Genomic DNA, 288358 nt, shown 5'->3' on the forward strand with positions numbered 1-288358 from the left:
AACATGTTGGATAAGCAGATCCCTGATGAATTCAAAGTCAGTAAGTTAGCTCCTGAATCTGTAACAGACCGTTGTTAATAAGGTTATATCTTTCAGGTTAGTCATTCTTCCCGTTTCTGCCCTCCACCCAGTCCACAATGAGTTTTCTAATTCTTTGTAATTCAGAATCATTCCGCCTTTGGCAACAGAGATCTAAAGAGAAATAAAAATTAAAAAATTAAAACTTGAGATAAGTATAACTTTTCAAAAAGTTACTACATCCAAAAATTCAAATAATATGAAATTACTACTCTACTGTTCTTACAGATGCTGTTTTCTATAAAAACTGAAGTGCTTCCCTGTATTATTTTTTTAAAGGTTTAAGCAATCATTCAGATAATCAACAATCATTACTGTGAAATTTTATCAAAGTAAGTATACTCTATCCTTGAACTTCTATGTGTGGGCCCATTTTGTCAATCAGATAAAATTTCCGAGGCTCTTTCCTGGAGGCATGAGTGGTTAACTTGATCTTACTGCACTGCAAAAGATTTTGTGCTACAAATCATTTTTCATAAAAGCTCTTTATTGTGTGTGCTGGGAGAACTCCAGACAGACTCTTTCTGAAAAAGAGCTTCAAGGTTGTTTTCTTTCCTTGGTCGCTTCAGATGAAATGAAAATTCCTTGTAATCCTGACAAACCAACAGAACATTAAAGGAAGAGGCAAAACCCGACACAGGGGAAATAAGCATCTTGACACATAAAGGTGTAATTCCTAATGAACAGCCAGGCAATCAAAAAAAATGGGGCCTGGGGTGGGAAACTGAAAACTCTGATCTGGAAACACTTGAGTTTATCTTGCCATAAATTTAAAAGGGCTTTTGAATCTGTCGGAAGTCCCTGATTTTCACCTAGAAAGCCAAGCTCAGGTATCCAAAGATTCTACCCCAAATGCAAAATGCTTGCCAAACCATCCCTTTCATTTCTTGTATCAGAGGTCAGCTTTCCAAAGAGCCCCACTAAGAGTCAAACTAACATGAAGAGACTTTGCTCTGAGAAAGCACTAGGTGGTGCCCCTTTTCTATCTCTGTGATAGAGCTAGATTTCCCAAGAGAGGTGCTCCTGGGAAGCTCTGCAAGCCCCAGGCATAGACAGTGGACTCTCCTGGTGTAGTAGGATAGCTGGGAGCAAACCTGGTATTCTACTGCTTCTTTAGAATTTTATGGAATCATCCCATTTGAGCTAGGAATTAGCTGTCGTTTGGGGGAGAAGAAGATATTAAGAACAAGGAGTCAGTCCCGAAGATTATATAGTTCACCAAAGGCAAAGTTCAATTCTGTGTTAAAAGAATAAAAAAGAGAAATAAAACAAAACCCCCGAATGGGACTCTGTAAATCTGTGCCACTAAGAAAATCTTACTGTAATGTGTTTTCCAACATGAACTGCAGCTAGCTCATGAAGATAATTCAGTTAACATGTTAATTTTATTATTTTGCTTCCACCATCCCTGTTCAAGATGCCTGAGAAAATGACGCTTAAGCTTAAATTTCAGCTTCTCTCTAGCCTTAAATAATTCTTTGTAGTGTGGAGTATGGCAAATGCTAAGATTCTGCATGCCTTGACTTGGCCTTCAGTACCCCCTGTTTGAAGGTGGATTTATACCACTGGGTTTATTTCTTTAAAAAAAAAAAAATCTTGTTAGGCACGCTTAACAGATTGTTGCTTTGTGTACTAGGAGCACAGATAACTGGTTAAAGGGATGTTTTCCAGGGTAGCTTTATCCCGGCACTATGCCCATCAGTTCTGATTTAGACAGTAGATCCATTTAGAAAGTTTTTGTTCTAGTAGAAGTCTAGTGACAGCAAGCGGAGATAATCATGACATTGAAACAAATGAAGAGAAAAAAAAGAACATATCTATCACTTTCTAATGAAAACATCTGAGCTGCCCACCCATTCATTATCTAGTCCCTGAAATTTGGCTGGATTGAGGCCCTTTCTTGAATATGTTAATTTTGGTTGGAGGCTGTCAAGAAAAGAGTTTCTCCTAGTCCCAAAGCAGGCTCTCCCAGGAAAACCCAAATCCTATTTCGCTGATTTAGAATCAAGATGCTTAATTTGGAGAATTAAATCTGTTACTTGCTTTAACAAAATTCAAATGGAGAGAGGAGCTTTAATATAAAAATGAAAGAATGATTCCCAGGCTCAAGGTGCCCCATCATATGTCACGACATGTGGCAGGTTGACTGCTCATTAATTCTATTTATATCAGTATGATAATCCACCCCACTGAGTACACATGTGTTAAAATATTCATAAATTATGTTTAGCATGAGCAGATATACATTAAATGCCAAAAGAAGATCATTATTTAAGGACAAAACTAGTCGACAATCAAACAAGCATACCTCATTTTACTGGAAGTCCAGAATGTTATATATTATTAAGCTCACATTAATTGCCTTTCATTTCAAGTTCATCATCACATGGGTTTATCTTTGGTTTGCTAACTATGCAAAAATACATAGCATTTGCTAAAAGAAATAGATTTGGAAAATGAAAGATGCTCTGTTATCTCAAACTAATAAGCACGTAGTAGAAATAAAATATCAGAATTGAAGGGAACCTTTGTCCTCCAAAGATTTTAAATGTATCATTAGGAAGAGGCTTGAACCCTACTATAGATGTAAATCAAATCACTTTTAGTTTTATGAAAATTATAGACCAAGGTAATAAATCAAATGAATTGTTGATAAACTATGCTGTAGCTTGGTGATTTTAAACATTACTTTATTATACATTTAAGAGACTTTTTAATTGTGAGAAATTCATGGTCCGAAGTTCCTTATAGACTCAAGCATGTAATGTCTGAGAGCAGAGATCAAATCCAAATGGAACTTGGTGAGCTACTATGTTTTAATGATTTCAGGATCAAGGTGAACATTTCTTAGATAAGCAGTTGGAACAACAGATGAGGTTGGAAAAACTGGAATTTCTCACCTTTCAAAATGTGTATGTTATTTTTATGGAAAATATATTTTATGACTTACATAACCATAATATGAAACTGTATGCAATTTTTAGGATTATTAATTGAACAATGGCTATGTTTCATGTGAAATGATGAGAATGGGTAAATATTAAGCTAGGACACAAACATTTATGCGATTTCTGACACATTTCAGGAAAACAAGTTTTGAACTTTCCTAATGTTCATCGTCACTGAAAATGCATATTTTGTTGTTATTCAGGAAAAAAAGACAAATGATGAAAAAACAACAGCAGGAAACTTTAACCTCAGTCACTCTTCATTTGTACTTGTTTTAAGGATAGCTGCCAGGGCCATGTAAAGAATAAATGATTGTTTTGGAGAGACAGCCTTTCACGTTACAGAATAAAGCCAAGGTTCACAACAGCAGTGAACTAGCAAGCATAGCCTCCTCTCACACATGCTTTTAAGAAAACTTTCTGATTTTATGAATCTCTGTCAAAAATTTTGGAGGTAAGAGTTACTTCTTCTTCTTACTCAAGTGTTAGACGTAAATTATCACAGATTTTTAATTGTAAAAAAAAAAATACATGATTTCCTCCCTGATAGTTTTTTCTTATAGACTTTTCTTGCTTATTTACATCTTAGCACTGCCAACCCATTTTTATCATTTATTCTCATATTCTTCTTGTATTTAACTAGTATGACATTTTCACTCACCATTTATTTAAAAATCCTGAGATATTGTTTTAAATACACATCTGTGTGTGTGTAAAATGTGTGTACACACACACATGCACACACACATACCCTCTCATTGAGTTCTCTGAAAAGTTTGATATGTACTTTCATGTAAATCTTGGCCTCAGTACAGAACTGCCGCACAATCATTTTCATCTGAGATTTGAACATATTGGAAGAACTAGAGCAGTGCTTTCTTTTATCCTGTCATTTTTTTTTTCCCTTGGAAATGATGAGCATATGGCAACCACCCTCACTGGATTCTCAAACAACAGGAGGGACCTGATTTCGATTCCTACATCCTGTCATCATTGACTCCCATGATATTTTGCTCTTGCAAGGCTAAAGATGTGATTCGCATTTGCCATAAGGACAGAGCTTAATGCGATGCCATTTTACCACAGGAGCCCTCCATCAGTTAATTAAACATGATATAAATCACCACATGTATTTGTAGAGTAAGATGAATATGGCCAAGTCAAAGGAATGAAGAATCTTTGCCAGCCTGTAAGAGTGTGAAGGCCCCATTGGAAGATTACCCCTTTGGAAACCCAATCTGCTGGGGTAGGCTTTGTTGGATTAATCCCTCAGACAGCTTTATGTAACTCGAAACCTGGAGCTGTCATCTTTAGCCAAAATTTCAGCCATAACTTCCTCAGCTTTCACCCAATCATTTAAATCAGCATTCACAATGCTTAACAAAGATCAAACCTTTCAGCAGACCACAGGGCTGCTTCTTACCACCTGGGACTCTAGTAACATGTTTAATAAATATTTCATTTTGTTTTAACATGAAGACTCCCCCTCCCCCACTTTCTATATCTTTTTCTTTCCTGGAGAACCAAGGGATACCCCCAAGCAGCACATTCCTCCACTGTGGTCAGTTAGGTTTATAGCCTTAATAAAAGAATTCTCTCCCACTCTATCCCCTCCCCCCACCTACTCACGTACAAGGGAGTCTTGTTAAACTAGAGGAGTGATAGAAACACAAGATAGGTGTTTTGGGAAGATCAAAGTCCCACCTCAGGACAGCTCTGTAGCAATCTGGAGTTCTCTTTGAAAAGTGCTCAATTTACAAAGAATAGAGGTATTAAACCCTGGAAAAAAAAAGAGGTCATGTTCCAATAATGTTCAAGGTCTGATGGTAGCTAATATGGGATCTACTTCAGCTACTCTGTGTATTATTCCTAATATCTATTCACAGCGTACCTATAATAGCTCCAAAGGAACCATTATGTCTGAAGACATACGCATATGACGGCTCCTTAATACCAAATGCATTACCTACTCAGTAGGTATGTTTTAACCTCAATATCTTGGCTCAGGGGGAGGGGTGGGAAAATGGCCTGTAACTTTCTTTGGGGAAAAAAATAACCCTGCTGCTTGCCTGAGCCTCAGATGCTATCCCTCACTCAGTGGGAACACTGGAAACTTTATGTTTCACACAGGAGAAAGAAGTAATGCCTCAAATTTTTGCCTGACCTCTCCTATCTCTCTTTCCTCTACTCAAGGGGCATCAGCATCTGCCATTTCAGCCCACTTCAAGCCAACTGGTGTTTGGGCTACATCTGCTCTATTCCATGGGAATAAAAGTAGCTCTTTTTTAAAAAGTTCATATGTCTCCCATTAAATTCATTGATGCAAAAAATCACTTTTTTATTACTTATACTATAGCCATGGTTTAAGATTTTTTTTAGGGGTGGGGCATGGTATTATATTCAATGATTTCATTGGGGTGGGGAATTTCTTGATCAACAGCTTGTCTATAATTTAGAGTTGAGTGTTGCTTGGGATAGTAAGAAGTTAAGTGACTTGCCTATCATCATACAACTAATACTTGTCATATATAGGATTTTTAACCTAAATCTTCCTGATGCCAAGGCTAGCTCGCTAACCGCTATACCATATATATCTCTCTATATCATGCTGACCCTTGGTTTTAGAATAGTGTTTATTAATGTCAGGGAGGCGTTAGTCTGTATATGGTTATGATGATGAATGATATTTTGGGGTATTTTATGGGAATAAAGAATAAAAACCTTATAGACTAGAGAAGCAGAAAAAACCATATCTTCAGTATATAATGCAAAAGAAATAGAAATTAGAAATATATTTTCTTCATTTTCTATTTATATTATAAATATAATTTCTTTTATGTGCAGTTTTTACTTATAAAAGTTTCCCACAACAGAGGTCAGTTTGTTCAATGATTTTGTGATTATTACCATAAAGGGAGGCATAACACAGGGAAACGTAGATAACTAAAGATGAGTGTCATTGTCATGGAGAATGTCCCATTACAGAGTCCAGATCAAAGAAGGGCTCCCCGTAGATGATGATAGCCTCCAGATGCTCATGTTTGTAGATGACATTATGCTGACTGCAGAGCTTCATGATGAAATCCACAATCACTCAAAAAAAGTTGGACCTAACAGGAAAAACCAAGTGGATGAAGAGTGACTGTTGTTCAGAGTAAAATATGCAAAATAGACAATCAAAGGAGTGGGTCATTTGTACACATATGTGTGCATAGACATATATTATACACATATACGTGTGTGTGTGTACACTGTGCATTTGCATCATACATATATATGAATGTAATATATATTTCAAAGATGTATGTATGTATGTATATATATATATATATACATATATATATATACACATATTCACAAACACACATAAATCCCTGTATTTTGAAACAGTGTAGATATATAGATGGTCAGTGAACTGAGTCTAGAACTGAATAGTATAAAGAGATCAGACTAGATTAGATTTGGTAAATTTGTATCGTTTTCAATGATAAAAAGCTTATTTCTTGGACACCAAGAATATTTGGTGATAATATGTGGTAATGAATCATAAAATACCATAGCAATCAAGGAAATTAAAATCATGGGTTATCCAAAGAGCAAAAGGGAGACAAATGGTAGGTATTTCTTATACAAAGGTGCCAGGAAAAGATGTGAAAATAAGTGTCATCAAAGAGGTGTATTGCCAGAAAAGGATATGGATACTAATACAGACAGAATGGGGAAAGGCACATAGGTGATCTTTATATTGCAGTGATGGAGGGTTGAGAGAAGATAGACAAAATAACAAGGATAGCTAGCATTTATATAGAATTTTAAGATTTGCAAAGCATTTTTCAAATGTTATCATATTTATTCTTCACAGGAAGGAAAGTATATGTACTATTATTATCATTCCCATTTTACAGCTGAGGTAACTGAGGCAGGTAGAGATTAAGTAACACACAGCCAGGAAATGAACAAGGTCAAATTTGAACTTAAATACTTCCAACTCCAGTTTTGGTGCTCTATTGAATATACCACCATTTCCTAGCTGTCCAGATTCCCATAGGATGAGTAAGCTTGTATGAAGTATGATCTCAACCACTAGAATCACTAAAATCATGTCAGTAAGAATAATGGTCCATCAGAGAATTAAAATTCTAATACGCATCACACATTAAATGTGTTCAGACTGAAACTCTTACCTGCATGCTTCAACTGGGGAAAAAAAAGCAGGAAGGTTATTGATAAGAAAGTTACTAAGTACATGAATTACGACACTGAGTTTTTGATATTTGAGGAATTTGTTGTATTAGCTTAACTTTGAAGAATATATTGATTGGATAACAAACACAATTTTATCCTTCGGGATGTATTTAAAGTGAAAAGTTTTCTAGTGGACAGGGTAGTCAAGAGACTTAGATTCCAATGCTCTGTCACTTCTTTTTAGCTATGGGATCCTGCATTTGTCACTTTCCCTCTGTAAGTCTGCATTTTCTCCTCTGTTAAGTAATGTTTCTGACCTAAATTATTTCCAAAGTCCATCCTTGTTCTAAATTCTATCATTCTACTATTCATAGTTATAATGTAATGCTACTTTAGACTCAGATGTGAAGATCATTTTGCAGTGATATCTCAGAGTTTGGCTTTTATTTCATTTAAACTATGATCATCTGCTCCTAAATGCATACATTAATATATGAAATAAAGCTGTTTGTAGAAGTTGGACTTAGGTAATAAATTCTCCTTTCTAACCCACTTTACTTTTTCTATTTGTGTGTCATTATATGAGTAAAGGTACCTCTCAAAAATACTGTATTTCTCAAAAGTTATTTGGAATACATAAATCCTTCAGTACTATTCGAAAGAATCTTATGGCTCAAAGGATCAAAAAGTGAATTCATTTATTTCTGAGTCACAGTTTCAAATCTTTTCCAGGTTAAAAATTTTCTCAATCATTTTCTTTATTGACAAGCATTACCAGTCAGTTATTATCTAAACTAGATCTACTTGTTTTTCCATTGAGCTACTAAATCTGATTTAATCCAAGATTCCAAGTTTTACTCATGGTGACCTCATCTCTAAAATGGGCATAATGATAATGTCTAACAAGCCTACTTTGTAATGTTGCTGTGCGACTCAAGCACAATAATGTATATTAAACACTTTATACATTTTAACTATATAGATGCCAGTTATAATTAAATATAAATCTGTATTTAATAATAAAAGAAATGAATAGAAGAGATGAAACTTACATTTTAAAAAGACACACATAGAAGATAGAGGCAAGGCAGGCAATCAGACTGAAGAGAAAATGTATTCGACAGTCCTGTAAGAGCAGTGCAAGAGTGCAGTAGTTCAGGTTGAGTTAACAACAAAATAATAATTATAATAATAGCTAATATTCACATAGTGCCTAATATGTGTCAAAAATGGTGCTATGTGCTGTAGAATCATGATGTCCTTTGATCTTCACAGCAACCTTGGGAGGTAGGCTTGCTATTGTTAGCCCCATTTTACAGATGAGGAAACTGAGGTAAACAGAGGTTAAGGGACTTGCCCAGAGTCACGCAAGCTAATAAGTGTTTGAGGCCAGATTTGAACTTGGGTCTTCTTTACATCAGACCTAGCATTACCTGCTGAGCCAGCTGCTTTAGTTGTATTGGAGGAAATAGGAGAGTCAAAGAAGGGACAAAATTTTTTTCTTGGAGGGGATAGGACAATAATAATAAATGACAAAGAAAGAGTAGAGTTCAACTCCAATTTTGCTTCTGTTTTCTCTGCAAAAGAGAACAAGGGACCATGCTATTGTAGTTTTGGAACTGGATTCAAAGGACTTAGCGTACAATTCCTTGCTCTGTAATTCAAAGCTGCTTTCCCTTTTTCCCTGGGGAAAAAATAAATAAGTGCTTTCTATTCCTTTTCTATGTTATCTTCCATACTAAGACTGTAGACTCTAAATGAGGACAAAATCAGAATTTAGATGGGTGGGAATCAATTTTTGTGAATTTGTATTTGTCTATCTGATATTGAGCATCTCATGTTAGCTCTTCTAGGCCTAAGCTTCCTCATTTATAAAATGACAGGTTTGGAATGGATGATCTCTAATGGCCTTTCCAGCTCTAAAACTATGATCCCATAAGATACTTCCATATTTGTTTGAATGTGTACATGGTGGATTCCTTGGTCTCTCAACTTGGTAATATAATCTACAAGTCTGAGATCAACTTTTCTCTAGTGGATCATCATCACTAGGACATATGCCATATTAGAAAAAGGTAGATTGTAGATTGGTCAATTTTGAGAGGTTCTTCCAAGACTGACTGGTTTAACTGGATTGCTATCACTCATCTGGAAAATTATCTCAACTTTCTCCTCAGGGACAGATCAGGCAACAAAATACGCTACTTTGCCCTTGAAGACCTTATAATCCACACATACTAGACATGACATTTCCTTTTTAGGCCATAGACCTGCCCTATATATTCTAAACAGCCCCTAGCTTATGGTGAACACTCAAAAATATTAATAATCATTCAATCAATCAATCTGCCATCTTTCATAAGCACTAAATTTCTTTCACAGTATAAAAACATAGTTGACATTTCATCAAAATGCAAGAATCTTTTTGAGTAGTCATTTTATCTTTGATCTATCTGAGTGTGTGTATATAAAAATGTGTGTGCATACCAATATCCTCTTTAAAGAGAGCCTGTTAATGTCAAAAAGTGTTTATTCTGCTTCTTGACATTTTTCCCGCCTTTGCTTTTTTCACTTTTCGTAATCTACTTTTCCCTTCATAAGTAATGCTCTCATTGTCTTTGGGAGAAGTCAGTAAGCAGTATGACTGCAGGATTCTGCAGGATTAAGACTCTATTAAAATGTTATTTCAGTGAAACTCCTAAAGCTTTACTGTCACTAAAAAATACCTACAGATAATTCCACCATCCCCTTTCACTCACAGGCTCACCTGTGTTTGCAGGTACATAAGCATTCTCTATTCAGTTGCTACATTGGCTTTTTTTCTTACTTCTTCTCTGAATTAAAAAATGAGTCTACTTTTTTCTTTCCTTTTTGTTCTGCAAGATTCAACCACACATTTATAGGAGGTGGGATAGGACCATAGAGCTAGAAGAGATGTCAGAGACCACTGAGTTCAATTTCTTCATTTTACAGATGAGGAAACAGGGACAGTGAGGTTAAATGACTTGTCCAGGGTGAAACAGAAAGGAAGTGTTGGCAAGAGAATTTGAGTTCAGATCACCCTGCATTAAAGTCCAATGTCTTATCTACTTTCCCTCTGCTTCTCCAATCCTAGTGGATATTCTTTTTTTTTTTCATTCCTCCACAATTTTATGCCAACCTGATTTTTGACCCATTGGTTTGAGGAATATATCTGATTATAAACCCTTAGCACCCTAGAGGGGTCATGATATCATTGGCTATAGAGTAAAGGATAAATCTTGACAAGATCACAATTCTTTCTTTTTTCCTCCAACTAATATCATTACTAACTATGGGAAATTCAAATGAAAATGGCTTTTTTTAAAAAGAGGTACACAGAAAAAAAATGCTCATTTTCCTCTTACTTTGCTCCATTAAAAATGCTATTTCTATCCATGTATTATCAGACCTAGTTATGAAAACTCTTACAGCTCACATCGTCAGTAGGATGTGTATTGTGGACCTGAATGTTATTGACAGCCAGTCACACTGAACCTCAACAAGAGGACACACACGTAAGTCATGCAGATTTTTATGTCTTAATGAAAATGAATCCAACAATGCCAAAAGTCATTCATACTACTTATAACCAAGCAAATGGACATTTCCCTGAAACTCCATTCAAATAGTATTCATCAAATATCTATAATAATAGCTAACAGGTTAAGGCTTGTGAGTCATTTTACATATAATATCACATTTGATCTTTATAATAATCCTATGTGTATTATTACTTTACCCATTTTATAGAGAAGAAAACTGACGCTGAGGTCTGTGAAGTTACCTATCCAGTATCACGTAGCTAGCAAGTATCTGAGGTAGAATTTTTTCAGATCTTTTCATCTCCAAGTTCAGAGTTCTAGTCATTGTATCATACTATTTCCTATGTGTAAAGTATATTATACCAAATTCTAGACTTATAAAACCAAAATCAAACAGTTCCTGCCTTGGAGTACTAGCAACTAGGGGATGGAGGAGTTGTTAGAAAAGGCTCAATGGAGGATGTGGCCCTTGAGCTTTATTGTGATAGGAGTTAGGGATTCCATGAGGTGGAGATAAGGAGGGAGAGCATATAAGGAATGGAAGAGAATCGCTTCAAAGACATGGAGTGAGCGATAACCTGTCTTATATGGTATAGTCCCCTGGGGAAGACTCCATTCAATTTCTCCCAGGACTGGAGTAGCTCAGTTATCCCAGCTTGTACTCATGCTGATAAGTTGGGGTAATTTTCCAAAGGGGCTACAACTCTAGGGCTACCCACAAGTGTAGGGGTAGAGATATACATTTATTACTTACAGCGATAGTTCCTTAGCCCATACTAGTATGCTTCCCATTTAAACAAGCCAGCTAAGATGCAACTGTGAATTCTCAAATATAAACATTTGCTAACAGAAGCTGATGCCATGATGTCTTAATGTAACAATCTACAACTAAATCTATGTCATAGAGTATCTATGGACAACAGGGCACACAAACATAAATAACTAATAGTGAGACATATGAGTGGGGTAATCTATGTGTCAGCAGCAACTCACAACTCTGGTTTTAGTCTTTGAGGTTTGTTTCTTCATAGGATAGTTTAGATCACATATTTTCCAATGGATGAAACTGCTCCTCTCTGGAGCTTCTCTATTCCCTTTTTAGACAAAGTCATTTCTTTGAAATTCTTGAGCCCTTTTAGCTCATAGCAGCCACTAGGTAGCACAGGGGATAGAGCAATGACTCTTGAGTGGATAGCATCTGAGTTCAACACCAGCCTCAGACACTTAGCAATGTGACTCTGGGCAAGTCACTTATATCAAACTCATTTTTCTGTAAAAATGGGGATAGTAAGTGCACCAACATCATCAGGTTATTGTGAAGATCAAATGAGACAACATGTATAAAGTGTTTTGCAAACATTAAAGGGCTATACTATTGCCAGGTATTATTAGAATGATTATTTTTCATTGATATAGGGACTTCTCAATGAGAAAAATCCTACCAGTAGCTCAGAAACTTTGGAGAATTACTTGTGACTTTTGTTAAAGTCCAGCTAGTCGAGGTCAGACGCAGGACTTGAATCCAGGTTTTTCTGACTCTTAAGTTTCTATCAAGCACTCCATGATTTTCTAGATACTTCACTTATACTGATATCTACACACATTTGCTAAATGTACACATTTGTACAACTATGTATTACATGTGCATATACATGTGCATGTATATATGCACACACATAGGTATTCACACTGAAATATGCCTTAGCTAAGATACATACATGCATATATTATGTACGTTTACACATGTATATAATATACAAAAACTACATACATGTATAAGTATGTACATACTTACACACCTACATAATTCATGTATATATTCATATATACCAAACGCAAATTTGATTTAGAGGGCCCTGTTTCCCTAATACATAAAAGTATCATGATTTCCTGTATATTTTTAAAATCATGGTCAAAATATCAAGTGAATTTATTACAAAGATTTACAGATATTTTTGTCAAGCATTAAAATGACTCCCATTTGTTACTTAATTTTCTATATTCATTTTACTTTATTGGAGGTTATGGTGAATCTTCTGGGGGTTGCTTGGTTTCTACCAGCTAAACTTTGTGGTTTGCACTGTACCTTGTAATTTTCTCAGCACAATAAAATGCCATTTTGAGCGCTACTACCTAGATTTATATTGAAAATACTTGCAATACTTTTATATACAGTGAGTTTAATACTTGTATGTGAAAGCAAATTGATTGCAGGCAATTCTGTGCTTGAGTACCCCGGAGTAAAAGGAATTACTGTAGCAACCCTTGGGACCTCCTGTTCTCAGAGAGGGTGTCTGCACATTCAGACATCTACCAGGACGGGGGAAGAACAAGGGATTGTTTAGTTCTGATCAGAAATTATATAAACACTTTTTAATTTGGGAAAATTATTTTTGAGGAAAAAAAGAAGCTCAAGAGACACTTGTGTTTAATGTTTTTAATTTGGTAAAATGAGCTGCAGGAAAGTGTGTCTACTTTGAAATGAGTATATGAATGTCTTTTGAGGACAGATTAAATTCCCAAATCAAGCAATTTGGGGTGTGTGGAGGTTTGGAAGTGCTTGCTTGAATTAGTGGATAAAACTCTAATTGACTTTTCACCTTTGACAGGTAAAAATAATGAAACACATCCAGTTCATCTTGAATGGCAGTGCAACCTGAAACGATTACCCTGGCACTAGATTGATTCTCATTTACAGAATGAAGATGAGTCTTTGTGGCCAAGGCTTGTGATCAAAATTGTGAGCTCTTATGTATGTATGTCATTATCAATACTTCATTCCTAGACTTTCAAGCTCAGTTCAACTTTACACAAATCCATTAAATATCTGTTAAGTATTTGCGAGACACACTTAGACATTTGAGGTGTGCAAAGACTATAATGGAAAAGAGCTCTTATCTTCAATAAGCTTATAATCTACAGAGGGATACAAAACACATGGATAAAGAAATATAGGCTAATTCAAGGAAGGAGACTTTCCTAATGCATCTTTAAAAAAAATAATTAATTAATTTGTTTTCAGTTTTCAACAATCACTTCCATAAGTTTTAAATTTTCTTCCCCTCCTTCTCTCCTCCCTCCCCAAGATAGCATCCAATCTTATATGGGTTCTACACATACATTCTTATTAAACATATTTTCACATTAGTCAAGTTTAATAGAAGGATTAAAGTGAATGGCAGAAACCATGAGAAAAACCAAACCAAAACAAAACATAATAAAAGAGAAAACAGTCTGCTTCATTCTGTGTTCTGACTCTACAGTATAGGTAGAGGTATTAACAATCAAGCCAAGCAGAGTCGTTTGGGTTCATCCATAAGGGTTATATTGCCCCCCTACCATTTATGCCTCAACCATTTCAAATATTGGCACTTTAAAAAATCAAAATTCCACTAATGCACAATATTACTATAAATATAAAATAATGCAAAATTATACTGCAAAATGCACATTTGCTACATTTGCTATGGAGTATCAATTCAAACCTATGAAGGAAATGATGCAAATGGAGATAAAGATAATTCAGTGGAAAGAAATTGGTTGAGTTGATGTTTCTTCACTTGAGTCTCACTTTGAAAAAGTTGCCTGTGCACTCCATGCCTGTCTTTCCTGTTTATAAAATGGAGGTGATATTTATAAAATGTTTATAATGTTTATAAAATGGAGGTGATATTTGCTTCCTGTCTTCTGTAGCAAGTGGTTGACAAGCTTTCAAAAGTCATCTGAAGTCATCAGATAAAAGTTACATTGAAAAAAATCAATGGCATCTCGCCATCCATTTAGGATAATTACTGAACGTGGCCCTCTGCTCTCAGACCAATATTGAATGTACTGGTACATGCATTCTGACCATTTGCCCTGTGATCTAATGCAACTTCTTGCTGCCTGTTCATCCCAAGAATGCATTATATAGATTGCAATTCATTTCCAATGCAGCTGTTGGGGTCATGACTCACACTGAGATTAATCATGATGCCTGGGTTAGCTTCAGAATCACTTTGACTACCCACTACATCTTGGGGAGATTATAAAATGTTGCTTTTAACTTTCAAGGATTAGGTTAGCACCCACTTACTTCTAAGACATGCATTTACTTTGTTTCTTTTGGTATTATCAGGTCACAGACGATGGCAGGTGTTCCTCACAAGCTTTGGCTTCAAGAATTAAGTCATGTTGAAGCTTTCTGACACTAGGTTGAATAATGTGTGTATAGTATACACTGTATGGAGTAGAAAGAGTACGTTGTATTATAAGGCAATTATAAATATTTATGTTACACATTTATGACTCTCATAATAAATGTAATAGATAAGCATATACTTTCAGTTTTCAACATCCCTTTAGAAGTGATTATTCTACCACAAAAAGTTAAAGATTATACCATGAATCCTGAAAGTGGCTAACAAAAGCCTTGTCATATTTGTGTATCCCATCTGAAATGTCCCTTAGCCCTACTCACATTGTCCTTGTTGTAATTCAGTGCATATCCAGCAGGAAGTGAAGGCTGCTAGAGAGAAGATTGTAGATTGTGAGCATGAACCTGGAACATTAACAAAGATGACATTTTCCAACGGAAGCCTGCAACACAAATTCGGCTAACAGAAACGAACAACCATAGGAAAAAAAAGACCAACTCTATTACTTTCCTCCGAATAAAGCTCCTGTAAGCTCCTTCTGAGCACAAAAAGAATAAAGTATAATGGAATAAGAGGCATCATAGTAAAGTGGAAGGTGCCAGCCTGGGACTAAGGGAGAATTAAGATCTTGACTTTGTCACTTACTAGCTGTGTGACCATGGGGAAGTCACTCAGCTATTCGGAATTTCAGTCTTCTGCATCTGTGTAAATGGGGATGATAATTTTTATACAATCTACCTCACAGGGTATATGAGGAAAGTGCTTTGTAAATCTGAGAGAGCTAAATACATGTGGATTATTATTAATAATATCAAGAAGAGGAGAGTGGGGTAGAAAAAAGAAGTCTAGATCTGTCAGTTGTCCACCTGCTCAGCCCATGAGCATTAAGAGCCTACTCTGCACCTGGCCCTGTGCTAAGTGCTGAGGGTGTGAAGAGAGGTTTGCAGTCAGAGAATCTAGATTCAAATCCTGACTTTGCCATTTATTCTTGGTGTGAAGTTGGATGAATTACTTTACCTACTGAGCCTTAGCGGTTGATGCTGTTAAAGGCAAAAAGTTAAAGTGACACGAACAGCCAAAGCCATATCAAAACCAAAATGAACAATTTAACATTAAATAATTACTATAGAACTTTGAGAAGCAAAAAAGAAAATAAAAGGAGGAAAAAAAGAAAAAATCAGAGATGAGAAAAAAATACTTGAAGGAGAATGTGGAAAATTTCTCACCATTTATATGGTCTCAAGGATTCCAACATAATGAAAAAAGCCACTTGGACCAAATTGGAAACAGAAGACTAGTAGTACACCATTAATAAAAATAGCACAATAGTTATGGTCAAGGAGATGAATAAAATAATAGTTTCTCTGCACAACTAGAAAGGAGTAGAGTCAGATAAGCTTGACAATTGTTGACTGAGGTGCATCACAGTGAAACATCAATGGCTAGGAAAGCACTTTATTAGCTTCTTCTCAGATACAAGCCTGATCCTGCTTTTCTTAGCAGAAGGAATCACACATGTACTGCCAAAGAACACCAGTGACTCTTCCAAATAGAAGCCAATTAAACACACACACACACACACACACACACACACACATACATACATACTGTAAATAAATTATTCCTTGCTTATATGCTTGTACCACTAAAAAAAGCTATAAACATTTGGAGGAAAATATATTGGTTGAGAAGCCAAAAGGGAATGATAAAGAGGTCCAAGGTGGTAAAGAGCAAAATATTATCAATTCAATGATTACTGAACAAGTTGCCATGAGTCATAATAATTACATTGTCTATTGATTATAGCAAAGCCTATGACTCAGTTCCACACTCATGGCTTACTCAGGTAATGGAAATATATTAAATAAAGGCAAATATATAGTTAGAACACTAGAGTTGTTGATATCTAAATGGAAAATTGTTTTCTATTTAAAACATGCCATCAACAGAATAATATTAAGAGAAATTCTTATAAAATGTGACATTTTTAAGACAAAGAGTTTAAGTTTATTATTGTTCTCTCTAACCTTTAATTCATTATTATCTCCCTTAAATAAAACTAATTGTGGCTTCTGAATTAAAGAGAGAGATCAAGCAAAACATCTTATTAGTCATTTGATAGATATGGAAACACATTAAAGAGCTTCTTCATCACATAGAATCTTTCTGCAGTGACATCAAAATCTCATTTGGATTCAGTAAGTATAAAATTCTTTATATACACCAAAGAAAGATGTAAACTGAAGGTTTTGAGCTTGAATGAGGAAGGCATATTAAAACAATGCATGAAGGTAATGCTTACAAAAACCCTGGTTTCCTCTGGTAAGACACATTGAATATGAAGCTGTCAAAGAGAAGGTTGTGGCTGAATATGCTGAGACCTACTGGTGTCCTGAAATTGAAGCTGAATGGGAGGAATTCAATGAAAACTATTAACACTTTTACAATACAATTTTAATCTTTACTTTGGGATCTATAAACCTGCCCCTCCAACTTTTAAAATAGTATCAAAATGAGTTTTTTCTTCTTCCCTTTTCTTTATCTCATGCCACTCAGTAAGCTTCCCTCATTTTATCTCCTTCACTCTGGTTGTAGAATAAAGAGATGGCCCTTCTCCTTGCCAAGGCCAACCTCTTTACATGCATCCATGCTTATTGGCTGGTTGACTGACTTCATATTACAATCATAATTCAGGATTAGCACATTGCCATCAGAAAATATAGAAATGCTATCCTGATTAATGTAAATAATGTAAGGAAATGTAAGGAAACTGTGCAAAACAGAATTGTAGCCTTTGAAAATTTAGAGCCTATTGAAAATCTAGCAAGACATAGCCTTATTATTAGAATTATGCATGAGAAGTGTATTATCCTTCCTTGACTCACAGATAATACATTCCTTCTAATATATATACATACATATATATGTATATATATATATATATATATATACAGGCCTGAAAATATCTTTGAGAACTCAACTAATAAACTATTAGAATCAAACTTTCATAAAGCAAACTCTTGCCCATAATCACCTGTACATAATATTGATCCAAAAATATTTATGAGTAATATTTTAATAGCTACTTCCCTGACAAATACTTACAATCTCCAAGTTACATTGAGGCAAAACATTTTAATGTTTAGAAACATACTTAGTAGAAGAAATTAAAATCATATGAGAAAAGGATGAGGTAAACATTACCTTATCTGCTACTTGTCCCAACTACTAGTTGAGAACTCTACTGAGAATCTATAGAAGATGAACTTACACCCTAATAGGATCATAAAATCACCTCCTTGGTATCCTCAGGAGTAACTGAATGCATCTGGTTGCTCTGGGATGGACCAAACTCAGGGTAGTCCCCAGGTAGTTTAGGTTGGAGACCCTCATAGGTTATTCAGAAGTTACCAAAAGAGATTAACTTCAGCATATGAGAAGTATTCAGTGGGGACAGAGGAGTTGTTTTACCTGACTGATTTGCCTGAGAAACTCAATGTAATCAACACACTTCCCCTGAGCTCTCATGACTGCATTACATTCAGATGACAAGAAAGTGGGGTCAGTAGTCTGATTCTTTACCCTTCTGAAACAAACAGTTTTCGAGGAAGCTCTCAGTATCTTTTAAGGAAAAACCAGCCTAACTTGCTTGAGGAGAGGAGTTAAGATATTGCTCCCACCACATTGGTGATGCCACATTCCAAAGATTGGAGCCAGAGGAGAGGGAGTGAGATTTCTCTTCCATCCTTCCATATGATTTTTTTACCCTACTTTATGAACCAGGATTTATAATGATAAAAAAATGACATATCTGCTTTGAAGGAGCTTACTATACTTGAGATATAATATACAGAAATAAGAACAGTGCAAAATATGACAGTAGGTAAAAAAATAGACAAATATTGCAAGGTATTTGAAGAGGGAAAAATCCAAATACTTTGAAAAAATTATGAATTTTATTGACCCAAAAGCAATTAAGAAATAAGTCATTAGATAGATAGGTCTACCTATATTCCTACTTTTTCATTGCTACAAAATATGAGAATATTTTACATTTGCTTCCAGGACATTCATAATAAAGGAAAGATGAAAAAGAATTAGACAAACTTTTTCAAATGATATTTTTCAAACTATGTCTATAGTTACAAAATTAACTGTAAGATGATAATTGTGGACAATTTTTTTCAAAAGTGATTCATTAGAGTAAAACTTTACCTTAAAGCTCTTCTCCATATAGAATCTCCCACTCATATATCAAAATCATACCCGATAACTCAAAAGCTGTAAGAAAAGAGATAAATTTGTCTACTCGTTGATAATTGATAGACATATAAAACAGGATGTCATCGGCTTGCCAAAGTTCTTGTCCTAGACACTGTCCAGTAGAAAGTCCAAATGAAAGTGTAGTCAACTATAAATGGTTAGGTCCTCCAAATGCTCCTATTTTCTGATGACATTGTGCTGATTAAATCAAGCTCCAGAAGGTTGAGGTCTTCTAAAGGAAATCCATAATCCCTGAAAAAATTTCAAACTAACTATCCACATGGAAAAAAACTAAGTGAATGAAAAATTCCTCTTGTCCAGACTATGACAGTTAGTCAGGAAATGTACTAAGTATTGAGGATGCAAAGACAGATAAAATAAACAGTCCCTGCTCTCAGGGAGCTCACAGTCTAATATTGGAAACAACATACAAATAACTATGTATGAACAATGTAATATAACTTGAGGGTAATCTCAGATGGAAGACTCTAAGATTAAGGAGGACTGGGAAAGACTTCTTGAGGAAGGTGAGGTTTCAATTGAGACTTGAAGGAAACCAGGGAAGTTAGAAGCCAGAGTTGAGGAGAGTATTCCATACAGGGGGATAGATAACCAGTGAAAATACACAATACACAGCAAGAAGGTCAATATCATTTAATTAAAAAAATTGTGATGGGAAGTAAAGTGCAAGAAGACTGGAAAAGTAGGAAGCAGCTAGGTTATGAAGGGTTTTAAAGTACAATCAGAGTAATTTGTATTTGATCATGGAGGTGAGAGGGAGAGACTTGAGGCAAGGAGACCAAGCACCAAGCTATTGTCATAGTATAGGCATGAAGTAACGGGGGAACCTTCAAGATTGATGACAATGTCAGCAGAGAGAAAGGAGTATCTATGAAAGATGTGATACAGGCAGAAATGACTGAACTTGACAATGATTGGATGTGAGTGGTGAAAGAGTTGAGAATGATGCTTAGGTTGTAAATCAGAGTGACTAGGAAAATGGTGGTATACTGAACAGTATTACAGAAGTTAGGAAGAGGGAAGAGTTGGGGGGAAAGATGATGAGTTCAATTTTAGACATGTTGAAGTAAGATGTCTCTGGGACAGAGGTAGCTAAGTGGCTCAGTGGATAGAGCTTTGGACCTGGAGTCAGGAACTCCTAAATTCAAATCTAGCCTCAGACACTGCCTAGCTCTGTGATCCTGAGCAGGTCATTTAATGTGTGTTTGACTTAATCCAGTGGAGGGGAAAATGGCAACCACTCTAGTATCTTTGCCAAGAAAACCTGATGGCCAGTATTGGCATACTATGGTCCACAGGGTCACAAGGAATTGGACATGACTGAATGACTCAACAACAGCAATAACAACAATGGAATATCTAGTTGTAGATATTTAATAGGCAGTTAAAGAAGCAAGACTGGAGTTCAGGAGAGAGGTTCGAGTTGGATATGTATATTGGAGAGTCATCTGAATAGAGATGATAATTGAAACCATGGGAACTGATAACATCACCAAGTGAAAGAATGTAGAGGGAGAAGAGAAGAGGGCACAGAACATGGTCCTTTGGGATACCCACTAAATCTTAGGTAGGGTTGGAGATATAATCCCCAAAAGGAGATAGGTGAAGAACCAGTGGATAGATAACATCACACAAAGCAAGGGAAAAGAACCTATTCATTAGGAGGGGGTCATCAACAGTGATCAAAGCTTCAGAGCAGTGAAGTAGATTGAAAGTTGAGAAAAGGCTGACTTAGCAGATAAAAGATCATTGAAGATACTGGAAAGATATGTCTCAATTATGTAACAAAATCAGAAAAAAAGAATTCAAGAAGTTGAGAAGGGAGCAGGTGGTAAAGAAATAGAGACCGGGAGCGTACTACATCCTGGTTCTCCTACTTTCTGATTTACTGCTCCTTCTCAATCTCCCTTGCTGAATTTTCATCCAGGTTATGTCCATGAACTGTGAGTGTTCCATGGGGTTCTCTGCTGAGTCCTCCTTTCTTCTTACTCTGCTGTTTCTCTTGGTGTTCTAGATTCTATGGATCCAACTAACATCTCTATGCTGATGATTCTGAGCTCTACTTTTCCAGCCCTAACTTATTTCTTGCCTTTTCAACTTCCTATTGAGCATCTCAGACTGATGTTCTGTATATATCTTAAGCTCAACATTTTCAACACAAAATGCATTCTCTTTTCCCCAAATCCTCCCTTCTTCTTCCCACTCCAGTCCATTCTCCACTCAGCTGTCAAATTAATCTTCTTAGTGTACAGCTCTGACCATGTCACCTTCCCCACCCCATTCAATCACTTTCAGGGCCTCCTAAGATAAAATACAAAATCTTGCATCTGGCATTCAAAACCCTTGACAATCTAGCCTATTCCTACCTTTCCAGGCTTCTTCCACCTTGCTCTCTCTCTATATTCTTTGATCCAGTGATAGTGGCCTCCTCATTGTTCCTCACATAAAATACTAATCTACTGACTGGAAATTTTCACTGAAATTTCAACATGCCTGGAATACTTTCACTCATCTCTGCCATCCCTGGCTTCTTTAAGTCCCAACTAAAATCTGACATTTTGCAAGAAGCTTTTCCTAATCCCCCTTAATGGAAGTGTTTTCTCCCTGTTAATTGTCCCCAATTCATTTTGCTTATTTGTAGCTGCTTGCATGTTGTAAGCACAAGCAAAGTGGGATTTTTGTTTTTTTTTCTTTTTCAGAGTCGTTTCTGAAGGCTCAGTCTCCTTTGAATCCTGGAAGTTCACAGCTGTGCTGAGTTATGCGAGTTGTGAGGCCTTCTGGCTCTGAGCCTATTAGTTGAAAACTTTATATACTGGGAGGATGGTATTTTGCTTTGGAGGTTTCACTTATGAGAAGGACCTTTTGATTCCCTGGAGGGGACTCTGAATAGCCATTTGTTAAGAGCATCCCCCCCTCCACTACTCAGATGTTGCTGGTGTTCCATTTTATAGTGTACGTAGGTAGTTGTATTTGTCAGACAGGTGGAGACCTGTCTGTTTATCTTTGTGCTAATTTCTCTGCTTGTATTTTCTCCTCATGTAGGGTGTTAAACTTTCCTATGAATTAGTGAATAATTTGTGTATGTTTAATTAAAGAAGGATTGTTAACCCCTTGAAGCTATCTTTCCTTTATAAAGCAGATCAAAGAACCTGTGGTAGCAGGCCGTTCTGGGTGTACTAGGGTGCTTGCTGCTGCAATTGTCTCTCCATTAGACTGTCAGCATCTTGAGAGCACGGACTATCTTTTGACTGTCTTTGAGTCTCCATTGCTTAGCACAGTGACTGGCACGTAGATGCTTCATAAATGCTCATTGATTGACTGTCTATTCTAGTATGTAGGGCAGCTCGGTGGTGCAGTGGATAGAGCACTAGTGCAGGAGTCAGGAGGACCTGAGTTCAAATCTCACCTCAGACACTTGACACTCACTAGCTGTGTGACCTTGGGCAACTCACTTAACCGCAATTGCCTCATCCTGGGTCATCTCCAGTCATCCTGATGAATATCTGGTCGCTGGATTCAGATGGTTCCGGAGGAGAAGTGAGGCTGGTGACCTGCACAGTCCTCCCTCACTCAAAACAAAGTCAAGTGCAAGTCATGTCATTATTTCTCTGATGGCATGGTCTTCTTCAGCAACAAAGGATGAACACCCACATTCTAGTATGTAGATAGAAGTGACTTATCTGGGATCTTGCACCTAGTAAATGTTTCAGGCTGGATTTGAATTCAGGAAGATGGGTCTACTTGACTCCAGGCCTGGCACTCCATTCACTGTAAGACCTAGCTGATTTATAGGGCTGTTTTCAAAATGAAACTTTGGAAACTTTTAAAAATGATATTTATTATTAGTGATATCTGATAGATTTAGAGGACAAGGGCAGATCTACTGGGACAGTGCATATGATCATCCTTTAAAATAAGTGAAAGCCATATTAAAAAATCAACTTTTAAACATTTGTTGAATATATATGAGGATTTCTATTGAGTATAGTTCTTACTTACCTTTTCCATTGGATTACAAACTTTTCAAGGCCAGGAAATGTTTTTCTCTCTCTGTCTCTCTCAACCTCTGTCTCTCTGTCTGTGTGTCTCTGTGTCTGTCTATATCTCTCTGCCTTGATTTCAGACTCTCTCTGTCTTTTTTTCTCTCTGTCTCTATCTCTATCTCTATTTCTCTCTCTCTCTCTCTCTCTCTCTCTCTCTCTCTCTCTCTCTCTCTCTGTCTCTTTCTTTCTCTCTCTCTCTCTGCCTAGAGCAACACTCTACCTTAAATATCTTCCCTATATGTTGGATTACTAGGTAGAGGAAATTGGGGTTAAAATTACATTGTCAACTAAACGTTTATGTCTCTGTAATGGGAATATGGTCCAATAACTGCTCAATTCTTAAAAACATGAATAGAAATTCTAGGTGATGATATCCCCATATAGACTTTAGAGCACACACAGACATGATTATCTCCAGTATGCTAACCATAACCAGACTTTTGTTGGTTACTGAGCCAGAACCAGAACTGGCTTCAAAAGGACAGTTGAGACTTTGTCTCTCTGTCTCATGCCTGATTGGTCTAGTGAGGAATAGATCTTATAAGCCTTTGTATAAAGACAGGTCTTGAGGCCAATATGTGGCCCATAAATATGGGTCTCAGTTTCTTCTTTGGTTTATTCTTTTTTTACTCTTAGGTGAAGGAGGACTAGACTTGAGCTTTTACAAATTAGGAGAGGCAGCTATAGTGATTATTCATTGGCTATGCTCTACTAAAAAGTGAATTTGTGGAGAATACTTTGCAGAAATTATTTTAAACTTGAGCCTGCTCTCCTCAGAGATAGAGGAGACATGGCAGGAATGTGTCCCTAGGTTATGGGGAAAGACTTTATTCTTGTGTTCTTTCTCTATTTCTCAGTAAATATCCCTCTGTTAAAGCTAATTGGTGTCAATGGGTTTAATGATACTAGATATCAATGGTATAAAGGATATCAATGATATAAAAGAGATATTAACTGTAGCTGGCTATTGATATTGGGGGAACACACCAGAATGGGGTCTTAAGACAATGATATAGGAGGAACTCTGTTTCCCTTTCCCTCTCCCCAGGTACCTTATAACCCTGAGGGGGAAAATAGGCGTGAGTGAGTCTTCTAGGGATCCTACTTACTGTTCTGAGTAGGAGTTGGGACAAGGATCCTCAGTACATATATAGGTTATTTCTCAAGGCCTTGACTGAGAACTCATCTCACATCTAATGAATTCTTATCTAAGCAACCTAAACCAAAGACCAGTTTCTTGTAAAGGGGGAGTAGCTACTATGTTTCTATTGCTGTCTTACTGTAAGCCTCTATTTCTGGTAAATACGGGTTAGGAAGTGACAATTGCATATTGACTTACTAAGGGAAAAAACTAAAAGCTAAAGAAATGGAACAGATTTAAAAGGATTTCTGGACATCTACCAGTTTCTGCAAAGTAACATTAATCAATTAAGTGAAAATGAACCAGTTGTATTGTTTCCTTTCAAACTGGGTTGACTGGGAGATACAGGGAGAGAAGTAAGCAAAAGCTTGTTAAGATTTTGCTGAACCCAAGCTTACCTGATAGGTCTTTTGAAACATTCCAGCAGACACTGCCAGGTTCTCCCATCCCTACTTAGCAAATTCTTGGTTTGTTACTTTTGAATGCCACTTAGAGTATTTACATTTGAGGTGGACTTGGCTTAAAAGCAGCTCTTAAAATTTAAAAAAAAAAGCAAATTTATTTCTTGACTTAAGAGCTGTCCTAGTAAATGACAGATTGGCTATGCAGAGTTGTTGCCAGGTAAAAGGAGTTAATTAGGTGGAATTGGTTATCAGCTTGATTCTCTTTCAGCACCTGGAAGAGCACTGTCAAATGGGGGAAGGAAAAGGAAGGAGAAAAAATGACAGGGAATGAGGGAATCTTCAACTCCAGGTGAGTTTACACTAATACTCTAACCTAAGGATGTTTCCCTGTCTCTCATGTCTTGAATGCCCTCTCCTCACTTCTGCCTCTTGGAATCTATAGCTCTCTTCAAGGCTGGGCTCAGGTGCCACTGTCCACATGAGTCCTTGCCTATTTCCTTCAGGTTATTAGTGTTTTCTTATTCCAAAATTATCTCCTATTTATTTTGCATATACTGTGTAGCTACTTATCTATGACATATGAAACAAATCTCACCAACAGTTGGGTTTTTTCAATACCATGGAGGAGAAATGTATGTTTATTAGCATCAAACTTTTATTAAGGGTACATTTTTCCCATGAAAGAGTTTCATGGACAATATTACTGTACAACTCATTTTTTGAGCTAAACTGAGAATCTATGGCTATTTTGGGGAATATAAGACAGATAACTGAGAGTATGTTGATCTGAGAGTTACAATTTTGCTCCTATCATATTGATTGTATAAGCGTATGTGGTAGAATGGATAGAAAGCAGACCTTGGAGCTAGGAAAATCCCCCCTGCCCCACATATCTTTAGTTTCCTTTTGTGTATTCTTTCTCCATTAGATTGTAATCTTCTTGAGGACAGGGCCTATCTTTCTTTTTGGCATTTATATGCCCAGTGCTTAGCACCATGCCTGGTACAAAGGAAGTTCCCTCCTTTCCTTCCTTCCTTCCTTCCTTCCTTCCTTCCTTCCTTCCTTCCTTCCTTCCTTCCTTCCTTCCTTCCTTCCATGGGTAAATCACTTAACCACTCAATATATCAGGCAACTCTATAAGATTCTGTCTCAGAGCAGATTCTAATCTTCACTGATAGAAGGAATTTCCTTGCAAGGAGTTCCCTATACTTGCCTGATGCAATCGAGTCCTATCCAAATAATAATCCCCATCCACTTAATGACTGCTTTACAAGTGTGCAATCTGTAGGTTAGTTTCCCATTCAGCATACTGGGAATAAACTAATCAGCTCCTGGCAAAGTTTTCAATCTATTTAAATCTCCAATGGTTGATTTTTATATAGTGGTGATAGTAGTCATGGTGAGCTTCAGAAGAAAAAAAATGGTAGCAAATGAAAGTGTATAGCATTTTTACTAGGTTAAATAATAATTCACACTTAAAAATATCAAATTAATATTTTTTACTAAAATGCCACCTATCAAAGATTTTGATTTTTTTTTAAATCTAGCATTAAAAGAGTCAATGGAGGGTCCACATGGAGATAACAGGCTTCCCTTAGAGTTCAAAAGACCTGAGTTCAAGTCCTGACTCAAGTCTCACTTTTGATATAAACTAATTGTGTGACTGTGCATTGTATGGACTTGGGCCTAGAGTCGGGAAGATTTGAGTTCAGATCTAACCTCTCACTTATTAGCTATGTGATCCTGGGCAAGTCATTTAATCTCTACCTATCTCAGTTGCCTCAACTGTGAACTGCAAAATTATTGCCTACCTCCTAGAGTTGTTGTGTAGAGCTCTTAGCATAGTGTCTGGTACATTTTGGGCACTATTTAAATACTCTTTCCCTTCCCTTCCTTCCGCCCAGGGACAAGTCATTTAACCTCTAAGTGCCCCAGGCCATGCAGTGCCCCAAGTTGCCAATACACAATGGGAGAAAATGTTTTGGTTTTGGTGTTTTCTTATAGGACTGAAGTCACAGGTGTGTACAAAAAATAGAAGAATCAACCAATCTAATAGTCCTCAGTCTTTTTCAAATGGGGAACCCTTCACTAAAACATTCTGAGTGGGTAAAATGCTTGTGATCAAATCTTTTAAAATAAAATTTTTACCCAAAATTATACAAAGCTGATTATATATGCACATATGTGTGTGTATATATGTATATACATATATATTTGAGTTCATTTTAAATTCAGAATCTGGCAATATTAGACACAACATAGTGAAAAATATTGTTTAAAAAACATTTTCTAACTAGGAAGAATATTGGATGCAAAGTCTCACTTTTTTAGATATGTCAGTGATTTTCCTTTTTCCTCATTATTTTTAGCAGCCAGTATTTGGGGGCATCATTTCAGTTCATCATGTTTTCATTTTTACAAATAGGTGATTTTATTTAACCACTTTAACATTATTTTTACTCTTCATTTAATATTAAATTTTAATACATTATTTGAAATAGTTTTCAAAAAGTTGGAGTCATAATTACATAATGTATATCAGAAACACTAGAAATAAACGCCATGCTCATCAATCAAGCTTCAAGCATTTATTAAGTACCTATTGTATGTCAGACACTGAGTAGGGCATTGGGGATAAAATGGGAGAAGACAACATTTACATATGTAAGACCATATAAAATATATGTGACAAATCACTATCAGCTGGAGAGGATAAGGAAAGGTCTCAGGAGCTGTGTTTTGTAGGAAAGTAGGGATTTATCCTTCTGCATTTGGGATTTGGCACTTGAAATGGGTATGTAGGTGTTGGTTTCATTGTGAGAGAATTGTAGTTATTATCACTTTTGTGATCTTATACAGTCAAATTTTCTAGTTCTACCCAATCATCCATAATGGAATAGTACAAAAATAATCACACGACAAAATCTCTAAAAGTAAAATGAACTCAGATTCTTGTACTATATTCTGTCAAAACTGACAGTCAGTTGATAATCCAAAATATCACTGGACAAACACAACAATAGAATGGAGACCAATAAGAAATCAGCATTTCAGTCACATGATCAATTTAAACAATGCTTTAATGACTCCCTGCAAAAAAAGTTAATTTTCTATGATGAGCTTAGATAACTAGGCACATATTTTCTATTATGGGCTTAGACAAGTAGATAGGTTTATTATGGGTGATTAGACACCAGGACAGCTTTTTTCTTAACAAAATCCTTTCACAGGAACCCAGAATTTTATGGCACAATCTTAGAAATGCCAAACTAATCAATCAACAAGTAATTATTAAGGGTCTGCTACCTAAAAATGGGTAAAAGATAACAGTTTTTGCCCTATAAGGAATTTATGATTTTGTTGGAAAAAAATATTAATACCAAGAAAACAATAAAACAACGTATTACTACACAGTGAGATGTTGACTATGAACATAGCATAAATCCAGACAAGGTAAGTATTTTTGTGAATGGTAATGATCAGACAAGATTTCTTGGAACTTAAATTGTGGTCAGGGTTTCCATAGGTACAAGTGAAAAAAACAGCTTGGGTATTGAGTTTATTGTTGTTCAGGTGTTTCAGTAATATCTAACTCTTTGTGACCCCATTAGGCAGTTTTTTGGCAAAGATACTAGAATGGTTTGCCATTTTCTTCTCCAGCCCATTACAGATGAGGAAACTGAGGCCAACAGGGTTAAGTGACTTGCCCATGGTCACACAGCTAGTATGTGTCTGAGGCCAGATTTTAATTCAGGTCTTCCTGATTTCAGCCCAGTATTCCATCCACTGCACAGTAAAGGAGACCAGCTTGACTCTAGAGGAGGGTGTGTGGTTAATATTAGTAGGGAATAAATTTGGATTAGGTAAACCCTGGACAGATTGCCAAAGCAGCCCTTGATCTCTGTGAAAAGGAATTTGAGGCAGGAAGATATGAAAGACAGAATTTGTAGAGGAAGAAGTATAAATCTAGTAGTAAATACAATAGAATCTGTCTGTAATACTATTGTTGGGATCAAGACTAATATTTCCTTTGTAGGCTAATTATGTCATATTAGCTCTTTATATAGCAACAATGTTTTGGAAGACATGTTTTGACCCATGATATTTCCAAATCCGTGAATAATCCTTTAATACGCTATTAAATGCTGGGCACTTCATTGTTAATGACTTCTTTGCAGGTGGATAAGGATTATGTTGAATGTTTGGGAATTGTAATAGGTATTAAAAGTAATTGTCCTATAGGGTAATATGGTTGCACAAAAGAATCCAAAGAATTAAAATGAGTATCACACAGAAGGTAAAGGAAAGGTACAAGTTGGGGAGAGAGCAGCATGTGATATATAAGAAAGTAAAATAAATAAGTTTCTTTGAAGAATATGAGTAAATGATTTCATCAAAAAAATGCATGAATAGGCATAACAACAAAAAAGGACATACTGGTCATGTGGTGAAGGTGAGGTATAACAGGTGGATATCCTGAATGTTCCACTGGCCTCCGTGTGATGTTAGGAGAAAGTTAGGAAAGATCTTGGAATATTGGGTTAAACCTCTGTTGTGAACTGCTGGGAGAAAGGAGAAAAAAAATCACATAGGATAGTGAAGGGTGGATTGTCATTTGCATTTTTGGAAGAAAAAGCCAAATCAACGAGATTGCAAATCCATTTGAGTATTTTAGATACCTTTAATGGGCTAGACCAGTAAGCACCCCAACATACAAAGCGGGGCCTGCTACCACAGATTCTTTGATCTGCTTCTCTAAAAGGAAAGATAACTTTTGAGAGTTTAACAATCACTTTAATCAAGCACAGGTATCAGAGAAAATCAAAATAAAAATTTCAGAGAAATCAAAAATCAACAGACAGCACTTCCAAACTACCTGACCATTAACATGCATACATTTTTACCAGAGAGGGAAGCACCAACATCTGGGTTGTCAAATCCTGGGGGTCTCCCTAGTGGCTTCCCAGAGTCTCATCTGGCTCATAAAACTTCTTCCAAAAACTAAGCCCCAAAGTAAAACCTCACCCTCAGAGTATTTATACACTTTTTAGAACCAGAGGGCATGATCCTCTGACTCAGTGCCTCAATAGAAAAAAAACAAAAGGTACTTGGGACCCTCCTACAAAACAACTCCCCTAGTCAAGCTTCCCTCAATTGGCAGACCTATTAATGGATGAGGAAGATCTTCTTTAATCACATTCAAATAGAGGCATCATACTTCTTGATTATACTAAAACAAAAACAGCACAAGATCTTACTTGCTTGGCCTCACAGATTTGGAGACAGAAAGACCTGAGTTCAGAATTTATCTCAGACACTTACTGTCAACCTCAGCTTCTTTATTTGTAAAATGGGGATAGTAACAGTTTCTATCTCATAGACTTGTTTTGAGGATCAAATGGGATAACATATATAAAGCACTTTGTAAGTCTTTAAACACTATACAAATACTAGTTGTTAGTTAAAATTAACCTCAGTGTAATGTTTTCCCAGAATAGCTTAATTTTTGGAAGAAACTATTTTGATTACCTTTAGAACTTAGTCCCTGGTTTGCCTGTAGTAATGGTATGCCCCAGCATGTTCTTAACTTTACAATCTGGTGTTCATGACAAAAAGATTTTTATCACATTTATTAACTATCCTTTTGAGAATTGTCACAATGGAATTATTTGATGTTAGGTAAGTCTGCTGATTGAAAGCTCTGATACTACAGTGCTTACACACACACACACACACACACACACACACACACACACATGCACACATACACACATATCAATTTTATGAGGTGACTAAAACCTGGAGACAAAGCCATCCTTATATACTTGATTCTCTGACCAAAAACAATATGCAAACACCTTCCAGCAGTTTATGTCTAACTGGGGCAAGAATGATTTGGGTTTGGGTCCAAGATACACAAACTAGGTTGGCCATTTTGACTGCCTTGACAGGAAATTGTAAAAAGTCAAGTGAGTCAAGTGGTGTGTAAAGCCAACAGTTAAGAGTATCTGTGAAACGTGAAGAGAGAGAGAAAGCTCATGAATGTGATTTACTTAAAGTAAGAAATAAGAAGTTAGATCAGTGGTGATGGTATTTACACTTGAAACTTAACTGGTCAACCCAAGTTTTGAATTACCCAGATACGTGGGTACTTGATCTGGGATACATGGGTACATTTCTGGGGGATGATTTATTTGGATTTTTTTTAAAGTCTTTACTTTCACATGTAATCCTGCGTATTTTATCTCATGCATTGAGAAACATTATTCTGAAAAGCTTCATAGGTTTGACCAGATTGCCAAAGGGGTCTGCAACACAAAAAATGGTTAAAAACCCTGGTAGAGGGTAGACTTTTCTCCCTCTTTTCAGTTATGTCTTTCTCCATTTTCACACTACAATTTATTTTTTAAATCTAATTCAATAATCATTTTGTAAGCCTTTACTATGTGTAGGTCATCGTGTTAAGTTCTAAGGATCTATAAAGACAAAAAAAGGGAAATAGAGCTTGCCCTCAGGGAACTTATATTCTACTTTAATATCATGTCTGTAAGAAAATGCAAGGAAGGCAACTGGTATCTTTTAATTCTTTGTGTTTATGAAGGTAGATTTCTATCTGCTGAGGGGTCAAGTAGTTACAAATGATGGTTATAGAGACATTTTCTGAACTGTGCTTTAACCTGGGCTTTAACTCCGTTGGTTTCAGGTCCCTAGCCCTCTTTTTGGGTAACCTGCATGCTAACTCTTTAAGACACTGAAAAGGTGAGGCTAAGAGGCCAGAGTCTGCCATCAAAAGACCTCCCTTAGACCTCTGCATTTTCCCTTAGAGGTACTATCTGGGTGTTCTCCAGATGAAGATCTGCTTTGGTCCAAATCCTGGCTCACTCTTCTGCTCCACTATTATTACTATTATTACTATTTTTTTATTCTAACCTAACATTGTCACTGGGTCCTTGGATCACCAGTCTGGGCTTTGATTCTCATGCCTTGTACTTTTGATTAGCTTTGCCATATGACCTTCTAGTTTCTTTGCTCTGTGGCTAAGCTCCCTCTCTCCAGGTCCACTGGGTTTCTGCTTTTGGCTCTTGCTCTTACCTCAGCAAAGCAGTTGCTGTCCTCTGAGCAGAAAGCTGTGGATTGCTAGCTCCCTTCTAGAGCTGTCTTTAGGCTATAGCCTATCTGTTCTGGATAGCATATGATGATGGCAGCATTTGGATACAATTAAGAAGGCTCATTTAGACTTCAGAGAAAGTGAGGGTAGAGGTAGATATTCTTAATTTTATCAAAGAAGAACTTATAGTAGAGTTATTTTCATACTATTTTTTCTCTAATTTGACCTTAAGCAGTAACTTGATGACTTCTAGTCATCAAAATTTAAGAAATGAACAGAATGAAAACTTATAAAGGAATATATTGCTTAGGAGAATTTATAATTATAGCAATCTATTTTCAAAGAACAAAGATAAAATAAACCTTTGAAAATAATTTCATTAAAACAATTTCAGAAATTTTGAAGGAAAAAGGAGAGTAGTAATGGTCTTACTCTTGGGACTTGGCCTGCTAGTCAGTGTGGTTGGGAGAAAGTACCCCAGAGAGTCTGCATGTGCTATACATATGAAGTTGTTGACACAAGGCTTAGGTTATGGGATCTTCAAAGACTTTTTTTGACTTTTGGTAAATAGGTACATATGCATTCATAAATGCCCTTATTAAGTGCCTACTATGTGTTAAGTAGGCTTTGTACTAAGTGCTTGGGATACAAAAGCAATATGAAATAGTCCCTGCCCTCAAGGAGACCAGACCACAGCCTATTGAGAGGAAATGATATGTGCCCAGAGAAATAAATGCAAAATACAGAGACAGAGATTAGATTTGTGATTTCATTGGTAAGAAGAATTCCACCTATCAATGCAGACTGACTCTTCTACAATTTAGAGATCTTTGAAAGTTGCCTAGGGGCACTGAACTAATAATAAGTGTCAGGTACCATACTTGAACTCTGGTCTTCCTGACTTCAAGGGCAGCTCACAATCCGCTACTCCAAACTGCAAATAAAGCAAGTAGTATGTATAGTAGACTTAGATAAGTAGGTGGAAGCCAATCTGTGAAGGACCATCATTGCCAAATAGAGGAGTTTGTATTTTATCCTCAAGGAAAGAGGTAGCCCCTGAATATTCTTGAAAAAAGAAGGGACATAGGTCTGTATTTTAGGAATTTCAATTTGGCAACTGAGTGGAGGATGGATTGGAGAAGAGAGATACTGGAGGCAAGGCAATCAGTTTAGAGGCTCTTGTAATAATCCAGGTGGGAGGTGTTGAGGGCCTGAATTAGGGTAATTTTCATGTGAGTAGAGAGGAGACACATTTAATGATATGTTTAGTAATGGCTGGGGATTAGCTATGTTAGCTATGTGTCTTTGAAATGCTGGCTAAACATAGTTGCAGAGCCATAGATTAGAAGTCTAATGACATGCAAAGGAAATAAGATCACTTGTCTTTCTGAAAAGAACAGACAACTTTTTTTTTGTCTAAATTTATGCTTTCATTGCCGTATGACGATCCCAGTAGGAAAACTCCCTTTACCAATGCAATTTGGCAAATATTTTGCAACTTATTGCCATAATAAATTGCCTGAGACACTGAGAGGTTAGATGACTTACTCAGGCTGTATGTTTCAAGAAGCCAGGTCTTCCTATCTCTGAGGTTAGCTCTCTCTTGTATCAGCAGTCCCCTATACATGAGAATTTTGACATAAAGCTAAATATTCCAATTCATTTGTTCATTCACTTTTTCTTACATTCATTTATTTGTTCAATAAACATTTACTAGGAGCACACTATGTGTAGTGTACTTTGCTAGGTACTGTGAGAGAGACAAAGAAAATTAGGTCCTTTCCCTTAAAGGAACTTGGTATTTTTTGGATTCATGTATAATCTAATGGTGATAGATTTTTTTTCAAATAGTCAAGTTATGATTCTGGTCACAATTAAAGCTGATAGGTCTGGAATATTTGAGTAGTCCTTTACTTGTCCCAAAGAGCGAGTCTTTATATGGTCCACAGATGGGGCTACAGCAGGGAGTCACAGTTATCTCCTTTCCATATGGCTGGACACATCGATTTCAGAATGCATATGGCCCTCTACTGGCTTCACTGGCTGGGATGCTTCAGTATGTGCTTCCATGGACTATCCTCAATCTGGTATCTCCAGGTACATTGGGGGAAACATCACTGGCAGTACCCCAAAACAACAAGATAGCTCCACTAATGCTTACTAAATTGCCAGAAATGATAGAACTGGGGTCTTGTTCATCAGAAAAAAAAGATATTGACTTTTTAAAATGCAAGCTTTGCATTGGAATTTAATTCAGACCCAATTTGTAAGAGGCTGCGAGGGATTCGCCTTATTGCATTATTGCGGATAGATGAGCAGTCACTAGTTTCCTTGGAAACTTGGATCTGGGCATATGCAGCTCAGAATGTGCACCCTCATGTTTTCTCTCAAACGAGTACAGTAGTGAGTCTGTCCCTAGGGATCCAATATGTTGCTGAAAACAGCGGGACCAAGAACAGAAGAAAATTACTGTATTAAAATCACATACCACATACATGGCTGGGTTTCATAATGCAAAGTAATTCCAGATTATAGAGAAAAAGCTCTCACACTCCAGCACTTGCCAGGGTATCCTATACCTATATTTGCATACTTATAGGGTGTGTACTTTAGGGAAGTATATTTTTAGGGATTGGATTCAAATTGTTATTTTTGAAAAGGTGAATCTACTTCCTGCAATACCACTTCTGTATGTATTTAAAATGGCTAATTATACTCAGCTTGTTCTTTCCCATACTTTATGATTAAGAAACATATGTTAAGCTCCTAATTTTGTGTGAAGTTTTACAAAGTGAAGAATATAGACTAATCCCTAACCCTCAAGATTCTATGAAAGACATGAAATAAGGTAGGAACTTAATCCCTTAGAAGAGATGTGTGCATACACACACATTACAAACATGTATATAAATATATGTACACACATAAAAACACGCACACATGTGTATCTGTATATTCACACACAAGTGTACATGTATGTGTATGCACACACAATATTTATAAATATATATGATATGATATGATATATGATATGAATCATTAGAATGGAAGAAAGAAACAGGCATTAGTCTCATAATTATTGCCTTCAGGAAATGCTCCCTTATGAGTTCTGAAGCCATCCTTGGAGACTTTGAAAAGATGAAAATTTAACCAATGTCAGCTGCATTTTCACAATGACAGTCAAGGCCCATCCCTTCCTGTAGTCAACTCTGTTATCTAACATGGTGAAGGAAAGGGGAGTTTTAATAAACACAATATTTTCGTTGATTTGTAGTTGATATACACATTATGCCTGCAATGTCATTGCCAAAAAAATTTGAATAGGACCTATGAATGACAATGAAACAAGATTCTAGCTTCTCATGATGAATAGCTTTCTAAGAACTAGAACAGTGGCAAAATAGCTCATTGGACAGTGAGCCACAACTTTCACTGGGAGTGCCTAATAAAAAGGTAGTCGTCACAGCTGTCATCAGTGCTATTGCCCACCAATGACACAGCTTGCACGTGCATATATGAAGATTGGCATGTTAAAGTGAAAAACTGTCAGGAGAGTTTTGATAAGTCTATCAAAACAAGAATATTAGTAGGGTCTCTCAGGGATACCATAGAAGGGTTTCCTGGATTGGATAGACCATTGGACTCAATTTTCCTTAAGATTTATTACATGACTTAATTTTGAACATAATTTATTCTCTTTTTTTGATGACTCAGAAGACTGAATATTGAATATAAAGATGACTTTATAACTTTACAGTGCCTCAGGGTCATCATTATGAACATCTATTATCATTGTACTGATAAGCAAGCAAATCCTAGTTAATGTATATTTCTATTTGATAGAAGGCAACATAAGCTTTTTTTTGAACAAAATTATATTGAAAGATGAGGACAAAGTGGATGGAGCTAGTTTTCATACCAGTGTAATCACAAATCTTTGATATTGCAAGGATTCAAAAATCTCTTTAGTTGTGTTGCTCTAAAACTCGAATATTGTGAGATTCATTTTTTTTCTTCCATCAAATTGTTACACGGAAAGCTAGGAAATGAAAGCATCATCCTTGATTTAGCATTATCTCTTGGTATTTCTGTATTGCTACTCACAGCGATCTAAGTTTCTTGAAAATAAGTCATCAGTTGATTGCTGAAGCATAAAGGAAACCAGTAGGATGGATATATTAGAAGGCATATTCTGTACAACTTGAGTTTTCATGCAACACCAAAGATTTCCAAGAGAGAAGAAAACATGCCCAGGAGACTTTGGAAAATTAATTAGAACCATGGATTACACTGAAACTACCCAGAGGGTTCAGCTGATCCTCAGCCAATATTCAATTTTCTGACCCTGGCCAAAAACTATTTGCAAGAGTTACTACAAATGAATTTAGAGGAAATTGTAATTTTTTCTCCCATCTTTGGCTACTTAAGTGGTAAGAATCTCATCAAAATAATGACAAATGACACAGAGCAACTTTTCTTCTTGGAGATGATGTTCAAATGATACAGTATTCTAGGCACCTCTGTCTAATTACCTAAGTACTATGGTGACAGAAATTTTAGAAATATGGAGATGGATATTAATAAAGTCCATATAAAATGTGAATTTTCCTCAAATATATGACAGCAGAGATCAGTAGAGATGGACAATTTCCTATCACTATGTGGCACTGATCTGGATTAGAATAAGCTTTCTTTTACCCAGTAACCTGGGAATAGTTCTCTTGACTTTTCTCATTTTATTTTTATTGTAAAGGTTTTAGATTAGATTTGATCACCTAGAGTTTTCTCATAAGTCTTCAGATCTTTTAAACATACTCTATTTTCACTTTTCTGTAGAAAAGAATCCAAAGTATAAACCCCAAATGCCAAACATAGTTGTGCTTTGAGCTGTTTTCCTTTGAAAATGCATTAACTCTGCTATTTAGATTTTGGTAACTGGATATCCTATTTATACCTTCATTTTTCTAGTGTGATATCTCCACACTTAAGCATGTCATTGAAAAGGGTTTACATAAGGCAGTGTCTACAGAATGCAAAGAGGAAAAAGAAAAACCTGGTTAGTTGGAGAAGAGATCACAAAACATAACTCCCCCTTCAGGGTTATAAGACAGGACTGTAGGTATGGAATGTTACATACTCTGTCAGAGGTGATTGTTTTGTTGGTTGGTTTTACTTATTTGTTTTTCATGTTTTACAAAGGAAGGCTCAATTGGGTAGTGGTGGTGGTGGTGGTGGAGATGCTGTCATATTGGGAAATAATCTTGCTCTGAAAGCATAAAATATTAATAATTTTTTTAAATAAGTGAAATTTCAAAAACTAAAATAGCACTCCAAATCTTTGGGGAAAACTGATAAAATTAGTCATCAAATCAAACAAAAATCCCTCATACCAAGTTGCTTGACAGACATGATATTTAATCATTATGCCTAATGGAACAGTCAGGCTCAGAATTGGAGAATTATAGAACTGGAAAGGACCTTAACACTGAAAAAGGATTCCCATCCTTGAGAAGACTGATCCTTTCCAAGGATCTGCCTGAGGTCACAGAGGGAGACACCAATTTCCATGTTTCACTCCCACTGTTAAAATTCAATTGGAGAGGTTTCCTATCTATTTTGAAATAGCTGCAGAGAGAAAGGTCTGGGAAAACTGTCTGATAAAGGAAGCTGGTGATTTTCTTACATCCTGACCAACCATGATCTTCTTCAAATATAATTATTGGCTTTGGCATTGGGCGGAAATCTCAGTGGACACTTTGGAAACATTTACCCCCAAACACTCCAGTTCATGACTCGGCTTGTGTAAAATTCCTTGGGTCTGATTCCTAATGAAAGAAAAGCTGAGCTGGCAGCCTCATGTGGGGTGGGGCAAGGCTCTGACTAATCCCTACCTTTATTTTTTCTGTTAATCTTTTAAGTGCAAGAAATCTGAAGTGATTCAAATCACATTGCTCTGCCTGAAAACTTAATCTAATTTGCTTCATGGAAAAGTATGAACTGGATAAGCTGGTAGGGCAACCCAAGGAAGCTCATGCACTAAGGAATGAAGTTTTTCTGTTTCTAAGACTGAACTCGTTTCCTTCTCTCCTCACATCCAGTTGTACTGATGTGTTGCTATTTGGTACTCTCCTAATGAGTTCAACCTTGGATCTATAGTCCTAGAGGATGAAATTTCCCAATTTCATTGGGAAATCATGGTTAGAGGTGAATGAGGAATGCAAGGCTAATATCACCACCACCTAAAATTTCCTTATTCAGTGAGAAAATTAATTTTCCTAACCCTGCTCATTCTTTTCTGATGGAAGTAGTGGACTATGTCTAACCAAGACAAATAGGGGAAGAAAGGGAGCTGCCAACTTCTAGGGCCAGATCACCTACTACAGTTGTCTTTGCAGCCAGTCCTAACTAGGAGATTATTGTATGCCATGTTCTGCATTGTTGTTGGCAATCTCTTCTCCACCCCACCCCTCCTTTATTGGCATGTTACACACCCCAAGGCAAAGTATATTATGTGACTATATCTGGAGAAACCATTTAATATCAGTGATTTCCAAGCTTTGGCTGTTTGTTTGATCTTGTGACACATTTAACCTCTCAGACCTAACTGCTGGCCCTGATGAGGGAAGCAGCTGGCAGAACCCATCATCCATCCATCTCCACCCTCTCCACCCCCAAAGCCCTGGCTTTTAGTTCTGCTACCTCCTGAAACTCATCTGTTTGCATTTTCAATTATCCTTTCTTAATCCTTTGAAAGAAATGCTAATCTAGATGTTGATGGAATCAGCAGATAGTGCTTGGAAACCAGCCAAAGAAAATTTGTGACACCCTTTGAGATACTTGGTGACACCCTAGGGTGTAGCAAACCTTAGCCTGGGAGTGGAGAAATTGCAGTTCAGTGTGAAGGAACAGTTCTGTAGTTGTAGGAGCACTGGATGAAAGCTCAGAAGACCTATGGCCCAAGGCCTGGCCCTCCCATTAACTAGCAGAGTAATCTTGGACCATTTGTTTATTTTCACTAGCCTTCATTTTCTTCATCTGAAAAATACAGGAATTTGCCTGATGAGCTCTTAAAGATCTAAAATTTTACAGTTTTCTGAATCATTGCTTTATATATTTAACCAGTTGATATATTAATTAACAAGCATTTAAAATAAATGCTGTTACTACATTCTAGGCACAATTCTAGACACTGGATACAAAGACAAAAACAAGATGGTCACTTTCTAGATCCACTGAGAACTGGAATAAAGTACTTCCAATCAGTAATGAATTTGAGGTAGCATCAGATCCACAAAATAGTAAAGACTCATCATTTTTTCATAATAATAACTTCTTAGTACTCTGAAATCATGCAGGCTCTATGCCATAACTGGAACGCGATCTCTCCCTACCTTTACCAATAGCGCCTATTTTATTCTTTTAAGGCTCAGCTCAGGTTCCTCTTTTCTGATCCCTTACAGGATAATGATCTCTTTTCTCTAATTTCCCTTGAATTTTTTTTTATCCCCTTTGCCTCATCCCACTGAACCTTATCTTATTCTTATCTGTATTTCTCTACCTCACATGAACTAGATTATAAACACTTTGGGGACAGGCTTGGTTTGGTTTTTCATTTTTGTTTCCATCCTTATATCCTTCCAGTGCCAACACAGTGATATGCATATAGTAGAAGCCTAATAAATGTTTTTTGAATTTGAATGGACAGAAAAGATATAAACAGATGATATCTATCTGCTTATACATGGGGAACTCACTATGACTGCAGAGAAATTGAATGAATGTCATAGAAGTTGGGCTAGTATTGCAATTCATCTAAGAGATTTTAGCTACTGAATATGCATAAATTATTAGGTTAAACCCACAATATGAATTCAAGGATCCAATTCATTTTAATAAAGATTTATTATAATCCAAATAAAAAATTTGTATTTAATGAACTAAAATGCCTTCAGGTATTTATGACAAAAACAACAGAATTTAAGGGAAAATTTGACATATAACATCCAGGAGAAATATAAAGTAAACATTAAAGACCAATTATAAGAGACTCAATAAGGTCACATAATTTATTTCTTATACATGAAAATATCAGTTCTATTATGACTGTCATCTTTATTCGGGTAGTTTGAAAGAAGGGCTTAGGCTGAGCTGAGTATGATAGAGTGATTCTAAAAAAATAAAACTGTGTAGGGAGAAATTAAAAAGGAGCAGTTATCTCATACAAATGAGGCAAAAAAAGGAAAAAAAATTAATACAAAAGAAACTAGTAGTAGGGAGGGCTAGTAACGCTGAAACCTTACTCTCTTTGGGAATGGTTTAAAAAGAGAACAACATTTATATCCAGAAGGATATAAAAGTCTTTTATATTCAGAAAGAAATAAGAGGGCAAGCAAGGGTATAGGGTGGGGGGAGAGTTTAAGGGAGGATTTTTGGAGGGGAAGAATAGGAAGGCAAGACAGTGGGTAGAAATAAAGCAGAAGAGTGAGGAGGGATAGGAATAGGGTAAGCACGATAGTTAGGAAAAATAGGAAGGAGAAAAATATGCAACAAGTAATTATAACTTAGAATGTGAATGGGATGAATTTACCCATAAAATGGAAACTGATAGCAGATTAAAAATTTGAATTCAACAATATATTGCTTTTAGGAAATGCTGTAAAAAAATGAGATATACATACAAATATAAAATAAAAGTCAGGAGTAGAATTTATTAGATAAAAAAAAGCACAGGTAGTAATTATGATTTCAGGCAAAGTTAAAGCTAAAACAGATTTAATCAAAAGAGAAAAATAGGGAAACTATACTATGTATCAGCTATATTATTCAATATTGTTTTAGACCATTTAAAATAGTTGGATAGTATAAAAATATCTGAGAGTATACCTGCCAAAACAGACACAGGAACTATGCAAATATAAACATAAAACATTTTTTATACAAAAGAAGGTAGATCTAAATACCTGAAGTAAAATTTATTATTCATGGGTAGGTAAAGACAATTTAATAAAAAAATGACAATTTTTCCTAACTGATCTATTTATTAGTGCCATACCAGTTAAATTACTAAAAAAAATTATCTTACTAAGTTAGAAAAAGAAAACAAAGTTCATTTAGAAGAACAAAAGGTAAGGAACTTCAAAGAGACTGGGGGAGAAAGATGTAAAGGAAATCGATTCAGTACTATCAGTAATCAATAGTATTAAACCATATTATAAAGTAAGAGCATTGTTAAGCTATAAAATGGATAATTTTGATTATTTTAAATTAAAAATTTCTTGTGTAAATAGAACCTATGCAGCCAAAAATTGAAGGAATGAAGAAAATCAGGGAAAAAAAACTTTCTTAGACAATCTCTCAAATAGAATGGGTTTGGATTGGAATATTGCTGTGGTGTAGGAAATGAGCTGGTTAATTTAGAAAAACATGGAAAGATTTGGACTTATGAAAGTAGATGCTATCTACCTTCAGAGAAACAGATAACAAGTGGAAATAAGCATGGCATGGTCTTACCCCCCCCCCCCCACACAGACACACACATATATATGAGCATATATGTACGTATATGTGTATGTTTATGGATATCTATGTATAATATATGTGTATATACATATATATCTCTGTATGTATACATACACACATAACCATGCTTAATTATATCCTTTGGTGGGGGGGAGATGAAAGGGGGAAAAACAAGGTAAAAAGGGCACAGCAGAGAACAAAAAAAAAACCTACAAGGATACAAAGAAAAATTGTACAGCTTTGAAAACACTGTGTAGTATATATTATATAGGTTTTCTTGAAATGGAAATGTATTACTTCTATTGAGTCCTCTCTTATATTCTGCTATATACATGGCAATGTTTTTTTTTTCCTTTTTTTATGTTGTACTTAAGTTTAAAATAAATTAAAAAACTTAAAAAAAGGATTTAATAAGGACCTGCTATATGCCAAGCACTATGCTAAGGGCTGGATATACAAACAGGAAAAAAACAGTCCCTACACTCAAGGAACTTGTAATCTAATGAGATTTCAATGTACTCTTACCTAAAAATAAATATTTTGTGCCATTTTTAAATAGGCAAAAATGATCTGAGTGCTAATTTATGCACATCACTAAAATTTGAACATATATTGCTTTTTTGTCATCTGTGGTCTCAGACAACTCAATGTTCTCAGAGCACGAAGGCCACTCATCAATAACCTTCAGTTCATCACTTTTTCCACATGCTGTTGAACTTGTGGACCCGGAAATTAGAAATAAGAATGATCTCTTGGGCCTTCTTCAATAGCAAGTCTCCAGCTCAAATGAATCTGTAGTGTAGTATTTAGTGTGTTCTAATGTTGGAAACCTGGTCACTTGCCCATTTTCTGCATTCTCATGGAATATTCTGCAATGAAAGCCATCAAAGAGCATGTGATTTGTAAACCCTTCATTAAATAATGATTCTCAGCTGGATCGCTGAGATGGGAATATTAATGCAACCATATGTAACTAGCAAGGCAAGAAATTAATTTTGTTTATTCATTCTCTCTGTCTTTATCTCTGTTAATCTATCTCCCTCTCTCTTAAAATGTAAGTTATGCATTAGTCTTTTTAGTCATTAGCATATATGTCTTACCCGGCTTAGCACAAGCCATATTCTGAATTGCATCTGATTTTGGAAAATGCCATCAGGGCTTCCAATGTCTGGGGCTTTATAGGTGATGATTAAGGCTAAAGCCAAACAGTACTATCCAAGGTCCAGTAGCAAATCCATCAACTCTAAGGTGAGTTTTCTCCATCCTGTCCTTAGGCCCTTAAGTCAGGTTTCAAGTACCAGGATTTCAGATGGGTGGGGGGAGGATGGGTGCAGAGTCAGGTAGGGCGTAGGTGCAGGCACAGTGTGTTCAACAATTCAAAGCCCTCTTTTGGTTGCCAAGGATTTAAATCAAGGAAAAGTTCTCTTGAAATTGTTTTTTAGCTGGCCTCTCAGCATTTATGAAATGATGGGAACATTGACAGTGCAGTGCTTGTCCACATTTCTTACTATTAGTCACAAGAAGCAGTTTTAATAACTCAGATTAAGTCATCATGCAATGACAGTCAGGCTTTTAACTAAAGGGGCTAGGGAAAGGGGAGGGAGATGAGAGGAATCCAGGAAGAACTAGATAAGACATGTTCTTTGGAGAGAAACATTCTCAGGAGGTTTCTATTGGTAAGAAAAACAGGTTTATAGCTGCTTAAATCTCTAGAATGTCCATCTGATGAAGTGCTGTGGGGAACCAATGCCATGGAATGAAAAAAAATGCAAAGGAAATTTTCAAAAGGAATTTCAAGATTTGTCAAAGGATCTGTCTACGTGTAGTATGTATATAAATGTATATACATTGCACATATATAAGATATGTATTATTTATCAATTGGTAAACATTTATTAAGTGCCTACTATGTGTCAGGAAATGTTCTAAGTGATGGGTATACAAAGAAATAAAAGATAGTTTCTACCCTCAAGGAATTTATAATCTAATCTATAGATATATGCACATACACACATACATGCACATGTGTATGCACACATATGTATATGTGACACACATATAAATATATGTTTATCACAAAATATATTTATTATACCAGACAGAAGAAATTCTTTTTTTGTGTGAAGAAGCTGTTTTCCATGAGCATATTTATCTAAGTCAAATTCTGGCTCCAGTTCCACTGCCTATTAGCAATGTGACAGTGAGAAAGTCACACAGTCTTTCTTATTCTCAGTTTGCTCATCTGAAAAATGGGCATGATAATGCACTAGCTGTCACACAACATTTTTATGAGGAAAGTGCATTATAAAGAAGAAAGTTCTTGAAAAAGTAAACTATTAAAAGTTCTCTCTTAAATCTTATCTTCCTTTTATCTACTCTGAGCTTTATATTTTATAGTACTTGGAAACTGTGGTTCAGATGTAGTGGAGTGCTCGGGAGAGAATTGATAGGAAGTTCATATTGTGTTATAGGAAATGCGACTCTTTTCTGTATGTAAGGAAAGACCACAGCCCCACCTTTGGGCTGCTGAGAATTCTGAGGATCTGTGTTCCAGCTGCTAGTACTTATACCAGTGAGATCAACCTCAGGCCTGAAGCCAGACAGCCCCTCCCTGCCCCCAGGCCTGGAGGAACACTCCCTAATTGGAGCACTCAAAGGCGACTCTGATGCCATTTTACTCAAACCTAAGACTGCACCCCCAAAATATCCTTCAAGAATCTGGCTTTAGATTTGTCAGTGTTATTTGTGGGTTGTCTTTCATTTCCTGGTATGGTCACTAACTCTGTCACAAATGACATTTCATTTAGAAAGTATTCAACAGTGTAGAGGGAAAGAACACAAGAGCTAGTTTACCTCTCCTAACCCCTGAATACTCTAACTCAAGTGGTCCATAGTATGACATGCTGAGAAAAATCAAGAAGGATGAAGTTTGAGGAGAAGTTATTTGATTTGGTTATTAGGACATCACTGGTGTCCTTGAAGAGAGTCTTTCAATGGAGTGGTGGGAATGGGACTCAAACTGCTAGGGTTTGAGGAAGAAAGCATGATGAGGACTTGGAGGAAGGAGGGGATCACCAAACTGTAGGAAAGGTGGCACAGCAACTAGATCATGGGGCTTGTGATCCGGATCACTCCCTCTTCTTCATGAGTTCAAATTCAGCTTCAATCACTTAGTAGCTATGTGACCCCTGTTTACTGTTTGCCTCAATTTCCTCATCTCTAAACTGAGCTGGAGAAGGAAATGGCAAACCACTGTGGTATCTCTGCCAAGAAAATCCCAACTGGGGTCACAAACAGTCAAACATGACTGAAACAACTGAACAACAACAAGGAAAGAACCTTAGATATCATCTAGTCCAACTTCCTCATTTGAACAATGAGGAAACTGAGGCCCAGAGAAGTGGTTCATGTCACATATTAGAGGTATTATTTGTCTCTAGGTTCTTTGACTCCAAATTTAACTTTGCAAAGACACTGCAATGATCATGAAGGACAGTCTACTTTTTTTAGAAGTTTAGCAGTGAGTCTGAGTGATAAAAATAGGCTTATTTATTTTCCTAGTCTTTGGAGAAACACTTGTCTTTTCAGTCTTTTTGGGTTTTCTAACTGTCTTTAAAAGCAGCACAATATCCAAGAATGGATTGGTGAAGTATTGATAAGTAAAATAGGGCAAACTTTTCAAACTTTTAATGAAGAATAAAGCCCTACCTGGTTAGTTATTACATTCTGGGAGAGGCAGATGTCTTTAGGACTTTTGAAATATCCAATAGACCATCATGCCCTGCTTGGCCAGGAGATCTGGACTTCCTGTGCTACCTAGAGAGTGGAAGTCCAAGACGAATGGCATATATCTATTCATTGGTTCCACAAAGTTATCTTTATTTTCTAGGGTATGTATAATGAATATCATTGACCATTGAAATAGTTTATAGTTTTTATTGAAGCATTGGTTATTGAAATATTTATGTTTTTGGAGATTTTTGTACCCTATAATGTTTTTTATGGTGAAGAGAATAAATAGCTCTACTATACCTGATATTCATTTTACAGTGAAGCATTTTTCTGGAAAGGGCTTTGTTACCCATAGTTTAAGGGGATCCTACACACGAAGCATACCTGAACTTTGTTTTAGATACAATTCTAGATGCAGCATTGGTGGGGGCAGAATCAGATATTGGACCATCCCCTCTCTTGTTCCCTTTAGGTTTAGTTCTCCCAGGATTGAACTTAATTATGTGTAAGTTCAGACCCTTGTGTAAGCCCCTTGGGCTTCAGGAGTATCCATCCATCCATCCATCCATCCATCCATCCATCCATCCATCCATCCACCCATCTGCTTATCCACCTATCCACCTATCCATCTATCCATCTATCCATCTGTCTATGTCTGTCTGTCTGTCTGTCATCTATATTTCATGTTCATTTTTTCAGTGTAAAAATATTAGAAACCAAAAATGTGCTAAAGATTGAACTGTTTTTTTTCCTTGGTATATTTCTTCAGGAATAAAATTCAGTGCCACAACTCAAGTTGTTTTTCTAATGTTCCTGAGAAAAATGCATTCAATAGGGAAAGTGTATCTCTTTTTTACTATGTTCAAACACTTAATTTTCAGTCTTGAAGCTTTTTTTGTCACAGGAGAAAAAGTGACATGAAACTTTCATGTTTGATGTTTAGAGGTTGCAAGTGAAGGTTGCTCATTGGTCCCAACATCCTTTTATTTGTCTTGATATTTACATCTTGAATCTCAGGGATAACCATATTTATGAGGCGATAGATGGCCAAGGTTTACAGTTTCATTTGGATGCTAAGAGAAAGTCAGTGAAAAATATAAAATAGGAAAGAGTTGCTGAAAACCCAAATAGTCCATTTCACATTTTTCTCCAGGCTTTGTCCTGGGTCCTCCACTAAACTGGGGAATATTTGTCTCATTCAGTAGGGAACATTCACTTCCTTGTACTTTTACTTAACTTTCAGTAGTCAGAATATGGGGTTTGAAGTCATAAGACCTAGGTTTGAATTCCTACAATGTCACTAAATTACTGTGTGACCTTGGGAATGTCACTTTCTTTTCAACCAAAATGATCCTCTCCAAAGTTACCAATGATCTCTTAATTACAGAATCTAATGACTTTCTCAATCCTCATCCTTCTTGACCTTTCTGCAACCTTTGACACTACTGATTACCTCTTCTCCTTGACACTCTCTTCTCTCTAGGTTTTGATGACCCTTTTTTCATTATTTTCCTCCTACCCATGTACCTACTCATCATTCTCAGTCTACTTTGCTGAATCTTCATCCAAATTACACCCATTACCTCTGGGTGTCCCTCTAAATACTTTTCTAAGCCTTCTTCTCTTTTCCCTCTATACTATTTCCCTTGGTGATGTCATCAGCTCCCATGAATTCAGTTACTATCTTGATGCTGATGATTTGCAGATCTACTTATTCAGCCCTAAACTCTCTCCTAATCTTCAGTCTTTTTTACCTTCACCTACTTATTGGTCATCTTGAACTGATTGTCCAATAGCCATCTTAACTCAGCATGTCCAAAATGGTACATATTATCTTTTCTCCAAAACCCTGTCTTCTTCCCCACCTCCTAACTTTCCTAATGCTGTTAAGAGTACCACCATCCTTAGTCCCCAACTCTCATAATTTAGGTGTTATTCTCAATTCCTCACTCTCCCTCCCTTCTCATATCCAATCTGATGCCAGTTGATATTGATTTTTACTTTCACAACATCTCCTGTTCTACTCCCTTCTTTCCTCTGAAAAAATATCTTGTTTGTATATAGCTAAGTGCATGTTGTCTCCTCCATGAGACTGTGGGCTCTTAAAGATCAGGACCGTTTTTTTCCTTTCTTTGTATCCTCAGCACTTAGCACAGTGGCTGACAAATACTAGGTGCTTAATAAGTGCTTGGTGACTAGCTGACTTTTCTGGATGTCAGTTTCCTCATTTTTAAAGTGAGGGTTGGGCTGTATCTTCTCTAAGGACTTTTGCATCTCTGAATCCAATAATCTATGTGACTTGTGTTGGCTCCCAGAGCACTTCATTGTAAAGTATGTCTGTCTTGGAAGGGAAGGACTGAAAAAAGGAGATGATGTTTGTGGTCATTTCCAAGCCATTCTCCCTACACTCTGGCCTTTTCCTCCTCCCATTGGAACTCAGACTACTACCCCTGGGGTACTGAGTTCCAGTTGGTGAACCTTCACCTTTTCTAGCCTTGACCTGGCTGTATAAGGTCATGGCCATGCCCAAACCAGGCCTCCACACTTAGACCTTCCCATTATCTTCTTTAAGTATTCTCTTCCCAGGAAGGGATTATTCTGCTTCCTTGTTTTAATGTCGTCATCGATTAGCATAGGGCCTGGCACAGAGCAAACATTTAATAAAAGCTTTTTCATTCATTCATATCTTAACTTTGCTCCTTTTAGGTTGAATTCTCTGGTGTGTGTATGTGTGCGTGTGTGTGTGAAGGTTCCAAAATAAATGGGCAAGACTGAAAAGAAGGAAAAGACAGAGGTATAATAATACTGGAAGAAAAAGCTCATGAAAAAAACAATCACCATCAACGACTTGAAACTCTTGTTTTAAAACTGCTCCACTGCCAACACTGTCACAAATACAGATCAAAAATGGAGCAATACGGGTGAGGCCATTCCTCAGAACATAGTTAGAATATATATATAGTTTCCTCCAGGGAATATTAAATTTTAAATTCAGTGAAACTGCCACTGAAGTTTGTCTGGACAAGTCCAAGCACCAGGCTCACTGAGATAAAAACAACCAGGAAAATCCATGTTTGCCTCCAGATATGGTTAAAATAATACTCAAGGTATTTCAGAGTTAGAAGGGACCTCCAAGGCCATCTAGCCCAACCTGTACCTCAGCAAGCATCTTCTCTATGCATACTTGACAAGTGTCTATTTAGCTTTGGTTTGGAGACTTTCTGTATGGGGGGAGGGGGAAATCTTGCCTCACAGGACAAGCCCATCACACTTTAGGATGCCTCTCATTTTTGGTAAGATTTTCCTGATTTAGGGTCTATATTTGCTTCCCTATAACTCTCAGTCACTGGTGCTGCTTCTGCTCTCTGTGGACAAGTAGTAAGTCTGTCTCATCCCTTTGTGCTGATACACTCTCCTATATCTCAAGATAGCTATCCTGTTTCCTCAGTCTTCTCTTCTCTGACCTAACCATTCTCTGTTCCTTCTACTTATTCTCCCATGGCATGAACTCAAAGCCTTTCACTCCTATGAATAATTTGTTATTTTAGTAATTTTTCAGTCTTGTCTGATTCTTTATGACTCTTTTTTGGAGATCTTCTTGGCAAAGATACTGGGGTGGTTTGCCATTTCCCTCTCCAGCTCATTTTGCAGATGAGGAAATTGAAGCAAACAGGGTTAAATGACTTGCTAAGGATCACACAGCTGGTAAGTGTGCGAGGATGGATTTGAACTCAGAAAGAGGAGTCTTCCTGACACCAAACCTGCCACTTTATCCACTACACAGTCTAATGGTTCTCATATGAATACTTTCGTATTTATCAAATCCTTTTCTATAATGTGGTGCCTGGAACCACATGAATATTAGGAACCATTTAGTATTCTAGATAAGATCTGACTGAGGTAGAATTATCAAATGAGATAATATTTGCAAAGCACTTAGTACCATGTCATGCATATAGTAGGCACTTCATAATGCTTGTTCCCTTCCACTTCCCCCTCACAGCACATACTATTAGACTGCTGCCTCCTTGATCCTGGATAGGAAGACTCTCTTAATGCAATCAAAGATCACATGAGCTCATTTTGGCAACCACATCACACTCTTGGGCATATACATGTCTGACATCCAGTAAATCATAGAGATCAGTTTCATTTGCAACAAATCTCACAAGTCAATTAAAATAAGTTAGAAAAGAAAGACATCAAATATTCTCCAAGATTTATACGTTTCAAGTCAAGGAAATTTGTAGACCAGCTTTGCTTGGTACTTCAATTTGTAGTAAATAAATATGTCATAGTACCTTGGTTGCAGCAAATACACCCATAAAACTATTGACCCAAACTCTTTCATTCCATGTACCCCAACAAGTATGAATCAGCAACTGTGAAAATATTTGTATTTGATTGAAATTATGTCTTTTTGCAAAAATACTGCCATTGACATTGTTTTCAATTGCTTGTCACAGCAAAATATCCAGGAAAATCTTTGTTACTTGCTTGGATGAAGTCAGATTATTTTCACTTTCCTCAGCCAGTTGATATAGTTTATTGTTTTTCCTAGTACAACATGGATATCTGTCTGAAATGACTGGATCCATAAATAATAAGACACAGAGGTATGAGTTTTAAGTTTTTTAATATTCCCAGATTTTGTTTCATATGCACATACTCCAACTTCAGCATTTTCTGCAGCATGTGTGTGTACATGTGTCCTCATGAATTTAAAGCTGGCGATTGATATATTATGATGTCAGGGCTGCTAGAAAGACAACCTTCTTTCACCAGGGGTTTTCCCATTGATCCCAATGCTTGAAAATTTCATTATTGAAGATTCATTCCTTTGGTTTAAACTTTGTATTGTATTATTATTATTATTATTATTATTATTATTATTATTATTATTATTATTGTTTAGCTTAAATAGGCCAAGGTCTCCCACTGCATCTGGGGGCATTGTCAGTGGTCTTGATCAACGTCTTACCACTGGACTCCATTGATTCTAGAGGAGAGAGTGAGACTGCGTAATTCTGCCTCACTTAAATCCAATTCACTCACAAGTCAAGACATCACCTTCCTAATGTTCTTGGTCTTCTTCAAGAATGAAGGATGAACAACAAACAACATATTCAGCTGAAAATATTTCAAGAGGAAATATTAACAGATTGGGGTAAATCAGGCATTTATTCTTACTAGCTGTACTTCCCTAGTTAAGTCACTTAATAAACTGAGTCTCAGTTTCATTATCTTCAAAATGGGGTTGACAATAGCACCTACCTTATAGACTTGTTGTGAGACTCATATGAGCTTCTGCATGTAAGATAATTTACAAACTCCAAATCCCCATATAAATGTGAGATACTCTTATAATTGTTCATTAATTAGTGAAGAAAAAATTAATTAAATCTTTTTTGAGAGTAAGGTTTGACTGGGGATGAGGTAGAATATTCAGTATGTGGGTCCTGGGCACCAAGTAAGAGGAAGTACTGTACCATGGAGAACATAAAGGGTAGACTGTGAACCCTACAGACTAACTTTGTTTGTGTTACAATTTTGCCATAGATTGGTCCTGGTTAGACTTATGAGCTCAACTATAGGAAGAGTTTGTAAAGTCCTTATGTTCAGGAAAAAAAATGTGCTTTTAAATCTGGTTGATTGAACAATTTAGGTATTTTATGATATTATTTAGGAATATCCCAGTGAAATCCAGTTTCTTTCCCTGTGGATAGGAAGACTGAACCAAGAAATTTGTATATTTTTTTTCTCCCCAAGGTATAGTTTACAGGAATATTGTCAAATTAGCCAAGGCTCTGAGACTCCTCAAGGATCATAAGACAGATGTTGGAGTTTCTGGAGCTATTCTGAGGATGGGGGTTTGGAAGGGTCTTGAAATTAATGGTTAAAATCCTCATTTCCAAATGTTCTATTTCTTCTATTAAACTAAGGAAATGCCAGTTATCTGTTATGCTTTATGCCCTCCTGTCTTGACATGGAAATGGGGCTTCCCAACCTCCCCTGATATTTTAGTATTCTTGAACTGATACAAGGTGTCACCCAAACAAATTACTGATTGAACAGTTATTGATTTGTGACAGCTAGGCAGAGTGGATAGAGTGATAAATCTGGAGTCACAAAGACATGGGTTCAGATCCCTATTCTTATATTTATTAGTTCTGGGAACATGTGACAAATAATTTTACCTTTATGGGCCTTAGCTTCCTTATTTTCAAAAATGGACATTACTGTCTGTTTTAATTATCCTCATGTTTTAAGGCTCTTGCCCAGGGATATATTAGCAAGCAATTCTATGATATGCAATTCTAGATACCTAAAAAAATTTACCCCCTCCCCCCAAAGAGGAAAATTAAAATGAAAAAGCGGTACCTATGAAGTTTGGAGACAAATTCTGTTAATATAAATAATCCAAGCATCATTTGGTTTCATTTTGGGTCCCAATTCTAAACAACTTACACATTTCAAGTCAGAATTACATGAAAAACATTGATAGCTAAATAAACAGAGTGAGTGCATGATTAATGTTTTTAAAATAGTAAACACTTCACATTTGTAGCATTCCTTTAGCAGATTGGTCTGGTAAACCTTGTTTTCATTCCTGCTTGGCAATCTGTGTTTTATTTATTTATTCACTCTCTTTATAGTAGAATGCCTCTATTTTAATTTACCTTTGGTCTTAATTTGCTCTTGGGGACAAAGTGAAAATATCTACAATGAATTTAAGATTTAAAACAATCAGAAAATATAAGACTTTGCAATAATCAACTTTTGAAAACTTAATTGCCCCTTTTAAAGCAGGCTGTTTTGTACATTTAATAAAAAAGATATTGTTAGTATTTCCTTTGTACTTTTAAAGACTCATAGCATTGAGTTCTATGTTTATAACTTGAAAATAACAGAATATATAACTAATAAGTAACTTAAATATAACAGAAAAAATAGGTAAAATAAGGATAGCTAGTTTCTCTTGGGTTATAATCTTCAATGTTAAGGGAAAAATAGTTAAAGAACTCAAATACCCCATAAAATTCCAAGTGGTAGATACAATTCAGCTTTGGCTTCCAGGCTGTTGGGTGGCTTAATGGACGGGGTGATAGACTTGAAATCAGAAAGATTCGAGGTCAATTTTTGCTTCAGACACTAACTAGCTGTTCCGCCCTTAATCTGATTGTGCCTCAGTTTCCTTATTTGTAAAATCAAGTAGAGAGGGAAATAAGGAAGTTCTCTTCCAACTCTAAATAGATCATCTTATGATGCATTTAAAACCCAAAAAGGTGAATGGAAGATCCCAGCTGGCAATAACTTTTCTTATTTTGTTGCTGTTTTTAATTTGCATTCTTCCAGTCAGTCAACAAGTTGTAGTGGATAGAAAGCTGGTTTGAGAGTTAAGGAGACCTGAGTTTGAGTTCTGTCTCGGATGCAAAGTAATTCTGTGATTTCATAGAGAAGTCACTTAACCTCTCTCTACCCAAGGCAATGCTCTAAGGCTGAAGGTTGCTGAATAGCTACTTACTAGCCCCTTCCATAGAAGGAATGTTCCTGGAGTTTCCTACACAAATAAAGTCACTGGTCTTGAGGAAAATTCTCAGGGTCCTGCACATAATGTATTCAACTGAGCAGAATTTAAATTGGTTTGGAAAGGGGCCTGTTATTCCTTTTAAACCTTCTAACCTGTTATTTTTGAGGTTACAAATGAAGAATCTTCTATTTGCCTGGAATGAGGTAAAGCACTTGGAAATGTAGCCTGAGTAGGTGGGCCAACAAGGCCTGAGGTATCATTAAGGCCTGGTTTTGTTTGGTTTAATTTTAAACTATGCCAGCACTGAAAAGAATAGAAAGAGATATTTGACATTAGTGTCTTGTATAAACTACTGAAATGGTTTATCGATTTGTCTCCCTTCCTCAAGTCTCTCCCCACTCCAATCCTTTTGTTACTCATCTGCCATCTTGATTTTTCTGAAGCACAGGTCTATTACCCCATTCAATAAACTCTAATGGCTCCTTAATACCTCTAGAGTCAAATATACGTATGTGGTAATGCCCCTCGTGTAAGTTGCTGTCCCTCTATATGTTACATGGAGGTGTCGTTGTGTGGTTTGAAGGTAGACAGAATATATATCTCTAGCTTTTCTCTTCCCACTTTTTCCTCAGCAAGATTTTAATTTCTTCAGTAGGAGCAACAGGAAGTTGGAGCTGGAAGCCACTCAGCTCTCCTCAAAGAGAAAGGGTACTTGACTAGAATGATACCTAGATAGTCTCATAAATATTGTTAGTTTGGGGGATATGATTTTGGAGTTTAATCTAACTTTTGATCACTTTGATTATTGTTTTTTTTGGGGGGGAGCAGGACTCCAAGCTCTATATCCAAGCCTTAATCCTTAAGCACAAATGCCAGTTCCACAATGAATACATATAACATTTAGCCAAGAAAAATCAATTTTTCCAAATTGGTTGCAAAACAGAAATCAAAGAAAACATACATAAGACAATACAGAATGAAGGAGCTCTCCCAATGGGACTGAGAAAACTCAGCTAAACCAAGAGAGAGAATCTCAGATCTCACTCGTGGAAAAGTTTCCTTGAGTCTCTAGCATGACAAGCTGGGGATGGGGACATGATGGAGACTGAAAGCTTCTTTCATGTTTTTCTAATCTTTTCCTTCATCCATCTAATGTGGAGTTGGCCATTTTCATCTTCTCTCTTGAAGCTGGAAGCCAGAGTTACTCAAAGTTTAAAGAGAACTTGAAGCTGAAAGGATTCCCCTCTCTCCAACTCTGCTCTGTCCCCCTTGGAGAAGGCATGGACGTTAATTTCCATCAATGAGGAGAGAATCCTATACCAAGGGGCTTTGGGACTGAGGTTACAATATAAAAGCATCTGTTTGTCATTTAAAAGCTTTGTAACCTGGCCTCTTCCTAGTTTTCCATTTTTTATTTTTTACACATTACTCTCTGTTAAGTACTTTGTGATCCAGTGAAACTGTACTCCTTGCTGTTTCTCACACAAAAATACTCCATCTCCTGACTCTAGGCATTTTTACTGGCTATCCCCCATGCCCTGAATTTTTTCTTTTCATCTGTCTCTTGCCTTCTATAACTTCTTTCAAGTTCTAACTAAAACCCTTTTGCACTAATTGTCTTTTTGGATCCTTCCCCCCTCCTCTTAATATTAATCCCTTAAACTCTGTTGATTATCTCCTAATTATACCATACATGTCTTGTTTGTACACAGTTTGTGCCTTGTCTCCTCCAATGGGCTGTGAGCTTCTTGGTAATAGGAGCTGTTTTTTTTTTTCTTCCTATCCTCAGTGCTTAGTATAGTGCTTGACATATAGTAGGTGGTTAAGAAATGCTTTTTGACTTGACCATTCGACATTCTGATGTAGCTTTCACCAATGACATCCTATCTAGTATTTTATGTAACTTTTAGCAAATCATTTATCTCAGCAAAACCCACAGAATTAAGATAAGATACTCTCTTTTATCCAGCGGAGGAATCACTAGTGGAAAGGTCTTCCACATCTTCCACGTGTGTGTGTGTGAGACACACACACACACACACACACACACACACACACACACACAGAATTTATTTATTTATTTATTTTTTTAATTAAATTTATTTATTTAACTTTTAACATTCATTTTCACAAAATTTTGGGTTACAAATTTTCTCCCCTTTTTTCCCCTTCCCCCCCAAACCCCAAGCATTCTAATTGACCCTATGACCAATCTGCTCTCTCTTCTATCATCTCTCTCTGCCCTTGTCTCCCTCTTCTCTTTTGTCCTGTAGGGCCAGATAGCTTTCTTTACCCCTTAACCTGTATTTCTTATTTCCTAGTGGCAATAACATTACTCAACAGTTGATCCTAACACTTTGAGTTCCAACTTCTTTACCTCCCTCCCTCTCCACCCCTTCCCTTTGGAAGGCAAGCAATTCAATATAGGCCAAATCTGTGTAGTTTTGCAAATGACTTCCATAATAGTTGTGTTGTATAAGACTAACTATATTTCCCTCCATCCTATCCTGTCCCCCATTACTTCTATTCTCTTTTGATCCTATCCCTCCCCGTGAGTGTCGACCTCAAATTGCACCCTCCTCCCCATGCCCTCCCTTCTATCATCCCCCCCACCCTGCTTATCCCCTTATCCCCCACTTTCCTGTATTGTAAGATAGGTTTTCATACCAAAATGAGTGTGCATTTTATTCTTTCCTTTAGTGGAATGTGATGAGAGTAGACTTCATGTTTTTCTCTCACCTCCTCTCTTTATCCCTCCACTAATGAGTCTTTTGCTTGCCTCTTTTATGAGAGATAATTTACCCCATTCCATTTCTCCCTTTTTCCTCCCAATATATTTCTCTCTCACTGCTTGATTTCATTTTTTTTAAGATATGATCCCATCCTCTTCAATTCACTCTGTGCACTCTGTCTCTATGTGTGTGTGCATGTGCATGTGTGTGTGTGTAATCCCACCCAGTACCCAGATACTGAAAAGGTTCAAGAGTTACAAATATTGTCTTTCCATGTAGGAATGTAAACAGTTCAACTTTAGTAAGTCCCTTATGACTTCTCTTTGCTGTTTACCTTTTCATGGTTCTCTTCATTCTTGTGTTTGAAAGTCAAATTTTCTTTTCAGCTCTGGTCTTTTCATCAAGAATGCTTGAAAATCCTTTATTTCATTGAAAGACCAATTTTTCCCGTGAAGTATTATACTCAGTTTTGCTGGGTAGGTGATTCTTGGTTTTAGTCCTAGTTCCTTTGACTTCTGGAATATCCTATTCCATGCCCTTCGATCCCTTAATGTAGAGGCTGCTAGATCTTGTGTTATCCTGATTGTATTTCCATGATACTTGAATTGTTTCTTTCTAGCTGCTTGCAATATTTTCTCCTTGACCTGGGAACTCTGGAATTTGCACAATGTTCCTAGGAGTTTCTCTTTTCGGATCTCTTTCAGGTGGTGTTCTGTGGATTCCTTGAATATTTATTTTGCCCTCTGGTTCTAGAATCTCAGGGCAGTTTTTCTTGATAATTTCATGAAAGATGACGTCTAGGCTCTTTTTTTAATCATGGCTTTCAGGTAGTCCCATAATTTTTAAATTGTCTCTCCTGGATCTATTTTCCAGGTCAGTTGTTTTTCCAATGAGATATTTCACATTATCTTCCATTTTTCCATTCTTCTGGCTTTGTTCTGTGATTTCTTGCTTTCTCATAAAGTCCTTAGCCTCCATCTCTTCCATTCTAATTTTGAAAGAACTATTTTCTCCAGTGAGCTTTTGAATCTCCTTTTCCATCTGGCTAATTCTACTTTTGAAAGCATTCTTCTCCTCATTGGCTTCTTAAACCTCTTTTGCTAATTGAGTTAGGTTAGTTTTCAAGGTGTTATTTTCTTCAACATTTTTTTGGGTCTCCTTTAGCAGGGAGCTGATTTGCTGTTCATGCTTTGACTTCATGTCTCTCATTTCTCTTCCCAGCTTTTCCTCCACCTCTCTAACTTGATTTTCAAAATTCTTCTTGAGCTCTTCCATGGCCTGAGACAATTGGGTGGGCTGGGACACAGAAGCCTTGATTTCTGTGTCTTTGCCTGATGGTAAGCATTGTTCTTCCTCATCAGAAAGGAAGGGAGGAAATGCCTGTTCACCAAGAAAGTAACCTTCTATAGTCTTATTTCTTTTCCCTTTTCTGGGCATTTTCCCAGCCAGTGACTTGACCTCTGAATATTTTCCTCACACCCACCTCGCCTCCTGATCCTCCCAGACAGCGTTTGGGGTCTGAGATTCAAATGCTGCTTCCAGCCTCAGGGCTTTTGGTGGGGGCAGGGCTGCTATTCAGTGTGAGATTAAGTTCAGGTGCTCAGGTTGGGGCAGGGCCGCCTCTCAGGCTCAGTTTCCTCAGGGAGTTTATGCACAGACCTTCAACAATGGATCCAGGCTCCTGCCTGCTTGGGGAGCCCCGGTCTGCCACCGCCCCTCAGCTTCTGTCTCCTGAGGGGGCCCAAGCCATGGGGGCACCCCACTCCCCCCTCGACCCACCAAAGAGACTCTCTCACTGCCCCCCGTCACCTGTGGGTGGAGGGACTTGTGAGGCTGCTGGAGATCCTGTCCCTGAAGCCTGCTCGCATCTGTTCCTCTCGGTGCCGCGGCCATGGCCACGGCAGGCCTGGGCTGGCCTCCACATCTGCAGCACGACGGACCTTTTGCGAGAGGTTTGCAGGTCCCTCTGGAACAGAAATCTCCTTCGCTCCACTATTCTGTGGCCTCACTGCTCCAGAATTCGCCGTGAGTTACTTTATACAAATGTTCTATAGGTTGTGGGTTCGGAGCTATGTGTACTTGCATCTTTCTACTCCGCCATCTTGGCTCCGCCCCCCCTGAATTTATAAAAGTGAGAGAAATAGACAAGTGATAGAAATTAGCACAGGTAATAATATGTTGGAAGGCCAGCCATAGAGAGATGCTGACTGTAATCCAGAGGCTCATAGTACCTAAGTTAAAGTTGGAGGGAATAGATTCTAGATCTAGCAGCTTCGAGTGTTCCAAAGTACTATTTAGTATTCAGCCTAGATAGGATTGCATAGTGTAGTCTTGGGAGTAGTCTGGCTACAGAAGGATAGTTTAGAAAGATTAAGGCATGCCTCCTTCCCTACACATGTAGGAACAGCATGAACTGCTAAGATTTCTTTAAACTTGTAAATTTCCCTTTTGTTATTTTGCCTCTGTATGTGTATGTGTGTGTGTGTGTGTGTGTGTGTTTAAAGTGTGTAGTAATACAAACTTAAGAGAACAAAACCAACCCAACCTCCCAAAAAGCACAAAACTTTAATCCCTGGTATTTTCAGGAAGCAGGGCAAGAAACAGAGGAACTGCCTCTATTTATCCCATGATTTATCCTCTTTGTCCTCTGGTTTTCTTGAAATAAATGTAGCCAGTTGGGATTCTATCTTTGCAAAGTTGATTTTTTAAATTACCTTCCACTGAAGGACAATATTTGGGCATTCTTTTCTCCAGCAGCCAGGTGGTCCTGAATACATAAAGACTTTGTTGGTCAGTTAGTTTTCGGTGGTGTCTGATTCTTTGTGACCCTATTTTGGGTTTTCTTGGCAAAGCTACTGAAGTGGTTTTGCCATTTCCTTTTCTAGCTCATTTTACAGATGAGGAAACTGAGGAAAACAGGGTTAAGTAACTTGCCCAGGGTCACACAGCTAGTATATGTCTGAAGCCAGATTTGAATTCAGGAAGATGAGTGTTCATGACTCTAGGCCTGACATTCTATCTATTGCATCACCTAGTTACCCTCATAAAGACTAGAATACCATTATATCCTTTCTTGAACTTGTCCCTCCCCAAAAAGTTCACACCCCCAGACTAACTTCTTTCTTTTTCTGTATTTCCCTTCTTTTCTTCTTCTCCTTCTCCTTCTTTTTCTTCTTTTTTCTTCTTCTCCTTCTCCTCCTCCTTCTCCTCTTTCTCCTTCCTCTTCTTTCTCTTCTTCTTCCTCTTCTTCCTCTTCTTCTTCTTCTTCTTCTTCTTCTTCTTCTTCTTTTTCTCCTCCTCCTTCTCCTTTTCCTTTTCCTTCTCCTCCTCCTTCTTCTCATTCTCTTTCTTCTTTGTCCTTTGGTGGACTTCTGGCTCTCCTAAGGAGAACTGAGATAAGAGACATGCACTGGTATGAATAAAGAACTTAGACATTCCCTAGATCTTAGCCTGTTTCATTGACTTCCTTGAATTCAAGTAGATAAATCATGACTATGTCTCCTTCTTAAAGAACTAATTTACTAGAATTCAAGTTTACAACAGAAAAAAAATTTTGACTTTACATCAAATGATTCAACTCATCAAGACTTTAATAACATCTACTGCGTGCAAGGTATTGTAGACACAAAGAAAAACAAACCAGTTCCTGCCATCTAGTAGCTTACATTTTTCCTGAATATTTCCTCCTCATCATTAAAGAAAACATGATTTGTTAAAAATGTAATATTTTATGAGTAAATACCTATGAATAATAGTAACATTTTTTTCTTTTCAAGATTTCAAAATAACTGGTTATTTAAATTCAGCCTTCCTTGGAACTGCTCTTGGGTTAATTGTGCATCTTTTCCCAGTCTCTGCATCATGCCTACCATTAAATCAAGGACACAATTGCTTTTGTAAAGTAGTTCCTTAGACAGGAAGATAATACATAGTCAGCAACTTCATATCCCTTCCTCTTCTCTCCCTCTCCTTCCTCCCCACCCCCCAGGCCTAACATTCCCCAACAGATCCTATTACTTTGTAGTGATTATGTTGTCAATTATTATTTCCTTAGAGCTTGGATCAGGGGAGATCTCTTAAGATCTAATCATCTCTAGTGAATCTTTTCAGTGTGGACAAGGGGTAAGGGTTAAGGAGTTGAGTCTTTTGCTAAGAAAGAAAGGATAATTGAGTATCATATTCTTTTTCTCTTTCTTTAAAAAAAATCATCATCAAAGCCCTACTTTGTCTCTTTTAGTCTCTTGCTAAATGAGCTTTAGTTATCTCATGCACTAATGACCTTGCAGAGTTTGAAATTCAACTGGGAAGGTATAGTTCACAGAGGGCGAGTAATTTGCTGCATCCATCCCCCTGGGATACATTAAGGATGATCATATCATCCATTATGTACTACGCTTTATGTTTTTATCACATATTCTAAACAAAGTATCATCTGGGCAACAAGATACATTTTCCAGTATTTTGGTAACTAATGACTTTCAGATGCTTTTGAAAAAAAAAAATTGGAATGCCCCACACATCAGCCTGAGCTTACCATGCCATCTGTACTCTCGGCATAGACAATTTAAATTTAAAGCCATATAGAATTGCAATAATGCTTTTCTATGCTGTGAGGTACTAAGTGGTATGGGCAAAAAACCTTGTGCCTAATCAGATCTCATTTAATAAATGATACTATGTCTGCCTCCCTCCTTGCTCCCTCCTGTGGGAACAGAGATACTTTCCTTCATGCAAGGACAAGACAGCACCAGAAGGCCTTCCTTGACATTATCGCTTCTATGCCTGGGAGGGCTTGGTCTTCTACTCTGGCCTATGGGGCCTTAAATTGAATTTACAGAAATCAAACTCGAGTTCTTTCTACTCCTTGATGTCCTCCCAGGTGAGCTCCTGGGCTTCATGCTAATACTTCTAAAGCAAGCAAACTTTAAGCTAATTATGTGCTGGTGTATTCTCCCTTGCTGAATTTTGGCAGGTTGCTTCTGTAAATTATGAAAAATAAATGTGAAATATGCAGATGTCTTTTGTTTGAAGCAGCTGTTTGGTCCGTCTTGCCAGAATCTAATCAGCTGTTTCCCTTGGGGTTTTCAGCCCTCTCTGCCCACCCTCCCCCCCAACAATAGTGTCCAAGAGCTGCTTGAAAACATGAAGGGATGGTAATGGCTCATCACAGGCATTTGAGTAAACCTCTTTCAAACTACTTGAGTTAGAGGTCTTTGTTAAGGAGAACAAAGATGGAAAGAAAATTCAGATTGAATAGTGATTCTGCAATATAAAATCAGGAGTATAAGGACCTTCTTTTATTAGGGTTAGAGGGAAAAGGAGGAAAATAGTGAGCAAGACATTATTCAGTACCTACTATGTACCAGGTGCTGTTCTGAGGGGTAGGGATACAAAAGAAGGCAATCCCACCCCCAAACCCAAACCCAAACAAAACCCATCCCTGCTTTCAAGGAGCTCATAGTCTAATGGGAAGACAACATGCAAACAAGCATATACAAACGTGATATAAGCAGAATAAATTGTAGATAATTCTAATGGGATGACATGCATTAAGGGAGATGAGAAAAGGCTTCTCATAGAAGATGGGATTTTAGTAGGGATTTGAAAGATAGGTTGTTTCCCTGATGCCTGATGCACTTTTCTTTTCAGTTCAGACACAAATAGTGTGGTGAGCTTCAATGACGAGTATGATAGTTAAAATGATCATGCTGGTCATACTGTGGTCTAATCTCCTCCCACAAAGAGACCCAACTAGGATCAAAGTAGAAGTTTTACATCTGTCTAATTAAGTCGATCAAAGTAAGATTCCTGATAGGAGAATTCAGGCACAAAAAATCAGTTGGTGTTTGTTTTCATAGGGCAAAGAAGAAAAAAAATGTTCAGGTCTAAGTGAACAGTTTTGTTGGGGGGGCTTTTTCATACCTGGAAATGATTAGTTAAATGGTCCCAAATCTTAGTCTCAAAGTGAATTAATGTACTTGGGGAAAATGTGCTTCAGATATACAAATTAATCATGTATCAATCAATAAGGATTTATTAAACTCCTACCACTCTCTATCTGATACTATGATAGTTTAGCCCTCCCCCCTTCCCACACACAATACATGTATAGGCAGATGGGGCCTATACATGGAAGATAACCCTATGGCATTGTCTACTATACATGTAGAGGGAGATATAACTTCAGATTTATTGATAGAAATCTGAGTTTGAGACACTGGGTAATTGTGGAGAGCCTTTGATGGAGAAATAAAAATAACATTTGAGAGAAAAATGGTGAGAAAGGCAAAAAGTGAACTTGTATATGCCTGATGGGAGTCTTTGGGGCATCAGACATGAAAAGCCATCTTTCAACATGGTCTTTGATTCCCAGCACTTACATTCCCAAAGACTGCTTGCTAAGAACTGAATTCCCTGGTGAGATATGGTGAAATGATTTGCTTTTAGGTCAAGCTGAGATTTTTGTCTTGGTCCTAAGTCAATGAGTCCATTTATGCTTGCATATGCTATTCTAGAATCTACTAGAGAGATATAATTCTAGATCAATATCTCTTTTGGATATTGGAGAGTGAATTGATCTACCAGCTTGGATTTAGCTTCCTATTTCTCCCCACCCCATTAAACAAATCAACCAAGATGGGATAGTCCATCATATCTATAACTATATCTCTCTCATCTCTCTCTCTCTCTCTCTCTTTCTCTCTGTCTTTCTGTCTTTATCTCTGTCTCTCTCTGTATCTATCTATATATCTATCTATCTATCCTTCCCTTCATGAGGGTGGTCCAACAGCCATGTTAACCAGAGTTTAAATTATTACAAAAGCTAATCTATATTACACTAGTCAATGGGAATAAGAAGACAAAAAAAATGAAACAATATTTGTCCTCAAACAGTTTACATTCTATTGGGGGACACACTATGTATTGTATATATATATATATCCTTATGACAAGGGAGATTGAGAAAGATTGGGGAGGAATGAGGTACTAGAAGGAGGATGAATCTGGAAAGACCTCATGTAGAAGACAGTACTCTAAACTTTGAAGAAAACTAGATATAGTCATAGGTGTGGGTAGCCTACACAAAAGCAAAGAGTTGGACAATAGGAAGGTGGGCATAAGAAAGAACAAGAGTCATTTTGGCTATTCCAAAGAATGAGTAAAGGCAATGATTTATTAGGTCAGAGAGATAGGTTAGAGGGAATTTGAGTTTCTCTATTTGATAACTAAAGATAGCCACTGGAATTTATTAATTAGGTTATACCTGTGCTTCAGGAAAATCACTTTGGTAACTGTGTGGAAGATACATTCAATTTCAGCCTTGAGTGACTCCACAAAGTTCACTATTTTTTCTTAGTTTTGAAATTTTGAGTCACTTTTTTTAGGTGAGAGCTACATTTCTGATGAATTAATTTTTCCTAGAAATATATCCTCCTTTCCTTTTAGGGTTCACCTTTTATCATTGTTTGATTATGAATAAGCAGAAAGCAAAGCTCGATAAAGTGGACAACTTTCTTTACTAATCACGTTGAAATTCCAAAAACACCAGAGATCACAACTGAATCCTTAAGTTCAGTTTTTGGCTGCCTGGGCAGTTTTAATTGCAATTCTATTTGGACCATCTGGGAATTGTGTAATGATATTAATAATAATAATGACAAAATAAAAACAATAATAAAAGCATGTGATAATTCTTAGTGAATTCATGTCTAGGATTAAAGAGCATATATTTTAAGACTTAACCAAGGCATTCATCTAGCCTAACTGCCTCATCAAAGAATATTATTTAAAAAAAATAAGCCTCATAAAGATGTATGAATATATAGACCTCTGATTATTCAAAAATTGTACAAATCAAAATAAATTTTCCTGAGCAATTTAAAATAATTAACCTTTGACAAACCTCCTTCTCTGGTAATGGAATAGTAACTATATGAATAAAAGATAAGTCGTGACATTCAATGAATTACAATATTCATCCCATAAATTACTTGATATAATGGCATCATAGTCTACATTTTTATAACATGAAAATGTCCTAAACACTGTGGAGTCCATTCATTTTCACTACATGGTTAGCAGGGAAGTTGACTGATTCCTTTTTGCTTTCTACAGCTTTCTTTCAATGAAGTCTTATTATTATTTTCTCCAAAATATATCTATTTTCATGTTGTCAGCTATTCATACAGTGCATGCACCTGAAAAGAATACTACTCTTGTGTTCACACACTCGAATAGTCAATAGAAATGAAGAAGACTCAAGTTACCTGGTTTGCATGCAATTCAAGAAAGAAGAGTAGGAACTGTCCTAATTTTACCTACATGTACAGACCTCTGTCCCCTCCAGTTGCCGCTCTGACAGCAAGTGGGCCATTTGACCCTGGCTAAGCCTCTAATCTCTGTACCACAGTTGTCTTACCATAAGCAGGTACTCACCTGCTTCCCCAACAGCTTTGTGAGAGCAAGGACTAGGGAACATACTGTGAAATATCAATGCCTAATCACAGAATGCCTTAAGTATGCATTTGCAAATACCACCTTCAGCTTTGAAGGGGTGTAAATAAACCTGGAACATTGGTCCTAAATGCTTCATGACTTTTAATCACAGAAAGAGAGTTTATGGGGAGGACATTTCCCCTGAGAAATGAAGAGTCTACAGACGGAATTCTTGTTTTCTGAAATGAATTTCTTTTCTACAGACTATCAGTCTGATGCAGTGCTAAATTTGCAAGATATTTATCATGTGACCCATGGATCTTTGGCTCCTCAGTGAAATTTAGCATGGCAAAATAGAAAGGATGCTGGACCTGAGGTCAAGATGACCTAGGTTTAAATTCTGTATAAACCACTGAACAGCTGTATGATCATAAGTCACTCAACCTCTGTACAGTAGTGTTAATAATACATGTACTATCTACCTCACAGATTTGAGACTCACAAGGATGATTTACTCAAAGCCCTTTTCAAATCTTAAAGTATAAAAGAAGTTCCAGTTATTACTATTATAAGTCATTTGCCAGAGTAAAGTGGAAAAATATTCATCCCCTAAGTGATTCACAATTTCTTGATAAAATAGCAAGTGCATCAATATTTTTATTGCACTAAAATGTCCCCAATACTACATGAATCCCATATATTTTCCATATGGCATATAGTTGCAAAGACTTCAGTAGATATAGCAGTAAGTAAGCCCTGCTTAGTGGAGGAGGGTGGAAAGTGGATGATGCATTGAGTGGTGTAGCTTTAAGGAACAAGGAGGTCGTAACCCTGCTGCACTCTAATAAGTGCCAACTCTGGGCACAGTATTTTAGGAAAGACATGGGCAAGATAAAGAGTAGAGGAGAGCAACCAGGTTGGTGAAGAGTCTCAGGTTCATACCATATGAAGAGTGAAGGATCTAGGGATGGTTAATAACTGTACTTAAAAATTTGAAGGATTGTCACCTCTAAGAGGGATTAACCTTATCCTATTTGGCTGAAGAAGGAAGAACCAGAAAGCAGTACATAGAAGTTAGGATGAGGCCAATTTAGACTTAATGAAAGGAAGAAATTTCCCAATAATTAACTTTCTAAAATTAGAATCTACTGACTTGGAAAGTAATGGTTTCCTCTTCTCTGGACTTCATCAAGACAAGGCCAGATGACCACTTGGTAGGTATTTTGTAGTGAACATTCTTTTTCAAATATCATTTGGACCAGATGATCTCTGAGGTCCTTTCTAACTTTGAAAAATTCTTGTAATCATGATGATATGTCCAAGAGAAAGCAGGATATTTGGTGCTTATATGTTTGTATAAAATGTGTAGTTACTATTGGGCAACTAGGTGGCACAGTGGATAGGGTGCAGGGATAGGAATCAGGAAGACTCATCTTCCTGAGTTCAAATCTGATCTCAGATACTTACTAGCTGGGTGAGTCTAGGCAAGTCATTTAACCCTGTTTGCTTTAGTTTCCTCATCTGTAAAATGAGTTGGAGAAGGAAATGGCAGACCATTCCAGTATCTTTGCCAACAAAACCCCAAATGAGGTCATGGAAAGTCAGACATGATTGAAAAATGACTCAACAGCAACTATAGTTACTTTTGCTTTCTTTACATCTGCTCCAGTGAAACCTTCATTATTTTCACCAAAACATACTGATAAGTAGATAATAATAGCTAATATAATAATATTATAATATAATAATAGCTTACTATATTCCAGGTATTGAACTAAGAACTTTACAAATATTTTTCATTTGGTCCTCATAACAACCTTGGAGGTAGGTGCTATGTGTATTATCTAGATGAGGAAACTGAGGCAAGCAGAAGTTAAGTAACTTGCCGAGGGTCACATGGCTAGTAAGTGTCTCAGACTGGATTTGAATTTATCTCTTCCTTACTCCAGGATTGCCCTCCATCTACTACACCACCTAACTGCTGTAAGAGATTGTGGGAGTGGCAGAACTGGTTCTGTCTAACTCTGGTAAACTATGATAATGGGGTAGGAAACATAGGAATATTGGCTTCCAGATTAACATGTGCTCCTCTCACCTTTCCCACCTGAGTCTTTCATGTGCTTTACATATAACAATAGAATTTCTGTAAATGTAAATCCCCATTATGAAAAGACTTCACAATCACAGATGAATGTAATCATACTCTGGGACAAATTATGCTTCATGAGTAGCAGAACGATGTAGATCACATCTCACCCGCCAAACTCAATCTGTTTAGTACCCTTCTGGATTTATGACCTTGGGCATTATTATTACCTCTCACCACTAGGGTTATGTCAGAAGCTAGCTGGCCTATATATTTTGACACTTATGTGATAGAAAACCTCAGGTAGCAATCTGCATTCTCCCTGCCCTGACTCTTTTCCCATGGATGCCAAGAGTCTGCAAGGAATTCACCAGACCACTAAGGCTTAGTTGGCATATTCTTTTGCACTGAATCAAAAAAGCATGTGTATGAATTCCATTCTAGAGTTTGGGCTTCAACCCAAAGCTGACATTGCAGTACTAGTTCCCCCAAATGTGTATACTGATCTATTTGATGTTCAGTCTTTTGGATAAGGTGTTTACATGAACCTAAATGCCTTCTGTTGGAGTTTGGCTATTCTCCAGAAGCCAGTTAAAGACATTGATTGAAGAAACTTATGGAAAATAAGGCAGGCTGCTCTCTACCATGATTGTTTCACTGCCAGCCCTCAGTCTCATTATTTAGAATTCTTAGGGAATGTTACAGAGTCCAGTTTTTCATTTAATTTGTGACTTCTCCCTCTCATGTAGGAACATAGGTCACTCTCTTACCTTGGCTCTCTGGATCAATTAGGGCACTGTTTCTAAACCAGTGAATTGTGGCCCTTTGACTGGTCTGTCACAAAGGCTTAATGAAAGAAAAAACTTCCTAATAATTAGATCTTTCAAGAAGTGGAATTGTCTGTCTTAAAAAATAGTGGATTCCCCCTCACTGGACATCATTAAGAAAAGAGTAGATGACCACTTGTGGGGTTTGTTATGATAAGCATTCTTTTTCAAATATAGCTTAGGTCAGGTGGGCATGAAGATGAAAGTTAGAATTGTTCATCAGCATGGTGGCTGACCTCCTATTATTCCTTGATGCCTCAGCTACCTCATCTTCATTTTTGATTCCCTTTCAGTCTGGTTTCTGATACCATCATTTGACTGAACCTGCTCTCTTTAGGGTTACAAGTAATCATTTGCCTATTAACTCTGGTTGGCCATGTCTCAGTCTTTAACTTCCTCTACCTCTCTGTAGATTTTAATACTTTTGACCACTCCAGTCTCTTGGACATTCTCCTATTCTTGACTTCTCTGACACTGGGAATATCTTTGTTCTTAATTTCTTTATCATCATCTATCTCCTGACCTTTTAGGATAATAGTCTTTAACTTGAGTGCTCTCAAGGTTCCCCTTGTATTCTTATACTCTTGGAAATTGTTTTCAGAATCTTCCCTCTTCACTTCATTCACCAAAATGTTGCCAAAATTGTTTTCTCAAGGCATAGGTTTGATCAAGTAACACCCCTGCTCAAAAACTTCTGTGACTGCTTATTGTCTATAGCAGGGCGTCTTAAAGTTTTCCCACTCCTGACTTCTTTCCAGCAGCATTCTTTGGTGTTGCATGGCCTGAGGGCATGCATAGTGCAAGTGCACATTCTGTGTTCAGAACCAAGGCTGCAGTGAAGTTGCATGATGCAACACAGGCAAATGCTTCCAGAAACATCTCAGATTCATTAAGTGTTTGATTTTTAATTAATTTTTGGTCATTGCACTTTCAGAAACCTTTTACTGTTACCACATTTTTTCATTCGCCTGTGTAGTTGCAATCCACAGTTTAAGTCTATAGGTCTATAGGACAAAATAAAAATTTCCTAACTTGACATTTCATGCATTCTATAATCAAACTCTTATCTACCTTTCCATACTTATTTCATACTATTTCCATTCATACTATCTTCATTCCATCAAAAAAAATCTACTAAGTTTTACCAGACCTTCATTTCATGACTTAATGCATCTGTGCAAACTTTCTTCTATTTCTGGAATGTACTCCTTCCTCATCTCCACCGCTTCTCTGATCTTTGCCTTTTTTCCAGATTCAACTCAGATACTGCCTGCTCTGTGAAGCTTTCCTTGATCCATTGGGAATTTTTCCTATATTTTACTTACATATGTGTATATTGTATTTCCCCACCTACTGGGTGTAATGAAAACTACTTGAAAGCAGGTATTGTTTATTTTTCACTTAACTCCTAGAACATTATGTTGTGTATAACAAGCACCTAGTAAATGTTTATTGAATTGAATTTACTTAATTTTTATTTTTCTGGAGCTTAAAATTCACTAGTAGGTTATAGTGTATGTGTGGGGAGAATAATGATTATCTTGATAACACTGACATAATCAGAGAAAGGAGAAGAGAATAGCAACCAACTTATTATTTCTTGTCAAGAGTTAAGGGAGAAGAATGGAAGAGAAGACCATGTCATTATAAACTTCCTTGATACTAGGTTCCCTTCAAATAAAACAAAAGCTTAACTCATGGACCACTTCCTATGAAAAGCTCGTTCTGATCATCCATGTTATTAGTGGTTTCTCCTTCCTCAAATTAAAATTCATTTCTCTCTCCATATCTTTCTCTCTCCACCCATAAACACACACACACACACACACTATATCTCAACATATTGTAGGAGTAGTGTACTCCTAGAATATAAGCTCCTTGAGAGCAGGAATTATATTTGTCTTGTCTTTGCATCTTTAGAGTTTAACCCAGAGCCTTGCACAATGTAGGTGCTTAATAAATCCCTATTGGATTGGATTGGATTGGATTGGAAAGAATTAGGAAATGAGGAGAAGACTTTATTACTTTTTGTTGAGCATTTTCCCTTATGACAGTATTGTTGTAATAATACACATAAAATGTGTTCAACTGCAACTCTATGCTATTCAACAGCTTTATCAATAATTTGGTAAAGGTGTAGTTAACATGCTTATAAAATTTTCAGATCATACACAACTGAGAGGAAAGGCTTACATGGTGTATTACAGTAAGATCCTGAAGGATCTTAATAGGCTTGAATAATGTTCTGAATCTCCAAAGAGGAATCTTGATAGGATAAAAATACATTTGAGTTAAAAAATAAATGGTATATGCACAGGATGGAGAAGGAGTGGCTAGACAGCACTTTACCGGAAAAAAGAAAAGATCTTGGTTTCAACTCAAGTGTGATATGACATCTACAAAGGTGAGTATGATCTCAAGATCCATTAAGAAAAACAGGTGACTTACTGCTCTCCAGTCTGGTCCACTTTAGAAATATAATGTTCTGTTCTGAGCTCCATATTGTTGGAAGGGGTACTGACAAACTGAAGTGTGTTTAGAGGAGGATGATTAGGATAGTGATGGGACTGGAGACGTTAGATAAAAAGGTAGATGAAAGGAACTCAATTTGATTATCCTGGAGAAGAAAAAGACTTTGGAGCTTTACAAGTATCTTTAATTATATAACATGTAACCTTGTTCTGTTTGTCTTCAGAGGGCAGAACTAAGAGCAGCAGGTGAAAGTTGTCAAGAGACAGATTTAGGCTCAACATAAAGGAAAGCTTCCTGATTATTGGAGCTGTCCAGCAGTAGAATGGGTGGCCTCAGGAGATAGTGCACTCTTTATCACTGAAGGTCCTTCGGTGTAAGCAAGAAGAACACCTATTAGGCACACGTGTAAAGAATGAATTCCTGCTTAGGAATGAGTTGGATCTTCTGAGCTCTCTTCTTCCCTTGAGATTCTGGGTGAGACCTAGCTTATTATCATTATTTTTAAATTCCATCTCTTTGACCGCCAGTGAAGTGAATCTTATATTGGAATGGAAGGAAAGCAATGAACTTGGAGCGGTGGTGAGCTAAAGAGAGCTGTTTGGAGAGAGAAAGCCCTTGATGTTTATGCATCTGCAAGTGCTCTAGGATTGTTATGACTAGTCAGAGTAATCTTCTGGCAGATGTTGGATGATTTGGTATGTGGAAAATGAGTTTGGAATCTCAGCCTAATCAATTTCATTACCTATTGGAGAGGTATTGGCATTATAAAGTTTCTGTGGGCTTGGAGCCTTGTTATGCTGTTTGATCCAAAGCAGAATTCAATGTAATGTGGTTCTCTCTTCAATTCTGTTCCAGGAGAGATAACCAGGAGAATACTGGATAGATCCTTCTATGAAGTGGCTTTACCTAGAAGACAGCATTAAAGCAAGGTTCCCAGGGTTGTTCTAGCATATCAACTACACTTGACTGCAAAGCACTGAATAGGGGCACTCTCCTGGGATATTCTGTACACACACACACACACACACACACACACACACACACACACACATGTTTTACCTGATATTTTCAATTTTCAATCCATTTTAAAAAATACAGTCCTTGGACTGGGCTATTTGGGTAATTTTTCTTTCCACTATTGATAGCTAACATTTACATATCACTTTCTAAGTGTAAGCACATTACAATTATTGTCCTCACAACAACCCTGGGAGGTAAATGCTATCATCCTCCTCATTTTATAGATAAGGAAACTGAGATAAATAGAAGTCCCAGGGTCTCACGACTAGTCTGAGGCTGGATTTGAACAAAGTTCTTCCTGACTCTAGACCTAGTCCTCTATCCACCATGCTACCTAGCTGCCCCCAGAATAGCCAGCATTCACACGGTGCTTTAAGGTTTTCAAAGTGCTTTAATACATTATTTCATTTGGTGTTCTCAATAACTCTACAAAGTAGGTACTATTATTATCCCCATTTTATGGACAAGTAAACTGAGGTTGATAAATATTAAGTGATTTACCTGGCTAATATTGGTCTGAGGTAGGATTTGAACTCAACTTCACCTTGCTACAAGTCCAACACACTTCTCTGTTGCTTAGCTGCCTAGTCATGGGGTCAGTCTAGTCTAGTTGGGCAGTCATCTTGAATGGTTTCTATGAAACTTGACATGATCTATTCTAGCTAACTAAATAATTCCAATTCACCTGGTGTGGAGCATCTGTGTACAAAGAACCAGTTTGTCTTCACAACCATCTTCTCCCTCCTCCTCACTAAACTATAACTAATGTTTTGTATCTGGAGCTTTATTCCTTTGAAACCAGTCTAAATTCATGACACTAACAGAGCTTCTATTTCTTCATCAGGTAGAAACAACTGAGCTTAACACAAGGTTAGCAAGACTAATTTGTTCAAATCAGAAGTTGCCAGATGATGACTACTTCCTCCCCACTCCCAACAGTTGAAACTCCTACCAGTTGAAACCTAGTGGAGTCCCTCTCTTGCCTCCTTTGACTTGCTCCCTCCTCTGAAGTAGCTTCCCCAGCGAGGTACCTTGTGTTCTTTGGTCTGAGGACTTTTATCCTATTTAACTTGTTTTTAAAAAATTGACTTGAGAATGTCTTTCATGTTTCTTGTCCCAGTCACTGTATGGTTTTATTTTTCAGATTTTCTAGTTATCCTTTTGCCCCCAGCAGTGGTTAACAAAAATGAAACCCAATAACTTACATCATTCCTCTCCTAGAATCTTTTACTTTTGGCTTTTTTCCCCCATTAGTTTTTTTTTTTTTTTTTTATCCTTGTACTTTATCCTTATTCTTGACATGGAACTCACAGTGGGACTTTTGCTCTCTGGGTTCTTCCTTCCCACATCTGTGAAAGAAGCAGGTTGGACTTAACGATTTCTGAGTTCCCTTCCAGCTCTAAAACACCATCATTCTGTGATCGCTTTCTCTTTGTAGCCTAGTTACCTGTGGCAAGGCAGGCTCCTCAAATGTATTCTGTGCATAAACTCAGGATTTCCAGAGCTGTAAATGTATTCCATTTGAAATTTCTTTAAAATGTTGACAGATGTGGATGTGAGTATTATTGAATGCTGAGTTTTACATTTGCATTCATTTCTGTTATTTCAATGGGGACATTTTTATAAAATAAAAACGTGTTAATGCCCTTCTTGGAACTCTCCTGCCTGACTGGTTTCTGCTGTGGATTTAATTAGCTTAAGTACCATGTTCCTGCGTGGGCTTTGATTTTGGGGAGGCCCTAGTGGTTGTTCTGTTTTGGGGGATCCCTTGGAGAGAGAAGTCCAGTTTTTCATTATCATAATATTAAGTCTGTGCAGATGCTGCTTGTATAAAGGAATTAGAGTAGGTACTGAGAAAGTACGGCTGCATATTCTGAGTCTCCTGCCTCCCACCCCAGTCTAGCTGTAGATTGAATCCTGTTTTACTTAGGAGAGGGAAAAAAGCAAAACCTTTACAAGGCCAAAGTAAAGGAACCATCCCTTTTTACAACCTTGTAGCTCAGATGGTTTGTTTGTTTAAGTTGAAGGCATTATATTTTGCGTGTGTATGTTTATACTTTGTGTATTATAAAAATAGCATTTGTATTTTGGGGTTCTCATTAAAGAAAATGCAATCACCAGGAGATTGTATATCAACAAAGAATAAATGATAAACTCTAGCTAAGATGAATTTGTGGCCAATAGTAATGACAATGTTTTTTCTGAGTTTGCCTTTGATGTACGCTCAATACACTCCTGTCCTTTCACTTAGCTGGCTACTTGTTTGCAAAGGCATTCCTGAAAGAGGTTAAGAAAAGACTTGACCTGTGGTACACTTGTATTCCAGCCTTTCCATGGAAACAAATTTCTACCCTTTCTCATCTGTGTATGCTATGGTTCTAGGTTTGTTTGTTTGTTTGCTTTTGTTAACAACTAAGTGAAAATTTCTTTTATTAGAGAAGGAAGAGAAAGTACCATATAAAAATAATTGAAATAGTTCATGGCAACCCTCCCAACTGTATGAAAACAAGGAGTCAGGTGGAAATCCAGAGATCACTTATTTTAAAAAAAAATTTGAAAGGGTTTAGCATCATCTATTGGCTTTGTAATCCCTGACAATGTGCTGGCTTTAGGATTTGGTGTTGGTGGGGGGAGTGAGGATGGGGTGAGGATGGTTAGGAGCAAGAATGGGAGGGGAAGCTGGAAAAGAGGATAGGGGAGGTGTTTAGCTTTCATTTGTAAGCGTGATACCCGCTGCTTTGTTTATGGATCTGATGCTATTCATACAGTCTTTGCAATATTAATTTTTAATTTATGATGCTCATTAGGAGACACTTAAAACAGAACAATTATCATTTATCTTGATATATTATTTACTAGGACTGACTGTCATGGTTAGGGACCCATGATTAGTGAGAGGGGGATTGACAACAGCCTCTGAAAGGTGCTGGGCTAAAGGTATAGAAGCTTAGAAAGCAGTTGTTGAGACCCAAGGCCCAAAGTTCTGATGTCGAAGCAAAAGCCACATAGTCCCTAATCAAAACTCAGGAGGACTCTTCTAAGACAATCCTGGAACAGTACTTAATGAACCTGCAGGATCATATTAATGAGACTCTCTGTTAGGCCACCAGTTCATCAATTATTCATCTAGCTGCATTCCTGATATTTTACTGTCTTCCTTCTCTTTTTTGCTTTCCTATGTGATTCCTTTTTTTTTAACCCTCTATTTCCTTATCTGGAATGTAAACAAGGCTCCTGCTTCAGGGCTGCATTTCCTGGTCCACAAATGTCCAGCCACGTCATCAGCTGGAAAGGTAAATTTTTTCCAAAGACCTAGGAAGATGGACACCTGCTCTGCCTGTGAATATTCATTCATTCATTCATTAACCACTTATTAAGTACCTACTGTGTACCAGGTACTATTCTAGAAACTGAGGGTACAAAGACAAAAATGAAAGAGTCCTGCCAAAACGAGCTCAACAGAGTGCTAAGGATAAGTTCAAACAGCCAGGTGGCCAAACAGCTAGGTGGTTCAAATAGCTAGGTGGTTCAAATAGCTAGGTGGTTCAAACAGCTAGGTGGTTCAAATAGCTAGGTGGTTCAAACAGCTAGGTGGCCAAACAGCTAGATGGTTCAAATAGCTAGGTGGTTCAAATAGCTAGGTGGTTCAAACAGCTAGGATAGAATACTAGGTGAGAGTCAGGAAGACCTGAGTTCAAATGTTCCCTCTCAACATTTATTATTATTTTGCTCTGCTTCTTCTTGCCTCAGTTTCCTCCTTTTAAAATGAAGTGGTTGTATTCAATGGCCTCTGAGATTCTTTCTAGCTCTGAATCTATGATTGAATGAACAGGAGAATTGGGAAGAAATTCTTCTTCTGCTGGAATGATCTGGGTCATTCAGATAATGGCAAGATTTCAGATCTAGGTTAAGTGTTCCTAACCTAGGTCTGTGAATTTGTTTTCTTTGAAAAAGAAAAGATAATAATATTTGATTATGATATGTTTCCTTTGTAATTCCATTATTTTACATGTTTTCACATATATATATAAAACCATACATATATAAATATATAGATATGCAAAACATATATTTATACATATATGCATATGTGTACATTTGTGTATGTGCATGCACATGTGTGCCTAGTGTGTGTGGTGGAGAGAACTTAAAAAATAGTAATCCAGATCCAGAGTGTAATAGTAGACTCTCTTGGGGATGTGTGTTCATCCTTCATTGCTGAAGAAGACCATGCCATCAGAGAAATAATGACATGACTTGGCCTTGACTTTGTTTTTGTTTTTTTTTGAGTGAGGGAGGACTGTGCTGATCACCAGCCTCACTTCTCCTCGAGAGCCATCTGAATCCAGTGACCAGATATTCATCAGGATGACTGAAGATTACCCAGGATGAGGCAATTGGGGTTAAGTGACTTGCCCAAGGTCACACAGCTAGTGACTGTCAAGTATCTGAGATGAGATTTGAACTCAGGTCCTTTTGCAGTGGTTCTCTATCCACTGCATCACCTAGCTACCCCAACAGTAGACTCTCTTGGGAAAGGGGAGAAGCAGAAAAGAAGAAGGTAAGTGGGTAAAAGTCATTAAGGGCTGACTGGAGATTATCTATTTTGTTTTATTGATATAAAAAGTAAACTCTGGACAAGTCAGTCCTTATACTTTTCTTACATATGTTGAGAAGATTTAACTTTGGATCTAGTTCTGAAGTTAAGCAGAACTTATCATCTAATGAAATAGAGTGAAAATTTGAAATTCTGCTTCCTGGGACAAGTACCATGAAATCCATCTGGGGGAAACCACACAAAAGGCATTCTTCAATCAAACTTCCATATAAGTTCAATTAAATTCATTTTGGGGGGGGGGTAAGAAGAAATCATGTCATCTGGTGACTTCCTATTTTAATAAGTTGTTCTTTTTTTTTTTTTTTATCAAAGTACTAAGCTTGTTGTTTATACTTACAAAAGGAAAACAAGTGTTACAAGTGCCTTCTAAATTTAAAGGCTATGGAACAAAGACCTATTCACTCTACTTTAGTTACACCTCTGCTATGGATGCTTCAGTCCTCAGATGAGGAAAAGAGCTGTCAAAACAGAGCAATTCTTGTTTATGCTGAACTCAGCTGCTGGTAGAAAAACAAATCATAGATGCCCTGTAACCTAAAGAAGTGGAATGACCTATTACAATATAGTTAAAAATGGGTGGTGGCAACATTTCCTCAGCAAGAAATGTTACAAAACACCAATATGAATTTATGAATAAGCAGAGAAGAGAAGGATCTAGGTGCCCAAGGAAGAGCGAATGAAGAGAGGGGACATGGTCAAAATTGATCAGCATTGGCAAAAGAGACCCTGAAAACTGAAGAAAGGAAAATAGGGCTTTGTCAGGTGATTAGAATTAAAATTCCAGAATATCAAGTGCAAAATTACTCCTTGTGCCTCAAACTAGTCAGGCATTCTGGAAAGTTATTTGGTAAAGTGCCCTTAGAAAATATTCTTTGTAGTCCCATAAGCCAATAGATTTTGGTTTCCTTCAAGACTCCTGATAAAGAAATATTACCACACCAGCTTCTTGACAGCACTTTAACACCAAAAAAGGAATTATTGATGCTGTTCCACAAGGTCCACTTTGGGATCACAACGAGCTAGACTCTCAGTATAGTGGAGAAAATGGGGTTCCATAGGGGGATTAGGACACAAGGTGTGGATGTCTTGGAAAACACAAGAGTTCCATGGGATGTTCTAGAAGGAGATGTGCAGACTGGAGAAGAATGGTAGCATGACCAAGAGATGGTAGCACTAGTACTTCTTCTAGAGCATTTAGGAGATTCAAATGGTGGAAGTGGCATGGGTGTGTCAGGGATTAGACTGGCTTGTATAAAAATAACGAGCTCGTTTTATGGTGAGACTGACTTGAATATAGGTGGAGAAGATGCTCAAGGCTGAAGAAAGCAGTAGAGTTAATAGTATTTGAAGAACTGGGCTTGGCTCTTTCTCTTCCTTTTGTTTTCATTGTGGTGAGAGGTAGTGGTTCATGGGGGTCTATATGGGTCTGGAGTCACATGTAGCTCACTAGAGTCCAGACATAACATGCCTCAGGTTGAGAAGAATGTTCAGTGCCACAACTGTGGTCATAATCAGTTTTGTATTTGAGGCAGTGTAGCAAGGTAGAAAGAGTCCTGCCTTTGGAAAGCTGGGTTAGAGGATCTAGAAGGGTTAGATCTAGAAGGGGTCTTAGAGGTCATTTAATCCAAATCCATTTTTTTATAGTTGAGAAAAATGAGATCCAAAAAGAAGACTTGCCCAAGACACACAAGTAGCAGGTATCAGAACGACTTGGGTTTGAATTCTGTTTTTTATTACCTGCATGACCTTAGGCAAATTAGCAGAGACCTTTCTGGGCCTCAGGTTTCTTGGGTATAGAATGAGGTGATCTTTAAAGTTCCTTTCAGATATAGATGCCAGGAATGCGTGCTTTGAAGGGGTATTGGGACTTTAATAGGATCAATTATGTTGATCAAACCAAGATACTTACCTTATCTCTGATCTATTCTGTGTAATAAAGAGATGACTGAAATCTCTGTTTCTACCTGAGGACTGAGTAAGATTCAATTCTGATTATTCATAATCAGAGTGGGTTAAAAACAGTTTTTGCAGTTGCCAATAGTATTTAGGAGAAGAACTCTAAGTTTTTGGAAGGGACCAAGTATTTTTTCCATTATCTTGGATGAAAAAAGGATTATCAACTTTAAGCATGCTCGACTGAATAGGATCAATATATTATATGTGATAATGCTGATACACCACACCTAATTTATGTAGATATATTATACACATATACATACATATATAAGTTAAAATGTAACAAGAATATGCATGTATATTACATACTATACAATACTATTGTGATCTCCTATGTTTAATCATCTTATTGTTGGAGGAGTGAAGGGAGAGTGAGAAGTACTCTAATTAGAGATCAGTTCTTCTTGTGTTGGTCAAAATGAAGAGGGAAAGTGATCATGTTTTTTCTTCTTTAGAAAAATGCAAGTTTGCCATCTGAATTATTGAACTACGTTAAGTTGGAAGAGACCTAAGAGGTCATGTAATCCAGTTACTTTCTTTTCAGATATATTTATTCTAGGGTACCTCAACCAATTTAACATTTATTAAGTATGCATTTTGTGCACTATATACTGCTAGGTAATGGAAATGCAAAGAGAAAAGTGGACTATCTCTTGCCCTCAAAGAACTTATATTCTACTAAGAGGATATATCCTTTTCACAGGAAAGTAATTTGAGGTGTTTGACAAGGGAGAAAACACAATTGGAGAAAACAGCAAATGCTTAACTTAAGAGACGGTAATTGAGTTGACTTTGAAGAAAGCAATGAATTCCAAGATGATAGAAGAGGGAAAATACACTCTAGACATGGGAGATAGTTTGTATGCCAGTTTGAGGAAAAGCTAGTAATTCAGTCTAATTGCAATGAATCATTCATGAAAGAGCAATGCACATTTGATCTGGAAAGGCAGTGTAGAGCCTCACTAGCTAGTTTTAAATCTCAAGTAGAGGAGTTGTGTTTTGTCTTAGCATCAACGGGGAGCCCAGGAAATCTTTTGAAAAGGGGAATACATAGTTAGACTTAGGCCTGAATGACTTTAGATGCTTTTAGTGTAGAATAGATTGGAGAGGAATCAGGGAGACTGGAAATTGAAGACCAGTTCAGAAACTATTAAAATAATTGATTCAAGACATTATGAAGGCCTGAAATTGAGTAGTGGCCCTGTGAGTGGAGAGGAGATGAATGAAATAGAACTTATAGACAAGATAAAATAGACAAAAATTGGCAATTGTTTGGGAATGAGATGTGAGAGAGGGGGAATAATTGAGAATGAGTCTGAGATTGCCATCCTAGGGAACTAAAAGAGCTGTGGTACCATCAACAATAATAAAAGAGTTTGGAGCTAGGTGAAAGTTTGTGTGGGGAAGATAACTGATTCCATTTTAGATATGCCAGACTTCAGATGTTGAGATTGAAGGGTCCAATAAGGAGCTGGCAATATATGAATACAGTTCAGGGAAAGAGATTAGAGGTAGATATATAATTATGGAGGTGATTTGTGATGAGATGATAATTGACCCCCGAGATCACTGAGAGAGTATATATATTGAGAAAAGAAGGTAAGACAGAATCTCCTTTTAAGGGATAAAAGATTTATGATAATCCATCAAAGGAGCCTGAAAAGGAGTGGTCAGAAATATAGGAGAGAAGCCATAGAATGCAGTGTCATGAAAGCTGAAAAGAACAGAGAATATTTAGAAAAAGAGAGTGGTCAATTAAAGAGATCAAGTAGGACTTGCAATTAAAGGATTATTGATGGAAGGAAGGATTGAAGGACCAGAAATCACATTAAATATGAAGTATAGGATCAGGATGATTGAGGCAGAGAAGAGAGAAAGAATGAAATTATGATCAGAGAAGTGAATTTTAGTGTTCAAGATCATGGAGGTAGCACAGTTATGGGTGATGGTGAGATATAGTTATCTCATTGTTCGGTTGAAGTAGAATGAATGAATATGTAGGTCATAGTAGGTGAGAAGGTTGAAGGTATGTGGGAGTTCAAGACATTTGAGTAGATATCAATGTATATATTGACATACCCAAGTATGAGGTCAAGGACTATGCAGAGGAGAGCACTGTGAATCAACTACTATACTTGAAAGAGCAGAGAGACTAACCTGAATGCCAGTAAAGTATAGTAACATCTGGAGAGGATAATCAAGATGAAAAAATAAAATTTCAAAGAAGAAAGGCTATCCAAGAACAAGTCACAGCAAGTTTGGACATTTATCGTCTAGTTGGACAGAGGCTGATGAAATTTTCTTTTCTTTTCTTCCTTTCTTTCAATCAAGGTTGAGTGACTTGTTCAGAGTCACATAGCTAGTAAGTTTATGAGGCTGGATTTGAAAGCAAGTCCTCCTGATTCCAGGACCAGTTGCTCTAACCACTATACCACCCAGCTGCCCCTGAATTTTTTTCAACCATATCTTTACATGGTCTTAAAATATCTTTGGGGTTGTGTTCCTTATTGAGAGGAGTGCCCAAATTGAAAAATATCATAGATCCTTTAAGTACTGAAGTACAGATGAAGAAACTTCTCCCCAAAAGGAATGATTTAGCTATGGTCACACAAACCACTTTGTGGCCATTCAAAAATAAGAAGGTGAGTCCTTTGATTCTCAATCTGAAATTTCTCTCATTGAACCAAATTTTGGAAAATAACTGAATGGTTCTAAAGTGTATCTTTACAAAATCATTGGTGAAAACACTAAGCGTCCCTCAATTAATTTAAATTACTAGGCCCAGATGAACTATGTTTCAAGGTGCAGAGTAAATGACAGATGTAATATTGAACCACTGTCAATAATCTTTTTAAAAAAATGTAAATTGTAAAAGGTATCTCATAACTTGAGACAGGCAAATGTCCTGATTTTAAGAAAGGTAAAGAAGGTAGATTCATAAAAATATTGGTTGATGATCTTGACTTCTATCCATAGCAAAATTCCAGAATTTATTATTAAAGTATCCTATAATTTGGAGATAAAGGAAACTTTAAAGATCATTTCGAACAGTTAGGTGCCATAGTGGATAGAGTGCTGGGCCCGGGGTCAGGAAGATTCCTTTTCCTGAGTTCAATTCTGGCCTCAGACACTTAATAGTTGTGTGACCCCAGGCAAGGCACTTAACTCTTTTTGCCTCAATTTTCTCATCTGTAAAAAAGAGCTAGAGGAGGAAAAAAGCAAACTACTCCAGTATCTTTGCCAAGCAAATCCCAAATGGGCTTACGAAGAACTGGACATAACTGGAAAATGCTGAACAACAAAAAGGTCTTCTTTAGCTCAACACTTTCATCATGGTTTTATCAAAGGACAACTCATGCCAGACTACCCTTTCCTTTTTCTTTTTTTTGACAGGGAGGAAGGAGACAATTACTAGGTTGGTAAATACAGGGAATATAATAGGTACAGAATACCAGAATTTCAATAAAATAATTGGAAAAAGTCCTTCAGCATGTCAGAATGAAAAGAAAGAGTTTTGGATTTAAAGTCAGGTAATATTTGGGTTCAAGATTTAACTCCAAGACTTATTAGATAGGTGATTTTGGGCAAATCACTCAACTTCAATTTCCTCATCATCAAAATATGGATCATCATACAATGTTGAAAAGGTAGAGAGTTGAGCTTCCAAGACCCAGTTCAAGTCTTGTCTCTGACACAAACTGGCTCTATGACCCTAGACATATCCCTTAACCTCTCAGTGCACCAGACCCAATTGTAGTTCTTGTAATGCAAAGATTGTAAATTATAGAAATGATGCCAGTCTACAATGGTGATAGGAGTTGTCTCACTGGTTGTTTCCTGATAGTGATAACATAGGTTTTGTCCAAAAAGCCAAATAGCAGCAATGACAATAAAACTTACTTACTATTGACCTCATAGGGATAGAGTGACAAAAGTATTTTGTAAAACTCAAAGCAGTACATGACTATAAACAGTTATGTTATACTTTTGGACAAGATAGTGAGATGTGGCCTACATGATAGTACAACAAAGCAGATTTGAAATCTGTGGAATGACCAGACCTAAAGAGTAGTGATTAAATCATCTATGTCAATTTAGAGGAAAGTCATTAATGAGATATCCCCAGAGATATGTTTTAATCCCGTTCTATTCAATGATATTTAGCAATGATTAATATAAACATGTAGATACTTGCCATGTTTGTTGAGAACCCAAAGCTAGGAGAAATAGCTAACACTCTGGATAGTAGAATAAGGCACTCAAAAATTTTGAAAGGCTAGAACAGTGGATTAAATATAAGATGACATTTAAGAGGATTGAATGTTAAATTCTACATATATATATATATATATATATATATATATATATATATATATATATTTTAAAGTTGTGACCTATAGCAACAGAGTAGTTCATGTGAAGAAGACCTGAGGGGTGTGATCAATCAGTCAGTCACTCATTTACATGAGTGGAATACAAGCTAGGTATGAATTAAGAATGAGACCTGGTTCCAGGAGTGGTGGTACGTGCATGCTATCTCTACTATTGGGGAGGCTAAGGCTAGTTATCTTGAGTTCAGGAGTTCTGTTCTTGGTACTTTCAGCCAACCAGGTGTCAGACACCAATGTGGTGAGCCCTTGGGAATAAGGAGTTACTGGCCTGCCTAAGAAGGGGTGAATCTGCCCAGGATAGAAACAGAGCAGGTCAAAGTTCCTGTGGCATTAAGCAGTAAAATTTAGAGGACAGGGAATGGCCACTGCATTTATAAACTTGGCAAGATAGGGAAAACTAGCTTCAAAAATTCCAACAAAAATGAGACATGGAAGTCAAATAAATCTAATGCACAGTTAGGCTATATTTCATTAAGAAATAATATAAAAAATAACAGAATTCTCACTGTACTCTTCTCTGGTCAGACATCATCTGAAGAATTTTATTCATTCTTTGGATCATCTTTTAGAAAGGACATTGACAAACTTGAGCACCCTGAGGGAAGGGCCACCAAAATGAGAAACAAGAAGATGTGGTTGAAGGAGTAGGTTGTTTATTCTGGGGAAGAAGTATTAGATTGGGCATGCTGAATGTTATGGTATTTGAAGAACTATCACGTGAACAATAGTTTAGACCATTGTTTTTGACATGATGGAAATTGAAGTAATGACTAGAAGTTGTAGAGAGATAGGTCATGGTGATGATGGTTTCTATTTGAATCTCAACAGTGGCTCAATGTAAGGAAATTTTACCTAAAAATGAGAGCTTTCCAAATGAGGAGTGAATAATTTTCAGGATACCATGGCTTTCCCATTATTAGAGATCCTCTAGAATCTTAAACAGAAGCTTATCCAACTTGTATGGGTTACTGGAGGGGATTCCAGCTGGTCTAGGTGACTTTGAACATTGCAACTGCAGATGTTCCCCTTTCCCTCTAATCTTGAGTTTCTCACTGTCTATTGATTCTTTCCCTCCTACTACATCTTCAAACATGCCTAGCTTTCCCTATCCTTAAACAGCAGCAGCAGCAGCAACACCAATAATAAAAACAAAATCTTTCACCAGATGATGCCATTTCTGTGAGCCTGTATCCTATATCTCTCCTCCTCTTCTCAACTAATGTCCTAAGGACTTAGAAAAAGCTGTCTACATTCATTGACTCCCATTCCTTTCCTCTCATCCTCTTCTCAATCCTTTGCTATGCAGCTTTCAAACTCACCTTGTGACTGAAACTGATCTCTCTATTTTTACCAATGATCTGTAACTGTAGAATACTTATCCTCCTTCGCTCTGCTGATTTTGATACTGTTGACCACTTTTTCTTCCTAGATAGTCTCTCATCACTGAGCTTTTATGATGCCATTCTCTCCTTGTTCTGTTTGCACCTTACTGTCTAACCATTACTTCTCAGTATTGTTTAGTTCATCATTTATCTCATGACCTGCTAAGTGTGATTATTCCCCAAAACTCTGTGTTGAGTCCACTCCTCTGTTCTCCATGTTCTCAGTTGGTGACCTCACCAGCTCCCATGGGTTCAGTCAACATGTCTCTTCAGATGACTCACAGATTTGTATTTCTAGCTCCAATTTCTCCCCTGAGTTTCAATCCTGCACCACCAATTACCTGCTGGCATTTCAATCTGGATATCCTAGAGACATCACAATCTGAATATGTCCAAAAAGAATGAAATCATTATTTTTTCCTTCCATATTCATTCTTCTTCTAAACTTCTCAGTTTCGTTGAAGGGATCACCATTCTCCCAGTTTCTCAGGTTTATAACTTTGACATTATCATAGACTCTTCAGTCTCCTATACCCCACATGTCCAATCAGTTGGTGAGTCTTACTATTTCTACTTCTATAGCATCTTTTTATAACCATCTGATCTGTTTGCTCACAACACAGCACCCCTCTTGGTTCTGGTTCTCATTATCTTTCCTTAGATTATTGAAAATGGTTCTTTGTTGTTCTCCCTGCCTTATATTTCTTTCTACACCAGCCCACTCTCCACTATTGCCAGAGTGATTTTCCTTAAATTTATAGGTTTGACCATGTCACTCTCCTATTAAAAAATTCTCTAGTTCCCTATTGTCTCTAGGGTCAAAGATAAGCTCTGTTTAGCTTTCAGAGTTCTTCCCATCCTTTCCCATCTTCTCTTTCATCTTCACAGTACATTACTACTCCTCCTCTACACTTTCATCCAGCCCAATGGTTGCTGTCCCTGTTCCTCAGACATAGCACTCCATTTCCTATATCCATACCTTTATGCTGGCTGCCTGTGGCTCCTGAAACATGCTCCCTTTCTACCATGGTCTCGTAGAATCCCTCTTAGATTTCAAGACCAGTTCAAGAACCACCTTCTACATAATACCTTTCCTGATCTTGCCAAGTGCTAATACCCTCCTTCCCAAATTAACTTGTATTTAACTTTATACTTCCCCCTGCCATCTGCTGTCTCTGCCTCTGTCTCACCAGTCATCAGAGGCACCTATGTTCAGTGGTTGGAGAACTAGGCTTGGAGTCAGGAGCAATTGAATCCAAATGTAGCTTCAGACACTCACTACCTCTGTAACCCTGAGCAAATCATTTGAAAGTCTGTTCATCTTAACTTGCTTAGCTATAAAATGGGGATAATAACACCTACCTACCAGGGTGCTTGTGAGGATCAAATGAAATATTTGTAAAATGCTTAGCACATAGTAGGTACTATAATGCTTTTATTATTATTATTAACTACTTGTCATCTACATGTTAAAACATAGGCTCTTGTGAGAAGGAAATATTTCATTCATTTATTTGTATCCTTAGCACTTAGCATAGTGCTAGACATACAGTAGTCATTTAAAAATACTTGCTAATTGTTGCATACTTTTCTGCATGCAAATTTTATCATAAAACAACTCTGCTCTAGAACTAGCCCAATTAAACCTTATTTAAATATAACCTGGAATTCTTATCATTGTTTAACATTATTTTTTAAAAAATTGTAGCCATCACTAGGATAAATACTAATTATAGATCATGGTCATAGGCTCAGGTCTATAAAAATAGTCCCTTTAAGTCATTTTGGCAATTAAGTAGTGCTGACCTTCAGGACTCATGCAATTCTCACCTTCCAGAACCATTCAAAATTGTCTAAATTTCCTAGTCTCTATTTTCATAATGAGAAATGTGAAATGAGAAAATGGATTTTAAAATTCATCACCATGAAATAGTCTAAATAAGGTGATATCGAGAAGGGAAGAGAAGGCAGCAAAGAATCACTACCCCGTCTCTGTCCCTGCTACCTATGTCTTCCAAAACGCACACACACACACACACACACGCACATGCATACACACACACACACACACACGCACTGCTTACAGTACCTATTAACCTGATATATAAATCTTGGAGAGAATGACCTGGCCCTCAGATTTTAGGATATGACATTTAAAGGCACATGTAAATGAGAGGAGAGGAGTTTTCACTGTAGCTAGCAACAGAATAAAATGAGGTCAATGCTTTCTTGCTTATTTCTGTAAAAAAGCGTGCTTTGAAACAGAAATAGGAAGGTGTGTGCATGTGTGTTAGTGGAAGACTTATCAGAAAATATATGGATGTTATATAGCTATATAAATGTACATATAGGCATATGTGCTATATGTGCGTAAATATAGATACATAATCATACACACATGATATACATACATATATGCATATATGTATATATACACACATATGTATTTGACTACTCAGATACAGTGTATGGTATATATACATATATAAAGCCACCATGGTTTCTTCATTAGAAAACTACCTATTCATAAACTTTGACCATTTAGCAATTGGGAAATGACTCATATTCTTATTGGTTTGACAAAGGTCTTTATATATTTAAGACATGAGACCTTTATCTGAAAAACTGTTTATAAATTTCCCTCCAATTTTCTGCTTTTCTTGTGATCTTATTTACATCTAGAGAAAGAACTGATAAATAGATATATAGAATGATATTACATGCGTGTGTGTGTGTCTATCTATCTATCTATATTTTTTTGTCTAATGGCAAACATCTCTAGAACAAGGAGAAAGGAGGAGGAAAGCAAAAGAAAGAAAGAAAGTTATATATAAACATAATTTTATTGTATATTTAAAAGGAATAGCAGGTTTTACATAATAGATTTGTAGTTTCATGTGTAATCATCTTTTTTTTTCATATTCTACTATGTTATTAAAATGCTTATTCTATTTCTTAAGTTTAGGATAAAATAAACTTTAAGAAAAGGAAAAAAGATATGGTATAGTGGTTAGAGAGTTTGAGCCCAAGAATATCTGGGTTTAAGATTCAACTCTGAACCATATTGGCTATGTAATGCTGGGCAAGTCATTTAACGTCTCAGTGTCTTGCAAGTCTTCCAGATGATGCCTCACAAAGAAGGTACCAGCATGCATTAGCAAAAGATGTATCACCTGAGAGTTCTCTATACCAATGAAAGAAAGTGTCCTAGCCTTGTCCTATTATATATGGTACATACACATGTATGCTTGTATAAATGAGAATAACCATTAATTGGAGAAACCTATGTTCAAACACAAAAACCAGGATTTAAACTTAATTAGACCAGGATATGATCAGGATTTAACCAGATCCCAAGAGGTGGGTCATTGGTCAACATCCCAATGAAGGCAAGGGATTATGTATTATGTGTCCTATGAAGATTATTCCTGCTTGGAACTCAGTGACCTTCACAGTTCCCACAATCCAGTTTGTTTGAGTTGGTTAGTCTTTCTTACACACATACCCAATTGTTTCTCTAAGAGGGAAAAAGACACAGAACTCTACCCTATAGCTCTATAAGAGTGTCAAAATATACAGGGAAAGCCTTTCAAGCTGAGCTTGAATGGTTGATGCCAGAATACCACACTACAACCTTCTGTAGTTTTAGTTGCTTGGACAAAGAGAATATGGCAATCACAAAACTTCCTTTCAATATTTCTGTAGAGAAAATATCATAGGGTGTGATGAATTTGAATATTGTCCTTATCCAAAAGGGATCTGCCTCATTTGTACTGAACAAATGATATAAAGTAGATTATGGACTGACTGATGACATTAGCAATCAAAGAACAGAGTTTTAGCTGTGGCAGAAATAGTGGGCTAACAGTCGGGAAATTGAGTTCTAGTTCAAATTCTGCCTCCAGTTAGCTGAGGGACCTCAATAAAGTCACTACTATTTTCTGGGGCTTAGTTTCCTTTAAAATAAGGCCATTACCCTAGGAAATCTGGAAAGTTCCTTCCAACCCAAATGTTCTCTCATTGCGTTCCGTTTTCCCTGCATAATAAGACACATCTCTCTATATAGCTGATGAAAGGTAATAAAGGCAATTAAAGCATGAGAAAAAAAAAATTCAGTCCAAGTAGTGCATTTGAAATTTCTTGCCTTTTCAAGGTTTTTTCCCAGGCTTGGAGAGTTCTGTTGAATTGTCAGCCCACATACTGTGGCTTGCTCAGAAATCAAATTTGTCTATGCTTATTTCTGATCATTGGGAATGGGATCATATTTTCAAAATTATAATCGGTCCCCTCAATAAGGCAAATCGGTCAGACAGAGTTCTCAGAGCTATAACTTGGCTTCCATCCTTTTCAGAACAGTGCTTCTGAGCAACCACCAGCCCCTTGTTTCCTTGCTACTTCTTTCTTGACAAGATTCAGTCACCAAGGCAGCTTTTAAGGGAAAATCCAATAATGGTCTCTGTTATAGAGTAGTATACGAGGCTACTTTTAATACTAGCCTTTTATAATCTGGGTAAGGTCACCTAACTTTTCTGATTTTTGCCTAGGGAGAACTTTCCTTTTATTTTGAACATATTTCCTTTTGTCTGGTGGGGCAGTAATTGACTTTGTCCTTTTTTCATTTATCTCTCAGCCTCCTGGTTGCAGCGTCTTCTCCCCGGAGTCTCAGGTTAGAAGTTTTCCCTTTTGTGAAACCATGACAGGTGCCTAATTGAATGATGAATGTCCCTTTATTAGTCTGTAATTGGGCTGCCAGTTTTTTGATTGGTTTGTAGAGATGTTCCCCTCCTCATCAGACACTGCGGGGGGCTTAGTGGCTGGCAGTCTAGGCCTACACTCCATCTGTCTAATCACATCTAGCCCCCACTCTTTTTTGGGGGGGTTATGGAATGAGGGGGAGGGAAGTCATAATAAATTATGCTAATTCAGTATTGCTCTGACAATGAGAATATCGTATTGTTACGTGTGTCTTGGTAGTAAATGCTCGAAGACATTTTATCGTCATGGCTGCCGAGCCTGACAGGCCCACGATGAAGATTAATGGGCCTCACCTGAGTGACAGAACAGGGGATTGTGGGGCCGAGAGGGTCATTCATCATACTCTGACAGGTGTCATTCAATCTGACAGCAGTTCCACCATCATTCGGCTAGGAGTTCCATTTTTCTGCCAGTTAAGCAAGGAGTTTAATAACATCCCCAGAATTAAAACTCATTCTTTGTAGCAGGTCTGACAGCTGAAAATAAGAAAATCAATTCTTCACATGTTATAGCCCAGTTAACTGACTGGGGCTCTGCCTTTAATTTAGTCTTTGGGCTGAATTTCAAGCAGGCTGCTTTTGTAAGACATCATCTATTAAAATTTACCAATAGTGCTAACTTCGGTGTTGTTATTATTGTGGTGGTATTAAAGATGCTGTCCCTGATACCCAGTGTCATTTTTGCTTGCTGCACACTGAATTGCACCCATCCAGTCATTTGGGCTCTCCTACTTCATCCTCATTAGTGATGTTTACTGCTTCTCTCTTCATTAATATTGATCCCCCCCAACTACCGAGAACAACAAGACAGACACTAATTTGAAACATTTGGAATCATTAAACTGTTTGGATTTCTAGTTTCAGCATTCCTGGAAGCCTAGGAAGAAACTGCAAATGTATAGAAGTAGAGCTGGACATTTGGCAGGGACCGATGGGCAGTGATCCACCTGACAGATGACAGGTTAGATTGGTTAGTCACAAGGACTGAGGCACAGGGCAAAGAAATCAGGTAAAAACGTTTGCCCCATATGGCTTACAGTCTGCTGCCTGTTAAAAAACAAAGGTCTCTTTTAAGAGTTATGGACAAGCCATCCTCACTTCCCTTCAGAACTTTGCTCTGAATCTTCCCACTTTGCTCAATTTCAGAGCACAAAGGGAAAGCTTTTAAGCTGAACCTTTTCCGAGTAGAAGAATTTCAAGGCTGACCTGGAACTGTAGCTGGCACCTTCAACATCTTGGTGAGGTTTGACTCATTTTATGGTACTCTGGGCAAGAAGGGTATCATTCTAATTCTTGAAAGAGAGATTATTAGCTAATAGATCTGATTTGCCTCTGGAACACTGAGTACAGCTAAATAGAGATGTCTGCTAACATTGACCAGCTTCACCAATCAATCAATAATAAATAGCAGCTCACATTTACAAGGAGCCCTCTAAAACTGGCAAAGAACTTTCCTCACAGCAGCCTCTCTGAGGTGAGTAGTAAACAAGTATTATTGTCTCCATTATAAAGATGAGGAAACTGAGACTCAGAGAGTTTAAGTGACTTGTATATAATCACATAGCTATTAAGTATCTAGTGGGATTCCAACCTAGGTCTTCTGACTCCTGGCCAACATATTATTTGCTATAATCTTAATTAGATAATTTCCTGGACTTGAGTTCACTTGTCACGTAGCCATGACTTATCTAGATAATTCAATTCCCCAAGTCATTCTGTTTTACAGATTTTTAGGGCTAGACAGATCTTAGTGATCATCTAAGCCAACCCATTCATTTTACAGATAAGGAAACAGAGATCCAGAAAGGAAAATTCTTAGAATCTCTCTACTCATCTCCTATAGATTCCCTACCACATTCTGTCAATTATTCCATATTTTTCCTACTTCCTCAAATCCCAACTCTACCATCTTTCTCATCACTTCCTACTTTACTGAGAAGATTGAGGTTATTCAAGATAAGCTTTTTCAATTCTACTCTTTTAAACTTCTCTATGTTCCCCTCTCACCTGGAAAAAAGTTAACCCCTCAATATGGACTCTTAATATCAGCCTTTCCCCTCCTTTATGACTATTTCCCCTTCCGTTGAATTTTAAATGTATCTTTTTGATCAGTTCTTTCCTCCTTGGCTAGCAGGAAAGTTGAATTCTCTACTATCCTTAAAAATTCTCATAACCCTGCTATTCTCTTAACTTATCACCCTGTTTCCTTATTTGAAGTGGTTTTCCCATGGTCACAAAGTGTGTAAGTGGGTGTGATGGTGTTCTGTCTTCTCATCATCTTGTGTTCTTTTTACCATGTCATGTGATGTTATTTGCACCTCAACATTGATCAAATTAATGTTATATAGATAAGCAAAGTCATTCAGGCCAAATACATACATATATACCCACACATATTTTACTTATATTATTCTATATATATATTATACGCATATTATTATACGCATATTACACATATATTTAAATATATATTTACACATTTTATATATATTATTGATAGTTGAAGGATTTTAAATTGTTATATACAATAAAATGAGATACATGTTAATCACTTTACAAACCTTAAGCACTATCTAAATTATATCTATTAATAATAACAATAAGAAATGCAATGAGGAAAATGAAGTATCTAACGCCCAGATACTGTAATACTCTGGGTACTACACTATTTAGACACAACCACATTGACTCTTTAGGCATCAGGGCAATTTATACAGACCACTCAAAAAAATGCTGTGATGGGCAGATTCACAAAAAGGAAAGATCTTAAGCACCCCTAGGTCTATGCGGAGTAAAAGTGTTGCTAACATCAATGAACCAGAGCATCCTAGCTCTTATATGAATGGGGATCATAGTAGAAGTGGGATAGACAAAAGATTTGTTTTTCCTGAACCAAGAATCTATAATCAGTAGAAATCAGAAAATGTCAGTAGGTGTATTTTTAGTTGCTTAAAGATATATATCTTTATTTATATACATACATATATATACATAATACATGTATGCATGTGCATACACACACACACACACACTCACACACACACACACACACACCTTGTACCCCTTGGAATTATAAAGGGAAAACCAAGTGGATGAAGAATGCATATTTCCCAGATTAGGACATGCAGTTGGATGGTCCATCAGCCCATATTATCTTGAACAATCATTAGAAATAAAAAATTAACAGAGCTCAAAGTTGAATAGGAGGGAGAGGGCAATCTAGGTTGCATCTGACAAATTGTTTGTTCCTTACAATGATCCCAAGATGTTCATTGACAGTCACTTAACCGAATCTCAACTTTCTCTTACCAATATTCTCCTGATGATGTAAATGGCTACAGATAATGAAAAACTCTGATTGAGTTTGGAGAAAAACTCCAGTGACCCTGGAGCAATGGATTCTTGGTGAGTATAAGAAAGATACACTTGGTTTTTTTAAAAATAAATTTTGTTAATATATTTTGTTTTTACATTACCTGCAATTCTCAATGTCTACCTCCTTCCTCCCCCTCCCAGGGAGCCATTTATTATGACCAAGCATAAAAAAGAGAAAGCAAAACAGTGTAGGAAAAGGCAGTAACCTATCCAAAAAGTCTGATAAATGAAAATTTCCACACTCGTAGTGGTTTACCTTAGCAAAGAAGCAAGAGGACATGTATCTCTTTATGTCTTTTGGGGCCATGGTTAGTTATTCATGGTAATTTTGCAGTATTCACTTTGGATTGTTTTGTCATTTTTTATTTCTATTGTTTAATCTTTGTGTATTTGTTGTGCAGCAAAAAGACTGCTAGGGTAATATTTTCTTGCCTCAGCTCATTTTCTTTTGCCTCAGTTGCTATATCTTTTCCCATGTTTCTCTGTATTTGCCATTACAGTACAGTAATTCCCTTATTTTCATGTACCATAGCTTGCCTAGCCACGGCCCCAGTCAATGGACATCTACTTTGTCTCTAGTTCTTTGCTATCGTACATGTTATCAATGATGATTTGTGTGCGAAAAGTGGTGTAGAAGAAGTCAATAAGCACATGAATGACTGCAAAGGGAAGTTGGTCTGTCATTTTCAAGTGTGAAACAAGGAAATAACACCGGAGTGAGAAAAAAGAGATATGTTGTACTATCATTCCAGAAATAATAAAAGATCTACAAGAAAGCCTTCAAGTAGTAGAAAGTGAGAGGTTTTATGAAAGAACATAGACAAGAATCACACATTATGAAAAGGTCTGAGATTTGGAATTTCCTACATCAATGAGCCCACACATCCCATCCCACAACACATCAGAGTATTCCCCACCATACTTGGCATAATGGCAGAATCACCACAGTTGCTAAATGAATACACAGATGAATGAATGAATGAAGTTTTGGGCCACTTTTCTGGTTTCTATGTCAGAGACTAAGACTTGGTGTTTTCTGATGACAAACGATACACGTAGGTCACAGAATCTTGGAATCATAGAGCTGAAGAAAAATGAAGACTTCTTCTAGTCTAACTTTTTTTTCTAAATGATGAAGCTGAACCTCAGCAAAGTGAATTGATGATCATTCAGCTGCCATCCATGTAGATTGAGGGTATGATTCAGCTAACCTGAAATGATCAAGAAGGTGGGGCTTGTGTTACACAGTAGGCATTCAATAAATAGGGCATCAATGATTGGTTTCTGCTCTACATTTTTTTCTGATGTGGAGGGGTGGGTGAAGAGGCATTGTGGAGTAGCTGGCTAGCCTTGAAGTCCAGGAGGCCTGGCTTCAAGTTCCCTCTCTAACATACACTTTGTTTCTCTGGGCTTGTTCCTTAGGTTCTCGTTGCTCCAGCCATTCCTCTAAAACTATGTACTATAGAGAAGATGTCAATTTGCATCAGTAGAGGAAATTTCCCTGTCTAGGAGTTTCCCATTATCAGTGAAATCATAGGTCCAGTTCCCATCGCACTTATTTTTCATGGAGACGTCAGCCCAATAAATGCAGAATTAATTGATCATTCTAGACATACTAGAATGGAACTCAATGATGGATTTATCATCCTTTACAGGCATGAGAAAAGGAAATGACACTTGAGTTTCTACCTGCTTCATAGGTGCATCCCATTTAAAAAGCTACAAGTGAGGCAAACATAATGTGTGTGTGTGTGTGTGTGTGTGTGTGTGTGTTTATCATAAAAACTGCCAGGGTGATGGTGATGTTTCATTTTATTTCATTGCCTTAAATCATTTCTGCATCTAAGAGATTTCTTATGATGGTGTTTTTCCCCATTAAGCTCCATTCCCCTTTATATATTTCATGTCTTTTCACCCTGCAGAAGAAATCCCCAATTCAAGGCAAGTATAGCTGATCTAGGAACGTTTATGCAGTTCTATAGTGTATTTGGCACTTGTTCTATAGGGTATTTGCCATTTGTTATCATCCCCATTTCAGACCTGAGGTGAGGCGGGAGAGAGACAGACAGACAGACAGACAGAGACAGAGAGACAGAGACAGAGACAGACAGAGACAGACAGAGAGACAGACAGAGAGAGACAGACAGACAGTCAGAGAGAGAGAGAGACAGAGACAGAGACAGAGAGAGGGCAGGAGGGAGGGAGACAGAAGGAGAGAGAGAGACAGAGCCAGAGAGACAGAAACTACTAAGAAATTGGACTTCTCTGAAAATGCAGCAATACCCCAAACCCTAAAACACCACCCCTGATGGTGATGCAGGCATAGCTCAAGCTGATGTTCCCTGTTTGGCTTGCTCTCCATCTCCACTGGAGTGGATGAGAAATGAATCAACCAGATCTTCTCTGCTTCTGAACAGGACAGAAAAGTTCCTCTAATCAGCTCATCGTAAAAAGGGGCTGAGAAGATGAAAACACGGCCTATAACTTCATGAACACAACACTGACTGTGAGGCATTACATACATTTTCCATCCAGAGCAGCTTGAATTGGAGAAGTAGCAGTCCAATGGGTGGATCCAGAGTCAGGGTAGTGGATTCCATCCGACTTACAGCTGGGCTGGAGGCTGAATTTGGCAGCTTTTCCCAAGCTATAATTTTATAAACAGTATTTTTTTTCCAGGCTACCAATAAGAATTTAGACTAAGGCTCAGTTTCTGTCTCTCATCTTTATTTTGTGTCATCACATTCTAACCTGATGACAAACAGTCGGTCTGAAATTTCAGTATATTACTATATTAGTGCAATTTATGTGCTCTGAGGAAGTTGCTGATTTGTCAAGATTACATTGTGGACTTGCCTGGAATCGAATGCTTTGGTGATCACCGGAGTACTTCATCATGAAATCAAACCTGGAATCTGTGGTTATGGCTGACTAGAAGACAGCAGTAATATTATTCATTATTAGTTAACTCCATGTACATGCCACTCCTATATTGGCAACATGATATAGTAGATTGAGTACTAGTTTTGGAATTAAGATGAGCTGAGTTCAGAACCTAACTCAAGTACCCTCTAACTATCTGACTCTGAACAGATCATTTAATTTTACTGAGCCTCAGTTTTCTCATCTGTAAAAAAAAAAAAAAAAGAGGTAAATAGTACCATCTACCTCACAGAGTAGTTGTGAGGTTCAAATGCTATCATCTATATATGAGAGTGTGCAAATCTCATTTGTTTATCAGTTAGGTAAATGTCAGCTAGTATTATTTAATTCTAAGGTGTTGTGATTTACATTTGGGACTACCATCATCTCAAATTAGTCTAGAGCTGTAATATTTGCCCTACCTGTTGTTTTTAAATATATCTTCTGGAAAATCCCTCACTCTAAAGGACTAAATTTGCAAAATACACTAGATTCTCTGTAAGAAGTTGGCTTACTTATCAGATGGACCACAAGTCTGTCACTGTTTATTCCAATTCATGGACTGACTAGATTCTCCCTCCCTATTATTGAATGCAGTCTAGTATGGTAAACCAATTATCTGGGTGCATTCCAAGTCTCCTTCAGGTTTTTAAAAAAACTTCCACAACTTAAAAGCAGTGTGGTGTCTTGGCACATCTCGGAAGAAGCTGATCTGAGCGGATAACCTCCTCCAAGAATGGAAGGTAAATCAATTTCCATTTTCACAAACCCGAGTCTGAGCATTTTCAGAGAAGACAAATCATGCAGAAAATTGTGCCAAATTACTCATGGTTTTATGACAATTTCACACCAGAGACTTAGCTGAGCCTCCAAACTCATTATACTGAGGGCTACAGTTTGCATAGAGATGGTTTCGCCCAGGATCAGGTTGAGGACTTGATGCCTTTGGGACCAAAGCCTAACCCGTTTTCTTGCTGGTTTGGCTTTTTTTGATGTAAACAAGATGATCTATCCCCGACAGCTGCAGAGTTCCACTGCAATGCTTTCTGGGTATTCATCAAGTCTTCATGTGACTGGCCTTTTTATCCTTACTGAGATAAAACAGATCAGAAAAAAGTCACATGGGTGTTACTTGAAGCAAATCCCCAGCAAACTCAACTATTCGTTCAGCAGTTTACAACTTCCTGTTATTTTTGCCAAAAGGAACAAATATTTTTTAGTCTTGATTTTTTTTCAAAGGTTTAAAAAGGATAGGGGGGTCTTGTTTGCCAATTCTATTAGACTAATTTAAGACCATTTGAAAGAAAACAGTAGTCAACAGTTTGGCCTTTATTCATCTTAGACTGGCCTGAGTTCACTCCATCACATTTAACAGGCAGATGTTGGGTTATTGTGTTATTCTTTGAGTGAAATTTTGACTGAGTGCCCATCTATTTGGGGATTTAAAATTCATCTAATAATATCAATAATTCCACAGGGAAATCCTATACTTTCATGGGTCTATATAGATTTTATCCCACCTTTCTGTCATGTTTACATTGGGAAAAATTTTAAAGTGACAAAACATTTTATATTTCCATAAAATATAAAATTATAAAATGAAATTAAAAATCCCTGAGAATCCAAAGCAGACACAGATCCCAACAATTGACCATATCAGATAACTTCTCTAATATTTTTGAATATTAAAAAAAGCCTAGTTTTTCTGTAGCTTATTTGAAGACTTTTGATTCAATTCAACTTAGCAATCATTTTTACACACCTACTATGTATGGCACTAGGGATACAAGTGAAAAATTAAATCAGTCCTTGACCTTAAGTTCTACTGGGGATAGGGAAAGGGAAGTGTATGGATAAAAAAAGTAAAAGATAAGGAAGTCAGTAGTTTCCAGACATAGCAAACACTAATACCTGGGAGTGAGGAGATCAGGAAAGATCTCATATAAGGGACAGAACCTAATCTGTGCTTTGAAAGATATGAATTTCTAGTAGCAGAGAGAGTATATTTTAGATATGAGGGGTAGTCCATACAAAGGCAGGAAGCAGGGACTTGCCATAGTAGTGTTCATTAATTAAAAAAAAATTGTGCATAAAGTCAGTTTAAGGTCTTACTAGAACTGAAAGAATGGTTTTATCTGATGTAATACTGGACAGAGCCATAGGCAACTACACTGGAAGAAAGACAGGAATAGAGCCCACAGGGGAAAAAAATCATAACTGCAAAAACATGCATTATGATTTTAATCCCCAAGACATGTATGCTATTTTTGCAATGTGTCATACACAACATAAAGAGTATTTCTAGAGATGTGTGTGTTTCTAGGCATCCAAAGATTTCTTTGAGTTGAAATGTCCATGATTACTTGCCAGGTGCAAAGAAAGCTCTACTTTTTACCTTTTGTGTTTACATGATAACATGATAAGCAGCTTCATTCTACTGCTATTTCTCCTATTGGCAGCTAGGTGGTGCAGTGGATAGAGCACCAGTGTAGGAATCAGAAGGACCTGAGTTCAAATCTCACCTCAGACACTTGACACTCACTAGCTGTGTGACCTTGGGCAACTCACTTAACCGCAATTGCCTCATCCTGGGTCATCTCCAGGCAACCTGATGAATATCTGGTCACTGGATTCAGATGGCTCTGGAGGAGAAGTGAGGCTGGTGACCTGCACAGCCCTCCATCACTCAAAACAAAGTCAAGTGCAAGTCATGTCATTATTTCTCTGATGGCATGGTCTTCTTTGGCAATGAAGGATGAACACACACACATTTCTTCTGTTAAATATAAAGGTTGAACAAGGTGATCTCTAGGAGCACTTCAGCTATAAAATGTTGTGTATCTCTCCCTGTTTTCCTTCCAAATCTGATGGGGCCAAAGAAGCATAAAGGCTAATGAGCCAGACTCAGAGTTAGAAAGCCCTAGGTTCAAATTCTATACTTTAATACTTAACTAGCACTTGTCCATGGACGATTCATTTCATTCCTTAAACCTCAATTTCCTCAAATGTGCAATGGTGATACCAATTCTTATAGCAGTACCTATCTTACAACGTAGTTCAAGGCTCAAATAAAATAATAGATATAAAACATTTTGCAGATTAAAAATTCTTAATAAATGTTGAAGTTTTTCTCATAGAATCATCTGGGCTCTAAAATTTGTGTATCTGGGCTTGTGACAATACACCCTTTATCTAGATATCAATATATCTTTTTAAAAATTTATTTTCAATTTTCAACATTCACTTCCACAAAATTTTGAATTTCAAATTTTCTCCTCATTCCCCCCCTCCTTCTACCCCAGGACAGGGAGTATTTTGATTACTCTTTTCTTCAGACTGCCCTCCCTTCTATCACTCCACCTCCCTCTCTTATCCGTTCCCTTCTGTTTTCCTGTAGGGCAAGATAGATTTCTATACCCCATTGCCTATATACCTTATTTCCTAGTTGCATGTAAAACCAATTTTTAACATTCATTTTTAAGGATTTGAGTTCCACATTCTCTCCCTTCCCCCCCTCCCCAGCCACCCTCATTGAGAAGGCAAACAATTCTATATATGTTATACATGTGTAGTCATGTACAACACTTCCATAATAGTTATGCTGTAAAAGACTAACTATATTTCCCTCTATCCTATCCTGCCCTCCATTTATTCTATTCTCTCCTTTGACCTGTCCCTCTACCAGAGTGTTTGCTTCTAATTATCCCTTCCCTCAATCTACTGTCCCTTCTATTATTTCTCCTCTCTTATCCTCTTTCCCCCTGCTTTCCTGTAGGGTAAGATAAACTTCCATACCCAATTGAGTGTGTATGTTATTTCCTCCTGAAGCCAAATCTAATGAAAAGAAGGCTCACTTATTCCCTCTCACCTTCCCCTTCTTCCCCTTCCATTGTAAAAAGCTCTTTCTTGCCTCTTTTATGTGAGATGATTTACTAAATTCTATCTCTCCCTTTCTCTTTTTCCTAGTGCAATCCTCTCAACACTTAATTTTCTTTTAGATATAATCTCTTCATAATCAGTTCATCCTGTGCCCTCTCTCTCCCTCCATATATATACATATATCACACATATATATACGTATACACACATGCATATACATACACATGTACATATATATTTATACACATATATTCTGTCTAACTATCCTAATACTAAGAAAGGTCTAACGAGTTACAAATATCTTTCCATGTAGGAATGTAAACAGTTCAACTTTAATGAGACCCTTATGGTTTCTCTTTCCTGTTTGCCTTTTCATGTTTCTCTTGATTCTTGTATTTGAAAGCCAAATTTTCTATTCAGCTCTGGTCTTTTCAACAACAAAGCATGGAAGTCTTCTATTTCATAGAAGTTCCATTTTTTTTCCCCCTGAGGTATTATACTCAGTTTTGCTAGGTAGGTAATTCTTAGTTTTAATTCTATCTCCTTTGACCTCTGGAATATCATATTCCAAGCCCTTTGATTCCCTTAGTGTAGAAGCTACTAAATCTTGTGTTATCATGATTGTGTTTCCACAATATTGCAATTATTTCTTTCTGGCTGCTTGTAATATTTTCTCTTTGGTCTGGGAACTCTGGAATTTGGCTACAATATTCCTAGGAGTTTTCCTTTTGGGGTCTCTTTCAGGAGATGATTGGTGGATTCTTTCTATTTCTATTTTACTGTCTGGTTCTAGAATATCAGGGCAGTTTTCCTTGATAATTCCTTGAAAGGTGATATCTAGACTCTTCTTTTTTTTATCATAGCTTTCAGGTAGTCTAATAATTTTTAAATCATCTTTCATGGATTCGTTTTCCAGGTTAGTTGTTTTTCCAGTGAGATACTTCATATTGTCTTCTATTTTTTCATTCTTTTGGTTTTGTTTTGTAATTTCTTGATTTCTCATAAAGTCATTAACTTTCATTTGCTCCATTCTAATTTTGAAGGAATTTTCTCCGGTGAAATTTTGGACCTCTTTTGCCATTTGAGTTAGTCTAAGTTTAAAGTTGTTATTTTCTTCAACATTTTTTTGAGGGTCTTTTCTTTAGCAAGCTGTTGACTCATGTTTTCATGATTTTCTTGCATCATTCTCATTTCTTGTCCCAATTTTTCCTCTACTTCTCTTACTTGATTTTCAGAATCCTTTCTGAGCTCTTCCATGCCCTGTGACCAATGCATATTTTTCTTGGAGGCTTTGGATGCTTTGTTGTCTTCTTCTGGTTGTATGTTTTGATCTTCCTTGTCACCAGTGATGTAAGAAAATATCTTTTTCACTGAGAAAGTCAGAATCTATAGTCTATTTTTTCCCCTTGTTTATTATTTTCTCAGTCAGTTATTTGACTTTTTAGCTCTCTATTAAGTGGAAGGCTCCAGAAGCAGCCTCCACTTCAACAGTGACTGCTACCATCCTGGGGCTGGGGCCTGACCATACTCCCCTTTCAGCCAGATGAAAGACCCTTCTCACTGACTTTTGAGGCTGTTTTTGGTGTATGTGGGTTGAGAAATCTGAAAACCGCAGCAGCCACCAGAAATTCAATCCCATAAGACCTGCTTCAGCTCTGTCTGCCAGGCACAGACCACGCTAAACTGTGCTCTTCTCCCAGCTCGGTGTGATAGACCCTTCCTTTTGACCTTACAGATTGTGCTGGACTAGAAATTTGCTTTAGTCTGTCATTTTGTGACTTTTGCTGCTCTAGGATTTGTTTAGAGTTATTTTTTTACAGGTTTTTGAGGAGTTTGGTGGGAGAGAGCTCTAGCCAGTTTGCTGCTTCTACTCTACCATCTTGGCTCTGTCCCAGATACTAATATATCTTAACCCTTAAGAAAAATAATAGACCTTAAAGAAGGTATATTTTTAAATGAAATGCTAAGTGTCACTAGCTGGAACTGGGGAAAGAAAATGGAGTAAGAGACATAGTATTTTGAAGCTGAGATTATATTTTACAGAAGAAACTGAAGCCCAGAGAAGGGAATTGATTTCTTTAACCCTACACAGCTAGTTAGTGATGAAGCAGAGACTAGAATTCTAGTCTCCTAATTCCCAGTTTGGGAATCTTCCCACTATGTGCAGAGCAGGAAGTCAAGGACATCCCAGTACTTTAAGTACCCTTTAGGAATTCTTTCTATTCTCCATAAGCATCTAAGAGAGTACATCTCATTTAAATAGGTGTTTCATGCTCTGGAATCTGGACATACCTCAACGAATCCTTATTTATTAAGTCTCTGTTACATTAACAGCACCATACTAGGCACTGGAGATTCAGAGATTAAAATGATATATATTCCCTGATCTCAGGGAGACAACATTTTCAAATGTGGGGAGAGAAGAGAGGGGCTTGGCATATACATAGATATAAGCATAAATCAAGGTTGTATATGAAGGGGTACAGAGATCCAAAAAAAAGTACTCTAAGAAAATTTAATGGAGAGAGAATCTAGAATGCGTTTTCATTGTAGATTTTCTTCACTGTTTTCTAATTGCTTGGGTTCCTTTCCCTCCCAACCCCAAACCCCTCCTCCATGGTCTCAGTCATGAGTCCCATGATATGGATGGATACTCCTTTGACCAATGTTGATTACAGCCACTGATCATGTCCTGAACTGCTGTGGCTAAAAATGGATTGTCTGGTAGCCAGCATCCCAATGAGAAACCTTTCTGAACTGAGCAGCATGGTCATTTAGATGATGAACACACAGTACATCTTCAGACCCAGAGTCAAAGAATTTTCATCTTGGTCAAACTTACCAGAACTTTGGCTTTCTCTGACCACATCTATGACATTCAGAGGCATGTAATTTTAGTAGAGGTTAATAATTACAGAAAGTATGTATGCTATATGACTAAATGAAAACACAACATTTATTAAAGGCTTGCTTTGTGCCAAGATTGTACTCAGCACTAGAGATCAAAATATAAAAAATAACATGGTTTCTGCCCTCAAGGAGCCTTCATTATAATAGTGAAAGGCAATTCATATAGGGTTTTGGAAGCTTTACCCAATCCTCCTTAATTCTAATGCCTTGACTCTATTGATTGTCTTAAATAATTTGTATTTAGTTTTCATGTTGTCTCACTCAATAGACTGTGAATTTCTTGAGACCAGGGATTCTCTTTTACCTTTTTTGTATCCAGAGTTGATATAATGCCTGGTACATAGTAGGTACTTAACAAATGCCTAACAATTCACTGACTAGAAAGTGACAGGAATGAAGAGGAGAGTCACAAGGCAATCAGTTGACACCTCCCTTTGAGGAATGGTAGTTTTGATTTGATTCCTGTTCCTAAAGCTAGAGGTGGAGGTGGGTAAGTACAAGATAAAAGATATGCTTCATGGTAGGATAGCAGTGTGATGGGACTGGGTTGGGTTAGATATGCTGAACTCTCACCAGTCAGAATCTCAGGACTCCAGGTCAGGAGCCAGTGTACTGAGTTGGAGGCTGTGTCATAGGAGTACAGAGATGCACAGTTCTGCACTGGTTCTTTCAGAAAAAGTATTGAAGGACCTCAAAAGCTATCACCATTTTTCCAAATTTATGGAGCTTACTAGAGCCTCCTTATCTTTTAGTGAATGTAATCAGGTCCTGAAACTTATTTACATTGTCTCTGAATATTCCCCAACTGCTGGGTTACTAATCACATTATATTGGGTAATGGTCAATTATTGTTCAGTCACGTTGGACTTTTTGTGATCCCATTTGGTGTTTTCTTTACAAAGATACTAAAGTGGTTTGATATTTCCTTCTCTTGCTCACTTTACATATGAAGAAACTGAGGCAAATGGAGTTAAGTGACTTATCTAGGATCATATTATTACTAAGTATCTGAGGCCAGATTTGAACTCAGGACTTGGCCTGGAACTCTATATGCTGCACCACTCAACTGCTCATAATGATCAATAATGATTTTAAAAAATAATCTTGTAAATCTTTGGTCATGATGGAATTTTGGCCTTGTAATTCTCTGGCTTGAGTGGAACTTTGGGGTAGTAGATAAAATGATTTGCTTAGTTTTTAGTGGCTTCCTGGAGCAGGATGGACAGGAGGCATGTGATTGTTATTACCCCAATTGCCTTCCTTGGTTTGTCTCTTTTATCTCTTATCTTTTCCTAAGGTAGAACATAGGGATAAACAATGAAGGGTATTCCCAGTTGCATGCAAAAACAATTCTCAACATTCATTCCTAAAACTTTGAGTTTCGACTTCTCTCCCTTCCTCCCACCCCACTTATCCCCATTGAGAAGGCAAGCAATTCAGTATAGGCTATACATGTGTAGTTAGGCAAAAGACTTCCATAATAGTCATGTTGTGAAAGACTAACTATATTTCCCTCCATCCTATCCTGCCCCCCATTTGTCCTATTCTCTCTATTGACCTTGTCCCTCCCCAAAAGTGTTTACTTCTAATATCTCCTTCCGTTTGTCCTCCCTTTTATCATCCCTCCCTCACCCCACTTATCCCCTTCCCTTCTACTTTCCTGTAGTGTAAGGTATATTTTCATACCAAATTGAGCGTGCATGTTTTTTCCTCTTTAAGCCAAATGTGATGAAAGTAAGTTTCACTTTTTCACTCTCACCTCTCCCCTTTTTCCTTCTATTGAAAAAGCTTTTTCTTGCCTCTTTTATGAGATAATATGCCCCATTTCATTTCTCTCTTTCTTCTCCCACTATATTCTTGTCTCATCCCTTAATTTTATTTTTTAGATATTATCCTTTCCAATTCAACTCATCCTGTGCCCTCTGTCTATATGTATATAATCCCTCCAACTACCCTAATACTGAGAAAAGTTTCAAGAGTTACAAATATTATCTTTCCATCTAGGAATGTAAATAGTTCAACTTTAGTAGGTCCTTTATGATTTCTCTTTCCTGTTTACCTTTTCATACTTTTCTTGATTCTTGTGTTTGAAAGTAAGATTTTCTTTTTAGCTCTTGAAAATCCTCTATTTCATTAAATGACTTTTCCCCCCTGAAATATTATACTCAGTTTTTCTGGGTAGGTGATTTTTGGTTTTAATCTTAGTTCCTTTGACTTCTGGAATATCATATTCTAAGCCCTTTGATCCCTTTAATGTAGGAGCTGCTAGATCTTGTGCTATCCTGATTGTATTTATACAATACTCGAATTATTTTTCTCTGGCTGCTTGCAATTGTTTCTCCTTGACCTGGGAACTCTGGAATTTGGTTACAATATTCCTAAGAGTTTCTCTTTTTGGATCTCTTTCAGAAGGTGATCAGCAGATTCTTTCAATATTTACCCTCTGGTTCTGGAATATCAGGGCAATTTTCCTTGATAACTTCACAAAAGATGATATCTAGGCTCTTTTTTTAATCATGGTTTTCAGGTAGCTCCATGAGTTTTAAATTGTCTCTCCTGGATCTATTTTCCAGGTCAGTTGTTTTTCCAATGAGATATTTCACACTGTCTTCTATTTTTTCATTCTTTTGGTTTTGTTTTGTAATTTCTTGGTTTCTCACAAAGTCATTAGCTTCCATCCACTTCATTCTAATTTTTAAAGAACTATTTTCTTCAGTGAGCTTTTGAACCTCTTTTTCCATTTGACTAATTCTGCTTTTTTTTTTTTTAAGTTTAAAAAAAGCATGCTTTAATCTGTATTCAGACACCATCAGTTTTTTGTCTGGGAGTGAGTAGGATTTTTTATTGTAAGTCCTTCAGAGTTGTCTTGGATCATTGTATTGCTGAGAATAGCTAGGTCATTCACAGGAGATCATCTCACAATATTGCTGTTACTTTGTACATAGTACATTTCACTTTGCATCAGCTCATGGTAATTCTGCTTTTTAAAGCACTCTTCTCATTGGATTTTTGGACCTCTTTTGCCATTTGAGTTAGTCTATTTTTAAAGGTGTTATTTTCTGCAGTACTTCTTTGGGTCTCCTTTAGCCACGCTGTCAACTCATTTTTCATGATTTTCTTGCATTGCTCTCTTCTCTTCTCTTTTCTCCATCTCTCTTATGTGATTTTCAAAATGCTTTTTGAGCTCTTTCATGGCTTGAGACCATTGCATATTTATTTTAAAGGTTTTTGATGCAGAAGCCTCCAAATTATTGTCTATAGTCTTATTTTTTCCCCTTTTTTGGGCATTTTCCCAGTCAGTTACTTGACTTTTGAGTCCTTTGTCAAGTGGAGGGCATACTCTAGGGACCTGTAAGTTCTCAGTTCCTCCAAGGTGGCACAATCAAGGGAGAGGAGTTTATTCCTCTCCTGGCCTGTGCTCTGGCCTGGGAACACACACAAACTTTTCTGCCCAGGATCTGCGAGTAGAATTCCTTCTCCAGAGCCTCCACCAGCTTCACCAGCCAGTGCTCCTCCTCACCCCAGGGCAGCCACTCAGGACTGAGACCCAGATCAACTGCTTGATTCCCCCAGGGTCTTTAGGCTGAAGGCTCCAAAAACAGACACTGCCGCTGCCTGGGGCAAGGGCTAGGGCCAAACCCTGCTCCCTTCTCACCCAGGTGAAAGAGCTTTCTCACTGACCTTTGAAACTGTCTTTGGTATTTGTGGGGTGAGAAATCTTGGAACTGCAATTGCTACCCATGATTTTGCTACTCTGAAGCCTGCTCCAGTCCTGTCCCTGCAGCACTGTGCAGGCAAGGCTTGACTACACTCTACTCTGAGCCTGGTGTGATAGACCTTTTCTGTCAGCCTTCCAGGCTGTCTTGGACTAGAAATCTCTTTCACTCTGTAGTTTTGTGGCTTCTGTTGCTCTAGAGTTTGTTTAGAGTCATTTTTTACAGGTATTTTATGGGCTGTGGGGGCAGAGCTTCTATAGGTCCATCCTTGTACTCTACCATCTTGACTCTGACCTCCCAAGTAACTTTTCTAATGTCTCAAAGCCAGTGACAAGCTGAGACTTGAATCCAGGTCTCCTGGAAGCCAGTCCATTTTATTGTTCATTCCATTACGCTATACTGTGCTCTGCTGAACTCAGGGGGCCCTGTGAGTCCTGTGAGGCTATGTGTTTTTATAAACTTCTATTCATTCCTTAGAGTGGAAACATATTTTCTATTAATAGTCAAGCTGATGTTCCAGTTAGCTGATCAGACAGTGACATTCAGAGATATAATATTAAAAGAATAATTAATGAACTGCTAGAAAAGGAAATAATCACAAAGGATAGCATGATGACATCCAAAACAGTTCCTGTCAGACTAACTTTATTTACTTTTGAGATGGATACACAACTGTTAGGCTAGGAGATTCTATCAGTAGAATTCACCTATATTTTATTGAAGAGTTGAATTGAATGTCTTCTTCTATTCATTAGGAAATATAGAGAGATATGACCTGAATGATAATACAGTTATGTGGATTTGAAATGACTAGATGCAAGGAGTAACTGATAATTTTATGTCAATTTGGAAGGAGGTCTCCAGTGGAGTAGCAGCTCTAGGAATCCTCTTTGACTTTGTGCTATTTAATGACACAATGAATTAATTAAAGGCATAGATGGTGTGCTTGTGAAAATTTACAAATCCAAAGCATTAAAAACATGGAATATTGTTATTATTATTGTTATTAGTTCATGTTTATCAGATTTGTAGGAAAAAATGATGAATGGTAGAGGGGTTAGAACATTAAGCCAAATCTAAGATGCAATTCTATAGTGGCATAATATTGACTAACTTGGCTCCCATTGCCTGAAGGGCAGATATGTTTATTTCACCTTCCTTCAGTGTAGTACCCCTTAATAAATCTGCAGGGTCTAGGGGATGGTGTTCTTTCAAGAATAAGAGAGGTAATTCTACACCCCAGTTCCATTTGAACACTAGCAATCAGATTAGCTTTTACAAAGGAATATTTACTTCAAAAGTCTAATAAAAATATACATACTCCACAACGCATGGGAGGTATAATTCTCACCCTCCCCTTCCCCCTTACCACCTCAGTCTCTGGGGATCAGGTTCATAGCTTCACTCAATTCCTGCAGAGCACAATTACATGTCAAAGCCCCAAACTTTCCTTGGGGTGAAGTCCTAGGCATAATGACTTCTCAGGACTTCCTTATCAGCCTGGCTGGTTACAACATTACCTATGGAATTCTAGTTCCAGGGTCACTATGGCTTAGAGCGATGATAACTGGTGGGGATTATCCCTGGACCTGAAAGTAAAGACAAATGAAATGGAGACCAGCGGCCCCCATTTCTTGGAGTTATGGGATAAAAGAGAAGGTTAGGGGAGGAAAATCCCTTTCCCCCTTAATGGCTCTCATACTTCAGGCTGGTCTTCACCTCGTCTGGACAACAATCAGGAAAGAGAGCCAGCAAAAGAGAAGATGAGACTATCCTAGTCTGTTAGTTTTAAAGATGCAGCCTATTCCAGCTACACAGCCAATAAAAGGTGGCTTATCACATGGTAGTGGAATGCAGAGAATCAGGGTGATTCCATATTAGGAGGTCTGGGCATGCTCCAAGCTTTCATTACAGTGGTAAATGTAAGATATCACACTTGAGTTCATAAAACAAGCTCTACAAATATGGTAGGAGAAGTATGCTTAGGCAGCAGTTTGATGTAGGAGGTATGAGTCCATACAATATTGTGTGCAGGATAAGAAAGCTACTGCAATTTTAGTTTCCATTAAGAAAACTAGGATGGTAATTGTCCCACTGCATTCTTCCCTAGTCAGATATGATCTTGAATATCGTATTAGTTCCAGGAGCCAAACATCATGAAGAGTATGATATACTTGTGAATATCTAGCAGAGGGAAACCAGCAAAATGATGAAGGTCTTTGAATTCAGCTCTCTGATTGATTCAGTATAGGAGTAGAACATGGAGGGATTCTCCACCACTAAAACTTAATGAAATGAAAGAGGATGTAAGAAGACAAAACAGATCCTTTAGAGGGCCACAAATTCATCTCCTCTAAGGACTGGTTTAAAAAATTGGAAATATTTTTCTTAGAAAAGAGATGTGAAACAGGCAGGATAGGACAGCTGTTTTGAAGCATTTGAAAATGATACATTGAAAAGATTTGTTGTTTTATATTAGAGGGCAAAATTCAAAGCAATAGGCAGGGATTTCTAGAATAATTAACAATATCAAAAGGTGGACTGGGATACAATGAAGCAGAATCCACCATCTTCTCAGGTATCACAGGCCATTTTAAGGATTCTTGGGGCTGATGCAGAATGGATTGCTGTTCTTCATGGCTCAAACTAGATGGTCTCTCAGGTTTCATTCAATTCTGAGATTTGAATGAAAGAAAATTTGTCGGTAATAGAGTATGAATTCTATTTGTAAAATGAGAACAATGATATTTGTCCTACCTTCCTCACAGGGCTGTTATGGAGATCAAATGAGGCATTACTCATGAAAAAGTACTTTGAGTATTTAAAAGGACTACAAAATAAAAAAAAAAAGTCATGTGCTTTTTATTATCCCTACTTGAATGTTTTTCAGAGTCCTTGGACTGGTGGTTATGCCCAAGTAAGTCTGATCTTACAGGATTGGAAGAGAGAACCTAGTAGGAGTGTGGATTGGTTGGTTTTGGAATACATGTTAATACACGATCCCCTTAACTGGAGGAGAGAATAGGTAATGCCTCAATCTGCTTTTTCATTCTAATTCTAATGGGTATAATCTCCCCTTTAAATCTAGGAGGATGGAGGAATTTCTCCTTTTCCCAATTATGAATCAATCAATCAATCAATCAATCAATAATCTCTGTGTCAGGTCCTGTGTGAGGTGCTAGGAATACAAATACAAAGAAACAATCCCAATTTACAAGAAGATTATGATCTACTGGGGTTTATAAGTACATATATAAACATATGAAATATAAATATAAAATGAATCATTGCAAATATACACAAAATAGTTAAATACAAGTTAGTTTGTGTGGTAGGACACAAGTAGTTGGAGAAGACCAAGGAAAGCTTCACATGGAAGATGTTCTTTGGATAGATCTTAAAGGAGGGGAGAGACTCAATGAAGTGAAGATGGGAAGGAAGTACATTTTAATGAAGTCAAGGGACAAGAAATGGAGTTTTACGTGTGAAAAACAGAAAGAATGCTTCTTTGGCTGAATCACAGAGTGAGGGAGGGGAAGAATTTGAATAGAAGTAGAGAGGGAAGATAGAGTCACGACAAGAGCTTTCAGTGCCCTAGGGAACATTTATTTAGGGTGGCAGGGGATTTAATTCAGAGGAGAGAGAATTTATACCTTCTCTCACAGGGATCCTTGGAACTGAGACAGGGAGACCCAAAGATAGTCTCTGTATAGTGACAGAAATCCTCAGACACTGTCTTTAGGGAGGCTTCCAGAGGAGGAAAAATTCAATTGATATCTGAGAAAAAGTATGGATTCTACCCCAACTGGCAAGGCCCAAGAGTTCTGCTGATGCCAGTTATCTTCTATGAAAGATATGACTTAAATAGTCATGCTCAATATTGTGATACAGGGTATGGAGAATGATCCACACAGATTAGGTGCAGTCATGCCAAGGGGCAGGCAGGCCATCCCCCAGCATTTCTGAAACATGCCATGGAAGCAGTTGGAATGCTGGAAGAGGAGATGGGTACAAATCATCAATTTCCTTTGCCAAGTTCTGGCAACTGTTATAGACTTCTGAAGTATTTTGTGGAAATCATTCAAAATGGATTATTTCTAGCGTGTTTCATAAATTCCAAACATTCTTAGAAATGTAGACTTTTGACAGTGAAGATTCAATCGAAATGAGGGGATGACATGAAATTACTGAGAAATCATAGTTGGTCCTGTTCATGTCATAGAGGCTCAGAACACTGGATTAGATATAGGACGCCTGTTACTTTAATTCCTAAGGAATTCAGTAGCTCTCATTGTATCAGAAGAAACAGTAACAGTAACTGAAGGCACTATGTAAAGCAGAGAGAATAGGGACATTTTCTAGGTCTTTTTTTACGTGGCCCTAATACTAAAGCCTATTGGTATAACATTTTCCTTATTCATGGATATCAATGTTCTGTGCCTGTGTGAAGGGTAGGGCAGAGTTGGTGAAAGCAGGAGAGAGGGGACTACCAGGCTCTTTAAGTTCCTTGGAGTTTCATCAGTCACTTCAGGTTTTGCAGTGATTTGGGGCATTTCTAACTTCCAAGATCAAGAGACAAGATGGATGATGCTAATCCCACTTCAGTTTGCCAAAGGGAAAATAAGACTTTAAGAAGAAGCCAATACTTGAGAAGTTGGCAGTCTGCATCATGTCCCTAACCCCAGCTTGTTATACTAGAGACTTTGGATCTGAGGTGAGATCTAGAACTCTCTCTCCTTCTCTATCGGTTTACCTGAGTTACCTCTCTCCCAGTGGGAGAACTCCTTTATTCTGTATTGTCTGGCATATAGTCTTCTGTTTATTTTCTCTGATGTCTGTTTTGCTATTGACTTGAGTGAATGGATTTCTTTGTGAATTATTACGTGTATTCATTGTAGAAGTGGTATTTTGTAGGAAGGGAGTGAAGCCTGGGATGAAAGCATCTTCTCCTTTTTCCTTAGTGCACAATGATCAGAAGTTTAATTTGAACCTGAAAATTACATCCCCTGGCCAAATGTAGAAGAGAACATATCGATATAATTCTAGCCTGCTATCTCCTCTCTCTTAGGAGAATAGAAGAGCCAAGATTTGGCCCCAACCTCCTACTTCTCCTCCTGACAGAATGAAAATTTTCCTTGGAAAAGGGTTATGGGGAGAGAGAATAGGCTGGAGATGTCTATCCTGCACCCCTTTGAGACACACAATGACCACCTCATGTTACATATGGGGATTGGTCCTCATTACATTTAGATTGGCAACTGAAGAAATGAGAGGAAGAATGATTTTTCTATAATGTTAGTGAGCAGTAAGAGTTTAAATCCAGAACTCCTGACTCCCAGACCAGGACTCGGACTAGAATTTTACCCTCCTTAATTATATGGAAAAACCCTTTAACCCTCATCTGGAAAGTCAAAGATAGTAATCCTATATGAACTAGGTATAGCGGGTTCACTTTTGTATACAGGTATTGAGTTGGAGTTATCCTGAAGCCTAATAGGAGTGGGAAAAAAAAGAAAAAAAAAACTTGCCTGTCCCAGATGGGATGTCTACACCCATTTAGGAACTTCCTAGACCCTTTCAGTGTGACATGTCTACATTCAGAACCACATTCACCTCCCTCCCCTATTTGTGATGTTCATCAGCACCCCCTTTCAACCCTTCAATGTAAGATACTTTCACAGATACCCCTCTACCCTTGAATAAGTTTTCTAAAGTCCCTCAGGCACCTTATTTTTTTAACACAAAATGAAATTGGATGACATGTACTCATTCCTTACCAATGTGCCCTCTGACTTGAATCTATCTTGTGGAAATATGTGGGTACATCCTTATGAGTGCTTCCAAAAGGGCCTTTTCAGATAGATGGATTCATATGTTTGCCAGGTATGATGGATATATTTCAGGCTGCACAGACCAGAATCAAACTGACTAACCATCCTTTATCCCAATGTCCAAAAAACAGCTTCTTGAAACTTTGGTAGCACAAGGAAGATTGCTTTCTGGACAAACCCCTTGCCTATCTGCTCTGTAATCACTACCAGTCACTGTCCACCTTTCAGTTAGAATTAATGCCCAGGGACCACCTGTTGAGAATAGAAAGATTAAAAAAAAACAAAGCAAAAACCTTGGTCTCTTGGACTCCTTTCCACCCTAACACGAATCACTATGCCTAACTTCAAAATCAAGTAGAATATGGCAGTCAGATGATAAGGCTTCATATGCCAAGGCCCATATGATCTTGGGTAATTCATCTTTCCTCTCTGGGCTTCAGTTTCATCATTTGTAAAATGAGTGGGTGGGAGAGTCGGTTGAGATGAAAATCAAATGAGAGCCAGTGGTGTACTGCCAAGGACTCTGGATTGGAAATTAAGAGGTCTGGTTTGAAACCTGGTTCTGCTCTTTGCTGTACTAGTTGCTTGTGACTTCTGGGTCTCAGTTGCCTCATCTGTAAAATGTTAGAGGTGGGCTAGATCATCTTCGTACTTCCTTCTAGTCTTAAATCTTAAGAGTTATCTAGGCCTTCCATGAAGGATCTTTCCTTCCCCTTTTCCTTGGCAACACAACAGAACCATTGTCTTTGGGTATAAAAGTAGGACAGGTCATATCAGGAAGTAGAGATAGAGAAACACATTGTCTCAGGATCTGAAAATACCTTGATATGCTAGAATAATGGGCCAAATTTGGTAAGAAAAAATACTTAATAAAAAAAAGGATAATCCTGTACTTGGGTTCAAATAAGCAGCTTCAAATACATAAGATAGAGGAGGCCTATCTAGAGAATAGTTACTCTAAAAAAGATGTGGGGGTTTTAGTCAGTTGTAAATGCTGTATGAGTCAACAGTTTGACGTTATTGCCAAAAGCTAATGCCATTCTAGGCAGGGAAGCCAAGACTAGGGAGGTAATTGTTCCCCTGGACTCTGTTCAAGTTAGTCCTCATCAGCAGTCCTGTATTCAGTTCTAGGTGCCATACTGAGGAAGGACACTGATATGCCAGAGGTTATCTGAAGCTGAATGTTCCCCTGGGTTAGAGGTCTTAAGCCTATGCACCTGTGTAGATTAGTTGAAAGAATAAAGAATGACTTAGAGTGATGGCAGGGAACACGTGAAAGCTATCTTTAAATGTTTGAAGGCCTATCCTGTGGGAGAATTAAATCCATTCTATGGGACCCCAGAAGGAAGCAGTAGATAAGCTCAATGGATGAAAGTTGTAGAGAAATACATTTAAGTGTGATGTAATGGAAACTTCCTATCCATAAGAGTTAAAAACAACAACAACAAGAAGTTGTTCCAGGAGGAAATGAGTTCTCCTCAACTAGACATCTTCAAATAACACCTTTTGGGGAATGTAGTAGAGTGGATTCCTCTTAGCTGTGGTTTGGAGTGGATGACTTTTATATTCCCTTCCAAATCTATGATTCTGCCATTCTGAAACTTGGAAAGGAATACTATACACTTGTCTCTATCACAGTCTAATAGGTCCTTTTCACTCATGGTGAAGATATATACCTATGATCCTAAGTTTGTTGTTTCTGAGACTACTTGGTAATGTTTTTTCTGAGATTCTATTTCAATATTTTTGTTTCAGCAAAGCAAACAAAGGAAAAATGTCTACACATAACACTATATAACTGGAGGCAAAATTACAGAGATCAGTTCATCAGGTCAAAATATCCAAATGACTTCCATCACATAAAGTGTACCATAACTATCTGATTTCTTGTCATTCCTCACCTGCATGACATGGCATTGTAGAAAAACTGACAGGCATAGCCTCCATGAGCCCAAAGACCTGGATATTTGAAAACATCTGAACAACTGGTTGACTTTAAAATTTTCATCCAGATGTTTTGCACTGAATAACCTTACAAGTAACTAACACCTTGTAAATCCTTTGGCCACTGAGCTGTGAGCCTTTTTATTTGCCAATAGCTCTACTTATACTCTGCTACATGTCTCCAAATTAGCTGCAATTATGCCTTTCCCAAAATGTTTTCATAACGAATACAATTTTCCATCCCACAGGCTAGTGAGCAGGTTTGTGTCAGTTTATGGGAATAAGCCATCCATTGGTTTATGTTAACTCTTTCCTGAGCCAATTCTCAGTACTGCCATTCGGCTCTGTTTGTTTCTATGCATCGGGGAAGAATGAAGATGGAGCCTGCAGCCTATACACACATAGGGATTCCCCCAGATGTACAGTTTTAGTCCCTGACTGCACACTCTGAAAGCCATTTAGAGTCCATGGCTTCCAGCTGGAATGAAGAATCAGGGAGGAGTTGGAAGATAAGTTCCTGAATACCCTTGCATAGGCTGAGAGAGAAGATGAAACAAGATGAGGATATTTCATAATCCCTGAACTCAAAGACCTTTTATGGAGTTACTGTATTTCAATACTTTCATGGATCCATAATCTCATTGTTGTATTTCCTTCATTGATGCAAATGGCAATTCATCCACATCTTCTCATCCTGTGTGATCTCTCAGAGATCCTTCAACATGCTAGAGCCCTTCCTCTAGGTCTTTGATTTACTTATTTTACATCTTACAGAAATTTAGTCTGTTCCATCCTGTGCTCATACTATATCACCATCACTCTTACTATATCACTCTTTTTCTGATCCTGTATTTTCTGGATAACTCATACCATTTCTTGTATATAGATTATTTCAGAAAATATGTTATGGTCTGTTTATACCCAGCGTATATCTCTCTATTGAAATGGCAATACAGTACCATGTTAACATGGTGAATGACCAATACTAGGATGCATAGTAATGTTACTGGATGATCTCCATATTGGTCATACAGAGTTCTCTGAAATAGAGTTACAAAAATACTAAATAATACCTTATAATAGCTAGTATTTATCTAGTACCTTAAGGTTTGCAAAACACTTTACAAATATCCTCATAACAAACCTGGGAGATAGATGCCTCTTTTTACAGATGAGGAAACTGAGTATTTGTTTAGGGTCACAACATTAACTGTTTGAGGTCAGATTTGAATTCAGGCCTCCCTGAGTTCTACTTCACCATCTAGGTGCCTCTAAAGAAGAAACATATATAAAATCTAGATATAAATTCCACCATCAGGAGCCAAGGACAAACTAGTATACAATCAAAGCTCTACAAAAAGTCTAGTAGTAAAAGACTACATCATAGTCAAGCTGAACATCTTGAGGACTACAGTAAAAGAACTTCTGGGAACTATGAATTACCCTTTTGCCACATGGAGTCCATTTTTCCAGAACTCTTCAAGTACTTATGGAAGATTGTGCCATAGACTATATGAGACATGTTTTGTACCAACTATACTACTGTAGCAAATGCCCCTTTTCCAAAAGGAAATTAAGTCTTATGGACTAAATTGTATCACACAATAACTAATAGGGGATCATGAACAAAAAAATTGATAGAAAAGAAGTTCCAACCCTAACACCTAAGTGCTACCCCTAGAATTTGAAGGAATGTAGTAGTTATCCTCTGGGGACTTGACCTTATGAGTGTAAGTGAAGGGTAGAATAGTCACCTAAAATCATGAGTTTCAGTAGGAATGTTGTATGGTATGAGGTGTTTTTTGTTCAAGTATTTTTTTTAGACTAAATGGTCTCTGAAGACCCTTCCAGTTCAGCAGATCTGAGATTCTGGGTGTCCTGTGAGTTATGGAGTGAAATATGATTATTATTACCATTCTGAAGGTAAGGAAACAGAGGCTTGAAGAAGTGAAATAATTTCCCATGTTCAGACAATAATTAAGTGGCTGAGGCAGGATTTGAAATCAGGTCTTGGGACTTCAAACACAATTCTATGTCCAATAAACCGCACTGCCAAACTGTGCCGCACAAAGTCCCTTTAACCTGCAATGTGCACTTGTATCACACTAGTGGTACTTTAGAAACTTCTGTATACAACAATGATTCTATGAGAAAATTTGAACAGAGGACCAGATCTCCCTGAGCAATTTGGAACTATGCCAGTTAGATTGGAATTGATTCTTCCCCAGCCCAGTGCCACTGGTGATGGCTTCCATGACTTGGCACAGGAATTACAAGGGAGAGAAAGTGGAAAACTGAGCTCTAAGGGGGTAAGGTCAAGATGCTGCCTTTGACAGATTAGGTCTGTTTGTTGCTACAAATCTCTACCAATAATTCTTGGTCTCTGTCCAGCTCCTCTTCACCCCTTTATTTTCTTTCTAGAGATCCAAGGATTAGAGAGTCTACTTTCTTTTTTAATGAAACTATTTTCTTTTTCTTCCAACCAAGTTTTCTATCTTCCCTTGGCATAAAATGGAAAGAAACAATTCTCACAGTAATCTGTGAATTACTACTACTCTATGGAGAAGAATATAGTTCTTTAGGTATTGCTAAGGATTTTTTTTTTATTGCTAATAATTACAGGGAAATATAAAGTGTATGAAATTCTCCTTCCTATAATTTCATCCCACCTCCTCCTCATCTTCTATTTCTTTTTTCAGCTGCACTCTAGACAAAATCAAATACAGGTGACAATGGTAGGACTTTGTTAACACAAAGGATTGAGATAAGGTTCATTTACATTTCTGGGACATCATGATAATCCAATTATCTTTGCTGTCCTTTATGACAGCATCTTTTATCACTAGTATCTTGGTCACAAGGTGATGGCTCCTCCTTCTTCCTTTTGTTTCTCAGAGAAATTCATGAAGATCTTTTTCTAATGTGGAAATGGAATGATCCCCTGATGAAAGCATGCAAGTAGTGTCTTTTTGTTCCAGGGGAGAAAATAGCCTAGAACTAATACTATCAAGATTTAGTTTAGATTTAGATTTAGTTTAGACCTAATTTAGAACTAATTTAGTTTAGATTTAGTGTAGACCTGTTCAAGTGGCCTCCTCTCCATTGGGAGACACAAAATATTTACACACTGAAATTCATTTATGTGAGTTACTTTCTTGTAATTTTCCTTCATCCTTTCTAGTAGAAAAGTAGGAATGTCAGAGTGAGCCTTCAGTCTATGGGGAACAAGGAACAATGAAAATTGGATAAGAATATCCATAAGAAACATTCTTTAATAATATCAATATGATATCACTTTAGGACCATAAGTCTAGATCTGGTAAAGACTGAAGAGGCCATTTAGTCCAATCTCTTCATTTAAAAAAAATGAGGAAACTGAGATCAGAGAATCTGTGACTTGCCCAAGGCTATAATCAGCAAGGTAGTGAGATGGACTAGATTGGGATCTAGATCCTTTGGCTTTAGAATCAGGTTCTTGCCCTTGTACTCTGCTGCCTGCCATAATAATTCAAAGATTAATGATTTCATTGGTACGGGTATACCATCTACTAACATAGATTTTAATTCTACTATGGCTTAGTATCTGGTCTTTCAGAGATTGTGGTATTGACAAATTCAGTTACCAGTGGGCAATGTGGACATTAACTTCTTCAGACTTAGGTTGTTCCGGAAGTACTGCCTGTCACCTAGTCCAGATGTGAAACCTTTCACATTTGGTGTAATGTCAGAGATTGCACTTGGCTGGCATAACCTTTAAGAACCCAGGGTCACCTTACCACCATGATGAGACATTGCAATGGGACTGATCCTTTTTCCATTCAGAAAAAGAAAAAGATTTAAGAGATCCAGTTGACCATAAGCTCATGATGAGTCAGCATTGTGCTGTGGCAGCAAAAAAAAAAAAAAAAGTCATGGAACTTTAGGCTATATTAGTAGAACTGATTTTTAGGCATTCATTTCAATTCAGCAAACTTTTATGAGCACCTAATATATTGGTTGGTTGGTTGTTGTCCTTTGTTTTCGAAGAGGACTAAAATGACATCACCATGATAAAGTGAAGTTTCAGTGTATCTGACTGTGGCTGATCAGACCAATATGAGCTTGGAATGCTCTACCACAAGTTGGGTACAGATAGTCCGTATGAATTTTTGGCGTAGATACTCCAAATTTGCGCATCCTACATCAACTTTGTGCTGTCTCAAATGCTTTGCTCATAGAGCACAGCACCCTTTCTGATGTGGGCACACTATGCTGAGCAATCCTGTGCCAGTGTCTCCCATGTTGCACAGTCAAATCCAAAGTTTGTGAGAGAGACCTTGAGAGAGTCCTTGTATCATTTCTTCTGGCCATCATGTGATCGCCTGCCCCATGAGAGTTCTCCATAAAATAGTCTTTTTGGCAAGCGCACATTTTGCATTTGAACAATGTGACCAGCCCATCAGAGTTGTACTCTGAAGCATAGTTTCAATGCTTGGCAGTTCAACTCAAGTAAGTACTTCAGTGTCTGGTACCTTATCCTGCCAGGTAATCCTCACAATCTTCCTAAGATAGTTCAAATGAAAGTAATTCAGTTTCCTGGCATGGTGCTGGTAGACTGTCCATGTTTCACAGGCATATAACAATGAGGTCAGCACAACAATTCTGTAGACTTTCAGTTTGGTAGTCCATCTAATACCTCTTCTCTCCCAAACTTTTCTTCGGAGCTTCCCAAACACTGGGCTAGGTCTGGCAATGCATGCATCAACCTCATTGTCAATGTGTACATCCCTGGACGTTCACCAAGGTAAGTGAACTTATCCACAGCATTCAAAACTTCTCCATTTACTAACTGATGGTTCCACATATGGATGGTGTGGTGGTGGTTAATGGAGCACCTATGTTTTCAACCTTGTTTTCAAACAAGTTGGCAAATAAAGGCCAGCTTACTGAAGTTGGAACTGGATACACATTTTTCTGGGGTGGGTGCAGTGCAGGGGAGAACTGTGAAGCTGGTGTAGGTTTTGCAATCAAAACTAATCTAGTCAGCATGCTGGCATGCCTGCCAAAAGGAGTGAATGACAGGCTTGTGACAATGCCATTGCTACTCGCAGGAAAATGTCATGCCACCATCATCAGTGCCTATGCTTCCCACCATGACTAACCCTGATGAGGTCAAAGAAAGATTTTATGAAGATCTAGAGACCCTTATCGTCAATGTGCCAAAAGAGGACAAGTTTATAATTCTGGGTGACTTTGATGCTAGAGTAGGCTCAGACTACCAGACTTGGCAGGGAGTCCTAGGGAGGAATGGAGTTGGAAACAGCAACAGCAATGGTCATTTGCTGCTGCAGCCTTGTTTTCCATTTACCTAATATAGGTAAGATATTGAACCAAGCATTAAGGCTACAAAACAATCCCCTTCCCCCAATGGAAGATAGTCCATACCTTTACGTTACTTAAATTGGGGTAGAGTGTCTCCTTTTACAAAGAATCCAGTGAATTTAGAACAGGGATGGAAGGATAAGATGAAGGAACTTGGGATGTTTGCCCTATAAAAGACATGACAGAAATCTTTAGATAGATTATCTATCTATCTATCATCTATCTTTGTTATCATAGAAGTGGGGTTAGGTTTGTCAGCCTAGTCTTAGAGAGTAGAAGTAAGTTCAGTGCATTGAAGTTATAGACAGGCAGATAAACAATATTATAGATTCTCAGAGCTACATAGGACCTCAGAGGAAGCCATTCCTTAGAAATCATACAAAAACAAGAAATCCCCCTACAATACCCCCAATAAATGCTTAGCCACCTCTACTTGAAGATCACCAATGAAAAGGGGCCCTTTTAGATAGCTCCAATTAGTAGGAAACTTTTTCCTTTCATAGAGACTAAATCTGTCTCTCTCCAGTTTTTATCCATTGCCAAATTTCAATTCAATACAAACAAAAGAAATTCCTAATAAGAGGAATGATAGTAACTTTCCCAACAATTGGAGATTAAAGATTAAGATTAAAGATTTAAGATTCACTTAAAGATTAAGTGAAGGCTGCATAAGCAATTATCAAAAATAGCACATAGTATATTGAAGGCTTATGATTTTGGACCATATAATATTTGAGGTCTCTTCCAGTGCTAAGATTCTACAATTCATGAGATCAACTACTGGAAATTCTAAAGGAGTGGAATTTTCCCACATGTACCTAAACAGGTAATGAAAGAAAGATGTTTTCCTCATTGTTGATTTTCCCTAGAAATTTTGATGTAGCAGCCTCTTTGGGACTGCTTTTCCAACTTGGAAATCTCAGATTGAATGCCAAGAGATTCAGTTGACTACTACTCTTCTCTTGGTTTTGGGGGTAACCTTAAAGGATTGGAGCTTTGAGTACTGGCACTCATAAGCCTCTATTTCAATGAGCCAGCAGACATCAAATGGCTTTTTGCAGAGAACATTTACAAAAGTGTTAAGAATGATTGTTACAAATCATCCTCCTCCCACACAAGGATAAAAAGCAAAGTAGAGCATATTTTCTCTTAAGTACACTTAGATTCATGGAATAATGGGATCTAATTATAAAATGTGGGTAGTGAGGCACATGTGTAAAGAACAAATGTGGCAAAGAGGTATCTCACTACTCCTAGTTGGCTCACAAGTCTTTGCCCTCTTCATAGAATCTTCAGGAAGTTCCTTAGGTGTAATCATTATGGGGAATCACTTTCTAGAGTACATAAATGGCAGTCTCTCTGCCACACTGCAGAGGCATGTGTCATATTCCCTAAAGCTGCGCCTCCCTCCCCCCCAGGTGACTATCCCTTCGTATTTGTCTGTATCCGTGTTTGTTTATGGTTGTCCTCAGTACGGCTCTTGTTGCTCCCAACTGGATGTGTTTGCTCTTGGTTTAGCTTTAGTGTCTTTCTAATAACATGGTTGGTGGCAGGGGGAGCAATGACTGTAGTGGTAGTACACTTTAACACTTCTTCTGGGTTTAATCTCTGTCCTTTTTTCCCTCTAATTACCCTTTGGTATAGGTAGAAGGATACATTTCCTCAAGTAGTTAGCAATAATGAAATCTCCTTCCCTTGATATCTTCCCCAATGGACTAAACCCAATCAAAGGAGCTCATACCTCATAAAGATATCACTGGATGATTCTGTTTATCCATTTAAACCTTCACCATCTCCTTACACTTTGAACACATTTCCTCAACTCCCACTTGCATTGGTAGGCTGAGTACCCTGAGAGCAGCTGACCTCCCATCAGGGTTCTAGCCTTAACCCTGGTCTTCTGGTTTAGTTTGGTTTAGTTTAGTTAGGTATCATATAAAGGTCCCTATATGTAAATCTGTTTGGACCTATAGGGTTGGATTCACATGCCTTCCTTACTTACAGAATACAGAGAAGATTGGCAGATATGTTTAAGGTATATATACAGGGCAAAGAATGACATTACTACTTGGCACTGAAAATGCTTTCCCCTTTTACTCCTTTTGTGGAACCAAACTTCCTTCCTTGGTGAGTCTAATTTATCCTCATATCCCTTATTCCCTGGGGATACTTACGGAAGCCCACAGGAAGTCTGAATCTTCAAACATTTCAAAATTCACAAGATCATTCTCTGGTCAATGGGGAAAGGAAAGAGCAAGGGAGATTAACTTCTCCACCTCAGGTGCTTCTTCTCTCTGCCCCCTATCTAGTCTACTGACTACTGCTAGACTAGCCTGTAGCTAGAGTACTCCTACTAGAATGTTCATACTCCAAATGGCTGGCTATGATATGTATGACCTCACAGGGCTTGACTGATAAATCTTGAACCAATCACAAAATATTTCCTGGGTGGCATCATCTACTTTCACCCAAAGATCAAAATACTTTACTCAGTCCAAATTGGTTAAAGGCTTGTTTGTACCTAGTTTGCACATTTTTGTGACTGATTGCCTGACTGATCAATTCAATGAAGAAGTCTGGGCCTTCATGTTTAATTAGGGTGGGGTGAATGCAAACCCTCACATATTGATGGCATTAATTGAGGTGAGAGTCAGAATACTTTCTTACATGTATTATTATTATATGGTTAGGTTGAGCAAATGTTATAGAAATAGTGACCTATGTCTTGTCACTGAGTTTTGAATGACTCTGGAGGAGAGAGCGAGGCTGATGGCTTTGCACAGTTCTACCTTACTTAAATCCAGTTCACTTGCAAGACAAGACAACATCTTCCTGATGTCATTGGACCTCTTGGAGAACAAGGACAAACGCCAACAATAGACATTGAACTAGCAAATATGAGATCTGTTTATCTCCTACCTTTCGAATGAGTAGGAGTATGCATTTTCAACAGTTAATATAAGGAAAAAGTGGTAATCAATTAATTGGATGTCAAATACCCCTTTCAAGAAATTAAGGTTTTCAGTCAAGTGGCAATTTGCTGAATTATGTGAATATTCTTTTTTTCTAAGACACATGACAACAAATTCCTCTTTACCTTAGATCCACTGACTATTGGAAAGAACACATCCTTTTTTTGGGGGGGGGGTCTTTTCCACAAAGTAACCAAGTAAATTTTTTTTCTCTTGCCTATGCATTATTGACCAGACATTAATTTTACCTTGTTATTCAGAAATGGAATGATAGAATTATTCAGTTGTAGTCTTCTAGAAACTTATCTGAATACTGTATCTGTCTTCCGGAAAAAATACCCCCACCACTTTTATTTTTAGGGCTTCTCTCCCTTATTGGTTTTTTTCCTTTTCGGTAGATGGTTTAAATCATAAAAAAAATGTCAACTCACTTTGAGATTTGGGCCTTATCCTTATTCTCTGTAAGAAACAGAGTGGATTTATAACTCTGGGAGTCCAGACTTTCATCACCATAGATGGATGGGTGTTTTAGAGCATTCACCTTTAAGATATCCAGAATACAAGCTGCTGATCCTTTGTGGATTGTAAATTTCTAGAGTTGGGCTTCTTGGTTCTTGTCAGGAAGGCAAGTTTTATGATCACCATTACATTAGCTCTTCTGTAGTGCTGGGAGCTGGGAGCCTCTTTCCTATTAGGAAGCCTTGTCTTGACTTTCATACCAATAAAGTTGTTCTTAGAGCAGAGTTCATCCTAATAAGCATCTTGAGAATTGCACCTGAACTAAGAATTATTTCCCCCTCTGTCTGCCCTAAGCCGCAGAATCTCAAGCAGTCTACATGCTTTGAATCTAAGACAAGGCTTACAGCCTAACAGCTTTTTTATCACCGTCCATCAAGCAGGAAAGCCTCCAGGTGGATTAGGCTGTGTATGTAAGAAGCTTACAAGGTAGCAGATGTCAAATCTCAGTAAAGGTCATTCTATTAGGGCTATTCACTTTCCAGGCACAGATCTCCTCCTGGACTAGTATAAGTCTGGGACAGAGATCTTGATGTCCTGCCACGGGGCCCCCCTGAATACTTCTTAAGATGAAGAAGTATGCATGGCATACATGTGTGTTGATTAAAGGCTCCTACTTGAAATGGGCCACCTGTGGAAAATACACCAGGGTGGAAAGAGGAACAAGTTTCTCCAGTTTTTGGACCCTTGCTCTGTTGAATACCGGCACAGTAAGTGGATTGTCAAATGAATGTAGGGAAGATGCATTAGAGCGGATGACTGTTAAGAAAAATAATAACCTTTAATAAAAACAATCCTAAGAGGGCCAAGATCCACATTATGATGGCAAACCACATGGGGGATAAAGCTTTTCAGGGATAGAAAATTCAATCACTACTGGCCTGAGAGTTGAGAGTGTTGACATGACCTCTGATTCGTTATGTGACTTTGCCCAAGTTATCTAAGTCAAGACTGGAGATGCATTACTCATTTCTAGGACATTAGTGTCATATGATTCATCCAGTTTCCTACCCAGCCAAAGAGACTTTTCCCATAACAAGGGCACATTTGCCTAGATAACAGCATTGGATGAAGCTAACACATGTCTTTCCCTTCAGGTGGCATAGACTAATAACTAACATAGTCCTATTCTCTTTAATAATGAGTGACAATAGATACACCATCAAGGTCAATGATTGTATGAATAGATTTGGTTATCTGCTGGCAAATTTCTAGTCATCTTACTGAAAAGCTTTTTACTGAGGAAAATATTAAGAACAAGGGAAAAATACCACAACTTTCTATGTGCTGCTTACTACCTGGGTGATCTTAGGCAAGTCACTTCTTTCTAGGTCTCAGTTTTCTCATCTATAAAATGGGAATTGAACTAGATAACCTTTCAGTCCTTCCTGTATCTAAATCTTTGAGTAACAGACTCTAGTAAAAGATGTTTTTAGAGTAGATGGTCTCTACTATTCCTACCAATTCTGCGGACTTAGGTATTATGATCCAATTTAACCTGCTATCTCTCATCCTTTCCTAAATAATAAAATGGCTGGTAAATGAAAAATACTTGACTTTTTTCCTTTCCAAAATTTATCGAGTTTCAATACGAAATACATCAGTACTTTGAGTACTAGTCTGAAGTGGAATAGGTTATAGGGAACCTATCTGCCTTTATCCGCCCTGGATAGGACCCAAGAGCAAAGACTTCTAACCTGATTTTTTTGAAGGAGAAATGGATATTTTACACAGCAGAACCTCTTTTCTTAGCAATGACAAAATGAAAGGGAAATCCATTGAGCCCTTGGAGTATTTTCCTTAGGTGGGCTCCTATGACTGGGAGCTACTCTTTGGAAGAAAGCAACACCCCTGGGAGCACCTGATGTCTGCTACTTGCAGAGTTAGCTGGCTGTCACAGTTGGTCCTATGTGTCTTTAATTAACTCAGATGCCTGGATGGTGATGGAATGAGTCTGGCCAATGATTTCCTTCCAAAGAAGGGTTTCCTGGCTGAGCTCTCTGATGACAGCAATGCCAAGTCAGGAGTTACACAGGACTTGAGAGGCAGATTATTTGGCTGAGCCTTGCATATGGAGTCCCCACAGAGAAGGTTGATCTGGAACCAAATTGGGATCATAAACAGTGGATTTCTTCAGCCAGTTGGTTCTTTTATTTTCTAATGGTATTTTGAATGTTTTATTGCATATTTAGTAAACATGTCAGTAGCAATTGCCTGTCAATAGGGCCTCCTATTCTCTTTTTCATTTTGTGCCTGGGAAGTAGGCTAATTTGTACTGTTTGTGGTCAAGTATGCGTGTGTGTGTGTGTGTGTGTGTGTGTGTGTACATGTGCATGTATCAGGAAAGGGGGAAGATACTTTTACTCACTTGAAAAATTCTTCTGTAGAATCAGGAAGTCCTTCTTTCCCTCAGATTGGGCCATTTTCCCTTCTCTTGGGAGATAGCTATGAGACCATATATACTTGTTGGGTTTTCCTCTTTGTATATTTCCCTTACTTTCAGCTTTAAATTTTTTTTTGGCTAATTATTGTAAGTTAATTCAAAGACTTTGATTCATTCCCACTTTTATTGCCATAAAACTAAAGGACCATAAAAAAAAAGTTTCTTCTATTTCTTCAGCCATGTGATAACCCCACAGATATGAGAGGGAGTGCCATGGAAAGACATTAACATTAGACTTTTACTGCTAAAAATATTTTTTATGGTACTCTAATAAAAGCGTGGTGGTGGTAGTATGGGGAATCTTTAGACAACTTGGTATATTTTAAAATAAGTTATTTTAAGTAATCTGAAGAACTGAGAAGCAATACAGGATAGTAGACAGGGAGTTGGACTTGATGCCAGGAAGAACTGGATTCAAGTTCCATTTCTGACACATATTGGCTGTGGGAATCTGGACAGGTCACAACATTTTTAAAAAAAATTTTTAAAGCAATGGGGGTTAAGTGACTTGCCCAGGATCACACAGCTAGAAAGGATTTAAGGATTCAAATTTGAACTTAGACCCTCCTGACTCCAGGACCAGTGCTCTATCCACCGTACCACCTAGCTGTCCCAGGTTGCTTAACATTTTAGTGCTCTAGGCTACTCTCTAAGACTGGAAGGTACAAGAAAAGAGCCAGCCTGAATTTGTAGAGGAAACATCTTTATCTGCCAGACCTCAATATCAATGAAATCACAAGTCTAGTCCAAGACACGAGGCATGTAGGAAGGTAGAAGGAAATAGCTGTTTTGTAGCTAATAGTGCTTAATTATACAATTCTGGATAAAATGAGACATTGAATTAAACTTCAGGTGCATAATGCCCAAAGCATTAGGATTTCACTGAGTTTAAAATGATTATGGTTTTGCATCATCTTTAAAAATATTTAGTTTGGCTTTTTTTTTTTTTTTGCATTTTGTGCAGATTTCTACTTATTCAAGGCTGAAAGGGATTGTTGGAAGTAGATGGAAGTAAAGGATGGAAGGCTTCACTGGAGACATTTTGTACCAAGCTTAAGGAAAGGAAATGCAGTGCATGTACTTGTTTAGTTTCTTTTTGTTTCCTACTTGATTTTCAGCTCCATGTTGAAACACATTTATGTTCAGGGGATGGAGAGGCAAGAGCTGCAGGTTTGAAATCAATCCATAAATTCAAGTCCCAGCTCTGCCACTCACCACCTTTACTTCCCCTTTGTGGACTTCATTTTCATCATCTGCCAAAAGGAGGACTTAGAAAAGGGATTTGAGTTTCTTTGGAGATCTAGGAATTGAAGAGTCTTCTTTTTCTTATTCTTCCTTCATTCTTGAAGGGGATCTATGACATCATAAGGGGGATGCCTGTGAGTGGATTGGATTTAAGTGAGGTAGAGCTACACCAGGTCATCACCTTCATTCTCTCCTTCACAGTCATCTGAGTCCGATGGTAAAAAATAAGTCAAGATGACTGACGATGGCTCAGATTCAGTGGAAGACCACGGTCTTTTCAAACTAGGGTGTTTCTCAGGTTTCAGTTTGTCTGTGGGACTAATGACGACTACTACATCAGCAGGTGGGTCAGATCAAGTAATTTCTGGTTTACTTATAAGAACCAATGTGGAACCAGTTGGAATAAAGTGCTTCCAGTAATCAACTAAGTAAATGAAATGAAATAAGAAGAAATTTAAAGCTACCTAAAAGGAAGTTACCTAAAAAGAAATTTAAAGTTACCTAAAAGGAATAAACTAAAAAAAAATAATAATACAGAACACCAAATGTGAAAAATGTTCTTATGCCAAGATTTAGATAGAATTTCACAGTTTAGGAAGCATGTTTTTTTTATTTTTTTATAATCAATCTGTTTGCTGAATTTAACTAAATCTATTCATTCTACTTCTGATTACCTAAGGAGATTTGTATGTAAAAATAATGGAATAAAAGGACTTGCTTTTGAATGAAATGAAGAAGAAAGTTGTGAAAGTGATTTATAGGACTTTGCACTTAAGGAGAAAGTGAGGGATTGGTTTTGGGGAGGAGAAAGTTAGGGCACCTTAAGGGAAAGTCAAAGGAGAAAAACATGGATTAAAAGAGAAGAAAGTCTTAGTCTGAAGACAAACTCAATCTTAAGAAGAAATGTACTGATGGGAAGGACCTGAGGAGTCTCAGGCCTAAAATAAAGGAGAAAGTAGTTGGTAATATAATTCAGGTAAGAAAAAAAGGAAAACAAATGGTAAGACAAGATAAGAGGTTAGTGAGAAAGGGAAAAAAAGTTGGGTGGGTCCCATCAAGTTCCTAAAAGGTGATAAAAGAGTGTAAACGTATTAATGGCGTGCTAATGAGGTAAGCTTTTAACACCCACAAATAATTTAAAAACCCAGGACTGAGGATATCAGTCAGAATGAAGAAAAGGAGAAATTTGCAGTGACTTCATTAAGCCTCTGATGTTTGTATTCGTGCTGCTGCCAAATGGCTGCTGTCATTTGGCAAAATGAAGTCTGGTCTTCCTCTTAGAGGAGAAGGTTAAAAGGCTCAGGAGATGTCTCTGTTTTCTAGGTCAGAGGTTTCAAACAAGCAATCCCCAAGGCCCTTAATGCTCCAGGGGGCTGTCTAAACCAGATTTAGATGTAATTAGGAAATATTTAACAAAAATATACAAATATAATAAAATATAGATAATGTGTGTGTGTGTGTGTGTGTGTGTTTAAACTCAATATGATGCCATGGGGATCTTAACGTATGTTCATATTTGATCTTGACGTCACAGTTTCAGGTTATTATGGATAATGAAGATTCATTAAAAAAGAAACCTACAACCAAAACACTTGACCTCAATGTGAAAGAAGAAAAGAATGAAAGTTGAATGAGGGTAAAGAAAAACCTGATCTATTTTAGAAGTTTGGATGTCGAATGGAGGAATGGCACAGAGAGGAGGAAAGGAAGAACTTGGAAATACAACAGGATACATACATGTACATGTGCATATATGCATGTTTACATGTATAGACACACCCATATACATGCATGCACACATGCACATACATGTATATATGTATACACACATATACTGAACTGAATACTTCAGAGAAGACATAGCTATCTGTCTTCTGAGGAGTGATAAACCCAATACATAGATGCTATCCAGTGAGGATTTAGGCTAGATATTAGAAATAACACTGGCTATGAAACCAGATGATATTAACTGACCCGGAAAAGTCACAGACCACTGACTTCAAGTTCCATCTGTTTCAGGGGCTTTTAACCAATTCTTTTTTTTGTCCCCGAAATCCCTTTGGAAGCCTGGTGAAGCCTATGAATCCCTTTTTAGAAGAATATTTTTAAATGCATGAAACTAAACACATAAGATTATATAGGAAATGAATTATATTAAGGTAAAGTTACAATTTTTTTAAAAGTTCATGGATCCCAGGTTCTTATCTCCTGACTTAGGCAACTGAGATAACTGGTAATAACTTTTTCAACTGTATATAAAAACTGTGAGTTTCTGCATAAGCTGAAAATGGAGATGATGAAGATGAAGATGATGATGATGCCTAGCATTTATATATACTGACTATGTGCTAAATGCTTTGCAAATATTATTTCATTTATTTATCACAAAAACCCTGCAAAGTAGGTGCTTTTATCATTCAGACTTTACAGTTGAGAAAACTGAGGCAGACAAAAGTGAAGTGACTTGCCCAGGGTCAGACAGATAGGAAATATCTGGATTTGAATTCAGGTCTTCTGACTCCATCCCCAGTACCATCTAGGGTCCAGTCAGCCAAAAGTCTCTGCTTGGAAATTTCTTTCTTGGCTTTTACCCCAGTGACTCTTTCTCTCAGGGTTTGTTTGTTTGTTTGTTTTGGCATTTTCCTGGAACCATCAAGCATGTTGTCATACTTTTGATTGCCCAGACACCAATTATAACAACCCTTACTTCACTAGGTTGAAGACATCTGGAGTCCTTGGCATGCCAATTGATTGGCACATGACTTGGAAAAAATCACAGTCCATTGAAATCACACATTTCAAAGCTATGCATATGGAGAATTATGTTGCTTGGGAGGGTGGAGCAGAGGTCTGGGAAAGGAGGTGCCATATCTACTAGAAGCTGTGATGTGTTCCCAAACCTATTTGTTCTAGCCCGAGGTGACCATTCTTAACTTCTGCTATAAAGCATGTGGTGCCTAGGCATCATAATTAATGTAGGCTATATCCAAACATCTTAAAGTTTATTCTACTAAACCGATCAATGTTTTTCTAGAAGTATTGGAACTGAAGTAAGGGTCAAGTAATATGTAGGAAATTCTAGGACAGGAGTTCTTAACTAGGGGTCCACAAACTTTAAAAAAATTATTTTTATCATTGAATTTTATTATTGTTGGTTTCCTTTGCAATCCTGTGTATTCTGTTTTATAAATTAAAGTATTTTTCTGAGAAGGGGTCCATGTGTTTCACCAGTCTGCCAATGGGGTCCATGACATGCATAAAAAAAAAATTAAACAACCCGTAGTTTAGATTCTCTTTTGAGACAAAATGGGTACAGATGTCTTCAGGAAAACGTTTTCCAGATACTTGCAAGACTTGCTTTGAGAAAGTTATTGATTCTACAGAGTGGCCTGGTTAGCCGAATGCTCTGAGTTATCAGAGGCTACTTATTCTGGTTCGCAGACTATCTAGTTTTCTTGTTTAGCAGCATAGAAATAAGAGCACTGAATTTAGCTGGAGAGCTTGGATTCAGATCTTATTTCTGCTATCTACTAGTTATGTGACCTTGGTCAAGTCACTTTATTGCTTTGGTCCTAGATTTTTTTCATTTGGAGCTCCTATACTTACGACTTAACTCAAAGGGTCACTTGAAGAAATTGTGTCATAAACCTTAAAACACTGTGAGAATATAAGATATTATTATTCTCAATGCTGTTTTGCTATTTTCTTGTAGATTTCTATGTACCTTTCCACCAGAGGGAAATCTGAAGAAGGCTGAGAGCAGAATTACAAGTCCCCCCTAAATAAGCAAATTTTAAATAATCCAGTTACTATAAATAGTTTTCTAGGAGGAGAAAGCTGACACTAAATGCATGTTTTGCGTTTGGATTTTGTATATGTGGGTCATGCTAGGTAGCTGGTATGCTCAGTGGATAAAGCACTGGACCTAGAATCAGGAAGTTTTGTTGTTGAGTTATTTCTACCCTGTTGAACTCTTTGTGACCCCATTTGGGATTTTCTTGGCAAAGACCCTGGAGTGGTTTGCCATTTCCTTCTCCAGCTCATTTCTTAGATGAGGAAATGGAGGTAAAAAGAGACTTGCCCAAAGTCACACATCTAGTCAAGTGTCTGAGGCTGAATTTGAACTCATGATGAGTTCTTCTGACCCTGGCACTTTATTTACTTCATCACCTAGCTGCTGTAGAGTCAGGGAGATCTGAATTCAAATCCAGACCCAGACCCTTCCTAGTTGTGTGATGCTTAGGAAGTCACTCAACCTCTATATGCCTCAGTTTCCTCAACTGTAAAATGTTAATAATAGTGGCACATGGTGATGATCAAACGGAATAGTGTTTATACAGTGTCTGGCACAAAATAGGAACTTAATAAATGCTTGTTTCTTTCCATCCTTTTTTTCCCTTTTACTATAAATAAGAGAGTTGGAAATAGAATTCTGGGATTTTTTTCACCACTAATTTTGTTTTTTGACTTTTTTGCAGTAATCTTTTCAGTTTACCAAATTTTCACCAGGGTACATTTAAAAGAAAATAGGATTAGAAGTCAGTAAACCTCAGATTCACTCTAACTCTGTCCTTAAGAAATCTTAGACAAGTACCTCAACTATTGTGTCTCAGTTTCCTTGTTTGTAAAAGCAAGAAGACAATTTCTATCTCCGGCCTCTCTCTCCTTCCCTCCCAGGGTGGTTACAAAGCTCAAAATAAATAAAAGGTGTGAAAATACCTCTCAAGGTTAAAGATTTCGTATGAATGTAGGCAATTATTATGATTTCTTTGAACTTTTTCAAAAGCACTTGCCTATTTTGGGAAATCCTTCTTGAAACAGTTCTTCAATAGTTCTTACCAGGGACTCAGAAATGGGGGTGGAGGGGAGAGGGTTTCTCCTCCTCCCTCTTGTAAGTCTTTCCTTCAGTAAGTCCTCCCTCCTCCTTTCCACCCCAGAGGGGTTTCTTGTCCTTCTGGCATAGGGCTGGAGCAGCTTTGCCCTTCCTTGTGTTGGCAGCTGTCCACTTGCTGCCTCTTGAGAAACCTTGATTGGCCTAATTTTCTAATTCATGGATCTGACATTAAACTTGTGAATTACAGGATTATTCTTACCAAGTTGCAATTCATTTAAATCATACATTGCACACACAGCAGATTTTGGAGTCTCACATATTGAGAATGTTTCTTCAAATGGAATTGTAGAATATTTGCATTTTATTTCTGTGAGGAACACTGGTAATTATTTATGCCCTTTAATTATCCTTAAGATTGTTGTCCTCAGGTAGGGAACTTCTGGTCTGTAGATACTACATCTGTTCTGTGTTAAAAAAAAAAAAATAAGGGAAATTCTTCCTTTGTTGAGAGTAAGGCCATGTACAATGGAAGGAGTAATAGATTTGGAGTCAGATCACGTTGGTTTGAACCCTGGTTTTTCCATTTACTACCCATGTTACTGAGGGTAATTTATTTTGATTCATCTAAGTAAGTATTTTTTAAGCACCTATTATATGCAAGATATAAGAGTTAGGGTGGTGTGGTAGATAGAAAGTTTGACCTAGACTTAGGAAAATGAGTTCAGAATCTGCTTCAAATATTTGCTATGTGACAATGTTAATTTCTAAATGCTTATGTTAACCTCTAAGTGCTTTAGGCAAATTCTAGGATTTATTTCAAGTCATCTTTGGGTTATAATCTGTGGGAATTTCCATAATGACAAAATAACTCTTTTGGTAATTTGTGTATGTAGAAGCCTTTGCCTCTCTAGGCCTCAGTTTCCTCGTCTATAAAAATAAAATTAGATGACAATGAAGTTTATTTCAATGGTAAATTTATGTTCCTCTGAAAAAGACTAGAATAGAAACTGATAGTATGATTGAGAAACACCTGGTATTGTGGAAAGAACTCTGGATTTGGTCTCAGAGTCAAGTTGTCAAAAAGTATTTATTAGATAACTATGTTCTGGGTTTACAAAGAAAATCAAAAAATGAATCCATTCTCTCAAAGGGGTGACAGTCTAATAAGGGAAACTACATGCAAGCAACCATGCACTAATAAAATATATGCAGGGTAAATTGGAGATAATCTTAGAGGGAATGTATTAGTCTAAATAAGGAAATACTTTCTATAGAAGGCAGAATTTTAGCTGGGACTTGTAGAACAACCAGGGAAACCAGAAGACAGAGCTGAGGAGGGAGCAAATCCTGAGCATGAGGGAGAACTAATGAAAATGCCCAGAAAGGGATATGGTATGTCATATATGAGGAGCAATAAGGAAGCCAGAGTCACTGGATCACAGAGTATTTATATGGAGGAAAGTAAAGTGTAAATAGGTTGGCAGAATAGGAAGAGACTTGGTTATGACTGGCTTGAAATGCTGGAGGATTTTATATTTGATCTTGGAGGCAATAAGAAACCACTGGAGTTGATTGAAGGAGGATAGGGGTATGTATGATATGGTCTTAGTTCTACACTTTAGGAAGATTAATTTGACAGTTGAGTGGAAAAAGGATTGGAGTGGGAAGCATCTTAAGACTGGGAAGTGATCAGCGACTGCACCAGGGTGGTAGCAGTTTCAGAATACAGGAGACATCTATGAGAGAGATTATGAAAGTAGAAATGACAAGACTTGGCAACATATTAGATATGAAGTAAGAAACAATGAAGAATCTGGAATAACCCAGATTTCAAGCCTCAGTGAGGGGGAGGATTGAGGGCTATCTACAGTAACAGGGAATTTAGGAAGAGTGGAAGGTTTGTGAGAAAAACGAGTTGAATTTGGGCATGACGAGTTTCAGATGTCCACCACACAGTCAATTCTATACATCCAGTAGGTAGTTAGAGATGCGTGTCTGCAGGTCAGGAGAGAGACTGAGTTTAACACATAGATCTGAGAATCATCTGCATAGAGATGAAAGTTGACTCTATGGCAGCTGGTGAAGCCATCAAGTACAATATAATAGAAGGAAAAGACAAGAAGGTGCAGGACAGAGCTTTTGAGAACACTCTTGGCTATCAGGTGTGATCTGGATTGAGATTCAGCAAAGTTTATTTTGAGTTTGATTTCAGTCTTTCCTACATATTACCACTGTGACCATGGATTTAGCATCTTTGTTAAAAAATTATTTTATTTTAAATTTGAGATATAAAATAAGCATTTCCGTAACAGTAGAATAATAAAAAGATGATTGCACATGAAACTGAAAATTCATTATGCCCAATTTGCTATTCCTTTTAAATATATGATAAATTTGTCATGTAAATTTCTTTCCCCCCCCCAACCTAGCGATGGCTACTATTACACACAAATATGTATGTATGTATATATATATGTATATATATATATATACATATATATATGTACAATTATTCTTTGTATTCTTCTATGTACCAGTTCTTTCTCTGGATGTGGAGAGTATATTCCTTTGTATATCCTTTGTAGTTAATTTGGGTATTTAATAATAGTCAAAATGGCTTCATCGCTCGAAGTTTTTTTTAAAGCAATATTTCTGTTACTGTATACAATGTTTCCTTGGTTCCACTCATTTCACTCTTCATTATTTCATGCAAGTCTGTCCATGTTTTTCTGAAATCAATATGCTAACAATTTCTTATAGCACAGTTGTATTCCACCACAATCATATACCATAACTGCTGGGTATCCCTGCAATTTCCAGTCCTTTGCCACGACAAAGACTGCTGCTATAAATATTTTAGAACTTTTGTAAAAAGAGAGAGTTGGACCAGATAACCTCTAAAACCTTCTAACTGTAAATCCTCTCTTCCTAAGATTAACAACACTGGACAAAAATGGTTGTTTCCCTGAAGAGCTGAAGGGGAGCCAATATCTTAGGATCTTAGGGCAAGCTAAAGTAGAACATTGCCCTGTAATCCTTGATTGTGTATCCTATAAGGATACCATTGTGTTGTCTGAATGTTAGTATTTTTCTTAATGGACAGAGCTTGGAAGGGAAAGAATGAGGTCCATTTTACTCATGGATACTTGTCATCCAATTACTGAGTCCTACAGTCACTATTTTTCTTAAAAAAATTAGTTAACTTGACCCAAGTCATCTAGCGATGGGAGAGAGAATAGGAAGAATCTTTTGTGCCTCACAGGTCAGCATACTGACCTACCTTACAATCAGACTATCTTGAAATAGTCTGTATATGTTGAGCCAAAATAGCCTCTTGCATTTTTTTAAAGCAAGAGATCATAGAAAGAGTACTTTATTTGGAATTTCAAGACCTGGGTTTAAATGCCACTTTTACTATTTAATGCCTATAGTATATAGAATAGGTAAAAAAAAAAATCTTTGGGCGTCAGCATTTTCATTAGTAATATAAGGAGACTGGACTCAATAACTTCTAAAATTCCTTGAAGTTCTATGCCTATTGATCAATTGCTTAGTCAGCAAGTATTTATTGAGGTCCTACTTTGTGTCTTGCGCTATACATAAATCAAAAATGATTATTATCCCTGTCAGGTCCCTTCCAGCCCCAGTTTCTTGATTATGTGAGTCTGATTGTGTAAGCTACTTTTGAATGTCATGTCAATATTCTCAAGGAGTTGGACTTCAACACCATACCTCTGCTGCTGTCTCATGCTAGACCAGGTCCTCAAAGGCAGCCCTTTGTCAGTCAAAGGGCCACATGTGTCCTTGAGGTTCCAGATTCCCCATCCCTATCCTCGACCTTCCTCCAAAGCTTGGAGCTTCTTTGCTCAGTAGTGCCCAACCATCCCTGCTGCGTACTCAATCTGGAATATCCCTCTGAAAGGCTCACCTCCTTCTCCCATTTGGGGCTTCCATTTTGTGGGGTAGTCCTTCCCACTTCCTCCTCACTCCATCCCTTTTCAGCCCTCTTTTGTATGTTAACTTCCCCCATTAGAACGTAAACACCTTGTAGAGAGGGCCTATCTTTGTTTATGTTTAAGTTTCTATCCCCAGTGCTTACCACAATGGCTGCCACATGGGAAAGACTTAATAAATGCTTGTTTCTTTCCTTTCTAATTGTGGTCATTACAACAAATGATCAAATATTGTTTGAAACTTGAGATAAACTTAAGTGAAAACATCCAGTTAATGCTGAGTAAAAAGAGCAAATAGTAGGACAATTTTTCGTACTATAATAACAACACTGTAAAAAAAAAGTCTTGCTTTGAAAAACTTTGGTCAATGAAATGATCAAACATGATTTCATAGTACTGATGATGAAATATGATATATGCCTCCTGACAGAGAGGAGATGAACTGAATATACAGAATGAGACGCACATTTTTGGACATGACCAATATGGGCATCTGTTTTTCTTGACTTGGAGTATTTGTTACAAGTGTTTATTTTTTTTTCCTCCTTTGAGGCAGTAGAGATGGTTGGAAAGAAAATAAATGTTTTTTAATTAAAAAAATAAAGCTTAACTTTAAAAATTAAATTACTAAGGCAGATGACCTCTAAGAGCTCTGATTTTTCACAGCAGTATAGAGTATGTATTTTGCAGATTTCTTTATAGTATGCAGGTAATTGAAGATGTCTTTATAAAAATCAAAGGAAAACTTATATTGTGATCCTGAGCTTTTAAATGACAGAACATGTTGCACAGATTCCTATTCCAAATGAAATCATATTTCTTATGGATACTTGACCATGGGCAAATTTCACTTTATATGTTGGTGGCTACCTACATGTTAAGTTTTCAGAGGAACTAGACATGGACTACACACTCTGCCTTCATCTTCTACCCATTATATTTAGTGATATCTTAAATTCCATCATTATAGGTTCATTACATTTGGATTTATGGTCTTTTTAATCTGTAAGGGTACACTATTAAAATGCAAATATGTTTGAGAGAAGAAATAGCTTTAGCCTTTCCAGCACAGATTAGGCAGTTGGGGGGCATTAAGGCAACGGGAGGGAGAAAAGGGGTACAGAAAGGGGGTAGGAGGGCTGCAGTGACATACTTTACAATTTTACCTATGTCTGGCTAAGGCCACAGAGTCAATAGGATAATCCACTTCTCTCTAAATCAATACTAAGTAATCTATGACCCAACACAGCTTAGAGTTGGAGCCCTTCTCTTTCTGAAGGGATGTAAAATTGATGTTACAGTAGAATAGGGTCATAAAAATAATACTATAGGCCCTTCAGCACTTTCTTTTCTATAAATGTCCTCTTTTTGATTTCTATTAGATAATTCTCTGGTCCCTAATTAGCCCTCCAGTATGATACACTTTTGGTTTCACCTTTAAAATTGGCAATCCTATTCTGACCCCTGAGGTGACTGCATTTCCAAGAGATCACTCTGGCTTGAGTTTCATTTTTAGAATCACCATTTACAAAACCTATATGTATTATTTTGCTACTAAGAGTTTCTTTGGTATGGTTTAAGAAGAAAACTTAATTTATTTTGAGAAACTCCAATGTAAGGGGTGCTATAGCAAAGTGGATAGAAGTCTAACCTTGGAGACAAAAAGACATGGGTTCAAATTCTACCTCTGACACATACTGGCTTGCAATCATGGGCAAATCCCTTAATATCTAAGTGCTTCCCAGACAATACTTGAAGACTATAAGTGGTAGATTAATTGCCAATATGAATCAATGAAAGTTTACCACTCGGATCATATCACTGATCTGGATCTGAAAAGAATATTAGATGTAAGATTACTTTTTTTTTTTTTTTAAAAGACCACTTCCATTTTTGGAGGCAATCAGGGTTGACTTGCCTAAGGTCACACAGCTAGGAATTGTCAGAGACCAGATTTGAACTTAGGTCTCTTGACTCCAGAGCCATTGCTCTTTCATTGTGTCACTCAACTGTCCCTTTTTCACACACAAAAAATAGAGTTCATACATACATTTATAACTATCTATCATTTCTCTCTCTCTCTCTCTTTCTCTCTCTCTATCTGTCTATCTATCTAGGGCAGGTAGGTGGTGTAGTGCATAGAGCACCAGTGTAGGAATCAGAAAGACCTGAGTTCAAATCTCACCTCAGACACTTGACACTCACTAGCTGTGTGACCTTGGGCAAGTCACTTAACCCCAATTGCCTCATCCTGGGTCATCTCCAGTCATCCTGATGAATATCTGGTCACTGGATTCAGATGGCTCTGGAGGAGAAGTGAGGCTGGTGACCTGCACAGCCCTCCCTGACTCAAAACAAAGTCAAGTGCAAGTCATGTCATTATTTCTCTGATGGCATGGTCTTCTTTGGCAACGAAAGATGAACACACACACAATCTATCATCTCTCTCTCTCTCTCTCTCTCTCTCTCTCTCTCTCTCTCTCTATCTATCTAATCTATCTACAATCAGTCCTTGACTTTCACAGAGGTAAAATTCCTAGAAAATGACCTGAAAGTCAAAAAACATGAATGGTGATAGATTGAACCTAAAGGAAATAGAGGGTTAGGTTCCTGACTACCAAAACCTGTAAACTTTCTCTAGAGAAATACACTTTTCTGGATATAATTCAGTATAACAAAACATCAGTTCTTATAGTATGCATTTTTCCTTACACAGTAACCATGAAATAACCCAGAAAATGCAGAGGAGAGGAAAGGCAGTACTTGTTGGACCAGGAGGGACAGGAAAGCTATGTCAAAAGCTCAAGGTTAAAAAGGGAAAGGTTCAACCCCTGCCATCTCTAATCATCTTTCAGCTAAGTGGTTGAACTGTTTCCAGTGACAAGCACATGCCTTGGCTGAGTCTTCTAGCCCAGCTCAGAACTTTCCCTTAGGAAGGCTTGGCCTTGCCCTGGGTGGCCCTGTGAGGGCCAGGAACAGCTCTCTGCATGGAGCAGGGATGGGCCATGCTGTTTCACAGAGCCCTGCCATGCTGACCAGGACAGTCAGGAGCCATTTTTTTTTTCTCTACTGCACATAGCTGTGAATGTGCATGGCCATACCAACCTGAAAGTGAAAATGAAGTCAGTAATAAAATCATGCAAATTCTTGAAGTCATGAAAGTTAAACACTTAAACATGCCAATGTTAAGAATTGACTGTATGTAAACACACATATATGTATATATCCATGTGTATATATACACATATATGTGTATGCACGTGTATGTGTACATGTAAATGTATAAATAGGTGTGTATAACACACATATATTAGTAATATATTAGCACCATGCATGCATAATGAATTCAGAGTTTGGAGCCTTGGGTTTTCGTTCTGACTTAGACATTGCCTAGTTAAGTCATCTGGATTCTCTTATTCTCTTTCTTCATTTATAAAGTGAGGAGTAACCAGATAAGCTCTAAGGTGCCTTCCAGATTGAAGATGCCATTCTGTGATGGAAATTCATGTTGCAAGTAAAATATTTGTTAAGTTTTTTAAACAAACCCTTTCTCTTCTCTGGATTTTCATGACCCTCTTTTCTTGATTCTCCTACTTTTCTGACCACTCAGTCTCCTTCACTGTTTCATCATCTATACCATGCCCCTTAACTGTGCTTGTATCCTGAGTCTCTGCTCTCGGTCTCTTTTCTGCTTCTACACTCTTTCATTTGGTGACCTCATCAGCTCCCATCAGTTTAATTATCATCTCTGCAGAAGATTCCTGGATCTATATATCTAGCCCTATTCATTCTACTGAACTACTCTGAGCATCTCTACTGAGATAATGTAGGCATCATCTCAAACTCAACTCCAAACTAGAACTCCTTATCACCCCCTAAATCCTCTCTCCATCAATCCACCCATCTTTTAAACTTCCCTATTTCCATCGAACATACCACCATTCTTCTATTCTCCCAGGTAGCCAACCTTGGTATTATCTCTGATTCCCAATTTTCCTTCATCCTACAGATCATTTAGTTGGCAAATCTTGTGTTTTTTACCTCCATTACATCTTTCACATCTTACCCTTTCTCTCTATTCACATGACCAGAACCCTAGTGCAGGCTCCCATCACCTCTCACCTGCAGTATTTCTAAATAATTTCCTGTCTCAAGTTACAGATTCATTATCCATACAGCAGCTAAAATTGTTTTTTCTAAAGTGCAAATCTGATGATGACTCTCCTACTCACTAAACTCCAGTGGGTCCCTATTCTAAGATAAAAGTATAAACTCTCTTTGGTATTCAAAGTCTCTCAAACCTGTCCCCAACCTACCTCTCCAGTATTATTATTCACTCCTTTCCTTCACCCATACAATATGGTTCACCCAAGTAGACCTTTTTGCTGTTCCTTATGTATCTTATTCTATCTCCTGCTTAATGTATTTGCATCATGCCTGGACTGATGTCCCTTCCCATCTCCAATTGCTAGCTTCTCTAGCTTCCTTCAAGACAATTAAAATCCTACCTTCTACAGGAAGCTTTCCCTAATCTCCATGCTGTTAATCCTTTTCCCCCCAAAATCACCTTCCATTTATGTATTATGTATACATATGCCTTGTATATACATAGTTTATTTGTATACCGACTTCCCTTGGAAACTGGATGGATATGTGGGGTAAAGAAGACTGAAAAAATCAAGGCTAATGCTGAGGTTATAAATCTGGGTGAACGGAAATATGGTAATATGTTTGGTGTAAGAGCTCCTATTAGAATGAGAGTTCCTTGACAGTAGGGATCATATTTTTGCCTTTCTTTGTACCTCAAACATAGCATAGTACCTGGCACATGGTAACTGCTTGATAAATACTCATTTACTCACTGATCCTCCCAGCCCCTAGTCTATCTCCAAAAATGTTCTAGTATTTACTTCTCATATATTCTGTATATAATTATTTGTGTTATGCTTCCTCCCCTGATATAAGCCCTTGATACCAAAGACTATAATTTTTGGTTTCTATCTACCTAGTATTTAGCACAGTTTTGTTAAATAATAGGTACTTTACAAATATTTCTTGATTGATTGTCCACAAAAGAACAACTGATAAGGACCATCTCCTCTCCCAATCAATAACTATTTGTCTCCTATTATGTTTTAAAAATTAATCTTAAAAAATCTCAGAAGGAAAATCCCTATTATGTAAGCTCTGGTAAACAGATTCACCCCTTAAATCGACTATTCAAGTAGAATTCTAAGTCAGTGAGGACAGGGAGTAATCATAAAAAAAGAAGTTCCAACCTTAACAATTGTGTCATAGATAGTGAGAGTGTAATAAGAAAGAACTTATGAAACCATCAGAAATTAACCACTTTTTTCTAACACATGTTAAATTAGCCAGTAAGCCTTGAAGCTTGCATACCTGATGATTAATTTACGTTATTTTGTGTAAAAAAAAAGAAGAGGTCCTATCATACTAGACTTTGCGTGCTAGAAAATTCCACTATGTTGCAATGCTGTCTTCAATTCAGCCACTTTATATTGAAATTTCACACGCAATAATTGGCTGACCTTCACAGCTATGGCAAGAAACTAATTAAAGCTGTAAGGCAGTGCTAGCAATGCTTTTGTGTGAAATCCGAAGTTTGGTGATAATGAAATATGGGGTGCAGATATTATTGTCTCCGATAGACTATGCCCTTGGTTCACACTAATGAAGAACAGCAATTATTAAACAAAAAGTTTTTTTTTTACCCATTAATTATTTTGTGTTGTGATAGCAGGAATAAAAACACAACAGCATCCCTTCTTCAAGGGTCTCCCCAAAGTAATTTTATAGAACTTTACCAGGTGATTTCTTTATAATTAGACATTCTGTTTTCACTTTCTTTGTAATGCTGATTCTAGACCTTTGGGAGCCTCACAAATGGCTTGAGGTAGGTTTGGAGAGCAAACTGGTAAGTGCAAGATAGCAATGGTTGTCCATAAGGAATTTTTAGACAGTCGCAACATGACAGTAACAAAGCCTTTTCAAAATAACTTTCCATGCCAAGCAAAAATATGAGTAGAAATATGAAGACCTTCTATACTCATGTTTTTTGAAGGGTAAAGGTTGCTATGATCTTTCTGCATGCATGGGAGGAGATCAGGACTATTTTGTGATTGGTAGTAGTTTAACTTCTGAGTAAGAGAACAAGGTTACTTAAATATTCATATCTTAGGAGATTTCAAGTTTGTAACCCTTAACAAAAAATTAGGAAAAAAAAAACAAAGAATAAAATATCTTAGAATTGATTGTTGACTATTCAAAGACCAATGATGTAGTTTGTTTATTGGATCTCCTATTATGACTTGACATTTGGCCATCAATGCTCACAGTGGTAGGAATGGTAAGGGAAGAAGAAGTGAAACTCATATTCCCCCATTTTTCTATTTGTCAAGCTGCCAAGAGAAAGGTTAGGCAGGGAACGTACTAAAAGTTACTCGCAGAAAGGACTAGCAATATTTTGTGGGTTTTAATGATCTTTTGTCTATGTTCCTTTTCATTTGAATAACTGAGAGCATCTTCTGGGAGGCAGCTATGCCTGGGATATTGTAATGGAATGGTTTGAGGAGATAGGAGATTGGGAGAATTGTGGCTCACTTACTACCATGCTAGTATTTCTCCTCACCTGGAGACAAGAGGATGTAATGGTTATAATGTTCCAAGGAGTCAGGGCCATGGAATGTTCTTTAGGCTTGACTTAGGCTTCTGCCTTTCAATAGACAGCTGATAGAAAATGTATAAGTTTTGGAGGTTATGGGAGAAATACTGAAACTGTAAGACAAAGAAAAGACAAGAACTCTTCAGATATGAATTATTCTACTTTCACTGATGCTGCTACTTCTACTCCTAAACATTCATATAGTTCTTGAAGGCAAACAAAGCACTTTACATGCTTGAAAAGTTGAAGTTTAGGGGGGCGGAGACAAGATGGTGGGGGGGGGGAGGCGGAGACAAGATGGCGGAGTGAAAGCAACGACTCACCTAAGCTCCTGGAAAAACTCCTCTGGATATCTCTGGGGGGAGAGTCTGAGCAGACTTTGGAGGTGTAAAATCCAGTGGGTGACGGACTTTGACGGATTCGGAGCCCAGGCTGGACCGGAGGGTCCACGGGAGGGATCTGTTCCGCGGGGGTAAGAACCTGGCGCACAGCGCAGCGCGGTCGGCGCAGCAGGGCGGAGGGGACCAGAGGAGCCCGAGAGTGGCAGGCGAGACCAGCGGAGCAGGAGATAAGCCAGGCTGAGCCGGTGAGAGCCGCTGAGTGCCAGACATCACCGCAGCAGCCCTTGAAATATTCAGCCTGAAGACGGACTTCGGTGGGTCACTACTTGAACTTCCAGGAACTGGGATGGCAGAGTGATCAGTAAGTGCTCTCTCCTCCCCGCTGATGACCGTGAGGGAACCATAAAATTCTTCCCCAGATTAATCCTGGATCAGCGGGAACAGCAGAAGGGGGCGGGTGGTCTCATAACACCAGAGGCTGGAAAAGTGGCAAAGGGGGATTCTTCCTACTGTGGTGGAGGCGATCTGGAGGGACAGATGACCCAGGGCAGAGAAAATTCGCACTGAGACCCAGGCAAGCCTCAGAGCCAGGAGACGAGCCCCAGGAGGGGCGGGAACACGCGTTAGCTTCTAGGCGTGCCCCAGCCCTCCAGGGGAAAAGGGAAGACAATAGGGAAGCTGGGATTACCATCCCCTGACCGGGCTTTTGCCTCAAGTCAGCTGAGGAGATAGCCTGAGACCAGACCACACCTCCAACACACCTAACAAGATAACCCCAGGGTTGATCGGGGAAACAAAAAACAAAAGCCTGCTTTTAGCCCAGACACACATCAGCTCAACTTAAAGATCTGTACCTTCTGACTGAAAGAACCAAAAGCTACAACACTCAGCCAACATCATGAATCGGAAAAAGCAGACAAAAAGTGAAAAAACCATAGAATCTTTCTATGGGGATAAGGACCAAAACACAAACACCAAAGAGGTTAGGGCTGAGACTGTACTTCCATCTGAAACCTCAGATGGGACTATGAATTTCTCGCAAGCACAACTAGATTACCTGGAACGTCTGAAGAAGGATATAAAAGAAAAACTGGCCAATGATTTTAAAACTATAAAAAAAGAATTCACTGATGAGAACATCACCCTGAAAAAGAAAATTGAAGAAATGGAAAAGGAAGTTCAAAAATTAACTGGAGAGAATAATTCCCTAAAAGGAAGAGCTAATCAAGGAAAAGGAAACCCAAAACCTAATTGGGAAAATTGATCAGATGGAAAAGGAAACCCAAAACCTAACTGGGAAAATTGATCGAATGGAAAAAGAAGTACAAAAATTAAATGGAGAAAATAGCTCCCTAAAGGGAAAAATTGGTCAGATGGAAAAGGAGATGGAAAAGCTAACTGAAGAAAACACTACGATGAAGATTAGAATTGGGCAAGTAGAAACTAATGACTCAATGAGGCAACAAGAATCAGTCAAACAAAATCTAAAGAATGAAAAGATAGAAGAAAATGTAAAATATTTAATTGGAAAAACAACTGACCTAGAAAATAGATCCAGGAGAGAAAATCTAAGAATTATTGGCCTGCCAGAAACCCATGATGAAGAAAAGAGTCTGGACAATATCTTCCAGGAAATCATCAAGGAAAACTGTCCAGAAGTACTAGACTCAGAAGGCAAAATAGTCATCGAAAGAATCTACCGTTCCCCTCCCGAAAGGGATCCCAAACTCAAAACCCCAAGAAATATAGTTGCCAAATTCCAGAGCTAACAAGTGAAGGAGAAAATACTACAAGCAGCCAGAAAGAAACAATTCAAATATCAAGGACACACAGTCAGTATCACACAGGACCTTGCAGCTTCTACATTAAAAGATCGAAAGAATTGGAACCCAATATTCCGTAAGGCAAAGGAGTTGGGACTTCAACCAAGGATCAACTACCCAGCAAAGTTCAGCATAACATTTCAGGCAAGGAGAAAGTCATTCAACGAAATAAGGGATTTCCAGAGCTTCCTGACCAAAACACCAGAACTCAATAGACAATTTGATCTTCAAATGCAGGTCTCCAGAGAATCATAAAAAGGTAAACAGAGGGGAAAAAACAAAAACAAAAACTTGCTACTCAATTAGGGCAAACTGTTTACCTCCCTATAAGGGAAGATGATAACCTGTTAATCTTGAGAACTGTGCAGCTATTATGATAAAAGGGATATATGTAGAGGGAACGGGCATAAAGTAAATGATGTCATGTCAAAAATATGATTTAAGTATGAGAAGGGAATGTAATAGGAGGTGCGGAAAGGGGGAAGCAGAAAATGGCAAATTATATCACAGGAAGAAGTACAAAACTATAGTAGAGGGAAGGAGGGGAGGGAGATGAGCATTGTTTGAGAGGTACTCTCATCTGATTTGTTCAAAGGAGGGAACAATAATCTTAAGTAGATAAGCCTAACTAGCTCTATAGGTAGTAGGAGGGGAAGGGGGAAGAAAGGGGAGGGTGGCTAAAAGGGAGGAAAGAAGCAATAAGAGTAAAGGGGACTAAAAGGGAGGGGGGTCAAAAGAAGGAGGGGAAGGCTGCAGGAGGAGGGGGAGAAAAGTGAATACTATTGAGGAGGGGAAGGGAGACGGGAGAGCTAAGAGCACAAATGGTGGGAAAGAGGTTGGAGGGAAATACACAGATTGTAATCATAACTGTGAATGTGAATGGAATGAACTCTCCCATAAAACGGAGACGGATAGCAGAATGGATTAAAAGCCATAATCCAACAATATGCTGCTTACAAGAAACACATTTGAAACGGGGGGATACACATAGGATAAAGGTCAAAGGATGGAGCAGAATATATTGTGCTTCAGCTCATGTAAGAAAGGCAGGAGTAGCAATCCTAATCTCAGACAAAGCAAAAGCAGAAATAGATCTAATCAAAAGGGATAAGGATGGAAACTATATCCTGCTAAAAGGCACCATAGACAATGAAGCAATATCATTACTAAACATGTATGCTCCAAGTGGTATAGCATCCAGATTCTTAGAGGAGAGGTTGGGGGAGTTGAAGGAAGAAATTGATAGCAAAACTATACTAGTGGGGGACCTCAACCTCCCCCTCTCTGAACTCGATAAATCCAACCTCAAAATAAACAAGAAAGAGGTTAAGGAGGTAAATAAAACTCTGGATAAGGTAGATATGATAGATCTTTGGAGAAAATTAAATGGGAATAGAAAGGAATATACTTTTTTCTCAGCGGTACATGGAACATTTACAAAAATTGACCATGTACTAGGACATAAAAATCTCACAATCCAGTGCAGAAAGGTAGAGATAATCAATGCATCCTTTTCAGATCATAATGCATTAAAAATTACATGTAATAAAAGGCCATGGAAAGAGAAACCAAAAATCAATTGGAAACTAAATAATCTAATTCTAAAGAAAGGTTGGGTTAAAGAAGAAATCATAGAAACAATCAACAATTTCATTCGAGAGAATGACAATAGTGAGACAACATACCAAAACTTATGGGATACTGCAAAAGCAGTTATTAGGGGAAGTTTTATATCTCTGAATGCTTACATAAATAAAATAGAGAAAGAGGAGATCAATGACTTAGGCTTGCAGTTGAAAAAGCTAGAAAAAGAACAAATTGAAAATCCCCAAGTAAATACCAAATTAGAAATACTGAAAACCAAAGGAGAGATTAATAAAATTGAAATTAAGAAAACTATTGAATTAATAAATAAAACCAATAGTTGGTTTTATGAAAAAACTAATAAAATTGAAAAGTTGAAGTTTACTCTGTATTACATTTTCTCTATTGCTTTTTTAAGTCTAGACAATCAACAAGACAATAAATCAAATAAGAGTGGAAAGAAGAAAGAACAGTGTCTCTACTTGATAAAACATCAAATCCAGAAACAAGACAGTGAATGGGAATCACCAGTCCACTACAGGCCATTTGGAGAGCCAAGAAGAGGTTATTTGGATACACTCAACTAAGATAAGAGGATATCTTACAAACTAGGTGAATGCAGAACACAAAGAGAAGCTTGGGAGAATGAATATAAGGTAAATAGATCCAATTATGAAACTTTTCCTAGAACCTGAAACAAGATAGGAAAGGAAATAACATAGAGGGGAACTAAATTTATCCAAATATTCTATTGGTTCACACAGTTCTGGCTAGCAGCTATAAGGAACAAATTTGTACTGGCCACCACAATTCAAATCTCCTATCCCCAAATCCAGACTACTTTATATTCATTTAGATATGTGCCTCTCTCCTATACAAACCTCAGTTCATTACAGGATTATGTTGACTTGGGACCTGAACTTTGGCATTCCTGGGGTTTCCTGGGGCTTCCTGTTGACATCCTGTAGCTCCCATTGTGTTGGTCCTCTCTGGTCTCTCTCTCTCTCTCTCTGTATTCCTTGAGGAAAAATGCTTTGAGAAAATACCAAGAGTATTCATGTCCACTGAAACCCGTAAGATTATTTCTAAAACTATGGAGGCCCATCTTCAACTCAATGTTTTCCCTCCCTCTTGCTTTGTCCCTTCTTGTAAATTGTTAGTTATTATAACACTCCTGTATATAGAGTGATTATGGAGCAATCTCTATCGACATAGACAAGATTTTTCACTGTCCTCCCTTTACAATACTACTAGCTATCATCTATACAGCACTTTACATGTATTAACTCATTTGATCTCACAATCCACATTTGAGTAACTGAGGCAAAGAGGTGTTAAGTATCTTATCCAGAGACACACAAGTAGGAAGTTTCTCAGGTGGAATTTGAATTCAAAATTTTCCTCCATTAAATTCAGTGCTTTATCTAGTATACCTCCCAGATGTTATAATAATTTCACTCTACAAACTTCCCATCATACACAATATTATCAATAATGGAACAGATACTTTTTAATAGAGCCTATAAAACACCTAGGTGGGCACATTGACAAGAGGCAAGGCTAAACAATGGATACGTATCTGTCACTGCAGGAGAAATAGTTTCCTGGGGACATAATATTTTCTATCATGAGTTGTCTAGCATATATAGATACCATTACCAGGAATGTCTACAGGGATCATGCAAGGAGGAGAGCCATTTTGAGGAAATGGAAAAGCATTGACTAATGCAAATCTGGGTAAAAGGGAGAGAGGAAAAACTTTTTCAGTAGGAGGGAAAGAACAATCTAGAGTCTTATCAACAGTTTCTGTTCTAGGACTTCCTCAAAGGCTTGGCTTAGGAAGAAAACAGACACTTGAATGCCTTTTCATGCCCAGGGGACAGTTAAAAACTGGTTGCCTTGTAGAACTGTTTTTTATCTAAAGGTTGAATAAAATGATAATGGAAACCTCAGGGAGACTTTATGGTGACTTCTTTAAGACAGGACTGGCTTTGAGGGGAACGGTCTTTGGAGTATGTATTTTCAGTGTAATTTCCACTATGTAATACTGTATGTCACTGATGCCAAGAGGAACCAATTATTCTAAACTCAAACAAGATGGTGGGCTCTGCCCAAAGTGCCAACCCATCTAACTAGCTCTCTCTCACCCCAGTAATGTGATTTGTCTTCTAAATTATGCCTTTGAAAATTGTTGCTCATGTAGTAATTGGGCAAAATGGTTTGGATTCCACATTTTAGGAAATGCATTGATATGCTGGAGTACTTTCAGAAAAGGGTGCCCCTGATGGTGAGAGGGCCAGAGAATATGCCATACGAGGATCTACTGAAGGAACTGGAAATATTCAAAATAGAGAAGAGAAGATTTAGGGATATGACAGGATTTTTTGGGTGTTTGAAAGTCTGTCATGGGGAAGTAAGATGGCATGTTTTCTGTTTGATCTTAGAGTACAAAAATAGAGCCATGAGTAATTTTTTTAAAAAAAAATAAAACCAATTTAGGTTTGATGTCAGGAAAATTGTCACTTTTAGCACAGATATTCCTTATGTAAAATTTGAACTACTTTCTCCACTTTCCCCATTTTTGTTTTCGTTGGTGCCACTTTTACCTCTGTTAAAAGTGTATTTGAGGCTGTGATGTCACAAGCAAAGTGTGGTGACTTCACTATCCTTTATGTTGCAACGAGATTTTTGTAAAAACCTTTGCCATTATTTTTTCTTTCTTTTCCTTTTTTCCAGTTTCATCTCTAAATGTCCATCGATGGGTTGTAATCTGTATCCTCCAAGGGAATATTCATGTTGATGGGATCACAGAGTCACCTGTATATTTTCATACTTAGCAATTAAAGCTGCCCCCAAATGGAAAGGCTGTGTCAGGTGACAGTGGGGTCCTTCACTGATGTCTTCCAGCGAAGGCTGTGACTAGTTGTCTAGAGTGTTATGAAGTTTCTAAAGTGGTACTTCTAATGCACAGAACCCACCATGTCATTCTCCTGCTCAATAAGCTCCAATGGCTCCCTGTTGCCTATAATATCCAATATAATCACCTCTGAATGACATTTGGAGCTTATTACCTCCTGGCTCCAGCCCTACTTCTAAGTTTATTATACTTAATCCCTCTTAATGTAATTTATGATGTATTCAAATTGGCCTTTTGCTGTTCCTCACACATGAAATTCTATCTCCCATCTCAATGCCTTTGCATAGGCTGTCTCCAATGCCTGGAGTATAGTTACTCCTTAGCTCTGCCTCTTAGAATCTCAAGTTTCTTCATAGTTCAGATCAAATACCACCTTTAATAAGGGCTTTTCCAATTCCTCCAGATGCTGATGCTCCCCTCAACCCCTACTTACCTTGGATTTTCTTTATAGTTTCTATATGTATGCATGGTAAGCTCCTTCAGGGCAAAAATGGTTTCTTTTTTTCTCTTTGCATCCCTTAGCACTTAAAACAATGACTGGCAGACAATAGTTATACAATATATACTTGTTGATAGATTAAAAGAGGGGATTCTTGTTAGCTTTGCATTATTTGGCTTCTGGGGTCCTTTTAACTCTGTGGGATTCTCTCGGATTATTGTATGCTCCATTAAATGAAGTAAAGGAAGACCTAAAGGTTTTTGGTCCTGGAATCAGTAGTAAAAAGAATAATAGTCTACTAGAGTGCTATAAGTCATGGGGTGGCCTGGATGTCTAAAACAATGCTTTTAAACTCAAAGAGAAATGGATCCTAGTGGGTCACATACTGACTTAGACAACCACAATTTAACATTATCTGTGTTGTATTGCATTTTTATTCATTTTGTTAAACGTTGAAGTTAAACATTGGGAGTTCTGGGAAACTGCATGCACGTAGTTTGATACCTCTGGTCAAGAAATGTGATGGGAAATTAGCAGTGACTCATATGTAATAGTTGCATTGATGATAATTCTGACTTTATATCCATTGCATTGTAGGCCAAAGATTGATATTTTCAAATCAAAAGAGGTATCTATTAAACATACTTTAATTGATAGCTCAATTCATATTTCACTGTTATAGGTCTCTAATTGGATGGAAGGAGAACACTGACAAAACTGGATCAGGGCATGATGTGGTTAGGTGGCAAAGTTGCCAGAAACAAAAGGTTGGTTGAGTGAGTCTTCTATTCTCATGCCTTCTTAGACTAAAGAAGCCACAGAGAGAACAATGTGACCATACTTCATATGCAAAAACGATGCTACCAACCCATCATTCGCATTCTCTCACTGGAACCACCTTGTGACCATTAGCACACATGAGTGAAATAACCGATTGTGGTTAGGGTGCAGTCTGTGGCCATGAAAAAATAACAGGCTTATAGAGGGAATCAAAACCACGACCTTAGGCTCATACCACTGTTGTCTAACCAAAGATTATATTTTAGAGACAGGGCCACTCATGCAAATAATATGTTTTCTCGCTCTAGTGGTTTTGTGTGCCTTATGTAGATCCATAAGAAAATAGCACAAGCCATAATATATGGCAGGCTTGGAAAAAATTCTATCTTGTTAACATATCCTGGACTTTCTTCTTAGTTTTCAAAAGTTGGAATAATATTCTATACTTCACACAAAGATTGTACATACTTCTAGCTTAACCTATTTGTCTCCTTTAAATTAAATTCACAAAATTAAGGTTATGGTATTTTGCTGTTTTATGAAAATGCCTAGAACAATTTCATATCTAACATGAGGTTCAGAAATTTCCACTGATGATTATAACTTTAATTTGTAGCAGTTATTTTTTTTTTGTCTTCATATTTCTGTTACCTACAATAGTACCTTGCACATAGTGGGTGCTTAATAAATATAGTTGGTTTGGATTATAGGATTATGTAGCTAGGCTAATCCCTTCATTTGACAGATGAAGCAACTGCGACCATATCTAGAATTTAGAACTGAAAAGAACCTCAGATATTCTCTTGATCTGTCTTCTCATTTTTACAAATGAGGAAACTGAGACTCAGAGAATTTGGTCGACCAGTTCTGGTTCCCATACTGGATTGTGCAGGACCCTGCTCAATGCAGCTTGTAACAGTCATTTGTTAAATCTTCAGTGTTGGCATCTACATCCCAGAAAATGGCAAATGTTACAAATCAGATTGATTTGTTATTTTGTTGATTATCTAGACTTAAGAAAGCAGTAGAAGAAATGTTAATAATGAGGATTACATTTAGGAGTATGTCACAAGTATACTCCCTTACTTTACCACAGAGATGTTTGCTAAACTGGCCACTACACCCCAATTTCCCAATTGCTCTCAATTTCCAAGAAGTCTGCGAGGAAGGACATCCTCATAGATGACTCTGACTCCTCCGATAGGTTTCATGGTCAAATTAATATTTGGGCTAGACAGTCTCTGAGGTCCCTTTCAGTTCATTATAAGATTAGGATTATGTTCTTTCCACTGTACAAAAGTTATGACCTGCATCACAGACGGAATACCCACATGGATTAAGTCACCGATCTATCAAGTACCAAAAAAGGCTCATCTTACTTAAGATATTTTTAAATTACATGGTTCATTAAATAATGAAACTAGAGCATGGGTTACTTCTACACAAGGCTAACTGATCAAATCAGAACTAGGAATTTTGATTTGATCCAGCCTCAGAACAAAAGGGCACATGTGGCACATGAATCCCAAATTGTAAGTTACTTCCATTTAGAAGCAGGAATTCTCATTTCACATTTTTTTGGACCTCTGAAATTTTCAATCAGTTGTTGCTACAAACTGCTTTAAATTATTTGTCATAAGATCTTGGAAACTAACTCCTTGACAATAAAGAGAAATAATAGATATTGGATATACTTGATGTTCTCTTAAAACTTTTTTTTTTGAAAAAGAAATTATAGATTATTTGTGTAAGTTTGTGTTTAAGCTTGCAGTTATCTCAGAAAACATGTATGGATGGATGTCCAGAATAAATTACATTTTAAAAAAATAACAGTGTGCCCATGTTTGTACCTAAGATAGCTCACAGTCATGTAGACTGGCTCTCTTGGTTTCCTGACCTGGAGATTACCCCTATTAGTTCAATTGGTTCAAACACTTAATATCTAAAACTCACAGGTACTCTTTCTTCAAGTGATTTGACAGTCTGAAAGTTCAGTAACAGTATCTTCAGAAAGCTCTGTTGTGACACTGGATTTTTGGTAATTGACACCAATAACATAACAACATTAAATCATCCACTTTTTTTTATAGCAGATAAGCTAGCCTGCTTGTAAATATGTTAAAGGATAGCGTGTAGGTGGCAGAAGAATTATGCTACAATTTTAACAGCTAATAAATCTTTATTTAAGCAAGGGACCTCTAAAATTTAATTAGGCATATGAAAGCAGAGATCATTCTGAGGGTAAAAATATGCCAATTCTCACAAGAAAAGACATCTGCTTCATGGAAAATTTTCAAGGTAAAATTTACTCTTCTGTTACTGTGTCAATAGAAAGGCTATCCTTGTGGAAAAGCAAGTGCCTAAATGAAAAAAAACGCAAAGGGGCATATAGAAGACATTCTCATCACATTCAAGAAAAAAGAAAAATATGGCATCTGTCTTCTACTACATAAAGCTTAATTTGAACTGCTCAGCTTGTTCATGTTTCTTTCTGTTCCTGCTTATTCCCCTTCCTCTCTCCTCTTACCTTCCTCCATCCCAGTCTTTGTCTTTTCTTAGCTCTGTGTTTAAGCAAGGATTGAAACATTCTTTGTCAATCCTTATGAATAGATGACCACTTATATGATTTGACTCAAGGGCAGCCATTTAGGCAGCTGTGGGAAAATGGAAAGGATGCTGGATCATGGGTCTGCAGTAGATCCAGCCACTAACTGTATCACTATGGGTAAGTCTCATCTCCAATTGTCATTTTATTCTTCTGTGAAATGAGAGTCTTTAATAGCTAAAAAAAGATCTTTATTTCCACACTGTTAACTCCTAGTGATGTCCCTATCCAAAAATGTCTCCTCATTCTATTAGAAATTTCACTATTAGTATTTTCTTTGGATGTAAGCATTAATCTTTTCCTGTTCCTGTATTAACATGCAAATGACAATGTTGAGTCCTACTAGAGTTGGACTCCAGTAGAATAAATTTCAAAAAGCCTTCCATCAATGGTAGGGGGGAACAAACAAAGCTTCATGAAAGTAGGAACTTGTGGACTAGAATTGAAGGCATAAAATCCCCTTGCCTTCAGAAATCTGATAATCTATTTGAAGACACCTCAGTACACAAATAAACTTTAAATAACAATTTGAAGTTAAAATATAAAATATGAGATAGTACATAAAATTTTAGCATCTAAATAGATTTTAAGAGATTCACTAAGTCCACTCCATTTTGCAGAAAAGGAAATGGTAAAAGTGAAGTGACTTACATTGTCTTGTGATTACAAAACTATGAAGGCGCCAAGTCAGAATTTTGCACCTTGTCATCTGATTTTAGATCCTGGTCTCTTTCGAGTACATAGTGCTGCTGAACAGGAACCAGATGAGTGGTGTAGATAATCTCCATTTTGAGGGCAAATCTTGTTCCTTGCTCCAATAAGGAGGCATGCTGACATAAAACCATGGTAGAATTGTATGATTTTGATAATGATGATTACATGCTATAACAGGAAAATCAGCCCTTCTGAATTTGGAGCCAGGAAGACCAAAGTTCAAATCTGACCACAGACAATACAATAACTATTGGACTTTGGGCAAGGTTCTTAACCTCTGTTTGCTTCAGTCAGGATATCTATTTGTAAAAAGGGTTAATAATAGCTTCTACCTCTGAGGTTTGTTATGATGATAAAATAAGATAATATTTGTAAAATGATGCAGTGTCTGGCATATAGTAAGTGCTTAATCGATACATTAGAACTTTTAAAAAAATTAGTTTCCTCCTCCTTCTGCCCACATCACCTCCAATTAACATATACACACAAATACACACACACACGCATGCATATACATGCACTGAATGAAATAATGTTATTTTGTACCTATGGCAGGACAATGAAGATGAAGGAAAAATGCACAAAGTTATATAAAATAATTGGAAGGAATACAGTATACATTGCTCTTTATTTTTCATTCAATATATTCTGCTATTATTTGGCATTACTTTCTGTTTGAGAAATCCTAAAGACGTTTAGTTCCTTGTTTGGTATTTCCTTCAAATCACTTACTTTATTCTATGAAATGAACTTTTGCAGTTTACTTTAAATGTCAACAAGCTTCATAAATAATGAATATAGACTCTGGCTTCTACTTTCCAATTAAACACCCTCCTTATTTGATCAAATGCTATTCAAGCCTTCTCCTATATTTCCTATTATGTTGCTTTAAAAGTCAGCCTGAATTTTATTGTTGTTGTTTTAATAAGTACTATAGATGGTCTGCAATGTGAAAAAGCCTAAAAATCATCCTTCAATGTTTTAACAATGAAATTAAATCAATATTGAAAGGTCTATAGTTCAAATATTATCTGGGTTATTTCTTTTCTATGAGCTATTTAGGGAGTTTTAGCTTCATATAATATTGTGGTATAGCTGGCGTGGCTGATGAAGTAGATATGTTGGACCAAGCACCAGAAGACTTGGGTTCAACTCTTAGCTCTGTCACACACTTCGTAACTTTCAAAATGAAACCAATTTCACTGGATCTTTTTGTTTTCTTCTGGAAAATGAGGTGGTTGAGTAGATGTTAAAAGCTTTCCCAGTTCTGAATTCCATAAGCACACTCAGATAATAAGACTGTACCATATCTCTGGCAATTATACTTAGTTTAGACTGTGTCTTGTTCCTATTATTGTAAAAAGAAAATGAAAATTTTGTTAGGATCCAAACTGTTTTGATCTTCCTGGAGCTTACATCATACTTGAATCTGCCATCTCCAAGACTAAGCAGAGTGTTACACTTTTAACAAATGCCTTTATGCTTCCAGCCTCCTTGGGAAAGTTTTATTGGGAACATTTGGTAGTTTCTGAAACATTGCATGAAGCAAAGCATACTTTAGCATAAGACATGTCTCTTCATTGTGATTCTTGACTTGGTGGAGACTTTCTCTTCCCTGACATGTCAGGTCTGGAGTTTCTAGGAATGGCCTGTGGAGGACCAATATGGGGGCTCTTTTTCTTGAGTCTCTTCAATCAGATAGGCTTCTAGGGTAGTTATTCTGACCATGTCACTCACCTACTCAAAACTCCCCAATGAGTCTCTATTTCTTCTAGGATAAACTACAGAGCACTTAGACTGAAATTTAAAGCCTTTTTTCATCCTTTCTTTTACCTTCCTTTCTAGGCTTATTTCTTGTCAATCCTTTTCCTGCCTTCTCTGCTAGTTGCTCTCTACGTACATCCTTCTACCTTCTACCTTCTTCCATTGCTAGAACATATTTTTTTCTCATCATTTGTTTTTGGATTCCTTGTTTTCTTTTAAGCAAACCTCATGTCAACTCTAGCATTAGGCTTTTCTTATTCCTCTAGTTATGAGTATTCTCTCCTTTTAGAAATTGTTACATTGATTTGTTTCTACTTTTTTATATATGCATTGTCACACTCTCCGTCCTCCCATGGACTATTCATTTTTGAGGACAGGGATAATTTTCATTTTTGGGTTTCCTCTCTAGTGTCTTGTACATAGTAGAAAATGTTTGTGAATTAAATTAATTGAACTAAAAATATTCATGGAATCCCAGCAGCTGAAGAAGACCTCAGAGGCCATCGAGCAACTATTCAATCCAAACTGGTAATAGATGAGATGGCAGGAAGAAACTTCCAACTAAACTTAAGTCATGCGAAAGATTCAGTTTTAACAGAGAAGACTATGGTTCCCTTGAGAAATCATACTCTCCAACAGGAAGTGAATCAGTTAAACTATTGTGTAGCTTCAAAATAATAATGGCAGGACCAAAGGAATCCAGATTCTGTCCTAAAAAACATAGAATCATCAAAAAGCACTTATTCAATACTTAGTATGTGCAGGACACTATGCTAAGTAATGGAGATACAGAGAAAGGCAAAAATAGTCCCTTCTCTCAAAGGGTTTACATTCTAATGAAAAGATGATAAATGAATAAATAAGTAAATAAACAAAAGAATGAACGAATGAATGATAAATAGTAAATGAATGTATACATACAAACTAGATGCAAGTAGATGGAAGGGAATCTCAGAAGAAAAACACTTAATAGAATGTAAGATTTGAGCTGAGATATTAAGGAAATCAAGAAAGCTCAGAATACAGAGAGGAAAGAGAGCATTTTAGGCATAGGGACCACACCTCACAAAAGCACAGAGATAGTAGATGCAATGTTGTGTTCAAGGTACACCAAATAAGCTAGAGTAGTTGGATCTCAGAATATGTAAAGGGGCAAATAAATGAAAAATTAAGAAGGGGACCAATTTATGAAAAGCTTTAAATACTATACAGAGCACTTTATATTTAATCTTAGAGATGGTGGGAGGGGACTGAGTAGGGCAGTGGTCAGACTTACATCTTTACAAAGTTGGGGAGATATATTAGAAAGTCATTATAAAACCTACATGAGAGGTGATATGGTCCTGAACTAGAGTAGTGACTGTGAATGGAGAAAAAGGGGACTGTATAAGAGACATGAACATAGCATTGACAATGTTTGCCAGCAGATTGCACATATGAGGAAAGTGAGAAAGAGAAGTAAGGGATGACATACAGGTTGTGGATGTGAATGATTGGGAGGATGGTGTCTGTGGCAGGGATAAGAAAGTTTAGATAAGGAAGGGGTTTTGGAAGAAAGATAAGAAGTTTTGTTTTGGACTTCCCGAGTTGGAGGTAATTATGGAGACATTCAGTTCAACATGCTCAAGAGGCAGTTAGTGATGTGTGACTAGTTCAGGAGGGTGGCTACAACTGGAAATATACATCTGGAAATAATTTGCATAGAAATGATAATTGAACCCATGGAAATTGATGTGGTCAGTAAGTGAGATAGTATAAAACAAAAAGAGAAGAGGGCCCAAGAAGCAGCTTTGGGGGAAACTCATACTTAGTGGGCTTGACATAGATGAAGAACCAACAAAATGACTGAGAAAGAGCAGTCAAATAGATAGGAGAAAAAGGAGAGGGCAAGGTCACCCAATATAATATTATTTATCTAAATTTTTCTATTTCCTTTCTATTTGGTTTTCCTGAGGATCTCTTTTGGAGGAGCCCTGGGGTTTATCAATATGACAGCTAACAAACACTGAGGTTCACAAAGATGATGGGCATCAATGCTTCAGTTTGGAAATGGGACTTAGCTATTTTGTTCACTTGTTACTCAAATATCAATCACTGTTATACTGAAGTAAACTTTATAATCTGAACATTGACTGGCAGTGGGTCAGTTTTCACTCCCATTTTCTCTTTGGTATTCTCTAGTCCAACATAACTAATAATAACCAAAGGGGAAAAAATAGCACAGTATGATTTGGAAATACTTGCTTTGTTCAGTCCTATTTATAGCTGATCACCAGGCAGACTTGTAAGAAAGAGAAGCCGCACAAGTAATTTCTGATGCATATGGATGAGGAAAATTTTATCTACTTTTTGAATTTACATGAGGTGAGACTTTGGAATTTGGTATCTTCCAATAGGGAGTATGTGCCAAGCCTAGAGGCCTGTATTGGGCTACCCGAGTCTTTCTTACCTGTCCAGGTCTTCGGTTGGCCACGCCGGATGCACGTATGAGAGAAAGGACGTTCCAGAGTCAAACAGGGGTTGAGCTTTATTACAGGGTTTCGGTTACAAGTGCAGGGGGTCTTCTTTCTTAGGACGAAGAGGGGGAGATTTCCTAAGAAGGCTAAGCTTAAGGGAATGGAAGTAGAAGTACAAGCGGGGAGAGAGGGGGAGGGGAGAGAGGAAAGAAAAGAAGCGGAGCCCTACTTTTCTCTTTGGCTCCACACGTGCTAAGAGCTTTCTGGCTTCCTCAATCCTACTTAATCTTCAGCCACACAGTTTGCATCTCAATACCATGCTGTTAGGTAACTAGGTGTGCTCCAATCCGGGACGACCTCGAGGGCAGGGAGACTCCACCCATCAGGTATCTCCGGGGGAGAGGCGGAAATACCCGAGCTAGCCGAGCTAGCTCGGTCTGACCTTCTCGAACCCCCGCTGTTCATGGAGGGCCTCGTAAGACTCTAAGATTTAGAAGTCCCACTTTTACCTGCCCGAGACTGTCCACACGGATTTGAGCTTCCAGTCCCAACATATCCCCTTCTTTGTTATGCGCGGAGCGCACCTGGCTCTAGAGCAAACAGTGGCTGGAGGCTGAGTGGATTAAGGAAGGCCTTTAGCATATGAGTACCTTACAACAAGACTTCATTCACACAGAAATCTGCAGCTAGCACAACTGACAAAGGGAGGCATCAAATAAAACAAAGATGAAACTAAATGGCTGAGTTACAACAGGGGAAGTGCAATCAACTAAAATCCCAAAGCATATTTTAAGAGAAGCAGCTGGTGTAGGCGCCTTACACGTCACCACTCCCTTAATCTTGCAAATGGAATCTATACAGGTGGAAAATTGGTCACCTCCTCCCCACCCAAGTGTCCTGGGTTTGTGATATCAAAGTCCTCATTCAGCTGGCGAAAAAAGGATGCCTAGATGGGAAGCTGTCAGCAGCAGTGTCTGCGGTTGTGATGAGGGCTGCTTCCTCTCTGGGCAGCAAGGTTAAAGCTGTCAGCAGCAGGCTCAGGTGGTGTATGATCCTTCTCCGGGGTCTCTGGGCTCTCCGGGGTCTCCGCCTCCTGCGTCTCCGTCGTCTCCGACCTCGGTTCCCACCTACAGATCCTTCTAATGGGAATCCACGCATCACCTTTTCCTGTGGAGACACAAACATACCCTCGACCCCCTATTAGTATCTTAAAATGTCTCATAGCTGGAGTAGTATGTGCGCTCCTTGAGACAGCTGTATCAAGCTCTGATTGTATTAGGCCTCTTGATCTTAGCTTTGATTGTATTAGGCGACCTTTTCCCCTTCTTTGTTTAGCGAGGATCGCCTTTAAGGTAAAGATGATAAGAATGCATAGTGACTCTTTACTTAGGTATAGCTGCTGCCAGGTGCTTACAAATGCTTCATTAACATCTGTAAGGAACCTGACTTTCCCAGATTTTTTCTTTTTAACAAACACAGGAGCATTCCAGGGTGCTAATTGCTCCTTAACCAATAGTTGTAATGCCTGGAGTTTTTCTGGAGTCAGAGGCCATTGTGCCACCCAAATCGGGGTGTCTGACTTCCAATTCAAGGGTGGGGACTCCAGTACAAGAGCAATGGCCCTTACTAAAAATTTGATAGCTTCATCCCGAGGCGGCTAATAGCCATTCCGGCAATCAAAACATAATCGGAGGCTGAGTACTGTAATTGATTTCCTGTAGCCTCAAACTGCCCTGTTCCTGTAAATTGCTGATAAGCCTTGGGGGCCTAAGCCCCTAGCCCACCGGTAGTGCTCTTTACCCTCTGAGAAAATTCTGATACCCAAATCACATTCTGCCCAGGGGTAAGGCAGGCTCTAGCTAAGCTCTTCCAGTCATTAGGAGTCAGAACGAACTGACCGCTGAGAGTTTCAAGCATGGCTATAACAAAGGGTGAATTAGGACCATGCTTGGTACAAGCCTCTTTAAGAGTCGCCACTCTCTTCCATTCTATAGGTATGTGGCTCCTCCGAACCCCACCGGGGACACTGGGGTCCGCTATTTCTAACACAGGAAATGTCCCTACATCTTCTCCATTCTCTATAGCCTTTCTTATTCCTTTTTCCAAACTGGACTGTGGCCCTGAACTGTCTGACCAATGGAGCAGGTTATAAGGAGGCGCGGAGGGAAGGCACGGCGTATTCTCCCCTGCCTCGCCTTTTCCATCCGCTAGATGGAGCTCCGGGTCTATTTTTTTCTCTACACTCCTTAACTTTCTGCTCGCCAGGGTTCTGCTCGCCAAGGTCCTCCCCTCCCCTCTCTCCGCTTCCACTCTTATTCCAATCCCGCCCTGGCCTCTCCGGCCCTTCCTTACAAAATTCTCGGAGGTCGTTTAACTCTATTGTGACCCCCGCCTTCCTGCATTCCCTGTGAAGTGTCTCAGCCCAGACCTCCTGTTCCTCTGGCTTTATTACTGGCAATTGATTCCTCATCCCTGCCCTTTTCCCAGGGGTTTGGGAAGCTTCTCTCCCCTTTCTCTCCTTCCGAATCTAGGATTCGGGACTCGCTTCTTTCACAGCCCCTTCCGGGTGTACCCCAAAAGCACCCAGGATTATCTACGCTCCCAATCCCTGTTGGGACGCCAACTGCCAAGCCTAGAGGCCTGTATTGGGCTACCCGAGTCTTTCTTACCTGTCCAGGTCTTCGGTTGGCCACGCCGGATGCACGTATGAGAGAAAGGACGTTCCAGAGTCAAACAGGGGTTGAGCTTTATTACAGGGTTTCGGTTACAAGTGCAGGGGGTCTTCTTTCTTAGGACGAAGAGGGGGAGATTTCCTAAGAAGGCTAAGCTTAAGGGAATGGAAGTAGAAGTACAAGCGGGGAGAGAGGGGGAGGGGAGAGAGGAAAGAAAAGAAGCGGAGCCCTACTTTTCTCTTTGGCTCCACACGTGCTAAGAGCTTTCTGGCTTCCTCAATCCTACTTAATCTTCAGCCACACAGTTTGCATCTCAATACCATGCTGTTAGGTAACTAGGTGTGCTCCAATCCGGGACGACCTCGAGGGCAGGGAGACTCCACCCATCAGGTATCTCCGGGGGAGAGGCGGAAATACCCGAGCTAGCCGAGCTAGCTCGGTCTGACCTTCTCGAACCCCCGCTGTTCATGGAGGGCCTCGTAAGACTCTAAGATTTAGAAGTCCCACTTTTACCTGCCCGAGACTGTCCACACGGATTTGAGCTTCCAGTCCCAACAAGTATGGACATGGTTACTGGTGACTTTAAGCAGAGGTTGACTCCTCTGGGTCCTAGCAGGGGATGGATACTCATTCCATTGAGGGGGAGGGGCTACACCAGTTTAAAAATGTCCCCCAGAGTCATGTGGTCTCTGGTTTCTAGTCTCTGATGGTTTCTAGTTTCTGATATATCTTCAATTTTCTCGACTTCTATAGAAATGGAAGAAATGAATACAATGAAAACCTTTTTATAGACTCAGAGTGGTTCATTAGGCTAGCCAGGAAGACTTGGGTTCAAGTCCTTCCATTGACATATCTTGATTATATGACTCTAGGCAAGGTCCCAACCTCTCAGTGCCCTTGACTTTGTTGTTGTTGGATCATGTCTGACTCTTTGTGACCCCCCTTGGGTTTTCTTGGCAAAGATACTGGAGAATTACCATTTTTTTCTACAACTCATTTAATAGTTAAAGAAAAAAAGGCAAATGGGCTTAAGTGACTTGCTTAAGGTTCCAAGGTTAGTAATTATTTGAGGCTGCATCTGAATTCAGGAGGAACAATTTTTCTGACTCCAGGTCTGACACTCTATCCACTGCACCACCTAACTGCCCCTTAGTGCTCTAGGCAGCTCTATAAAATTAAATTTCAGAGAAGATTTCAATCTGTATTGGTAGAGAGAGCTGCCTCACCCCTATCTTGGGGTTTACTGGCTAGTTTTCTTTCTTGAAGACTAAACCTTAAACCCAATTCATTTTGGAATGCATAGATTGGATAACAGTAGTTCTCTGTCCAAGCATCATTTAATGGTTATTTTTTAGGCTTTGTAACAGCAATGACCCCAGCATACACAGAAGACCTACTGTACAGGTTCTTAGATCTACTTCTCTAGAAGGAAAGCAACTTTTGAGGGACCAACAATTACTTTAATCAAGCACATACATCATTCACTTGATTCAGGGGAAAAAGTCAGCATCCTCAACTTCAGGGATAATATAAACAGAGAAATAAAGACCAACAGATGGGCTTCCAATTGCCTGACCATAAGCAATACATGCATCACAGATCAATAGACAGATCCAACTATCTGACCATTACATAGATACATATTTACCAGAGAAAAAAAGCACCAGCATCTGGGTTTTTAAAGCCAGGGGGGCACCTAAAGAGCTACTCAGAGTCTCCTCTGGCCAAATAAACACTTCCAATGAGTAAGCCCCCAAAATGAAACCTCAACTCAGAGTATATATACACTTTTCAGTGTCAGAGGGCATCATGACCCTTGAGAACCATTGCCTCATTAGAAATTAACAAAAGATGTGGGCCTTCCTACAAAACAAGCCTCCCCTAATCAAGCTTCCCTTAATGGGCAGGCCCATTAATGTGTGGAGAAGATCTTTAGCTCTCTCTAACTTAATTAACATTACAAGCCCTCCTGGCTCAGAGAGAATATAAATAGTAACTGTTTCTCTTTTAGCCAGTATTCCTGAGGGTCTTCCACTCATGGTTAAATTTATTTTTTTTATTAAAGGAGCCATCTGTTGACTCACTTCTTAAAGATGCCTATTCACTGAATGGATGTTGCCTCACTCAAAGTGAGAACCTGAAAAGACCTTAGTTTAAAAAGGCTAGGGTCTCCCATTGCATCCTGGGTGATCTCCAGTCATCTTGATAGATATCTGGCCACTGGACCCTAGATGGCTCTGGAGGATAAAGTGAGACTGGTAACCTTACACAGCCCTCCTTCATTCAAATCAAAGTCAATTGCAAGTTATTCCATCTTCTCTCTGGTCCTCTTCGAGAATGAAAGAAAAACACGAGCCCATCATTCTGTCAAGAATTTTTATATGGGAGGAGTCAAGATGGTGGAGTAGAAAGACACACATATGCTAGCTCCGAACCCACAGCCAATAAAATATCTGTAAAAGAGAACTCCCAACAAATTCTGGAGCAGTAGAAGCCACAGAACAACAGAACGGAGGAGATTTCTGTTTCAGAGAGCCTTGAAAAACTGATGAAAGGTCTGTTGTGTCCCAGACCCAGAGCCCAGCCCAATCCTGCCTTGGCTGCGTGGCACCAAGAGGAGCAGATCGAGCTGGCTTCAGGGACGGAATCTCCAGAAGCAGTGCAGAACCCTTCACCCACAGGTGACAAGGGTCCGTGAGAGAGTCTTTTTGGGTGGCCAACAGGGGAGTGGGGTGTCCCCATGGCTCGGGCCCCCTTGGGAGGCAGTGGCAGGGGCAGCAACAGACAGGGACTCCCCAAGCAGGCAGGAGCCCAGAATCATTGTTGAAGGTCTATGCATAAACCCTGTAAGGGAATTGAGCCCCGTGTGGTGGCCCTGCCCCCACCTGAGCACCTGAACTTAATCTCACACTGAATAGCAGCCCCACCCTGCCAAAAGCCCTGAGGCTGGGAAGCAGCGTTTGAATCTCAGACTCCAAGCACTGGCTGGGTGGATCTGGAGGCAAAGTGGGTGTGAAGAGGACATTAAGAAGTAAAGTCACTGGCTGGGAAAATGCCCAGAAAAGGGAAAAAAAATAAGACTATAGAAGGTTACTTTCTTGGTGAACAGGTATTTCCTCCCTTCCTTTCAGATGAGGAAGAACAATGCTTACCATCAGGGAAAGACACAGAAATCAAGGCTTCTGTATCCCAGCCCACCGAATGGGCTCAGGCCATGGAAGAGCTCAAAAAGGATTTTGAAAATCAAGTTAGAGAGGTGGAGGAAAAGCTGGGAAGAGAAATGAGAGAGATGCAAGTAAAGTATGAAAAGCAGGTCAACAGCTTGCTAAAGGAGACCCAAAAAATGCTGAAGAAAATAACACCTTGAAAAACAGGCTAACTCAATTGGCAAAAGAGGTCCAAAAAGCCAATGAGGAAAAGAATGCTTTCAAAAGCAGAATTAGCCAAATGGAAAAGGAGGTTCAAAAGCTCACTGAAGAAAATAGTTCTTTCAAAATTAGAATGGAACAGATGGAGGCTAAGGACTTTGTGAGAAACCAAGAAATCACAAAACAAAACCAAAAGAATGAGAAAATGGAAGATAATGTGAAATATCTCCTTGGAAAAACAACTGACCTGGAAAATAGATCCAGGAGAGACAATTTAAAAATTATGGGTCTATCTGAAAGCCATGATCAAAAAAAAAAAAAAAAAAGAGCCTAGACATCATCTTTCATGAAATTATCAAGGAAAACTGCCCTGAGATTCTAGAACCAGAGGGCAAAATAAATATTGAAAGAATCCACAGATCCCCTCCTGAAAGAGATCCAAAAAGAGAAACTCCTAAGAACATTGTGGCCAAATTCCAGAATTCCCTGGTCAAGGAGAAAATATTGCAAGCAACTAGAAAGAAACAATTCAAGTACTGTGGAAATACAATCAGGATAACACAAGATCTAGCAGCTTCTACATTAAGGGGTCGAAGGGAGTGGAATAGGATATTCCAGAAGTCAAAGGAACTAGGACTAAAACCAAGAATCACCTACCCAGCAAAACTGAGTATAATACTTCAGGGGAAAAATTGGTCTTTCAATGAAATAGAGGACTTTCAAGCATTCTTGATGAAAAGACCAGAGCTGAAAAGAAAATTTGACTTTCAAACATAAGAATGAAGAGAAGCATGAAAAGGTAAACAGCAAAGAGAAGTCATAAGGGACTTACTAAAGTTGAACTGTTTACATTCCTACATGGAAAGACAATATTTGTAACTCTTGAACCTTTTCAGTATCTGGGTAGTGGGTGGGATTACACACACACACACACACACACACACACACACACATGCACATGCACACACACATAGAGACAAAGTGCACAGAGTGAATTGAAGAGGATGGGATCATATCTTAAAAAAAATGAAATCAAGCAGTGAGAGAGAAATATATTGGGAGGAAAAAGGGAGAAATGGAATGGGGTAAATTATCTCTCATAAAAGAGGCAAGCAAAAGACTTTTTAGTGGAGGGAAAAAGAGGGGAGGTGAGAGAAAAACATGAAGTTTACTCTCATCACATTCCACTAAAGGAAGGAATAAAATGCACACTCATTTTGGCATGAAAACCTATCTTACAATACAGGAAAGTGGGGTATAAGGGGATAAGCAGGGTGGGGGGGGGATGATGGAAGGGAGGGCATTGGGAGGAGGGAGCAATTTGAGGTCAACACTCATGGGGAGGGACAGGATCAAAAGAGAGAATAGAAGCAATGGAGGGCAGGATAGGATGGAGGGAAATATAGTTAGTCTTATACAACACGACTATTATGGAAGTCATTTGCAAAACTACACAGATATGGCCTATATTGAATTGCTTGCCTTCCAAAAGGGAAGGGGTGGGGAGGGAGGGATGAAGAGAATTTGGAACTCAAAGTTTTAGGAACAACTATCGAGTACTGTTCTTGCTACTAGGAAATAAGAAATACAGGTAAATGGGTATAGAAAGTTATTTGGCCCTACAGGACAAAAGAGAAGAAGGGGACAAGGGCAGAGAGGGATGATAGAAGAGAGGGCAGATTGGTGATAGGGGCAATTAGAATGTTTGGTGTTTTGGGGTGGGGGGAGGGGACAAATGGGGAGAAAATTTGGAACCCAAAATTTTGTGAAAATGAATGTTAAAAGTTAAATAAATAAATTTTAAAAAATTTTTATATGATCTGGAAATGCAAATAAATAAACAAACAAACAAACAAACAAATAATAAATAAATGGCTGAATAAATGAATAAATAAATAAATAAATAAAATTAGGAAAACACAACCTGCCTCACCCAGAAGTTCTCTATACCTCTGAATTCACAGATCTGGTTCCCATCCCTCTCTCTCTCTCTCTCTCTCCGACTCTATATCTATCCCAGGCCATGGGCTTTGAGAAAACTATATATACAAGGCTAGTTTATGAATATATGTGTTAATTTTATTTCTTTAATGCACATGAATCCTACCCTACTCACACTTCAAGAATCCTTCTCCAAAACTATATACATAAAAGTGGGTATTCACCCCCACATGTATTATTATATATTATTTTATATATACATATTTTTACATATTATATATTCATGTTTTAATATATTATTTTATATATTTATTTAAATATTTGTATATATATATATGTATAAATTTGTGTGTATATACATATATGTATATATGTGTGTGGGAGAGTATATACACACACACATTACAATTAACCTTCAGACCGAGAACTAATATTGCCTGGTAGACAATGTCTTAGAAAATATATCAAATAATTTTCATCAAATAGGCAAAAACTCAGACACAATAATATGAAGAAAGTCAGGAACTGAAGTTGGAGTCAGACATGATATAGGATATCTTCCTAGGTTCACTATTATCTTTTTGATGAGTTTTAAAAATCTCTTTGGCCCAGGTTTTCCATTTATAATATAAAGAGGAAATAAATGTTATTTAAACTCACTAAGGTACTATAATGTAAAGCAACAACAAATCCACTTTTCATTTAATAAAGCAGACAAAAACTGTGTTAGCACTATAAAAATATACTTTAGAATTAGAATGAAAGGATCTGGGAGCTCATGGATTTTGATATCCTCTTTATCAATGCAGATGAAGACCCAGTTAGGTAGTGTCAATTGGTCTGATTTGCATCCACAGCCTCTGATTGATGCTCCACACAGGAAACCTTCACCATGCTGGAGGTCTTCCACTAGTATTTTTTTTTATTTTTTATTTTTGTTTTGCTTCTCTTTTTTTACATTTCATGGGTACCTGGGCAGCACCTGGGCTACCTATGTGCTATCTATGATGCTGCTCATCACATGAGTTCACCTTTTTTCCATCATGAATTTCATTGATTATATCCCTTGCACGCATATGACTAATAAGAGGGCAGACTAGGCATTTTCTCTAATCCTTACTAGCTCTCAAAAATCTCCCAAAAGAGGAATTATATATCTGTAGAGAAATTCTATCTGAACCCATAAGACAAGAAACAAAAAAGCTTCTCTCTATAATATCCTTTTGAATTAATACTAGAGGTTTCTAATCCTTAATGAGTTCATTCAGCACCCAGTCCTTATCAGATTCCACACTCTAACAGGATGCAGAAATCAATCCATAGACTTGTCCTTAGAAGCTACTCAGGGATTTCTCTACTATTGGAGAAAGTATGTAATTATACCACATGTCCTTCTATCCCTTACTCCACTGCAACAAACAGCAAACATTAACTACTGACCAACCAGAAGAGGAAGGAGAGACCTGGAGGAGGATTTGATTTTCTTCTATAGGTTATGAAAGTCTTTAGGTTATGAAAACTCAGGGGTAGAGAATCCTCTCTTCAAACCACTTCCAACCCTCAAATCCTCCAACCTTCCACCACTTTGCAAAGGCAGGAGAAGCTGATTAAGCCTAACCAGAGAAGGTAGAAATTAGAGACAGGGACAAAATCTGGGGAGGATTGCAGAATGTATGGATGTACTAAGTCTTATGGAAAAGGAACTAATTCTAGATCCCACAGAAATAACTTAGAAATGAGATTAAGGAAGCTGAGGTAGCTTTGAAGTCTATTCCAGGATATATATCTGCCATCAAAGGCGAAGAAGCCAGAAAGTGAAAAAAGAATAGAAAACAAATTGGATAAAATCACCAAAGATGTCAGGACGTAAAAACTTCAAATTAAAACCTCGAGTAAAAGCAGATAAATCAGAGAAGATACTTAAAATTGAAGATTAGATGAATACTAAAACATCAAAAAGATGACAAACTTCTGTAAATAAATATTAGCTTGACAAAGGAAATGTTAGAATTCCTAGAGGACATGGAACAAGATGTTCCATAATGGTTTAAAAAAGAAATAAAAAAAATTCAAGGGAACACATTCGTTTGTTTTTTTTTTTAAATAAATTTATTATTTATTTATTTTTTAGTATTTAAAAAAAATTGAGCCCCAAATTCTTTCCCTCACTCCCTACACCTTAAGAAGGCAGGCAATATGGTATCAGTTATACACTTGAAATAATGCCAAAAATATTTCCATATTCAGTATATTAAAAAAAAAAAAGAAAATAGCACTTACTCTCTGAATAGGACTTTTTACAGAGGGACTCTCAGTTAACATAAATAATTCTTAATTTGAAATTTTGTAGTTTGGTGGAACTGTAATTTCATCAGGGTGGGTACACTATGTTTTACAAATATAGGTCATAGAATCTCCATGACATCTTATCCCATATTTTTTCATCCATGTTTTCCCTATAAATTCTCAGACTATAACTAATAAATGGCAGTCTTTTTGTTATTGCCAATTTTGACACTCTTACAATAATTTAACTTCAACATTTTCCTGATATCCAAACTTTAACACATTAATGCATTTTTGGTAGGTGGAACTGAGGACTGGTACAGCTGTTCTAGAAAGAAATTAGAAATTATGCAAATGAAATTACTAAAATGTTCATAAGAAAAACAAGAAAAAAATGAAAAACTTTTACTTCGATCTATACCCGGTGTTCAACAGTTGCCATTCTAAAAATGGATAACATTTTTCATCATGCGTCTTTTGGAACCATCTTGATCATAGTAGATGTCTTTTACAGCTGATCATCTTTACAATAGTGCTGTTACTGTGTACAATGTTCTCATGGTTCTTCCCACTTCACTTTGCATCAGTTCATATAAGTCTTTCAAGGATTTTTTTAAAACTATCCAGCTTGTTATTTATTACAGCACAATAACATTCTATCACAATCATATACCACAACTTGTTGGGCATCTCCTCAATTTCCCCCTTTTTTTTTTTGTTTTTACAACCACTAAAAGAGCTGTTATAAATATTTTATATACACATGTCCTTTTCTTTTTCCTCTGTTTTTTGATACAGATCTAGTAGTGTTATTGCTGGGTCAAAGGGTACAGATAATTTTTAGAGCACTTTGGGCAACATATAAAGAGAATAAATGTCAGAAATTATGACCAGCACAGCAGAAATAACTAGCAGAAAAATCTTGAGAAGTGAAAGAGACCAATGGATGTGGGAGACAAATATGCTGAAGCAAAGGAGAACATGGAATAACAAAAGCAAAAGGCAGAAATGCTTAAATAAAAATGTTCTCTAGGAAAGCAAAATTTGTCTCTGTATGTAAGTCACTTAAGGATCATTTATCTTCTAGAAAAATATAACAAGTCAAAAAAATCTAAATTCATAGTAAAATGAAATAATATAAGAAAACTTTCCAGAACTTTTGAACACAGAAAAACAAAGCAATGACCAAAAGAATCTAAATATAGCTTCCAGAAAAGGAAAAAAATTTAAAAATACTTGTTTCCAATACCAAGAAAGGGCGTAGCGAATAATTCCAATGACAAATAACAAATTCTGCAAATGTCCAGGAAAAAGAAATTAAAATACAAAATTAAAGGAATTTGAATAGCACAAGATTATTTTGCACCCACTAGAAGCCACAGAAGGGAATGGAATTTTTTTCCCTTGAAAGTTAAGTAGCTCAAGATGCAATCTAAAATGACATACCATGCAAATCTAATACTCAAAGAAAAAAAACAGAAGCTCAGTAGAAGAAAGGCATTTGAGGCATTCTTGCATCCTTCAAAATCCAGATGTGAACAGAATATTCAACTTGCAAACCACCAAAAGAACATAAAACACAAAAGAAATAAATAAATACAATACAAAGAAAAGAATGAATAGTGAAATAACTTACCTGGTCTTTTGAGATTATTTAAAAAAAAAACAGAAAGAGAAGATTGAACAATGGGGCTTAAATAAAATATTTCTGAAATACAAAATTTTATGTCATGTGCTCTAGGATGTTTAGGAAAGTTTGCTGTTCAAGACAAAAAAATACGTTATGAAAAGGTATTCTGCAACATTTTTCTTCTTGGCACAATTGTTGTTGTTTGAGTTGTTGAACTCTGAAGTTTATTTGAACCTGAAATGCTAATCGAAACTGCAGACAAACTTGATAATTCCCATGAATTTTGCTGCAAAAATCTCTTCATGAAAGCCCTGCAAAATGACCTTATTGAGTTCTGAATAGCTCTTCTACTGGCAGACAGAAGCAGATGTCACAAACCAAACATGCTAGATTTAATACAATTTTGCATTGGCTTTAATGGACAGATGTTTTGACTATGACATGGCAAGACAAGGATTTGAAATGGTGGATTGGAAAGATTTTGTTCATAAAAGTAATTGCTCTTACATTACAAAGTGCAGGATTTACATGTGGAAAATGTCAGCCTATAGCAGGATGCTAGAATGGATCATGTTACCACAGCCATTGAGCTGACTAGAAATCGCCAACACACTTTTGAAGCCCATACATGCATGCAAGACCTAGGGCCTTTTTAATAGGCATCACACATGGAATGGCTTTAGGGTAGAGCCTCAAGACCTGAGGCACTGTATCTTGTAAGTCAACTCTTGATTTTATTTGCTTACCTCAACCACTTTCTCAGTTATCTTTGAATGTATTGTTGTTTTCAAAACTCAGACTTAATTCTTTCTGATTCTCTACGTCCTTGAGAAGCCACCTCAACCTGTTGATGTGTGCTCAGAGAATGCCAACCCATATGGATTTTAGTCTTTGAATGATATCTTTAGAGGGGTGAATTCACTAGCAAAAACATAAGTCCTTTGAGGACAAGGACCGTTTTGTTTTTTGTCTCTTTATCTGTAATGTTTTACCTGGCACATAGTAATTATTTAATAAATGCTTGTTAAATTATTGAATGGAAACAACTCATTTATCCAGGCATTTAAGCAACTTTATCTCTTATCTCTGTATCAAAGAGGAAATGAAAAGGGCTTCTTAGCACCTGGAGTAACAGGCATCTGAAAGGTCCAGCAACTAAAACCAGAGATTCCATTCCTTAGACTTCATGTTCTATTGACTCATTTAACATAAAAAGTAATGCCCTGTTAGGCATGTTGATATTTGTGTTTTAGCCCCCAACTGACTTAGTAGCAAGACGTGATGACACATAGTGGTTCTTAGGGACAGACCTAATGAAAACAGAATGTGAAGCAGCTTACAGACTCGTATGGAGGAGGGAGACAAAATATTTTAAAAAGTAGAGGGAAAGGTACCAAAATAAATATTCAAAAGGATGGAGGTCATCCAAAACTTAAATTATATTATCATTGATAATATTTTATTTATATCTCATTTAATTAATTGTTATTACTAATAGCTAGCATTTAGATAACCTGTATGTGATTTGTAATGGGGAATAGAAGAGAGAAGTTGTCTAGATCCATGTTGAACAAGTATCTATTGCTTCCTCCATATGCACACATATGTGTACATGTAAAATGAGAAGTGATAGAACTCCAGTTGAGCTATTTAAAATCCTAGATGCTGCTAAAGCATCGTACTCAATATGCCAGCAAACTTGGAAAACTCAAAAGTAACATTCTGCAAGCTAGGCTTCAACAATATGTGAACCAAGAAATATGCAGTGAGCAGGCTGATTTTCAAAGAGGTAGAGGGACTAGAGACCAAATTGCCAATATTTGCTTGATTCTGGAGAAAGCAAAGGAGTTCTCAAAAAAAAAATCTACTTCTGCTTCACGACTACATTAAAACCTTTGACTGTGAGGATCATGATCAAAATGTGAGAAGTCGTTAAAGAGACAGAAGTACCAAATACTCTTACTAGTTTCCTGAATAACTTGTATGAGGGTCAAGAAGGGACAGACATGGAACTAACCATGGAACTAAACATGGAACAACTGATGGGTTTAAGATTAGAAAAGGAGCATGATAAGGCTATGTATGGTTACCTTACTTAACTTGTATGCAGAGTACATATACAAAATGCCAGGCTGGATGAATCAAAAGTTGGAATTAAGATTGCTCAGAAAAATATCAACACTCTCAGATATGCATATAGTACTGTGCTGGTAGAAAGTGAAGAAAAATTAGGAAGCCTTTTAATGAGAGTGAAAGAGTAAAGTATAAAAACTGGCTTGAAGTGTAACATACACACACACACACACACACACACACAACCACTAAGATCTTGGCAACTAAAAAAAATCACTTCCTAGCAAACAGAGGGAGAAGAAATGGAAGCATTGTCAACTATAGTTGGTAGCCACAGCCATGAAATTAAAAACAAACAAACAAGTACCTTGCTCCTTGTAAGGAAAGCTATGATTAATCTGGACAGCATACGAAAACGTAGAGGCATCACCTTGCTGACAAAGGTCTGTATAGTCAAAGCTGTGGTGCTTCCAGTAGTAATGTGTGACTGTGAAAGTTGGATTATAAGGAAAGGTGAGCACTTCAGAATGAATGTTTTCAAATGTGGTGCTGGAGAACACTTTTGAGCGTCCCTTGGACAGCAAGGAGATCAAATCAGTCAGTACTGTAAGAAATTAATTCAGACTATTCTTTGTAAAGTCAAGTACTGAAGCTAAAACTTAAATTCTTTGGCCATATATTGGGAAGACAGGATTCCTTGGAAATGACTGTGATGTTGGGAAAGAGTGAAGGCAAAAAGAAAAGGGAATGGCAGAGGATAAGATGGATAGATAGTGTGATGGAAACAATGACAATGAACTTGGACAGACTTCAAGAGATAGTGGAGGATGGAAGTGCCTGCCATGTGATGATTCAGGGGGTCAAGGAGAGTTGGGCGTGACTACATGACTGAACAACAACAAAATATATCATATAGTTACACATACAAATATCCTACTTTGTTCAACCTCAGAAAACTTTCTAAACCTACCCATAACAATGTTTTAACCTAGGAACAAATGATTATCAAAACTGGGTTCACTAGAAGGACAGGAGTTATAGTGGAGGATTGTGAAGAGGCTGTAAATTGTCTAATGTATTCCCACTCACTGACAACCTCTGCTGAGGAAGTGGAAGGCAAGCCCTGTTAATCTCTTGCCTTCCTTGTCACCTTGGTACTTCTCTGTTTCATTGAAGACAACAGGCATAATAGACCTTGACAGGAAATACTGTGAAACCTGGAGTTAGACCAGAACATGTGACCAAATCACCTTCTAGATTTAGCAAAATCCAAATTTGCCCATTCCCCTCTGAAAAAAGCTGTTGAAACTCCTGGCAGATTATAGTGTGAAAAAGAGTCCAGACTTTCTGTTCCTGAGTGCCTCAAGCTAGGATAGCAGTCTATTATGACCCTTATTAATTTGTTGGTAAATACATTTAGTTCCTCACTTGACACTAATAAATGTTGGAAGGAATGAGGTTCAGTCATGGTTTCCCTTGCCTTTGCACTCTTGGTAAACAGTAGTTGTCTAACTGGCTGTCTAGTGACTACATATAAAGCCCCTGTTTACATAGGCTGGGTGTCCATTTCATTTCTGCTTGGTCTACAAAATAAATAGAAAAAGTATGTTAGAAATAGAGTTTTGTGAAGTTGAAAAAAGCATTTGAGCCACTGGGCAACGGAAAACGACTTCTGTTTATATGTTTCTACCCTTTCTGTCACTTACAGCTGTGTTATAGCTTATAACTAATCCCTTTTTTTCTTTCTTTTTTCAAAAATTTACTTTAAAGCCAGTACTTCAAAATGCTTCCAAGGTTTCAGAGTTTTCATTTCTGGACAATATATACAATAGGGAATTTTTTCTAATCTGGGTCTTGTTTAAAGATTTCTCTTTAAGGACAAATATTATGAATAAAACAATTAAGATGTGTTAATCCAGTTTTAAAGACTTAAGTGAAAGAAAAATGGGTCTCTCATACAATTATGTTCATATTTGACAAAGTCTCCTGCTTCATTAAGTTGCCCTGATACCCCCAGCCCAGCTTCTTACTCCCTTCACCTTTTTGATGCTAACTCTTTTTAGTCACTTTGAATGGGTATCTGTCACAGTACAATTCATGTCCTGTTTTATGACACCATGGAATCCTGGTGAGTTGGAGGTGGCAATTTCAGCAAAGCTAACTTCATCTTCCTGTTAAAAGGGACAGGTCTGAATTCTTTTTGACACACTGTACCAGCACAGAAATAAAGAAACCTGTTCCATTCCTCTCAAACAGGCCACACAGAGTGTTTCTTAAAAGCAAAAAGCTTCCACAAAACCACCAAAACAAAATAAAACAAAAAAAACCATGAAAGAAAACAATCCAAATAATACTCAAACACGTTTAAAGAATTGGAAGGTAAGTTCACCGACTAACTTCATTTTAGGAATGCATGATAACAATTTGCCAGGAAATACATTGTATCCCAGGATGGAAGACTAGACTTACTGGTGTCTGAAGGCCTGAGCTCAGGCAGCCCAGCAGGGGGTAGCCAAGCACTGGTAACTGGGGAGGCATTCTACTCCATAGGATCCTTTCTTATAGGGACAGAAACACAGCTTTGCTGAATCTATAAACAAGTTTACCTTACTAATAATTCAGATTATTTACTCCTTGTTACTGTATTCCAATCTGGTTATCAAAAGCAACAAGGTTACGTGAATCTTCTACACAAGATATGGGTAATTGGGAGTTCACCTAAGGGACAGAGAATTAATTTGCTTCACCCCAAGCTTTGGGGTGATGATTTTTGCTTTTCGTTTTCATATTTTTTACCTTTCTGCAGGAAGGGCTCGGCTTTGCCTTTTGGTGGCAGTAACGAAGACAAACAGGCCAACGAAATCCAACTGAGTCACCAGGTTTTGGAAAACCATGAGGAAACATCCCATGAGCCTTCCCTTGGGACAACATAAGGCTAGACAAGTGAGCCCCTAAGACAGAAGGTTAATGGCAAATGTCTTTGTGGAGAAGACAGCTAACTATAACCATGGGGATCCTTGGTCAAGGGGCAGGGAAATATGACAAGCTGCATTATTTTGGGGGGTAGGAGGACACAGTATGTGAAAAGAATGACAGTCATTAGGAAAATAATCGTCTGAAGAAGCCAGCCCCCATTTATGTGTGTGAGTTCCTGCTATCACTGACCACTGAGAAACATTCATCACATCTGCAGGACTCCCCTTTGGCTTGTTGCTTTTCCACCCATGCTATATTAGGGGGAAGCTGCTTTTCTTTGTTCTGTTTTCCTCCAGTGCAGTGAACCCTTACATTATGAGTTTCTGGTGGAGTTCTAACCTCTAATATACAACCATTACATCTTATCTCAGATCCTAAATTACTCTAAAATCCAATTATAAAATCCCCTTTCCTTCAGTTGCACACAACTTGCCACATTACTGAAATGCTGGGTAGCTCTTTTGTTTTTCTAAATTAATAATAACTACCATTTTCCGTCTGCTCTTTTCATGGAACTCTTTTATATCACCACACAGCCTTCTATAATGCATATGATCATCCCTTTTGAATTTCTGTTGTGCTGGAAAAAAGCTCATGATAATTTTTAAAAAATTCTGGATCCAAACATTTGAAACTCCCTGATCCTTAATGGGGGATTTTTTTTTAACTTATCAGTTACATTTTCACTGCTGCAGTGCTTTGCCTCAGTGAAATGGCAATCCATCACTTTCAAGGTTTCAAAAGGTTAGCATGGATTTTGTATTGTTATTTTAACATTTTCATTGATTGTAAACCCCTGGCCCTCCTAAAGTTTCCAAAGCATAAGTGACATTTTCAATACAGTGTCCCAACTTATGGTTCTTGCATCTACGTGAGAGAAAATGACATGCTGAAGGACAGAGACACCATTCCATCTCCAAGAAAATATGGAATGTGGGAGAAGTTAAAAACTTTTGGAAAAAAAAGGAAAAGTTCCAGTGACATTCCTAGGAATATTCAGTATAGCAGGGGCATTTCTCCCAAACTATTTATCCACCTCTAATTCAATTCAATACATATTTATTAAGTTTCTAGTTTGTGCAAGGCACTGTGCTAATAACTAGGAATTCAAAAAGAAATAAAAGATAGTTCTTGCCCTCAAGGAGCTTACAATCTAATGGGGCCGACAACATTCAAACTATACATACATATGTATGTATATACATATGAGAAGCTATATGTAGCTTCTCAATAATAATAAATAGGAAAGAGTGAAAAGAGGGAAAACACTGAAATTAAGAGGATTTAGGTAAGGCTACTTGTAGAAGGTAGGATTTTTGGTGAGATTTAAAGGAGTCCAGGGAGATCAACAGCTGGAGGGAGAAGGGAAAGCATTCCAAGCCTGTGGGGCTACCGGAAAGAATTCCTAGTGCTGAGACATTGAAGATGATAAAAGTTTTTAGTATAAAGGTTCATATATTTCTCATGAAAAGATGGCAAATTCAACTCAGATCACACAAACTGACCTGATTTGAGACACGGAAAAATTGAGAGGAGCTATGATTGAAACATAGTTACTTTTCTATCTGGTAGATTCTTGTAACTTTGAATCTCAGTTGGAAGAGTATGTTCTACACTTTTACTATATATTATTAATAATATATTAGTAGACTACGAAAGTATATTTATATTATGTTAATATGCCTCCTAGTCCATTCCTCAAAGATGCCCTTTGTTCAGTTATGCATTTATAGCTCATCTGCCAGAGTTCTGTTTTTTGATATCCTAATACTTGAAGATTTCAATAGAACTGACAAGTTCAATAGAACTCTTCAGTTTGAAGTCGGTACTCATGAAGTCTTTCACACATGTTTCTGAGGAATAGATTATAGCTATCAGAGGAGGGTAGCCATGTAGAAGAGTGAAGAGTCCTTGATTTGGAGTTAGGGGACCTGGATTCAAATTTTGATTTTGATACTTGGTATTCATTTGGCCACAGGCAATTCAATTGATTTCTCTGGATTAGGTTTCTTCATCAGGAGAATGAAGGCAGACTACCAGGGGTAGGGAACTTGTAGCCTTGAGGTCACATAGGGCCTTCTAGGTCCTTTCAATGAGTCACACTTGAGGACCCATAGGGTTACATGTGGCCTTGAGGTTACAGGTTTCCCAGCCCTGGACTAGACAATATCTAATTTCCTTTCCACTTCTTAATCTATGAACTTTTGATTTAAAAGTTCCTAAACTGAACCATTAAATTTCAATCATACATTGAAATAATATTTTTAAGTGGATATTTTTACATCAGTTGTGACCTGAAGTTAAATTTTTATCTCCTAAAGTATTAAATATGTGAACTTCTAGTCCTGTTTCCTTGTGTATCTGCACATACACACAAACACATATGAATTTTCTGTGACCAAATATGAAGAGTCCTGATTCAAGGGACAGAAGCCAGCTGATGAAGCTCCCAGTGCCATATGAAGTCCACGTGACACTGTCCAGAAAACTAGGCTAATAATTAAACGGTGTAATCTGTAAAAAAAAAAAAAAAAAAAAAAAAATGGAATATGCAAAACCCCCAAAGCAACATGATTACCATTATAGGTAACAGCCAAAGGTTTGTTGGAGCCATTTTGAACCAGATCCTGAGAACCAATTGTTAAATTTCCATAGGGAGTATTTATACCTCAATAATCAGCAAATGTTATAAATCACGACTTTATTTATTTGTTGATTGTCTAGACTTAAGAAACTGATGGAGAAAACGTTAATAATGCAATTAAATCTAAAAATGTCTTATGTACATTTTTTTCCCCAAGAGCAAGTTAAACATTTACCAACACATGATTGGAAACAAATTAATGAGGAGATCTCAGGAAAAAAAAAAAAAGAAAGGAAACAATGAAACATTCATATTGAAAGGGCATTCTTCCTTTTTTATGCCAACAATGTATAAATAGCTTTTCATGCTATTTTGAGTTGTTTTACATAGTAAAACCAGGCACTTTAAACTGAGTCCTGTCCATATGGAAAGCAGCCAAGGGTGTGTCTATGCTAGTCAATTTGTACCTCTGTAGCTACATTTTAACAGTCATTTACTCACCTTTTAGCAGAGAAGCAAATCTGCATCTGGGAACATAGCCCTTTCACACAAAAATCTCTAACTTTCCTTGTAGCGGGTGCATTCTAAAAGGTCAGCTACTGGATTTATTAGGAACATGCAAGAGAAAGGTTCCATTTTTTTTTCCCTTTAAGATTTCTCTCTTTTAAGAATTGACACACTGTACCATAGTTAAGTTCTTTTCCTCAGACTCTCCACCAGTGGGTTCTACCAGCTCTCCAGTCTTGTCTTTATTTCTAGTGTTTAATGAGACCATTGCCAACAAGTAGGGGGGAGAAAAGACCTTTCTTCACTGTAGAGGAGATTTAACAAACATCTTGGTGGGGAGGTTACCAGTAATACTAATAGTAATTCTCCCTCCCCCATGCGTTTCTTTTCCAATCAAGGGTGCCATTGAAATCAAGTGTGGGTGCTACACAATGAATTAAAGAAAGAAAACAAAACAACCAATAGGTATATATGCCTTTTCCCCATTAGCCTAGAGCAATACTAAAGGCAAGGGAAACTGAAATTTATAAGGTGCTGACACCCCTGTAATAACATAAAATAGCTGAGTTTAACACTTAATTAGCAATAATTATTATTATTTAAAATAGGAAACTAACTGGTAGCTTCTATTCCCTTGTGGCTGTACTGCAAGGGAGCTGCCACACCCCACCCTCAACCCTATACCCTATAACCCAATTGGCAGCAACCTCACAATCTCCTTCTCCTGAGCCACAGATTTTTGTGTCTCAGAGTTCTTCCCTATTCTCTCAATGGAATTTATATAAACAAGTTGATTTAAGGCCCTGGTTCATGTTGCTCCTCTCAGTAGGTTTGAGAAAGCTTGCCCTGGGTGGCAGGCTTACACCTCAGTGTTCTCTAGTTTTTTGATACCTTTCTCTACTTTTTAGTAAATTTGAGTTGTGGGTGAGGAGTCAGTTGACAGGTACATTGTCACCAAAATCCATTCTAAATTTAAAATTACCCAGTCTGTCTCTAGCAACAAGCAGACAGATGTTGCACATATGACCTATAATATAGATATTGTTTTATACAATATGTACCAGAGAAACTCAGCCTTCTAAATGAGTCTTTGAGCTACTGTAGTTTGGGAGATGCAAGCACCCTTCAGCCACTAGGGCACCATTTGGTGCACTGTAGCTTCAAATTACTCCAAAGTGACCTAGAAGCCTGAAAGTATTAAGATACCTTTGCAAAATGTGGAACACCTAGCGAGTGATTAGGGATTTGGGGGTGGAGGGAGAAGAACCCTGATTGAATGTGTCTCAATCATTAGTATAAAGAGAGAGACCTTTCTATAGCAGACCTATACAACCTGGCAGTAATAGGAGCCAATATTAAAACTTCTTTGTGCCACAGATAGGTTAGACTAGAGACAGATCAAGGATGGTTGGTTGCTGCAGATCATGTGACAAACAGGAGAATGCAGTGGCTACCCTACATTTTTCATAGACTGCCCCAAATCCTTTGGCGGGCCACAAACATTATATTGTTCAGGTCTGCTCTATAGCAAGGATTTCTTAGCTCTTCTCTTTCCAACCCACATTTTGAGAACAGTAACCATAGTACGCCTCCCTAAAATGTATCACTAGGGGATTATAATGACCTTTCCAATGAAAACCTGTAATTTAAAGGCACAATTCTTCACCTTTTAGAATGGAAATGGAACTCTAGTAATATCAAGCACATATATGATGCAGTGAAATGGATCAAATGTCATCTCCTATTAGATTTCTTGATTTTCAAAGAAAAATAATGGTAGATTCAATTTATTTTCCATCTTAAGTTCACTACTGCTTTATTACCAAACAAGAGCCATAAAGTCCCATATCATTTTTAACATGGCTAAACATTATTTCTTGGTTCTAAGCTTAGACAAAACAAACAAACAAAAAGTTTTAAAAGCCTATTAAGGAGTCTCTGGTGTTTTGGGACATAAAAAAATTCTTACAAAACAATACATTGATCAGTTGCATATAATGAATTAGGTACATATAAATTAATGTATGTAATGTAATATATGGAGGTTTCACAATACATGGAAGAATGCAGAACTTCAAAGATGGTTCTTGTTCACCCAATCTACAATTTTTGATAAAAAGAGACAAAGTTGAGAAATTCTATGAACTCAGAGCATAAACTTTGGGAATCAAAGCTGATATATATAGAATGTAATTTTTTCCTGCATTTTATTAGGTAAGCTTATGCTTCCTTACTTCATTTTCAAAGTATCTTCATTACCATGTCAAGTGATTTGGAAATACCTTTGTGAAATGCTAAGCTATGATGAAAATTGTTGTCTGTGAATCAGTTCCCTAGTTATGTCCAGAGTACTATTTTTTCTAGGAAAAAAAACCTATATGGCAAATTACTATTTTCAGAATGAAAGAAATGTCATAGGCTATTGAATTAGGAATAAAAGAAAAATCTCTGCAACGGTACATATTTAGAAAATACTGAGAATGTGTCTTTTTCCCTCTGAATTAAAGTTCAAGGTAACATTTAAATGAATAATTATTTACCATTTTGTTAAATGCTGACATCCATGGCAGCCATCATATATTAGTACAAATGCTTTTCTGTTTAGAATGGCTCATTAGTTTCTTTGTGGGGCTGCACTGGTTTTAAGATTCAGATTCAAAATCTCCTCTGATTTTGCTGTTCCATTTCTGGCAGCAGGCCAGGGGCAGATATGCATAATATTTCACTGTTAGACCTTGCAAACATTATATCCTGCTGTGCTAAAGAAAACATTGTGTTTCTTACCACATGAAAATAATCCATCACTTTTCAATCAGCACACACAAAAAAAATCCCTACCTGTTTTTTCCATCAGACTGAAGAAAAATTAATGGCCCTGATGTGAAAGGTGGACTCTCCGTACATGATCCAGTAAAGTACAAACTAATCAAAATATATCTAGCATCTGATTTGAGAAGCAAGATGGAACAAAAGAGGTGTGATGAAAAAATAGTCCCTGCTCAGACCCATACAACCTTGTTCTATCAGTGTTAACCTTATTTATTTTAAAAGTGGAAGGGCATAAATAAAATATCAGAGAAGAGATCAGTTGTATTCACTCAATTCAAATAGATGCTGCATGTTTACATAGACAAGATATGTAAAGACATCAGCCACGGAATGGATTTGGATTTTGTAATGAAAATACTTTGAAAAAGTGACTGAGGGTAGGCTATAAATCCCTACTGTTGGCCACTAGGCCAACATATTATGCTAGAATAAAAGTTTACCCTCTGGACTTGAAATACCTGTCTCTTTTGTCAACTCCTTCACTCACATTAAAAATGTCTTTTTTTGCCCTTAGCATGCTTTCACCCAAGCTAGCCTTGGTTGAGGCAGGAACAGTTTTATTTATAGGGACACATGACCTTGTGTTGACTCAACACAGACCTAGCCATAAAGAGGCAGAAGCCATCTTGCATGGAAATGAAAAACTTCCTCCAGTTTTAGGTCTTGCTGAATACATCTGTTTGAATCATTTGGTTCCATTTGGTGCACTGTGCCTCAAGAGGGTTTGCAAACTCTTTTACTTCCTTTTTACTTCCTTACTAATTTGGCTTCAGGTTCCCCCCCCACCCCGCCCAATAATCTATGTGTTATCCAGAATGTCCAATATATCTAAAAGATGTAGTCAAGAAATATGTATTCCCTATAGCATGACTCAAAGCCTAAGGAGACACTTACAGTTTCATACATGTTCTATTGTCTTTTATTTTATTATAATAATAGCTTCTTGATTGGTTTCTTTGACTTGAGTCTCTCTATAGTTCAAGCCATTCTATATGCTACTGCCATATTAATTTTCTTAAAACACTGCTTTGTATTATATTCTCATTGCCTTTGGGCCAAAGTCCAATGTCTTCAGCCTTCCATGGCCTTCCTTACTCTAGTACCTAACCTATGTTGTAGCTTTACTTTCTACTCAAATCCTAGATTCTAACCACACTAGTATCTTTACCATGGACTTTTTTGATTCTTTCAGACCATTTTTTATGTTGCTCCCTTGTCTTCATCTATTGAAATCCAATCCTAAGAGACAATTTAAAACTCACCACTGTCATGAAACCATCTTCATTCCTTAGCCAAGAGTGATTTCTTCTCTTGGTATTCCAATATGACACTTATAGTACCAGCCACATTCTTATATACTTACCTTGTATTGCCTTTATTATAGTTTTTTAAAATTTCTCATTTCTCATACTAGATAATAAGCATATATTGGGAAGAAACCATGTCAGATTCATCTTCATAGCCCTAATAATATCTGATCCCTGTGGAGTATTTCAGAATTGCTTCCATGACCCATCTTTCTCTTAAAAAGAGTGCCTTGATTTATTCCCCCGCTGACAAAGCCTCCATGTTAGCTGTAGAGAAGCAGTTTTAGAAGTCTAAAAAAGACCTGTAGATCACCTTCCCCACAAAGAACATTGGACAAAGATTCAAACATAGTTACTAAATCCAGGCAATTTATTCATGGCGATGGTATTGTTATCATTCTCATTATCTTCATTATTTCCTTCTCATTTTTATATTAAGTGGAGCTCAGAAATAATTCTGGAAAATCACTATACTTCAACTATTCTTGTATGTTTTGTCTGCAGTGAACTGTATGTCAAGTGGATGAAATGATGAAGTGTGGTAATTGAACAAAAGCACTGGGATGCAGGGACATTTCCTAGAGCCTTAGCAAAAGCATTTTGGGGGCCAATTCTGGTAGCAGACATGATGATAAAGGTGATAGACTTCTTCTTGTTTCCACATGATTAATTTCTTCTGATGCTTTCAGATGTTTTCAGAGATTTTAATTCCAAATAGTTTGGAACTTATGTGCATTAATATGGCAATGGAAATGAGGAACATTCTCAAGTTTTTTGGGTAATCATTATGCCCAAGGAATTATGAACAATAGCTTTATCTGTATTAATATTTTATCTTCCATGCAGTTTATTTGTTGAATTCTCAGTCATTCTGAGGTTTGTATTTTTAATACAGTGATTTGTCAGTTGTTAGTTTATGAAGAATAGTAAGCTTTTGGTGACTTGTCCACTTCATTATGTCTTTCTATATATTATGCAAGTGTTATATTTTTGCAATGCTCAGTGATATATTGTACAGTTTCTATCATTTTCGTACAAAATCCACATTCATTAACAAATGAGTTCTTTGAGGATGAACTTATAGGTTCTGGTTAATATTAACACCATCCTTTAATGCTACCAATAACTCCCTTGTTTTTGGAAAGTAGCCTGCTTAGCTTTGTTTAACACTTCTTTGATGCTATTGTTTAACTATTATTTAACTTTTTTTTTGCCTTCTGGCATTAACAGAAGGCATAATACATTGGAAAAGGTAAGAAATGGTAATGCAACATCTGTTGAGAATGCTTCTGTACAAAGAGTTCAGACTCTCAAAATGCACAAACCATGCGTGGATGTAAAGTAGATTGAAGATATGAATATTTTGATTATGCATCAACACTGTCTTACTACAAAATTGGAAACAGATCCCAGAAGTTATAAATGAAAACTTCATACTTTTTTTTTCGCCAATATTACACTCAATCCCAAGTCCCACAAGAATATGTTGCTGATCACTGCCTAGCAATAGTAAAAAAAATAATTTCATTTCTAAAACTAAATTAGGGTAAATAAAAAATGAAAATGAGGAGCTACTAAAATTTGGAGAGAGAAAAAGATGAAGCCCCTGATGCCTTTGAAAATCTTCACTCCTCACAAACTTAAAAATATATATTTTAACAACAATCTGATAAAATAGCACCAATTATCTTAAGTGATTTGAGAAGACGAATATACTTATATTGGACTTTTGAAAAACCCTTTTGTTATTTGACAGAACTGATCCAACTGGCCAACTAAAATTATGTCAAAACACAGTAATTTTTAAAAGCTGGTATCAGCTTTTTATTTCATAAGTTAAAAATATAGAAATTTTTTAAAATCTCATATCAGTTGTTATCATTGTGAACAAACATATTTTCATAGACAGAAAGTATTAAAAAAAACATTTCAGGACCTATATGAAACAGAATATCTGGTACTTATTGCAGTGGTTAGAAGAACCATTGAAGGAATACCTCTAATTTACTACCAGGACAGAAGCAACTTTAAAACATTTACATTTCCTTCTTCCCCCCTTACATTTAAGCCTTTGACTCAGTTCTGCACTCATGACTTATCAATGTACTGAAAATACACATACACACCAATTAAAAAAAAAAAAACTTTTCCTGGATCTGAGCCTCTTCTCTACTAAGCAGTCACTCTTAACAGACCAAGTTTAGTCTGGGGAAACCTTTCATCTGAAGAAAAAGGTTAGACTCTTCCTTCAACTCTTGAGCTATTTATGCTCCTACACTGAACCTCGAGAGAAATTATGTATAACTTAGATTTGTTCATATCCTCCCTGAAGGGATGGAAAGACATTCAATGTCAAATGTAGCTGAAAGATGGAATAGTTATAGACAGGTTGAAAACAAGAGACTCACAAGTGTGCATTGAAAAGTACTTAACAAAGTAACAGTAACAAACATGGTATTCCAGAAGGCTGACACTTAAAATATAAAAGGAAGAATTTGCAGGACTAATAAATTGCAGGAGTTTTAATTTTATTTCTTCTCTGTACTGTCTAAATTTCCAAAGTCCATATCTGCTAGAAAGACAGGTCAAGAAAAAAGCCTTTCCTCTATTTAGTGGCCATTGTCTCTGATGTCAAAACTCATCCTGTTAATCAGATCTGACTGAAGGACCTAGCACCTTCAGACTTATTAAATTTGAAAAGTTTCCTGAAAGGCTGAAAATATCTTTATCAAGATTGCTACTTATTCACATATATTTAGGTAAATAACACAAAACAGAAGAGGCAGCTGGGGCCCCAAATCTAGATTCAGGCTTGTCTAAGCCAACACGTGCTTGTTATCTGATATGTGCTCATAGTGATCTAGTTCTTCTGAGATTAGAGAAGAGCAACCTCATGGAAATCCCAAGAAAGGAAAAATAATTGTCATACATTGAGTCCAAAAGGAAAGTTAGAGGATAAAGTCACTTCACTTTCTTTTTAAGGCCAACTAAGTCAGTGACTTTTCCTACACAGTCACACAGGAAATTGTTTCTTGATCTGAACATGCAAGTCCTTCAATTCAGCGTCACTCACATGCTTGAAGGTTGACTGGGGAACTCAACACACTCTTTTGGGGAAAAAATTTCTCCTGCATATCAATTAGACACAGGTATAGCGAGAACACAAGAATATTTGATATCCATAGGGCAAATTGTTCCCTGGTTTCATCAACAACCGAATAATGTTAAGAACAGTTAATATAGAATCCCCTACATTTTGCAGGGAGATGGTCTGGGACAGTTCAACCTAGTCTTAAATTCAAACACTCCCTCCCTCCCTCCAATAGAACCATGTAGGGCTTCCAAATTGGAGAGGTTATGAAGCTACAATATCTAACCAATTTCTTGATGTATATGGACAATATCGAGCTATATAACTCTACTGAAAAACAACTAAATAACTGATTTATCTTAGGATATATTTCTCCAGTGATGTAAGAATATTATGTGGACTTAGTAAAGATAAAATTGTTAATTTACAATGAGGAGAGATAGTGAGGTAGGTTTGATTCTCGAAATCAGATGATACTAATGGATGAGTACAATGCATATAAATGCCCTGTTCTCTTCCAGACAAGACTTATTGAGTATAGAAATATAAAAGAAAGAGTTGCGATTGAATAGGTTAAAAGACTTACTGGTGTTATGAAATCAAAATTGAATGGAATGAACGTGTTTAAATATCTACATTTTTTCAATGTTTATTTTATTTAAATGTTTTATATAAACAGTTTCGATGTTTACATTCAGAAGTGTAAATTGGAAGATATCAGATTTTAAAATTATCTTAACCCCCTCAATATAAGAAAACATGAGAATCTACTACCCTAAAAAGCTATTGAAAAATGAACGCTCCTTTGCCAAAAAATATTGATAGTCATTCTCAGATCAGATGATAAACAAACAAGGGAAAAACCTACAGAGATACTTTTGTAATGAGCAGACATTTCTTCATGTAACAATAGTAAAGGTTAATAACAGATATGTGAATTTATTGAATGTAACTGAAAGTTGTTTACCTCTGGATGAAGTCTAACAAATATGTAAGAGGCAACAACAGAATGAGAAGGCTGTTTGTGGGTAACATTTGCATTAACTCAGTCGTGCTAGCAAGTGATCACTAAACAATGACTGAACCATGTAGATTTAGTTAGTAGAAATAGAAGGATTTTGATAGCAATTTAAAATAAGGTCACTGTCAATGGAATTATCCTTAAGGATCACAGACCCAGCTATCAATGTGTATTATGGAAGGAAATGGTAGAAATTGAGCTATGTCTCTTCAGACGGTAAAAATTTAGCACCTACCAAAAAAAAAAAAAAAGACCTACCTGATCTTTTCTTCCCCACCTGTATTAGCACCTTCAACACTAGAACTGAACTCTAGATTTCCACATCTGGAATTTCAAGATTAATTAATCCACTCATCTTTGAAGTTCCCAATATCAGACCCAACCTAGTGGCTTAGTGACTGAGTTAATGCAAATTAATTTGCTTCAATCATTATATCTTCTTCCTGACCCCAGACAGTAGACCAATAGTTTTCAAAGTGAGGTCTAGGTACATAGGTTCTTATGAGGTTAAAACTTTTTTTTATAAAGAATACTAAGATATTTGGAATTTTTAATAAAGTAAGCCTTATAATCAAAAGCTCTTTGGGGAAAATTATCATAATTTTCAAGAGAATAAAGAGATACTGAGAACAGAAAGTTTGAGACTGTTGGACTAGACTATGCTTCATATCTCATCAGGCCATGCAACCAGGCTATTGCCCCCTCTACTTGCCGTCTCTGAACTTCTCCATCCCACTAGACCAGCACCTTCCACATAAACCCATAAACTCCCTCCTCTCCCCTCCCTTCTTCATTCTACCTCTGTGAAACATTCCATTATAGTCACTATGCCTCATGTATGTGTGGTCTTTACTTCTTCAAATATATGCTTATCAAAAACAGAAGATGTCTCTTTGTAAAATATAGATGCCCCCAGATCTGAGCACAGTGCCTGACACAGTAAGCACTTAATGCATGCTTTTCTGCTTATATTACGAATATCATCCCCATATTACAAATAAAGATCTTACAAATCTAGACCAGAGAATTCAATCAATGAACTGTAATGAATCAAGAGTAGCATCACAGAAAGAACTATCGCCAATACTAACAGCCTGAATTCAATAACATTGATACATAAATATTTAAGAATAACATTGTAAATAGTTTAGGCAGCTATGTGGTATTGTGGTTGTATGGTTTTGTGTGGTTTCTCCTTTGTTCTCATAGAGGACCATGACATCAGGGAGATCAGGGTGATTAAACTGAGATGACCAATTCTGGATTAGAAGAACTCTACAAGCAACAACTAGATTATTTCTACAGGGGAGCAGGACATAGGATTTACTGGAAGACTGAAGATTTTGATTCAAGATACTTACCCCAGGGGTGGGGAACCTATGGTCTCAAGGCCACATGTGGCCTTCTATGTCCTCAAGTGTGGTCCTAAATAAGATTCAGAGAGTCACATGTGGTCTTGAGGCCTCAGGTTCTCCACCCCTGCAAGAGTAGGACAAATATTTCATTGACCTGCATAGAGTATATGATGTTTGCCTTTTGATATTAGTCAAATTATTGTACTCAAAATATAGACTATTTTCCCTTCTAGACATAATATGGATAGTGGATACATTTTTTAAAAGGTGGAGGTAGAGGGACCACAGAAGTCAGAGATAAGTCATCAATAAAAAGTTCTTTTTCTCCTTTTTAATTATGACTTTTCCCCTCTTCCACCCAATTACATAACTGGAAAAAAGAAAAAAACTTTGAAAGAAGAAGCAGCCAAATAAATTCAATTACCATATTGCCTATGTACAGAAATATTGGTCTCATTTGGCATGTTTTTAGTAAATGACCTCTCTGTCAGGAGATGAGTAGCATTCTTTAGCATAGATTCATTGATAAGAATTCTGATTGCTTTTAAATTGTTCATTTTAATAGTGTTGTTATATAAATCATTTTCCTGTTTCTTCTCACTTCGTCTCAGTATGCAGAAGTCTTTATAAGTTTCTTTGAAATTGTCCTTTCATTTCTTTTACTATTCAAAACATAATGTATTCAACCATTCTCTAATCGATGAATGTTCCCTTAGTTTCTACTTTTTTCCGCTACAAAAATAGAAAGTGGAATACTGAAAAATAAAGAAATGCCTCTTCTCAAAAGAATGATGATATGGGTTTCAAGGTGCCATCAGGTGAGACATTGTCCAATAAATATCAAAAGATGAAAAGCTCAGTAGTGTTGGTTAGTTATTCTCCAAGGTGGTGATGGTGAAGTTTTAGGAGATTATTGAGGCAGATGTTTGTGGTCCTAGTAACAACAGGAAGGTATTTTTTCCCCCCCAGACTATGTATTCACAACATGATGGGATATCTTACTAGATTTATTGAATAACTGATCGCTATTAAGTCTTGGTCATTTGTGTGAATGAAATGGCATTGCTGGAAAGAATGTAGGAAGCATTGTTAAGGATTATTATGATTTGGTTAGAAAACTAAAGACTTTAGGGACATAGTTGATATTTCTTCACTGCTACTATTTTAAAACATGGACTTTCAAAGAGAAAGGTAGGTTTGATAAATGAACAACAGAACTGATAATTATAGCCTTGAAAGTGAATGGAATAAGCAATCCAATAAAACATAAGAGAGTAATAGGATGAATAAGAAAAAAACTAACATTTTTGTGTATCTTCTAAAAAAGTAAAGACATACAGAATAAAAATGGGATGCTGAAACAAAATTTACTGTGTCAGATGAATCCCCAAAGGTAAAAATTGCAATCATGCTTTCAGACAAAACAAAACCAAAAATTCCAATATCAAGGGATATAAACAGGTAAACTATATTCTGCATAAAATTTCTATAGATAACAAACCAATCTCAACACCAACTGGAATAGCACCCAAATTCATTAAGGAAAGGTTAACTGAATTGGAACAAGACATACATTAACATGATAATTTTAGGAGACTTAATGTTCCTCATTCAGAGTACCCTAGGGCTCTGTGCTTGTCCATGTGCTATTTAATATTTTTTTTCAATGACTTGGATACAGAAATTAATGGCAGACTTATCAAATTTGCAGATGACAAAGTTCAGAGAAAACTGACACACTGAATGACTTTCGGGACTCAAAAAGATCTTAACAAGTTAGAACTTTGTGATTAATATAAAGATTCCCATGTGGGCTTCAACAAATCAACTTAATAAGTATAAGATGGAAGAGATCTTCCTTCTTAGCCATTTGACTGAAAGGTTTGAAGATTTTAGTGGATATTAAGCTCAATTTGAATCCAGAGTGTGATAAGGTAGTAAAAATACACTTTCATTCTTAGGTGACATTGAGAGGCACGCAATTCAAGAGTACAGAAGTAAGAGTTCTACTGTAGTTCTCTGGTTGGAACCCATCTGGAATATTGGAGCAATTAAATATGGGAGCAATTAAAAGAAAGCAAGCTAGAGAGCACCCATAGGTAGGTGATCAGGACCATTAAGGGCCTCAAGACTATGTTATTTGAATTTTCTTCCTACTCTGAGATTCTCTGGTTCTGCAATTCTGTGATGAAACCATACAGATATCCCTTGGGATTCTCTCCTGTCAGGAACAAAATAAACAATGCATTCTTGGGTTGGCTTAATGACAACTTCATTCTTTCAAAGTCAGGAGGAAAATTTATCATCTAAGTAAATTTAAATACGCCTAAACTAAGCATCATCTATATATTTACTCAAGTGATTAACAAGTTCTGGGGACTTGGAAAGAAAATACATTACATGAAAAAATATGTTGCTGGTTTGATTTTCACTAAATAAATGTAACAGATATAAGTATTACTTAAATTTTGTGAAATTTAAGTGACTAGAATATGGCATTGGATAGACATTCTGTCCCCCCCCCCCCCCAAAAAAAAACAAACCAAGCAGAAACAAAACAATACCAACAAGGAGAAAGGAAAATTTAAATAGCACAGATGCCTAGGGGACTTAAGAAAAGATCTTGCATATTGACTTTGAGTCTAGTCATACTTCCAGTTCTAAATCCACTTAAATATGCCTTCCGTTAGCAAATACCTTTATTTTGTCCACTTGAGATATTTTTTTCAAATTGTTTCCCAAAATCTAGGTAAACTATGGCTATAGTATTCTTCCTGATCAATCGGGTCAGAGTAGGAACTCCGAGTTGTCTGGCCATGGACTGTCTGAAGGAAGAAAATAGTAGGAACCTTGGGGATGGGGCATCCTTTTTTCTCAGAATTCTTGTTATAGATGAAAAGAGAAGAAAAGAAAAGAAAGGAATAGTCAGATACATTCTAGACTTTGAAAAGGTGATTTAAAAGAATTCATAGAAAGGATAGGCAAATCCAAAATTCTAGATGGACCTAAAGTTCTACAGTGGAATAATGATAAGGATATAATGATAATTAAAATGATAAGTGATAATGATTAGGAAACACATCCATGTGGGAAAATTAATAAGATAGTTTACAATATTCTTGGCTTTAAAGGTTTTGGAGACTGAAATATGTGTTGTTAATTTTGGTTTTCATTAAAGAAACATCATGGATGTAGGTATCCTTGAGATTTGGTCAGAGAGAATTCATGATGGGAATATGGCTCTGGATAGATATACATTATTCAAGAGAAATAAGATAAGCAAAAGACTGTATGTTAAAAAGAATATAGTCATATGCAAAAGTCAAGAGAATGGAGAAAGGTAGCATAATGGAGAATATTTAGGTAAAGATCAATGGAAACAACAGAAATGATTTGGTTGTTGTAGACTAATGACAGAAAGAGAAAGTAGATGAGGAGTCAGGAAACAGATCATAAGTCTGACATTGACATGATATAGTATTATTGAGGGACTTAGATTATCAAAACATCTGTCCACATCTTTCTCTGCTTTTGGCAGAGAAATGACCTAATAGCTTCATGACTTGCTTTAAGATAATCTCATCCTTTGGAAGGTGAAGAAAACAATCAGAACCAATTTTATTCTGTATCTGATTGCCATTAATAAGGAGGAACTGGTTATCATATTGAAAATGATGAGAAACTTTGGCAGGAGATTGTTATAATGACTCTCTCACTCCCTATTCCCTTCAGAGTGTGTAATAGAATAGGAGAGGACAACTTAGACATATACCTTGGTTTTTGGAAGTACAAGTTTATAAAATGCTCAAGGGAAGCATAGAGTTCCATGGACTAAAATTTTATAAAAGTCAATACAGGAGAAATGGACTCCTTTCAATAATAAATTTCTGAAGGCATAAAATAAGCAGTTCTGAGGAGAAAAAAAGTCTGTTGTCTCAAGAGATCAGTATGAGTACACATAGAACATGCCAATCAACTTAGATTTAAGAATTAAAACAACCATCAAATAAAATATTTGTAAAGTGCTTTGAAAATTTAAAACACCACATAAACACTGTAATAACAATAATAATTATTGTCACTATGTAGGTGATAGAAACAAGAATAATTCACAGAGATACAAAAAATAGTGTCTGGAATACTGGCATGCCTGCTACAATATGAAATTTAATAAGAATGAATATCAAATCTTATATCTGGTGTTGAAAAATGACCTCACAAGTGTAAGATGGGAGAGACAAGTACTAGTTTGTCTGAAAAAGGTCTGGGGCGTTAGTGGATTACCAGATCCATGGGAGTCAACAGAGTAGTGTAACAGCCAAATTAGCTAATGTGATCTTGGGCTACATTAAAAGAGAACTAGCTTCCTGGAATAAGAAAGTGATATTCCATCTAAACTTTGCCTTGTCAGAACACACCTGGAGTGAGATAGGCAGATGTTTTAAGGAATTTTTATATTTCATGGGTGCAGTCTGTGGACTGTCTGTTATCCTTTTTTTTGGTTACATAATGTACTTTTAAGTAGTTCATCTTTAGGAATATGCTACAACCTATTTAAGTCAATTTCTTTCCTGGATATACTTATCTTTGGTTTCCATTGCCTTTGGATCATCTTCAGGTTTGATTTTTCAGGGACCGTGATTTTTCCAAGATTCTCAGCCTTCCAGCATTGGTGGGGAAATGCTCTAATAAAGAAGATACAATTTTATGTCAGGGAGCATCTTTTGACCAGTGCAAATGTGAAATATTTTTTCCCAAATACAATCCAAGCTTCCCTCTTTTATTTAGATCTTGGCCTAGCACATCATCCATCTACAATGCTACCCTAGATATAACTACTAGTGCACTAATTGAATGAACTTCCCATTCAACTCCATGTCAAAAGCTGGACAATAGACATTTTTCTTCCATTTTCCCCCTTATTTATTGTTAGGCTAATCTGTACATTCTCATGAATGTCATCTGAGAGGGTCTATAATATCCTGTTGCAGGATGCAAATTAAAATACCGTGACACTTCTAAGTGTGGATCCAACCAAATTAAAATGTAATTGGGAAACATTTAACAAAACAAATAAAAATACATTAGAAAACAGATAATGTCATTATGTGTTTTTAAAGTCAATGTGCAACTGTAGAGATCCTTACCTATGATTTAATGGTCCCATTTCTATTTGAGTTAGACACCACTGACCTAGAAGACCATTCATAGAGAATCAATTTGAATTCTGCAAAGGATATGTAACATGACTCAAGTGAACCGATTTATTGATTATGCAGCTCCTTCTTTAAGAAGCCATTTGATATTACTGAGCAGAATTTTGTCTTCTCTTCTCCCTTTCCTTCCCATGCCTTCCCTTGCCTTCCCTTCCCTTGCCTTCCCTTGCCTTGCCTTCCCTTGCTTTCCCTTCCTTTCCCTTCCCTTCCCTTCCCTTGCCTTCCCTTGCCTTGCCTTCCCTTGCCTTGCCTTCCCTTCCCTTGCCTTCCCTTGCCTTACCCTTGCCTTCCCTTCCCTTCCCTTCCCTTCCCTTCCCTTCCCTTCCCTTCCCTTCCCTTCCCTTCCCTTCCCTTCCCTTCCCTTCCCTTCCCTTCCTTTCCCTTCCCTTCCCTTCCCTGGCCTTCCCTTCCCTTCCCTTGCCTTCCCTTCCCTTGCCTTCCCTTCCCTTCCCTAATACTAACATAATGAAGATGCACTTTTATGTTTCCCTAAAATTTCCCAGCTTTCTTATTATTTAGATCTGAGTCTAGTTTAGTTCATTGTTTCAGAAAAACTGCAGAATGAAGTAAGTAGAACCATGAAAACAATTTATATAACGATAATATTGTAAAGGCAAAACTCAAATAGTAAATCCGAGCAACGTAATAAGCAATACTAATTCCAGAGGACTAATGATAAAACACACTGCCTACCTCTTTGTAAAGAAGTGGACTCAGACTCTGGAATGTAACATGTATTTGTATGTAGGTGTATATGTATATATGCAGCATATATGTTGATATATGTGTGCATGTATATAATTACAAATACATACATACACATGTGTGATATGCCAAAGTAGATATTTATTTAGCTTGACTACACATATTTATAATGTGATTTTCCATTATTTTTCAGTGATTATAGGATGGAAGAGAGAGAGTGGATTTTTACTGAATGAAATTTTTTTTTTAAAGGGGAATCATATAAAAGTTCCCCTGAAATGCTGGGAAAAGTTAGCAAATGATAGATTTAGGAAATTCACAAAACAAAACAGAAAGTTTAAGAAGGAAAATACTCAGTTTCAATGAATCTAAGTAAAACAAATTACAAAGACTAAAAAGAACCGGCTTCATGTGTCTGTGTGTTTGCATGTGTATATGTATCTTCCTACTGATCATATACATTTAAGTACATATTATTTAGATGATTATATTGTGTTTATTTTATAATCTATATTATATCTCTTATACATTGTATAGCATACATATATTTATACATGCATATAGACCTACATTTACATGCTATCTTATGTTATCTCATGTTTTAGAATCATGTGATCGCTGTTTTAGAGTTGGAAGGGATTTTTAGAGGCCAGTGAGTTCAACCTTCTTAATTTACAGATGGGAAGATGAGGCCCTATGAGTTGAAGTGACTTGCAAAATTCACAGAAGTAGTGACAGAGGCAGCATTTAACCTCAGGTTCTCTGACTCATGCTATATTTCATTTTATTTATCATATTATTTTGAGAGGCATTGTGGCATAGTGAATACAGTTAAAAAGACCTTGGTTCAGATCTCATCTCTGACACATGCAGGTTGTGTGATCCTACTTATGTGTCGGTCTCCTCATTCATAAAGTGAAGAGTTTGGAATAAATAGCTTCTAGGATATCTTCAAGCCATAGATCTATGATCTTATGATCTGATACTAGGAAATATACATAAGTGTATATGTGTATGAGAGATTAACAGAAAAAAAACCCAGACAAACACAGTCCTAATGTGAATGGATTAATTTATCCAATAAAAGAAGTAATGTGTAATGGGTAAGAAAACAAAACCCAACAATTTTTGACATATTAGAAACATATTTAAAACACAGATACACAAAATGTAAATTTTGGTAAGAAACAAAATATTTTATACTTCAGGCAACTTCAAAACAGTGGTGTCATTAAAATATCAGATTAAAAATAAATAATAAAATTGATATTGAAAAGAAGCAAACAAGGAAACTATATCATTCTTAAGGGTACCACAGGATAATAAGAAAAGTATACATATATTATATATATGTATATATATACATATATATGTGGAGAGAATGATTCCTTTGTTATTGTTGTTTGTAATTTATGAAAAAAAGATTTACTAGGACAAAATACCATTGTTTATAACATAATGTCACTCATCCATATAGCAAAATCATTCAAGTTACCTTGATAGACATATCAGAATAGTTTTGTTCAATGACCCTATGATAATAAATCATTAGGAGAACCATAAAATTTGGAAATGTATCCTTGCCAAACATATTCAGCACCATGATGGACGAGATTCACCATGTGACGGAAGAGATACAGCACAGATGGTGAAGGAATTATATGAAAAGAATAAGAGATGGGTTGATTATAAGAATGAGGGGTGATTCAAAGAAGGACAGTGGCCTAATGTTGATAAAACCAAGGATCCTAGTTACCAAGGCAAGAAAAAAAACCAAAACAAAATACCAAAAAATTCTTGGGTAAACTGGAAAGCTGTCTGGAAAAAAATGAGCGATGAGTCAGCATTTCACACAACATACCAAGATAAGTTTGAAATGGGTACATGACTTAGACACAAACTATGGCATCATAAACAAACAAGAGACAAGAAAAAAATGCTTGTCCAAAGTATGGATGGGGAAGAAGTCATAACCAACCAAGAGATCGAAAGGATCACAGAAAGTAAAATGGACAATTTGATCATATCACATAAAAATTTTTTGTACTAACCAATACAACTGAAAGCAGAAACAGAAAAATGGGAAATTTTTCAGCATTCTTCTGATAAAGTGTTCATTTCTAGGATTCTACACACACATGTATACATATATACATCAAACTGAATCAAATTTATAAAAATAAGAGACATTTTCCCAGTTGACAAATTGTCAAAGCATAGGAATAGGAAGTTTCCAGAGAAGAAGTCCATGATACAAATAACCATATGAAAAATTCTCTAAAGCACTCATGTTTAGAGAAATGAAAACTAAAGCAAGTTTGAATTTCTTCTTCATGCATATTGGATTGGCAAAATTGACAAAAAAGGAAAATAAATACTCACTGGCTATGGGAAAAAAAGTACAATAATGCGCTTTTGGTAGAACTGCAAATGGACATATGCATTCTGGAATGCAAGTTGGAACTATACTCTGAAAGTTATTAAACTATGCATATCCTTGGACTCAGTGATACCACTGCTGGACTTATGCCCTGAAGAGAGAGAAACATGAAATGATTGATATATACAAGAATATTTATAGCAACTCTTTTTGTTGTGGCAAAGAACTGGAAACCAAAGGACTGCCCATGATGTGAGGGATGTATAAATTTATGTTTATGTGTATGATGGACTACTATTATGCTGCAAGAAATGATGGAGATATTAATAATTTCTTATGGTATAATAATATTCTATTATGTTTATGTATCACAGTTTTTTAGCCATCTCCCAAAATAATTCCCTTTTTCAATCGCCACAGAAAGTCTAGCTTTTATTTTAACAGCTTAGTTACTTTAGAGAAACGTGAGTGGAGATGTATGCATGGATACTAAGTAAAGTGAACAGATCTAGAATAATTTATATAATAATAGCAATATTGTAAAGGTTTAGGAAATCTTATCAACACAAGGACCAACCATCATTCTAGTGAATGTAAGATTAAATATGTCACTCACTTCCAGATATAAAGATGATGAACTCAAGTACAGATTGTGATACACTCTCACGCACACACACACACACAATAGGACATGCCAGTGAGGATTGTGTTTGGATTAATTATATATGTTTATAATGGGTTTTATTTTTCTTGCTTTCTCATGGGAGTTGGAAGATAGAGAATATAGGTCTGAAAAAAAGACCTTTAAAAAGAATGAAGGATAGCAGGAATACAGGCATTGTGTTCCACTAGTATACTTACAATGCCAATAGAAAGTGAGTAAGGCTTCCAGTACACTTGGTGAATCTCCTGTACAGAACATATGGGCAATCATGGACAATACTCAAGATGCGAAGACCTGGATGAGTTTCAATTTGCATCACTTATCAAATCAATGAGGCTCAAGATTCAATTGATTGTTTGAGTATTTGATAATATGAAATGATGTAGAAGCTAAACTAGATTTTTGTGTCAGTAAAAATAAAGGAAATGAAACAGGTGCTATTGTGTGGGTGACAGCTAAGGAAACTGTGGTACATAAAGGTAATGGACTATTATTGTACCATAAGAAATAATGAATATTTAGAATTTAGAGAAGAATAGGAAGGAATATTCACTGATGGAGAGTTATACAAGGACAACCAGAAATAAAATGCATGCAATTACAACAGTATAAATGAAAAGGAAAACAAATGAAACTTAGCACTGCACTTAAACATGATTGCACTTAAAGAAAGGATAAATGTATTTCCCTCTCTTTCTTGTGCAGGTAAAGGTCTGTGGGTATGAAACATTCATACATTATCACAGTTGGTTGATGTGTTGATTAGTTTTGCTAAACTACTTTTTTTTTCCTCTTTCCTTGTAATCATTGTTATAAGTGATGGATTCCTGGATAGGAGATGGGATGGGAAATATTAAATATGAAGGTGATGTACAAATGAAAAAAAATAAAACTTTTTCAAATGAAGAAAACTTTCATGGCTATAAATAAAATTAATGGTCCATTTTAATGAAGCTAAATCACTATCCCCAGTATGATTTTTTAAAAGTCAAGAAGAAAAATATTTTTACGAATATATTTTAATAAGGAAATCTGTTCCAGCTCAATCTATTTGCATGAATACCCTATTTAAAAATATACATGTCAGTGATTTTAATACAATGAATTGTTAACCAACAGAAAGACTTTCCTTTAGGGGAAATGAACTCACTGAGCAGACGGTGAAATGAATGTGATGGAAAGAGGAGCGGAAATTTCTTGTCTGTCTAATCTCAGAGACTGAATCTCAGCAAAAAAATTCTTAGAAATTCTAAAGTCATGCCATTGATAGTTTCTTCTGTATAGTAAGAGTAATAGTAGGAAGAAATTACATTAATATATTTACAAAGTGAATTACATGGATTATCTTCTATCTTTACAAAGCCTTTACAAGTATGGGTTGTTGTTACTTATACTACAGCTTTGTGTGGTAATAACAGCAACAACCCAGTATTATTATTTTACTTTATAGGTGAGGAAGCGGAGATAAACCACTGATTTAACCTGACATAAATTTTAGGGAAATAAAGTGACGAGTCAGAATACTTGATATGCCTAGAATGAGAGTGCCTGTCTTCTAGCTCGTATAGTGTGCTTATGGTATCCTTCCTCTCCCTATAACTTCCTCACTCTTTTTAGTTTCAGCCCTCATTCTGAAATCTTCCTCTGTACTACTAAGATCCAAAGAAACTCAATTCTGACAATTATCTCTGCAGGATATGTGCAATAAAACAAACTAAAACTGTCGCATATATAACCATTTGCCACTGCTCCAAAGAGGCACCATGACACTCTGCATTTGCAAACATCTTTGATGGGAAAGACATATATATAAATATACACACACTTCTACATATACATACATATAAATGTGTATGTGTATATACGTATATGTATATGTGTATATATGTGTGTGTGTATATATACATATATATGTATACATATACACACACATGAATCCTTGAACATATTCTTCTGGGATTTTAGAACATTTTACCATTAATGAAGAATTATATTCATTCATAATTACTGGGATCATCTTGGCTATAATGAAGTCTTAGTGTCCTTTAGATATGGCTAGCATACCAAATTACAAAGGAAAAAAATCCTCATCCCCCTCCAGTCACCCTTAATGGTACAAGTTAATGTAGTCAAGTGGTTGGGTGCTGGGCACAGGATATGTTTATTTGAAAAAATTCAGTAATCTCAACTACTGATTGCTATTGGGTAATTTCTTTATTAATTCTCCCTCTGGATTCCAGAGCAGTGTAGGGCAAGGATATCTCAAATGTTATTAAAATGGGGGACATTCTCTCAATCAGCTCATTCCTATCTCAGAATTCGCTGAAGAAAATTTCTTCTCTCTTTTGATTTAGATTCCTGTCTCTCTCCATTTTGAAACCTGTACTCTTTGGCTAGGATTAAAATCATTGCAAATAGTCATATACTTTAACAGCAATTTCAAATAATATACAAACACAAACAAGCATTACAATAAATCACAGAAAACTCTAATATAAATGATAGTGGTAGGAAGCATCTTTGGTCAGAGGGGAATGGAAGGTGAAAGCATCAGTTGGAGAGAGGAAGATTATCCAACGTGATTACTAGGGAAATAGAGAAAAGAGGAGTTATGGACTAGATATTTGTCATCTCACCATCTACGTCATGCTCTCCACTGGAGTCCACTGCAACCTACTCTTCTTTATCTGAAAGCTCTGCTACACACAGCACAAAGACTCAGTTCTGTTTGCTTCCTCTGCTTTCTGTTGCAAAGACAACTGTCAGTCTCCTGCCACTCCCATTTTACGTCTACTTTCCAGTTCCAAATACATGATTCTACTATTATACTATGACTCAGCGGGACCAGCCCAGATCATAGTCTTCCTTCTCTTGCCTCTTGGTCCAAGGTGTGACTTTGAGGGCTACTTAACCTCTATCTGCCTCAGTTTCCTAATCTGTATAATATGGAGAATAATCACATTTACCTCTTTAGGTTGTTGTGAGGATAAAATAAGGTAATATCTTCAAGTGCTATATAAATGTTAGCTATTATATGGCTTCTCTCCCTGAAGGATATTCCTTCCACAGTTAAAAACAAACACAAAAACCTTGGGTACTCAGGTTAATACATGAACTCCAGCATGAAGGTATTGTCTCCAGTTCAAAAAGCCTTCATGGCCATGTTCCTGGAGAGGGAAGACTACACTAGTAAGGACAAACATGACCAGTTACATTAATAAGGACAAATGTGACCAGTCACATGCTCATCATAGAAGTAGCCAGAAACTGGTATTTGCAGTTGTCTTTGCTTCATTATTTTCCCAAACCTGATCAGGTATAATTTCAGACTTGGGACATATTTGATATTTTGTAAGAAAATCAACATAAGATCCAAAGAAAGTTTAATTAATGTCTAAATAGACTAAGAAGCTGAGATATACTAGCATTTAGTAGAAGCCGATGAGCATTGTAAATCTCAAGCACAGGTTGTAATCATGACTCATTTATATTGCAGTTGGTGCGATGCAAAGAGAACTGGACTTGGAGTCAGAGGACCTGGGTGCAAATCCTGACTTGGACTAGCCAGCTCTGGACTTATCATGGTCAGGGCTAGGCATCAACATCACTAGACGCCTCCAGCCACACACTCTCCACCAGCACCAGCACCTCTACTCCCTCCCCACAGGAAAATTGGATACTGTTCTTAAACCAAATTTGACTTCGGTAGGTTAACTTGGGCTTCATCTCTCTATGTACCAGGCATCCATAAAACTTTATGTACCTCTCTAGTTATACCACCTCCCTTTCTAAATCCCCTTTGTGTGTCCTATTGACCATTAGGATGTAAGCACTTCAAAGTCACAAATGATTTTGCTTTTCATATGTATCTCAAGAATTTAGCACAGTGACTGATCCATATTAACAAATGTTTTGCTCTTTCTGTCCTCCAAATTTGTCACTTGTGTAACCTTTGGTAAGTCACCTTACTCTGGGATTCAGTTTGTTCATTTTTAAAATCAGGAATTGGATTAGACTAGGTGATCTTCAATGTACATTTCAGTCTCAAATCTATCTTCCTATGATCTTCTGATTCTTTGGAGGGTTACTTGTCCGGGTGTATGTCCATATAAACATCTAGTGGTTTATTCAGCTTCTCACCACAGCAGCCTTTATGATTCTTCTAATCAAATAACTTGTGTTATCATTTAGATTATTGTAAAATGTTACATAGGATTTAAATAGGCATTGAAGCTCCATTTTTCTCACTTCTAATTCCTTACTTCTATTATCAGAAATAATGAGATTAAGTTCTAATTAATTATCTTAGAAATAGTAGGAAAATTAGAGAAAAGAAAACCAGCAGTCTGGTCACAAAATGGCTCTCAAACTGGGTAACTATAGGTTAATGAATGTAGATATCAGGAATGGGGTGGGGGGAACCTCTTCACCCAGCAGCTCATTATGCAGCAGCTCAGCGTGTTTATTAATCATTGTGCACAATTAAAATGCCATTTCATTCCTCTAATTAAAACAAGTAGTTCCCCGAGGCTAGCACCTGAACTAATGAAGCCTGGTGCCTATGGATGACACTCAGGAAAGGGAATTAAGCAATCTAGAAAGCAATATGTTTATCAAGTTGTCTAGGAAACAACAAATTGGGTTCTATGACATCATCACAAAGTGGGTGGGGAAAAAGATGGTGGTTTTAAAGAGACAGTGGTCCCTCTTCCTCAAAAAACCCAAACAAACTCAAACAAAATTCTGATTCTAGTATAGGAAATATTAATACAACTTCAAATAACTGGTTCCCATTTCTAGCCATTTTTCCCCCCTGGCCCTTCTTTCTGATAACACTTTCCTTCTTTCTGCTTTTTCTAGCAACCAATCGGTATTTAAACCAAATTATTCAATTCCTTCAAAGTCTACAATAAAGTACTTCAAAAGAAGTACTCAGTGTCTAGTTTATTTAAGATTACTATGGATTTGGGATTAGCACAGTAGAATGTAAACTCCTTGAAGGCAGGATTAGTTTAACTTCTTTCTTTGTATGCTTTGACTGTAACACCACCAGCTTTCACCTAGCAAAGAGCTTAATGAGTGCTTATTGACTTGTATCGATTTGAAGGCAGACCACCAAGAGGGATAATTATATAACTTTTCTTATACTCAACTCTTTAGAGTGGTGGCAAATCACTACCCTAGGTATAACAGGACTTCCTGATTTGTCTTGGCTTCTATAAGGGTAAGAAATGATAGACAGGATAACATGCACTATGAGGTGATAAAAGGGATAACACCAGGAATCAACAGACCTGATGATTCCTTCTCCATATCTACTGGACCCCTTCATGGCAAGTGGGCAGAGTTCAGGAAAATTAGGCATTTGACTAGATGGCTTCTAAAGTCCTTTCCACTGCTCATATATTTTCATATAAGTTGTAAGCTCTGTTTACAACTGCACTAAGACTTTGGAGACACCCTGTATCTCTCAGAGGGTTCAAGTTCTTCCTGATAGCTCAACTTCTCCACACAGCTGATAGTTTTTGTTTCATACAAATAGTTTCACATAGGTTGTGAAATATAGTTCATAATGGTTTGTTCGAGTCAATTTTGAGTCATAAACCATGAGGAAGTGGGTGCTCACTAGATCTACAGCATACACCATGGGGAGCTCTGGGCTATAGCTCCCTATCTGTCCAGTATGAGACCAAAGGAAAAGCGTAGGTGGTGAGGAACTTATTAGAATGGACCGAAGTTGGTTCAGAATGGAAACTGTCATCCTCATTAGCCCTCTACTTTCCTCTTTGATTCATTCCCACTTTCTCTTCCTCTAATCAGTACCTTTCAGGCCATGTCAGCAGAGTAAAATTGTATAATAATTATGGCTCTGACAGCAATATCAACAGAAGCATCCAGTCAGAATGTTAGGGAAAAGGGGAGCGCTATTATTTTTTTTAATTCCAGATTATCTCAAGTACTTTGCAGACAGCAGTGACTTGGCAACTGAAAGTTTCAAGCTCTTGTTATAGGATCATAGATTTTAAGCTGGAAGGGAACTTCGAATTCATCTAGTGCAAAGCCTTTAGTTTTCAAATCAGGTCTAAGTCCAGGTGTTGCCTATGGCATATATAACTATGGCGTAGTTAGGATTCCAAAGTGGTTCCTTTAGGACAGTGGTTCTCAAAGTGGGGTTGATCCCCAAGACACTTTCAGGGGGATCTTTAAGGTCAAAATTGCTTTCACATACTAATACTAAGATGTTTTAATTCTAAAATGGTAACTATCAGCATATAACCCACATAAAGCACAGCTCTTTGTGGGAGGGGGTCCTCAATAATGTTTAAGAGTAAAAATGATTCTGAGACTAGAAAGTTTGAGAATCAGTGCTCTAAGGGTTCTTTTCACCATTCTCTCTCTATTTTCATTGCCTCACTTTTGTCTCTAGAGATAGAGACTCAATGAATGTTCTTTGTAATCCATTTTAGTGTTTAATTCTTTTCCTCTCTGGAAGTTGTTCTTATTTCTAACCTAAATCTCTCTTGCTGCAATTAAAGCTCATTTTCTCTCATACTTCCCAGTAGGAAATATTACTTGGTCAATAAGAAGACATCCCCAGAAACTTGCAGCAATCAGCTAAGCACTCAGATTAAGTGTCATGGTAACTCGATTTCCTAAGCATTTTTGGTGTATTAAAACAAGTTAATCAACCATAAAATGCAAACTCATCAGAATCCAGATTTTCATTCAATTAACTTCTGTCCTCTAAAAACTTGTCTTTTCCTTAAAAAAAAAGTCACATTTTGCAACGACAGAAAGGATCCAGGGGGAGGTGGGAAATTCCAAATGTTGAGTGACAGTCAAACTGTTCTAACTAAGATGTATTATCCCTAATTATTATTTTGTAAAAATAAAAGCTCCATCTTTACCCAGAAGAGAGGAATAGTGCCTGTGAGTTCAAGGAAAAATACTAAAGTTTTGTAATTGTATGTTTGAAGTGACCTTCATATTCTTATCCCATATTTATTTCAAAACATCAGATAAACCAGAAATGAGAGGCGAAATAACTATTAATATAATACCAGCAACATACACATTTGTGTGCATGTAGATTTTGTTTTTGTATAGATTCACAGCTTTATAATGTCTTTATTTAGCTGTAATGAAGTCATCATTTCACAGCCAAACTATGCTAACATAAACTTTAAGAAGTTTCCAAATCTCGTCTGCAGCCTCAGCTTTGCAGTATGGTAGTCTTTGGCAGCGGTAAGTTCCCAAGCTCTATTTATTTCTGATCATTTTTTTTTTATTTTTGTGCTGGTTGAGAGTAAGGAAGAATGGGATGGGGAAGGGAATGCAAAGAAAGGTATGGAGTTGTGGTTCAAAATCTAAGTGTCAGGCTACTGTTATCTAAAGCTTTCAACCAGAAACTCTCATATGTCACACTAGAATCATGTTGAAAAGGTTAGTGACAAGTAATTTTCATAGTTCAGAGTGAGCAGTGGCTCAGAAATATAGGTAGGTAATATACATGTTAATGAAAATATTTAGGAACTGGTAGAATGTCAGACAGGGGTGTGCGATACCTATTTAAAAATTAGTCTCCTCCTAATAAAAAAACAACATCTATCACTCATTATACTCACTTAAGTTTAATCTGCTTTATTACTATTTTCTCCATCACTTTCTTAAGTCTAGGTGACCAATAAAACAGGGTACAAATGCCCACATTGAAAATTGAAGGAGAGACTTTTGTGAACTGTTGAGCGATGGCACCAGAATCTAAGAAACCAAGGCTTTGGACACAGTGACTGACCCATCCCTGGACATCTTCAAGTAAAGGCTGCATAATCCCTTGTTGGAGAAGATGTAGGGACTCTTCAGCTATAAATTGGACTAGAGCGGGCCTCAAGGTCATGGGTGACCTTCTAGGTACTCAAGTAGGATAGACTAGATGAACTCCAACAGCATTTGCAAGCATGAGACTGGTTTTTACTGACTACAGCAATATTGTTAAAGGTATTTCTTCATGACTCTCTCTCCTCCATCCTTCCCCTTTCTTGGTCCCCAAGTGTGGCAAAGCACTTAGAAAGTTGCTTTCATTTAATGACTTAAGTCAGTCTCAAGGTACTTTTGCACATTTGTACCATACTGGACTCATTTCAACAAATATGAATATGTATTAAGTGCTTACCATGAGCTAACTACGTTAACAACTTTGTTGTTAACACTTATGCATTGTTAGGGATCCAAAGACAAAATGAATCGTTACCTGTCCTCAAGGAGCTTGTATTCTATAGCAATGTTTGCAAGCTAATAAATACAGAACAATTTCTAAAGAGAGAGTGTGTGAGGCAGAAAAGGCTCTAGTCACACTTGTGTACTCTTCAGTTGTGCACCGAAGGAAGCAAGTTATGTACTGAATTTTAGGATTATGAATTTAGGACTAGTGAAATATTAGGGAAAGAAAAGGGACTAAACATTTGTATAATGCCTACTATGGACCAAGCACCGTTTTACAGATATTATCTTATTTGATAGAGTCCATGTATTTCAATTACTTTATAAACGAGGAAACTAAGGGCCAGTCAATTTAAGCAACCTGCCTGACATCACACAGGTAGTAAGTATCAGATGCAGAGTTTGAGCTTAGGTCCTCTGACACTTACACTGGGCATCTAGCTACTGTATCAGTGCTTCCTCCTTATGGTGGGGAGGAAGTTTACTCCAGATATGAGAAACAACTTGGGCAAAGGCATAAGAGGGGGAGAACAGTGTATAGCTAGCATGCCATTCTAACTAGAATTGTGTTGAACATGAAGTCAGAAAGTACTGAGTTCAAATCCTGATTCACTTAAAAGGTGTAACTACCTGGATGAATAAATTAAGCACTCTTAGCTTTACTTTCCTCATCTTTAAACAGGATAATATGAAGAGCAAATGAGAAAATATGTACAAAATGCTTTGCAAATTTAAAAATGCTATGTAAATTGTATTTAAATTACCATGTACATTCTAGCTATTATTATCATTATGTAATTGGGAGTAATATAAAATATAAGAAGAGAAAGAAAAGTAAGCAACAACCAAAATGTGAAAGGTTTTAACTGCCAGACTAAGATTATGTATCTTATCTTGGAGGTAGGAGGGGGCCTTTGAAGGCTTATATGTGTGTGTAAGACATAGTCATAGCTCTATTTTAGGAATATCAATTTGTCAGTTATTTTGGCAGTATGTAGGAGGTACTAGAGAGGGTAGATTCAAGGAAACCAGTCTAAACTAGAGCACAGGCTGAATGAATGGGGAAGAGGGAGCAGATGCTAGAGGTGTTATAGAGGTAGGAATTAGGAACTGATTGGATATGGGAGCTGGTGAGAGTCAAGGGTTGCAAATCTGAATAACTGGAAGCCTGGGTATAGCCTCAGCAAACACACAGAAGTTTGGAAGTAGAATAAGTTTGGGGAAAGATGAGTTTCATTTTAGGTACTTCGTGTATGAGGGGCTGATGACTATCAAGAGCTGTCCAGGGGAGAGAGATAAGAACTGAATTTAAAAGTGTGGGAATCCTTTGCCTGGAAATGGTCAGTGAAAGTATGCGAGGTCCTGAAAAGGTAAAGAAAGAAGAGTTCTCAGGACAGACTCTGGGAAAATGTCAACAATTAGCAGATACAGGAGTATAACAATCTAGCAAAGAAAAGTTCAAAGGAAGCCTCAGACAAGTTGGAGAACCAAGAAAAAAAATGTTTTGCAATTTGAGGGAGGAAAGAGTGTGTAGAAGTTGTTGATGGTGTCTAAAGCTGGAGACAAGTCAGGTAGAATGAAATCTGAGATACAGATGCTTGCAGTATAGGACAGATGACCTTAGACAGTAATTAGACATAGAGTTAATAATTGCAGACTTTAAAATGTAGTGATTCAGTGGGGTGGGAATGGGGGGAATCAATCAAATCAACCAACAAGCATTTGTTAAATGCAAGCACTGTGATAAAGACTAATGGTATAAAGAAAATTTTAAGAAGTACTTGCCTTCAAGGGGCTTACCTTCTAATAAGTTAATTAATTAGTTCCATCATGTACATATTTAAAACCTAAGAGAGAAAGTGAGTGAGGAAGAAAGTACATGTAATTTTTAACCTATGAAGTTTCCCAAAGAGAATAAGGGAAGTTCTTTGAATACTCAAATATAACTGAAAAGCTGTGCAGAAGAAAAGATGTGGAAAGTAGCTGAGTGGAAGGAAAAAAGACAATAATTACCAAGACATAATTCCAACACAGTTCAAAATTAATGCCCATCCTAGGTGATCTCAAGTTTCTTACTGGATGTAGAACAGTAACCCAGAGACCGCACAACTCCTAAAGCATAAAATAGCATGACAATGTCTGCAAAAAGAGCTGGTTTCTTCAAACCAAGACAGTGGGGAGTTGAGTGTCATCTTCCAGAGAGTGCATGAGTCTGGTTATACCACTAATAGAATGAAAAGAAAATCAACAGGCCATTATATATAAGGACACTCATTCTTGTGGGTACAGAGAATGATTACAATGTGCACAGGGAATCCACAAGACACTAATCAAGTATCTGAAGCTTTGACCTATTCAGTATATTTCCAATTATCCAATTAGTTAGATTGCCAATAAATTCTGTGTGACAGCTATATCAGCACCGATGATACCATAATTGGTTGTTTTAATCAAACCTTTGAAAACAAAAATGAGTCTGAATATACTTTTTAAAAGGAGCTAGGAAACGAGTTACTAGGTCATTCACTGGTTACTTAATTTTCTGCTCTGGTTAATACTCTCAGAGAGAATTCTGAGCTTTGTTTCTTCTTTCCTATGCTTTGTCTTCCTTTTGTAAAGGGGGATGTTAGTGATATATTCTCCTCACCAAGGAGAAAGTTCCCTTCCTTGGAGGAGGCTGTATCTTAATCCATCCTGTGGTCTTTGTTCAATACCAGGACTTTGCATTGTTGTGAGGATCAAATCAGATCAAATGAGATAATATTTGTAGAAAGAGCTTCGCACAGTGCCTAACACACAGTAGGTACTATATTTCTTTACTTCTTATTCTTCATTATCATATATCTTCATCTATCTATCATCTATCTATCTATCCATCTATCTATCTATCCATCTATCTATCTATCCATCTAATCTGTCTGTCTGTCTGTCTATTCCTATAACTTTGTATATATATATATATACTGTTTACACTGTAGCTATTTCTATACTTTTTTAAAAATCTCACCAAACTGTAAGCTCATGGAGGGTAAACAGAGTATGGAACTACACAGCTAGGGTGGGACTTTGTAGCTTTTTGCTAACACTGATAGTGAAGCCCTGCTCCATTGTGTTCCACTGACCTGCTACTTTCTACTCCTCTTCCTATCTTGAGGCCACACTATGTGGCACAAGTGTTGCTCCCAGGGCCTCATAACAATGATGCTCCTCTTCTGATGCTGCTTTCCCCTCAGTATGGATAGGAGAAAAGCCCAGGACCAGAGAAACCTCCTACACCTGGTCTGACTCTCCTCTGTGTCATCCCCCTCATATCGGTCTTCTCTGGGATACCGCTGCCAGCCCTTGCTTGTCTGCCTTCTTTGTCTTTCTAGGTTCTGAAAAAAACAAGTTTTTATGACTATGCTAGTACCTAAAACCAGCTGAATAATGCCACTAATAGTTATTACTAATGATATCTATTTAATAATTATTCTTTATAATAATTTGATATGATCACATAACTCATTTGTAACTGTTATAATTAATTGTTTATATATATATCACTGAATCATAATTCAGTGAATATTGTTGGCAACATTAAGAGATACAAAATTTATGCTATTTAGGTTAAACTTCCTTCATCCTTTCAGCAATGATAATTTTACACTTCCCTCCCTCCCACTCTAGACGTCTAATGTTGCCCCAAGTCACATCTGTCAGGGAAGAATCTGATAAACGGCACCTAAATGAGGGAGAGGTTTGGGGGCAGCATCACTTGTTCTGCTGCACACAGGGCTAAAATAATTATTCATCCATTTATTCAGTATGTGTAGTAGAAAGAGAACTAGCTCTGGGCTTAGAAGGCCTTGTGTTCAAATCTGAATTCTGTGTTATCTTATGTATGATTTTAGGCAATGTGCACCTTCGCCGGGCCTCAATTTACTCATCTGTGAGACTTCTTATTCCATTACAATTCACAAAAAGCCTCATTTTAAACTATCTTTAGTTTGAACTATTTAAAGAGTTACACTTTCCAAAGTTGTTTATATTTTTAAAAGAAGGTTGTGTAGAAGGCAATGATTTATTCTGTACCAAAAACCAAGTCTTTAATACTGGAACGTTTGAAACTGTACAATATTCCTCCTGGCCCTCTTTAAGGTCAGGGCTGAAGATGGGGCTGTGGTGGGTGGAAGATTGTTCAAGGTGTAGTTTGAGAATTCTCAAGTTGAGGAAAAGGAAAAGAGTCTTGTTAACAAAAATTACAGAACTGCCCTTTTTTGTTATCAGAGGGGTAGAGGAAGTGGTAGGATTCAGATTAAAAACATGAATCACAGTGGTCAAAGCATAGGGGAAGGCATGGCCTAACTCAGGTTAAAAGCCCAAACAGGTTTAGATAGAACAAGGAGGATTCAGATTTCACCAAGTATGGGGACAATTTTTAACAATTATTAGTCTTTTGGGTGAGAGCATACTTTTAGGGCATGAGAGGCTGACCTTGACTTCTAGCTTTGCTTTGCTACCTTTACCTGGACAGATCCCTGTTATCACCAAAAGCACCACTCCTGGAGGTTATCACTGTCTTTATGTAGTAGCAAACACACTGTGGTGACTGTTTGAGGGAGAGATTTTGGGTAAGAATATGTGTTATGCAGCACATAGAATCAAAATTCTTTTTTTATTTTCTTCCTTCCTTTCTTCCTTCCTTCCCTCCCTCCTTTCCTTCTGCTCTCTCTCTCTCTCTCTCTCTCACTCTCTCTCTCTCTCTCACTCTCATTCAGTCATCATTGCCTTCTCTTTAGGGAAGGGCCATGAGGACAGGAAGAAGGCTTCCTCTCTCTAACATAATGTCATTTCACAGAACTAATTACCTGCCTCATTCCCACCCTTGGAAAGATAGAGAACTGAGTAATAGGATTTCTACTTATAGGTAAAGCTGCCAGACTTGCCCAATTCAGTGAGAAAACTTCATCTTAATCCTGACATAGGATATCTACCCATCTACGTGTTATTTCCTGACATAGAACATAGGGCAAGAATTCATCATTCAGAGAGATATCTCTACCCAAACTCATGCGATTCGGAAGAAGAAACCAGGCAGGGGGAAAGTTTTCCTCCTTTAACTGAAAGACTTATTTCTAATTTCCTGTGTATTTAGATATTATGATGAAAGGTGTCATGAAAAGGGTAATTAGAAAAGCCCATGAAATCAATGACCCAAAGGGGCTGGCTACAAGAAATAAGAGACAACAAGAGAATAAAGCACTGGGTGGCTGCCAAGGAAAGGTAAGTGGTCTGGGGTCAGGAAGCTTAAGTGTGAAATCAGAGCTTCTTCAACATAGTGAACATGAAAAAGAGCACATATTTGAGCAACTCAAGGATGACAGGGCCAAGAACAATAATAACAGGATACACTGAACAAATCACTACAGAGAAAGAACTTTTTTTTCAGGGGCAAAGGGATGAGAGGGGAAAGAGTTATAAAATTAGCAAAGAAATGGGTTGCCCTAGAAAGATGAAGGCAATATATCTTGATTTTCGTCAATCACTTCATGCAATGGCTCACAAAACCTTACTTGCAAAATTAATTCAAATTGGCTTGGATATGAGCACTGTCGCATGTATTGAAAACTGGCGGGTAATGATAAATGACACAGGGCAATAATAAACGACAGTATATCACAGGAAGGGGAGATGTTTAGTGCAGAGTAGAAAGGCTTGGAGTTTGCTCAGTTCTTATTTAACATCTTCATTAATGATCTGCAGGAGGGAGTAAACAACATATTAATGAAATCTGCAGATCTAAATTGAAAAGTGAACCCCAGTGAAAGCAGGGAAATGATTCAAGGGGACTTTGAGAGATTAGGAACTGGAGAAAGAAAGAAAGGGAAAAGTCAGGCTGAATAAAAAAAAGAAACCAAGGAAGTCAATGCATCTTGTCAATTTAATAGTAAACAAAGATTGCAGTCAGAAGGAAAACCTAAAAGACAATGGCATGTGACAGCATCAAAAGGGACTTCAAGGTGAGAGTAGACAGGAAATGTAGGAGATGGGGCCACCTTAAAATAGAAAGACATTCATTTAAAAGGAACCTAGAAATGTTATCTTATCTTCCTTAGAAGCTACAGGTATTTTCTGGAATATTTGACAGTTTTCAGGGAGATTTTATTTCATCTATTCCTACCACGAGGGTCCCTAGTAGATGATCATGCACACGTCTTCAGAGAATTCAGCTAAAGCCAAAGGAGGGGAAGGTGGGTTTACATTGAAAATGGTCTTTAGAGGCAACAGCTGGAGAGTGTGACATCCGTGAAGAGAGGTCATAGGTGGATACCCCTGATAAAAGCAGTGTTGCTGAGCACAGTCCTTACTCCCATATTTCCACTTACCTATAGTCCTAAACAGAATTTCCTCAACCTTTGTCTGGGTATCCACAGATAAATCCTCTTGCATAGCAGAGAGATCCTGAAGTGTGTGTGTGTGTGTGTGTGTGTGTGTGTGTGTGTGTGTGTGTGTGTGTTTGCTTCCAGAATCTTCAATTATGAGGACAGAATCCCCAAAGGGAAATTTCACTCTATACAATTTTATGGAGGGGTAAACTTTGATAATACTCAGAAGCCAGAACTTCTTGGGATACATTTATAAATAAGTACCTTCAAGTGAGGGTGATAGCAGTGCTTCTAGTGTCTAGCACAGTACAGGTAAACAAAATTATTCTACCATAGATTCAGTTTGGGTGATGTTTTGGAAACTCCAAAGCTCACATGCTTACTAGCTCTGCGGTGCACACAAATGGTAATGGATTGAATGTCTTCTGTGCCTACTTGTCATCTCACAATGCCAAACACATTTTACAGTTCCAAATGTAACATTTCAATGAACTCCCAGATGGACGCCAAGGCAAACTCAATCCAATGCTGAGTGCCCAATTTTAATAAATATGGACTGTTGCATATACAAAACCTGAAGGTCACCCAAAGAAAATCACAAAAACTTAAGATATCCAGATTTGTAGTTTGGACTGAGTCCCTAATAAAAATTACTGCCAAAAACCGCAGTTCTTTTATGGGAAGATAACCTTGGAGATGTGTTTTTGTCTGGGTCCACCTGGGATAGTTGGATCGTTTGATTTGATTGAACATTCATTTTAGTATAATGTAGTCACAGCGGAAGCTGTGAAAAAAGTACTTTGCAAAAGGGAAATGATGCTATTATTATCTGTTAGTATCAACTGAAAAGACCATTTTCATATGTTTCATTGAGCCTCTATAATAGTCTATGCTATGACTCATTGTAGTATGGAGATAAATTTGAGTTCTCAGAGGATTTGCCAATCAAGGGTCAGTTCTGACAGGTTCTATAATACTAGAAGGGACTCAGAAAAAAAAGGATATCTCCTTCAGAGGATCAGCTTAGCTAAGGAGGAAAAGGCTCATCAATAGAGGACTGGATGCTTGATGATGACTTGCTTGACTATGGCACCACATGAATTATAGGAAAGAAAATGGAAAGAGAATAAGCATTTATATAATCGTTATGATGGACTAGGCACTGTCATAAGCACCTTATAAATATCTCCTTTGATCCTTACAGCAATCCTTTTAGGTAAGCGCTATGATTATCCCAATTTTAGAGTTGAAGAAAGTGAGGTTGACAGAAGTTAAATGACTTGCTTAGGGTCATACAGCTACTAAATGTCTGAGGTCATATGTGAATTGAGAGCCTCAAGACTCCAGGCTTAGCACTCTAGCCTGTGCCACCAGATGATTCTAGGCAGAACAATTTTAAATGTGTTCAGTCTTTTGTTGACTTCTTCTACTTCTGCTGTGCTAGTTTGAGAATGGTAGAAAAGGTAGAAGAAAATGTCATAAACGGTTTTTAGACCCTGTATTAACACTGAGGAGGAACTGAGTTTTATCAATATTTTTGCCATAAGTTTTATATATGTTTAATTATCTAATATATACTGACAATCTAATACACATGTTTAATTATAAACTCTCTAATAATAACCCTCATATCAATATATCCAGTCCTATTTTCTTCCCTTAGCTCCTGTCACACATGACAACTACTTATTAGACATATCAAAGTGGTTATTCCCAATGCAACTCAAATTTAGCATGTCCAAAATAGGGCTTATTATATTTCCCAAAATACCCACCTCTGTTCTGAACTCCCCTGTTTCTTTCTAGGGTACCAGAATCCCTGTCAAGTTCCCAACCTCAGTCCTTGATTCCTCATTATCCCTTATCCCACAAATATAATTAGTTGACAAGTTTTGTCATTTCCATCATTGCCATCTCTCTCACACCTCTTTTCTTCTTTCTGCTCCCCCTGCTCTAATCCATCCTCCATTAGCCATGAAAGTGATTTTCTTAAAGCCAGATCTGAGCATATGATTCTTACTAATAAAGCTTTAGTGTCTCTCTATTACCACTCCTCTGTCTTTTAAAGACTTTTATAGTCTGGCTCCATCCATACCCTTCAAGCATTATTATACATCACTTCTTTCCATATATGCTATGACTCAGTCAAATTGATCTTCTTACTATTCTTAACCATGATACTCTGTCTCCTATGCCTTTGCACTAGTGGTCCATCATGCCTAGAATGCACTCCCTCACTTCCTTCCCCTCCCCAATTCCAATTAGAACCTCCTGTTTCTTTCAAAACTCATCTGAAATTCCATCTTCACCCTCTACATTTAGTTTTTCCTGATTTCCCTTTTCTACTAATACTTCCCCCTAGACATCTTGTCTATACCTCTTTATGCCCATTTCTCCTCCCTCATTAGATTAAAATTATTGTATTCCCAGAACCTAGAATAGTGCCTATCACATAGTAGGTGCTTGATTGACTGACTAAAACGAAAGTAGAAAATAAAAGGAAATTGTAGCTGAAGGGAAAGATGCATGGCTTTCCTTTGGTGAAGAAAGAAAAAAGCAATTGGAGATACTGATTTCATCATGCATCTAAAAGCAACAAGAAACATAATTTCATGGAACCCTTTATCATCTTAACTAGTAGTGTGAATGTCAAATAGAAACAGATCTCGGTGTGCTTCATATTCACTTAGAAAACACAAATGAACATTATCTCTATTGTTTTGCTTTTTTATTTATAAAAAAAACACATTTCCAAATTATATTTTAATATGGTTCAGCAACACAAGAGTTTTGTGGACAGGATGTATGTAGCTTGTGGACACTGACCTTGACACTTCTGAAACATTCATGATAATTGGAAAAATTGCTCTGATGAAAATAATTGCAGATTATCTGTCAACATCTATTGCAGTGGATGGGATGGTAGGCAAATTCTATGAAAAACTCAATAAAGCCTTGCAAATGGAAAGAATTAATGTAAATCCTAGTACTGTGACTTCAATAAAAAGGTGGGCATAACAGAATTCAGCAAAACATGTCTTGTAAAAACATTATTCAGGAATGATAAAATTGAGATTCCAAAAACCTATAGACTACACAGAAGCTTCATACCTATATACTGTGAACACTTTTTTTTTTCAAGCCCAAAGTCTGGTATTAGACATAGCACCAAATAACATCACAACAAATTAAATTGAGTATAGGTTAACAGACAGGAAATTAATAATTACTAATATGTGAATCATTTTTGAATCAGTTGTCTTTGTACATTTAGGACACTGAACTGTTAAAGATAAAAATCAATATCAAATTAGAGGAAAGGATATACATGAGAACATGTGGTATACAACCAAAACACTTTCAACTTGACATACTGAGAAAAAGCTGTTGATTAGAAATGGATGAAAGAACAGACATTGATGTAGACTATGACTATTTCCCAATTAAGTTTAATAAATACAAATCAATTCCTATAATAAAATATGCTAAAGTCATCTCATTGAGTAAGCAACTGATCTCCTTGCAAAGTAGAAAAGTAGGCTTTCCACTGGCAACACCATTATATACTATAAATGTATTTGCATAATTTTACAGTAGGGGATGATAGAAAGTATTACTAATAATGCTTCATAAAATCGGAAGATATATGGAAGCTAAAACAAGTTTTAAGAAATATTCATTAGAAAGCTTCGTGAGAAATATCATTTCTATGGTATTTAAAGTTGAAATTGGAAGGAGGACAAGGAATAGATAAAAAACAGAAAAAAAGGAATCATCCAACAAATTCTTTTCTTCATCGGTAATGGGGAAACCACCTCATTTGGACTCTAACATCACAATCTCCAACATGCTACATATGGAAATAGAAATGAAACAAAAGCAAACAAAGATTGGAAGTCAGAAAATTCCAAGTATATATGCACCAGGAAGTCCATGATGGAGGCAACACATTTTTGAGTGTTGACAGATTATCTATATACAGTATATGAAATAATACCTAAAATTTTTATGGCACTTAGTATGTGCCATGCATCATATAAAGAGCTTTACAATTATTATCTAATTTGATTCTCACAAAAACCCTGGGAGGTAGGTGCAATTATTATCCTCATTTTACAGATGAGAAAGCTGAGGTTACATGACTTGCCCAGGGTCACATAGCTAATATGTGTCTTAGGCTAGATTTGAACTCATGTTCCTGACTCCAGGACTGGCACTCTATCCATTGCCCCACCTTACAGGGAGAATATAAATGCTTAAGAAAAAACTCTTAGACTCTGAAAAGGCAACCAAGAAAATTCCAGTGATTATGCCTACTTTCTATATTTTAAAAACTTATTATGGGAATAGTCTATACATGTATTGAATGTATCCTTAAAAGAGACATGAGCAAACTGGCAGGCTTTTAGAAATAATACTCTACAGATAACCATAGCTTGATAATCATACAGCATCATACTGTGCTTTTTTTTGATCATTAAAAAAACAGATATGTGATTCAGTGCAGCAAAATGCTACTTTAAAAGCTCTCTTCCATGCTTATGACAAATGGCATATGCTGTCTTCATGCATATGACAAAATCATTTAAAATTCTATAAAAAATATAGCAGCAAAAATAATTTGATGACTAGTTATTAATATGAAATTAATCATATAATTAAAAGATATCAAAGACTTAATGAATGATTAAGTCAAAAAATATTGAGCACTTATTACATGCCAAGCATTGTAATGGACAGTGAGTATACAAATACAAAGGGAGATAGTCTCTACCCTCAAGGAGCTTACATTCTAATGAATGAGACCACACACATAGGGAAATGACAATCAGAAAAGAGTTTTCTTGTCTGGGAAATCATAAAATTGATGAGTGAAATAATAGTGTATTTCAATGTCATGTCCTTTCCAGGGTCAATATAAATACTTATTTCAGATATATACGTTAATTTCAGTTAATTCACAGACTAGGAGGTGGAAATTTGGAGGAGCAGAAAGAGGGTACATGTTGTGTGTAAGAATGAAGTCAGGGTAAAAATGATGTCATGTGGATCTTAAGCATGTGGAACCAAGAGGATTAGCTCATCTAAGCATGTTCTCCTTTGACTGGGTTTAGAGGGTAGAGAAGCAGCAATAGAAGCAATAGCTGGCCAGAAAACAACCTGAGCGAAGATGAGGATTCATGATGTCAGAGTGTGCAGAGATGAATGGCTCAGCTCCTCCCAGGTGTAGCTTCTCAGGATCCTCGTCATTGCAATGTTCTCTGCACCCATCTCCTTTTTAACTGGGCCTACTCATCCCAGGCTAAGCTGTGCTAAAACCAAAGAGTCTACCAGCCAGTCCAGGAACAACATTTATCAAGTGCTTAAGGCATGCCAGGTACTGTGCTAAGCACCAAACACCTTTGATCCTCTGGGAGCATTCTGACTGCAGTACTCCCAATCTCACTCTCCCTGAGCTGGTTCACAACCTCCCCCCTCTTCCCCCCATAAACCTTGCCATACCCCGAGCTCCTTCCAGCATCCAGATTTTTACCTTCAGCTCTATTGGACTGGGCCCACCAAGCACACAAGAGGATTCACTTTGTACATCTCTATGAAATCCAGTTCTCCAAATCTAGATCTTTCTGCAGGTGACTGTTTGCAGTTGGATTCCAGCCTCTGCCCTCACATGCTCCTTAGATTCCTAATTTCCCCACAAAGAGGAAGGGCAGGAGAAAGGAGACATAGAGTATAATCAGAGAAGTAAGTGGTGAAAAAGAGAAATAGACTATTTATGAAGTGATAGCAATGGAATTACCCAAGAAGAGTCTGTGTATACCACTGGTATTGATACAATATCAAAGGATTGGGGTAAGGCTCTTAGTCCCACTGAGTGGAACCCAAGGTTATTGAAGCTTATGAATGCTATATACACTAGATGAGAACACATAAATAGGCTATAATCTGCATGTTTGGTGGAAGTACCCATATTTCTAGAAAGAGTTGATGGGTGTCTAGAATAGTGAAGTCACTTGCCCAAGGTCATACAGTTAATGAGTGGCTAAGCTGTATTTAACATGTATATCATGTATTTTACCATACTTCTGTGTCACCAAAACCATTCCTTAAAAATAATATAACCATTGGTAAGTTAACTCTTGATTCCATGGAAAAAAATAAACTTTGAGGGAGATTGGTACCAGCAAAAGAGTTAACCACTAAAACATGTCTCTGCTACTCAGGATCATTGTCAAAGCAAATCAGTCACTTTTTTTGGTGCGGGTAGTGCATTTTGTTTTGTGATTTTTGAGGCAGTGGGAAAAGGCTAAGTAGCAATTTTCCTTTATCTCAGATGTCAGAGACTTTGGTTCCAGAAAGGCCTGTTTTCCTGTGATATCATAGTATTCATCACTGTGCATGATAGATTAGAAATTTTTAGGTACATGGTGCTGAATCAACTAATACCCAGTCCATTGCTAAGTAATCAGTTGGATGGCTGCACAGTCAATCTGATTTGGTCATAAAACAGGGAAAATAAAAGGAGCGTGTATAATTTTTATCATCCTAAATGACCAAATCAGACTGGTTGTGAGCAGTCTAATAGAGCATTCTGTAATTATGATAGCTGGGGGAAAATAGAATCCAACTACAAACAGTCACCTGCAGGAAGACCTGGATCTGGAGAATTGGATTTTATAGAGATGTACAAAGTGAACACTTCCATAGAGAAAACACCAGTCAGTCAACCTGAAACATCAGTAAGATGCTTTCAGACAGGCCACTTCAAATAGTGAGGGGCTAGTTAGTTATTTTTAGTCACAAAAAGATACAATCATTGTCATGCTTAACGCATAGGATTTCTTAATTTTATTAGGGATTTTCTTATGTTTCATCACTTCTTCAGTTTCTTTACTAGAAATTACTGAAATTACATTGTCTACCTCTATATAATTCTTCCCACAATCTCACTCCAGCTCCATCTTCAAGACACAGAAATAACCAGTGGATTCCATTAAATACATCTTCTCCATAGGTAAGAAACATAAGCACACAAACACACACATGGGTAGATGTATAGACAAACATTAACCCAAGGAAACGGTTGGTTCTACAATCTATAACCTATAGAGATTCCACATTTGTCCTTTTCCCTATTCTGTCCTTGAAGAGAGACCAAAGGGTCTGAAGGTAATGATTTCTTGCTGGCCAGTTCCAGATTAATTCCTTTACTCTTTGTCTCTCTCTGTTGTAATTTTTTTCAAATGTCTCTTCTGCAAATTTCTTTGTTTCCCCAGCAGGTGCACATGGTAATAACCACCGCTGTTGCTGATCCCATCGTTTTTCATCTTATTCCTTTGATTTATTACTGTTTTGAGTTTGAATTTGGAACCCATTGCTTATTCTATTGCATACTAATGAGTCTTGCTACCACAAAGGTATGTGGTGGCCTTTTTTCCCCCTTATCTGCTGTTATTTCTATAATGCTGCTACATTTGTTAATTCTGTATGTGGCTCCATGTTGTTCTTTAAAGACATTTTTTACCGCTTTTTTTTACTGCTCTCCTCAAATGGAAGAAACAAAAGGCAATAAAACTTTTAAGAAATTCAAAGTGCACTCTGTGACAATTTTTCCCTTTCTCGTATTTTCTTAGAAATATAATTGTCATTTAATATTTATTTCACATTAGTAGCATATTTGGTGCTGGTCAGACATATATACACTGAAGTCCCTGTTGTGTAGGAGTTATGACTGTAAAGCTCAATTGGTCTTTTTTTTTCAATTAAATTTGAATTAATTGCTTAGGGAATATTTCTGGTCCACTTTGAAATTGTCTGGAAACATCATTCCTACAAAGCCCTTTTCCCCAGCTTTAACCATTTGGTTAAAACTTTAACACTAGAGGTTCAACCTGAGATCTGTTTCCTTTCTCTACTCCCATTCTTATGTATTAATTTGTGAAATTTTAATATCTTCTATATTACACTATTCTTGGTGTAGTAAAATGGCCTAGAAGTCAGAGGATCTGGATTTTAATTCTGGCTCCATCACTTAGGAATGAGGAAGTCATATGACTTCTCCTGGTTTCAGTTGTTTTGTCCGTAAAATGAGATAGTTGAATGGAATGATCTATCACACTCTTTGTAGTTCCATAATTCTTTGATTCTTGTAACAAAAACTAAAAAGAAAGATTAAGACAGCAAGTCTATATTCTGTCCTTTCCCCTTTTAACGAACCTTAAAGCAGTTCCAGTCTGGTCTCAAGTCAACCTCCATTCCCCTATTCAAGTTGCTCCGAGATCAATGACATTCCTCTCATTCCCCCTAATCCCATCCCTGACACTTGCCCACCTACCTACACAGTGAGACACACATACAGAAACACACACAATCAGATCATAGGCAACAATCACAAGGCAATTTTCAAATGATAAAACATAAACAAATACATAATGAACTGAATCTCTTCTTTGAGGTGATTAAACTTAGCTGTCAGAAATTTCTTATACCAATCACAATACTAGAAAACAAAGTGTAAGAGTGGAACATAAATATCAAAAAAATTACTTAATGAATACTGGGGAGAAGCTGAATCAGGAGAATGCATTGCTGATTGCAAATCATTAGACCGCTACTCAGCTGAGCATATTATTATATAAGCAATAATTCACGACAGGGAGTACATTTGGTAGCATAAACTACGAGTGCACCTACAACTTGAATGTGCTGAGGTTTGAGAGGTGCATCCACTGGCTGATGACTACCTACTGTGGAAGTGAATAGCGACATGCGTGTGTATATAGATAGAAATATGTATATGTATATGTGTCTCCTTTTATTAAGGGACTATTACATGGCTCATTTAAGGCAAAATTTTAAGGCACACATGAATATTGTTTAGGAATTCATTTCTATTTAAATTGCTAGTTTCTCTAGATCTCAATCTCTTTTAACACGCCATTTGATTAAAAACTAATTTAAGAATCTTAAATTAAATACCCATTTAAGATGTTTGACATTTTTCTTCAATAAGAAAACTGTTGGCCTAGAGTTCAGTCTAAAAAGGGAAAAAAAATCTTTATTTCTTTTATTTTCACTGTTAAAATTCTGATCCTGTCCTGTTTGAAGTATGCTGACATTTATATAATCTTCTGTCAAATTATAAGTTCCTTCTGACAGAGACTATTTCCTTCCCAGTTTGATTTTTTTTTAAAGTCAGAGTACAGTGTTGCTGCACAAGAATGATGAGCAAGTATTAATGGAGTTGGAATTCAAGGCCAAGTCCTCTGATTCTAGGTCCAGCACACATTCTATTGTACCGTATCTTTTAATACCAGATTCAAGATTGTTGTTGTTTAGTCATTTTCCAGTTGTGTCCAACTCTTTCTGATCCCATTTGGTGTATTCTTGGAAAAAGATACTCAAATGATTTGCCATTTCCTTCTACGGATCATTTTATTTAAGAAGAAACCAAGACAAACAGGGTTAAGTGTCTTGCCCAGGATCACACAGCTAGTAAGTGTCTGAGGCTGGATTTGAACTCAGGAAGATGAGGCTTCCTGACTCTTAACCCAGAACTCTAGCCAATGTGCCATCTAGCTGTCTCTATAGACTCAATCAACAGACAAATATACCTAGTTCTTCAAAATGACAAGTATAATTAACATACTCAATCACACATGGCATTTAAAGATAGCTTTCTTCATTGATTTTATATGAACAGAGGGCAATGTTATATGATCAAAGACAGTCATTACATTTTTGGTTGTATGTTTTAGACAATAGGCAAGAAATTTAGCCCCAATTATTTAACACAATAGAGGACCCTTGAACCAAATGTCAGAATTATACTTATTCCCAGAAACAAAAGTAGGATTTTTTTTTTCACCTGAGATTAGGACCGCAAATCATTCCCAGAGCAAAGGGTTTGCAAGACATCTACTTGGGAGGTAGGTGCTATTATTATTCCCATTTTACAGATGAGGGTAATACATTGAGTTGAATCAAATAGCATGGAATTTAATTTGGAGAAATGTGAAGTTTTACACATAGGTTCAACAAATTAAATTTCAAAATTGTCAAATATGGGTTGTACAGAAAGAGAAAAGTTCAACTGAGAAAATATCTAGGTTCTTAGTGAACTAAAAGTTCAATAGTACTAAACAGAGATGTATTAGTCAAGAAACTTAATGTAAAAGAGGAAGGAAGGAAAAAAGAAAGAAAAAGAAAATAAAGAAGGGAGAAAAAGAAGAAAAAAGAAGGTGGGAGAAGTAGGAAGGAAGGAAAAAAGGAAGGGAAGGAAGGAAAACTTGGCCAATAGAATATACACAATTCTTGTACTCTAGATATTTAAAGACATTCATAGATGACAGAATTTTTCTGCTTTCATCTTTATATTTGGAATGATTAAGATATGCATTGGATGTCCTTCCTCCCTCAGGCTAGACTGTCATTTAAAGGAACAAATTGGACAGCCACAGTTTGAGGAACAGACTTGTTTTTATGTGATACTTAATGGTCCTTTCTTTATTTCAGATTTCAAGGATCCGTGACTTTACCAGTATAGGTACTCCTTTCACTGACACAGATCATAACTCCTCTATGCCTTGTTAGAAGATGTTCACGAGTTACTGAGGTTGATAAATACTTCGCTGTGCAGCCAATCTGTGGATGTCTCTTCCAACTTAGTTTGGCTCATCTTCAGATGACAAATGCAAAGCCCCTCACCGACTAACCTCAGTACATCATGCAATATTAGAACTACTACTACTCATAATACCACAATAATATCAAAATGGATAGGGACAGAATTATAAAAGGATACATTATTTTAAAAAATGGTATATTTCTCAACTATGATTAGGTTCCTAACCAAAGAATAGAGGTTATCACTAGAGGTAAAATAGACAAATTTGATCATATAACATCTTTTGTACATATAAAAATCAATGTAGATAGTCTAAGAAGATAAGCTGTCAAGTATGAAATATTTCTATCAAATATCACAGATAAAGGTCTGATATTCAAGATATATAGGGATGTGACACAAATATTAAGAATAAGAGTCATTCCCCAATAAGTAAGAGGCTAAAGTGATAAAGAGAATGAGAAACTAAATATTACCACATGAAAGTATGTTCCAAATCATTAATAAGAAGAATAAAAATTGGACAAAAACTCTAACGGTTGTTCTACCAATATGGAAACACTCAATATCTGAGGCTCTGTGGAAATGCATACTAATGTAATGTTGGAACTGTAAATTGGTCTAGCTATTTTGGACACATCCAGAATTATGCAAGAAAGATGAATACAATGTTCATATCCTTTGTCCTAGTAATCATACTACGGCACATAAGTCCCAAGAATGTCAAAGACAAAAGATCTTCTTGTTTAACAAAATATTTATAGCAGCAACGTGTGTGTATGTGTGTGTGTGTGTGTGTGTGAGTGTGAGTGTGTGTATGTATGCGTGTGTGTATTTTGGTGAAGAACTGGGTGTGTGCCTGTAAAGAATGAGACAGGTGCCTCTCAACTCAGGAATGACTGAACTATCAATGAAATACTATTGTAAGATAATATGATTTCCAGTAATAAAAATGAATATTAGAAATTCAAAGAAACACTCACGGATTCATCTGAACCAATGCAGAGTGAATGAAGTAAGTAAAACCAGAAGACCAATACACTATACTATAATAATGTAAATGAAAAGAACACTAAAAAACCGTAGAACTGAGCAATTGTAATACACAATCCTGGTCCCAGAGGACAAATAATCAATGATACTTCTCTTTCAGTAGAGACTTGGGGGTTTGCAGGAGAAGAAGGTTAAGTATATTATCAGAGGTGGCCAATGTTGTTTTATTGTTTGGTTTTCATTGTTATGTGGGAGATTAAATTCCAGAGGGTGGGAGAACATCTAAAAAACAGCTGATATAAAAAGGAAAGGCATCAATATGTTTCATTATAAATACTTGCCTATATAAATATATATTTTAAATGATCTGCTTTTCCTAAGATGCCTTTCTTCAAACAGAAAACTACTTTCATCATCTTTTTCAGTCCATTAGGGCCGCTTTCAGAAGCAGAAAATTTCTTCAAATTTTTTTTGTACAAATTTTAAAATTTCATTATAGGCTATGAACTTTAAATTCTCCTAGTTGTGTTTGATAGCTATTCAATATATTTCTGTAAAGTATCTTGGAAATAAATTTAAAGCCTGGTGTAGTGGGAAAAAGTGTTAGGCTTTAAATCTGAGAGACCTGGATTCAAGTCCCTGTGACTTAATATATTTGTGATCAAAGGCTGTATTCATGTTCAGGAGGATGATTCAGGACTCATTTCAAACACTGACTACATGACTGTGATCCATTTACATGATGGTGATATTTCTGTGAGTGGACCATCAAAAAAGAGGGCAGCTAATGTGGTGCTATAGTGAAGGAATAGAGAAAGGAAGGAAAGAAGGAAGGAAGGAAGGAAGCAAGGAAGCAAGGAAGGAAGGAAGGAAACAAGGAAGGAAGGAAAAAAGGAAGGAAGGAGTGTATAGAGGACCTGGCCTTGAGTCAGAAAGCTTCATTTTCCTGAGTTCTCTGGCCTCAGACATTTTCTACTTGTGTGTCTCTGGGCAAGTCGTCACTTAACCCCATTTGCCTCAGCTTCCCCATCTGTAAAATCATCTGGGGAAGGAAACAGCAAACCACTCCGGTATCTTTGCCAAGAAAACCTCAAATGCGGTCATGAAGAGCTGGACGTGATTGAAAATGACTCAACAGCATAGAAAGGAACATCAAAGTGGAATTTAAAATCGTAGTCATAACATGTTGCATCATGACTCTGAAGAAGTAGGAAAAGAGATACGTAAAGCGAAGGCCTCATTGTACATGTGCAAGTGTGCAATTTTGTGGCTGAAACGTTTTTTTTCCTAATAAATAAACACGGGAAAATGTGCTGCCTAGGAGGGAAGGAACAAGAATTTCTTAGGTGCCTCCTCTGTGCCAAGCACTGTGCTGAGCACTTCACACATAGTGTCTCGTTTGATTTTTATAACAACCTTGGGAGGCAGGTGCTGTTATTTCTCCCTTTTTAGAGATGAGGAAACTGAGGCAGACAGAGGTTAAGTGATTTGTCTATGGTTGCACAGTTAAGTGGCTGAGGCCAGATTTGAACTTAGTTCTCCCTGCCTCTAGGCTACATCCGTTGTGTCTCCTAGCTGCTGCAAGATATTTACCTTCATCTTTATATGTGAAAACAGGACAGACTCTTCCAAAGCTATCAATATTATTCTTCCACAATTCATGATGGAAAAAATGTTCCAAGTAACACAGTTGTAACTAGGAAAGATGAGGAATTGCATAAAGAAAATTGTTATAACCTGATTTTTTGAGGAAACATGAGGAATCGCACGATGAAAATTAGTATAATCTTATTTTTCTCAGGTTATGTTCATGTTATGGGATATTAGGAAAAATATTGAAACTGAGGTTTTTTTCCTCTAGTTCTAGTATTTCACTCCTTGTATCTCTACTTTCACTTTGGCTTTCCCTGATAGCCAGGGAATATAATGCTTTCTCCATATTTATTTTTTCCCACAAATTATTTCTCCTAGGGAACTCAGAGAGGTAGGACTTATTTAAACTCTGTGAAAATATTAGAATAAAATGAACATTCAAAGCTCCTTTGGTTGAATTTAATCTTTTGTTCAAATCATTTTACAAGAAAATCTGTCTGCAAATGGTTCGTATTGCAGAATTCGATAACACTAGTCACCTCTTCCTGTACTTTTTTCCATATAAACTATTGTGGCATGATGATAGATGATAAAATTCACTGGGCAAGTCTGCAGGGGAGGGAACTGTCAATAATTTAAGACTTTTGATGATACAGTATTAACTTTATATTCAAAGCTATCACAACCTATTTTTATCCACCTGATGTTTTTATGGCTTAGAAATCACAACGTTTGTTTATGATGGTAATTTATTATATGGCAATAATATAGCAAAAGATTTTCAAATTACTGAGCTAAAATGTTAAAGATGTGCTCAGGACCTTCAATGAGCAGGAAGGGGCTCGGGAGGAGACAAGATGAAGTAACCATAGTCTCCTTTCGTAAACAATTATTTTTAAAAGAGCAGAATAGTCATAGAAATGGGACTAATTCTGAAACTTTTATTGCAAAAAGCAATCCACATTCAAAGTTCATGAGGAGTTTAAATGAGTCAGTTGTGACCAAGGAAAGTCCCAGAATTTGCTTTATAACAATGAAGACCTTTTTATTGAATGACTTGTGACCAAATTCCTTCCCCTGTTGTTACTTCACTTATAGGCAATGTCTCTTTGTTTGGGAGAGGGACCATGACAAAAAAGAACTTTTATTTGCTTCTAGTCCATGGCAAAGATTGGAAAGTGCTGTATTTTTCTCCAATAATCTTGCCCACTTATAAGAGCTATAGTCACAAGTTTTTAAATTTTTTTTGAAATTACTAAGGTTCTATCAACGGTATGGCTATAGCAGTAGTTACACTACATGTTGCAAATTAATCCTGTCTTAATTAAATACAGCATTATTTCCATCCTCTCTTCAATAGCTCAATGTGGTCAGCTATCCATTTGTCAAAAAGCTTTACTCTGATTTTACCCTAACATGAACCACTCTGTTACACTCTACTTCATTTGCTCCCATCAAGAAATTCTAGGAATATCAGAAGAGAGTTGGTCTCTAAGTCTCTGCAAACTGAAGTAATAGAGTGTCCAGTTCCATTAAAGCATTCAAGGTAATAATATATACTAAGTATAGGAAATCCTTTATTTTCATCTCATAGACAGAATTCAGACTACAAAGTCAGAAAGCATTTACTAAGTGACTACTATGTACTAGGCATTCTGCTAAAAACTGATGCAACAAAGAAAGGCAAAAAACACTCTCTGACACTGAGAAACTCACAATCTAATGGGGTGAGGTGAGGAGGGACAAACAAATATGTATAAACAATCTATATAAGGGACAAATAGGAAATAATTAATAGAGTGAAGGCAATAGAATTAAGAGGAACTGGGAAATGACTCTTATAGAAGTTGAAATTTTATCTTGGATTTGAAAGAAGCCTGGGAAGCCAGGAGGCAGTGATAAAGAGGGAGTGCATCTCATTCCCCAGCATGGGAGACAGCCAGAGATGTTATATTTAAAAAAAAAAAAACTGAAAAGGTACGGGGAGGACTAGGTTATAAATGGCCTTGAGTCTCAAACAAATGATTTTGTATTTGATCCTGGAGGCAAAAGAGCACCACTGGATTTGATTGAGTATGACATTGGCATGTACAAAGACTGGAACTTTAGGAAAACCATTTTGGTACCTGAATGGAGGATGGACTGGAGTTGGGAGAGGATTATGTCAGTCATATCATTGAAATTATATCACACATGAAGTATGTAATGGCAAGTAAAATAGAATCTTTTGCTGTTTTTATTTTAGTATAATCCAGAAGTATAATGCTTCTATTTGAATGTAACTAAGGAGGATCTTTCTCACACATTGTCAGGGCCTGGGAAAATTGGTAGGGAGGTCCATGCCTGTTAAAGAGGCATTGGTTCTCAAGGAATGTGATGCCCTCTGGCTCTAAAAAGTGTATAAAGACTCTGAGGTACAGTTTTATTTTGGGGACTTACTGACTGGAAGTATTTGTTTGGCCAGATGAGGACTTTGGGAAGTCGATTTAAGGAGCCCCCCTGGCTTTGAGAATCCAGATGTCGTGCTTCTCTCTCTGGTAATTATGGTTAGATAGTTGTCTGTCGAATTATGGTCAGGCAGAGAAAGCCATGTCTGTTGACATTTTGATTTCTCTGTATTTTCTTTGAAGTTCAGAATGCTGACTCCCCTGAACTAGGTGAATGATGTATGTACTTGGTTAAAGGAATGATACATGTATTTGATTATAGTGATTGTTAACCTCTCAAAAATTGTCTTTCCTTATATGAATGCAGATTTAAGAATCTGTGATAGCAGGCTGCCCTGTGTATGTTGGGATGCTTACTATTACAAGGTAATGAGGGTCAGCACTAAGGTGGTGACAGTTTCAGAGAAGAGAAGAGGACTTTTTTGAGAGATGTTGCAAAGGTGACATCAATTGATCTTGACAAGAGATTGGATAGGGAATTGAGAGAAAGGGAAAAAATCAAAGATAACACTTAGTTTGCAGTCCTGGAAACTGGGGAAGATGATGATGACCTTGACAGTAATAATTATGTTTGGAGGTGGGGTAGGGTTTAGGGAGAAAGGTGATGAGTTAATTTTGGGATATATTGAGTTTAAGTAGTCTATTAAAAGGTAGTTGGAGGTATGAGACTTGGGGCTAATAAAGAAGTTAGGTCTGGTTAGGTAGATTTTAAAATTATCAACATAGAAATGATAATTAAAACCACAGGAGCTAAAATGATCATCAAGTGAAGCGTGATAGAGGGATTCAGGATAGAGACCTTTGGGGCACCCACAGTAGTGACTGTGCCCTAGATGATGATTCAGCAAAGGAGCCTGAAGAGGAATGATTAGATATAGAGGAGAAGAACCAGGAGAGACTGGTGTCCTGCAAGCCCAGAGGGAAGAGAGTGTCAAGGAGGAGAGGGGGATTGACAGTATCAAAGTCTCATAATGAGTCCATCATCAATGAATAAAATTTTGATTCCTTTCTGAGAAGTCCAACCCCTCCCCTCTCTTCTTCTCCAGACCTAGACAGTTCTTCATTTTCATAATTTAGACACTTCAGAAGGAAAAAGGAACTTGAGATTACTAGAGATGCAATCCTCTACTTCCCTCAACATTCGAGGGATTTCTATCATCACGCTAGCCAAACACATAGGTCTTCAGCCTTGTGATACTACCCAAAAGGTTTCTGCTTCTTGTAGAAAGAAAACTCATTTTGAGTTCCTAGAGAAACCTCTCATCTATCAAAAATGATGGCAGACGACAAGGTTAAGGTTTTTGCTACTTTATATAATTTTTCATTCTTTTGCTGCTTCTTTAACTCCATTGGTCAAGTGTTAAATCCAATTCTCTTCAAGATACTCAGGAGCTCCCCATTACCTCTTTAGTAGGTTTGGTCCTAGAATTCTCTAGAAACTATCCATTATCCAGAAAATTCATGAGGCTGGGAAATAAAGCTCTAGCACTACATGGAGGCACATAGGCTAGAGATTCTACCATAGAACTCTTGCTGAAACCTCTCAGGCTATGCACTTGAGGATATATGAAACTCTAGCATTCTTCTTCCTGTGTCTCATCATGCCTGACAATTATTAATCCCCAGGGGGAGAAGTTATAAGGATGTATATTGTCCATTCCCTCACTTACCCAGGTTCACTCTGAAATTTTCTGTGATTCTGATTTGTGCTCAGATCTCTCTGAATCTCTCCAAAAAGCAGATGTCCATGTAAGAAACACATTTAAAAATAAAAATACATATAGAAGTAAAATTTTTATTATTACTTTATAAAGTAGTTTGAAATTAAATAAATAGGGACTGGAGTAAAACTTATCATGCATCAGAGTCCCAAATGAGCAGTAGTTGCAATTACGATTGCTTACAGGGCAGGCATACAAATTCTTATTGACAAGAGAAGCACATTTGGAAGGTATGTTTAAAAGAATCCCAATCAATGAAACAAAATACTACATATTACCAAATAATACTTAAATCCGTAATGTAAAAGTTAACTGATTCAAAAATCAGTATAGATAGTGACATGATCATTTTAAGTGACTTTGATACTCAGAGTTAGATAAATATAACTAAAAGACAAGCAAAAAGAAAAAAATAAAGAAGAAAAATGTGGAAGATACATACTTTCCTTTGAATAAAAACATTAAAGAATACAAAATTTCATATAATACCTTAACAAAAATTATCCATGTGCTAGGGCATACTTGTTATAAATAAATCTAAAAAGTCAGAAAGATTAATTATATGTGTCATATACCACAATTCATTATATAGTAATTAACATAGGAAAGTCAGGCATAAGAGACAGATCTAAATTGATATGAAGTAACAGCATTCTGAATATTACTAGATATGGCAATGAGTCAATGGTAAGTAATAATATAAGCTGACAGAGACAACAGTACTCGTATTTGAAGATTATATAATGTTTTACTTAGAAAACCCAGATAATCAGCAGAGAACCTTATTGAAATGAATAATTCAACAAATCTTTAGCAGTGACATATAGTATTTTAAAAAATGGCAGCTTTGCACAACATTTTAAAAGAAGACAGTGATGGAGAAAGTGTATTTAAAATAACTATAAATTTCATAAAATATCAGGGAGTTAAAATAACAAGAAATAACAAGTCTTCATAAGAATACCAAAACAAAATACTCTTTATAGAAAAAAAAGAAGAAAAATAATGAAAAAAAATCCTTTACGTATGGTTAGTTTATGGTAACGGAAAATTAATTTATTACATAGATTAATATACAACTTCAGTGTGATATAGTCTTAGTGTACACTTTCAATAACTTATTTTATAAAGGTAGAAAAAATAATACTAAAGTCTTTTGAAAGGACAAAAGATTGAGAATTACAGGGAAAGTGATTGGGAAAAAAGAGAAAGGAATTGAGTATTGCTTTATTTAATCTCAAACTCCTTTATAAAGTAGTAATAAAAATAGTACTACTCATAAAATAAAAAAGTGTGTTAATCACTAAATAACAATTCCCAGAAACAGTTTAATAGTCTAAGAATAGATGAACCTAAGAAAACAGATTACTGCTGAAGGAATCTCTACTTGACAAAATGTGATGGAAAAACTGGAAATTAATTTGTCAGAAATTAGGTACAGACCAGCAGCTTACACCACCTATGCTCCAAATAGATGTGTGAGCTAAATACATATAATGCCATCATAAGAAAATGAATGGAAGGAGGTAATTTTTCCACCTATTTCTAGATGGAAAACTCTTTTTATAAAGGAATTAATTGGATCATCCAAGATGCAAATTAATTTCTGTTACTGGATATGTAAAACTATTTGCAAAATCATTCAATTTAGAAAAAAGAATCAATTCTGTCAATTAGGGAAAAATATTACCTGAACATCAAATATTTCATGTAAGAGTCTATTATCCAAGATACATGGAAAATTGGCACACATATAATAGGAGCCATTCCACTCCAAGAGTATTGATCTTATCAAAGTGATTAAAGAATTTCAAAAGAATATAAACTATCAACAAGTAAATGAAAAGTTTTTCCAAATCATTACAAAAGAAAGATATTGTAAAATAATTTTTCAGCTTCTCAATCAGTGGTAAATAGGACAAAGGAAGAAAATAATCAATGTTGGAGGCATTATGGGAAGAATAGGACACTGATACACTGCTGATTATACTGTGGATTCATTCCACTATTCTGGAAAACATTTTGTAGTTTTAGGTTATTCATTAAGCATTTATTAAGTTTCTACTACGGGTCAGGTTCTGTGCTAAGCACTGGTGATACAAAGAAAGGCAAAAGACTGTTCTGGCTCTCCAAGGAGCTCACAGTCTGATGGAGATGACATGCAAACATCTATGTACAAACTGTAAGAATAAATTGGACATATTCAGCACAGGATAGTTATTAGAATTAAGAAAGCACTGAAAAGGCTTTTTGTAGTAGATGACATTATAATTTGATCATGAAAAAAACCAGGGGAATCAGGAGGCAGAGATGAAAAGGAGAGATTTCCAGGCATGGGGGACAGTCAGTCAAAATGCCTAGAGTTTTAAGTTGGTGTGTACTGTGAAAGAAATAGCAAAGAGGTCAATGTCACTGATCTAAATTGTAAGAAGACTAGAAGCTTATGAATGCATTTTATATTTTATCCTGGAGTTGTTATGTAGCCACTGGAGTTTATTGAATGGGAAGTGACATAGAGAGATATGTGCTTTATGTAGATCAATTTGGCAATAAAAGGGATATTATAAACATAGAGCTTAGCCAACAGGTTATTTCAGTACTCCAGGTAATGAGGGCCAACACTAGAGTGATGGTAATGCCAAAGGAGGGAATACACCTACCTACCTACACATATATATATGTATATATATATATATATATATATATATATATATATATATATATATATATATATATATATATATGTATACACACACACACACATATATATATATATATATATTTATATAAGAGATGTTATAAAGGTAAAATAGACAGGCCTTGGCAACAGATTGGATATGGGGGGTGGGGTGAGAATCAATGCAGAGTCAAGGATGACACCTAGGTTGTGAGCCAAGGTGACTGGGAAGATGACGGCACCTTCAACTGAAATAGGGAAAATTTAGAAAAGCAGAGTTTTGATGAAAAGATAATGAGTTCTGGTTTAGATGTGTTGAGTTTAATATGTCTATGGGATATCCAATTCAAGATGACCAATAGGGAGTTGCTGATTAAAGTTGTAGATCAGAAGAAGGTGTGGTTGGATAAATAGATCTTTGAATTAATAGTATAGAAATTATGACTGAATTCATGGGAACTGAGATCATGAAGTGAAATAATATAGATGGAGAAGAGGCATTTCTGGGAGCACCCACTGTTAGTGAGCATGAACTGGATGGAGATCTAGTAAAGGAGGCTGAGAAAGAATGGTTAGATAGGTTGAAGAACCAGGATAGAGCAGTTAAAGACAATTTGAGATAACAGAGCATCAAGGAAAAGATGGTGATCCAGAGTGTCCAAGACTACAGAGAAGTCAGGAAGGATAAAGATTGAGAAAAGGTCATTGAATTTGGCAAGAAATCATTGATGCCTTCAGAGAGTTGTTTCAGTTGCAGTATGGGAGGGGGAACCAAACTATTGAAAATTAGTAAGAGAGTGAGAAAAAAGAAATAGAGTCATCATTGCAGACAGAATCTTTATTAGGAGTTTAACCAATAAAGGGAAGGGAGATATTGAATGGATCAAGTGAAGGGTTTTTGAATTTGGGGAAAACATGAACATATTTGTAATCAATAAGGGACTGTAAGGAGACAAAGAGAGACAATATATTTAAGAATGGGGATCTCACATACACAGTTATTACATGTTTTGTTCCCCATTATAATGTAACTTCATTGAGGGCAGAGCATAATGTCATGCCCTTCTTTCTATCCCCAGTGCTTGACACTGCTTGGCACATAGGAAGACATTGATAACTGCTCATTGACCTACTGACTCTTCCATCAAAAACAATTAGTAGCTCTCTTACTGTCCCATTACTCATCTTTTGTATCAGTTTCCCTATTAGCCATTTTGCTCTGACCTTTCCAGTCTCAAAGTTGTTCTCTTTGACAGAGAAAACAGAATTAAAATACAAATTGAACTGCTCTACCTTCACTTCATCACTTACCTTCATCTTGTACATTCCAAGGAATAGCTTTATGCCTTCCTTGAGTTCTCTCTTTGACATTATAGCTTAAAAAACACATATAGACAAAACAATAAAGAACAAAAAAATCTCTCCTTGTTCTTGTCTTTGTCTTTACTAACTTCAGCTCATTCTGAGTTTTTCCTGTACACCTCATATTTTATCATTCTTTTGAATAGATCATACTTACTTGCTCAAATTTTAATCTTCTGTACATATCTTGTAAAAATCTCACTGTTGAATTAGTTCTTTTTTCATCCATGTTTTTCTGTTTATAAAGTTTCCACTTTCTTTCTTATTAGAGGAAAGAAGGGAAAGGAAGAGAATGAGCATTTATATGGTGCCTACTATGTGCCAGACATTACACTAAGCACTTTTGTCATTTGAATTCAAAACAGCTTTGAGAGGTAGGTGCTGTAATTATTTCTATTTTACAGTTGAGGAAACTGAGTCAAAGAGAGGTTAAGTGACTTGTCCAAGGTCACATAGCTTATAAATGTCTGATGCTAGATTATCAGAATGATTAGCTTTTTGTTTGCAGAATTTCATCTGTGGAGTCAAGTTATTTGAGTTCAAATCCCACCTATGAATCCTGGGATACTTGTGAATTCATTTAATCTTCTTGGGAATCAGTTTCCTCATTGGTCAAATGAGAAAGTTGTAACAGTTAGTGCCTAAGGGTTCTTTCATGCCTAAGGTCTAAGAATCTGTGATCGTATGAAGTTCCCCATACCTCCTGGTCTGATTTCCTTTGTAGAATTATAGTGCATGAGATATTATCTTTTTTCATCTAGGTTGTATGCCAAAGGAGGTTCAACTTTTCCCTCTTTAGGAGAAGAGTAGAGATCTTTTCTCCTTAGAGTTTTCAACATTCCTAATCCAAATGAGAATCAGATTTATAATAAAACTTACCCTTATCAGTACCCTCAATATGTGAAGGATGAAATTTACATTATAAGAAAGCATGTGCTAAGGTGAGGCTTTTGGAATTTTGTACCATGGCCTGTCTATGCCCCAGGTTTTCACAGAGTCCTGAAGCAAGAGAATCTGTGTATAGAATTCTGAATCCTAATGACTTCTGCATGAATTAATACCAATATTGAGGAAAAATAATGATCATACTTCAGCCTTACTATATAAATATGAATAGAAAATTATTGGGCTCCAAGTGGTCTCATCAGAGGAGAAGACAAAATCTATGAAACTCTGGACATGAATAAAATCAGCAGCAATAGAGATCCTGCCAATCAGCAGTGGAAACATAAAAGCATCATGAAAAGATTTTTCTTGTAATTTTGCTCTGAGTAAAGAAAATAAAGAGGGAAATATTTTTAGACTATTGAGAAGCCTTGTTCTGATATATCCTGTGTATTTTCTTTAAAAAGAATCAGAAGACTATTGAGCATGACTAGAATGAACCAACCTCAAAAGTGACTATTGTAGTGAACAACAACAAAAAAAGATTAGATCAAATGTTATAGTAGTCCTTTCAAAATCAATAGTCAGATGATAGTAAAAGCAAAAGTCAAAATCAATACTGAATTAATCACTCTACAAGTATTTTATTAAGTGGTTGCTATGTGTTAAATTCTGGGCTAAGCACTGGAGATACAAAGAAAGGCAAAAACAGCTCCTGTTTTTGAAAGGAAAAAACATTTCAAAGATTCAAATTCTAATGGGGAGATAACATGGAAATAACTATATATAATGTATGTATGTATATGTGTATACATACATAGACACACACATATATGTATATAAGATATAAGTATACCCATAAGTACTTACATAAGTACTTATATATAAGTATATATACATACTTATGTATATATAAGTATATATTTATAAGTGTATATGTACAAATACATATATATACACACATACAAACTATGATAGATTAGATAGAAAGATAGACAGACGGACAGATAGATAGATAGATAGATAGATCAATCGATAGGTAGGTAGGTAGAATGCATATGTATATAGTTCATTTTCTGTAGGAAACCTTTCTTGCACAAGATCTGACTTTAAGTCTTGGGGGAAAGCCAGGGAAGCCAAGAGATGGAGAAGAGGAAGGACAATATTTGAGGGAAGCTGGGTGGATACTGAACTAAGAATCAGGAACTCACCTTCCTGATGTCAAATCTGGCCTCAGACACTTGCTAGCTGTGTGACTTCTGGGTAAGTCACTTAATCCTGTTTGCTTCAATTTCCTCATCTATGAGATGAGCTGGAGAAGGAAATGGCAAACAACTTCAGTATTTTTTCCAAGAAAACCCCAAATGAGGCCAATGACATGACTCAGCAATAAGGATAGCTAGGGAAAATGCATTGAGTTGTGAAATGGGATGGCTTGTGTGAGAAACTGCAAGGGGGTCAGTGTAGGTGGATAATACAATATGTGGAAAGGAATACAATGCAACAAGTGGGGAAACTAGGAAGGGACTAGGTGATGAGAATAAAATATGTTATGGTATTCAATGATAACAGCTAAAACACAACTTATTTTGAGTATAAGATTATAAATTTAGAGCTGAAAGGGATATTAAAGGCTATACTGCCTCTGAAAATTTAGAAATGGATAAAGGTAAAGAAATTGAATGCCATTATTATCTTTTTTTTCCCAGAGAAGTTTAATGGATGTGAAGCACAATAATGAGAAGGGCTACACACTTGGAAACTGCTGAAGGATGCAAAGACTTACCTTCTTATCAAAAGGAGAGATAAAGAGGGAAAGGGTCACACTGGTGCTGTTTTCACTTTTGCCTTTCCTTATTTACCCTGCATTAGTATATTTCCTGGAACACAGTAAATGCTTCATAAATGCTTTCTCTCTTTTGAAAGACTTTGGTTTAGAATACAAGTTTATTTACCAGAAAAATAAATATGGAGGAGGATGGTGAAAGATTAAAAGCAGTAAAGAAGAAGAAGAAGAAGAAGAAGAAGAAGAAGAAGAAGAAGAAGAAGAAGAAGGAAGGAGAAGGAGAAGGAGGAGGAGGATGACAACAAGAAGAAGGAGAAAGAGGAGAAAGAGGAGGAGGAGGAGGAGGACAAGAAGAAGGAGAAAGAGGAGAAAGAGGAGGAGGAGGAGAAGGAGAAAGAGAAGGAAAAGAAGAACAAGGAGAAAGAGAAGGAGAAGGAAGAGGAGGAGGAGAAGGAGAAGGAGAAGAGGAAGAAAATGGAGAAGAGGAAGAAGATGGAGAAGAGGAAGGAGAAGAAGGAGGAGGAGTGTAGATAACATTGAGTAGTTATCATAAAGAATATGGCATGGCAATGGTCACAATACTCTCAAGACAATTGTTGATAAAGAAAGACATAGTTCCTTCCCCCTTTTTCTTTATAATGGAAAGAGTGCATGAATTATGGCTCAGTAGGGTTTCAAATAGAACCCCAGGCACACTTACTAGTTTTATAGCAATGGGCAAATCGCTTAACTTTTCTGAGTTTTAGTTTCTTTATCTGTAAAATGGGCACAGCAGTAGCACCTACCTTATAGAATTATTGTGAATATCAAGTGAGATTATGCACATAAAGCTTATGTAAACTCTAAAATGTCTGTATAAATATTAACTATTATTAACAGAAAGAAATAAGCATGATTAGGAATATCATGTACATAATAACTATAATCATATAAATGGAAAGAAGGATGAAAACTAAATACTATGAAATTATAATGACATTTCCAGAACTGATGACATGAGTGTGTTCACCGGCACATAACATTACAATTTTTCTATATGTTGGTTAGCTTTGCTGAATGTTTCCCCCCTTTTTAAAATTTTATATGACTATGAGAGGGAGAAGGAAGAGGGACACATTGAGAAATGCAGATTGTATAAAAATGAAAGATATCAGTAAAATATATTTTGAAAAGAAGTGACCATTGTCAAACAAACAAAATTTTTACTATTTTTTATTCCCCTATTCATTTTATATTTATGCTAAAATAAAATTTAAGTATATTTCAGTTGGGAAACATACAGATTTTTACTTGTCTAATGGAAGGCCTGCTCTAGTGAATGAGTGCCATGGTTTTTTATCCTCTTCATCCATAATATTCAAATGCCCTTGAAGTGACTTCTCTCAAGAAAAAAGCACAATCTCCACACCCATTGAATTCTTGTTGACTTTTGACCTTAAGTGCCATTTGGGAGGGGAATAAATCCATTTACTCAACCTTTACCAACTGGGAATTGTTGGTAACCAAAGACTGTTTAGTCACTCAGATACACAGAGGTTGGTTTGTATAGAGAAATAAAAAGGTTACAGAGTTAGGTAAAATATAGCAAATTGTTTCCAATACCCAGAATAAAATACATGACAGCTATATAGTGTGAATAGCCTCCATTACCTTTCAACAAACAACAGAGGCTCATCAAATAAAAATGAATGATTTTAATGAAGAATCATTGAAACTTATTGCTACTAAAGAAAGGTATGCTGATTGATGGACAGAGCAACAGTGTCTGAAACATAACCATAGTCAGTCTTTACTCTCCTCAAACGATATGCAAGCTGTAATAAAATTTTATTTTTTTTTACTGTTATTCAATATGCAGGATGGTATTAGCAATATAGCATGAGATGTTAACTGGAGAAGGAGCCAAAACAAAGGTTATACAACATTGTTGGGCTCCATGTTTTAAAATCTCAGCTCAAATTAGCTACATCATGGAATGACTAGAGAGGAAAAATGGAGAGAAGGTTGTGGGGTTGGGGAGTATGTTTGATAAACTCACATATTTTCTCTCATACATCTGAAGAAAACTGAAAAAGTCAATTCAATTTTTGCAATGATATATAACACTTTGGGACACATTCTCTTTACCAAAATTAAGATATTGTTTATATAAGAAGGGCCAGGAGACATCCTTTAAAGTTCCTATTAAATTTCCTTCATTGCCTTGATTAATTACAAAAGTCACTATTTTTTTTAAGGGAAGGGAGAGGTGTCATTCTTTCCACAACCTCATACATTAAGTTTTTGCACAGCACAAATAACTGAAGCTTGCAGATGTTTTCTGGAGGAGGCCATCTCTACTTCCTCCTGGAATCTCTGATCGCTGACCCCTGTTGTAAAATGATCCATAGTCCACCTGGATTGTTCTGTCTTAAACTCTAAAGTACCATGGAATTACTCCAACCCACAAGGGTATTGGAATGTCTGAAATGACTGAAACTGAAATGAACTGAAATGAAGGACGGATGACTATGACTGGTGTTACCTTTGTGTATGCTAGCCTTTTTTTTCTGAATCTAAACACTTTATACCTAAAGACATTTTTTTTCCAACTGAGAGAAGTCCAAACCAAGTAATTTCTTGAACCAGTTTCTTGATTGCATTAAAACATAATTCTGTAGAATCTCTCTTTGTTCGATGGCTGTCACTTGCCAAAATGATAATCTACTCCAACGTTCTCATTCCAGTGGAATTTAAGCTATTGAAGGGTAGGGACTATTTGTTTGTTTGCTTGTTTGTTTGTTTAGTTTTGTCTTTGTATTCCTAGGGTCTTGCAATACAACAGACCCTGGGTAAGCGCTTGTTAGACTGGAAAATCTGAAAGGTGGCTAAAGTGTTCATTGCTAACTCACACAGTCGTGAGATGATTGAAGGAAGGGTGCTCAAGGTATGTGAGAGCAGCAAAATTATGAAAGGCATGGAAAAATACCAGAAAAGTCAGCTGAAAGAACCTACTCAGTCAAATGCCTATTTTATCATCTATATAAAGTTTCCTTGAGAAATTATTTATCAGTCTAGCAAACAAGCATTTATTAAGTGCCTACTATGAACCAGGGATAGGAACCAAACTAGGAACCACAGAGATGAAGTAAAATCAAGGATCCTCAAAGAGTGCATTGTCAAAGAACAAATGGGCTGTTGTAAGTAATGTTCCATAGCATATCTTATCTCTACCATTGTGTATGCCAATATCATGTAGACAATATAAGATAGTTATTTGAGCCTTCCTATTATTAGAACTATCTTGGTAGCTTATGTGATGATATGATGACTCTTTGAGGCAGAAAGACACAGATCTTTTTTTTTTTTTGAGTCAATCGGGGTTAAGTGACTTGCTCAGGGTCACAAACTTATAAGTGTCTGAGACTGAATTTGAATTCAGGTCTTCCTGATTCTGGGCCCAGAACTTTACACACTGTGCCACAGTCATTCTAAGAATAAATAGCTGTTCAACATTTAAAAACTGCTATGGATGGTGATTTGCCAGCAACTCATAGATCAACTTCCAATCTCTGGTATCATATAGATACTGAATCAGCATATGAGCATTGCTAAGCAATTCGGTACATTTCCAGGGCCCATAAGAATTCTCTCTCCCATAAGGAGAGAGGTTCCATCCACTTTGCTGAGTGTTAAAGAATCAAATCCACCAAGATAAAAAAAAAAGTTTTCCCTAAAAGAAAGATGTCACAATTCTTTTTGTAGAAATGGCTGCTGAAGTATTTTCCCTTTGTAATATTTTCCCTCTACTTTTCGTTCCTCTGCCCACACTTGAGAGTTTATTTTATCAATGAAGTTTCTTAAGTCTTCTTTGTTTATTTTCAATTCTATATCCTCTTTCCTATTAAGAGAGTTACCTTCCCCTTCCTTAAAACAAAAACAAACCTTAATAACTTTGCAATTAATGTGCATGCAGAATTTATATAAATTTAAAGTTTCATCAAATTTTTGGATCAATTTTTAGGAGAACAGATTTCTGGGCCATTATTCCTTGCCCCCATTCAAGTACAATCTTTCCCTCCAATATAAATTAAGTCACCAAACTGAGTTATAGTCATATTTCCTGGCAGAAGGATGCAATTAAATTGTGTGGGCCTGAGTTGGTAATCATTTCACAATTGGATTGCACCACAGACCATGCTGTTCCAAGCAAATGATCAGAGAAGATCAACCTGTCCTTTGAAGTGGGAGACTCCATGAAAAAGATGTTGTGCTCTCTACCAAAACTCCATTTGTAGTTAACTATGTTCTTTTGGTCCTGACGCTTTCTCCTGATACTGGGATTCCCTTTACTAAATTTACTAGGAAGTTGCTTCTTCAACAGAGCACAGCAGAGTATTTTAATCCTAACCACATATTGATTCATCTAATTTCATAGCTGAATGGTCATAATTTATCAAATTTATGGAGTTCTAGATGTTCAGTTTATGTGGTCTATTTATTTTATAGTTGGAATCTTCTCTTCTCTCTAAATGGGTATTCCACTAAAAATCTTGGTTAATATGCTCCAGCACTTTCCCAGAACACCCTGTGTGCTATGTCTTTGGATGGTTTTGATTTAATCAAGAGGAAGATGAAAGTGGGTGTTCATTCCTTTCAACTCCTTAGCTAGTTCACCATCCATCTTAGTCAATGTGTGGTTCTCTGGGACACAGCATTAATGATAGCTGTCAAAATAATAGTCTGAAGGTTAAAGGTCGAGAAAAATATGTAAAAGACTTCAGGGTGAACCAGATGATAAAGTAACTCATTTAGCCCATTAAATACTAGAATAGTATGGACTTGATGGGTTCAGGGGTTAGTAGAAGTAAGAAGAGTAAACGGGGACATCTTCAAGTAGTTTCCTCTTGTTAAAAGATGAAAAAAAGATGATAATAGCATTGCCAAACAAGCACACTAAAGGCAATTTTCTTAATTACAGTGCTGACCCAGCAATGCACACAGAGCCGTCTTGTTATTGGAATGGAAGCTTTTATTTCAAGCAATATTAACCCTTCTTGGTACTGTATGTCTTAATTAAGATAATTCCTGGAAGTGTGGCAGCTGTCAGCCGTTTCATATTTCTGTTTGTGTTTATGAGTCTGTTGTGAGGAAAGGGACTGTGGTCTTGGCATAAGGTCCTGAGTGACTATCTCCATCTGACAAACTTTCTCATTGAATCCAAAAGAAAAATAGCCCAGAGTTGAGTTAGACCGGGGAGAAGATGTACAAAGACAATTAATGCCATGTATTTCTAAAATTATTGTACATGTATTACTAGAATGCAGGAAAAAATTAAGTGTGGGTTAAGAACAGTGTGATGCTTTTTCCTGTATTTTGTAAAATCGCCCTTGGATAGCAAATATTCTTTCAAATGGTCCATAAAAAAATGTATTAGTCGGGATAAAAGACAAACTTCTTTTGGGCATTATGAATTTGTAAGAAAAATGACAGTTGATGGCAGCAGATAAGCATCATGGTAAATATTAAAGTGACGACTAATTTGAAAAATCATGAAAATTACATAATCACCATTAAAACACACTGGGTTAATTTCATACCTTAAGCAACTTTTGTTATACCCAGCAAAAATCTCTTGAGTTCAACAATTTTTCATGGAACTGTATTGTGTCAAAAGACTGGATTGTTGCTCTAGGCTTCATTTTTGTTTTTTTGCATACCCAGCACCAAGGCAGTGCCATGTCTGTGGTAGGCATTTTGTCAATGTTGGTCCAATTGAATTGGATCGCCCTGTGGCTATTTCTCAAGTTGCTCTGGGTAAAAGCGTGAGTGACCTCCCTGGAAAAATTCATGTTCTATTCAGAGGGCAGCTACATTTGGTACCAAACAAAGCAGAAACTTACCATTATTTGATAGATTAGAACTACATATCTGGCAGAAAATTCACCTGGTTCCCAATTTTCTGGGTTCAAGCTCTATGAAGTCACCATTCACTAGGCAATTTTTCAACCCTCTCTTCTTGGTTCAATGGAAGTCTGACCAGAGAATGAGGAGATGGCATTTTCTCTCAGATTAAGTAGACCCATCACACACACAAGTATGTATGTATGTATACACATATATACCCCCACATAGCACATAATTGTATGTATATATGCACATACCCATATATGACACACAACGGAATATATATATGTGCACACATATATATGTACAGACATATATACAAATATCTTTTATAACTAATCAATGAAGAATGAGCAAAAGGGTTTTTCCAAATTATTCTTTTTCTGAAGTGATCTTAGAAGTCATCTAGTTCAACCCCCATTTTACAAATGAGGAAACTGAGTCCCAGAGATGCTAAGTAAGGTTACATTCAAGTAGTAAGTAAAATAACTGGAATTCAAACTCAGGTTCTTGTCCTCCAAATACTGTATTCTTTATAGAGCAACACACTACTTCCCTGTTTGTACATTAAAAAAATATGGACAGTTGTGAAAATTTTTTCAGAGGAAAGAAATATAGTGCAATCTTTCTAAAAGATCACTGGATTTTGTCAGGAGTTGTAGCTTTAAGCTGTGACTCTAAAACTTAGATATTATATACCAGACAAATTGCTTTTCCCCTCAGAATCTCAGTTTCTTCTAATATAAAATGAGGATAATAATATTTGTGCTATTTACCTCATGCTATTGTTGTGGGTTCTTTGTACACTTTATAATATTATTAAATGAGTTATTATTATTAGTTCAAAAATATATTCGCTGTTTTGATTTCATTTGTTTGTTTTTACACTTAAAAACCTATGATAGGTATATAGTTTGTATAAAGACATTTTTACCTTTTGAATTTCTTCCTCTGAAGTGAAGCAGAGAAAAAAAAAACTAATTATTCTATTTCGTCTTGAGACATTACACCTTACAGAAGAATTTACCCCTTTTATCATGGCTAGAATTATTCTTTTCATGCTAGAGTTTTCTGTTAAGAGTTCAACTGTGGCTACCGCCTCTTCATGACCTAAGGACATAAGTCTCTTGACTATGACATCAGAGCTGGTGGATAATTGCCCTGGCTTTTAATTATATAAATGCACCCAGAAGTCAGAAATAGCTGTAGATTTGGAGCAAATGGAAAACTAGTGACATTCACTATGAAGCAAACTTTTCTTTTAGTGCAAATGCTCTTAATTTTTTTAAGAGCAAAGAATAAATTATTTTTGATAAAGGAATAGTACCTTTGGGTTTTCAGAGAATATTCTGTCTGCCCATAAATTCATGGAGAATTTGGACATGGTGTAACACTTAAGCTGGAGAGATAGAAATAATATTGGTGGTTATAATGGACCAAGATGGACTGCAAAAGGATAAAAGAAATACCCAGTCATCCAGATATTTCTGAATATTACCTTGTTAATACTTAGCTGTATTTTCATTGTTTCTCTTTATCTTGTGCAACAGGTAGCAATGTCACAAAGTGGAGAGATGACCGAAGTGGGCAGCGGGAAGACCTGGCTTGGAAAGTCATCTTGACTACTTAAATGACCTTGGGAAATTGACTAAACTTTTTTGGACTTCAGTTTTCTTATCTGCAAAATGGGGATAATATTAGCATTTCACAGGATTAGGACCCAATGAGCTAATGGAGGCAGAATGCAGTATATAAAGCTCTATGTAATCTGTTTTTATTTAGGAGAAGGATATTCTATATATGCATGTATGTATGTATGTATGTATGTATGTATGTATGTGTGTGTGTGTTTGTGTATTAGTTGGGGCAGTCCCTCAGCCCAATATCTTTGCTTTTGGAAGATGCAACAACAAAGGCATTTGGATCTGACTGTTATTATCCATACTATAGTAAGGAATCAAGCAGAAACATAATACCAGGTGCAGTCTCAAGAGTATCACAATCAAAATGAGTCCAGTCAGGGGCTGAGAAACTCTTTTGGACAATAGACATTTCTGGAATGATAACGATATCTGAATGTTAAGAATTATTGTCTCTCCCAGGCCGTAAATTAGAAGTCAGTTTTATAGTTTTTTTCTTTTATTTTTGGAAGATGATAAGGACAAAGGAGAGAGGGAAAGAAATTTTGCTTATAGTCTAATAAATGTATTTGTATGGGCTTAATTAAGGATACTTAAATCCCACTTTCCTTCCTGTTAAAGAAAAGAAGTTGTGTGGCATGATAGGAAGAGAAAAGGCCTGAGTACCATCCCAGATCATCTATTCCAGTACCATCTCTGTGATAGGGAAAATTGCCTCAACTTTCAGAACCTTTTTCTTCACCTGTAAAGGTAAGGGCATCAGAGCTTGGATCAGATGAGCTCTATGGTGACTGCCAGTTTTAAATCTACAATCCTGTGATTATTCTGAATTTGTCATTGAAAAGATCCAATATGTTTCTTGAATGAAAAAGAACTGAAGGAAAGAAGACCTCAGATAGGTAAATAATATTGAGGTAATTGGGAAATTCAACTAACTTTAATAGTTTTCTATTATTTAACCCTTGCATTAAGACAGAGGTTACAACTGTTGATGCTTATTTCCTTCTTGGGGCAGCTAGGTGATGCAGTGAGTAAAGTACTGAGCCTAGACTCAGGAAGACTCATTTACCTCAGTTCAAATCTGGCCTCAGACACTTCACTAGTTGTGTGACCCTGGGCAAGTCACTTAGCCTTCTTTGCCTCAATTTTCTCATATGTAAAATGAGTCAGAGAAAGAAATGGCAAATCACTTCAGTATCTTTGTCAAGAAAACCCCAAATAGAGTCACAAAGAGTTAGATATGACTGAATAACAATACCTTAATTTGACTGTGGGAGACTGAATTATATATGGTATCTTCAACTAATCAATAAGTGGCAATCCAAAGTTAATTGACCAGTCATGTGACCTAGAGTAAGTTACCACAACTCTGTGGGTCTTAGTTTACTCATTCATAAAATGAAGGAATTGATCTCATTTATTAATTCCAAAGTAGTTTAAGTTATCACTTATATCAAAGACAGGTAGGTAATGCAATGAATACAAAATTAGACCTGGAGTAAGGACGATGAATCAAATCCAGCATGATGCATGTTAACTGTGTGACCCTGGGCAAATCATTTAACTTTTGTATGGTCAGTTTCTTCAACTGCAAAGTGATTGCACCTACCTCACTGGGTTGTTATGAGGATCAAACAAAGTAATATTTTTAAGGCACTTAGTACAGTGCTTGGCACATAATAGACACTTAATAAATACTTATCCCTCTTCTTTGCACTTATGTTCTAAGTTGAAGATATACTTTGGTATGTTAGGAGTAGGTGGAGATTCTACCTAAAACAGCAAAAATAATGTTTGGTAAAGTTAGAGCTCAAAATGATTATGCCTTAGAATACAATGGTAATGTCCTGGTACTCAGACTTTATGAAGACATTTAGAAAACTTTGGCAGAAAACATATCTTTCACATTCAAATGCCTTCTCTGATGGTAATTGTTTTCTTGTCCTAGAAAGCTCCATTTGAGCACCTCAGCTAGAGCAGACCACAACATTAGTTTATTATTACTTTATGGTCAGAGGAGTGAATATTAGCATTGGCATGGTCTATCTGGTGAAGTGAGGGCAAAGAAGATGAAGTAGCATTCACCTAACAAAGACGCCAACCCATAAATAGTCCAGTCAGGAAGGTATTGGGATAATGTAATATAATAAATTAAAAATAACCTGTGAGGGGAAAAGGCTGTAAAGAAGTGTAATATTTATAGAATAGGAAGTTCTTCCCCACCCATTAATAGGTCAAACACATGTAGCCTGTGATCACATGGAGCCTGGGTCACAAGAAGGGAGGGAGAGAGAGGGAAACAGAGACAAAGACAGAGAGAGAGAGATAGAGAGAGAGAGAGAGAGAGAGAGAGAGAGAGAGAGAGAGAGAGAGAGAGAGAAGATGAGCAGAGAGTAAGAGTAAGTAGAGAAGAGAGAGAGAGAGAGAGAGAGAGAGAGAGAGAGAGAGAGAGAGAGAGAGAGAGAGAAGCAAGATGTGAGTGGGCAGAGGGAAGAATTTGTCTAGGGGAACTTGTTTTTGTGGAGAGGTCTGACAGAAAGAAGATTTAAGACACTGGCGCTTCCTGGATTAGTGATAAGTACCCTGTTAAATCTCACGTCCTGGTATTCTAATAATGTCCCAAATAAATATTTTGGTTTTACCTTTGAGGAAGAGAGTTTATCATATCTTTTGAATTTACCCTGGAAATACTCATGCATATCCATAGCAGCTGATTTGGATATCACATTGGCATTACAAGAAATGAACTTTTTATGAATGGAATCACTGTCTTGTTCAATTCAACTTAATTCAACACATATTTACTAAGTGAACTCTGATAGACCAAAATTTTAAAGATTCTATAATCTCTGACTGTATGAAATTTGCTATCAAATAAACATTGTGACATAAAGATGGTGGAGAAAAGGCAGGGATTTGCCTAAACTCTCCTAAATTCACCTTCCAACAGTGCTTCAAAATAAGTTCTAGAGTGGTAGAACCAAAGAAAAGATGGAGTAAAACAATTTTCCTGCCCAAGACAACTTTGAAGGTTGACAGAAAAGGTCTGTCACACAGGGTGAGAGTAGAGTATGGTTCTGTTCAGTGCCAACATGACAATAGCAGGGCTTGGGGGCAACTGAATTGACAGAAATGATTTCTGGAACTCTCAGTCCACAGATGGTAAGGAGGTAAAACAACTGATTAGGAGATCACCAGGGTCTCTTTGCTGGCACTGGGTACAGGACTTGGTTGCATTTCCCAATTATAGATCAGGGTTGCACTCCCATGGGTGAGGAGGAGTACTTGCACACCAGAGCTTGTGGTTGCAGGAGTGCAGGGACCATGGTCACAATTCCAGGGTAGAAAAGAGTTCTTGAGGTCATTCATAGACTAGGACACAGAGTAGGACAGTATTGACTACATCTCTCCTTAGATTACAGCACACTGGAAGAGTTGAAAATTTATAGATCCCTCCAGAACCAATTCTGAAAACAGCTGTACAAAAAATTGAAGCTTGGGAGTGTTCCTTCCCCCAAACCCCAGAAGCAGACTCCAACTTTAAAATAAAGTTAAAAATCAAGAAATAGGTTGGAAAAATGAGCAAACAGCAACAGTAGCAGCAATAATAATAATAAAAACTCAATCATAGAAAGCTACTATGGTGATAGAAAGATCAAAATACAAATTCAGGTAAAGACAGTAAAGACAAAAGGGAAACATCTAAAGTCTCAAAGGAAAATATGAATTGGTGTCAGGCCCAAAAAGAATTTCTTGAAGAGCTCAAAAAGGATTTTAAAAATTAAATAAGAGATATAGAGGAACAAGAAATGGAAATGATGCAAGAAAATTATTGGAGGAAAAAAAAGTCAATAGTTTGGTAAAGATGGTGTAGAAAATGCCAAAGAAAATTAAACCTTAAACCACAGAATAGCTCAAATGGTAAAAGAGATAGAAAAATCAAATGAAGAACTCCTTAGAAAGCAGAATTGACCAAATTGGAAGGGGGCGGGGTGTAGGGAGGTACAAAATCTCCCTGAAGAAAATAATGGCTTAAAAATTAGAATTGAGCAAATGGAAGCTAATGACTCTATACAATGTAAAGGAACAATCAAAGAAATTAAAAGAAAGAAAAGATAGAAGAAAATAAAATATCTCAATGGAAAAACAGCTGACCTGGAAAACAGATCTACAAGAAATGATTTAAGAATTATTGAACTACCTGAAAGTCATGACTAAAGAGTCTAGGCATCTTTTATCTTTTATTTTAAAAAATAATTTATTTTTAGTTTTCAACATTTGCTTCCATAAAGCTTTTGAGTTTTAAATTTTCTCCACCTCCCTCCTTAGCCCCATCCCCAAGATGGTGTGCAGTCTTATATAGGCACTATACATAAATTCTTATTAAATATATTTTCACATTAGACATCATTTTCCAAGAAATTATTAAGGTAAACTGCCCCAATAGCTTAGATCCATAGGGTAAAATAAGAATGGAAAAAATCCACTGATCACCTCCTGAAAGAGATTTCAAAATTAAAACTCTCAGGAACATTACAGTCAAATTCCAAAGCTCCCAGGTCAAGGTAAAAATATTGCAAGCATCCAGAAAGAAATAATTCAAATATCATGGAGGAGCATTCAGGACAGCAAAATTTAGCAGATTCCAACCAAAAGCACCAGAAAGTTTGGAATATGATATTTTGGAGTGCAAAGGAATTAGGATAATAACTTATCCAGTAAAACTGAGCATAATTACTCCAGGGAAAAATGCATATTTAGTGAAATAGAGGATTTTCAAGCATTTCTGATGAAAAGGCTATAGCTAAATAGATATTTTGACTTTCAAATATAAGATTCAAAAGAAGCATAAAAAGGTAAAAAGGAAAGAGAAATCATAAGAGATTAAATAATGTTAAATTGTTTACAGTCCTACATGGGAAGATGACACTTGTAACTCCTAAGAATTTTCTCACTCCAGGAAGTTGGAAGAAGTATACATAGACAAGAGGACGCAGGGATAAATTGATGGAATGATACCTTAAAAAAAATTAAGCAGTGTATGCTTTTGGGCATAGTTCTAAATCGCTTTCCAAAATGATTCAATCAGTTCACAACTTCACTAACAATGCATTACTGTCCCAGTTCTCTCACATCTCCTTCAATACTTTTCATTTTCCTCTTCTGTCATATAGATGATCTGATATGTGTGGGATACTTCCTCAGAATCACTTTAATTTTCATTTCTCTCACCAACAGTGATTTAGAGCATTTTTTTCATAGGATTATAGATAGCTTTGATTACTTCATCTGAAAGCTTTCTGTTCATATCCTTTGACCATTTATCAATTGGGGAATGACTTGTAGTCTGATGTATTTGACTTAGTTCTCTACATATTTGAGAAATGAAACATTTATCAGAGAAACTTGATATAAACCATTTACTTCTCTCCATCCTATGTTTCACCTGTTTATCCTACTCTCTCTCTTTCATCTGTACATCCTCAATTGTTTTTTCTTCTCACTACCACCTCCCCTAATCCACCCTCCCTTCAATTCCCCCCCGCTTTCTTATCTCCTTCACCTTCTACTTTCCTATAGGATATGATGGATTTCTATAACCAAATTATTGTGTATATTATTCCCTCTGTGAGTTAATTCTGATGAGGATGAAGTTCAGATTTTCCTCCCCACATCTTCTATTCCACTGTACACAGTAACAGCAAAATTTTATGATGATCAAATGTGAATGATTTAGCTGTTCTCAGCAATACAATGATCCAAGACAATTCTAAGCACTTATGATGAAAAATGTTATCCACCTCCAGAGAGAAAATTGATAGAGTCTGAATGCAGATCAAAACATAATTTTTTAAACTTTGTTTTTCTTTTTTTTTTTGGTCTGCTTTTTTTCATAACATGACTAATATGGAAATATGCTTTGTACAAATGGACATGTATAACCTGTATCAAATTGCTAGCTTTCCCAATGAAGAGAGAGGGAGAGAGTGGGAGAGAATTTGGAACTCAAAATTTTTTTAAAATGAAATTTACAAAATGTTTTTGCATGTAATTTGGAAAGTATAGTATTAAATTTTTTTTTTAAAAAGACGTGATATCATGGAGAAAACACTGAATTTAGATGAGAACCAGGTAAGCTGGGTTTAAACTCTACTTGTGTCACCTGTGTGACCTTGGGCAGTTTCTTACTACTCTGTACCTCAGTTTCCACATCTACAAAAGCAGGGAGAGCAATTGTTCTATATATTTCACTGGGTTATGAGGAAAGTGCTTTACAAACTATAATATGCTGTAGAAATGGGAGTTATTATTACAACCTAGTAAAGAGATAAGATACATGCATAGATAAATATGGAAAATTATGAATGATGAGTACATTAGAGAAATAGCAAAATAAGTGCTACACAAGGGATCTGGAGGAGGTTGTTAATGACGGGGGGGGGGGGGGGGATCAGGAAAGCCTTCATGAAGATGTAGCATTTGAGTTAGTCTTTAAAGGATGTGTAAGAATTCAAGAGACAATGAAGGGAGAGAGAATATTCCCTGAGTTTACTGTCTAGTGGGGAGATATACATATGCAAATGAAACAACATAAATAACTATAATACAAAAAATACACAAGAGGAGTATCAGTGGAAGCTACATGGAGAAGCTGGGCTTTTAAGGTTGGGTAGGATTTTAATAGATGTAAAGGGGGCATGGGCAATTTGGGCATAAGGAGCAGAGGCTGGAAAGATATTGTGTATGTACTAGAAACAGAGTATTCTAGTTCATCCTGAATATTGACTATTTATAAGGGAGTACGGTGAGATGAGGGCACTCAGTTTTTCTTGATCTCCATATCTGAAGTGATAGTTTTCAAATTCTAACATTAAATTCATTGTATTATAACTCTCTAATGAGATCAGCTTAGCAAGAGACAGGGACATAGACTAGATAGACTGAAAGTGTGTGTGTGTGTGTGTGTTAATATTAAAATATTTTAATATCTACTTTACTCTGCCAATGATGTAACACTCTTTTTTTGTCATTCATTTTAAAAAATTAATTCATTTATTTGTTTTCAGTTTTCTATAATCACTTCCATAAATCTTAGATTTTCTCCCCTTCCTTCCCTCTCTTCTCCACTCCCTTCCCTCTCCCTCCCTGTAACACTCTTTAAATCTCCCTGCTCAGTATAGTGCATGTTGAATGAGATTTTGGCTAAAGAATAGAGTTCATAAGTAAATTGTGTTAGAAAAACAACTGAATTCGTGACTTCAATCATAAGAAAATTTCAGATGAAGAAACTTCTACCCATGCCAACTGGTACCATCTCTGCAGTTTAGATTCTTCAAGATTTGCTTACAGGAATTAAGTAGATAAATCACTTGCCCAGGGTCCCATAACTAACATATATTAGAGGTAATACTTGCATATAAGTCTTCCTGGCTTGGAAGAAAACTTCTCACTTATGGAATCATGTTAAAAGTATATTTTTTTTCTTTTAGAGGGCACAAAAGTAAACTAAAGACAGGGACAATACAAATAAATTCAACAAATCTTTATAGTATGTATTATGTGCAAGGCACTGGTTTAGACGCTAGAAATTCACAAAGAAAACAAAACAGTCCTTATCTTCAAGAAGTTTACATTCTACTGTAGGGACACAGAATAAACACAAATAATTTAATAATTTTCGGGAGAGGCAGTCATAACTTAATTGATGGGGAACTGTCTTTATAGCGTAGGTAGCCTGGGTTCACATCTTGCCCTAATACATTCTATCTGTGTGATGCTGGGCAAGCCACTTAACTTTTCTGAGTGGCAGGCTGTTTGGAAGTTAGATTTTATTTTAACAAACTGAAGTGAGGTGGACCTAGGCTTACTGGTCAGGCTATGTTCAAATGCATGAAGGTGAGAGATAGAATACTGTGTATGGGAGACATTAAGCAGGTTGGTTTTATGCATGCTTCCTCCTTCCAAAAGGACCTGGAAATATTTTTCAGACAAATTTTTTAAATGGATGACCATGGAAGATGATAACATCTTTCTGCTCAGGCTATGATTCACAATCTTCTTATAATTCAATAATTATTTGTGACCTTGGGGGAAAAATAACTGACTCCTTTTCACTTTTATGTCATTCTTTTTCCGCTGTGTATGAGAGACAGAAACATTTAATCTCCATCTTACTTTGACTTTGTGAGGATGCATATACTCATTTTTAAATGTGTGCTTACTGAGAACCTACTATGTGACCAGTATGGAGAGATTTCAAGGAAATATATTTCATCAGTACTCTAGGAAGGAAAATACTATTATAACTATTCTATCTACCTCATAGTTTGCATTTCAACTCTGTCTGTGAGTTGCAGAGGTCAGAAAAAAACCGAGAACAAAAACTTTTGGTTTCCCATTCTTGACAATCCATTGCATTCATAGAATCACAGAATGAGGATTTCAGTGATTTAAACACAGTGGTTATCTATTAAAATCCAAGTCTCTTCTTCTAACAGCTTCCATGTCTCTACCCTTACCACCTCCCCACCCTACCCTCACCCCTACTCCCACCAAAGGTGCTTTTATCTTATAGTTAAAATTGGCAGTCCCTTCAGGCAGCTGAATCAACTTTGAATTTTGCCTCTTATTAGTTAAGTGATCATGGGAAAGTCCTTTTAACTTTCTTAGTCTCAGTGTCCTGGTCTATAAAATGGAAATGAATAATACCTCAATTACTTCTTCACAGGATTGTTGTTGTAATGATCAAATAAGAAAATGGTAGCTTTTATGGTGTGTTCTGTTTTGCCTAGGAAAGTTATGTATGTCCACATAGGTTTGTCTAGATATGGCTTACAGGTAGTCATGAAGAGATATCTCAGTCTCCTTCACCTCGTCTTCTCCAAGGGAAACTTTGATTTTTCTCAGGGGAGGAAGTTGGAGGTTAGGACAAGAGACTGGCATTCTGCTTTCCTCAGAGAAAGGGTATCAAGCTAAGATTATTTCCCCATTTCCCCCCAGTTAATGTTGTTAGTCTAGAAGAAGTAACTTTTATGTTCAAACTGAGCTCCTGATTGCTGTTGTATAATGGAATAGAAATGTCCAAAGCTTGCCTCCCCTTCCCACCAAATACTAATGCCATAATGAACATAGATAGTAAAAAGCAAATAAATCTATTTATCCAAGGTGATAGCAAGCAGAAATCGGAGAAGACAGACAAACAATACATGTTTGATAAAGCCCTCCCATTGGAGGTGAAAAAAAATGTGGAGTAACAGCTCAACTAAGAGAGGGGAGAGACACACAGAGAGAAATAGACAGAGACACAGTTCTAGATATTATTCAATGGGAATCTCTAATATAGAAAATTAGAGATAGGAAATGAGGTGCAGGCTCCTTTACATGCTGGCTTCTTCCCAGACTCTTTTTCTTGGTTTAAGGCTCTGAAGAAAATCTGGAAGCGCAGGTCTTCTCTTCCTAAGCTGAAAGCCCAAAGACTAGGATCTGTCTTCTAAATGTTTATCAATTCTACCCCTCATGCAGCCCAGGGGATTGAGTAATCAATCTCCACCAGTAAGGAGAGCTTTACACAAATTAACTTTGGGCTGAAGCTACACTTTGGAAATTCTAAAGCACTTTATCAGTATCAGCAATGATGATTAGAAATAGCCCTGGATTTGAAACCAGAGGACATGAGTCCAGATTCTGGGAACTCAGTCTTTTTGGGCCTTTTTGGGCCTCGGTTTTCTAATCTGTAAAATTCAGGTGTGGTTCAAGATGACTTTTTAGTATCCTTTTTTACTTTTAATGATCTTTTATCTATGCGGTATAGACTAAGGCCACTGGAGAGCAGATGTAAATTTGAGAAAAGCAGAACACACTAATCAGAGCAAGTGCATTGATCTTGTCTCTGTGCCCCCTTTGTTGTTCTGTGGTAGAATGCCACATGACTTAGACAACAAAAAATCAACTCATTTTCAAATTGACTTCACAATCTGGCAAGTAGAAGGAACATTCATCTTTGATCTCTTGTTTTTTTCTTCTTAAAAGGGACAGTGGATGAGAACTGTATTAACTACTTAACGAATACCCCTGTTTTTAATTTCTCTCCCCCATATTCACCCCATCACCTTGTGTGTATATATATATATATTATATATATATATTATATATATATATTTATCACTTTTAAGACTACATTGTATCTCCACCCCCCACAATAAAGTATAATTTCATTGAAGTGAGAGATTGTCTCACTCAAACCCTAGCATAGTAGGTTCTTAATTAACATGTGTTGATAGATTGATTCATTCATTATGAAAAAAAACCACACACATCTGATTTTCTCCTCTCATCCTTCTAGTTTTCTCCTTGTCTCACCTTCACAAGACTTAATGTTAGTCACAGTAGAGAACTGAAAGCCTCCCTTGCCTGTCCCGGTTTGCAGATATTACTTGCTGACCCGGCAGAGAACATCACAATGGCTAATGGAAACTTTCTCTTCAGCATTAATGGTACAGTTCTCTAATTTGTTTAGCTAAACTGCATTAGTCATGCTGAAAGTTTTATTATCATAGTCAAATACAGGAAGCTGAAATGGACATGCTGTATTTTTAAAAATTAAAGCATTTTTAAAAATAAGCTCGGCATATTGATTAGCTAATTTTCTAAACAAGATCCTCATTTCTTTTAATCTTAGACATTACTACAAATTCTATTTCCGTCTATGTTTCATACAGACAAGAGTGGAATGTAAAAGAAAATCTGCATGGAATTATTTATCTGCGTGGAATTGTTTGATCTTAAAGTGCACCTTTGTCAGGAGGCTTTTTAATTGCATGGGAGAAGCATAGACGACAGGTGAATTTCATCAGGAGATGGCAGGAATGGATTGGGAGTCATAGTAAGGGTTGAAACTAATGTTTCTGAGTGGCCACAAGGTTCTTCTGTTTTATTTAGTTTTATGCTTTGGATGTTTTATCAATAGTTAAAGCAAAATAAAAGTACTCGGTCCTTATATGAAGATAACTGTTTTTCATCTACTTTCCCTGCACCCCCAACCTTTGCTAGGATTCTTCCCTTAAGCATTTTTTTTGCTTCTTTTTTTAAAAGAGCAGTTAAGAAAATACCTGGTCTTTGTCAACAGCTCTTGTCACATCCATTGACTCAGGGGCTAACAATTTTGTGAAGCAACTATTTTTAATGGCAGTCTGGCATTATGAATATTGACCTCTGAAGCAAACTGTGTGACTCTCATCAAGTCACTCACCCTCTCTGTGCTTCACCTTAATAGTTGTCAAATGAGCTGGTTGGTCTAGAGGAATTTATTGTTTTCTTTGAACTCTAAATCTATAACTTTGCAAGCAGGAAAGATAGAGTAGAGCTGGATTTAATGAGGGATATCTGAGTTCAAGCTCTCCCTCTAAAACATAATATCTGTCCAACCCCATGCAAGTTGCTTAAGTGCTTAGGCTACCAGGACTCTAACTGAAAAGAAACCCTTAATTTGCACTAGTAAAGGCAGTCCCTTAACCCAGTATCCCTACACTGTTTTTGCCTTTTTTCTTTATCTCCAGAACTAAACAGAATACTTGACTAGTTACAACTTTTGCAACAAGTGATTTGTTAACTGACTGACTTGTTAAATAAACTGATAGAGTAAAACTCAAATAGGAATGAATCACTGGAGCTATAGAGTGACAGAAAAATAGCAATATCTATGTTATATAGTATTTTTATTTATTTTTGTTAAGTATTACACTTATATTTTAATATAGTTTGGTCCTAACTGGGGAGATTTTTTTTTTTTTTTAGCACAGGCAAACTTCACACCTCTGGACTATACCAATGAACTAACAGGTCTTGCTAAGTAGATTAAAACACACATGTAAATAAATAAATGAACTAATGGATGCATGAATGAATAAGAAATGATTGAATAGATAGATGGATAGACAACTAGACATCGGTAGAAGGTGTTTATAGAGAGTGTCTTACTTCTCTCGCTACTGCTTAGTATAGGGCCTTGCACGCAGTAGGCACTTAACACAATTTTTGCTTTGGGTTGGAATAGATAATAAGATATTATGGTTCTAGGGATCCTAGAGGGGAAATGATTCTTTTCAAATCTCTTCCTGTGTATTAAAATGAATATTCAAATGAGTTACATGGTAGGCTTTCAGTTTTCTCTTGCGTAAGAGAATTTGAGTTAAACCTCCAACTAACTAAAGAATTATAATGGCTCACCAGGGACAGTTTTTGTTTTCTTCTTTTGGTCAGGGTGGTTGGCAGCATTTGTTCAAGGAACATTGTATTAATATCAAGTAAGGCATGAAACCAAAGGTGTTTTTGGCTGTTATAGAGACTGTCTACTGCAGGGTCCAGGCTGAAGATAGACTCTCTCTAGATAGTGAGGTCCTCCAAATGTTTCTTTTGCCTGGTAAGATTGTACTGATTACATCACATCCAGGCACATTGATGATACTGGTAATCACTTAAAAAGATTTCACCTGATTATCCACAGAATATTAATAAAATTGATGAATGCCTATTTGTTCACTTGTGATATGCAGGAGGTTGAACAACTTGTGGAGTTGATAAAAATACTTTAGGCAGTCAATACAAATGGACAATGAGCTGGTCCCAGAACTTTATAGGAGGAGAACAGGATGAATGGCTTTTTTTGGAAATTACAAAGTTCTCTAAAAAAAACAACAACGATCTTTTCCCCTAAAATAAAGTTCCATCTTTTTAACATCAATGTCCTTCTCATGAAGTTGTACGGATCCTAGTCTCCAAAGAATTGAATTTGAGGAGTCTATAAAAGGGCAATGAAGTTAATAATATGAGATGTAAAGGAGTAATTATGCACAAAAAGAGGTATAAGGAAATGATAGGATAACTACATTACTGGAAAATCATAAAATGGAGAAATCACATACTTCTAGTGAGAGTAAAGGATGGATAATTCATGTTCTCCACTTGTATTTTAAGAGAAATTCAAGGAAATCTTTAACATGTTAAATGGATCCCCTTTGGTAGATGTATGGAAGGACATCAAAGAGAAATAACAATGTGGGAAAACATAGATGTGTTTCAGTTTGTGTTCTTTGAGGGAATACCAAGTGGATGAGATATCACAGATTAGGATTAAATGAAGTATCATAAAATTTTTACAACTTCTGTACAAGAGATATAATTGATGCATAGAAAAACAAAAGCAGGAATTCTCAAGTACATTACAAAGAGCAAAATCTTACCCTAGCTACCCAAGTACTTCATCTAAGATCAAGTTATTAGCTTTTTTCTAGGGTGGAGATGGTAAGTAGTCCTTGCTTTTGGATCCTAAATAAGCATCTTAGGCTACTTCTGGAAGAAAAACAGAGTAAACCACTTAATACAAATATTCAGGTAAAATCTAGTAAATCATAAGCACTCAGAAAGTATTAAAAAGAAAGACAAGATATAGGGAACGCACTGGAGAAAAATACTTTCCAGTCATGGACTTTTCTTTCATTTTTGTCATTGTTCAATCTAAAATAAGTTTTATTTAATTCATTCATCCTTTTATCCAGTATTTATAGAACACCTACAAGAAATTGTATTTTTCCCACAAGGGTTCCCTATATCCTGTCTTTCTTTTTAATACTTCTTGAGTGCTTTTCTCATACATAGCAATTAGTAGGTACTTAGAGGAATACACAGATCAATAAGACATAAGACTTGACTACAAATAACTTACAGTTTGATTTGAGAATTGCATACAGATAAACATAATTTCAAATGCAATCCATAGCCAGGCATGGTGGTACATGCCTATAATCCCTGTTGACCAAGCAGGCTGAAGTTAGTGGAGTGTACCACCTGAGTTAGGAAATTCTAAACTACAGAATTGTGTGTCTGAACTGTCTGGCACAAATATGATGAGCCTCCGATAGCAGGGGGACACCAGATTGCTTGAGGAAGGGTGAACCAGAATAGGTTGAAGATGGAGTAGATCAAAATCTCCATAGTAATTGGGAGGGAAGTCAGGTCCATGGATGGCATGGGTAAGATAGAAAGGCAGCTTAAAAAACTTCTAATAAGGTAGCTAAATGGCACAGTGGATAGAACATTGGAAATTGGAGTGAGGAAGACCTGAGTTTAAGTCTGGCATCTGATGCTAGCTGTATGACCCTGCACAAGTAACTTACCTTTTCCCTTCCTCAGTTTCCTCATCTATAAAATGGGCCTAAAATACAACCTAGAGTGATTGTAAAAATAAAATGAGATAATGTACACAAAGAGTTTTGTACATCTTAAAGCACTATATAAATCCTTATTATTATTGTTATATAAGTGAGGTCAACAAGAATTGTGATTTGAGCTGGGCTTTGAAGAAAAAATATAAGGTGTAATATAAACAGATATGGTTTGAGGAGGGAGAGCATAGCCAATGGTACTGCAAAGATAAAGTAAGATTCAAGATGTGTTTGAGAAATCTGCTTTGATTGGAACTTGGATAAATGAAGGGGAATTGAGTGAGTAAGGCAGAGATGGTATGGTGGAACCATACTGAAGAAAGTCTTGAATGCTAGGTTATAGAATCTGGGCTTTGTCTTGTTGACAGTGGAGAGTCATTAACAGTTGTTGAGTGGGAGAATAACTTGATCTGAGTAAATGTGGTGAACATTTACCTGGCAGCAGTTTTCAGAGTGGCATGATGGGGGTAGAAACTAAATTCAAGGAAACTAGTTGGAAGGCTATCCAAATCTTTAATTGGTCCCCACAGCCACTAAATTGTGCATATCCTCTAACTCAACTAAAATACTATTTAACCTATATCTACCAAGAAATAAATGGAAGAGGAAAATATGTGTAAGAATATAGCAGTTCTTTTTATAATAAGAGAATAATATGCTAAGAGAATTTACCATCCATTGGGGAATGGCTAAACAAATAATGAAATGTGAATGGAATGAACCATAAGAAATGATGAAATGGATAGTTTCAGAGAAACCTGGGAAAACTTTTCTGAACAGATGCAAAGTGAAGTGAATAGAACCACTTGCAATCAGGAAACAATTCCTAAAATAAAACCATTATTAAAAGAAAAACAACTTTGAATAACTTAACAACTTTGATCAGTGCAGTGACCAATCACTATCGTATGGAACTACCCTTACATTTGCAATATTGAAGCAGGCTACCCATATGCTGACCCAGAGGTGATGAACTTAAGATACAGAAAAAGACATACATTATTGGACATGCATACAATAGAAATCAATTGTAAATGGGTGATATGAAAAGGAGAGATCAAGAGAATTATGTAAGGCTTATCTAACACTTAACTGAAATGATTCAAATAGCAAATCAACCATGTTATATTTTGTCCCCAAATCCTTTGGGAGTAAATGACGCAGTCTAGTATACTTTGCTTCATTACTTAGATAACTTCATGTGGCATTTTGCAAATGACCCAAGGAATGTAAATCACTCTAATTCCTGAGCTTTGCCCTGCCCCCAATGTCAAAACATTAAAAGTAGATTTCTTAGGCATAAATGGGTGAGGAAGCCTCAACAGAGCAATTGGAATATATGACTCTTTGTATCTTTCACTGTAAGTTCTATGTTCCAGTGCTTCTAATTTTCCTTTATTCAAATTCAAATGGAATTTTTGAAGCCAATCTAAGTGTCTTTAGCCATCGATTAATATCATCCTATTTCTCTCTCTCCCCAACTTATCTTTTTTATGACTATGATGAAGCCAATGATTATGAAGTATTTTGATATTCTCATATAAAACAATTTCATTAAAAAGTCTAGATATCATTATTAATTAGGGGACATGTTTTCTTATATATTTGGTTGACTAGATTGTGGCCACATCAGAGTCCTCCCTTGGCATCTGCAGCAAAGTGAAATCAATGTCTTAAAAAAAAGGAACAAGCTTAATAATTTTAAGTCACAGTGCATTGCACATGCCCAGAAAAGCCTAGATCGTTTCCAAATTCAAGGACTAATAAAAATTGGAAGCACTCCAGTAATTTTAAATTGCTTTGCACATTGAAGAGTGATTTAAAACCATTGAAGTGATTCAATTTTTTTATATATGCACTTCAATTTGGAAGTGAGTCAGACAGACAGCCTCATAGCACAGAGGTTCAAGACTTATTGAACTAATGGAAAAAAAAAAGTTAGGACTGAGTATGCTAATAGAAAGCTAGAGAACCCTTGAAAGTCATCATCACAAGTCATAAACAGTACCATTAGGAAAGAAAAACAGTTGATAAAAGCTCCAGTGTGAACAATGAAGAGGCAGCATGGAATTATGGACCTGGCAGGGGAATTAGAGTCAGGTCTAGTTTAAAACCTGGTTCTGTCACTTACTAGTTATGTAAATGTGTGTAGATTACATCTCTGAGTCTCAGTTTTCCACCTAGAAAATGAAGATACTACTGTGCTACCTACCTTTGAAGACTCTTGGGAGGAAGGACTTAATCAGCTATAAGTATGAGATGTGATTTTTAGTAATAACAGTAATAATTATTGCCATTTTCTTATCTCATGTCAGCCATGACAAAGACCAAAAACAATCAAAAAAAAAAAAAGAAAGCAAAAATTCATATCAGTATAGGTGGAGAATTAAGTAGGATATCTCTGCTGAATATATGGACTCACCCTTATCATTTGGTTTTAAAAATGACTTTATTTAGATTCTCTATAGAGATATCTCCCTGTTCCAAACTCATAGCACGTCCTAAATGTCAAACTTGTTAAACAATTAATCCTATATTGCCTTGTGACACCTAGTATAATATTAACTTCTTGCTGAGTCCTTTTTTTTAGTTATATCCAACTCTTTGTGACCCCGTTTGAGGTTTTCCTGGTAAAGTTACTAGAGTGGTTTGCTATTTCCTCCTCCAGCTCATTTTAGTGATGAGGAAACTGAGGCAAATAGGATTAAGTGACTTGGCCAGGGTCACAGCTAGTAAGTATCTGAGGCCAGATTTGAATGCAGGTCTTCCTAACTCCAGCACTCTGTCCACTGCCACCTAGCTGTCTTATTTTATTATTTAACCACATTATTGCAATTTAGTTTTTCTGGTATTCATGCTTTTTTCACCCAGTTGGAGAATAAATTTCTTGAACATTTACAAATCTCATACCACGAGCCGTGTTTTTCACATGGTAGGAGCACAGTGTATATTTGTTGATGGATTGTATTGGAACTATATTTCTTGCATATAGACATCAGTCAAAGGGCTGCACTTGAGGACCTCAAGGGCCACATGTGGCCTTGAGGTTGCAGGTTCTCCACCCCTACAATAGATTATCTCCTCCTTGATGACAAAGTTTGTTCAATTTTTTATTTTTGTATCCCTAGCATCTAACATGGTTATCTTGCACTTCAGGTGCTTGAAATGTAGTGTTTGAGTAGGATTAAGTGGTTTTGCTGCGTTCATTCAAAAGTCTACATCATGCATATATAAACCATCACTGCTGGGTGATCCAATGAATCTTACCAGAAATCACTACAGAAACTCAATGTTGGTTGACATCAACTAGTCTGTCTGAGCTGAACATGAGATTAAAACAATAAATTGACATATGCTGCTGTTTAGGGCATGGACCCAGGTTTGAATATCTATGCATTTACATATAGACCTATAAACTATATATTTTTAAAAGAAGGAATATGCAACAGTAATTCTGGGGTCAAATAGTTCGATGCCTTATTTACATCTAAGGAAATTTAATTCCACTTTCTGAATAAAAGTTCTGGCACATGTGGTTCTCTGCATGATTATGCTACTACCACAGAATGGGGTACACTTGGGATAGTGCATTTTTTTCATTACCTCAATTGCCAAAGTTTCCAACTTTGTTGTTAATGAGCATGTGAATAAATAACAAAAAATAGAATTGCATAATAACTTCATCATGAGGAAGGGACATACAAACCTATGTTTGACACAGAGAGCAAAGAAATGATGTAAAAGTCAATGGTCTTTTGGTTGATCAAAAATATGAATAGAGAGAAATCCTTATTTAACATTCTTACTTTGAGCATTTCCACAAAACACAATGCTGATAGGACTAAATAAAACTTTTCTTCTGACAGTAAAAATAATATTAGCTAGTGTATTACAAAGCATTTTACATATAATATCTCATTTGATCCTTATGAGCCCTGTGGAAAAAGGTGATATAATGAAGCCCATTTTACAGATGAATCAGGTATAAGTATTTATTTAGCTCTCACTTATGCAGTAGGTCCTGTGTTAAGTACTGTGGATACAAAAAGATGCAAAAGACATTTGCAGCCTCCCCCCAGCCCCAAAACTCATAGTATAATGGAGGCAAATAAATATATACAAACAGGATATATACAAGATAAAAAAGGCAAAAATTAACAGAGGGAAGGCTCTAGAATTAAGAGAAGCTGAGAAACACTTCCTGTAGAAAATGAGATTTTAGTTGTGTTGTGAAGGAAGCCAAGGAATCCAGAAAGCGAAGATGAAGAGAGAGAATGGAGACCGGAGAAAATGCCCAGAGCCTAGTGGTCAAATATCTTGTTTGTGGGACAGCAAGGAGGTTAGTGTCATTGGATGAGTATGTAGTAAGAGTAAGGTGTAAGAAGACTTACAGAAGTAAGGAGTGGGATGGGTTATGATGGGCTTTGAAACCCAAAAGAAAGATTCTGTATTCCATCCTGGAAGTGATAGGAAAGGTGGGACATGGGACATTTGAGGAAGGATGAAAAGGTTTGGAAGAACTTCTGTGGAGAGTGGGCTAATGAGTTGATACCACAGACATAGAAGAATAGCCTAGCAGCTGTGAAGACCCCATTAAAATTGTGTAACATAAATTTGTAATCACCCACTTAGAATGGTTGCATGCTTTTCTCCACATTTGCTCATTAAAGTGTATGGAAGCAAAGGTGGCAGATGGTGGGAGTGATCCAAGACTGAGACTTGGCAGGGAGCAAATGGCAACATAAAGGACACATGGACTCAGGAGAAGATCTTGTAGATCTGACCTCCTGATGAGGGAGCTGAGGTTGAGAAAGACTATGCAGTTTGCTGAGGGTCACACAGCTATTAAGTATCTCAGGCAGCATTTGAACTCAGGTCTTCCTGACTCCAGGTCCAACACCATCCACTGCAACAGCTGACTGTTATGAGATTCGTTTTTGTTTACCATATTTTGCAAAAGTACCTAACTGCAAGCAGACAAGTTAACCAACCCTTTACTAGTTTTGCTTCCAACCTTGTCCAGGAATAGCTATTTTTACTGTCATTAAAGAGTTTTCCAGACAAAGTTTCCATAAGGTTTGTCAATGAATTGCAGTCAGGAATTCTCCTCATATACTGTGGTCCCTGGTCCCTCCTTCACCATTCCCCATTTCTTAATGGAAATAGCTAATTTTAAAGATTTTTCACTGATTTGTCAATAATTCACATGAATTTTTTGTTTTGTTTTAGGTTTTTTGTTGTTTATTTGTTTTATTTCTCCTAAATCTCAGCACACATTATTAGAACATTTTGAGGACACTTTTTTCCCCTGACTGTTCCCCTGACCAACACACATGGGTCTTCAAATCAATAATCATCGAAAAATGTGAGAGCTAGGATATTTTCATTGCCTAGAATTTCTTTTCCTTTTCCTTTTTCCTTGATTATTATTAGTAGCAGTAGTCATTGCCAACTGACATTTACATAATGCTCTAAAGTTTGAAAAGTTCTTTACATATATTATCTTCTTTAAGGCTGGGACACATATGAAGTGAAATAAAAAAAATGATTGCAAATGAAACTGCAAACCTATTATTTGCTAGTTCTTCCACATATATAGTAAAGTTATCATGTAAATTTCTTCCCCTCCATACTAGAGATAGTTACCATTAGACACAGATATGCTGTATATATGCTTTTTTTTGTAAAACCACTCTATACATACTTCTATTTATCAGTCCTTCCTCTGGATTCTTTCTTTTGTGAATCTATTATGTTATGAAAATGCTTGTTTCATTTCATTAATTAAAGATAAAGTAAATAAGAGAAAAAAGTAACCTGTGAAGTTGATGCTATAGGTTTTATTGTCATGATGACGGTGATGAGGATGAGGAAGAGGAGTTGGATAAGGATGAGGATGAGGATGATGAAGCTGATGATCTAAAAGGGGAGCAAACTAAAGCTCAAAAATTTTGTGAAGTTATGGTCACAGTGATGACAAGCAAAATTTGGAGCAACTATTTAAAGAAACGAAGGGAGTAAGAGTTAGTTCTATATGGGACTTGTGGCAATTAAAACACTTTGGGGAGGAGTAGGTGATTTTAATGGTGTAAGATTTCATGGTAAGTGGTGAGGAAACTACTTCCACCAATTTAATCTTGACCAGTGATTGAATTGGTGTAAGAAATCTGTAGTAAAGAAATATCTTCTATCAATGCATACTTGCAAATCATCAGAGAGTTGAGAATGACCTGAGGACACTGAGTAGTCAAGTTACTGGCTGAGGGTCAAAGAGCCAGTATATGTGTCAGGATTTGAATCATATGTATATATGCATCTTTAATAAAATGCATCAAGATTAAGTCTGTGCACCTTTGTATTTTAAATACACTCAATTTTAAAATAAGATTTTTTCAACATTTCACCAGTGGGACTTTCTGAGTAAATTCCATTTGATTTATAATAAAGACTAGGTAGAAACCACTTGAGACATGGTGGTTTTTATTTATTTTTGCTTTGAGTTTTTTTCAAACCCACATAAACCTAAATCAAAAAAGGGTTTTGTGTAAAACTCTGGAAAACAAAGCTACTGAATATTCCACAGCTTTCTTCAGGAACCAAAAGGGACATATCTCAAAGGCTATTGCACCATCACACTGATATTTAAGTCGATTACCACGGAAAAGTTTGAAGACCAGGATATTTTTATTGCCTAGAAGATCTTCTACTTTATTTTTACTTAATTAGCCATAGGAAAAGTAGTTGTTGTCATAATAGACACTTTTATAGTTATTTAAAGCATTAAATAAAAATTTTTCTATATAGCTAGGAATAAAATGGGTAAAAAATAAGCATTATGCTATGTTTCCTATAGAAGAATAAAGTTCATTTTGTCAAATATGCAAGGAACGCTAGATGATAAAGAGTACAAAGAAAGACCTGGAAAGTTACACCACATTATAGAAGTGTTCCTACAACAAAAAGTTTACTCTGAACCCAGCGTGTCCAATAATCCCTCACCCAAAACCTCCATCTTTTAATGGAATGTTGGATTACCTATTCATTCAGGAAAACAGCACTGAAATTAACCCTAAATGGTAAACTACCTAAACTTAATTATTTCATCTCCTCAAAATATCTTATGAGGGTTGGAAACTTTTCTCTTTGGTTTTATCATTGAAGTTTTAATGGGGGTGGGAATAAGAAATCTCACTGTTGCGGATATGGCATCTTTGTCTCTCCCTCTATACCTGCCCCTCTTTAAGGAATGAGTGAAGAAATAGGTAACAGGAGAGATGGATAGAAAGGAAAGAAAAGTATTTTAGGAAGAGTGAGAAATATTCTGTGGATTGTATAAAGGAGAGGAAGACAGATAATTACTTTTATAAATTAATGAAACTCTTGTGCCATCTTCTCCTGGAAAATTGGGTTGGGTGAAATTTTAGGAATTATTATATGTGGCCCCCAAAGAATACCAGGAGAAAATTGCTCACTTGATCAATTTTCACCACATTCACAGGCCCAATTGTGCCTTTAAAAAAATAATTTAATATAATAATTAATTTAATTTAAAATATTTTAATTTTTAAAAAATAGTGGAGGAGAATTCAAATAACTTCGCAAATTATGTGGCAAATAGGTTATAGTGTCCATTTCCATGAAGTCTCAGAATAATGATTTTCCTTTTTCTCCCCACAAACCAAGTACAAGAATGCCATGGCAAAGCACCTCAGTGCTGCTTCTCAGGTCTACTTTGAAGCTATCCTCTCTGATGAAAGGCCTCCCCATACAGCCCTCCAACCACTGGCCACATTTTGTCACTTCCCTCCTCCACTAAGGAGAATGTCTCCTAAAGCAACTGACCTACCCTGACAACGCCCTGCTGACTACTTTCTTTTTTTACTGCTTCAGGCTTTCGGATTGTACCAAAACTCATCAAGAAATACAGATGACACTTAGAGGTGTTATCTGATCTGGTTGCTGACCATTGCCAGACCTGTTAGTCTCTCTTTCCATTATATTTCTCTCAAGTCTCTGGGTATCTTAGAACTCTCTCTGAAACAGGAGTTTCAATCATTCCAGAGAGAAAATCTCTCTTTTTTGCTCCATCTGGATAGCTAAATCCTTGAGTTACCTAAGTGACTATGACAAAAGACCTTCATGTCAATGACAAAAGATTTTCCATCTCTCTATTTACTACAAATTAAATTGACCCCTTCTTGGCAACTCAGTCTTAAGGTTTTAGAATGTGGTTGTTGTTTAATCCCTACAGAGTCCCCAAATAGAAATTTTCACCCTGTCCCAAATTCTTGTGTATGTGTGTATACACACATTATGTATATACATATATAATCCAAGATACATACTCTAATTTTATGAAGATGCCTTGGTGTCAGGAAGACCCAAACTCATCTCCTGCCTCAGATACTTACCAGATGACCCTAGTTAAGTCACTCAACCTCTCTATACCTCAGTTAAGTCACTTTTCTCATCTATAAAATGTGGATAATAATGGCACCTCCTCCATAGGGTTATTGAGAGGATATAAGTGAGCTAACGTATATAAAATACTTTGTAAACTTAAAAGTGCTTTCTAAATGATAACAAGCCCATTACATCTTCATATGTATATCCCAGATTGCCACACAATGCCAAGAGAATCAGAGGAAGACTTCTTAGCATGGTACTCGTAGACTTCTTGTGGCCGTCTTAAGCAAAATATGCACAAAAGTCTTATGAGATGGGCAGAAAAGAATGAGTTATGATATGCATCTATGAAGGGAGCACTGATATGATGTGAATGAGATCACAGATTATCGGAGTCCAGAGAATAAATATTAATAATGATAGTATTTAAAGAGCTTTAAGGTTTGCAAAACACTTTATGTATGTTATCTCATTGGATCCTCACAACAGCCCAGGAATTAGGTGACATTATTATCTCCATTTTACATGAGAAAACAGGTACAAACCCATTAAATGACTTGCCTTGGGTTACACAGATAACAAGTGTCTGAGACTGGATTTGAACTGAGATGCTTCCTCTTAGGTGCATCAGGTGCTGAATTTAAAATAGCTACATCCATGTGTTCTCTTTTGTGTTGCCCAGCACAAACAGAGGCATTTCAAAGTTTCAGGAAAAGCAGACGAAACTGAACATGACAAAAATGAGCTGTCCACAGTGAAGGTTAAGCATGCTCTAAAGAAGAACAGGAATCTTGCCTCATTTTCTTTTGCAAGAAATGACACCATGATTGTTCCAAAATACATCAGAGCCAAGGTATCTTAAGAATTTCCCCTTTAGTCACTGAAGAGCTTGTGAAATGTGGCATCTCTACAATTATAAATGTAGACTTTCTTAATGGCAAAGATGCATCTCTTCATCACCATTTGTAGGTTAGCTTATTTTTGGAAGAATTATTTCCCTGAGATCACAACTTCATATAAAAGTGTTCATAATGACAGTAATAGCAGCAATGTTAATCACAACATTAATAATGTCTAGAATTCATATAGTATTTCAAGATTTGTAAAATGCTTTTTCATGTATTATCTCATTTTATCCTTACAACAACCCTGAGAGGTAGTAATTACTATTATTCCCATTTTATAGATGAGGATTCCACTAGAACAATGAAATGACTTGCTTAGAGTCACAGAGATAAAATGTCTGAGATTCAATTTGACCTTGACTTGCTGTTCAACACTTTTCACTATACCATCTAACTGCTTAATATATAAACACATTTCTTAACATCCCAAGTCCAGCTACTTTTTATGAAGCCACAGACTGACCAGGTAGCCATATTTAAAAATATGCCTTTCCCATTAATGACACTTGTAATTTCTTGTCACTTTCAAAAGTCTCTAAGGCTTTGAAGAAATCTTTATTTATATCACATTGCATATCATATTGCAAAAGAATTAGCTCTTAGACACTACCATAATTATTGACTTCCATAATGGCCACTTTAATTGAAATCATTTGGGATTTTCCAAAGGTAGTCCAATGGTGTATTAAAAAAATGACTCGTTAGCAGAGTTTGAATGCTAAACATCATTCATAAGAGGAATTTCACTCCACCAGTCTTCTACCTAAAGAATTAAATCATTCAAAAAAGACCAAGTCAGTTTATTTTAATTAACACTTCAACTATAACTTAGATTAACCATGACTCAAAAAAAAATAACTCACCAATTCATGCCTTATATCAGGTCTATTAAGGGAAATATTACACATGTTAATTGAATTAGACTGGAGATGAGTACAGTTGACTAGGTTAAGTAAAAATCTATTTATAGCGCTATGGATTTAGAGCTGGAAGAGATCTTAGGGGTTATTTAGCTCAACCTCCTTGTTTTACAAATGAGAAAAATGAGGCCTAGAGGTGTTAAATGACTTACCCAAGGTCATATAGTTAGTAATTGGCAGAGATTGAGAGTAGTTGTCAGGAAGTCTCCATAAAAAGAGAGTAGTAGAAGGAAAGAAGAAGAAAGAAACTTAGAGATCATCTGATCCAACCTTCTCATTTCCCAAACATCACCGTGCTTCATTAACTTTGACACTAGATGGTGTTAGGTAAGTATTCATTTGCCTTGTGAATTTTTTTCTCTGTTTTATAGGGATCTGGAGCAGCTAAATTCAAATATCAACAACCAGAATATTTTTAATTACAAGCTTTGATATCAGAGTTTTGGGGTTGGTTTTACTCATAGAGTAATAAAAAAAAACACAAATAAATAAGTTTTCTATTAGGGATTTATTAGAAGGAAAAACAAATCCATCAGATATCTTGAGGATAATTTATACATATGTAGGTGAGGATCTATGTGAATACATATCCTTATATACATATGTATGCATATATGTATACATATTCATTGTTCATACATATGTACACATATACATATATGTATACATACATATGCATATATACACACATGATAGACAGACACATAAGTATGTGTAAATAAACAGTCCATTATTCATATTTTTTATATATAGCATCCTGCTAAGAGAGAACTGAAGTAAAGTATTACGCCTGTGAGGAACTGTATAATCTTCAATTAGATAGGACACAGTTAATATGATCAGTGTACTCAGCCTGAGCAGAAGAATGACACAGTGACTTTGAGTCAGAAAATCTTAGGTTCAAGTTCCACCTTAGACACACATAAGGTATGTGACCTTTGGCAAGTAACTGAACTTCTCATTTCCTCATGACAACTCTCCAATCATTGGTTACAGCTGAGTTGTCCATTGGCATAGGTGGACAGGGTTTTCACATTTGGAGTTTATTACACAGATGAAATCCCAGATCTGTCTAAAAACTCTCTACAGCAATGAGGGAGAGATTTGACAACAAAGGATGAGGCAAGAAAACTCTAGGTTTTTGGCTAATCCTAAGTTTGAGCAGATACATATACACATATGGATGATTGGTTGGGTGGATTGATGTTTGGATGAATATATATATGCACATATATACTTATACACACATGTCTTTATGTCTCTATATTTCTATATAACATAACCCCTGATGTTCACAGTCTTGGGGTTATTGAGTTGTTTCTGTTTTTTGTATATGGTTATGGAGAACCTAAATTACATATGACAATATAGACCTGGCATTTGCTGCGATGTAGAATTGAAATCGAATTTTAAGCAAGGATAAGATCTAAGGTAATGAAACTCTTTGAATCTAGGTATGGAAACAAGTAGCCACTTTATTATAATGAAAAAGATATAGTTTCAAGGGATTGTATATGCATGTATGGTAAGTGTGGCTTCCTACTTTCTTGTTCTCTTGTGAAGCCATATTTGAATACCCTAGGTAGAGGTGGCCTGTATGGAGATAGGTCTTAGAAACTGACATGCAATAGGTGTGGTGACCGTTATATATTATATACTTTCCCTATCAGATAGCTAAGATTTGTTCCTGTGCCTTTGGTCACCCATTTGGGGAACATTCTTAATAGTTTTTATCAGATGAGTCCATATCTCCATAACAGGGAGACAGCCTAACCCAACACTCAGTGTACCACAAAAGGCTGCAGTTTATTGTTTTTGTATTTAATCTTACTTATCCTTTGTCTTCCTCTTTCCATTGGTGTTTCCATCCCTTTATATTACTACACACATTGCCTCTTAACTTCAACATCCAACATTGAAATAACACTTAATGATCTCAAGCCCTTGTATATAAATTAGCTATTCAACTGGCTACTTGTAAAGAAAACAAATGAAAAAGAAAGATTGGAAGGATTGAGGCTATACCACCTACACAATTTCTATAGTATTTCCACACATTCAAACAGGCTAAAAGATCTGCTGCTCAGAAACCACAGAATCATAAAATCATAGCAGGGTTCACAACCAGGAGGGAGTTTGTGGCTTAGAACTCCTCTGGATTTTCTGGGATTTGTCAGTGTACACTAGTCTTGTGATATTATGTTAACAACATTTTCAGCATTTAATAAATATTATTATTATATACTTGAGATTAGAACCTGCATCCCTTCTCATGGCTGTGTGTATATGTGTAATTTTTTTTGAACAGCAGCAGATAGGATCTCTTTCCAAAAGAGAAAAGGAATCTTTAAACTCAGTTTAGTTTATTGCATTGTTATTGTGTATTTATCTCCCATTAGCCATTGTTATCCCTGTGGTTCCTGAAACCTTCTTCCAAATATCATAGATTTATGTGCAGGCTCTGGGCACTGTGAGCAATGAATACAGGATTTATTCTCACTCACATTATCATTTGTTATAGGTCTCATGGAACATTCATTCTCTGTGTTAATTTTATAACTCTTTGACTTTCATCTTTTCTATAGCCCTAACATCAATTCTGTTGGGTTAGGAGGTTGAGAGGAAATACCAAACTTTTTAAAATTAGAAAGCAGATAGGAACATATCAAGTCATGTTCATAGAGCAAATATGTAGACACTATTCAATCCTATGGATAATCCTCTAATTGCAACTTGAGTCACAGGATGTAGATACAGTTCCAAAAAGAAACACTGATTTAGCATGATGTATGTAGAGCTCCTTAGGGTTGCGGTGCTTAGGTACCAGAGATCACTGATGGTAGGATTATTCAAAGAGAAGAAAGAAAGTGGATCTACAGCATCCAAAAAATGTTTCCTAAAAAAACCTCCCAGATTGCTGCAAAGTGATTTGAAACTGAAGAAGATGGTGGGAAAGTACCGAATGGTGTCCTGATGTATTTATAGAATCACAGAAATTTTGAGAGGAAGAAACCTCAGAAATCTTCTCTAGTGATTCTCAGGGAATGGATTGTCTCCACATTAATCTGTACAGGTGGTTGAAGAAGAGACTAAGACTATAATGGATGAGTGACCCAGCATCATCAGAAGATTGTGGACTGTCTTTTGCATAAAATTCTGAAAACTCAGTTTGGACAAGAAATTCATGTCCCTACCTGAACACTTTCTTCCTCCAAGTGAGAATTTATCTCTGAAGTTCATCTTCTGAACTGAATTAAGGAACTGGTAAAGGAGGAGAGCATTTAATGTATTTGGAACTCCTTTGATGAAAATTCTAAACATGTCAACAAAAGAAGTCTGCTTAGGAGTAACAACAAAAGATGAAAAATGGTGATTTATGGGAGAAGAATCATTTCTACAGCACTCCCTAAACAGTACTTTTGCTATTTAATTTGCTAAGATTTCTTTCAAAGAGTGATAACCATTCTAAATACAGAAAAAAACCCCCAGTGTTGCTGATACGGTAGATATTCTTTTTATTGAGTGGATAAATCAATACCTGCATAAAGTCTGAGTAACTTGTTGGCACTAACAGGAGTGACCTTATTTTCATTAAAATTTATCAAGGTTCAAACTGATGTTTTAAAGGGGACATTTTAAAATTGTGATTTAACAAAGAATCAATACAAACAAGCACACGGTAAAGGGACTTGCTTTGTATTCAAAGCTTTGGTTTTTTAAAATATACCTATTAGACATTTCCTGGAAAAGTTCAAAGCCAAAAAAAGATTACAATTGAGAAACAGCTTCCTCCTTTGCAACCCATATGTGAGGGGGCTCCTTCCTATATATACAGTCTGTGAGCACTTTGGAAAATCCTGAAAGCAAACTATAGTCTTAAATCAGGCATACGGCCAATTGTGGATTTAAGTATGGGATAGCTGGGTCATTTTCCTATGAGTTCCTTTACAGTTCAGACTCTTTTCCTGGTATTAATGCTTTTACTGCCATTGGGTGAAGGGGAGGGGAAGCTTAGACTCCCCTGCCCAAGGGCCTCCTAAGCTGTACATCTGTCATGGATCATGTCATTGAACAGAAATGTTTGTTTTTGCTCCTATTCATTTCCACTGGCAGCCAGTTATTATTAGAATGAAAAATTAAGCTATTATGCTGCAGAAACCTTGCTGGTTCTATCAAATTTATGGACTTAATACAGCAAAATTATCCTTTATAGCTGATAAAAGCAGTTGCATGTAGAATACCGGCCCCTTCTTGATTGGGGCCAAATACAAAATGGTGGTCACTTTGGAGATCTTTGCCACACCAAGTCAGAGATGCCATTGGCCAGTAACCAAATTGGAGAAAATATGACTACTTTCTTCTTATGCAAATGAAGTCCATTCTAAGCAAAGATTTTGCCTTCTTTTTTTTCTTCTTATGGGATAAAGACAAAAACTAAATGCTCAAGACTCCAAAAATAGTCACTGGCATTTACTAGCATTGTTATTTACAGGCTTGTTTTTTCTGTTACTTAGTTTCAATTAACATTTCTGCTATAAAAATAACCCTGTAGTGATTCCAGTTTTTCAGAAAACCAATGAATTGCAAATTCAGCTACTTCCTATTTATAAGTCAATTTTCTAATATCTTCAGAAGCTGTTCAACCTTTGGAAGTTTTAAATATTGAAATATGCAAGGTGTAGTATACACTAATGTGGTATGTTTTTATTTCCAGAGTTCTATAACATGAACTCTTTCTTTCTATCATAATAACAAACAAATAAGTAACACCATCCAACTGCTAAAATGAAATTGCTGACTTTTGATAGAAGAGAAACTTCAGAAGCCAAAATAGAACCAGAACCAGGTCTCCTCACCATATAGCTGAATCCTCTATAAATTCACCTAGTATTACTCCCAACAGACTTTTCTGGCCTCATGTCTTAATTTAGCAACTATCCCTAAATGTACAATATTTGATTTCAGATGGACCTGAAAAGGCCTATTGATTCACCCAGGAGACAAGGCATTCACAGATATGATTTTCTTAATGTTTTCATAGCCTGTCCCTGAACCACCAACCCCCTCACACACAAAAATATTTCTTTTATTTCTTCCCAGCTTTCAAGGAAGTCACTCCAATGTGCCACATTAATATCATTTTTATCCAGAGGCTGATTAGTTCTTTAGGTGAAATATAAAAAGATCTGCCTTTGTCAGGAAAATAGAACTTAATTGTATTCTCAATGTTATCAAGAAAACTGTGAGAAGTTTCCTGTTTAAACATTTCTAGGCTATGTTGAACTACTCTTAATACTTTTTAAAATTATAAATCCACCATCTTCATCATAAGGAAACATTTAATTTGTTTAGTATTTGGAGCTTTGCAAAAGACCTTTTAAGCTATGAGCATGATGGTGCTCTGAGAGTTTATAGTGTAAGATGATACAATAGATGGACATATAGAGATAGGTGTCTTGTTGGAATGAGAACTGAAATGGGAGTCAAGAATATAGGTCTTGAATAAGTTATTTATTGTCTGTCTGTCTCAGTTCTTTCTCTGTAAAAATGGGGATGATACAAGCATTTAAGGGTTCTTATAAGGATAAAATGAGATAGTATTTGTAAGGTACTTTGTAAACCTTGAAATCCTATATAAATAGTAGTTCATATAGCTAATTATCATTATTATTAGCATACAAGACATTCAGAGATAAGAAAAAATGTTAATTCTAGATATGGATGGATGTGAAGTATGTGGTCCATCTCTAGATTTATGAATGTTGTCTCAAAATATTCAAAATAGAATTCTGTCCAAGTCTCTTCCCTGAGAAAAAACTCTTTGGGGTCTCTCTATGGTCTCTAGAATAAAATATAAATTTATCTGCCTATCATATTAAACCTTCTGGAGTTTCGATCCCCATTTGCCTTTCCAGACTTATTTCATATTAGTCACTTTGATGGACATTATGCTCCAGTCAAGTTGGCCTTTCTAGCTGTTTCTTGAACTTAAAATTATATTACCCACATTAAACTGGAATTTGCACTCTCTTCATATCTTTCTCTCTTAGGGTCCCTAGCTTCCTTCAAAGCACAGCTCAGATGCCAACTCTTGAATGAAGACGTTATCTCCCCAGATGTTGGTGTTATCTCTTCCCTGAAACCACTTTGTTTATCTGTATATATGTTTCCTTACTCAAGTAAACTGTGGGTTTCTTGAACACAAGCAGTACATTTTTTGGAGGGGGGCAGTTGTTTGTATACCCAGTATCTAGCATGGCATATTTTCCTGAGTAGCAGTTAATAAAATGTTGTAATGGGAGAAAGAAAGGAAATAAGCATTTATTAAGCACCTACTTTGTGCCAAACACTGTACCTAAGGGCTTTACAGCTATCTTACTTGAGAATTTTGGGTTTTCATAATAGGAAACATAAATTTGGATACACAAGGGAATTCCATGCTGAGTGTTTGAGGAAAATAATTATTTCTCCTTTGGTCAGATTTCCTATTCTATAGCATTAGCTCTTTGGGGGTATATTATTTTCTTTCAGTCTCTTTCAGTATCCAGCATGGCACATTGCACATAGTAAGCATTCAAGATGTCTTTATTTAATAATCAGTTTTCTTGGAGTAAGTAGGCTTTCTGAAACTACTTACATAGGAAAGCAAAGTAGTTGCATTTTTGCTGAAATCTGGATCAATACAAATGTCGGAGTTCTATTTTATACTTCCATATTTGTGTTGTATTTTTTAAAAATTATGGGTGACAAAAATATCTTTTGGCATGAGATGAGGCATGGAAAGATTTAACTTAAAACTTTTTCCAGAAGTTTATATGAACAGGAATGAAAACAAGATATTATGGTGAAAGGTATTTTAGAATCTACTTTTTGCATTTAAAATATGATTCATGCACAGTAACTGTTTTCAGAGAACTTACTGAGCTATAGCAATAAACAGGGATGAATGACTTTTTCAAAAGTATTTACTAAAGAGGCAGTTAGAATGAGATGTCATGATATTATTTTTAAAATATCCTTATTTCACAAACATTTGTTGAACTTTGGAAAGATATTTGGCCCAAATTTTTGGGAAGGAATACATAATATAAAAAAAACCAAGGTCTTTGTTTTCAGGGAGTAAATAATCACAAATAGACTATTTTCATGAACTCAAAACTAGTGAGTTTATTAAGAAAAAAATAGCTTTATTCATAAATTTGAAATACATACAGATATGTGTATGTATGTAGAAGATACCCAATGTAAGTCTATACATAGCTACCACTTTAGTTTATATGGTGTCAAATAATTTGGTTAGCTGAATTTTTCACTTTTCAAACAATTTGTTTTTGTTTCTACTAGTCATTGCCGGTGTTTCATCCCATACTATCATTAAGGGGCAAAGTGACTACTGATGATATTCTGATCCAACTGAAATGAACCAGGATGAGACTGACCTCATGACACAAGGGTGAGCTTATGTAAAATTTTCAAAAGCCTATACTTGGGTCATACTGTGAAGTATGTAGTATTGTTTTAGTAGCGGATATGCTGTAAGACCACAAATCTTCAGGAGATGTTAAGGCAGCCTTGCTCAAGTTTCATAAATCTTACAGCATATCAGGCCAGTGTAAACATGTCCAAAGTAAATATTCTACAGCATTAAAAGTGAAAGATCACCTAACCTAATTGCAGAACATTATATCTCTCTCTGCAAATGTATTAAGTTCCCCCTTTAAAAAAACCAGCTTACTACACACTAATTTCTATTGATTCTAGATGAAGCTTTTTTCAACAAAACTCAGGATCCCAAACATTCTGAAATTAGGTTATTTAATTGTTTGAATGACAAGCAAAATAACTGAAATGGAGAGAGAACCATGAAAGCTCGAAAAGGAATGCCCATCTTGGGAACTGAAGGAAGATCATAGATTCTCTTGGTTCAGTTACCTCTGGCTAAACATACTTCAGCTTCTTATGCTGATTGGATATTTCTGAGTGTTCTTCCTCCCCACATTAGTCTATTAATCTCACTATTCTTATCCTTCTTGACACTAAACTCTTACAAATTTAGTGAAATACGACAAAGGTACCAGATGCTTGGGTGTCCTCTAATTCCATGAGAGCTGCTTTTAAGCAGAACTTGCTCTCTATAACTGGTGACAGTCAAGACAGTACCATGGCTGCCTGAGACCACTTCATATTCAGATATCTGATGGGAATAAGGGATATACTTCCTCAGTGTTTCCATGCACAATTACATATGATTAATTAATGCCAGGTTCTTGAACACACATACATAAAAGTTATTCAATAAACAATAACAATTTTAATAATTATAATTTTGTGTAATACTTAAAGGTTTATAAAGCAGCTAGTTAGTACTTTGAGCAGATAGGCAACATAATGGATTAAGTTCTGGATCTAAAGTCAGGAGGACGTGAATTTTAATCTGGTCTCAGATAATTACTATGTGTGTAACCCTGGACAAATCATTTAACCTCTGTTTGCCTCAGTTTCCTCATCTGTAAAATGGGGATAATAATGGCACCTGCTATCCAGAGTTCTTGTGAAGATAAAATGAGATAATGATCATAAAGCACTTGGCACAGTTGCATAATAAGCCATTATGTAAAGGTTAACGGCTATTCTTATTATCACTTTACATATGTCTCTCTTTTGATCTTCACAACTGCTCTGTGAGGGAAGTGGTATTATTATCTCCATTTTTATAGATGAGAAAACTGAGGCTGAGGGATGTTGACCTGGATCCACATAGCTGGGTAAATACTTGAGATGGAATTTGAAGTCAGCTCTTCCTGACTCCAAGCCAGTGCTTTGTCCATTGACATAGCGATTGAATTGAATTGAATACCCAGTTCATAAACTTATTTCATTCTCTTGGACTATTTCATTCTCTTTTTCCAGATCTTTGTCTTTGCTGTACCAATAATAGAAGGGTAATCTCCTCCACAATGTTGGGGCAGGGCATTGGCTCAGATTTATTTGATCTTGGAAATGACTCCGCCTGTCTTCAACCGTGATACTCAAGATCAAATTCTCATCAAATGCTCCCATTGACCTGCTTTACATGACCCTAGGCCAAGTTCACTTAAGCCATGATGTCATGAGAGATTATGAATGGGGAAAAAGGAGGGAGCTATGAAACTTGGCAGCAATATTTGCAGCTCAATATAACCATGGCTTTATTGAAAAGTTTACATATATGTGTGTGGGTATATATATATATACACACACACACACACACACACACACACACACACATATATATACCCACACACATATATACACAAACATGCATACTTCAACGAAATGAACAAGTTTTCCCAGCCAAAAAGAGAAATATTTAAAATAACAAAGAAAGAACATTTGCTAGTAAAGTGAGTGAACCCTCAGAACATTTTGAATATGCTAAAAAAGTTTCAAAAGAGTATTTTTAAAGTGGAAACAAGCAAACTCTTAGAGGAAGAAGGGAAAAGCAGAAAGGGTAAATTCAGGCTTAAATTCAGATTAAATTAGCACACACCCACATATTACTATGTTTAGGGTGGTTCTGTTAAATTAGATTAAAAATAATAATTATTAGCATTTGTATGATTACAGATCTTCAAAATGCTTTACAAATATTATCTCATTTGATCTTCCCAACAATCCTGGGATGTAGGTGCTGTTGAAATTTCCATTTTACAAATGAGGTACCTAAAGCAAATAGAGATTAACTGGTTTACCCAAGGTAACATAGCTGGTAAGTATCTGAGACAGGATATAGTAAAAATAAAGGGTATATTTCAATGTCATATAGTGACTGAATATAGATGTGACACATATAATGATAAATTGAAATGGGCAAAAATCTTTTTCCTAATGCATAAATGTTATGGAAGAGTTTAGAAAGTAAAAACCAACAATATACTACTTAGATAATGCATATTTAATTCAGAATTCTCTCAATAAATTCAAAATGAAAGACTATTTACAGATTTATTATCTTATAGCTACACCAAAAACTGGAATGTCACTAATAATATCAGACAAAGTTGCAATCAAACCAGAATGTATTAAAAGAGATAAAGATCATTATTTTATTAAAGCGATCTACATAAAATTATATCATATCAATGCTCAATAAATATGTACCCAACAATTATGCAGCAAAATTCATAAAGGGATACTTCTTAGTCTTGCAAAAAAGAAACATAAGAAGTAGGATGGGCTATTTTTTCAAAAATCTTATTTTATTGATATATTTGTATCTATCTATCTATATATCAATATCTATCTATATTTCTATATATATTCCTCACATTTACCTTCCCTGCCACAAGTAGTTCCTTTTATTAAGTGTATTTTAAAAGAAAGGGAACAAAACAACAACCCAACCAATATACATCAAGCCTCTTTGATAATATATGCAACATTTCATACCCATATTCCCATATCTCTGTAAAGAGAGGAAAGGAAAAATGCACATTTTCAGTTTTTTTTCAGGAACCAAACAGTCATTAAAATTAAATAGCATTTAATTTTGCTTTGGTTTTTTTTTATATATTGTTGTCATTGAGTGCTATTTGCTTGCTTCTGCTTATTTTACTCTGCATCTGATCACAAAAGTCTTCTCATAATTCTCCAAATTATTATTTCTTGTGGTGTTGTAATATCCCTCTGTATTCCCATACAATAATTTATTTAGCCATCCACAATTGTTAATCATTAACTTTATTTCCCTGCTTTGTTTTTTTTTTTTTGTATCACCATAAAAGAAAACAACAAAAGGGTCTGCCATAAACATTTTGGTGTATAAGGAAATTTCCTTTCTAACTGACCTTCTTCGGAACACATACCTAATAGTCCAATCTCTGGGTCAAAGCATAATTTAGTAGCATTTTTAGTTTAATTCCAAAGTACATTGCATAATAGTTTGATTAATTCACTTTTCCACTAGCAGCATATTACTACATTTTTCTTTCAAAAACTTCCAATACTGAAAAATTGGATTTTTTTCATCTTTTCCAATTTTCTTGATATGAAGTGAAACCTTTCAGTTGCTTCAATTAGTGTTTTTCTCATCAATTTCTCATTAATCGAAATTCAAAGCAAGCTTCAGTATGTTTATTAATAGTTTTCAATTCTAAGAAATAATGGGAAATGTTAAAAATAAAACTTCAATATGTAATAAATCCAATAAAAAGCTAAATGAGGAAGAATTCAGTACTAAACAGAATGTTAAACAAACTAGACTTAATAGATGTATGGAAAGAACTCAATTTGACAAGAAAATAATATACTTTTTTCTTCCTATTGTTCGCAAAACTTATTAAAAAAATTAATCATCTGCTGAGCCATGAAGAAGTCATGAGTGAATATTGAAAAAGAGACTCTATTCATTATATTTACAAGCCATAATTCAATAAAACTAGTAATAAATTATGACATAATGAATAAAAAGGTATAGATGCTCATGGAAATGTTAAAATGACCTATTAAATAATGACTAGGTGAAAGAGGAAGTAATAAAAACACAACAACTTCTATCAGAGATAATGACATTAGATACTACATATCAAAATCTATGAAGCACAGCAAAAACATACTTACAGGCAAATTCATAGCCCCGGATGTTTACATCAATACAGAAGAGAGAGAGAAAAAATTAACGAACTAAATCTAAGAGTCACAGAATAACACTAGATCTCAGATGTCACCGAGTCCAACGTGACTAAGAATTTTTCCTACAAAATACCAGACGTGTCTAACCATTGTCTGAAGATCTCATCGTAGGCAGAGGAATACACTAATATTTCAGGCATCTCAGTTCACTTTTGGACAGTTCTAACTGTTAGGAAGTTCATAGAATCTCAGATTTAAATCAAGGAAGGTAGCAAGCAATTATTAAGTATGCCAACCACTATGCTAAAAATTTTACACCTATCATCCTATTTAATCTTCACAAAAACCCTGAGAGGTGCTATTATTATTTCTGTTTTGCAATTTAAAAAACCAAGATCTAGATAGTTTAAGTGATTTGATCAGGGTCACTTATTTGAGACAGGATTAAAACTCAGGTCTTACTGATTCCAAGTGCAGCATTCTACGTATTGCATCACTTAGTTACCTATGACAGTCAAATGCTTGGACAAGAAATTGCTTCTAATGTACAACTTAAATTTTCTGCATTTCTACTTCTATCCATTGTTACTTATCCTATTCTCTTTACCAAGCAGTATAAATTCAATACCTTTTCCATTGGACAATCCCTCAAATACTGTAAGCCTGCTATCATGTCACTTTCAAATTATCTTTTCTTCAGGTTAAATATCCCCAGTTCTTTTAACAGATTCTCTTATGATATAAAAAAAGGCCCTTAATTGTCATTTTTTTACCTTCTTTTGGATTCTCTTGAGTTCAATAATGTCATTCCCAGAGCTGAATACAATATTCCAGATATAGTTTGACCTCATAGCAAGACTACCACTATGTCCTCACTATGACTCTATTAATTACACCTAAGATTTTCTTGACTTCCACAGCATACAGAGAATGTTGAGCTTATAACCTACCGAAATACCCAAGTCTTTGACTGATAAAGTGCTGTCTCCTCTGACTTGTGCTTGTAAAATCCTTATTTTTTTAAACCTCAGGTTAAGATATCACATATATCTTATGTGAGTTTCCTCTTATTTGATAATATGTGTTAAGATACTTTGTGGTCTTGATTGACTAGTTATGGTGTTAGCTATCTCTACCAGCTTTGAGTTACCTGCAAATTCCATCCTTAGCTCACTTCTGCCTTTATCTAAGTTATTAATGAGAATATTAAACAATTCAGGGCCAAAAATGAGTCATTTTCCTATAGGACAGGTTCCAAGTTGATATTGAAACACAACTAACTTTGTAATCAAGCAGTTCTGAATTCAGTTAATTCTACTGTTACCTAACAGTGAAGTAAGCTAATTGTTTTCTCACCAGTTAATGGTGCTATCACCTGATATCTCTGTTTTTCACTCCAGTCTAATGGAGGACTTCATTACATATTTTAATGAAATCTATATTAACTACCTACAGTTTCTTCTTGATCTAGTAACTGTTGAAAAAGGGAATGGGAGTAGGTATTCTGGCATAACCTGTTCTTGATAAAGTCACGTTGGCTCTCGGTGATTATTACTTTCTTTTCTAGATGTTCTTTAAACATACCACTAATAAAACATATTAGATTATTATGAGGGAACCAAAGTCAAGTTCATTAGCCTATAGTTGACAATCTCCATTCTCTTTCTTCTTTTGAAATTCAGGCCATTTGCCCTTCCCTTATGCTGTGACTCCTTGCCGATTATTAACAATCTTTCAAACTATGACTTGCAGTACCTAATCAATGACATCACAATTAAATTATTTTAGGTTCTAAAATACATTTATTATTATATTTTGCTTTTCACCATCTACACTTTCTACAATGTCCCTTCTCCTTTTCCCTTCCAGAGAGTCATTATTTAAAATAATTAAGATTTTTAAAAAAGTATAGCAAAACTAACCATCACATTGCATCTGTCTGATGTTATATGCCATGTTCCCCACTATGATCTTCCACCCTTGTCAAGAAATTTGGGGACATGCCTTGTCCTATCTTTTCTTTAGGACTGAGCTTGGTCATGACAAACAATGTTCACTTACAGTTTGTCACTGTTCACGTTTACGTTTCTTACTGTGGTCATTACATATTTTGTTTCTTGGGTTCAGAAGGCTCCATGTTGCATTGCTTCATATATGTTTTTTTATGTTGCTTCATATTAAAATATCATTTTTTCCTTCACAAATGAACTCTATTGATGCCCTTTGGTTTTCCGTTAATCATTTTTGGACGTGCCCTCCTGTCTCCTTCTCCCTCCCCCCACTGGACCCTCCCTTGGGATAAAGGACCATCAAGTCAGGCCCTTGATGATGTAGCTAAGGGCTCTGCCCCAGCAGTCCCCCACCTCTCTGCTAGAAGCGGGGGGGTGTCTTGTCCACTGTTTGTCCTCTGGGATCATTTTATCTCCCACTCACTCACACTGCAGAGGCTGTGGGGTTCGCCTTTCCTGCCGCATCCTAGGAGAGTGAAGTCTGAAGAATCTCCAGAGCTAAGTCCAGGATGGGCATGTCTGCAGCACCCACACCCGGACGGGGGATAGTCCTGGGGCAGCTGTGGCCTCGTGGGAAAAGCAGATGAACCGAGGCCCGGGGAGTCAGCCGTGGGACCACCAGAGCATCGTCCCAGTGTACTAGGCTCGTCCCGGGAGGCCAAGATGGGAACAACTAAGTATCGAGAGCAGGATCGAGTGTGTGTGTGTGTGTGTGTGTGTGTGTGTGTGTGTGTGTGTGTACGTGTGCATGCGTGGGTGCTGGGGTGGGCGTGGGGGGCTGGCACTGCTTGGCGGCCTCTGACACTGAGTCCCCACAAAGACCAGGGGGATGCCCCGAAATCCCTGCTCCACGCCACACAACCGAAGCAGACGCCAGTCTTGGTCCAGGAAACTGTCTGGCCTTTGTGACGGTGAGGATGCCTATGGAAGATGGAGGACAGGAGCTGTCCTCACTTCCTGTAAGACTGGTTGCTGCCCGTGGAGCTGGGCCGGCCGGTCTTTGGGCCCCGAGTGGGAAAACTGAGGGGCAATGGCTGGGGTCTTGGTCTTCCGAGGACTCAGGCCGTGCGAATCAGGGGTGCGGTGGATCCGGGGCTTGCTGGTGAAGGCTGCGCTGAATGCTCTGCTGGGCTGCCTCTGTTTGGCCTTGGGCTGGCTCCAGGGCCTGACTGGGCCTATGGGCTGAAAGAACATGCTGTCCTTCCTAGTGGGCCAAGGCAACTGGGCCAACCCACTGGGTTCCGTGCTGAAGGATGCAGAAGACCGGGTTCCACTGCGGGTTGGGAGCCGAGGGCCTGGCTGGACCTGGAGTGGGCTGCCTCACATGGGGTGGGCTGCACAAGGAGAAATGAAATCCTTTTCCAGCATGGGGTATACATTCTTATAGTACCCTCTGCAGTGGCTCATCGACGCTCTGTTGGAGGCTGCTGGGAAGGGCTCTCCTCCTGGCTTTGCCCAAGCTGGTCATCATTCCCAGGTACAGCTTTTTACCGGAGAGCTCCCCAAGCTGGGGCTGTATCACTTCATCCTTCTAGATCAGACTCCATAGTGTCCTGGTCCTCCAGAGGACTCCCCAGATTGAAAATTCTCTCAGGTGTGGAGCTGAAGTCGTCCTGGCTGTCTCCTCATCTAGTTTATACACTGGGGCCACAAAGAAGAAGCTGGACCCTCTTCCATACGGTAGTGCCCCACTCCCCTCCCGTTCTAAGTTCTCTTGGTGTGTTCACTTTTCCAGACTCAACATCTCTAACTTTTTCAACAGACACTTTCATGTCATGATTTGGTTTTAATCTTCCTATGGCCTAAACATATTCATAATGTCCATTATATTCATGTACCAAGATTTCTACAGCCATTCCCATATTGATGGTCATCCATCTGTTTAGGGTACTTTGCTACCATAAAAGAAGTGATAGAAATGTTTTGTTGTTACATGAGGTGTTTCTACTATTGACCTTTTTTGGGCTAGATGCCTAGCAATGGAATCTCTGGGTTAATGGGTAAGGGAATTTTAGTTGCTTTCTTTGCATAAACCAAAGTGCTTTAACATAATGGTTGAATTAATTCATAGCTGTACCAATAATGCATTAATATGTCTGTCTTTTTATACTTTTTTACACTTTTCAATCCTGATCATACCCATCCTTTGTTATAATTGCCGATATTCTGGGTGTGAGGCAAAAAGTCAGTATTGCTTTGATTTGTTTTTCTCTTATTATTAGTGATTTGCAGTGTTCTTTTCTATGTTTGTTGGTTTGCAATTCTTCTTTGGGAACCGTTTATATCTTGCTAGAGTCCTCCTTAATAGGCTGACCCTTCACTTGGAAGATGGTCATATACCTGAGAACCAGGGTGACTTCAGACAGGGTCGAGGAACAGTCGATATGGTGTTTGCTGCCCGACAACTCCAAGAAAAATGCCAGGAGCAGGACAGAGGTCTGTACACAATGTTTGTAGATCTGACCAAAGTCTTTGATACTGTTAATTGTGAAGGCTTGTGTCAAAATTTGGTTGCCCAGAGAAGTTCATGAGTATTGAATGTCAGTTTCATGATGGCATGTTTGCCTGAGGTTCTGGATAGTGGCCAATGCTTTTATGCCTTCCCAGTCACCAAAGGAGTGAAACAGGGCTGTGTGCTTGCTCCCATGCTTTATAATATGATGTTTTCAGCCATGTTGTCAAATGCTTTCAATGAGGATGAACACAGTATCAAGGTCAACTACCATACTGATGATAATTTCTTCAGTTTGAAAAGGCTACAAGCCAAGACCAAAGTGGAGGGAGTGTTGGTGCATGATTTTCTGTTTGCAGATGATTGTGCACTCAATGCAGCCTCTGAAGCTGAGATGCAACAATGTATGGATCAATAGTCTGCTTCCTGTACTCATTTTGCCCTACTAGTTAACACCAAGAAAACACAGGTGCTCCATCAGCCATCACCACACCATCCATATGTGGAACCATCAATTACAAAAAATGGAGAAGTTTTGAATACTGTGGATAAGTTCACTTACCTTGGTAGTGTACTTTCCAGGAATGTACACATTGACAATGAGGTTGATGCACGCATTGCCAGAGCTAGCTCAGTGTTTGAGAGGCTCTGAAGAAAAGTTTGGGAGGGAAGAAGTGATAGACTGACTAACAAACTGAAGGTCTACAGACTCATTGTGCTGACCTCATTGTTGTATACCTGTGAAATATCAGTACCATGCCAGGGAACTGAATCACTTTCATTTGAACTGTCTTAGGAAGATTCTGAAGATCAACTGGCAGGATAAGGTACCAGACGCTGAGGTCCTTGCTCAAACTGAACTTCCAAGCATTCAAACTATGCTTCAGAGAGTGCAACTCTGATGGGCTGGCTATGGTGTTCAAATGAAAAATGTACGCTTGCCAAAAAGACTATTTTGGTAGATCGACTCTCAGATATATCATGCATTTTATTGTTTTTTTTTAATGGGACTTCCTCCTCTTGGATTTAATTATTGCTATATAGAAATGCTTTTTTTGTGATTTTTATGAATTTATTTTGTAACCTGAAATTTTATTAAAGCTATTTCTACCCTAACTTAATTTTTTCTCTGTATCTCTAAGCTTTCTTCAACAATTTTGCTATCAGTGAATGGGATAGTTTTGTTTTCTCTTTGCCTGGTTTATGCCTTTATTAATTTATGTGTGTGTTATCACTATTACAACATTTCAAGAACTATGGATAAATCAAAGGAGCTATCCTTGCTTTACTCTTGCATTTAGACAGCTTCTAGTATTGTCCAGTTGGATAAAATGCAGCCTTTCATTTTAGATAAATATTTTTAGTTATGTTCAAAAAGATTCTTCTACTGTATGCTTATTTTTTGTAAGTTTTTTTTTACTATAGGGTTTTTAAAAAATTGCTTAAATAATTATGTGATTTTGAATTGCTTTGAATATGACTTTTTGTCATAAAAATTTTTCTAATATTAAAATATTTTGGGTCAATGATATAAATCCAACTTCATCATACTGAATGTTTTTAAAAATAAATGCCACAATATTTTTCAGAATATTAACATTTTTGAATCAATATTTATTAATGATATTCATCTATAGTCGTCTTTATTTCTCCAAGCCTTACCTAATTTTAGTGTTAGAGTTTTATTTGTCTTAGAAATTCATTGGAAAGAGTGTATAATTTTTCAATCCTAGAGAGTAATTTATGTGCTATAAGTGTTATTTGTTCTTTAAAAGTTTGAGAGAATTTTTTTATGAATCCATCTGGGAAAGATTTCCTACCCTGCCTGCCTTATGAATTCCTTTATAGCTAGGTTACTTTTAATTTTTGAGATTGAATTATTTAAGATCTTCATTCAGCGTTTTGTTATTTTGTGTATTTTATGATATTAAAGATAATACTTTTTTATCCTCAGCAAATTGTATCATTTATCATTTTTAATACCTTCTTGTGGAATGATTTTGAGCTTTGTATTCTTCAGTACATGCTCTTTATGACATCCTTATAACGTGTCTTAAAAACATGTTTTGATATGTCTTAAAAAATTTCATATATACCTTTAACCCTTTAGAAAAATTCCTTTTTCCTCCTTCTCAATATTGTTTTTCTGTATGCCTTCAGAATTTCATTCCTGAAAGCTTCCTATTCTTCCTTGCATGACTTCTATTATATACGTTTAGTTCATTCTTTCTCTGAACCCTTTGAAATCTGGTCTCCCCAAATCAATGCTGTAGCCTAGCTTCCTTATACTTAAAATACAGAAAAGTTATGAAGAGAAAAATGCCCCAAATCACAGTGGAGTTGGAAGTAGTTTAACATTTTAACAGAATTAAGTGGTAAATCCAAGAGATCCTTAGTAAGTATTTAAAAATTGATTAAATATCCAGACCAACACAGAATAATTAAATCACCAGAAATGAAAATTGAAACATAAGAACAAAAGAAATCAAAGATAATATTTAAGATTATATTACTTATTTCTATGCTAATAAATTTGAAAAAAAAACCATAATATACCAAGACTGTCAGAGGATAAAATGGAATAATAGCTCAGTTTCCAAAGAAGTCACACTGATTATTAAAAAAGCTCTGTTGGGAAAAACAACAAGAAGTCTAAATGTGTTCAGGGGTGAATTTTACTGAGTTTTTAATTAACAGATAACATCTCTACTTTTTAGGTTTAAAAAAATATAGAAATATATATATGTTACCCAACACTTATGTAGCAAATATGACACTGATCCTTAATCTAAGGAAAGAAAAAAGTGCTCAGAAAAATATAAACCAATGACATTAATGAATGATTTAAAATAACAAATAATTGAAACAAAATAGTATCCCACAGCACAACAGCAACAATTATGTAGGATGAACAAATAAAATTTATAAATTGAATACAGAGGTGGTTTAATATCAAGAAAATAATCAATATAATAAACCTTATCATTAATAGGAAATAGAGATTTCCCAATCATATCATTAGATGTAGAGAAATCTGTTTAAAAAATGAAGGTGTCTATGTTAATTCATTAAAATAGAGGAATAAATGATAATCCTATACAGTTAATAAAGTTTATGTTTGAAATCAAACTATTATATGCAGCTGAGAAGTGAAGAAATCCAAGTAAAATGTGTATTAAACAGAGGTATTCACTCTCTATTTGACATAGTTTTGGACATCTTAGCAATAGGAATGAGTGAAAAAAGAAAGGAAAAAGCTTTGGCAATGAAGAAGTTAAGATATCTCTATTTAAGGATGACATGATTGTAAACTTAGGCCAAACTAGTCAACCAAAAAATGAATGGAACTAATAAATGACTTAGTAAAGTAGCAGGATACAAGATAAATCTACAAAGTCATCTTCATTTCTGTATGCTAAAAATAATGACCCAGAGAAATGAAAAGAAAAGTAAATATCTTTAACACCAATGACAAAATAGATAAAATATTTGGATGGTAACTTATCAAGACACATAAGAAAGAAGTTTAAGACAATCTGAAATCATGGAAGAATTGAAATGTAAGAGCTGACGTTTCTAGCAGTTTAAGTCTTACAAGTCCTTTAGATGCAGTCTTATTGGAACCTCAATGACTTTTGTGAGGTAAAATTTTAAAATATAAGTTATACATAGACCAATATCTCACACCATTTACCAAGATAAAGTCAGAATGGATGCATGACCTAGATATAAATATTTTACAAGATAATTAGATCATGGAACATATTGCTTATCAAACTTATAGATGGGCAAATAAGTATAAGTAGACATGAGATAGAAAAGTTAGCTATAAAATGGATAATTTTGATTATATTAAATTAAAAAGATTTTGTACAAATAAGACAAATGCAAATGCATTCAGAAGGAAAGTGGAAAATCAGGGAAAAAAATTTTGTAAACAGTTTATCAGATAAAGGTCTCATATCTAAAATATATAAAGAAATTTGTCAAACATATACTAATGAGTTTCTGCTGTCAAAGAGCTTATATTTTATAGGAAAAAGATAGGACATAAAAATGATACAGAAAAAGGAGTAGGGGAAGAGAAGTTTCCTCAAGGGGCATGATAAAAAAGTCCAGAGAATCAAGAGTTGAGTCCAGAGAAATGAAGACTTGGATAGCCTGAATGCTTTCCAGTAAGTCAGAGGAAGGCACTCCAGGGGCAAAATGTACTTGTGATATATGAGGTCAAGTTAAGCTACTTGAGGGCAGGCCTGTTTTTTGCTTATATGTGTATATATTCTCAGAATTTAACACCAACTGGCACATAGAAAGTGCTTAGCAAAAGCATGTTGACTGTTTAATACTAGAAAAACAATGGAAAAATAGATAAGTGTAGTATGAGACTTGTTATTATCCTATGAACTAATGGTTATATAAGCTTACCTCTGTAATAGTTAACATAGTTACAGAAAAAAGAGTAGGTAGCAGAGGGAATGGGGTGCTAATTTGTTAAAAAGATGTTAATACTCAGTGTGTATGTGTGCGTGCGGTTTTCATCATGAAATATGAACAACTTTCTCTGATGTAATTAAAGTGAGCAACCACTTTAGTTGAGCAAAAACTAAAACCTCCTTCCTAGGGCTTTAAATAAATGATCCCTGAACAAATCCAGCAGTTTGGATGAATATAAACCACAGGAAGTTCTTTGCAGAGAAAGGCAACGGAGTGGGATTTTTCTCCCTCATCCACCCCCAAGTGTCCATGTAGGTTTGAACTGGGTCTTACTAGAACAATGGGAAACCCTGTATCTCTCAGACAACAAAGATACATCAGATTGTCAGAGAAAAAGGGAGTCAATCATTCCTTGGGAGAAAGCAGCCTTCAGGAGCAAGACTTCTGGTAGCAAAGAAAGCACCACCATGGACCCAAAACAGTGCTGGCACTTATCATTAAGAGTTGTACTCCGCAAAGAAATAGACTCTGAGAACCCAACAGAAATGCTATGTCTTGAGTAAATCTATGTGAAAATGATATGAAGAGAGAAAGAACATTGGACCCCTGCAACACCATACTGAAGAGTTTCCTTAGCCACACATTTTCTCTTCATGCGTGCCTCACTACCAATGTATTCTAAGTCTGCATCAAATCTTTCTACAATCTCTGTGTGGGATGCAGTGTTGGGTAGCTACTGTTTTTACTATATGATTTTAGTAAATGACTTTGCTAGAAGTTAATCATGCCTAGGTGATTATAATGGGAAACACTGGTATGGTATGAGGTATAGTTTTAGGAATAACCACTGACAGGATAACCTAGAACTCAAAGTAGAAAATCACTAAATCACCTCTATGGTGATTCAACCCATGAATGCCAGCATTAGTTGGGCAGTGTCCCAGAGGGTGTGTCAATTAATTATTTTCACAGTCTAGACTTAATACATCTGTCAGTATACATGTAGTATCCTGCCTTTCCTCCTCTCTAGGAGAAAGTAAGTTCTTTGAGGACAGAGACTATTCATAGATTCAAGATTCATAGATGTAGAACTGAAAGGGAACTTAGGGCTCATCAAACACAGTACCCTCAGTCTGAGGATGAGGAAACTACACCTGAGAGAAGTTAAATGATGTAAGATTACACAACTAATAAATGAATGAGGTAGTATATGAACTCTGTTCTTAACTGACTCCAAGCCCAACACTACAACATCTAATTTCTTTGATCTTTGTAGCTTCATAGAAGGCACTTCTTAATATTAATATGTTTAATTGTACTCACTAAAAGAGGAAAATTAGCAAGTAAAAAAATCTCTCTAAAGTTCTCTACTTCAGATGTTGTTTTTGATATAAAATAAATAAGACCTAAGCAGAATTGGAAATAATTGTTGAGGGGATTCATTGATCTCCATTCAACCTGCATCCAAGAAAAAATCAACCAAATCTTTATGTTTAATTTTCCTCCCTGGGCAAAGAGACAGAACAAGATTTCCACCTGCCCTCTCTCACAAGCCTAGGCTTCTTCTCTGTTTAAGTTAGGTTCAATTGGTCTTCTTTCTTCCCATGGTTCAGAGCTCATCATCCCAGCTGTGGTGCACAGCCTCAGAACATAAAACAGCTGGAGGGATGGTATGAGCACAGTTCATCTTTCTGTGTTTATATTTGAAAGTTGCAGCAGTGTTTATGGAATGGAGCGTTTGTTTAAATGAGTGTCTATCCAGCTATTAGGAATTCTTCGCCTCACTTTCTCTGGCCTCTCAACTGCTGAAGGGCAGTAGATTCCTCTCCGTGTTCAGACTGCCCCTGATAATGGGCTGTGTGAGCCCAGGCAAAGCACTTAACCTCTTGGATGCTCTGATTCTCAGATGTTAAAGGGTTGAGGAAGGAAGATTATGGCATTTGTTGCTAACTTCTGGCTACTTAGTATTTTGAGATCTTTGGGGGAAAAGTGCCATATGAGTTCAAGGTTATATTGCTGAAAAGTATAATTTTCTTAAAAGAAGAGTTACTTCATGTATATGTTTCTCAGAACTGTTGTGATTGGTAGTTCCTGGTCATTTTCAACCAGAAAGGAAGCTAAATGGCAAATGAAGTGGTATGCGAAGTATCTAGGATGTGTAAGAATCAAAATCTAAAATACTCTTAGAATGTTCCCAGAAACTGGTCCAGGAACAGCTGTGATCAAGTTTTTTGTCTGACCTTTTTCATTTGATTTATTAAACACTACTAAAAGCTCTTCAGAAGATACATTCCTTATTTCTGATTAATCACAATTACTTTTTCAGAGAAATAACCTAAATTCAGACTTGATCAAGTGAAGGCATATTGACCGATTCACCAGGGTCTCCAATCGGGCTCGTTTGACGTCATCAGAATCTAAGGTGGTCTGTTATACATAGGTTGTCCTATATGAAATCAGGGAAAAAATTGAATTGTCAGTGACTCTCTTCTGCCCTGTAAATTGTCTGCTTGAATAGTGAAAGGGATGGCTACAGAGGACAGGATCTTCAACTCTCATGGTCATTCAGCAGTACCAATAATAAGCTAATAAATTATTTCTTGAAAGAGAAAAAAAAGCCATTTAGACATTGTGTTTCTTTGTACCACAGTTTATATGTGTGTGTGTAATATGCACATAATGTAAATATATCTGTATATAAATAAAACAAATAAGGATAGTCGTGAAAACATTTTTTAAAGTTATATTTACTCAAAGAAAATTCAGTAATTGCAAGCCTGGTCAAAGAAACACCATCATTCCTCATATGTGCAGATTCTCACTTGTATGTCTTCCTTTTCATCTCCATGAATTGCTCTACTCTTTTGTTTTGCTCTTATTGTGTATATGATATGGCTAAAGGATCAACTCTGCTTAATATGGACACTAGATAAATATAAATAGGAAATTCCTAAATCATTATTCAAATTATACTGATTTTTCTAGACAAAAATGTTTGTAATATTTGTGTTCAGAGAAATTGACTGGAATATAGTTCCAAATCTTGCTCATAAAACTCAAGTATAGGTTATAATCAGTGTTCTTTTTGAGCCTTTCAATGCGTGTGTATGCTCATATATTTTATATACATATAAGTGAAAATATATATGTGAATATATGTGTGTATATACACACACATATATATAATGAGCACACACGCACACTGATTTTTGCATGTCTCCTTTGAAGAGACTTCATTTCAGGGAGG

At 36.8% G+C, this 288358-nt stretch overlaps 1 long non-coding RNA gene across 2 annotated transcripts; it reads left to right on the plus strand.

Moving 5' to 3' along the window:
- The first annotated feature begins 24979 nt into the window (after window positions 1–24979).
- On the plus strand, window positions 24980–175854 carry LOC140520921 (uncharacterized). 2 transcript variants are annotated; one of them, XR_011972707.1, is made up of 5 exons: window positions 24980–25131; window positions 74536–74806; window positions 144096–144333; window positions 172129–172265; window positions 175788–175854. It is a non-coding gene; the product is annotated as an uncharacterized lncRNA (long non-coding RNA). The 2 variants fall into 2 exon arrangements; XR_011972708.1 differs by lacking the exons at window positions 172129–172265; window positions 175788–175854 and adding an exon at window positions 160090–162632.
- The last annotated feature ends 112504 nt before the right edge of the window (window positions 175855–288358 follow it).

The sequence above is a fragment of the Notamacropus eugenii genome, chromosome 1 (genome assembly GCF_028372415.1).
Source record: "Notamacropus eugenii isolate mMacEug1 chromosome 1, mMacEug1.pri_v2, whole genome shotgun sequence".
In the NCBI taxonomy this organism is placed as follows: Eukaryota; Metazoa; Chordata; class Mammalia; order Diprotodontia; family Macropodidae; genus Notamacropus; species Notamacropus eugenii.